At 45.0% G+C, this 288358-nt stretch overlaps 1 protein-coding gene across 2 annotated transcripts; it reads right to left on the bottom strand.

Moving 5' to 3' along the window:
* Nucleotides 1-156747: 156747 nt before the first annotated feature.
* MYBPC2 (myosin binding protein C2) lies at nucleotides 156748-285095 on the bottom strand. 2 transcript variants are annotated; one of them, XM_073656476.1, is made up of 30 exons: nucleotides 284938-285095; nucleotides 258913-259002; nucleotides 252938-252967; nucleotides 250264-250341; nucleotides 248556-248704; nucleotides 247569-247686; nucleotides 246445-246493; nucleotides 246285-246344; nucleotides 223904-224082; nucleotides 222397-222529; nucleotides 221928-222052; nucleotides 220785-220890; nucleotides 220258-220424; nucleotides 219990-220155; nucleotides 214309-214415; nucleotides 196957-196986; nucleotides 196725-196864; nucleotides 195387-195546; nucleotides 195192-195296; nucleotides 194887-195075; nucleotides 192357-192491; nucleotides 188987-189154; nucleotides 188799-188887; nucleotides 187416-187611; nucleotides 183845-183984; nucleotides 181692-181851; nucleotides 178218-178354; nucleotides 171409-171595; nucleotides 162766-162805; nucleotides 156748-156962 (listed from the first exon to the last, which is right to left on the bottom strand). In XM_073656476.1, exons 1-29 carry the CDS (start codon nucleotides 284957-284959, stop codon nucleotides 162795-162797), a joined length of 3426 nt encoding a protein of 1141 aa, XP_073512577.1. In that variant the 5' UTR covers nucleotides 284960-285095; the 3' UTR covers nucleotides 156748-156962; nucleotides 162766-162794. The 2 variants fall into 2 exon arrangements, with proteins under 2 accessions (XP_073512577.1, XP_073512579.1); XM_073656478.1 differs by lacking the exon at nucleotides 252938-252967.
* Nucleotides 285096-288358: the final 3263 nt, after the last annotated feature.

The following is a 288358-nucleotide window of genomic DNA, read 5'->3' as shown; positions in this document are numbered from 1 at the left end:
CCACCGCTGTTGCGGTCATGCCTTTCACCATGCCCTATATCCCGGGGGCAGCCTGGCTACCCCAGTACTCAGGGGAGTCACATACCCTGCATGACTTTAGAGAAAAGCTGGATAGCCTCTTCCAGGTGTACCCCCTCACAGAGGAGCAAAAAGTGAGCATCCTGGTGGCCCAATTAACCGGGGCAGCCCAAAGGGGGGTAAAGTCCTGGCCACCTGGGAGGAGGACTGTCGCAGAGATACTAACCCAGCTAACCGAGGAGGAGCTGCAGTACTACCAATACGAGGAAAGCCAAGAGGACCCGGACGGGTCTGAGGACTACCCTCAGGAGGGAGCACAAAGAGGACATAGCTACTGAAGGGAAGTAGCGTGAATAAAGAGCTGTAAATAGTTACCCGTAAGGGTACAAGGACTGCTGCTAATTAAAATATGGTCCCCGTTGGGATTAGTGAATTGTTCCCCATGTGCCCCTATCTTAAACCAGGCTGAGGACTGTGAGCAGCCATTCCTTATCCCCACTGGCCGAGGACTGAGAGCGGCCATATCCTGTAAATAATTATGTGTTTCTAGTAATTTATGGGAGTCTTTGGTGGATTTACCGGGAATCCTTTGTACATAGTTGGAGCGTAACCCAGGACGGACTAAAGACTGTTAAGGACTTGGGGCAGGACAGACCCCTACCTGGTTACGTCTCCCTGTTTTGGTGAAATGGACACCTTGCTTTTCTTCAAAAACTGCACCCGGTTGCGGACACGCCGTGACCATCTTTATATGTTTTTCTTATTGTACTATTATTGTTTATACCTTGTTATGTTTAAAAATATGTATAGTCCCGGAGTACTAAATTTCACTAGGGGGGAATGTGGCACCCCAGGGGTCTGGTTTCCACAGTAACAGCAATGTTATGTCTGAGAGCAGGTGGGAGGTCTCTTGGTCAGGAATCCTATGCATGCCACACCTCCTGCCCAGTCCTGGGAGGGGAAGAACTTCCCCTATATAAACCTGGGGCTGAGGCAGGGTTAGAGAGTTCAGAGGGAGAGTTCAGCCAGGAGGGCTGACAGGGAGCTGTGGCTCCGGCTGGGCCCAGCTCCTGGGCCATGCCAGAAGTAGAGACAGAGAAGAGAAGCAGCTATGGGAAGAAACAACAGGAGCTCTGTGGGAGCAGTGTTACAAGGAGTCAGGGGCTGGCAGCTGCAGAGCTCGCCCTGACTGAGAAGATTTCTTACCGGACCCGGAGTCCGAGGCTGTGGGGACTAACTCCTACCCAGCAGCAGAATCCGTCAGGCAGGGGATTGCAGGTCCTCTGGCCCAGAAACCCGAAGGCACGGTCACACGCATGGGACCAGCACCGCCGTCGTGGAGCGGAAGCTACTAGAAGGCCCCGAGTCACCGGCCATACGGGTGAGCACCACACGGTACACTCAGGGACATGGGCTACTTATACCCGCCTCTAGCAAGGTAGCCAGAAGAGTACAGTTAGTTTGGGAGGCCTACAACTCCGCCTGGCCAGGGGAGATCCCATCTGCTCAAGGACTGACCAGGCCCCAATCGCTAGCCAGTACTCCGGGAGGGTCTATCGTTGTCACCAGTAAAGACCCTGAACTACACCGTACCGTCTCCGAGTGGTTCCTGCTACCCCCATCATCCACGTCGGCTGCCCTGAGGCCATACCCCTCCCGTTGGGGGTTATACTATCACGCTGCACAATCCTACCACCGGCCTCAGCGGTCTGCCCTGCAGCAGCAGCTCCTTAGCTGTACTCAACGGGTGGCGTAGTCGTCCAACATCTACCGCTAATACAGCGCCACTTAGTTTGACTACCTGGGCACGGACCGGGTCACCGCCACGAGACTACAACCCTCAACAGATCCGGCTCCGGGTAAGCTCCCGCGTGCGCAACGCAGCGCGACACAGGCCCAGGGGCGCGTCACTGACCTGATCGATGGACCGGAGTCCTGCAAATCGATTCGTCCATCTCTAATTCTGGCAGATCAGACTGCATGTTTAATGCCACAGGTTCCTTTAATGTCATAATCTAGAAGGGCAATATAAGATACATCTTTATTGATGTAAAAAATGATGTTACAGTAACCCCCACACTTTATAATGGCCCACACACCTTTATGAGGACCCCCACATTAGCCCACATACTGTATAGTGGCCCCTTTTTAAAATTAATGGGGAAGTCGTATCAAAGGTAACCTGATGATTGTTGCATATCTGGCTCTTGAGGGGCTCCAGTAAACAACAAATGTTTTCCGGAAAAGTTGTCTAAGAGCTGAAGCATGGCAAGCTTTACTGGACTTTAACTATTTATACTTGCCCCCTTAAGCTGACTATTTTCCTTAAAGTATAGACAGTAGCATCAAAATGCTTTTGAAAAATAAACCCCACCTAATTAAATGCATTGTATCATATGAATGCATGCAGAAATGTTTAGCCTTTATACGTGTATCTAATTCATTGTTAAAATAATGGATTATGTTAAATCTATTACATTTATATATATCATTATTGTTATTGGCATTACTTAAAGTTATACTGAGGCCCTCTGCTGGCCAAAATATCTGTTCAGAGGAAGTCCTATTAATAGTGATCCTAACTGAAACACTGTGCTCCTGTAAATGATCAACTTGGTAATTTCCTTTTACTAATAACTTTCAACATCTCATTTAGTTATTAGGCTTGTTGGCAAAGAGTAATCCAATCACTATAAATGGTATTCCCAGAAACTAAATCATGCTGCCTTGCTCCTTATTTCTAAAATAATTTTGCAAATATATTCAATTTTCCAAAATAGACTGAATCAGTGACCAGACGCCATTATAATATAATACTATCAGTACTTCAGTTCAGAATAAGATATAGGGAAAGCTTAGGGTAGTCAAGTACTGTCACGGGTGTGTCTGGTTTAACAGACAGTCATACTGGATCTGGCTGTAGAAGGTGGCTGTGCTTGGCCTTGCAAACACCTTCTTGATCCTTTCATCATCCTTCTCTTTCTAGGACCCAGCGGTGATCCTGACCTTGCTTGGGGATTAGACCTTTAGGACCCAGTGGATCTCCACCTTCTGCTGCTAATTAACACACCCTTGCTGGATCCTTAAATACACTCAGTTTCTCCAGAGAGTTGCTTGTGATAGAGTAAATTCCTCTGTTCAGGTCTGAAGTTCTAGCAGTCAGCTAGATTCTCCTTGGAGTTCCTTTGTGGATTGCAGTCGTGATCTCTCTAGTGTCTTCTCAAAGCTAAGTGTATCCCCTTGTCGGTTTCCCTTGCTTGTCTTTAGTTGCAGTGGGGCTGACTAGAGCTCACCCCTCACCCTCTCTACATAGGGCCTAGCTTTAGATTCAGCCAGGGCTAAGGTATCCTGCTCGGCGATGGGTGCGGAACCTATTTAGGGACGATAGGGGAGTCAATGTGTTGTTAGATCTGCTTAGGGGTCTCCACTCTCCCTTTCCCTAGTTGCAGGGCTTCCTCCTTTTTCCTGTTGTCGTACACTGGGTTCTTCCCATACCTTGCATAACAAGTACATGAAATAGCTGTCATGTGAATGCTCTTCTTAGTGGGTTTTCTCTGTTGGATAATGGGAGTAAAGGGGCCCACATACCTGCGACTTATGTCTGCCGAACCCGCCGATTTCGATGGGTTCAGCCAAGGGTCTAATGTGTATGTGGTCGCCAGCTAAATGAAGGTCAGGAGAAATGTTGATAATCCATGTCTGATTTCGAACTGCAATCGCAATGTTCTTCTGTAAATAAGTCGCCGGCCTATGTGTTAACCGTCATCTTTCTCATAGAGAACACAGGAGGGCTCAGCCAAGAGAGCCCTCCTGTGTACTGGACAGTCGGCTGAGATGGCTGTCGGTTGACAGCCATCTAATGTGTATGGCCCATCTTAGACATCTTTCATCTACTGTGTATTTGGGTCTTAAGCTGTTGGTAGACCCTTCTTCTTGCTAAGGGAAAAAGATTTGAACAAATGTAATCCAAATGATCTCTCTTGACATCTTATGTTGTCAAAAGACAGGACACCCTAATACATATTAGATGGACAATACGTCCAGAGACATAGCTAGGGGTTCAGCTCAGGGGAGGGCAAAACATCTGAGTGGACCCCTAACCAGGTAACCCTGATTACAACTATGGTGACAGACCATAAGCATGGATATAGGAGAACTTCAGAACATGATCCTACTGTAACTGAAAAAAATCTCTACACAAAGACCAATACTGATATTACTACCATATTGTAACAATCTAGTGGTAGATACCAGACCTGCAAAACACGTAACAGATTACAGTACAGTTATAGATGGTGACTTACAGGCGATGTTCTTTCTGGTGGAGTAGTTCACTTTTCCCATCTTTTCCATCTGGCCCAGACCAACATGACAACTTCTTCCAGCCAGCAGTCATCTGCAGAGATTACTACAAAGACACATCTGACGTCTCACATTTCCAGCTCTGTCCTCATCTATTCCCAACCAGCACAAATTTCTCATCCTGCTGATACCCCAATTCTGAGCGGCTGCTGGCGTATATGCACCTAGTACTGCACCTATGGTACAATAACAACGCTTCACTTACCACACCACATAGTAATGCAATCACTGTGCCCCTAACATAGTAAATTGTCTCCTGTGTGCCCTAACCATAGCCTCCACACTCTTTATTTGTCCCCACAGTAGCCCCCACACTTTATGAGGGCCCCCACACTGCACAATGACTCCTATGCTTTATGAGGGACCTCACAGTAGCTCCCAAACTGTATAATGACACTTACATTATCTCTCACACTGTATAATTGCCCCCAAAGTAATCCCCACAGTTTATGACAGCCCCCCACAGTAACTCCCACATTGTATAAGAGCCCCCTCAGTAGGCTCCGCACTGTATAATGGCACATACAGTTTATGACAGCCCCCCACAGTAGTTCCCACATTGAATAAGGGTGCGCACAGTGTATGATGGCCCCCACAGAAGCCTTCAAACTGAATAATGGCCCCGCATTAGATCCCGCACTGTATAATGGACCCTGCATTAGCTCCCACACTGTATAATGGCTTCCAAAGTAGTCCCCATAGTTTATGACGGCCTCCACAGTAGCTCCCACACTGTATAAAGGCCCCCACAGTGTACGATAGCCCTCACAGTAGGTCCCACATTGTATAAAGCCCCCCACAGTGTATGATAGCCCTCACAGTAGGTCCCACACTGTATAAAGGCCCCCACAGTGTATGATAGCCCTCACAGTAGCTCTCACCCTGTATAAAGGCCCTCACAGTGTATGATAGCCCTTGCAGTAAGTCCCACACTGTATAAAGGCCCCCACAGTGTATGATAGCCCTCACAGTAAGTCCCACACTGTATAAAAGCCCCCACAGTGTATGATAGCCCTCACAGTAGCTCTCACCCTGTATAAAGGCCCCCACAGTGTATGATAGCCCTCACAGTAGCTCCCACACTGTATATAGGCCCCACACTGTATGACAGCCCCCACAGTAGCCTTCAAACTGTATAATGGCCCCCGCATTAGCTCCCATGCTGTATAATGGACCCCGCATTAGCTCCCACATTGTATAAAGGTCCCCACAGTGTATAATGGCCCCCACAGTAGCCTTCAAACTGAATAATGGACCCTGCATTAGCTCCCACACTGTATAATGGCTTCCAAAGTAGTCCCCACAGTTTATGACTGCTCCCACAGTAGCTCCCACACTGTATAAAGTCCTCCATAGTGTACGATAGCCCTCACAGTAGGTCCCACATTGTATAAAGGCCCCCACAGTGTATGATAGCCCTCACAGTAGCTCCCACCCTGTATAAAGGCCCCCATAGTGTATGATAGCCCTCGCAGTAGCTCCCACACTGTATATAGGCCCCACAATGTATGACAGTCCGCACAGTAGCCTTCAAACTGTATAATGGCCCCCGCCTTAGCTCCCATGCTGTATAATGGACCCCGCATTAGCTCCCACACTGTATAAAGGCCCCTGTGTTATCTCCAGTGCTGTATAATGGCCTCTGCATTTGCTTCCACACTGTATAATGGCCCCATTTTAGCTCCCAAACTGTATAACGGCCCCATATTAGTTCCGATGTTGTATAATGGCCCCATATTAGATCCCATGCTGTATAATAGCCCCATTTTAGCTCCCACGCTGTAAAATGGCCCCATATTAGCTACCACACTGTATAATGGCCCCCACATTATCTTGCACGCTGTATATGGGCTCTTCACAGTAGTCCTACAATGTATGAGGGGGGCTCCCTATAATAGCCCCCACATTGTATAAGGGTCCCCCATACTTTATGATGCCCCCACAGTCCCACCACATGTTTTAAGTAAAATAAAAAACATCCTATACTCAATTCAGGATCCTGATGAGTCCAGCCCACAAAGTATGGACAGACCAATGCGTTGTCATCGCATGTACAGGACATCAGAGTCCCAGCGCAATGATGTCATGGTGCCGGGTCTCTGAAGTCCTGTGCTTATGCCGGCATATCACCTTCTGTTCTGCAGATTGCATGCTTAAAGCGACCTGCGGTCTACAAAACAGAGATCAATAGTGCAGGAAGATCGTATCCCTACTTTACCGCAGAGCATAACTACACTGCTCAAAAAAATAAAGGGAACACTCAAATAACACATCCTACATCTGAATGAATGAAATATTCTCATTGAATACTTTGTTCTGTACAAAGTTGAATGTGCTGACAACAAAATCACACAAAAATCATCAATGGAAATCAAATTTATTAACCAATGGAGGCCTGGATTTGGAGTCACCCCCAAAATTAAAGTGGAAAAACACACTACAGGCTGATCCAACTTTGATGTAATGTCCTTAAAACAAGTCAAAATGAGGCTCAGTATTGTGTGTGGCCTCCACATGGCTGTATGACCTCCCTACAACACCTGGGCATGCTCTCATAAGGGGTCTGAGGATCTCATCTCAGTACCTAATGGCATTCAGGCTACCTCTGGCGAGCACATGGAGGGCTGTGTGGCCCTCCAAAGAAATGCCACCCCATACCATTACTGACCCACTGCCAAACCGGTCATGCTGAAGGATGTTGCAGGCAGCAGATCGCTCTCCACGGCGTCTTCAGACTCTGTCACGTCTGTCACACGTGCTCAGTGTGAACCTGCTTTCATCTGTGAAGAGCACAGGACGCCAGCGGCGACTTTGCCAATCCTGGTGTTCTGCGGCAAATGCCAAGCGTCCTGCACGGTGTTGGGCTGTGAGCACAACCCCCATCGGTGGACGTCGGGCCCTCATACCACCCTCATGGAGTCGGTTTCTAACCGTTTGTGCAGACACATGCACATTTGTGGCCTGCTGGAGGTCATTTTGCAGGGCTCTGGTGGTGCTCCTGTTCTTCCTTGCACAAAGGCGGAGGTAGCGGTCCTGCTGCTGGGTTGTTGTCCTCCTACGGCCCCCTCCATGTCTCCTGGTGTACTGGCCTGTCTCCTGGTAGCGCCTCCAGCCTCTGGACACTACGCTGACAGACACAGAAAATCTACTTGACACAGCTCGCATTGATGTGCCATCTTGGATAAGCTGCACTACCTGAGCAACTTTTGTGGGTTGTAGAGTCCGTCTCATGCTACCACGAGTGTGAAAGCACAACCAACATTCAAAAGTGACCAAAACATCGGCCAGAAAGCATTGGTACTGAGATATGGTCTGTGGTCCCCACCTGCAGAACCACTCCTTTATTGAGGGTGTCTTGATAATTGCCAATAATTTCCATCTATTGTCTATTCCATTTGCACAACAGCATGTGAAATTTTGCTTCCTAACTGGGCAGTTTGATTTCACAGAAGTTTGATTTACTTGGAGCTATATTCTGCTGTTTAAGTTTTCCCTTTATTTTTTTGAGCAATATATATCGATGTGCTGTGCACGCTGATATAATTAACAGTGGCAGCAGCTCCGGGTGGGCCACTCTGAGAGAGGGGCCCAGTGCAACCGCACCCCCTGCGCCCCCAGTAGTTGAGTTATTGGGGAGGCCCCATGAAATCATTGGGTTCAGCAGGCAAAATATCTGATGTGTATAGTTAGCTTTAACAGAGTGTATAAAATCTATGGATACCTTTGACATAGAAAGAGATTTTTTTCATATGTAATAAATAATAAAATTGCATTAAATTTTACTCTTCAATCTTCCTTCATTTTTAGACATCCTGATATACAATTTGCAGCCTGATTCAAGTTTCAGATTTCTCTCTTGTTGGAGTGTCCTTCCCAGTAATATAGGCTGAATGTGAGATCTGTGTGTATTCGGGATGCTGCTGTCTTCATTAGTTCATAAATCATTACAGCTTTTATCTTGTATTCATTTCCTTTTCATGTACTTTCCCCCTTTTCTATTGCCTATTTTATCTACCCTCCCTGAGACTGTTGATGCTTTGCCCTCTCTCTGCAATTGAGACTTATGCACAACAGCCTTTTCCTCCCTGCTGCTATCTTTGACACTGAGAGAAGGAAGTAGGCAGCAGAGAGAGCTATCTGAACTTAGCAGGTGCTCTGACATGTTTGTTTCAGTTTTGCAAAATCGCTGAGCTAGACAAAAATACTCACAGATAATCCTGAGATGCAAAATTGTAGAATTCTCTTACTGTATATGAAGAGTATATAGAAAGTTGCTTAAATCTGAACTTCTCTGCTAAGACCTACATTGCCTTTAAGCTACAGAAGATTGTACAGCAGAGACATAATCATCAGATGGCTGTAGTCACACCAATAATTAGGACTATACAGCGAATAATGAGTGTTCATCATTTTTTCTTGCCAGATCTTGATCAGTACTTTCTAAAAATCACCCTATAAACTACTTTTAGCAGGTCCTGCTTTGTTTATCTGTCTAGGAAGGAGAAATTATTTACATCTAGATGTAGTGATTAGGTTATGCTGACTTGCATTATATACATAGGCTGATAAACTGTGAGCAAAGCAATCTCAGTATACGAGTCTTTACTGAAAACTTGGGAAGAAGATCATATAATAAGGCATAATTTCATTACTGGTTATAACATAGTATGACAGGTAAGCAAACACTATAATTCTGCATTACATGCTACTTACTTACCAACATCACTGTTAGCAAAATAAGGATTTTTAAGTTCCACCCCAGCCCTATCTAGGAACACCCCTGAGCAAAAGAGCACCTCCACTTTAGGTGTGGATTACACAAATCCTGGTCCCTTCTAGAATTTAATATTTTCCTGAATTTGCTGACATTATTTTCAGGACAGTTCTGAGAAATTTGCGACACCTGGCATCTTTGTGACGCACCCCCTGGGCCATATTCTTTAGGGGAATACCCGGAGCCGGATCAGATGGGGGTTGTAGTCTTCCGAGTGGCTGTGACCCGGTCCGTGCCCAGGGTGTCAAGCTCAGAGTATGTGGCAGTCCTACAGATGTTATAAAGTTCTTTATGTCGACTACGCCACCCGTTGTATTGCAGTCACTACGGCCGCCGCTGCAGCAAGGTCCGCTGAGGCTGATGGTGTTGGTGCAGCTTTTGATAGTATAACCCCCAACGGGTGGGGTATAGCCTCAGGGGGTCAGGTGCAGAGGATGGGGGTTGTGGTGGTGCAGCATAGATGGTAATTAAAGACAGAGTCGGGTTGTGCAGTTTAGGGTATTTACTTACTGCTGATGTTCCGGTCACTCCAGCTTCAAGTGACCACCCGAGCCGTGCTGCGTCCACCAGGTCCTGGATTCAGCCAACCCCCAAGCAAGTCCGGAGCGTGACCCTGAGCCCTCCTTCCTGTCCTGTCTTCTGGCCGTCCCCACCAGGGATCCACCTAGGTCCAGCTCCCTCGGGCCTTCTGTTGGGAAACCCTTGGCCTTGGGTTCCCTGACCCTACACGTGGTTTGCCTTCAGGGTGGATGTGGTGGGTGGCCGTGGCAGATCCTGCCCACGGCCTCCGGTCTCTGGCTGAGGTGTGCTTGAGCCCCCACCAGTTTGGGATCCGGTACCCTTTTGCCAACTCTTCACCCTAGGTTCGTATATGGGTTCTCAGAGTTCCTGCTTGTTTTCTCTGGGTCCTTCTGGCTCTCCTCTCTCACTCTCTCTGGGCCTGGGGCTGCTCTGCTCCTCTTCCTCTGACTCCTCTGCAAAGACTGACTGACTGACTGACCCTGATCTTTGATGGTGCCCACCTTAAATACTCCCTCTATGTGTGAGCTCAGGTGACCAGCACCCAATGAGCTCCTATCTTTACCCAGGCTGCTCCCCCTATCTGCCCCTACACTACTTGGGATGTACCACCCCCCTCCCACTCCAGCCAGGAACAGACTCGGTCGTACCTGCACATTTCTAAGTGGGAGTACCGTTGGTCTGTTCCTCGGAAATGGGATGTGTGTAGTGCATGCAGCTTTCTGGACTCAGTCCCACACTCCATCCTTACCCGGGAGTGGAATATCACACCTCTGGGTTGAGGTGCAATACCCCTGTAGCAGCCGAATCCTCAGGGTGCTACATTCCCCCCTGGTAAATCACAGCACGTCCTCGGGCTGTAAGATATAAAACATCCACAAACATACATTTTTTTTTCATATAAACAACATAATAACAACATATAAAATATCATATATATATCAGCATCATCATAAAACTTTTCATATTAATAACATTCTCGTCGCCTCTGGCTCCTCCTCCGGTCACTGTGCAACGTGTGACCGGGTAAAGTGCGACAGTCTCTAGAACTCGTGGCTTTCCTATAAAACCAGTAGGGGCGCTTTAGGACGCGCAACTATTTACAATGGAATATGGCCGCTCTCAGTCCTCGGCCAGGTATTAGGGAGGAATGACCGCTCTCAGTCCTCGGTCAGTGGGATTTAAGGGATGAATGGGTAAACAGTTCACACTTGCTGGTCCCAACGGGGACTATATTAGCAACAACAGTTCACTGTGCCCCGATGGGCAACTATATACAGCTTGTACTCTGCTGTACTCAACGACGACGTCCTCCTGCTCTTTCCTTGTGGTTACCTTTAACTTCAGACCCGTCCGGGTCCTCTTGTTCTTCCTCCTCACACCGCAGCTCTTCCTCCATCAGGCGATGCACATGGAGGGCGTAGGGTCCTTTGGCACACTTGTGCCGGGTGAAGGTGACCTCGTCCCCTATATACAGGTCACGACCTCTGTGTCCCTCCGGTAGGTGGGACTCAACGTCTCTCCTGGTCACGAAGACGTCGCCTGGGGTGCGGTGATCTCGGATGAAGCCCCACCTGTGCTGCATATTGAACTTGATCACAGTCCCGGTGGAAGGGGGACCATGTGCTGCACGGGGATTCCTCCTGGCCCGGCTCTTCTGCTCCGCGCTCCTTATCTGCGCTTGTTGTTCTCGGACCCGCCTCTCTCTCCGCTCCCTCTCAAAGACCTCGAGCTGCTGGCGGCAGCACTCTGCACGCTCCGCTGCGGCTGCCCGGGTCTCCTGAGTGAACCCCATGAGGTCTTCTCCGGTGGGGTCCCACTCAAACTGCGCTTCTGCCAGCGGGGGCGAGATCCTCTTTACGGGCTTTGGAGCCGGGATCAGGGGTTCATCTAGGGGTCTCTCTTTCCGGAGTCGGGGATGGTGAAACTCCGGTGGCCAAATAAAGGGCTGCCCATCCGGGCACGTATGTTGGGCAAACAGATCTTCTCCCAGGTGCGGCACTCTTGGTCTTATGGGCGCGGTGGAAGTGGCGCCCGGGTTGCCCAAGCCTTGCGGCCAGGCCTGGGGCACCTGGAAAGTGAAGGGCACCGTAAGGACGGCGGCGCCCTGGGCTACTTGGCCCTGCGACCAGGCCGGGGGCTCCGCGGAGGTAGGGGGCGCTGTTGGTATTGCGGCGCCCGGGGGTACTAGGCCTTGCGACCAGGCTGGTGGTACTTCCTGCTTGGTCAAGCTCGGGGTCGAGGCGTGTGACGTCACAGGGGTCGCGGCTTCCGTTTGAGGCCTAGTCGGCGGCGGTGACGTTGCGGTTACGGGCACGGCAGGGGGTACTTCGGGCTCTGCGACGGGGAGCTGGGGCAGGTACGCGGTTTCCCGGTTTGGGGTAGAGACGTCCCCTTTACCTGCCTCCTTTCGTTCGGCTCCCTTCTCGGCGCCGTCTCCGGCCTTCAGTCCTCCTGCGCCATCCTCAGAGGCGGTCTGTCTCCTCGTCTCGGGTGGCGTGCTCCGCTGACGAGTCTCGGTCCGCTGGGCCATCTCTCGGCTCCACTCCGCCAACGTCTCTCGTTGCACCCGGGCCATCCTCCGTGCGAGGCCCTCCAGCGCAGTCTGCGCACACTCCCGATCTCGGGGGAGCTGTGCCAAGACCTCCACTAGGCCTAGTGGGGTCGTTGCTTCTAGCAGGCTCCTGACCAACGGGTCGGTGCTGCTCTGCTCTCCTTCCGTTGTCTCCAGCAGGCTCCTGGCCAGCGGGCCGGTGCTGCTCTGCTCTTCTCCCATCTCCGGGTAAGCTTCTTCTGGACTCAGCTCTAGGCTTCTTGTCTCCGGGTGCGCTCTCTCCAGACTGCTCCAGGCGACACCCATCTTTGCTCTCTTCTTCTCAGTCCTCCCACTTCGAGGGCGGTCCCGGGGCCACTTGGTGATTGTCAGCTCCAGGGGCAGTTCTTTCACGCTGACAGACACCTCTAGCATCACAGTCTCTGTTGGTGGGGGCGGTTTCCACTTTTGGCGCCATTTTCGGTCCTGGCCCACGATGGGAGGCGGCCTCTCACCACCCTCTGGCACGCCCATAATGGCGTCCGCTCTTCCAAGGCGGGAAATCTTTGGAAATGGCGGGAATCGTCTCCCAGTGGCGGGAAACTCTGCAGATGGCGAGAAAAAGCTGTTAATGGCGGACAACCGGCGGGAATCGATCTGTGATGGAGTCCGATGGCGGGGACCCTCCGGAACCGGCAGGAGACTTCTTTTTGAGGTAAACTTGTTCTTTTCTTCAGGCACGCAGTACCCGGGTGTTGCGGGCACGAGATCCTGCCGACTACGCCAAAGTTGACGCACCCCCTGGGCCATATTCTTTAGGGGAATACCCGGAGCCGGATCAGATGGGGGTTGTAGTCTTCCGAGTGGCTGTGACCCGGTCCGTGCCCAGGGTGTCAAGCTCAGAGTATGTGGCAGTCCTACAGATGTTATAAAGTTCTTTATGTCGACTACGCCACCCGTTGTATTGCGGTCACTACGGCCGCCGCTGCAGCAAGGTCCGCTGAGGCTGATGGTGTTGGTGCAGCTTTTGATAGTATAACCCCCAACGGGTGGGGTATAGCCTCAGGGGGTCAGGTGCAGAGGATGGGGGTTGTGGTGGTGCAGCATAGATGGTAATTAAAGACAGAGTCGGGTTGTGCAGTTTAGGGTATTTACTTACTGCTGATGTTCCGGTCACTCCAGGTTCAAGTGACCACCCGAGCCGTGCTGCGTCCACCAGGTCCTGGATTCAGCCAACCCCCAAGCAAGTCCGGAGCGTGACCCTGAGCCCTCCTTCCTGTCCTGTCTTCTGGCCGTCCCCACCAGGGATCCACCTAGGTCCAGCTCCCTCGGGCCTTCTGTTGGGAAACCCTTGGCCTTGGGTTCCCTGACCCTACACGTGGTTTGCCTTCAGGGTGGATGTGGTGGGTGGCCGTGGCAGATCCTGCCCACGGCCTCCGGTCTCTGGCTGAGGTGTGCTTGAGCCCCCACCAGTTTGGGATCCGGTACCCTTTTGCCAACTCTTCACCCTAGGTTCGTATATGGGTTCTCAGAGTTCCTGCTTGTTTTCTCTGGGTCCTTCTGGCTCTCCTCTCTCACTCTCTCTGGGCCTGGGGCTGCTCTGCTCCTCTTCCTCTGACTCCTCTGCAAAGACTGACTGACTGACTGACTGACCCTGATCTTTGATGGTGCCCACCTTAAATACTCCCTCTATGTGTGAGCTCAGGTGACCAGCACCCAATGAGCTCCTATCTTTACCCAGGCTGCTCCCCCTATCTGCCCCTACACTACTTGGGATGTACCACCCCCCTCCCACTCCAGCCAGGAACAGACTCGGTCGTACCTGCACATTTCTAAGTGGGAGTACCGTTGGTCTGTTCCTCGGAAATGGGATGTGTGTAGTGCATGCAGCTTTCTGGACTCAGTCCCACACTCCATCCTTACCCGGGAGTGGAATATCACACCTCTGGGTTGAGGTGCAATACCCCTGTAGCAGCCGAATCCTCAGGGTGCTACATTTGTATACTAGAAAATTAGTATAAAAGCACTAAAATATATATAAAAAAAACAAATTTGTAAAAACTCTTCATTTATCCTCTGCACATGTATGATAATCATTGGGTGCCGGTAAACGGAGCAGACTCAGGAACTGAGCTTGCATCTTTCTCGGCTAGATGATGGCTGTATTATTCAGCCAGCATTTACCTCTAACAGCAGATAAATGTGAGAAAACAAAACAGCAAAATTAAAAGTTTTTAAAAAATGGCACAAGTTTATCTGCAAAGCAAGGGCAGAAATAATGAAAATAGTGTAAACTTTTCAACAAATGTCATGGTTTCAGGAAGGCTGATGTACGAGGAGATCTGGGATGTTTGCTTATACCTTGTGTAGCTTCAGATGCTAGAGATTAAAATATAGTTTGTCAATGCAGGCTGTGGCTTGTAGCTTTAGCTGCTGCCTGCAATGATGCAGGTTGTGGGTTTGATTCCTGGGGAGACAAGATCACAAGAACAGAAGAGAATTGTTTCTTTAATTGATGCAAGTGTGCGCAGAGCAGAGATGTCAGCCCTGCACTGCGAGGAGGAGCTACTGAGCGATGATGACTCCGAGAGAAGACTTGAGTCGGGGCAAAGTCCTAACCTACCGAGACGGTGGGACTCTCCCATCAAATCGGGACAGTTTCACTGAGTCCACCATGACGGTTGGGAGCTATGTATGAATAATCCATTTTTTGATAAAATAAAGTTGTGTACACAAAATAATTCCATGTTTGTAATAAATACTATCTACAGAACTGCTTTTTCATTTTATATAAACATTAGAATAATAAAAAATAATTGCAAATTACATAGCCTTAAAAAAAGTTCCTTTCCTTTCATTACTTAAAGAAAAACCTGGTCTTGCTGCCCTCATTCATGACAACAAGGCTGGCCTGTGCACTGGATCTTCTCCTGCCTATCTGTGATTCCTGAAGCCATCTGCCTGCCACCAGTTGGTTCACCAAAGACATCAATGTAATCAGTATTACAGGGTCGTTTACAGCCATGTCTTTAGTTCATATTACAAAATCGTGCTGACAGGTTCTTTTTAAAGAGGTTGACCAGAACTATGTTTTAATATGGGGCTAAAATCTAACAGGCAGGTAGCTTCCAACTACCTGCTTGTATGACCCGGTGCCGGTTCAAGGTGGTCACCGATTGCTCCTGCTGGCGTAACCCGTTGTTCATCATGGTTACCACTCTGCTACGGTGAGCGGGAGGTTACCGCTCACTTTAGCAGGCTCTTAACCATGATAAACATCGGGTTACTAGGGGCACACGCGCACCTAGTAAACCGATGTTTATCATGGTTACCAGCCTGATCGCTGCTCCCGCTGGTCACACACAGCGATGTGTGCTGACCAGCGGGAGGGCAACGACCAAAAAATGGTCCAGGACACTTTGCAGCAATCAGCGACCTCACAGCAGGGGCCTGATCGCTGCAAAATGTCACACATAGCGACATTGCTGGTGAGGTCGCTGTTGCGTCACCAAAACCGTAACACATAAGTGATCTCGCTAGCGATCTCGCTATGTGAGACGGGGGCTTAACAGAGATGATCGGCGCCCAATCAGGGATAAGTAAGTTTGACTAGAGCAGTATGACTTTAGATTGTCATCCACTGACTCCACAAGGATATTAAAAGATTTATTTTTTTAAAGAAACTTAGGTGGTGGAGAATAGTCAGTAATGATAGAATGTAAAAAGCTACAAGGTTCGGAAATAGGAATGAGAAGAAATAGGAATTAAGGAGAATGTTGATGTTTTATGACTGGTAGGGGGTAATGGTATTGCATTCTTATTTGAGGGACCAGATGATGATTGTCCGGGTTGAAGCGAGGATATTTGCAGTTTTAGCTGTTCCAGTACTTAGCATTACCCAAGCAGGTGAGCTTTGACTGAAGGGATCAAGAAGTCATAGCAAACAGGTCCCAGATGTGAAGATGGAGCTGTTGTGTGTCAGGTTCAGCAGGTCAGCTCTGCAAAGCTTCTTTGTATTGACTCTTGGTAAAAAAAAAAGTCTTGCAGGCACCCTTGATGTATACTGACCTTCCTGAGGACCTGCCAGACATTCCCTGCTGAAGACCTCGTTATGCATGAAACTTTATCATATCTGCCAATACATAATGCGCTATCTAAAAAAAACAAGCACAAAAGCTAAATGTACATTATATTTTATGTTAAAGTCATGTGTGAATAAAAATATGAACACATATCCCCATTGACTTATTCTGATACATGACCTTCTTGGTCACCATCTTCAAACACATAAACCAAAAAACGAAAGGACCATGTCAAAATTAAACACCACATAGCAATATGAGCAATATGTAGAAATCTTAACATCATGTCATTATATTGTACTGTCCTTCAAAACTCACTGGGATGTAGAAAAGTCTTAAAAACTACTACAGCTTGTTTTATATTTATCTAATAATTTTTGAGCCGTCTGGTCTTCAAAGGTTTTTCTACCCAAAAATCATAAGCATTATTGTTTTTTTAATACAGCCACATTCTGCCAATTTTTTTTCATTATAACTGATTAAAGGCTAAGTTTTAACTACCTTCCTTTGGTGTTGGAGAAAATCCACTTTTGGACCATTGAATGATAAAGGATTTTTGGGCATGGCTTGAAAATTGCAGTTATGATACATTCTTAGCGTCATTGCCCGAGGCATTGATGTACACAGACCTTGTACATACATAGAGTCACTGCTGATCTTTATTACCGACTAGTAGGCACTCACTGTGCTATTATATGGTTACTCCATGAGGCATCTTCTCTTCCCCTAGGAGTAATGCACTTATAATTTATTCCTACTATCTTTGAGCAATGGAGCATAACAGCTTTTACTCTTGTAGATTCTTAGTGAGAAAAATAACCACTGTGCAAAATTGGTAACACACCAAGACCATGTTAAGGTTTGTGGGGGCACCTATTTCACCTATTGGACCCAAACTCTATTGAAAACCCTTTTACAGCCAGTGAAGTAGCAGTGAATGTGTGTCAATTCTATGGTGGCAGCCCCAGACAACGAGTGCTATATACACTCCAAGAGGAACGCTATGGGTTCATAGAATTTTATCGGGCATCATATCCCCAGAATTTTGTCATATAGTAGTGGACCACATTACAGGCCAAAAACAGTCCACACATCGCTGATAGAAGTTGGCCAAATTGACGTTCAGCTGTCAGCTACCTCTCTTGACTTCCCCATACATATACACAATCGACTCGGACTAAGAGGTAACATCTCTCTTTGTGGAGAGTGACATGCCTGACATGCCAATGTGTCAGAATTCACGTTGTTCTTCTACAGTTTGACCACTAGTGGCTGCTGTTATTCACCTTAATAATTGTGCTGCAATCCCATTCCTTACCACTGGAGGCTGCTCTTGTGTTCTGTAATTGCCCTTTACTAAGATGGCAGATTCTGAACATGTGGGATCCATCTTGTTTCCTGTTTGGGCCTACTTAAAGACACATGGATCTCCCATTCTTTGCTTGAGTATTGTGTCTAGCTGTTGCCTAGTTCCAGTCTCCAGTTCTTGAACATTCTTACCCAGACTGTTCTATTCATCTATGGATTGTTTCCTTCAACTCCTTTGCTAACTCCAAGAACTTCTACTACTACTTGCTGCTCCTGTTCGTGCTCCTTCGGCCACTGGTTTCCAGCAGTACTACGCCAGTATCGTAACACAGTGTAAGGAGACTTATAGGCCATGCAGTTCTTCCCTGGGAATTTCAGCATGCATATCGCCTCTTATGAGTAAGAGGACTTGAACTGTAGTGTTACCTATTAGAAGTAGCAATCCTAAAATGTTTGGCTTTTATCCTAAGTCATGTGGCAAAGCTCATTAAAGCATCCATATTGACTTTTAAGATTGCTACTTACAATAGGTGGCACTAAAGTTCAAGTCCTCTTGCTCTCGGAAGTGTTTTAAAACTGGATAACAGAGTGAACCATAGCCAGACACCCCTCTGCTTGGTGGCTTATATCCCGGAAAAACAAAAGGATCGGGCATTGCTGTAATTCAGCATGCAATCTCCTTTGTTTCCCTGGCATGTGGGATCCATCTTGTTTCCTGTTTGGGCGTACTTAAAGCCACATGGATCTCCCATTCATTGCTTGAGTATTGTGTCTAGCTGTTGTTAAGACTGGATAACAGAGTGAACCATAGCCAGACATCCCTCTGCTTGGTGGCTTATATCCCAGGAAAACAAAAGGATCGGGCATTGTTGTAATTCAGCATGCAATCTCCTTTGTTTCCCTGGCATCAGCTGTTAGGGTAGAATTGTCATATTTACTAGATGGTCCACCAGTCCCTCCAAAATTATTGGGTCCAGCCAACTTTATCTTTAAGTTTTTCAGGCCCTAAAGTGGTGCACATCATCTGTTAATGAAGCTTTTTCTAAAGTACCAAGTGGCCAGTTCCCAGTGGCTGCATTGATAAGCTTGCCCTGTTATTTCAGGTAATACCAATATGCTTCCTGCTGGGAGTATGTCGGGACTTGTTTATATTTGCACCACTGAATAAAGACAAATAATGGCATAACTTCAGCTAACTATGCTTTTCTTCTTTGTATAGTGATTCATAGATGATGCCGGTAGCAGCCGGGGTGAAGTCAAACACTATGGAGGCCACAATGAGGTGGCATTACTAATTACCCTGCTCGTGTAAATAGCCTACGATGAAATGCAAACCTGAAACGTGTTTATACATATTACACTGACATGTTTGTTGCCATTTCGTTCCAATGTTATGACCATTATTAGTCGGTGGCAGAGGTCACGACCTCTGAGCACTAAATCCCCTATACTAGTTAACATGTCAATCAAAATCTCCTCACTCCCATTACTGATAGCCTCCAGGCATTTTTCATAGCGAATAGAAAAATTTTAGCTTTTCAATGTTTAACCAAATAGAAATATTTTTTGACATATGGACTGCGCACACATTTGAATAATACAAGAATAAAATATTTATGTTCTCGTAAAATATATTTTACAACATGTTAAAACAATAGTAAAAAGTTTAGCTCAACTTTTTCCAACTTCCAAATATTTTCATAGAAGCTGTGGGACAATTTTCACAGTGGAATAAAAAAAAAAAACTTGATAGAATATCGAAAAAATCGAGAGCAAATGCAGTTAACCGTAATGTTGCATCTGTTCCCTACAGCTTCATACTCACAGGGGTTCATGAGGTCCATTCTGCTGGCCACTGGACAGTTCATTGTTCTTTAAAAATTGATGGGGCATTTTTTTAATTGACTAAACAGAGGTGGCTGGTCTTCTAGGCAAAGAGAGCAGGACTTGCAAGCTCTTTGCTAAACATCTTGTAAGTGCTGCTCTGAAGCTTCAGTGCTCCTGAACTTTTCCGATGCTGCAGAGGCTAATCTGCCTGTGCTTACAACATCAGAGAACACATAATAGTGCCCCTGGCCCAAATTGTCAATCTTCAGGAGTTTGCCACCCTTACAATCTTCAGGAAAGCACTGCAAGCAAGAAACCGACAGGCTGGGGAGCTGTTCACTCATGAAGACTGGCACAAACTGTCAATCTTCAGGAGTGTACCGCCCATACAATCTTAAGGAACGCACTGCAAGCAAGAGACTGGCAGGCAGGGGAGCTATACGCTCATGAAGACTGGCCCAAACTGTCAATCTTCAGGAGTGTACCGCCCATACAATCTTAAGGAACGCACTGCAAGCAAGAAACTGGCAGGCAGGGGAGCTGTATGCACATGAAGACTGGCCCGAACTGTCAATCTTCAGGAGTGTACCGCCCATACAATCTTAAGGAATGCACTGCAAGCAAGAGACTGGCAGGCAGGGGAGCTGTACGCTCATGAAGACTGGCCCAAACTGTCATTCTTCAGGAGTGTACCGCCCATACAATCTTAAGGAACGCACTGCAAGCAAGAAACTGACAGGCAGGGGAGCTGTACTCTCATGAAGACTGGCTCAAACTGTCAGTCTTCAGAAGTGTACCACCCATGCACTGTTCAGGAAAGCACTGCAAGCAAGAAACTGGCAGGCAGGGGAGCTGTACATTCATGAAGACTGGCTCAAACTGTCAATATTCAGGAGTGTACCGCCCATACAATCTTAAGGAACACACTGCAAGCAAGAAACCGGCAGGCAGGGGAGCTGTACGCACATGAAGACTGGCCCAAACTGTCAATCTTCAGGAGTGTACCGCCATACAATCTTAAGGAACACACTGCAGGCAAGAAACCAGCAGGCATGGGAGCTGTACGCACATGAAGAGTGGCCCAAACTGTCAATCTTCAGGAGTGTACCGCCATACAATCTTAAGGAACGCACTGCAGGCAAGAAACCGGCAGGCAGGGGAGGTGTACGCTCATGAAGACTGGCTCAAACTGTCAATCTTCAGGAGTGTACCGCCCATACACTGTTCAGGAAAGCACTGCAAGAAAGAAACCGTCAGGCAGGGGAGCTGTACGCATCCATTCAAGTGAATAGGTCCATGGAATAAATGGATAGGACTCAGTTGTCATCCATGCATGATCCAAGTGCTGCCATCTTTTTACTGTCTAGTGGTTAGAAGATTGGATTTTTCTTTGGCATATGAAAAAAAACTGATGACACACTGATGGTAAAAATAGTCCAGAATGTATAAAAATCAGATCTAGCACACTAATAACAAATGGTCAATTTTTTTCTCATATGCAAAAAAAAAGCATCAGATGTCTGAATGAGACCCAATGCAGAAGGGATTATATAATTTAAAAGCTGCATTTCTAAAAATTCAAGTCATAATAATATTGTGATAGAAGATAAGCTATGTAATCAACATCCCATAGAATTCAACACTATTTTTTTCAGTCTAAATTAGATTGAATCTATCTACCACACAAAAGCTGATTTCATCCATCCACCCTCATTCCTTTCTCTGTGTTCTAGTCCTTTTCTGCTGTGCGACCACGGACCACACTGATACCACTATGATTACTTCATTTCCTTCCTAGAAGTATCTGCTATGTTATTTGTGTGACAATCCAGATAGTGAGAGCGTACAAGACACAGCTGTGTCCCTCGTGACACTGACTATCCCAAATGCACATAAATATGGTGCATTCATAAACATGTTGTGCAGGAAGGAAAATTATTGGATTGCATCTGTCCTGACTCCTACTGTACCTTAGAACAATTCTTCTGGTTTTGACCTTGGCTACCTCCTGACTTTATTTTTGCCTCCTGTTTTGTCCTTTTACAGCTCTCTCTGGTTTTGACATGGCTAATATGACCCTCCACTGCTAGCTTGCTGCACCAGCCAGTGGCCACTCTGTGGAGGTAGCCCAAGGGGCCTTGCACAAGTCAAGAGCTCTATATGGATATAAAAAAGGGATAGACCAGGCCTACTAAGCAGAGTAGATTGTACTACGTCTCTTTGTGGAAGCCAGGCTGCCACGAATAGTTTCATTACAGGTTCTTAAAAAGTGAAGTGAGCTAATTAAAACTGTTCCCTTAGGACCAAATCTTCCTCAGAGACCTTAATTTTTAGCGTTGTTCTATTCTTCATATGTCCCTTTGCATCATCATTTCCAGATGAGGAGTGTTCTTTATTCATGTAAGCATTTTTTTTTGATTTTACAATCACCCTCCATGACAATTCCACAGGAGGTTGCCTCCCCTTCCCTAATAGGGACAGGAAACACATAAAAGGTCAAATAGCCGCACCCTACTTCCTATCTTCAGTGTTTTCCTGTTCCTATGGGGCATGAAGAGGTCGTCCTCCGGTGCTCTGTGGACGGCAGCAGAAACTGCTCTAAGTTACCTCTGGTGGAGATCCATGCTCAGAGCCGGGCAGCTGAGGGTGATCACGTTGTTTTTTCCCCCTTTTAGGCTGCTTCTGCCTCCTTCGAGATGCAGGAACGCTCTGATCCTCCTGCACCTCTGGGTAAAACGGAATGGTTGTTGGGATGAGGACCCCCTGAACTTCTCAGCCTTTCACCTCCCTTCTCCATGTTGGTGTGCAGGGACCGGAAGTGATGTAAGACACAGCTGCACCCGTTTTAGAATTAATTTCCGGTTGTGTACCACGGTGGAATGCATAGCATGTTTCCAGCATCCAAGCAGGCCACATGGAGCAGGAGTTGGCAGGGCCTGTTAGAGGATCCATCTCTGCATTCACTGGGGAATCTCCTTGTCCTACACCCACAAGACAATGGGGGAGGACTCTCATCCATGGCATGAAGTCCCGCTGAGTGACGGTCACTTGCATGTAAGTGACCCAGACAGAAGATACCCTAAGGTAGGATTTATCCTGTGAAATATATAGAGTGTACTTTCTTTCCACTCCACATCTGCAGAGCCCAGTGTGAAGCCTAGTCCAGTAAATGTTCTTGGTTGGGTAGGACTTTCTTTTTGGAGCAGGGTAAATATTTGATGCTTATTCCTTATCCCCTTTTTTTCCAGTGGGACAAGGATCCTGACCTGCACCAAAAAGTAAAGTTAATATTGTGAAATGTTTGTAGGACTCAGATCAAGCAAGAAGAAGGTGTTGATTATTTATGAGAACGTTCAGAGTCTTATTTTGGATGAATGGGAATTCCCAGTTAGATAGTTGGGTATTCCTGTTGAACTGAAAGATAAATTTCCATTAAATGAAGATGGATATGACGCGCCCCTGGGCCTGTGTCGCGCTGCGCTGCGCACGCGGGAGCCTACCCGGAGCCGGATCAGTGGAGGGTTGTAGTCTCGTGGCGGTGACCCGGTCCGTGCCCAGGGAGTCAAACTAGACGGCAGTCTATTAGTAGTAAATAGTTGATGACTACGCCACCCGTTGAGAGCAGCCAGGGAGCTGCTGCTGCAGGGCAGACCGCTGAGGCCGGTGGTAGGATTGTGCAGCGTGATAGTATAACCCCCAACGGGAGGGGTATGGCCTCAGGGCAGCCGACGTGGATGATGGGGGTAGCAGGAACCACTCAGAGACGGTACGGTGTAGTTCAGGGTCTTTACTGGTAACAACGACAGACCCTCCCGGAGTACTTGCTAGCAAATGGGGCCTGGTCAGTCTTTGAGCAGATGGGATCTCCCCTGGCCAGGCGGAGTTGTAGGCCTCCCAAGCTGACTGTACTCTTCTGGCTACCTTGCTAGAAGCTGATGTAAGTAACCCACGTCCCTGAGTGTACCGTGTGGTGCTCACCCGTATGGCCGGTGACTCGGGGCCTTCTAATGGCTTCCGCTCCACGATGGCGGTGCTGGTCCCACGCGTGTGACCGTGCCTTCGGGCTTCTGGGCCAGGGGACCTGAAATCCCCTGCCTGACGGATTCTGCTGCTGGGTAGGAGTTAGTCCCCACAGCCTCGGACTCCGGGTCCGGTAAAGAATCTTCTTAGTCAGGGCAAGCTCTGCAGCTGCCAGCCCTTGACTCCTTGTAAGCCTGCTGTTTCCTATGCTGCTTCTTGTCTCCACTCTCCTTGTCTGACTCTCCCTGCCTCAGCCCCGGGTTTATACAGGGGAAGTTCTTCCCCTCCCCAGACTGGGCAGGAGGTGTGGCATGCACAGGATCCCTGACCAAAGGACCTCCCACCTGCTCTCAGACATAACATTACATTACTGTGGAAAACCAGACCCCTGGGGTGCCACATTCCCCCCTAGTGAAATTTAGTACTCCGGGACTAAACACATTTAGAAAAACATAACAAAGTATAACAATAACAACACAATAAGAAAAACACATAAGATGGTTACGGCGTGTCCGCAACCGGGTGCAGTCTTTGAAGAAAAGCAAAGGTGTCCATTTCACCAACACAGGGAGACGTAACCAGGTAGGGGTCTGTCCTACCCCGAGTCCTTAACAGTCTCTAGTCCATCCTGGGTTACGCTCCAACTATATACAAGGATTCCCGGTAAATCCACCAAGGTTTCCTAAAAATAACTAGAAACACAAAATTATACACAAGCAACAAGACACAGAAAAACATAAATAAAACAATTTATACACTTTAAATTCTCCAGCGTGCGGGTAACTGGCCTCTAGTGGCCCTAGTGGACCTACGGAGCTGACTGTCTGGCCCTGAACTACAGGGTGTAGGAGCTGTCAAGGGTAAACTGGGCAGCTGTCTACCGGCTCTTTGTCTCACTAGGGGTACGGCAGGCTCACTATAAGCAGAGGGTTGATTCTCCTGTTCTACTCGTGTGGAGTCTTCTGCCTCCTGGACCGGCTGTTCTTCCAGCTCTACCCGTTGCTCCGTAGGTTCTTGGGATGATGGTTGGAGGAAGGTGAGTACGGGTACCACAACTGCACCATTGACTTGAGTCCAAGACCGAGGGAAGTCCCCGAGCACGGTACTAACCATATCTTCCCTTTCTCCCACGGGTCGATGGTCTTCTTGTTCCTCTTCAGGGTTCCTCAGTTGTTCGGGACACTTCTTCAGGTGGTCCCGGGATACAATGGCTGTGGTTTCCCCTCCGTCTTTACTGATGGTACAGACCTTCGGGTTCTCGTGGCTTGAGGGCAGTACGGTGTACGGGTCCTCCTCCCACTGATCATCCAACTTGTGGAGCCGTCTTTTCCTCTTCAAGACCTGCTCTCCGGGTACCAGGGGAACAGCGGGAGCATACTGGTTGTAAGTCTTCTCTTGTCTTTCCCTAGCCTGACAGAGACTTCGCTCCACGCTCTCTTGTACTCTCCGGTACTGCTGCTGCCTCTCTGTGTCCCAGTCTGTTTCTGGTGAAGTGTCCTCAGGTGTCAGGACTCCCATTTCCAGGTCAACAGGTAACTTACCAGGTCTTGCCCTCATTAGGTAAGCCGGGGTACAGTTGGTGGAACCTACCGGGATGTGGTTGTATAGGTCCACCAGATCGGGCAACTTCTCAGGCCACAGACTGCGTTCTTCCAGGGGCAATGTTTTTAGAAGATCCATTACCACCTGGTTCATTTTTTCACAAAGTCCATTAGTTTGCGGATGGTAGGGTGTCGTCCTTATCTTCCGGCAGCCATACAGATTGCAGAATTCCTGGAAGACCTCCGCTTCAAAGGCAGGTCCCTGGTCCGTCAGCACTTGGTCCGGGTACCCGTGTGGACGGCAGAAGTGCTGCTGGAAGGCTCTAGCTGCTGTTTGAGCCGTTAAGTCCTTGACGGGGACGACAACCAAGAACCGGGAGTAATGATCCACGATGGTTAACGCGTAGACGTAGCCACTTCTGCTTGGGGTCAGTTTTACATGATCCAAGGCTACCAGTTCCAACGGTTGCCGGGTGACGATGGACTGCAGGGGAGTCTTCTGGCTGGCCCGGTCCTTCCTTCTCAGATTGCACGGGCCACAGTCTCTGCACCACTTCTCGATGGTTCCCCTCATGCCTACCCAGTGGAACCGCTCGCGCAGCAGGAACTCCAGCTTTTTCCACCCGAAGTGTCCAGCTCCGTCGTGGTATGCCTCCATCACCATGGCTGCGTCTCTTCGTGGCACCACTACTTGCCAGAGTAGTTCATGCGTCCGGGAGTTGACCATTCTGCGGCACAACTTCCCCTTGTAAAGGAATAGTCGACTCTTCTCCGCCCATAGTTGTTTGGCTTCCTCCGGAGCGTCTGGTTCAAGTCGAGCCTCCGGCCGAGTCAGCATCTCCTTCACCAGTCGGACGGCAGGGTCGCTGTCTTGCGTTTCCGCCCAGTTGTAGTGGGGTAAGGGGTTCAACGTAGCAGCCTGTTTACCCCTTACCCGGTGGGAATACTGGATAGTCCCATGACGGTGGAACGCAGGGAGTTCAACTTCTTCCAGTCCCTCCGGATCTTCTCCTTCGTCCGGCAGGTTGGGCATCCTGGACAGGGCATCCGCGTTAGTATTGGAGCGTCCTGCCCGGTATTTGATTGTGAACTCGTAGTTGGACAGACGGGCCATCCACCTCTGCTCCAGGGCACCGAGTCTTGCCGTGTCCAGATGTATCAACGGGTTGTTATCCGTGTATACGGTGAACCGGGAAGAAGCGAGGTAATGCCTAAAGCGCTCGGTGACTGCCCATACCACGGCCAGGAACTCTAGCTTAAATGAGCTGTAATTCTCGGGGTTCCTTTCGGTGGGTCGCAGTTTTCGGCTGGCATAGGAGATCACTCGTTCTCTCCCCTGCTGAATCTGGGATAGTACGGCTCCCAGCCCGATGTTACTGGCGTCGGTGTAGAGGATGAAGGGCTGGCTATAGTCTGGGTACGCCAAGATTTCATCCCCCGTGAGGGCCATCTTCAGCTGGCGGAAGGACTCTTCTTCTAGCTCTTCCCATTTGAAGGGCGGCTTCTGGTTCTTGGCCTTCCGGGACTGGCCTATCAGGAGGTCCTGCATCGGCGCTGCCTTTTTGGTGAAACCGGGAATAAACCTTCGGTAGTAGCCTACCAACCCTAGGAACTGCCGCACTTCTTTTACACTGGAGGGGCTTGGCCATCCCTTAATTGCGGTGATCTTATCGGGGTCGGGAGCCACTCCGTCAGCGCTCACCACGTGTCCCAGGTATTGCACCTTTGGTTTCAGGAGGTGACACTTGGAGGGTTTCACCTTTAGGCCGTAACTCGCCAGAGCTTCGAACACCTCCGCCAGGTGTTTCAGGTGGTCCTCATAAGTTTTGGAGTATACGATGACATCGTCCAGGTACAACAGGACCGTCTCGAAGTTTCTGTGGCCCAGACAGCACTCCATTAATCGTTGGAAGGTTCCTGGGGCGTTGCAGAGTCCGAACGGCATGCAGGTGAACTCGCTAAGTCCCATCGGGGTGGTGAATGCGGTCTTCTCCCGGTCCGCCTCTGCTACAGGAACCTGCCAGTACCCGCTAGTGAGATCCAAGGTAGAGAAGAAGTTAGCAGATCTTAAAGCAGCCAATGACTCCTCTATCCTTGGTAAGGGGTACGCATCCTTGTGTGTGATACGGTTGATTTTCCGGTAATCTACACACATCCTCATGGTGTTGTCTTTCTTTTTGACTAAAACTAGTGGGGCTGCCCAGGGGCTACAGCTATCCCGGATTACCCCAGCCTCCTTCATGTCTCTAAGCATCCCCTTGGCGTGTTGGTAATGTGCAGGGGGTACGGGTCGATACCTCTCTTTTATGGGAGGATGATCTCCCGTGGGGATGCGGTGTTCTACTCCCTTGACTCGCCCGAAGTCTAACGGGTGTTTACTAAACACTCTCTCATACTCTTGAACCACCCGATAGACTCCTTGTTTCTGATGTGAGGGAGTGGAATCAGTACCCAAATGTAGTTGCTGACACCAGTCCTCCATGTCTTTCTTAGAGCCGTTACCTTCCTCCAGGTGAGATGGAGGCAAGGGTTCCACAGATTGTATAGAATTTTGATTAGTGGTATATAATTTGGCTAGCGTGGCATACCGGGGCAGGTACACTTCCCTCTCCCCGATATTTATTATGCGAATGGGCACCCTCCCATGGCGTACATTGACCACCCCCCGTGCTGTCAAAATGGTGGGCCTACTGTCTGAGTAAACTGGTTCTACCATTGCCTGGTAATCTCTTCCTCTCAGACCAATAGCTGCCCGGCACCAAATCATCATTTCACTTTTTGGGGGCATGGCAATAGGAAAAGGGTCACACATTCTTACGCTACCAATTTCACCGCCGGAGAGTTCCACTTGTTGCCGTTGCATCAGTGCCCGGATCTCTTTCTGGAGCACCCGCTGCTCGCCGGAGCTGGCGTTCTTGGCAACCTGCTGTAAAAGGAAAATCACCTCTGCAAGACAATTTTCAATTACGTTAGTTCCTAGAGTTATTTTTGGGTGACTCTCATGTTTATCAATATCTACAATGATCAGTCCCTGTGCGGCTAGTTCGACTCTACCGATTTTGAGGGCCACCTCCTTAAATCCGATCTGTGGCACGGGCTGGCCATTGCTGGCGATGATACTCAAGTCGTCGTCAGGGTAGTGGGTAATATCCGAGTCATTCCAGTACTGCTTGAAGAGCACGTACGGGATGGTGGTGACCTGTGACCCGGTATCCAGTAGGGCACTCATGGGAATGCCATCCAGTACCACAGGCAAGACTGGACGTCCTCCCACATATCTGTCGCGCCAGTTCGATGGGCCTGGTGATCTTTTTCCTGGGGGTCGGCCCTCTACCCCAGGTTGTGCCCGTTTAAAGAACAGTACCTTTCCATATGTCCGGGTTGATTGCAGCGGCGGCAGATGGGTCGTCCGTCCTCGCTGTATCGGTCACTGGGTCTTCCTCTGGCCGGTGGGGTCCTCCTTGGTCGACGCCACGGGATGTCCTCCGGTCCGGATGCCAGCTGGATCTTCCCTGGGGTGGAAACCTGTAAAGACTGCACAGTTCGGGTTAGCGCAGCAACGCTCTTAGCTAGCTCTTGGACCTGATGGTGTAGGTCTGGAGCCGGGTCATTGTCCAAAGCCTGCGCATCAGCTCCCACAGGCCCTGCTGACAAGGGCGCCGCCTCCTGGTAGTAAGTGGTAGTGGGGCGTCTGTGGGTCACAACGCCACCTGGTGCCGATTCTCGGAGCACCCGGATGGCTCTGTCCTTGAACTGTGCAAAGTCCAGATGGGGATCCTGTAAGGCCATTGCCCGCAACTGGGTTCGGTGGGCATTGCAATATAAACCCTCTATAAATTGTTCAGTCAACAGCCTGTCCTCGTTTCCCACCCCATCAGGGTCGGTCTGCTTTATGGCCCTCAGGGCCTCTTGTAGGTTTAGTGCATAGTCCCTTATACTCTCATGCGCTCGCTGCTTGCACCCGTAGAATCTAAGCTTAATCTCGGCTGAGGTGCGGGTATCAAAGGTGTCCTTCAGCCGGGTTAGTATCCCTGCGACAGTCTTCCTCCCAGGTGGCCAGGATTTTACTTCCCTTTTGGCTGCCCCGGTTAGTTGGGCCACCAGGATGCTCACTTTTTGCTCTTCTGTGAGGGGGTACACCTGGAAGAGGCCATCCAGCTTTTCTCTAAAGTCATGCAGGGTATGTGACTCCCCTGAGTACTGGGGTAGCCAAGCTGCTCCCGGGATATAGGGCATGGTGAAGGGCATAACTGCAGCAGCGGTAGCGCTGGCGGGGGTTGGGGCAGTGAAGCTCTCCTCCGTATCCGACATCTTCCTCCCCCCTAGTGGACCGTGGCCTACCTTGCGATGATCCTCTTCCGTAGGCCGCGGCTCCGCAGTGGATCGTCAGGGTTGAGGACCTTCCGTCGCGCTCCTGTGACGTCGGCGTCTGCTGGGCTCCTTCCAGGACCTTACGCAACGTCCAGACGTGAGGCGGGGCTTCAGTTCTCGCGCGCTTTCGGAGTCCACGCCCCTCTTCTTCCCGCGCGGCGTCCCCAAGATGGCGTCCAACGGCGGGAAAACTCCACGGATGGCGGGAAGAAGGCCGAAGATGGCGCCGGATGGCGGGAAACTTCACCGATGGCGGGAAGAAGGTAGAAGATGGCGCCGGATGGCGGGAAACCTCCACGGATAGCGGGAATCTTCACCACTGGTAAGTTTGAACAGTCTTTGCTTTTCAGGCACGCAGTACCCGGTGGTTGCGGGCACGATATCCTGCCGACTACGCCAAAGTTGACGCGCCCCTGGGCCTGTGTCGCGCTGCGCACGCGGGAGCCTACCCGGAGCCGGATCAGTGGAGGGTTGTAGTCTCGTGGCGGTGACCCGGTCCGTGCCCAGGGAGTCAAACTAGACGGCAGTCTATTAGTAGTAAATAGTTGATGACTACGCCACCCGTTGAGAGCAGCCAGGGAGCTGCTGCTGCAGGGCAGACCGCTGAGGCCGGTGGTAGGATTGTGCAGCGTGATAGTATAACCCCCAACGGGAGGGGTATGGCCTCAGGGCAGCCGACGTGGATGATGGGGGTAGCAGGAACCACTCAGAGACGGTACGGTGTAGTTCAGGGTCTTTACTGGTAACAACGACAGACCCTCCCGGAGTACTTGCTAGCAAACGGGGCCTGGTCAGTCTTTGAGCAGATGGGATCTCCCCTGGCCAGGCGGAGTTGTAGGCCTCCCAAGCTGACTGTACTCTTCTGGCTACCTTGCTAGAAGCTGATGTAAGTAACCCACGTCCCTGAGTGTACCGTGTGGTGCTCACCCGTATGGCCGGTGACTCGGGGCCTTCTAATGGCTTCCGCTCCACGATGGCGGTGCTGGTCCCACGCGTGTGACCGTGCCTTCGGGCTTCTGGGCCAGGGGACCTGAAATCCCCTGCCTGACGGATTCTGCTGCTGGGTAGGAGTTAGTCCCCACAGCCTCGGACTCCGGGTCCGGTAAAGAATCTTCTTAGTCAGGGCAAGCTCTGCAGCTGCCAGCCCCTGACTCCTTGTAAGCCTGCTGTTTCCTATGCTGCTTCTTGTCTCCACTCTCCTTGTCTGACTCTCCCTGCCTCAGCCCCGGGTTTATACAGGGGAAGTTCTTCCCCTCCCCAGACTGGGCAGGAGGTGTGGCATGCACAGGATCCCTGACCAAAGGACCTCCCACCTGCTCTCAGACATAACATTACATTACTGTGGAAAACCAGACCCCTGGGGTGCCACAGATACAAATGCTGGTCCGAGATACCAAAGGTCGACCTCGACATCCAGGAGGCTAGAATTGCAAAAAAGACAGTTTTGCCATTTGAACATTGTTCACAGCTTAGGGATCCAATAGAGCAGAAAATGGATAGTCTGCGGAGGAAGACCTTGGAGATCTTGGCAGCCCTACTAAGAATGAATGTTGTTTCTATGTGTGGCAAGATCCATGTTCAGGTGGCTGAATCAATTTGAGAGTCATCTGACTGTGCCCAGATGAGATTTATTAGCTTCACTGCCCCTTATCCAGAAAGCCACAGGATTCCTGGCAGATGCCTTGGCAGAATCAGTCAGAATAGCTGCCACGTCATCAGTTTTGTCAAACTCAACGAGACAAGCTCTTTGGCTTAGGTCATGGAATGGGGATGTAGCTTCCAAGGTCAATCTTTGCTCCATTCCCTTCCAAGGAGAATATACTGTATGTTCGGTCCAGCATTAGATTATTTACTGGAGAAAGATGAGAAGAAATTCTTGCTTGAAACAAGAGTTTTCAGAAGAAAATCCTTTCGCCCACCATAGAATCAAAACCCTCAGTACAAAGGAAAAGTAAAATTGCAACGCTGGAGTTACCTCAAAAGGGGAAATTGTGGAAACTTTTTACTTGGACAGAACCAGTGATAAGATAGACAATGACGCCAGAGCGGTAGGAGGACGTATCTCAAGATTCCTTTCTCATTGGTGCAAAATTTCCTCAGATCGGGTGGTCCTGGAATCCAAACAAGGAATAAAAATAGACTTCTCCTCCTACCCCCCACAGTGCCTGAGGATAACTTACTTTTCATCCCAGAAGTTAGAAAATGCCCTAATGTCCAGTCTCTAGGATTTAATATCTTCAGGGGCAATATCTCCAGTTCTAGCGATGTAAGGGAACCAAGCGAATCTTACAGGATAATCATAATTCTAAAACCTCTAAACGATCACATCACCTATAGAAGGTTCAAAATGAAGTCGATAAATTCTACCGTCCCCCTGATAGGGAAAAACTTTATCATGGCAGCCATCGACTTGCAGGACGCTTATTATCATGTTCCCATTCATTAAGCGTACCGAAAATTCTTGAGATTGACAGTTAGCCAAGGATGAGAAACGCTACATTTCCAGTTCAACGTTCTGCCCTTTGGAATTTCATCAGCACCACGGATGTCTACGAAACTCAAGGCAGAGATAGTGGCATTCATCAGGAAGCAGAACATCTGCATCATTACTTATCTCGATGATTTCCTGGTTATGTCTCCATTATGGTTGCTCAAAGAACACCTACAGAGAACTCTTCAAATTCTAACATCCCTAGGGTGGCTGGTGAATCCTCAGAAATCGGACTTAGTCCCTTCTACCAGAAAGACCTTTCTAGAAATCATATTGGACTCTCAAAAACAGACATAATTTTTACTTAAAGACAAACAAATTCAGATAATATCCACAATAGCTGTTCTACGAAATCAGAAGACAATGCCCTTAAGGTTTGCAATGTCAGTCCTAAGGTCTGTGACTTCATGTATTGAAGCGGAGGCCTGGTCTCAGGCCCATACAAGAGTTCTACAGACGTTCATCCTCTCATGTTAGGACAGATCCCCTAAATCCCTGAACAGGAGAGTTTCCTTGCCCAGTTTAGTGAAGTCTTCACTCACCTGGTGGATCAGTCCAGGGAATCTAGAAAAAGGAATTCCCTGGGTTCGGAATCCTCTGACAACTGTTACAACAGATGCCAGCAAAAGAGGATGGGGATGAGGAGCTATGGTCTCCCGGATTTATTTCCAAGGGAGCTGAGCTCAAGACGTCAGTCTTAGATCATCCAGCTTCAGGGTATTGAAGGCAATAAAGGAGACCCTCAGAGCCACAATTACCTTAAGAAAAGGCACTCATGTAAAGGTTTATTCCGACAGCATAACCACAGTAGCTCACCTTTGTCATCAAGGTAGCATGAACAATGAATATCTGAAGTTGATTTCATCAAGAATTTTCTCTTGGGCAGAGCAGCATCTCCTATCTCTATCAGCGGTCCAACTGAAGAGCTCCGCCAACATCCAGGGAGACTTCCTGAGCAGAAAGGATGTACTTCCAGGAGAATGGAGTCTAGATATAAAATCCTTTCAGATGATAGTCGAAAAATGGGGCTACCCAGAGGTAGACCTATTTGGAGGCCGTCAGAATGCAAAGGTACAGCGTTATTTCTCTCTGAACCCAAACGATTCAGGCTAGCATTTGCCTTCCCACCAATTCCTGTTCTGCCAATGATGCTACAAAAGATCTGGAAGGAGAGAGTCAAGACAATCCTCGTAGGACCTCTCTGGCCAAAGAGAAGGTAGTTCGGGGCATTGAACAGCCTAAAGTTAGAAGGTTCCCTGATTCTCCCACCAATCTTCATCAGAGTCTGATCTACCATCCAGACTCACAAAGCTTGCATCTGGCTGCTTGGCTTCTAAGTTTGCAATCCTAAAAGTTAAAGGCCTCTCAGACTGTCACGGGTGTGTCAGGTGTGACAGACAGTCGCTCTGGAACCAACTGTAGAAAGTAACTGCGCTTGGCATGGCAGACACCTTCTTGATTCCCTCACCTTTGTAGTATAGTATTATCCTTCTTCCACCTTCTGCTGCTGATTAACACACCCTTGCTGGACAGTTAAATAGTCTCAGTTTCTCCAGAAAGTCGCCGGTGATAGTTCTATGTTCCTCTGTGTTGGCTTGGAGCACTAGCAGTCGGCTAGTTTCTTCTCTGGAGCCCTTGAGGACAGTTGGCGTTATCTCTCTGGTGTCTGCTCAAGCTAAGTGTATCCCCTTTTTTTGTCTACCTTGTTGTCTTTAGTTTGCAGTGAGGCTTGACTAGTGCTCACCCTGTCCCCTCCCTATCTAGGGCCAAGCTCCGGGGACATTCAGGGCTTATAACCTATTTAGGGACAATAGGGTAGGCAGGGTGATATTAGATCTGCCTAGGGGTCTCCACTACCCCTTTTCCTAGTGTTTGGGCTTCCTCCCCCTCTTTCCTTTGTGCTGCACTTAGTCTTTCCCTCACCTTGCATGACACAGACAATGTCATAGGTACTCGTCAAAAAAGTAGAAAACCGGTAACAAATGCAATCTATACAAAGAAAAAGAAGACTTTTATATCATGGTGTGGCTCTAATCCTCCGGCCTCCTTTCATCCTGACATGGCCCAGATTTTGGATTTCATACAAAATGGTCTAGAGAAAGGCTTAAAACTTAGTAGCCTCAAAGTCCAAGTTTCCGCCCTAAGCTCATTCTGGCAGACAATAGATGGATAAAATGGATAAAGAGATTCAAGACTCCAGCCTCCCGGTTACATTCAATATTGGCCAGCTTAATCCCATCCTGTGATCTCAATTCGAACTGATATTGTCTCTGAACCTAGACAAACTATCTTGGAAAGCAGCTTTAATAGTAGCAATTACAATGGCCAGTAAAATCGCAGAACTTCAGGTCCTGTCAATCAGAGAACCCTATCTAAAGATTATCGAACACAGAATTATTTTCCACCTGGACCCATCATTTTGCTCTAAGGTGACTTCAGAGTTCCATATGTCACAGAAAATTATTCTTCCTTCCTTTTGCCAAAGTTCATCAAATGATAGATAAAGAGAGTTTCACTCTTTAGATGTATGGAGAGTTGTCCTTCACTATCTTCAATGATCAGAATCCTGGAGGAAGGATAGAAATCTCATTGTTCAACAGTACAGTCAAGACAAAGGCAAGTAGACCTCAAAGAGTACCATTGCTAGTTGGATTAAGAGAGCAATCTGCACAACATATAGAAACCAGGATCTATCACCCCCGGAAAAGCTTACAGCTCATTCTACTAGTTCCATATATGTCTCCTGGGCTGAGAGAGCTAGTGACTCCATCGAACAGATCTGTAGAGCCGCTACCTGGTCATCGATCCATACCTTCTCCAAACATTATAGATTAGATTAATGTCCAATAGAGATTTGGGTTTTGGGACAAAAGTTCTCTAGGCTGTCGTCCCTCCCTGATGTTTTTTCTTTGATATTCCTCCTGTGGTGATGTCATGGAGGGTGATAAGTGAAAATGGAATTAGACTTACCGGTAATTCATTTTCTAGGAACCCTCCACGACAGCACAGGTAGTTCCCATCCATTTGTTCTTTATTATTTGGTGTTTCATAAATATTTGAAGCATTCATGCTTGTGTGGTCCTTTAGAGATAGGAAGTAGGGTGTGACTATTTAACCTCTTATTTGTTTCCTGTCCCTATAAGGGAAGGGGAGGCAACCTCCTGTGGTGCTGTCATGGAAGATTCCTATAAAATCAATTACTGGTAAATCTAATTCCATTTTTTTACATCTGTGAAAGTTCTTCCTGCTTGCCAAGAGTTTGTACAGAAATTCCGTAAACTCTTTAATCGCTTCCTATGCAAAATGTAATGCTGTGGAATTATTTTCAAATGAAAATCCAGAGGCAAGAAAAAAAACGTTACATTATTGTTACATTATTGCTCCTGGATATTCTCAGCCGGTACTGTTTTGGGTACTAAAATTTACACAAATTTCTCTGCTTAATCTAATGGTGTTATGCTTTAGCTGTTGTCATATCTGTCTATTATTTATGTACAGTGTAGTATTTTTGTTTATGCGTATGAATATCAGCATTATTTACCTACACTGTATACAAATATTATTTATGGACTTTATAATAAGGGCACAGTGTCTATCATGTTAAGGTGCATCTATTTTTATGTGTGTTTGCATTCTACATATGTATTATGATTATTTAATATTAGAGTGCCATTTATTCATAGCACTTTACATGTGAAAAAGGAGGTATACATAGCAAAAAAACACTTACAATAATCTTAACAGAACGAGTCAGCGACAGGTACAGGAGGAGAGAGGACCCTGGCCCCGAGGGCTCACAGTCTACAAGGGATGGGTGAGGATACAGTAGGCGATGGTAGAGCTGGTCATGCAGCGGTATGGTGGAGAGATGGTCACTCCAGGTTGTAGGCTTGTTGGAACAGGTGGGTCTTCAGGTTTCTTTTGAAGGTTTCCACAGTAGGCGCGGGTCTGATATGTTGAGGTTCCTGAGTAGGGGGGATGTACGGGAGAAATCTTGTATGCGATTGTGGGAAGAGGAGATAAGAGTGGAGTAGAGAATGAGATCTTGTGAGGATCGGAGGTTGCGTGCAGGTAAGTACCGGGAGTCTAGGTCACAGATGTATGGAGGAGACAGGTTGTTGAAGGCTTTGTATGCCATGGTTAGGGTTTTGAACTGGAGTCTCTGGGTAATGGGGAGCCAGTGAAGCGATTGACAGAGGGGAGAAGCCGGGGAATAGAGGGGGGACAGGTGGACTAGTCGGGCAGCAGAGTTTAGGATAGACTGGAGGGGGGCGAGAGTGTTAGAAGGGAGGCCACAGAGTAGTCGAGGCGGGAGATGATGAGGGCGTGCACTAGTGTTTTCGCAAAGTCTTGGCTGAGGAATGTGCAGATCCGGGAGATATTTTTGAGTTGGAGTCGGCAGGAAGTGGAAAGGAGTTGAATATGTAGTTTGAAAGAGAGATCAGAGTCCAGGGTTACCCCGAAGAAGTGAGCTTGTGGGACTGGGGAGAGCGAGCAGCCGTTAACTTTGATGGATAGGTCAGATGGGGGGGTTGAGTGAGGTGCGGGAAAGATGATGAATTCAGTTTTTCCATATTAAGTTTTAGAAATCTATCAGAGAAGAAGGATGAAATAGCGGACAGAGATTGTGGGATTCTGGTTAGTAAGGAGTTGATATCAGGTCCAGAGAGGTAGATCTGTGTGTCATCAGCATAGAGGTGGTATTGAAAGCCATGAGACTCTATGAGCTGTCCCAAGCCAAAGGTGTAGATGGAAAAGAGCATGGGGTCCTAGGACTGAGGCTTGGGGGATGCCGACAGATAGGGGGCGGGATGAGAAGGTGCTATGTGAGTGGGAGACACTGAATGTCTGGTCTATTAGGTATGAGGAGATCCAAGATAGGGCCAAGTCTGTGATGCCAAGAGATGAGAGAGTCTGTAGCAAAAGGGAATGGTCGACTTTGTCGAAGGCAGATGACAGGTCCAGGAGTAGAGGAATGTAGTGTCGCTTGAATTTGGTGGTTAGTGGGTTGTTGGTAACTTTAGTCAGGGCAGTTTCAGTGGAGTGATGCGGTCGGAAACCAGATTGTAAGCGGTCGAAGAGGGAACATGAGGAGAGGTGGGAGGACAGTTCAAGGTGGACGTGTTGTTCCAGTAGTTTTGAGGCATAGGGGAGAAGTGATATGGGGCAATAGCTGGTCGGGGAGGATGGGTCAAGGGAGGACTGTTTGAGGATGGGTGTGATTGAGGCGTGTTTGAAACATGAGGGGAAGACACCGATTGTTAGTGACAGGTTGAAGAGGTAGATTAGGGTTGGGATGAAGACTGTGGTGAGGTTAGGGATGAGGTGGGACGTGATTGTGTCAAGTTTGCAGGTGGTGAGGTGTGATTTGGAGAGTAAAGACGAGACTTGATCTTCCGTAATGGTGGAGAAGTTGGGTTTGGAGGACGAGGGTTGAGTAGATATGAGGAGAGACTGTGGGAACTTTAGGCAAAAGCGTCGTCAATCTTCTGCTTGAAGAATGAGGCAAACTCTTCAGCTGAGATGAGAGGAGAGGGAGGAGGCACTGAGGGATGGAGGAGAGAATTGAAAGTGTTGAATAGTTGTTTAGGGTTGTGAGTCAGGGAGGAGATGAGAGATGAGTGTATAATCATTCGCTTGAACCAATCTTTGATGAAAGCCTATGTACACTCCTGATCCTATGTGTTAAGGGCTCACCTTCTCTAACCATAGGTCTTGGTGAGCAGCATGGACTTGAAGGATGATATGTGGATTAACGAGGATCGATCAGGTCTGCAGTGTATGCAAAATGGCCAACAAACAAGCTGGTATCACCAATGAAGCCGAGTTTTGTCTGCAGATACACTTAGGAACAGTACCAGTTTACTGGTATCTTTCAACAGGAATGCATTAATCACAGGAATGCAGTCTGGTATTTTACAGTGCTGCAATGGTTAATCACAGGAATATTAAAAATTAAATGCAGTCTTTTATCTACCAGCAGCAAAAGGTTAACAGAAGCAATGTATGCAAACTGTGAAATGTAGCAAGAAAAAGAATAACTGCAGGATGGTAGTGAAGATACGCTTGAAGAGATGCTACCAGAGGAAAAAGGTTAATAGAATCCATGTATGCAAACTGTAGTGAGGAAATATTTAACTGCAGGAGAGCAGATAGAGAAACTGGATACTTGCTTGAAGACATGCTACTTTGCAATCAAGTTACCTTGATTGCAAAGGCCAGGTGTGAATGACGCGCCCCTGGGCCTGTGTCGCGCTGCGTTGCGCACGCGGGAGCTTACCCGGAGCCGGATCTCTTGAGGGTTGTAGTCTCGTGGCGGTGACCCGGTCCGTGCCCAGGGAGTCAAACTGAGCGGCGATGTAACAGCGGTAGATGCAGGACGACTACGCCACCCGTTGAATGCAGCTATGGAGCTGCCGCTGCAGGACAGTCCGCTGAGGCCGGTGGATGGATGGTGCAGCGTAGATGGTATAACCCCCAACGGGAGGGGTATGGCCTCAGGGCAGCAGATGTGGATGATGGGGGTAGCAGGAACCACTCAGAGACGGTGCGGTGTAATTCAGGGTCTTTACTGGTAACAACGATAGACCCTCCCGGAGTACTTGCTAGTGAACGGGGCCTGGTCAGTCCTTGAGCAGATGGGATCTCCCCTGGCCAGGCGGAGTTGTAGGCCTCCCAAACTGACTGTACTCTTCTGGCTACCTTGCTAGAAGCGGATATAAGTAGCCCACGTCCCTGAGTGTACCGTGTGGTGCTCACCCGTATGGTCGGTGACTCGGGGCCTTCTAATGGCTTCCGCTCCACGATGGCGATGCTGGTCCCACGCGTGTGACCGTGCCTTCGGGTTTCTGGGCCTGAGGACCTGAAATCCCCTGCCGGTCGGCTTCTGCTGCTGGGTAAGAGTTAGTCCCCACAGCCTCGGACGCCGGGTCCGGTAAGAAAGCTTCTCAGTCAGGGCGAGCTCTGCAGCTGCCAGCCCCTGACTCGTAGTAGTATTGCTTCTGCTGTTTCTTGTCTCTACTCTCCTCGACTGCTAACCCTGCTTCAGCCCCGGGTTTATATAGGGGAAGTTCTTCCCCTCCCAAGACTGGGCAGGAGGTGTGGCATGCACAGGATCCCTGACCAAAGGACCTCCCACCTGCTCTCAGACATAATATCTCTATCACTGTGGCAACCAGACCCCTGGGGTGTCACATTCCCCCCTAGTGAAATTTAGTACTCCGGGACTAAACATATTTTAGAAAAACATAACAAGATATAACAATAACAATACAATAAGAAACACATAAAGGTGGTCACGGCATGTCCGTAACCGGGTGCAGTCTTTGAAGAAAGCAAGGTGTCCATTTCACCAAAACAGGGAGACGTAACCAGGTAGGGGTCTGTCCTACCCCGAGTCCTTAACAGTCTCTAGTCCATCCTGGGTTACGCTCCAACTAATTGTACAAGGATTCCCGGTAGATCCACCAAGGATTCCTAAAAATAACTGGAAACACAAAATTATACACAAGCAACAATACACAGATAAACATAAATAAAACAATTTATACACTTCAAATCCTCCAGAGTGCGGGTAACTGGCCTCTAGTGGCCCTAGTGGACCTACGGAGCTGACTGTCTGGCCCTGAACTACAGGGTGTAGGAGCTGTCAAGGGTAAACTGGGCAGCTGTCTACCGGCTCTTTGTCTCACTAGGGGTACGGCAGGCTCACTATAAGCAGAGGGTTGATCCTCCTGTTCTGCTTGTGTGGAATCTTCTGCCTCCTGGACCGGCTGTTCTTCCAGCTCTACCTGTTGCTCCGTAGGTGCTTGGGATGCTGGTTGGAGGAAGGTGAGTACGGGTACCACAACTGCACCATTGACTTGAGTCCAAGACCGAGGGAAGTCCCCGAGCACAGTACTAACCATATCTTCCCTTTCCTCTACGGGTCGATGGTCTTCTTGTTCCTCTTCAGGGTTCCTCAGTTGTTCGGGACACTTCTTCAGGTGGTCCCGGGATACAATGGCTGTGGTTTCCCCTCCGTCTTTACTGATGGTACAAACCTTCGGGTTCTCGTGGCTTGAGGGCAGTACGGTGTACGGGTCCTTCTCCCACTGGTCGTCCAACTTGTGGAGCCGTCTCTTCCTCTTCAAGACCTGCTCTCCGGGTACCAGGGGAACAGCGGGAGCATACTGGTTGTAAGTTTTCTCTTGTCTTTCCCTAGCCTGACAGAGACTTCGCTCCACGCTCTCCTGTACTCTCCGGTACTGCTGCTGCCTCTCTGTGTCCCAGTCTGTTTCTGGTGAAGTGTCCTCGGGTGTCAGGACTCCCATTTCCAGGTCAACAGGTAACTTACCAGGTCTTGCCCTCATTAGGTAAGCCGGGGTACAGTTGGTGGAACCTACCGGGATGTGGTTGTATAGGTCCACCAGATCGGGCAACTTCTCAGGCCACAGACTGCGTTCTTCCAGGGGCAACGTTTTTAGAAGATCCATTACCACCTGGTTCATTTTCTCACAAAGTCCATTAGTTTGCGGATGGTAGGGTGTCGTCCTTATCTTCCGGCAGCCATACAGATTGCAGAATTCCTGGAAGACCTCCGCTTCAAAGGCAGGTCCCTGGTCCGTCAGCACTTGGTCCGGATACCCGTGTGGACGGCAAAAGTGCTGCTGGAAGGCTCTAGCTGCTGTTTGAGCCGTTAAGTCCTTGACGGGGACGACAACCAGAAACCGGGAGTAATGATCCACGATGGTTAACGCGTAGACGTAGCCACTTCTGCTTGGGGTCAGTTTTACATGATCCAAGGCTACCAGTTCCAACGGTTGCCGGGTGACGATGGACTGCAGGGGAGTCTTCTGGCTGGCACGGTCCTTCCTTCTCAGGTTGCACGGGCCACAGTCTCTGCACCACTTCTCGATGGTTCCCCTCATGCCTACCCAGTGGAACCGCTCGCGCAGCAGGAACTCCAGCTTCTTCCACCCGAAGTGTCCAGCTCCGTCGTGGTATGCCTCCATCACCATGGCTGCGTCTCTTCGTGGCACCACTACTTGCCAGAGTAATTCATGCGTCCGGGAGTTAACCATTCTGCGGCACAACTTCCCTTTGTAAAGGAACAGTCGACTCTTCTCTGCCCATAGTTGTTTGGCTTCCTCCGGAGCGTCTGGTTCAAGGCGAGCCTCCGGCCGAGTCAGCATCTCCTTCACCAGTCGGACGGCAGGGTCGCTGTCTTGTGTTTCCGCCCAGTTGTAGTGGGGTAAGGGGTTCAACGTAGCAGCCTGCTTACTCCTTACCTGGTGGGAATACTGGAGAGTCCCATGACGGTGGAACGCAGGGAGTTCAACTTCTTCCAGTCCCTCCGGATCTTCTCCTCCGTCCGGCAGGTTGGGCATCCTGGACAGGGCGTCCGCGTTGGTATTGGAGCGTCCTGCCCGGTATTTGATTGTGAACTCGTAGTTGGACAGACGGGCCATCCACCTCTGCTCCAGGGCACCGAGTCTTGCCGTGTCCAGGTGTGTCAACGGGTTGTTATCCGTGTACACGGTGAACCGGGAAGAAGCGAGGTAATGCTTAAAGCGCTCGGTGACTGCCCATACTACGGCCAGGAACTCTAGCTTAAATGAGCTGTAATTCTCGGGGTTCCTTTCGGTGGGTCGCAGTTTTCGGCTGGCGTAGGCGATTACTCGTTCCTTCCCCTGCTGGATCTGGGACAGTACGGCTCCTAGCCCGATGTTACTGGCGTCGGTGTAGAGGATAAAGGGCTGGCTATAATCCGGGTACGCCAGGATTTCGTCCCCCGTGAGGGCCATCTTCAGCTGGCGGAAGGACTCTTCTTCCAGCTCCTCCCATTTGAAGGGCGGCTTCTGGTTCTTGGCCTTCCGGGACTGGCCTATCAGGAGGTCCTGCATAGGTGCTGCCTTTTTGGTGAAACCGGAAATAAACCTTTGGTAGTAGCCTACCAACCCGAGGAACTGCCGCACTTCTTTTACGCTGGAGGGGCTTGGCCATTCCTTAATTGCGGTGATCTTATCAGGGTCGGGAGCCACTCCGTCAGCGCTCACCACGTGTCCCAGGTACTGCACCTTTGGTTTCAGGAGGTGACACTTGGAGGGTTTCACCTTTAGGCCGTAACTTGCCAGAGCTTCGAACACTTCCGCCAGGTGTTTCAGGTGGTCCTCATACGTCTTGGAATATACGATGACATCGTCCAGGTACAACAGGACCGTTTCGAAGTTTCTGTGGCCCAGACAACACTCCATTAGTCGTTGGAAGGTTCCCGGTGCGTTGCAGAGTCCGAACGGCATGCAGGTGAACTCGCTAAGTCCCATCGGGGTGGTGAATGCGGTCTTCTCCCGGTCCGCCTCTGCTACAGGAACCTGCCAGTACCCGCTAGTGAGATCCAAGGTAGAGAAGAAGTTAGCAGATCTTAAAGCAGCCAATGACTCCTCTATCCTTGGTAAGGGGTACGCATCCTTGTGTGTGATACGATTGATTTTCCGGTAATCTACACACATCCTCATGGTGTTGTCTTTCTTTCGGACTAAGACTAGTGGAGCTGCCCAGGGGCTACAGCTATCCCTGATCACCCCAGCCTCCTTCATGTCTCTAAGCATCCCCTTGGCGTGTTGATAGTGGGCAGGGGGTACGGGTCGATACCTCTCTTTTATAGGAGGATGGTCTCCCGTGGGGATGTGGTGTTCTAACCCCTTGACTCGCCCGAAGTCTAACGGGTGTTTACTGAACACTCTCTCGTACTCCTGAACCACCCGATAGACTCCTTGTTTCTGGTGTGCGGGAGTGGAGTCAGTACCCAGATGTAGTTGCTGACACCAGTCCTCCATGTTTTTCTTAGAGCCGTTACCTTCCTCCGGGTGAGATGGAGGCAAGGGTTCCACAGATTGTATAGAATTTTGGTTAATGGTATATAATTTGGCTAGCGTGGCATACCGGGGCAGGTACACTTCCCTCTCCCCGATATTTATTATGCGAACGGGCACCCTCCCATGGCGTACATCAACCACCCCCCGTGCTGTCAAAATGGTGGGCCTACTGTCCGAGTAAACTGGTTCTACCATTGCCTGGTAATCTCTACCTCTCAGACCAATAGCTGCCCGGCACCAAATCATCATTTCACTTTTTGGGGGCATGGCAATAGGAAAAGGGTCACACATTCTTACACTACCAATCTCACCGCCGGAGAGTTCCACCTGTTGCCGTCGCATCAGTGCCCGGATCTCTTTCTGGAGCACCCGCTGCTCGCCGGAGCTGGCGTTCTTGGCAACCTGCTGTAAAAGGAAAATCACCTCTGCAAGACAATTTTCAATTACATTAGTTCCTAGAGTTATTTTTGGGTGACTCTCATGTTTGTCAATATCTACAATGTTCAGTCCCTGTGCTGCCAGTTCGACTCTACCGATTTTGATGGTCACCTCTTTAAATCCGATCTGTGGCACGGGCTGGCCATTGCTGGCGATGATACTCAAGTCGTCGTCAGGGTAGCGGGTAATATCCGAGTCATTCCAGTACTGCTTAAAGAGCACGTACGGGATGGTGGTGACCTGTGACCCGGTGTCCAGTAGGGCACTCATGGGAATGCCATCCAGTACCATAGGCAAGACTGGACGTCCTCCCACATATCTGTCGTGCCAGTTCGATGGGCCTGGTGATCTTTTTCCTGGGGGTTGGCCCTCTACCCCAGGTTGTGCCCGTTTAAAGAACAGTACCTTGCCATATGTCCAGGTTGATTGCAGCGGTGGCAGATGGGTCGTCCGTCCTCGCTGTATCGGTCACTGGGTCTTCCTCTGGCCGGTGGGGTCCTCCTTGGTCGACGCCACGGGATGTCCTCCGGTCCGGATGCCAGCTGGATCTTCCCTGGGGTGGAAGCCTGTAAAGACTGCACAGTTCGGGTTAGCGCAGCAACGCTCTTAGCTAGCTCTTGGACCTGATGGTGTAGGTCTGGAGCCGGGTCATTGTCCAAAGCCTGCGCATCAGCTCCCACAGGCCCTGCCGACAAGGGCGCCGCCTCCTGGTGGTAAGTGATAGCAGGGCGCTTGTGGGTCACAACGCCACCCGGTGCCGGTTCTCGTAGCACCCGGATGGCTCTGTCCTTGAACTGTGCAAAAGCCCAGATGGGGATCCTGTAAGGCCATTGCCCGCAACTGGGTTCGGTGGGTATTACAATACAGTCCCTCTATAAACTGTTCGGTCAACAGCCTGTCCTTGTTTCCCACTCCATCAGGGTCGGTCTGCTTAATGGCCCTCAGGGCCTCTTGTAGGTTTAGTGCATAGTCCCTTATACTCTCATGCGCTCGCTGCTTGCACCCGTAGAATCTAAGCTTAATCTCGGCTGAGGTGCGGGTATCAAAGGTGTCCTTCAGCCGGGTTAGTATCCCTGCGACAGTCTTCCTCCCAGGTGGCCAGGATTTTACTTCCCTTTTGGCTGCCCCGGTTAGTTGGGCCACCAGGATGCTCACTTTTTGCTCTTCTGTGAGGGGGTACACCTGGAAGAGGCTTTCCAGCTTTTCTCTAAAGTCATGCAGGGTATGTGACTCCCCTGAGTACTGGGGTAGCCAAGCTGCTCCCGGGATATAGAGCATGGTGAAGGGCATAACTGCAGCAGCGGTAGCGCTGGCGGGGGTTGAGGCAGTGAAGCTCTCCTCCGTATCCGACATCTTCCTCCCCCCTAGTGGACCGTGGCCTACCTTGCGATGATCCTCTTCCGTAGGCCGCGGCTCCGCAGTGGATCGTCAGGGTTGAGGACCTTCCGTCGCGCTCCTGTGACGTCGGCGTCTGCTGGGCTCCTTCCAGGACCTTACGCAACGTCCGGACGTGAGGCGGGGCTTCAGTTCTCGCGCGCTTTCGGAGTCCTTGCCCCTCTTCTTCCCGCGCGGCGTCCTCAAGATGGCGTCCAATGGCGGGAAAACTCCACGGATGGCGGGAAGAAGGCAGAAGATGGTGCCGGATGGCGGGAAACTTCACCGATGGCGGGAAGAAGGCTGAAGATGGCGCCGGATGGCGGGAATCTTCACCACAGGTAAGTTTGAAAAGTCTCTTTTTCAGGCACGCAGTACCCGGTGGTTGCGGGCACGAAATCCTGCCGACTACGCCAAAGTTGACGCGCCCCTGGGCCTGTGTCGCGCTGCGTTGCGCACGCGGGAGCTTACCCGGAGCCGGATCTCTTGAGGGTTGTAGTCTCGTGGCGGTGACCCGGTCCGTGCCCAGGGAGTCAAACTGAGCGGCGATGTAACAGCGGTAGATGCAGGACGACTACGCCACCCGTTGAATGCAGCTATGGAGCTGCCGCTGCAGGACAGTCCGCTGAGGCCGGTGGATGGATGGTGCAGCGTAGATGGTATAACCCCCAACGGGAGAGGTATGGCCTCAGGGCAGCAGATGTGGATGATGGGGGTAGCAGGAACCACTCAGAGACGGTGCGGTGTAATTCAGGGTCTTTACTGGTAACAACGATAGACCCTCCCGGAGTACTTGCTAGTGAACGGGGCCTGGTCAGTCCTTGAGCAGATGGGATCTCCCCTGGCCAGGCGGAGTTGTAGGCCTCCCAAACTGACTGTACTCTTCTGGCTACCTTGCTAGAAGCGGATATAAGTAGCCCACGTCCCTGAGTGTACCGTGTGGTGCTCACCCGTATGGTCGGTGACTCGGGGCCTTCTAATGGCTTCCGCTCCACGATGGCGATGCTGGTCCCACGCGTGTGACCGTGCCTTCGGGTTTCTGGGCCTGAGGACCTGAAATCCCCTGCCGGTCGGCTTCTGCTGCTGGGTAAGAGTTAGTCCCCACAGCCTCGGACGCCGGGTCCGGTAAGAAAGCTTCTCAGTCAGGGCGAGCTCTGCAGCTGCCAGCCCCTGACTCGTAGTAGTATTGCTTCTGCTGTTTCTTGTCTCTACTCTTCTCGACTGCTAACCCCGCTTCAGCCCCGGGTTTATATAGGGGAAGTTCTTCCCCTCCCAAGACTGGGCAGGAGGTGTGGCATGCACAGGATCCCTGACCAAAGGACCTCCCACCTGCTCTCAGACATAATATCTCTATCACTGTGGCAACCAGACCCCTGGGGTGTCACATGAACATCACTGAGAACAGTTTTGAGAAGTTGGTAATTTGCTTGCTGAGAGGTTGGTCTAGGGTGATGATATCGAAGGAGTGCGCTGGGTTACCTGAGAAACCTGGTGTGAACTACCATAAATGGAGGCGGCCATCGGAGAAGGGAACAAGGGCTAGTGCTTGAGCCGGGACAGATGAGAAACAAAAAAGCAGTGGTTTTCTTTAACATTCAAATGTATCCACAAATAATATATTTTTTTAAAGAACCTCTTTTTACCTCATAAAGCTTTCTAGAATGTAGTAGGCTTTCTTTAAGGGCTCATGCAGATGTCCCTGCAAATCCGTGCAGTCATGGACTGCAGAGCACGAATTGGTCATGGGTCTCCCGACCCGGGCATCACAGCCTCATGTATTTCCATGAGGTTGTCATGCTCAAATTTGAAGAGCCGCTGGCCAGTCTGTGCATTAGTGATCAGTGATCTGACCGATTTCCATGGACAACTGCATGAGTCCTTAAAGAAAGCCCATTACTTTCTAGGAAGCTTTATAATTTAACATGAGGTTCTTTAAGAGAGATAGGGTGAAGTGGGGCTTTATAAGGTAAAAGGAGGGTCTTTAGGAGAGGGAGGGTGAAGTGGGGCTTTATAAGGTAAAAGGAGGGTCTTTAGGAGAGGGAGGCTGAAGTGGGGCTTTATAAGGTAAAAGGAGTGTCTTTAGGAGAGGGAGGCTGAAGTGGGGCTTTATAAGGTAAAAGGAGGGTCTTTAGGAGAGGGAGGCTGAAGTGGGGCTTTATAAGGTAAAAGGAGGGTCTTTAGGAGAGGGAGGCTGAAGTGGGGCTTTATAAGGTAAAAGGAGGGTCTTTAGGAGAGGGAGGCTGAAGTGGGGCTTTATAAGGTAAAAGGAGGGTCTTTAGGAGACGGAGGCTGAAGTGGGGCTTTATAAGGTAAAAGGAGGGTCTTTAGGAGAGGGAGGCTGAAGTGGGGCTTTATAAGGTAAAAGGAGGGTCTTTAGGAGAGGGAGGCTGAAATGGGGCTTTCCACTGTCAGTGTCACTAATCTGAAATTTGCAACAAATCAAGTATGCTGGTAATGGAAGTGCATCAAGTGAAATTAGCATCTTTTCTGCAGTGAAATCTGCAGAAGTGTTTGGAAATATTAATCTCAAGACATTATTTCAAGAGGCGAATATGGTGCTAAATGTAGGCGCCATATGGCGGCACACAAAGTGCATTTAGGTTCATATCAGGGAGGAAATACATCTTTATTGCAGTAATTCTGTGAGCACAGCAAACTGATAAAAGGCTCCCACATTGCTTATCTAATAACAGAAGGAATCAGTCACATATACAACTATTGTTAGTGCCAGTGACATTTTTGTTTAACAAATCCTGTAAACAAACATCACATTTTTATGCAAAATTAACAATTCTTTTGGAGATGTCGTTAATGAAGATATAGATCAGCTGGATCCTTTGTACTTAGAATAACACCGTTATGGAAAGCAGAAAATTATAATATAAAATTATAATATAACTTGCTGCCATTTGTTCAGAGCCAGAGAGGTTATAACTAGAGATGAGCGTTGTTCTACTCGAACTGTTCGCCAATCTCAAATTCGAGCTGTTTTGGGCGGTGTTCGAGCCGTTCGGCGAACACGAACGATTTGAGGAAAATTCGGCTGTTCGAGGTTATGTTCGATAACTGTTCGTGCACCAAAATCATAACTGGATTTTTTCTCAGTAATGATGAAAATTAATGTTAATACGCAGTTTGAGTGTACAGCGGGGTGGGGGGAGGGGCAGGGGATGGATCTCTGCAGGAACAATGAAGATCTCCATTTTTTTTTCTCTTTCCCGCATTTGCAGTGGGGAGGTGCAATCTGTCAGCCTATCAGCAGCGCACACACGGAGCGAAGTGCTTTTTTTCACACAAGCAAGGGCATGTGTGATTGGCAGTGTATGTCACATGTCCTTGCCCTATAAGACCAAGCCATTTTCCCCGTCGCCACCATTTTCTCACTGCTGCAGCTGCGTGTTAGACGGCACCGCTGTTGCTGTGTGCGCTATACCTTGTTAATTTCAAGCCAATTTTCGCACAAATATACAGATAGCTTGGGAGTAGGGAATAGTTGTGATTACAGTCCTTTTAAGGACTAGGTTACAGCATTTCCTACGACTTTTATCAGGGAGGTCTGTGCTCTTAAATAGATAGATTGTGGGAGTAAAGACTAATTGTAATTGGAGTCCTTTTCAGGACTAGGTTACATCAGTTCCTATCAGTTTTTGCCAGGCAGGTCTGTGCCAGTGCTGTGCAAGTTTTTTTCACAGCATTTGGCTGAATCTAGCAAAGCTAATCCTTTTTGGCCTATTGCAGAGTGTGTTAGTCAGTGGAGTAGCCTATCTGTGTTGCAAGATATACCACCTGTGTATAGAATACCAATTTTTTTACTGCACCTAGTGAAGTAAAATCTTTTGGGCATAGAATCATTCTATTAGTCCATCTATACTGACCTCCATCAGGTTGCAAACTGAATATAATTTTTTTCTGCATCTAGCTCTGAAAAAATATTTGGGCTTCTAGCAGTGTGTGGGACTTGGTCTATTAGTCCATCTATACTGACCTCCATCAGGTTGCAAATTAAAAATAATTTTTTTCTTCATTTAGCTCTGAAAAAATATTTGGGCTTCTAGTAGTGTGTGGGACTTGTTCTATTAGTCCTTCTATACTGACCTCCAGCAGGTTGCAAATTGAATATAATTTTTTACTGCATCTAGCTCTGAAAAAATATTTGGGCTTCTAGCGGTGTGTGGGACTTGGTCTATTAGTCCATCTATACTGACCTCCATCAGGTTGCAAATTAAAAATAATTTTTTTCTGCATCTAGCTCTGAAAAAATATTTGGGCTTCTAGTAGTGTGTGGGACTTGTTCTATTAGTCCTTCTATACTGACCTCCAGCAGGTTGCAAATTGAATATAATTTTTTTCTGCATCTAGCTCTGAAAAAATAGTTGGGCTTCTAGCGGTGTGTGGGACTTGGTCTATTAGTCCATCTATACTGACCTCCATCAGGTTGCAAATTAAAAATAATTTTTTTCTGCATCTAGCTCTGAAAAAATATTTGGGCTTCTAGCAGTGTGTGGGACTTGGTCTATTAGTCCATCTATACTGACCTCCATCAGGTTGCAAATTAAAAATAATTTTTTTCTGCATCTAGCTCTGAAAAAATATTTGGGCTTCTAGCGGTGTGTGGGACTTGGTCTATTAGTCCATCTATACTGACCTCCATCAGGTTGCAAATTAAAAATAATTTTTTTCTGCATCTAGCTCTGAAAAAATATTTGGGCTTCTAGCGGTGTGTGGGGCTTGGTCTATTAGTCCATCTATACTGACCTCCATCAGGTTGCAAATTAAAAATATTTTTTTTCTGCATCTAGCTCTGAAAAAATATTTGGGCTTCTAGCGGTGTGTGGGACTTGGTCTATTAGTCCATCTATACTGACCTCCATCAGGTTGCAAATTAAAAATAATTTTTTTCTGCATCTAGCTCTGAAAAAATATTTGGGCTTCTAGCGGTGTGTGGGACTTGGTCTATTAGTCCATCTATACTGACCTCCATCAGGTTGCAAATTAAAAATAATTTTTTTCTGCATCTAGCTCTGAAAAAATATTTGGGCTTCTAGCAGTGTGTGGGACTTGGTCTATTAGTCCATCTATACTGACCTCCATCAGGTTGCAAATTAAAAATAATTTTTTTCTTCATTTAGCTCTGAAAAAATATTTGGGCTTCTAGCAGTGTGTGGGACTTGTTCTATTAGTCCTTCTATACTGACCTCCAGCAGGTTGCAAATTGAATATAATTTTTTTCTGCATCTAGCTCTGAAAAAATAGTTGGGCTTCTAGCGGTGTGTGGGACTTGGTCTATTAGTCCATCTATACTGACCTCCATCAGGTTGCAAATTAAAAATAATTTTTTTCTGCATCTAGCTCTGAAAAAATATTTGGGCTTCTAGCAGTGTGTGGGACTTGGTCTATTAGTCCATCTATACTGACCTCCATCAGGTTGCAAATTAAAAATAATTTTTATCTGCATCTAGCTCTGAAAAAATATTTGGGCTTCTAGCGGTGTGTGGGACTTGGTCTATTAGTCCATCTATACTGACCTCCATCAGGTTGCAAATTAAAAATAATTTTTTTCTGCATCTAGCTCTGAAAAAATATTTGGGCTTCTAGCGGTGTGTGGGACTTGGTCTATTAGTCCATCTATACTGACCTCCATCAGGTTGCAAATTAAAAATAATTTTTTTCTGCATCTAGCTCTGAAAAAATATTTGGGCTTCTAGCGGTGTGTGGGACTTGGTCTATTAGTCCATCTATACTGACCTCCATCAGGTTGCAAATTAAAAATAATTTTTTTCTGCATCTAGCTCTGAAAAAATATTTGGGCTTCTAGCGGTGTGTGGGACTTGGTCTATTAGTCCATCTATACTGACCTCCATCAGGTTGCAAATTAAAAATAATTTTTTTCTGCATCTAGCTCTGAAAAATATTTGGGCTTCTAGCTGTGTGTGGGACTATTTGTATTAGTCCATCTATACTGACCTCCATCAGGTTGCAAATTCAAAATAATTTTTTTCTGCATCTAACCCAGCCAATAGTTTTGGCCTAATACCACAGTTTGGCCACTCAGCTCTGCTCGGTTACCATCCATTGTTTTTTTGTGCAAACAACTCCAGAGTTGTGAATTAGTTAACCACCAAAATGAGTGGAAAAAGGCCTGCTGCTGGTGGAAAGGGGAATAGGCGTGTTGGGAAGGGGAAAAATGGTTGTGTCCGTGGGGTAGGTGTTAAAGCAACAGTAACATCTGCAGAAGAAAGACCATCTTCCAGCCAAACTAAAATGTCTACTTCTTTTAGCGGACAATGTGATAAGATCCCTTTCTTACGGCCACGCCAATCGCTACAAATTCCAGATGAGGCACAAAAACAGCAGGTGCTTCAATGGATATCAAGTGCTCCTTTAAGTGGGCTCTCCTCCACATCAACTTCAACATCACAAATACTCCAGTCCTCAAAGGTGTCACCCAAATCGCACTTGCTTCCTCACAGCTCCCAAATCTCCAGCTGCCCGTCTGAGTATGAGGTAGAACAGATGGTTGAGTCTGCAGAGCTGTTTACTCATACTATAGCCTGGGAATCAGAGGTCGACTCCAGCGCTTCTGTGAATCCAGACGAGGAAATGATCTGCACTGATGCCCAGAATCCTTATGAGTCGGATCCAGGACCAGACGCAGAAGGTTCTGACCATAATGTAGACCCTCATTCCCAAACTGTAACTCCTGTTGGTGGAGACAATGAGGAAGACGATGATAAGACTCAAATACCTGATTGGAGCGACAACTTTAGTTTTTTGTCAGGGCAGGAGCAGGTTGGCTCTGAGGACGACGGGTGTGATAACGCACAGGGTGATGATGATGAGGTCGGAGATCCCACTTACTGTCAACCCACAGTCAGCCAAGAGATGAGGTCAGCAGAGGAGGTGGAGGAAGATGCTAGTGACGACGAGGTCAGGTTGCGCCTTCCTGGACAGAGACGTAGTACTGGAAGCACGTCAACAACTGCATCCTCAAACACAACTCTGCCTCTCACCACAAGTCGTGGTGGCTCTTCAGGTCGCATGGGTGCTAAGCCTTGCATAGCCTGGGCATTTTTTCAGATCGATAAAGATGACCCAACTCATGTTATCTGTAACATTTGTCAGCAAAAGCTAAGTAGAGGCCAAAAAATACATAGTTTGAGTACTTCATGCATGAACCGGCACATGGACATGAAGCATAAGTTGCAGTGGGAAGCTCAGTGTGCTACAATGCGGCCTAGCCGGCCGGGCCAATCACCGTCTGCCATATCTTGTGCATCCGCGGCCTCTTCATCCTCTGTGACTGGGGGGACAGCAGTCACACCTGTTTTGGGGCGCAGACCTGCCACCTCTTTACCCGCAACAGCCAGCGTGATTGGCAGGTCATCATTTTCTTTGGAGGTGGTAACACCAGCTGGTGTTGAGCGCTGTCCGACATCGATAGCACCACCTTTGGATCAAGGCAACCTAACATGTCCGCCTGCATCTTCCTCACAGACCGGCAGTTTGCCGGGGACACCCTTATCAACCCCGTCTTAGCACAATAGCCAGCCCTCGGTCCCTCAGATGTGGACAAGTAAAAGACCATTTCCTCCTAGCCATGAGAAAGCTAAGAGGTTGAATTTCACCATCTGCAAGCTCTTGGCTACAGAAATGCTGCCTTTCCGCCTGGTGGACACAGAGGATTTTCGAGACCTTATGTCCGTCGCAGTGCCCCAGTACCAGATGCCCAGTCGGCACTACTTCTCAAAGAAAGGTGTGCCTGCGCTCCACCAGCATGTCGCATACAACATCACCGCTTCTTTGAGAAACTCTGTGTGTGACAGGGTGCATTTCACCACAGACACTTGGACGAGTAGGCATGGACAGGGGCGTTACATGTCGCTGACTGGGCACTGGGTAACTATGGTTACAGCAGGACAAGGGGCTGCTGTCCAAGTCTTGCCGTCCCCACGAGTTGTGCGTCAATCCTCTTTATGTCAAAGTTCCTCCACTGCTTCTGCCTCCTCAACCTCCTCTCGGTCTTCCACCTGCACCCAAAGCCTGTCTGGTCATGCCACAAGCTTTCTAACTGCGCAGAAGGGATCCTGCACACCTCCTTACTATGCTGGCAGTAGGGCTCAACGTCATCAGGCGGTTTTTACATTGAAATGTCTGGGAAATGTGAGTCACACAGCTGAGGAGTTGTGGTCAGCTCTGGAGAACCAATTTCATGAATGGTTGTCTCCACTGGACCTGAAACCAGGGAAGGCCGTGTGCGACAATGCTGCAAACCTGGGTGCGGCCCTTCGCCGGGGCAATGTCACACACGTGACACACGGTTGTCCAGCAATTTTTAGCCCACTATCCCAGACTAGATGGCCTTCTGCAGAGGGCACGTTCGCTGTGTGCTCACTTCCGCCGTTCGCATCCCGCAGCTCAGCGACTTACATCTCTACAGAAGTCGTTGGGCCTGCCACTTCACCGGCTAAAATGCGATGTGCCTACCCGGTGGAATTCAACTCTGCACATGTTGCAGCGACTGTGGCAGCACCGACAAGCCCTGGTGCAATACGTTCTGACGTATAGCCTGGGCCAACGAGATTCAGAGGTGGGGCAAATCATGCTGGAGGAGTGGTCTCAGATCAGGGACCTATGCACCCTTCTGCACAGTTTTGAAATGGCGACGAAGATGTTTAGTGCTGACGATGCCATTATCAGCATGACTATTCCGGTGATTTACATGCTGGAGCACATGTTAAACAGAATTCGGAGTCAGGTGGTGGCACAAGAGGAGGTGGAGGAAGTAGAGGAGGAGGAGTTGTATGCGGAAGGGCTAACATCTGCAAGGTCCAGACGGTCGGCAGCACCAAGGCGGCAGGCATGTGAGGGTGGGGGAGATGGTTTTACCAGGGCGCATGGTAGCAGCCAAACTAGTGAGGAAGGTGCAGGAGCCCAGGAAGAAGTGGAGGACGAACTGATGGAAGACTCATCAGATGAGGGAGACCTTGATCACATTTCTGTTGTGTGAGGTTGGGGGGAGAGGACAGAGGAAGGAAGCATGATTGTTACCTCGCCACCAACACAACAGGGACTTGGTGCTCCTGGATGCGCAACACACATGAGTGCCTTCTTGCTGCACTACCTGCAACATGACCCTTGAATTGTGAGAATTAGAAATAATCCTGACTACTGTGTTGCCACACTGTTAGATCCCCGGTACAAAAGTAAATTTGCAGAAATTATTCCTGCCATAGAAAGGGATGCACGCATGCAGGAGTATCAGCAGAGACTGTTGCAGAATCTTACATGTGCTTTTCCACAAAATACCAGTGGTGCACGTAGTGAATCTCACAGTTCCAACTTGCCAACCGTGGGACCGTCAAGTGTTCAGCACTCAAACCGTAACAGAACCACAGTATCTGCTGGTAACATCAATTTTGCGGAATCATTTCACCACTTTTTTAGCCCATCCTTTGCAAGGCCACAGGAGACAAGAAGTCTGACACATAGTCAACGCCTAGAGACGATGGTACAGGAGTATCTCCAAGTAAACATTGAAGCCACGACTGTGTCACTGGACCCTTGCTCTTTTTGGGCTTCCAATCTGGATAAATGGCCGGAGCTAGCCACTTACGCCTTGGAGATCTTGTCATGCCCCGCAGCCAGCGTTCTGTCTGAACGTGTGTTCAGCGCTGCTGGTGGTGTGCTGACAGATAAGCGCACGCGGCTCTCCACTGATAATGTAGACAGACTCACGTTCATAAAGATGAACAAATCATGGATCCGAAATGACTTTTCTACCCCTGTGTCATCCTGGGGAGAGTAAAAGCTTGATGATTGGTTAAAATCACCCTACCAACCATTTTAAGCTTTCAAATTACTAATCATGTTTATCTGTATCTTGACTGGAAAATAATTTGGGCTTTGTAGCAGTGTGCAGCACTGATCCTATTAGGCCATCTATACTAAAGCTTCACCAGATTTAAAATTAAAAATAATTTTTAGCTGCATCTAGCCCGGAAAATAATTTTGGGGCTCCGAGATGCGCAAGGCACATAAGTGCCTTCTTGCTGCACTATCTGCAGCATGACCCTCATATTGTCAGAATTCGAAGTAATCATGACTACTGGGTTTCCACACTCTTAGATCCCCCAAACTTTTCGATCAACCTTTTCATTTTAATAAAGACCAAAAAAATGGTCATTTTTGAAATTATAAGCATTAGCAGGTTGTTAGAAACTGAAATCAAACAGTTTTCAACTCAAAACTTTATTCTAGGTGATGTTACATTTTCACATAGGACCCCTTGTTCGAAAGGAGCTTCTGAACTCTCTCGTCCATTGAATTTGTCAGGTTTTGGATGGTTTCTGCTTCAATTGTTTTGCATGAGGACAGAATACCCTCCCAGAGCTGTTGCTTAGATGTGAACTGCCTCCCGCCATCATAGACACTCCTTTTAATGATGCTCCAAAGGTTCTGAATGGGGTAGAGGTCAGGGGAGCATGGGGGTCACACCATAAGTTTGTCCCCTTTTATACCCATATCAGCCAGAGATGCAGATGTTTTATGTGCAGCATGAGATGGTGCATTATCATGCAGAAAAATGATCTTGCTGTGAAATACACGGTTCTTCTTCTTGAACCATGGCAGGAAGTGCTGTTTGAGAAAATCCACATACATTATGGAGTTCATCTTTAGCGCCTTCAGGGATCCTAAAGGGGCCGACAATCTCTCTCCCCAAGATTCCAGCCCAAAACATTACTCCACCTCCTCCTTGTTGGCGCTGTAGCCGTGTTTGCGTGGGGTGTCCATCAACCAGCCATCCTCCACTCCATCCATCTGGACCATCGAGCGCTGCACGGCACTCATCCGTGAACAAAACAGTTTTGAAATCAGTCTTCATGTAATGTTTGGCCCACTGGAGCCGTTTCTGCTTGTGTGAAGTGGATAGAGGAGGTCGACAGGATGGCGCATGCACAGCTGCAAACCTCTGAAGGACCCTGCATCTTGTTGTTCGGGGGACGTTGGAGGCACAAGCAGCTTCAAAAACTTGTCTGCTGCTATGACAAGGCTTTTTTGCCGCTGCTCTTTCAACCTGACGTAATTGCCTGTAGGAAAGAGTCCTCAATTTGCCCTTATCAGCACGCACACGTGTGTACTGTGAATCAGCTACATACTTCTTGATTGCCAAGACACTTCATCCTGATCATCGCACAATGTTGATTGTAGTCATGCCTTGACCTAAACACTCCACAATTTGTTGCTTCTCAGCAGCCGACACATCCTTTTTCTTTCCCATTTTGGCAGAAAATGTAGGCTGCTTAATAATGTGAGAGAGCCTTCTTAAGTAGTCTTGCCTTTCATTGGACACACCTGCCAAACTAATTAGCACAGGTGTCTGCAATTGCTTACAGTGATATAAAGAGCCCTGACACACATCACCATCAATGAGTTTAACTGACAAACAAACAAATTCTTCCCTTATCACTCCTAAACACTTTTTGTATAATAATTTGGAACGCAGTGTACATGTGCTTTTCCACAAAACACCAGTGGTTCACGTAGTGAATCTTACAGTTCTAACTTGCCAACCGTGGTCTGTATGGAGTTGTTCAATAAAGGGCCCAAAATTAAGATAACATAGATGGGAGAGGTCTCTATGAATAGGAATTCCTAAGTATTTGATACCCTGTGAGGGCCAGGCAAAGGGAAAGTTGGACTGGATGGAATCCTATATGGATTTGGGGAGGGAGACATCGAGGGCCTCAGACTTCGCTGCATTGATTTTAAAATTTGACCATGTAACAAAGTGATCTATTTCAGCCATAACAGCATGGATGGATATATGTGATTGAGTGATATATACTAGGACATCATCAGCAAATAGAGAGCACTTGTACTCGGTGCCTCCCACCTCAATCCAACTAATATTGGGGTTATGGCGAATTGATGAGAGCAGGTGCTCCGTCACTAGGATGTATAAGAGAGGGGACAGAGGACATCACTGCCTTGTCCCATTGGTGATTGTGAAAGGTGATGAAAATGTTCTGACGCACCCCCTGGGCCTTGGGACACCCAGAGCCGGACCCTTTTTGGTGGATGCTGGTGGTTGTAGTCTTCGTGGCGGCGACCCGGTTCCGTGGCTCAGGGCGGTCAAACCAGTGGCGGAACTATTTATGTGGTTTTCATGTTTAAATGTTCGACTACGCCACCCGTGGATTGCGGTCAGAGTGAACCGCCGCTACAGGGCAGACCACTGAGGCTGGTGTTGTGGGTGCAGCAGAGCGTAGCATAACTCCCCACGGGAGGAGTATAGCCTCAGGGCAGTGTATGCGGAGGATGGGGGTGATGGTGCAGGGCAGCAGCAGTAACGACACGGAGTCAGTGATGCAGTTCAGGGCCTTTACTCACAGTTCTTATTATCTAGACCACGTCTGCAGGTAACGGCTGCCCACGTCGTACTGTGCTCACCAGGTGAGGGGCTCAGACAACTCCCAGATAACTTTGGAGCACTTCACAGGACCCCCTTTGTGTGTCCTTTGTCTGGCCTTTCTTACCAACACTTCTGTCCGGCTGCCTCGGGCCTCCTCTTGGTAAACTTGGCGCCAGTTTCCCTGACCCTATGTGGTGCCTTCCTAGCGGGTGTAGCGAGGGGCTGCGCCACATAAAATGTCAGAGCCTCCGGTTTCTAGCTGAGGGTCGTTTCCTGCCTCCACTAGTTCGGGGACCGGTCTCCCCCTTTGGCCTGACCCCTCCACGCAGGTGGATTCGGGTGTGCGGTGGCGACTCGCCCGTCCGCACCCCTGGGATCCCTTCATTCCTCGTTCCTGGAGCCTTCTCCGCTCCTCTTCCTTCCTTCTCCCTCTTCCAGGCCTGGGCCTCTGTTACTAGGCCCGCCTCCGGAGCAGAGCTCATGCAGAGCCCCTGCTCCCTGCCACTTCTGCTCAGACTTCTCTGCACTGAACTAAGATGGTGCCCACCTTTTATACTCCCTTCTCAATGCACCCAGGAACTGCTTCCTCCCTGCTCCTGCACTACAGGGTTCCCCTTCCTCAGTGTTCCCTCCCCCCACTCCAGCCAGGGACAGGGACTGTCGTGCCCATCTCAGGGGCATATTGGTCGCCCTGCCCCACGGCAATGTGGTGTAATGCATGCAGGTGTCGGGTCCTGATCCACACTCCATCCTTACCTGAGAGTGAGATATCACACCTCTGGGTGAGGTGCAATACGTCTGTAGCAACCGAGCCCTCAGGGTGCTACAGTTCCATTTATCTTCAGCCTAGGTGACGTATTGCGATACAGGGCCGTGATTTTGGCTATAAAATGGTCCCCTAGACCCCTACCCCAAGCTTTTTAAGAGAATCATATATGGCGTGCCAGGAGACTCTATGGAATTATTTCTCAGCATCCAACGAGAGTATCTAATTACAAATTTTTAACTGCATCTAGCCCAGGAAATACTTTGTGCCTAGTAGCAGTGTCTGCTAGTGAGTGGATTATCCCGGCTGTTAAGCAAGCTGCACCACCTGTAGTTTAGACACTTAATTTTTTCAAAGGAAATGCTTCGGGACCATGGGATACTTAGTGAAGAGCATCAGGAGGCACCCCAAGGCATAGGGGCTGGGACTGGCAGTAGGATGCCTTGCGGTGGACAGCCGAGCTCGATCCTTATAAAAGCTTTTTAACTGCAGCAGCTTTAGTGGACGCTACTGGAGCTGGAATTACCGCGGCTGCTGGCATGAGACTTGCCCTCCAATAGATCCTTGTAAATGGAATTAAAGTGTATTCATTCAAATTAGAGAGACAATTTAAATTAAAAAGCTTAGAGCTGCCTCCACCACAGGGGGGCTCGCTCGACCCACCAGCGGACAGGCACCAGTATTGGGAGAGGGGGGCTGGCCGTCAGGGTTCACCGCGGCTCTGGCACAAACCCGGCGATACGGAGGTGGCACGGGCAGGAGCGGACTGGCCGTGTCGGCTTCTCACTTTTTGGATTTTAGAAGGGCATGACATGCCTATATCTGTGTCTCCCCCTCCTTTTACTCCTCCACCTCTTTTATGTTCGCATGACTATATGTACTTGTCACTTTTCCATGTGTTAGTTATGTCTTCTGAGCAGTTTGTCAGCTTTTGGACACCTTTGAAGGTGTTTTCTATGTGTTTCTATGTGTTTTTGTTTGCCTGCCATTGGTTTTAACGGTGTTCGAATGTGTTCGACGAACAGTTCGACGAACAGTTCGGCGAACACACGGGTGTTCGACGAACCGAACCGAACTCGAACACTACGGGGGTGGCTCAACACTAGTTATAACGGCATGCAGTTTTCATTGTTTGGCTGTGTAGCCATCACACTGTGTTGTGGGACTGAGGAGGCATCATATTGTCATACTGTGTGTGTGAGTGAAGGGGGACTGTGGGGTCATCATACTGTGTGTGTGAGTGAAGGGGGACTGTGGGGTCATCATACTGTGTGTGTGAGTGAAGGGGGACTGTGGGGTCATCATACTGTGTGTGTGAGTGAAGGGGGACTGTGGGGTCATCATACTGTGTGTGTGAGTGAAGGGGGACTGTGCGGTCATCATACTGTGTGTGTGAGTGAAGGGGGACTGTGGGGTCAACATACTGTGTGTGAGTGAAGGGGGACTGTGGGGTCATCATACTGTGTGTGTGAGTGAAGGGGGACTGTGGGGTCATCATACTGTGTGTGTGAGTGAAAGGGGACTGTGGGTCATCATACTGTGTGTGTGAGTGAAGGGGGACTGTGGGGTCATCATACTGTGTGTGTGAGTGAATGGGGACTGTGGGGTCATCATACTGTGTGTGTGAGTGAAGGGGGACTGTGGGGTCATCATACTGTGTGTGAGTGAAGGGGGACTGTGGGGTCATCATACTGTGTGTGTGAGTGAAGGGGGACTGTGGGGTCATCATACTGTGTGTGTGAGTGAAGGGGGACTGTGGGGTCATCATACTGTGTGTGTGAGTGAAGGGGGACTGTGGGGTCATCATAATGTGTGTGTGAGTGAAGGGGGACTGTGGGGTCATCATACTGTGTGTGTGACTTTGTGACCATGATATTGTGGTGGGTGGGGCTGCAATAGTATCATACTGTGTTATGGGTCTGTTGTTGCATTATATTTTGTGGTGTGGGGATTGTAGTAGGCATCATTTTGAGTATGGTGGCTTTTGGGGCATCATACTGTGTGAGAAAATGTACTGTGGGGCATAATACTGTGTATGGAAGGCAACTGTGGGCATCACACTTTGTGTTGGGGCATCATATTGTGAGGGTGCTGTTGGGGCGTATTGTGTATTGAGATCAGGGTCGGACTGGGCACCGGGAGCCCGGGTCCTCAGCGGCCCCCAAGCAGGACGCACGGGGGCCCCTGGTTAACATGGCCGCTGGTGCTCCTCACTGCAAGGGCCCGGAGGGTCAGGAGGGCCCTTGCAGTGCGGCTGATGAGGGCAATCTGGCCTGCTTCTCAGACCCCCGGCTCCGGGGGGCCCATGGCCAGATTGCACTCATCCTGTGCGGCGGTCTGGGAGCCTGCTCCGCTGCGGACAGGAGGAAAATGGCAGCGGAGCTGGAGCGATCCATCCTCAGCTTCCTGCACGACGCTTCCTCCATGACACAGGCTCGCACTGCTTGATGACGTCATCATGCAGCACAGGCCTGTGTCAGGGAGAATGATGCCAGTCAGGAAGCAGAGGACGATGCTACAGGGGAGCGTGCTGAGAGGTAAGTTTTTATTGTTTTTTTTTGAGAGAGAGCAGTGATCATTGAGGAGGTGGGGGGAGATATGACATGGTGGGGGAAGATATGGCATGGCAAAGGGGAAGGTGGGGGGAGATATGACATGGTGGGGGATATATGGCATGGCTCTGGGGGAGGTGGGGGGAGATATGACATGGTGGGGGATATATGGCATGGCAATGGGGGAGGTGGGGGGAGATATGACATGGTGGGGGATATATGGCATGGCAATGGGGGAGGTGGGGGGAGATATGACATGGTGGGGGATATATGGCATGGCAATGGGGGAGGTGGGGGGAGATATGACATGGTGGGGGATATATGGCATGGCAATGGGGAAGGTGGAGGTAGATATGACATGGTGGGGGATATATGTCATGGCAATGGGGGAGGTGGGGGGAGATATGACATGGTGGGGGATATATGGCATGGCAATTGGGGAGGTGGGGGGAGACATGACATGGTGGGGATATATGACATGGCAATGGGGGAGGTGGGGGGAGATATGACATGGTGGGGGATATATGGCATGGCAATGGGGGAGGTGGTGGGAGATATGACATGGTGGGGGATATATGGCATGGCAATGGGGGAGGTGGGGGAAGATATGACATGGCATTAGTGATAGAAGAGGTGGGGGAGATATGACATGGCATTAGTGATAGAAGAGGTGGGGGAGATATGGCAATGACGGAGGAGGTGGGGGAGATATGGCAATGATGACGGAGGAGGTGGGGGAGATATGGCAATGATGACGGAGCAGGTGGGGGAGATATGGCAATGATGACGGATCAGGTGAGGGGAGATGTGGCATGGCAATGGGGAAGGTGGGGGGAGATATGACATGGTGGGGGATATATGGCATGGTAATGGGGAAGGTGGGGGGAGATATGAGATGGTGGGGGATATATGGCATGGTAATGGTGAAGGAGGGGGGAGATATGACATGGTGGGGGATATATGGCATGGAAATGGGGGAGGTGGGGGGAGATATGACATGGTGGGGGATATATGGCATGGCAATGGAGGAGGTGGGGGGAGATATGCATGGCATGGTGATGGAGGAGGTGGGGGGAGAAATGGCATGGCAATGGAGGAGGTGGGGGAGATATGGCATGGTAATGGGGGAGATTGGGGAGATATGCCATGGTGGGGGAAGATATGGCATGGCAATGGGGGGAGTGGGGGGAGATATGACATGGTGGGGGATATATGGCATAGCAATGGGGGAGGTGGGGGGAGATATGACATGGCATTAGTGATAGAAGATATGGGGGAGATATGGCAATGATGATGTAGCAGGTGGGGGGAGATATGGCAATGATGGAGGAGGTGGGGGGAGATATGGAAATGATGACGGAACAGGTGGGGGGAGATATGGCAATGATGATGGAGCAGGTGGGGGAGATAAGGCAATGATGGAGGTGGTGGGGGGAGATATGGCAATAATGATGGAGGTGGTGGGGGGAGATATGGCATTGTTGGAAAAGGTGGGGGAGATATGGCAATGTTGGAAAAGGTGGGGGAGAGCAATGATTGGGATGGGTGGGGATATATGGCATGGCAATGGGGGAGGTGGGGGGAGATATGCATGGCATGGTGATGGAGGAGATAGGGGGAGATATGACATAGCATTAGTGATAGAAGAGGTGGGGGAGTTATGGCAATGATGATGGAGCAGGTGGGGGGAGATATGGCAATGATGATGGAGTAGGTGGGGGGAGATATGGCAATGTTGGCGGAGCAGGTGGGGGAGATATGGCAATGATGATGGAGCAGGTGGGGGGAGATATGGCAATGATCGAGGTGGTGGGGGGAGATATGGCAATGGTGGGGGAGATATGACAATGTTGGAAAAGGTGGGGGAGAGCAATGATTGGGATGGGAGGGAGCAGTGATGGAGAAGGTGGGGGGAGAGCAATGATGGGGATGGGGAGAGCAATTATGGAGGTGGGGGAGAGAAATGATGGGGAATTATTTGGACGCTATATGCTGTTAATATCTGGTCTGGTCATGGCGTGGTGGTATTTCTCCCTTGTATGTAGTATTATTCGGTCACTATGTGGTGATAATATGTGGTCTGGTCATGGTGTGGTGGTATTTCTCCCTTGTATGTAGTATTATTCGGTCACTATGTGGTGGTAATATGTAGTCCAGTCATGGTGTGGCAGTATTTCTCCCTTGTATGTGATACTATTTGTGTTGGTACAGTGGATTGTGTTGTGTATGGCGGTCATTTGTTCTCTCAGATATTAATTAGGAGAAGATTCTTTATTTCCATTAGTGATTAAATACTTGGAACAAGATGCATTTACAGGGGTCCTCTGATGAAAATGTGACACCCGGGTGGAGGGGAGAGATGGATGACAATAATACGTCCGAGTCAGCTGGACTAGGGGATGCCTCTACTCCCCCTCCGCGCTCTCTAGCCCACCCTGAGAGTTAGGGTACTCGGAAGCCGGGCCACTGTGCAAGGTGGATGTAGTCGTGGCCTAGGCCCGATCCGTGCCCAGGGTTGTCACATTAAAAAGTTAAGGGCTAGGAGGGACAGTGACAGTGATTCGAGTGGTGTGAAAGACTACGCCACCTGTAGTGTCTGGTGATGGCCACCAGCGCTGCGGCAGTCCTCTGAGGCGGGATGTAATGGCAGCTTTGGATGGTGCTACTCCCCACAGGCGGAGCAGGGCCTCAGGGTAGAGACGCGGATGGAGGGAGTAGTAGTGAATTCTGGTGTAGTGCGGTGCGGCTTGGGAATAAATGACCGGAGGCCATAGGGGTAGTCTTCCAGGTTTTACTCACGGCAGAGCATGCAGCTGCAAGGCTTCTCCCTGCTCCTCACGGCGCTATGTGGCCACCAGGACCGGGGGTCCGACAATCTCCGGGTAGTTCAGGTGCTTTGGTCAGGATGGTCTATGCACAGAACAAGGGTACGGGTGGCGACTCCACTCCGTCCGTTACCCGGTGGGATCCACTGAGCCTCTGGGCTTCTCTGACAAAGACTTGGAGTGACAGAGTCAGATATCGGGGGCCGGTACCCCTTTCACAGCAGGAGTCCCTCTGGCTAGGCCAGAATAGTGAGGACAGGTGGAGTATGCCGCTCCGTCTGCATCCCCCTGGGATCCTTTTGCCTGTGGAGCTTGTCTCCTCTGCTCCCCTCCAGGCCTTCTTAGGTAGGGACCTTGACCGGGTAGAGACAGCCGTTAACTCTAGCCCGCTCCTCACCTCAAGGCCAGAGTACGAGGACCGTGTCCCCATCAACTGCAGGTTCACACAGAAAGCCACGTTCAGTGATGAAGATCACAATCGAAGGACCATAGGCCCAAGATGGCCGTTTATTAAATATAAATTATTAAGTGTAACCTAAAAGTACGTCCTCCACCCTCACCCACTACATGGTTCCCCCTAACTTTGGTTCCCCCCATCTCCTCTTATCCCAGCTGGGGCAGCACCCTGGTGCATATTAGCCCCTCTCCAGGTGGGAGAGATGTAGTGATGAATGCAGAGGTGGGTCCTGACAGCTGCACCATCCTTACCTCGAAGGAGAGATACCACACCTCATTAAAGAGATGCAGTACCGCTGTGGCGACCGAACCCTAAGAGGCGCCACATTCCCCCCTGGTGAAACACAACACGTCCGCGGGCTGCAAAGAGAGCAAAAACATGGTACAGACTTTTTTAAATTTTTGCATAACAACATAACGATCTTCCCATTATGGGAGGCACTTTTTCTTGAACATTGCAAACTTTAAATAGTACAAAAGTATAAAAACATCACAGGGACATTATGCATATAGACAGACTAATTAAAGTGCAGTAGGAAGGAGTGACGAATGCAGAGGTGGGTCCTGACAGCTGCACCATCCTTACCTCGAAGGAGAGATACCACACCTCATTAAAAAGATGCAGTACCCCTGTGGCGACCGAACCCTAAGGGGCGCCACAAAAAGAAGTAATCACCTCTCCACAGGATAAGTGATAAGTTATTGATTAGTGGGGGTATGACTGCTGGGACCCGCACCGATTGGTAGAATGTGGAGCTTTTCTCCCTATTAGACTGGAGCTCATGTGCGACTTGACCACTGATCCATTCATTCCCTCAGTGGCTGTTCTTGTTTTTTTTCTGGAAGCCCCGAAGAGAATGAATGGAGCTGTGGTCAGACGTCCCACCTGCCACTGCATTTTAAAATGGGGATAAGTGTCTTGACAGGGATAAAACTTCCCCATTCTTCCGATCGGTGCGATTTCCAGTGTTCGGACCCAAACGATCAGTAAGTTATCACCTATCCTGTGGAGCCCTTGGATCGGTGAAAACTAGTGATGAGCAAGCATGCTCGCCACTGCTCGGTACTCGCCCCAGCATCTCAGTACTTGAGATGCTCGGAGCTCGCCGAGTACTTGCGTGATGCTCGGGCAGGAGCTCGGGTCCCTGTCCTGCATGTTTGGCGCTATTTAGAGCGCCAATCAACATGCAGGGATTGCCTGCCACTCACTGTAATGCCGCAGCCATGTTGGTTGTGGCATTACAGCGATTGCCCAAATCGATGGGATTAGTGCTCAGTGAAAAATGAAAAGTCGGCAATTCATCAGCGGCATACACCGGTACCCGAAAATTTAGAACCGAAAGAATAGAGCATCACACATAGATTAGATAGATAGAAACATGTCAGTCACATATATAATAAGTACAGTGACAGTGTTGGTTACTGTACTTGTCATTTAGTGTTAAAATAACGGATTCATTAAAAAAAAAATTTGGCGTGGGGTTCCCCGTAATTTTAGTCTCTAGCGGAGGTTAAGCAGACAGCTGGGGCAGATGTTTGAGGCCTGGGAAGGGGGTAATACCCACGGAGCTTCCTAGGCTACTAATATCAGCCCCCATCTGAATACCTAGCCTTTACTAGCTATTAAAATGGGGGACCCAAAAAAAATGACGTATGGTCCCCCTATTTTAATAGCTAGCAAAGGCTAGGCAGACAGCTGGGGGCTGATATTAATAGCCCAGGAAGGGTGCCATGAATATTGGCCCCCTCCCAGGCTAGAAACACCAGCCCTCAGCCACCCCAGAAATGGCACATCCATAGGATGTGCCAATTCTGGCACTTAGCCTCGCTCTGTCCACTGCCCTGTAGCAGTGGCAGTGGGGTAATAGGGCTGGGGTTGATGTCAGCTTATAATGCCAGCTGACATCAAGCCCAGGTTAGTACGATCCAGCCTGCCATCTCAATGTAGCAGAGGTGGAGCTGTCGTGGGAATCATGGAAAGGTAAGGATGAGGCTGGTTAATTATTTTACTTTTATTGCAGCAGACATTGGCTTCAGCTGGAATGGGGGTAATGGTAAGTAGTGTTGAGCCACCCCCGTAGTGTTCGAGTTCGGTTCGGTTCGTCGAACACCCGTATGTTTGACGAACTGTTCGTCGAACTGTTCGATAAACACCTTCGAACACCGTTAAAACCAATGGCAGGCAAACAAAAATACATAGCAACACATAGAAAACACATAGAAAACACTTCAAAGGTGTCCAAAAGCTGACAAACTGCTCAGAAGACACAACTAACACATGGAAAAGTGACAAGTACATATAGTCATGTGAAAAAAAAAGAGGTGGAGGAGTAAAAGGAGGGGGAGACACAGATATAGGCATGTCATGCCCTTCTAAAACCAAAAAAGTGCGAAGCCGACACGGCCAGGCCGTTCCTGCCCGTGCGACTTCCGTGTCGCCGGGTTTGTGCCAGAGCTGCTGTGGACCCTGACGGCCAGCCCCCCTCTCCCAATACTGGTCCACTGGTGGGTCGAGCGAGCCCCCCTGCGGTGGAGGCAGGTCTAAGCTTTTTCATTTAAATTGTTTCTGTAATTTGAATGAGTACACTTTAAATCCTTTTACAAGGATCTATTGGAGGGCAAGTCTGATGCCAGCAGCTGCGGGAATTCCAGCTCCAGTAGCGTCTACTAAAGCTGCTGCAGTTAAAAAGCTTTTATAAGGATAGAGCTTGGCGGTCCACCGCAAGGCGTCCTACCGCCAGTCCCAGCCCCTGTGCCTTGGGGTGCCTCCCGATGCTCTTCACTGAGTATCCCGGGGGCCCGAAGCTTTTCCTTTGAAAAAAATAAGTGTCCAAACTACAGGTGGTGTAGCTTGCTTAACAGCTGAGATAATAAGCTGACTAGCAGACACTGCTACTAGGCACAAAGTATTTCCTGGGCTAGATGCAGTTAAAAATTTGTAATTAGATACTCTCGTTGGATGCTGAGAAAGCATTCCATAGAGTCTCCTGGCACGCCATATATTATTCTCTTAAAAAGCTTGGGGTAGGGGTCTAGGGGACCCTTTTATAGCCAAAATCACGGCCCTGTATCGCAATACGTCACCTAGGCTGAAGATAAATGGAACTGTAGCACCCCGAGGGCTCGGTTGCTACAGAGGTATTGCACCTCACCCAGAGGTGTGATATCTCACTCTCAGGTAAGGATGGAGTGTGGATCAGGACCCCGACACCTGCATGCATTACACCACATTGCCGTGGGGCAGGGCGACCAATATGCCCCTGAGATGGGCACGACAGTCCCTGTCCCTGGCTGGAGTGGGGGGAGGGAACACCGAGGAAGGGGAACCCTGTAGTGCAGGAGCAGGGAGGAAGCAGTTCCTGGGTGCATTGAGAAGGGAGTATAAAAGGTGGGCACCATCTTAGTTCAGTGCAGAGAAGTCTGAGCAGAAGTGACAGGGAGCAGGGGCTCTGCATGAGCTCTGCTCCGGAGGCGGGCCTAGTAACAGAGGCCCAGGCCTGGAAGAGGGAGAAGGAAGGAAGAGGAGCGGAGAAGGCTCCAGGAACGAGGAACGAAGGGATCCCAGGGGTGCAGACGGGCGAGTCGCCACCGCACGCCTGAATCCACCTGCGTGGAGGGGTCAGGCCAAAGGGGGAGACCGGTACCCGAAACTAGTGGAGGCGGGAAACGACCCTCAGCTAGAAACCGGAGGCTGTGACATTTTATGTGGCGCAGCCCCTCGCTACACCCGCTAGGAAGGCACCACATAGGGTGAGGGAAACTGGCGCCAAGTTTACCAAGAGGAGGCCCGAGGCAGGCGGACAGAAGCGTGGTCACTGGTGGGGTAAGAAAGGCCAGAGAAAGCACACACAAAGGGGGTCCTGTGAAGCGCTTCAAAGTTATCTGGGAGTTGGCCGAGCCCCTCACCTGGTGAGCACAGTACGATGTGGGCAGCCGTTACCTGCAGAAGTGGTCTGGATAATAAGAACTGTGAGTAAAGGCCCTGGACTGCATCACTGACTCCGTGTCGTTACTGCTGCTGCCCTGCACCATCACCCCCATCCTCCGCATACACTGCCCTGAGGCTATACTCCTCCCGTGGGGAGTTATACTACGCTCTGCTGCACCCACAACACCAGCGTCAGTGGTCTGCCCTGCAGCGGCGGTTCACTCTGACCGCAATCCACGGGTGGCGTAGTTGGACATTTAAACATCAAAACCACATAAATAGTTCCGCCACTGGTTTGACCGCCCTGAGCCACGGAACCGGGTCGCTGCCACGGAGACTACAACCCCCAGCATCCACCAAAAATGGTCCGGCTCCGGGTGTCCCAAGGCCCAGGGGGCGCGTCAGAACATTTTCATCACCTTTCATAATCACCAATGGGACAAGGCAGGGATGTCCTCTGTCCCCTCTCTTATACATCCTAGTGATGGAGCACCTGCTCTCATCAATTCGCGATAACCCCAATATTAGATGGATTGAGGTGGGAGGCACCGAGTACAAGTGCCCTGCATTTGCTGATGATGTCCTAGTATATATCACTTCATCACAAATATCCATCCCTGCTGTTATGGCTGAAATAGATCACTTTGCTACATGGTCAAATTTTAAAATCAATGCAGCGAAGTCTGAGGCCCTCGCTGTCTCCCTCCCCAAATCCATACAGGATTCCATCCAGTCCAACTTTCCCTTTGCCTGGCCCTCACAGGATATCAAATACTTAGGAATTCGTATTCATAGAGACCTCTCCCATCTATGTTATCTTAATTTTTGGCCCTTTATTGAACAACTCCATACAGACCACGGTTGGCAAGTTAGAACTGTAAGATTCACTACGTGTACCACAGGTGTTTTGTGGAAAAGCACATGTACATTGTGTTCCTAATTATTATGCAAAAAGTGTTTAGGAGTGATAAGGTAAGAATTTTTTTGTTTGTCAGTTAAACTCATTGATGGTGATGTGTGTCAGGGCTCTTTATATCACTGTAAGCAATTGCAGACACCTGTGCTAATTAGTTTGGCAGGTGTGTCCAATGAAAGTCAAGACTACTTTAGAAGGCTGTCCCACATTATTAAGCAGCCTACATTTTCTGCCAAAATGGGAAAGAAAAAGGATGTGTCGGCTGCTGAGAAACAACAAATTGTGGAGTGTTTAGGTCAAGGCATGACTACAATCAACATTGCCAAGACACTTCATCCTGATCATCGCACAATCAAGAAGTATGTAGCTGATTCACAGTACACATGTGTGCGTGCTGATAAGGGAAAATTGAGGACTCTTTCCTACAGACAATTACGTCAGGTTAAAAGAGCAGCGGCAAAAAAGCCTTGTCATAGCAGCAGACAAGTTTTTGAAGCTGCTGGTGCCTCCAACGTCTCCCGAACAACAAGATGCAGGGTCCTTCAGAGGTTTGCAGCTGTGCGTAAGCCATCCTGTCGACCTCCTCTATCCACTGTACACAAGCAGAAACGGCTCCAGTGGGCCAAACAATACATGAAGACTGACTTCAAAACTGTTTTGTTCACCGATGAGTGCCGTGCAACGCTCGATGGTCCAGATGGATGGAGTAGAGGATGGCTGGTTGATGGACACCCCATGCAAACACGGCTACGGCGCCAACAAGGAGGAGGTGGAGTAATGTTTTGGGCTGGAATCATGGGGAGAGAGATTGTCGGCCCCTTTAGGATCCCTGAAGGGGTAAAGATGAACTCCATAATGTATGTGGAGTTTCTCAAACAGCACTTCCTGCCATGGTTCAAGAAGAAGAACCGTGTATTCCGCAGCAAGATCATTTTCATGCATGATAATGCACCGTCTCATGCTGCACATAACACATCTGCATCTCTGGCTGATATGGGCATAAAAGGGGACAAACTTATGGTGTGACCCCCATGCTCCCCTGACCTCAACCCCATTGAGAACCTCTGGAGCATCATCAAAAGGAGTGTCTATGATGGCGGGAGGCAGTTCACATCTAAGCAACAGCTCTGGGAGGGTATTCTGTCCTCATGCAAAACAATTGAAGCAGAAACCATCCAAAACCTGACAAATTCAATGGACGAGAGAGTTCAGAAGCTCCTTTCGAACAAGGGGTCCTATGTGCAAATGTAACATCACCTAGAATAAAGTTTTGAGTTGAAAACTGTTTGATTTCAGTTTCTAATAACCTGCTAATGCTTATAATTTCAAAAATGACCATTTTTTTGTTCTTTATTAAAATTAAAAGGTTTATCGAAGAGTGTGGGGGATCTAAGAGTGTGGCAACCCAGTAGTCAGGATTATTTCGTATTCTGAAAATCTGAGGGTCATGTTGCAGGTAGTGCAGCAAGAAGGCACTCATGTGTCTTGCACATCTAGGAGCCCCAAAATTATTTTCCGGGCTAGATGCAGCTAAAAATTATTATTAATTTGAAAGCTGGTGGAGCTTAGTATAGATGACCTAATAGAATCAGTGCTGCAAACTGCTACAAGGCCCAAATTATTTTACAGCCAAGATACAGTTAAACATGATTAGTAATTTTAAATCTGGTGGAGTTTAGTATAGATGGCCTAATAGAATCAGTACTGCAAACTGCTACAAGGCGCAAATTATTTTCCAGCCAAGATACAGATAAATATGATTAGTAATTTTAAATCTGGTGGAGTTTAGTATAGATGGCCTAATAGAATCAGTACTGCACACTGCTACAAGGCCCAAATTATTTTCCAGCCAAGATACAGATAAACATGATTAGTAATTTGAAAGCTTAAAACGGTTGGTGAGGTGATTTTAACAAATCATCAAGCTTTTACTTTCCCAAGGATGACACAGGGGTAGAAAAGTCGTTTCGGATCCATGATTTGTTCATCTTTATGAACGTGAGTCTGTCTACATTATCAGTGGAGAGCCGCGTGCGCTTATCTGTCAGCACACCACCAGCAGCGCTGAACACACGTTCAGACAGAACGCTGGCTGCGGTGCATGACAAGATCTCCAAGGCATAAGAGGCGAGCTCCGGCCATTTATCCAGATTGGAAGCCCAAAAAGAGCAAGGGTCCAGTGACACAGTCATGGCTTCAATGTTTACTTGGAGATACTCCTGTACCATCGTCTCTAGGCGTTGACTATGTGTCAGACTTCTTGTGTCCTGTGGCCTTGCAAAGGATGGGCTAAAAAAGTGGTGAAATGATTCCGCAAAATTGATGTTACCAGCAGATACTGTGTTTCTGTTACGTTTTGAGTGCTGAACACTCGACGGTCCCACGGTTGGCAAGTTGGAACTGTGAGATTCACTACGTGCACCACTAGTGTTTTGTGGAAAAGCACATGTAAGATTCTGCAACAGTCTCTGCTGATACTCCTGCATGCGTGCATCTCTTTCTATGGCAGGAATAATTTCTGCAAATTTACTTTTGTACCGGGGATCTAAGAGTGTGGCAACCCAGTAGTCAGGATTATTTCTAATTCTCACAATTCGAGGGTCATGTTGCAGGTAGTGCAGCAAGAAGGCACTCATGTGTCTTTCGCATCCAGGAGCACCAAGTCCCTGTTGTGTTGGTGGCGAGGTAACAATCATGCTTCCTTCCTCTGCCCTCTCCCCCCAACCTCGCACAACAGAAATGTGATCAAGGTCTCCCTCATCTGATGAGTCTTCCATCAGTTCGCCCTCCACTTCTTCCTGGGCTCCTGCACCTTCCTCACTAGTTTGGCTGCTACCATAGTAAAACCATCTCCCCCACCCTCACATGCCTGCCGCTTTGGTGCTGCCGACCGTCTGGTCCTTGCAGATGTCAGCCCTTCCGCATACAACTCCTCCTCTTTACTTCCTCCACCTCCCCTTGTGCCACCACCTGACTCGGAATTCTGTTTAACATGTGCTCCAGCATGTAAATCACCAGAATAGTCATGCTGATAATGGCATCGTCAGCACTAAACATCTTCGTCGCCATTTCAAAACTGTGCAGAAGGGTGCATAGGTCCCTGATCTGAGACCACTCCTCCAGCGTGATTTGCCCCACCTCTGGATCTCGTTGGCCCAGGCTATACATCACAACGTATTGCACCAGGGCTTGTCGGTGCTGCCATAGTCGCTGCAACATGTGCAGAGTTGAATTCCACCTGGTAGACACATCGCATTTTAGGCGGTGAAGTGGCAGGCCCAACGACTTCTGTAGAGATGTAAGTTGCTGAGCTGCGGGATGCGAACGGCGAAAGTGAGCACACAGCGACCGTGCCCTCTGCAGAAGGCCATCTAGTCCGGGATAGTGGGCTAAAAATTGCTGGACAACCAGGTTCAACACGTGAGCCATACAAGGCATGTGTGTGACATTGCCCCGGCGAAGGGCCGCACCCAGGTTTGCAGCATTGTCGCACACGGCCTTCCCTGGTTTCAGGTCCAGTGGAGACAACCATTCATGAAACTGGTTCTCCAGAGCTGACCACAACTCCTCAGCTGTGTGACTCACATTTCCCAGACATTTCAAAGTAAAAACCGCCTGATGACATTGAGCCCTGCTGCCAGCATAGTAAGGAGGTGTGCATGATCCCTTCTGCGCAGTTAGAAAGCTTGTGGCATGACCAGACAGGCTTTGGGTGCAGGTGGAGGACCGAGAGGAGGTTGTGAAGGCAGAAGCAGTGGAGGAATTTCGAGATAAAGAGGATTGACGCACAACTCGTGGGGACGGCAAGACTTGGACAGCAGCCCCTTGTCCTGCTGTCACCATAGTTACCAGTGCCCAGTCAGTGACATGTAACGCCCCTGTCCATGCCTACTCGTCCAAGTGTCTGTGGTGAAATGCACCCTGTCACACACAGAGTTTCTCAAAGAAGCGGTGATGTTGTGTGCGACATGCTGGTGGAGCGCAGGCACACCTTTCTTTGAGAAGTAGTGCCGACTGGGCATCTGGTACTGGGGCACTGTGACGGACATAAGGTCTCGAAAATCCTCTGTGTCCACCAGGCGGAAAGGCAGCATTTCTGTAGCCAAGAGCTTGCAGATGGTGAAATTCAACCTCTTAGCTTTCTCATGGCTAGGAGGAAATGGTCTTTTACTTGTCCAAATCTCAGGGACCGAGGGCTGACTGTTGTGCTTAGACGGGGTTGATAAGGGTGTCCTCGGCAAACTGCCGGTCTGTGAGGGAGATGCAGGCGGACATGTTAGGTTGCCTTGATCCAAAGGTGGTGCTATCGATGTCGGACAGCGCTGAACACCAGCTGGTGTTTAGACCTCCAAAGAAAATGATGACCTGCCAATCACGCTGGCTGTTGCGGGTAAAGAGGTGGCAGGTCTGCGTCCCAAAACAGGTGTGACTGCTGTCCCCCCAGTCACAGAGGATGAAGAGGCCGCGGATGCACAAGATGTGGCAGACGGTGGTTGGCCCAGCCGGCTAGGCCGCATTGTAGCACAGTGAGCTTCCCACTGCAACTTATGCTTCATATCCATGTGCCGGTTCATGCATGAAGTACTCAAACTATGTATTTTTTGGCCGCTACTTAGCTTTTTGCTGACAAATGTTACAGATAACACGAGTTGGGTCATCCTTATCGATCTGAAAAAATGCCCAGGCTATGCAAGGCTTAGCACCCATGTGACCTGAAGAGCCACCACGACTTGTGGTCAGAGGCAGAGTTGTGTTTGAGGATGCAGTTGTTGACATGCTTCCAGTACTACGTCTCTGTCCAGGAAGGCGCAACCTGACCTCGTCGTCACTAGCATCCTCATCCACCTCCTCTGCTGACCTCATCGACTGGCTGAATGTGGGTTGACAGTAAGTGGGATCTCCAACCTCGTCATCATCACCCTGTTTGTTATCACACCCGTCGTCCTCAGAGCCAACCTCTTCCTGCTCTGACAAAAATCTCAAGTTGTCGCTCCAATCAGGTATTTGAGTCTCATCATCGTCTTCCTCATTGTCTCCACCAACAGGTGTTACAGTTTGGGAACGAGGGTCTACATTATGGTCAGAACCTTCTGCGTCTGGTCCTGGATCCGACTCATAAAGATTCTGGGCATCAGTGCAGATCATTTCCTCGTCTGGATTCACAGAAGCTCTGGAGCCGACCTCTGATTCCCAGGCTATAGTATGAGTAAACAGCTCTGCAGACTCAACCATCTGTTCTACCCCATACTCAGACGGGCAGCTGGAGACTTGGGAGCTGTGAGGAAGCAAGTGCGATTGGGGTGACACCTCTGAGAACTGGAGTATTTGTGATGTTGAAGTTGAGGTGGAGGATAGCCCACTTAAAGGAGCACTTGATATCCGCTGAAGCACCTGCTGTTTTTGTGCCTCATCTGGAATTTGTAGCGATTGGCGTGGCCGTAAGAAAGGGATCTTATCACATTGTCCGCTAAAAGAAGTAGACATCTTAGTTTGGCTGGAAGATGGTCTTTCTTCTGCAGATGTTACTGTTGCTTTAACACCTACCCCACGGACACAACCTTTTTTTCCCTTCCCAACACGCCTATTCCCCTTTCCACCACCACCAGCAGCAGGCCTTTTTCCACTCATTTTGGTGGTTAACTAATTGACAACTCTGGAGTTGTTTGCACAAAAAACAATGGATGGGAACCGAGCAGAGCTGGGTGGCCAAACTGTGGAATTAGCCCAAAAGTATTGGCTGGGTTAGATGCAGATAAAAATTATTTTGAATTTGCAACCTGGTGGAGGTTAGTTTAGATGGACTAATAGAACAAATCCCACACACTGCTACAAGCCGAAGCCCAAATATTTTTTCAGAGCTAGATGCAGATAAAAATTATTTTGAATTTGCAACCTGGTGGAGGTTATTATAGATGGACTAATAGAACAAGTTCCACACACTGCTACAAGCCCAAGCCCAAATATTTTTTCAGAGCTAGATGCAGATAAAAATTATTTTGAATTTGCAACCTGGTGGAGGTTATTATAGATGGACTAATAGAACAAGTCCCACACACTGCTACAAGCCCAAGACCAAATATTTTTTCAGAGCTTGATGCAGATAAAAATTATTTTGAATTTGCAACCTGGTGGAGGTTATTATAGAAGGACTAATAGAACAAGTCCCACACACTGCTACAAGCCCAAGCCCAAATATTTTTTCAGAGCTAGATGTAGATAAAAATTATTTTGAATTTGCAACCTGGTGGAGGTTAGTATAGATGGACTAATAGAACAAGTCCCACACACTGCTACCAGCCCAAGCCCAAATATTTTTTCAGAGCTAGATGCAGATAAAAATTATTTTGAATTTGCAACATGGTGGAGGCTATTATAGATGAACTAATAGAACAAGTCCCACACACTGCTACAAGCCCAAGCCCAAATATTTTTTCAGAGCTAGATGCAGATAAAAATTATTTTGAATTTGCAACCTGGTGGAGGTTAGTATAGATGGACTAATAGAACAAGTCCCACACACTGCTACAATTCCAAGCCCAAATATTTTTTCAGAGCTAGATGCAGATAAAAATTATTTTGAATTTGCAACCTGGTGGAGGTTAGTATAGATGGACTAATAGAACAAGTCCCACACACTGCTACAAGCCGAAGCCCAAATATTTTTTCAGAGCTAGATGCAGATAAAAATTATTTTGAATTTGCAACCTGGTGGAGATTATTGTAGATGGACTAATAGAACAAATTCCAAACACTGCTACAAGCCCAAGCCCAAATATTTTTTCAGAGCTAGATGCAGATAAAAATTATTTTGAATTTGCTACCTGGTGGAAGTTAGTATAGATGGACTAATAGAACAAGTCCCACACACTGCTACAAGCCTAAATATTTTTTTAGAGCTAGATGCAGATAAAAATTATTTTGAATTTGCAACCTGGTGGAGGTTAGTATAGATGGACTAATAGAACAAGTCCCACACACTGCTACCAGCCCAAGCCCAAATATTTTTTCAGAGCTAGATGCAGATAAAAATTATTTTGAATTTGCAACATGGTGGAGGTTATTATAGATGAACTAATAGAACAAGTCCCACACACTGCTACAAGCCGAAGCCCAAATATTTTTTCAGAGCTAGATGCAGATAAAAATTATTTTGAATTTGCAACCTGGTGGAGGTTATTATAGATGGACTAATAGAACAAGTCCCACACACTGCTACAAGCCCAAGCCCAAATATTTTTTCAGAGCTAGATGCAGATAAAAATTATTTTGAATTTGCAATCTGGTGGAGGTTAGTATAGATGGACTAATAGAACAAGTCCCACACACTGCTACCAGCCCAAGCCCAAATATTTTTTCAGAGCTAGATGCAGATAAAAATTATTTTGAATTTGAAACATGGTGGAGGTTATTATAGATGAACTAATAGAACTAGTCCCACACACTGCTACAAGCCCAAGCCCAAATATTTTTTCAGAGCTAGATGCAGATAAAAATTATTTTGAATTTGCAACCTGGTGGAGGTTAGTATAGATGGACTAATAGAACAAGTCCCACACACTGCTACAATCCCAAGCCCAAATATTTTTTCAGAGCTAGATGCAGATAAAAATTATTTTGAATTTGCAACCTGGTGGAGGTTAGTATAGATGGACTAATAGAACAAGTCCCACACACTGCTACAAGCCCAAGCTCAAATATTTTTTCAGAGCTTGATGCAGATAAAAATTATTTTGAATTTGCAACCTGGTGGAGGTTAGTATAGATGGACTAATAGAACAAGTTCCACACACTGCTACAAGCCGAAGCCCAAATATTTTTTCAGAGCTAGATGCAGATAAAAATTATTTTGAATTTGCAACCTGGTGGAGGTTATTATAGATGGACTAATAGAACAAGTTCCACACACTGCTACAAGCCCAAGCCCAAATATTTTTTCAGATCTAGATGCAGATAAAAATTATTTTGAATTTGCTACCTGGTGGAGGTTAGTATAGATGAACTAATAGAACAAGCCCCATACACTGCTACAAGCCTAAATATTTTTTTAGAGCTAGATGCAGATAAAAATTATTTTGAATTTGCAACCTGGTGGAGGTTAGTATAGATGGAGTAATAGAATGATGCTATGCCCAAAAGGTTTTACTTCACTAGGTGCAGTAAAAAAAATTTGTATTCTATACACAGGTGGTGTAGCTTGCAACACAGATAGGCTATTCCACTGACTAACACACACTGCAAGAGGCCAAAAAGCAATTGCTTTGCTAGATTTAGCCAAATGCTGTGAAAAAAACTTGCACAGCACTGGCACAGACCTGCCTGGCAAAAAGTGATAGGAACTGATGTAACCTAGCCCTCAAAAGGACTGCAATTACAATTAGTCTTTACTCCCTATCTATCTATTTAAGAGCACAGACCTGCCTGATAAAAGTGATAGGAACTGATGTAACCTAGCCCTCAAAAGGACTGCAATTACAATTAGTCTTTACTTTCAACCTATCTATTTAAGAGCACAGACCTGCCTGATAAAAGTCGTAGGAAATGATGTAACCTAGTCTAGTCCTCAAAAGGACTGCAATCGCAACTATTCCCTACTCCCAAGTTATCTGTAGATTTGTGCGAAAATTGGCTTGAAATTAACACTGAAAGTATAGCGCACACAGCAACAGCGGTGCCGTCTAACATGCAGCTGCAGCAGTGAGAAAATGGTGGCGACGGGGAAAATAGCTGGGTCTTATAGGGCAAGGACATGTGACATACACTGCCAATGACACATGGCCTTGCTTGTGTGAAAAAAAGCAGTTCGCTCCGTGTGTGCGCTGCTGATAGGCTGACAGATTGCACCTCCCCACTGTAAATGCGGGAAAGAGAAAAAACAATGGAGATCTTCATTATTTATGCAGAGATCCATCCCCTGCCCCTCCCCCCGCCCGGCTGTACACTCAAACTGCGTATTAACATTAATTTTCAGCATTACTGAGAAAAAATCCAGTTATGATTTTGGTGCACGAACAGTTATCGAACATAACCTCGAACAGCCGAATTTTTTTCAAATTGTTCGTGTTCGCCGAACTGCTCGAACACCGCCCAAAACAGCTCGAATTTGAGATTGGCGAACAGTTTGAGTCGAACACCGCTCATCTCTAATTATAAGCTGACATCAACCCCAGCCGTATTACCCCACTGCCACCGCTACAGGGCAGTGGGAAGAGCGAGGCTAAGTGCAGATGTGACGTGCCCCCTGGGCCTAGTGTGGACGTGTGTGGGTTACCCGGAGCCGGGTCTCTGGGGGTTGTAGTCTCCGTGGTGGCGACCCGGTCCCGTGGCTCAGGGTGGTCAGGCCGATGGCAGTCTTTTAGGGGTTTTAGGTTAATTGTCCGACTACGCCTCCCGTGGATTGCGGTCAGGGTGTACTGCCGCTGCGAGGCAGTCCGCTGAGGCTGGTGTGGTGTGTGCAGCAAGAGATGGGATAACTCCCCACGGGAGGAGTATGGCCTCAGGGCAGGGAATGTGGATGATGGGAGTGATGGTGCGCGGGCATCCCAGCACTAGTAGTGCTGGTGCGGCGATGAGCAGGAACGACTGAGAGTCTTTGCAGTGCAGTTCAGGGTCTTTACTGGTGATATTAAGGCAGACCCTCCCGGGAGTACTGGCTAGCATAAGGGGCCTGGTCAGTCTGCGAGCAAACAGGAGTTCCCCTGGCCAGGTGAAGCTGTAGGCCTCCCCGTCTATCTGCACTCTTTCTGGCTAGTGGGTGGACCTACGTAACCCACTATCTGGTTCTGCACTACAGGGTGTAGGAGGTGTTGCGGGTAGGTCTGGCAGCTTTCTGCGTACTCTTTGGCTTACTAGGGGCACGGCAGGCTCACTACTAGCAGAGGGTTGATTCTCCTGGGCTGCTGGTATGGATTCTTCTGCCTCTTGGGCCGGCTGCTCTTCTGACACTACCTGTTCTTCTGTAGGCCCTTGAGGGGCTTGCTGGAGAAAGGTGAGGACGGGTACCACGATTGCGTTGTTGATCTGAGTCCAGGACCGGGGAAAGTCTCCGAGTACGGTACTGATCATTTCTTCCCTTTCCTCTGTGGGCTGAGGGTTTTCTTGATCTTCTTCAGGGCTTTGCAGCTGCTCGGGACACCTCTTTTAGGTGGTTTCTGGAGACAATGGCCGTGGTCTCTCCTCCGTCCTTAGTGATGATACATACTTTTGGGTTCTCATGACTTGAGGGCAGTACGGTGTACGGGTCCTTCTCCCACTGGTCGTCCAACTTGTGGAGCCACTTCTTTCTCTTCAAGACCTGCTCTCCAGGTACCAGGGGAACAGCGGGAGCATACTGGTTATAAGCCTTCTCTTGCCTTTCTCTTGCTTGAGACAGACTCCGCTCGACGTTCTCCTGTACTTTCCGATACTGCTGCTGCCATTCTGTATCCCAGTCTGCCTCTGGCGAGGTGTCCTCAGGTGTCAGGACTCCCATATCCAGGTCAATAGGCAGCTTACCAGGTCTTGCTCTCATTAGGTAAGCCGGGGTACAGTTGGTGGAGCCTACGGGGATGTGATTGTACAAGTCCACCAAATCAGGCAGTTTTTCAGGCCACAGACTGCGTTCCTCCAGGGGCAACATTTTCAGCAAGTCCATCACCACCTGGTTCATTTTCTCACATAGTCCGTTAGTCTGAGGGTGATAGGGCGTTGTTCTTATCTTCCTGCAGCCATACAGATTGCAGAACTCTTGGAAGACCTCCGCTTCGAAGGCTGGTCCTTGGTCCGTCAGCACTTGCTCCGGATACCCGTGTGGATGGCAGAAGTGCAGTTGGAAGGCTCTGGCTGCTGTTTGGGCCATTAAGTCCTTGACAGGGACCACCACTAGGAACCGGGAGTAGTGATCTACGATGGTAAGGGCATAGACGTACCTGATTTGCTTGGAGCCAGTTTCACATGGTCCAGGGCTACCAGTTCCAATGGCTGCCTGGTGATGATGGGCTGCAGGGGACTCTTCTGGCTGGCACGGTCCTTTCTTCTTAGGTTGCACGGACCACAGTCTCTGCACCACCTCTCGATGGCTCCTCTCATGCCTACCCAGTAGAACCGTTCACACAACAAGAACTCCAGCTTCTTCCGTCCGAAGTGTTCTGCTCCGTCGTGGTATGCCTCCAGAACCATAGCCGCGTCTCGTCTTGGGACCACTACCTGCCAGGTCAGCTCATGTGTTCTAGAGTTGACCATTCTCCGGCACAGCTTCTCCTTGTAAAGAAACAGCCTGCTTTTCTCCTTCCACAGTTGCTTGGTCTCCTCCGGAGCGTCTGGGTCAAGACGGGCATCAGCCTGTGTCAGCATTTCCTTCACCAGATGGACTGCGGGATCACTGTCCTGTGTCTCTGCCCAGCTGTAGTGGGGTAAGGGATTGAACGTAGCAGAGCGCCTGTCCCTCACACGGTGGGAATACAGGGTAATCCCATGGCGGTGGAACGCGGGGAGTTCGATTTCTTCCAGTTCTTCTGGATCTTCTCCTATGTCCGGTAGGTTTGGCATTCTCGACAGGGCATCCACGTTGGCATTTGAGCGTCCCGCCCGGTATTTGACGGTGAATTTGTAGTTGGACAGGCGGGCCATCCATCTCTGCTCCAGGGCACCAAGTCTTGCAGTGTCCAGGTGTGTCAACGGGTTGTTATCCGTGTACACGGTGAACTTGGAAGAGGCAAGGTAATGCTTGAAACGTTCAGTCACTGCCCACACCACTGCCAGGAACTCTAGCTTGAATGAGCTATAATTCTCAGGGTTTCTCTCTGTGGGCCGTAGTTTTCGGCTGGCGTAAGCGATTACCCGTTCTTTCTCCTGCTGGATCTGGGACAGTACGGCTCCTAGCCCGATGTTGCTCCCGTCCGTGTGGAGGATAAAGGGCTGGCTGTAGTCAGGGTACACCAGGATTTCATCCCCCATGAGGGCCATCGTCAGCTGGCAGAAGGACTCCTCTTCCAGCTTTTCTCATCTGAAGGGCGGCTTCTGGTTTTTGGCCTTCCTGGATTGGCCTATCAGGAGGTCCTGCATAGGGGCTGCCATTTTGGTGAAACCGGGAATGAATCTTCGGTAGTAGCCTACTAACCCGAGGAACTGCCGCACTTCCTTTATGCTGGAGGGTCTTGACTAGTGTTGAGCATTCCGATACTGAAATATCGGGTATCGGCCGATAATCGCGGTATCGGAATTCCGATACTTAATTCCGATACTTTTACAAATATCGAATACCGGAATCGGAAGTTCCCATAATGCCTGCGCTCTGCAGTGTCTCTGAAGGATGACAAGGTGGATGGCAGCGCTCAGCTGCGATCCAGCCTGTCATCAGAATGCCATCCCAGCGTGAGAGAATTCTCCTGATTGTTTAAAAACCGGCAGGCGGTAAAAAGCCGCCGGCTTTTAAACAATCACACAGCCCCATACTGCTTCCCCGCAGCCTCCCACCCCAATCCTCCGCTCCCCTCGCCACCTCCCATCCCGATCGTAAGTTAGGACCGGGCGGGGAGCGCAGCACCAAGGAGCGGGGAGCGAAGGACCCGGGCGGGGAAGCCGGCAGTGAAAAGACTTCACCGCCGGCTTTCCCGTTCTGTGCTGCGCTTTCCCACCGGTTATTTCAAATGAACAGCTGAGGTATCAGGTGATGCCAATCAGCTGTTCATTTGAAGTAGCCGCGGTGCCCTCAGAGGGTTCATGTGAGTTCATGCTTGACTGCATTGCATGAACTCACATGAACTTTCCCACGGCCGCACAGGTCAGCCTCACCTCCCAGACCATCAGACCGGTCATGATTGGTGTGTGTGGGTGTCTGTGCGATGTGTGCGGGTGTGCGCGGTGTCTGTGCGATGTCTGCGGGTGTGTGCGGGTGTGCGCGGTGTGTGTCCGGTGTCTGTGCGATGTCTGCGGGTGTGTGTGTGCAGGCAAACATAGGCCAATGTGACACTACTACTCCCATCGGCCTATGTCTGCCCCCCATCCACTCGTGCCAGCAGGATCAGCTTGATGGGAGCAGTAGTTCCCATCAGCCTGATCCTGCTATTTAAACTGCCCCATATGTTATTTTGGCCCCCATAGGTTTATATTTTTGCCCCTATACGTGTTTTTTTTAGGCCCCCATATATTTTTTTTGTTTTTGGTCCCCAATAAATTTTAAATACATGTCATTGGTGGCCAGTGGTTACCAAAAATAAATTAGTTTATACATTACCTGTCCCCGCCGATCGCCACCTAAAATAAAGTAAAAAATAAAAAACTACACTTATACTCACCTAGACACCTAATTCCCCGAAGCCATCGATCTCCTGTAATAAAATGTAAAATAATAAACCACAACCTTATCCTTACCCCTCCATAGTAGTCCATGAGTGTCCCACGAAGATCTCCAGTTTAGAGCAGCCACATAGAATGTGACCGCTCTGAACCGCCGGCGCCGCTAGAATGACGGGGCCGTAAAGCAGCCCCATCATTGCATAAGCGGGTTCGCCGGAGTTCAGGCAGCGCTGCTCCGGTTAGCTGCTTTACGGCCCCGCTGACCGTGAGAAATTCCCACGGTACAGCAGTGCCGTAAAGGAGGTCTCCGGAGCTGCGCTGACTGAATGCACTCCGGTGACCTCAGTCAGGGGCTCCCGCTGCCGGGAGCGGACGTGTTCCCGGCAGTGTGAGCTTACAGCAGCCATGCACAGCTGTCACCATCTCCAGATGTGACAGCTGTGCATGGGAGATCAGCGCAGGAACGTGGACAGGTAACTATTTTTTTTTTAGTAAACTAAGAATTAAATAAAATGGTGTGTTTTATTTCAAATAAATTATTTTTTTCTGGGTGTAGTGTGTGTTTTTTATTTTTAACACTTTGTAGGTTAGTAATGGGGGTGTCTTATAGACGCCCATCATTACTAACCTGGGCTTCATGGCAGCTGGCGCTGACATCAACCCCAGCCCTATTACCCCCTGCCACCGCACCAAGGCAGCGTGGAAGAGCGAGGCTAAGTGCCAGAGTTGGCGCATCCTATGGATGCGCCATTTCTGGGGCGGCTGACGGCTGGTGTTTCTAGCCTGGGAGGGGGCCAATATTCATGGCACCCTTCCTGGGCTATTAATATCAGCCCCCAGCTGTCTGCCTAGCCTTTGCTAGCTATTAAAATAGGGGGGACCCCACGTCATTTTTTTGGGGGGGGGGGTCTCCCATTTTAATAGCTAGTAAAGGCTAGGTATTCAGCTGGGGGCTGATATTAGTAGCCTGGGAAGGCTTCAAACATCTGCCCCAGCCGCCTGCTTAACCTCCGCTAGAGACTAAAATTATGGGGGATCCCACGCCAATTTTATTTTTAATAAATCCTTTATTTTAAGACTAAATGACACTTGAGGGGATAATAAAGATGCAGTCCCTAAATTATTATTTATTTTTTAATTAATTTTTCCCAAAAATTTTGACGTGGGCTTTGCCATATTTTTGTATGCCAGCCAGGTACAGCATCCAGGAACGGGCTGCCCCCAACTCCCAGCTGCCTAATTGTACCTGGCCGGACACAACAATATAGGGAAGCCCTTTTTTTTTAAATTATTTCATGAAATAATGAAAAACAAATTGACGTGGGGCTTCGCACTATATTTGTGTCCAGCCAGGTACAGCAGGCAAGAACGGTCTGGTCCCAACCACCAGCTGCCTATTTGTACCTGGCCGGACACAACAATATAGGGAAGCCCTTTTTTTTTAAATTATTTCATGAAATAATGAAAAACAAATTGACGTGGGGCTTCGCACTATATTTGTGTCCAGCCAGGTACAGCAGGCAAGAACGGTCTGGTCCCAACCACCAGCTGCCTATTTGTACCTGGCCGGACACAACAATATAGGGAAGCCCTTTTTTTTTAAATTATTTCATGAAATAATTGAAAAAAAATTGACGTGGGGCTTCGCACTATATTTGTTTCCAGCCAGGTACAGCAGGCAGGAACGGGCAGCCCCCAACCACCAGCTGCCTATTTGTACCTGGCCGGACACAACAATATAGGGAAGCCCTTTTTTTTTAAATTATTTCATGAAATAATTAAAAACAAATTGACGTGGGGCTTCGCCCTGTTTTTGTGTCCAGCCAGGTACAACTAGGCAGCTGGGGGCTGGAATCCGCAGCGCAGGGAGGCCCAAGCTTTCTGTGCCCCCCCACTGCAAATTGCAGTCCTCAGCCACCCCGGAAAATGGCGCGTTCATAGAAGCGCCATCTTCTGGCGCTGTACCCAACTCATCCAGGGCCCTGGTGCGGTGGCTCACTGGGTAATAAAGGGGTTAGGGCCAGCATTATCAGCTGGCCCTAAGCCCGAAATTCATGGGGTCACGCCAAAAATTAGACATGACCACCATGAATTTCTAGTAAAGTATTTAAAAAAAACACAACACCCAGAAAAAAGTCCTTTAATTGAAATAAACACACAATTCTTTATTGTTCTAAATTAAACCATACCTACCATCACGCCCATTCCAGCTGAAGCCAACGATCTCCTGCAATAAAAGAAAAATAATAAAGCAACCTCATCCTTACCTTTCCATGGTTCCCACGACAGCTTCAGCTCTGCTACATCGAGATGACAGGCTGGACCGCAGCAGAACGCTGCCATCCAGCCTGTCATCCCGCAGACACTGAGAAGCGCAGGTTTGCTTGCGCTCCTCAGTGTCTCGCTGTGACTTTGACTATGGGGTTAGTAATGGGGGTGTCTTATAGACGCCTCTCCATTACTAACCTGGGCTTGATGTCAGCAGGCATTATAAGCTGACATCAACCCCAGCTCTATTACCCCACTGCCACCGCTACAGGGCAGTGGGAAGAGCGAGGCTAAGTGCCAGAATTGGCGCATCCTATGGATGCGCCATTTCTGGGCCGGCTGACGGCTGGTGTTTCTAGCCTGGGAGGGGGCCAATATTCATGGCACCCTTCCTGGGCTATTAATATCAGCCCCCAGCTGTCTGCCTAGCCTTTGCTAGCTATTAAATTAGGGGGAACCCCACGTCATTTTTTGGGGGGGTCCCCCATTTTGATAGCTAGTAAAGGCTAGGTATTCAGCTGGGGGCTGATATTAGTAGCCTGGGAAGCTCTGTGGGTATTACCCCCTTCCCAGGCTTCAAACATCTGCCCCAGCTGTCTGCTTAACCTCCGCTAGAGCCTAAAATTACGGGGAACCCCACGCCAATTTTTTTTTAAATAAATCCTTTATTTTAACACTAAATGACAAGTACAGTAATCAACACTGTCACTGTACTTCATATATATGTGACTGACATGTTTCTATCTATCTAATCTATGTGTGATTCTCTATTCCTTCTATTCTAAATTGTCGGGTACCGCTGCTGAATTGCCGGCCGGCTTTTTTAAAGAGACGGTGCATGCAAACACTATTATTTTTTTTAATAAATCCTTTACACTAAATGACAAGTAAAGTAAGCAACACTGTCACTGTACTTATTATATATGTGACTGACATGTTTCTATCTATCTAATCTATGTGTGAAGCTCTATTCCTTCTATTCTAAATTGTCGGGTACCGCTGCTGAATTGCCGGCCGGCTTTTTTAAAGAGACGGTGCATGAAAACACTATTATTTTTTTTAATAAATCCTTTACACTAAATGACAAGTAAAGTAAGCAACACTGTCACTGTACTTCATATATATGTGACTGACATGTTTCTATCTATCTAATCTATGTGTGATTCTTTATTCTTTCTGTTCTAAATTGTCGGGTACCGGTGTATGCCGCTGATGAATTGCCGGCTTTTCGCGTAATACATTCTACATTATTCTTAGTTGTTTTACTTCATGTAGAATTAACCTACAAAGAAAGAAAGGGTTTATTTTCATTCCGATATTTGTGTCCCATTGACTTGCATTGGTTTCCGGTATCGGAATCGGCGATATCCGACACTTTTTGGGTATCGGTCCGATCCAATCCGATACGATATTTCCTGATATCGGAAGGTATCGCTCAACACTAGTCTTGACCAGTCTTTAATCACGGTGATCTTATCGGGGTCAGCACTCATCACGTGTCCCAGGTACTGCACCTTTGGTTTCAGCAGGTGACACTTGGATGGTTTCACCTTTAGGCCGTAGCTTGCCAGGGCGTCAAACACTTCTGCCAGGTGTTTCAAATGGTCCTCGTAGGTTTTGGAATAAATGATGACATCGTCCAGGTATAACAGGACCGTCTCGAAATTCCGGTGTCCCAGACAGCATTCCATCAACCGCTGGAAGGTTCCTGGTGCGTTGCAGAGCCCGAACGGCATACAGTTGAATTCGCTGAGACCCATCGGGGTGGTGAATGCAGTCTTCTCCTTGTCTACCTCTGCTACAGGAACCTGCCAGTACCCGCTAGTAAGATCCAAAGTGGAGAAGAAGTTAGCAGATTTTAATGCAGCTAAAGATTCTTCTATTCTAGGTAACGGGTACGCATCTTTGTGTGTGATACGGTTGACCTTTCTGTAGTCTACACACATTCTCATTGTGTTGTCCTTCTTTTTCACTAGAACTAGTGGAGCTGCCCAGGGGCTACAGCTGTCCCTGATTACCCCAGCCTCCTTCATGTCCCGCAACATCCCCTTTGCATGCTGATAGTGTGCAGGGGGTACAGGTCGGTATCTTTCCTTTATGGGTGGATGGTCTCCTGTTGGGATGTGATGTTCTACCCCCTTTACTCGCCCGAAGTCTAGCGGGTGTTTACTAAAGGCTCTTTCATACTCCTGAACCACCCGGTAGACTCCCTGTTTTTGGTGTGAGGGAGTGGAGTCAGTACCCAAATGCAGTTGCTGACACCAGTCCTCCATTGGTTTCTTGGAGCCGTTACCTTCCTCTGGTTGAGATGGAGGCAAGGGTTCCATGGCCCTTACAGAATTTTGGTTTATGGTGAACAATTTGGCTAGCGTGGCATACCAGGGCAGGTATACTTCTCTCTCCCCGATATTTATGATGCGGACGGGCACCCTCCCATGGCGTACATCGACCACCCCCCCGTGCCGTCAAAATGGTGGGCCTACTGTCTGAGTAGACGGGTTCTACCATTGCTTGGTAGTCTCTACCTCTTAGACCAATAGCTGCCCGGCACCAGATCATCATCTCACTTTTCGGGGGCATGGCAATAGGGAACGGGTCACACATTCTCACGCTACCTATCTCACCACCAGATAGTTCCACTTGTTGCCGCTTCATCAGTGCCCAGATCTCTTTTTGGAGCACACGCTGCTGGCTGGAACTGGCGTTCTTGGCAACCTGCTGTAAAATGAGAATCACCTCTGCAAGACAATTTTCAATCACGTTAGTTCCCAAGGTTATTCTAGGGTGGCTCTCATGACTGTCTATGTCCACAATAATCAGTCCTTGTGCCGCCAGTTCGACTTTACCGACCTTTATGGTCACCTCCTTGAATCCCACCTGCGGCACGGGCTGACCATTGCTGGCGATGATACTCAGGTCGTCATCTGGGTAGCGGGTTATGTCCGAGTCATTCCAGTACCGCTTAAAGAGCACGTACGGGATGGTAGTCACTTGTGACCCAGTGTCCTGTAGGGCACTCATAGGAATGCCATCCAGTACCACAGGCAAGACCGGACATCCTCCTACGAATTTATCACGCCAGTTCGATGGGCCTGATGATCTTATGCCTGGAGGTTGGCCCTCTACCCCAGGTTGTGCCCGTTTAAATGACAGTACCTTGCCATGTGTCCGGGTTGATTGCAGCGGCGGCAGATGGGTTGTCCGTCCTCGTTGTATCTGTTGCTGGGTCTTCCTCTGGACGTTGGGATCCTCCTCTGTCGGTACCACGGGACGTCCTCCGGTCCGGATGCCAGCTGGATCTTTCCTGGAGGAGAGACCTGTAAAGACTGCACAGTTCTGGTTAGCGCGGCTACGCTTTTGGTTAGCTCTTGGACCTGATGGTGCAGGTCTGTAGCCGGGTTGTTATCCAAAGCCTGCGCACCAGCCCCTACAGACTCTGTAGACAAGGGCGCCGCCTCCTGGTGATAGGTAATAGCAGGGCACCGGTGGGTTACAGCGCTACTCGGTGCCGGTTCTCAGAGCACCCGGATGGCCCTGTCTTTGAACTTTGCAAAGTCTAAACCAGGGTTCTGCAAGGCCATTGCACGTAACAGGGTTCGGTGGGCGTTGGACAGCAGAGCCTCAATGAATTGCTCAGTTAACAGTTCATCTGCATTCCGCACACTGTCAGGGTCTGCCTGTTTAATGGCTCCCAGGGCCTCTTGCAAATTCAAAGCATAGTCTCTTATACTGTCTTGCGCCCGCTGCTTGCACCCATAGAATTTCATTTTGATCTCTGCTGAGGTACGGGTATCAAAAGTGTCCCTCAGACGGGTTAAGATTTCATTTACAGTCTCCTTGTCATGGACTGACCAGGACTTTACTTCACGTTGGGCTGCCCCGGTTAGCTGGCCTACCAATATGCTCACTTTTTGTCCTTCTGTCAGGGGGTATACCTTAAACAGGCTGTACAGTCTCTCTTTAAAGTCGCTTAGGGTATGCGACTTCCCTGAGTACTGGGGCAGCCAGGCCGCTCCGGGGATATAGTAAAGAAAGGAGAGAACAAGGCGCAATGGGTGACTCAGTATTGCAATTGTAGAGGGGTGTGGGAAAGGCTACTAACCTTATGAAGTTGTGCACCTCTGCACAACCCCAGTGTAAAGCTCCACAAGCTCCGCTCTGTTGGTGGCTGTCATCTATTTCCAGCGGCGTTCACAGATCCTGATCTCTTGATGGTATATCACGTGGTCAGGTTAGTGGCATGTAATGCCGAGATAGACGCCCAGCTTCACCAACACCCCCGGCAGCATTCCGGAGGGGTTAAGGCAGCGCAGCTTGGAAAACCAGGGTAGTGATTCTAATTAAATTGCTCCCACAGGTGAAAAAACAATAGGTTAAAGGCAGCTCTACCGCACCCCAACAGGGGGAAAAGGACAATCAATGGATATGAATAGCGGTACCAGAGCGCCAATAACAGGGCAAAAATATTAAAAGGACTAATTTATTAATACACACACACACAACGCGTTTCGGTGGACACAGCCACCTTCATCAGGTGTGACAAGCAGCAAACAATTGATCCTTATATACATTTGACTAGGTATACAATTACTTAAAAGGGGCGGGGCCAGATACAGAGTAATATGTAGCACCCTGAGGATTCGGCTGCTACAGGGGTATTACACCTCAAGCCAGAGGTGTGATATTCCACTCCCGGGTAAGGATGGAGTGTGGAACTGAGCTCAGTCAGCTGCATGCACTACATACATCCCATTTCCGGAGGGCAGACCAACGGTACTCCCACTTAGAAATGTGCAGGTACGACCGAGTCTGTCCTTGGCTGGAGTGGGAGGGGGGTGGAATATCCCAGTAGTGTAGGGGCAGATAGGGGGAGCAGCCTGGGTAAAGGTAGGAGCTCATTGGGTGCTGGTCACCTGAGCTCACACATAGAGGGAGTATATAAGGTGGGCACCATCTAAGATCAGGGTCAGTCAGCCACAGTCAATCAGTCAGTCTGTGAGAAGTAAGTCTTTGCAGAGCAGTGGAAGAAAGCAGAGGAGCAGAGCAGCCCCAGGACCAGAGTGAGAGAGGAGAGCAAGAAAGACCCAGAGGGGGAGAAAGAAGGAACTCTGAGACCCCAAATACAACCACAGGGTGAAGAGTTGGCAACAGGGTACCGGATCCCAAACTGGTGGGGGCTACAGCATACCTCAGCCAGAGACCGGAGGCCGTGGGCAGCATCTGCCACGGCCACCCACCATATCCACCCGGAAGGCAGACCACGCATAGGGTCAGGGAACCCAGAGGCAAAAGGGTTCGCCAACAAGAGGCCCGAGGGAGCCGGACATAGGTGGATCCCTGGTGGGGAAGGCCAGAGACGAGGACAGGACAGAACGGGAGCTCAGAACCACGCTCCAGAACTACTTGGGGGTTGGCCGAGTCCAGGACCTGGTGGACGCAGCACGGCTCGGGTGGTCACTCAAGGCCGGAGTGACCGGAACATCTGCAGTAAGTAAAGAACCCTGAACTGCACAACCCGACTCTGACTCTCATTACCATCATCCCTGCACCTCCACAACCACCATCCTCTGCACCTGACCCCCCTGAGGCTATACCCCTCCCGTTGGGGGTTATACTACCTAAGCTGCACCAACACCATCAGCCTCAGCGGACCCTGCTGCAGCGGCGGCCGTAGTGACCGCAATTCAACGGGTGGCGTAGTCGACATAAAAGAACTTTAGTAACATCAGTAAGGACTGCCACACACTGAGCTTGACACCCTGGGCACGGACCGGGTCACAGCCACTCGGAGACTACAACCCCCATCTGATCCGGCTCCGGGTATTCCCTTAAAGAATATGGCCCAGGGGGCGCGTCAACTTTGGCGTAGTCGGCAGGATAACGTGCCCGCAACAACCGGGTACTGCGTGCCTGAAGAAAAGTTCATCGTTACCTTAAAAAGAAGTCTCCTGCCGGTTCCGGAGGGTCCCCGCCATCGGGTCCCATCACAGGTCGTTTCCCGCCGGTTGTCCGCCATTTGCAGCTTTTTCCCGCCATCCATGGAGTTTCCCGCCACTGGGAGACGATTCCCGCCATTTCAGAAGATTTCCCGCCTTGGGGGAGCGGACGCCATTATGGGCGTGCCAGAGGGTGGCAAGAGGCCACCTCCCATCGTGGGCCAGGTCGAAGAATGGCGCCAAAAGCGGAAACCGCGCCCACCAACAGAGACTGTGATGCTGGAAGTGTCCATCAGCGTAAGAGAACTGCCCCTGGAACTGAAGTTGCCCCGGGACCACCCTCGATGTGGGCGGAGACAGAAGAAGAGAACAAAGATGGGTGTCGCTTGGAGCAGTCTGGAGAGAGCGCACCCGGAGACAAGACGTCTGGAAGAGAGTCCAGAGAGAGCCTACCCGGAGATGGAGGGAGAGCCAGGCAGCACCGACCCAGCGGTCAGGAGCCTGATGCGGGCCGCCACTCTAGGCAGCACCGACCCAGTGGTCAGGAGCCTGTTGCCGGTCGCCACTCCAGAAGGCCTGCTGGAGACAACGGAAGGAGAGCAGAGCAGCACCGACCCGTTGGTCAGGAGCCTGCTAGAAGCAACGACCCCACTAGGCTTAGTGGAGGTCTTGGCACAGCTCCCCCGAGATCGGGAGTGTGCACAGACTGCGCTGGAGGGCCTCGCACGGAGGATGGCCCGGGTGCAGCGAGAGACGTTGGCGGAGTGGAGCCGAGAGATGGCCCAGCAGACCGAGACTCGTCAGCGGAGCACGCCACCCGAGACGAGGAGACAGACCGCCTCTGAGGATGGAGCAGGAGGACTGAAGGCCGGAGACGGCGCCGAGAAGGGAGCCGAACGAAAGGAGGCAGGTAAAGGGGACATCTCTACCCCAAACCGGGAAACCGCGTACCTGCCCCAGCTCCCCGTCGCAGAGCCCGAAGTACCCCCTGCCGTGCCCGTAACCGCAACGTCACCGCCACAGACTAGGCCTCAACCGGAAGCCGCAGCCGCGACCCCTGTGACGTCACACGCCTCGACCCCGAGCGTGACCAAGCAGGAAGTACCACCAGCCTGGTCGCAAGGCCTAGTACCCCCGGGCGCCGCAATACCAACAGCGCCCCCTACCTCCGCGGAGCCACCGGCCTGGTCGCAGGGCCAAGTAGCCCAGGGCGCCGCCATCCTTACGGTGCCCTTCACTTTCCAGGTGCCCCAGGCCTGGCCGCAAGGCCTGGGCAACCCGGGCGCCGCCACCACCACCGCGCCCATAAAACCAAGAGTGCCGCATCTGGGAGAAGATCTGTTCGCCCAACACACATGGCCGGACGGGCAGCCCTTTGTCTGGCCCAGGGAGTACTACGAACAAGAGCTCCAAAAGAGGGCAAGGCCCATGTGTGAGCCCCTGATCCCGGCTCCGAAGCCCGTAAAAAGGACCTCGCCCCCGCTGGAGGAGGCACAGTTTGAGTGGGACCCCACCGGAGAAGACCTCATGGGGTTCACTCAGGAGACTCGGGCAGCCGCAGCGGAGCGTGCAGAGTGCTGCCGCCAGCAGCTCGAGGTCTTTGAGAGGGAGCGGAGAGAGAGGCGGGTCCGGGAACAACAAGCCCAAATAAAGAGCGCGGAGCAGAAGAGCCGGGCCAGGAGGAGTCCCCGTGCAGCTCATGGTCCCCCTTCCACCGGGACTGTGATCAAGTTTAATATGCAGCACGGGTGGGGCTTCATCGGAGATCACCGCACCCCAGGCGACGTCTTCGTGACAAGAAGAGACGTTGAGTCCCACCTACCGGAGGGACACAGAGGTCGTGACCTTTATATAGGGGACGAGGTCACCTTCACCCGGCACAAGTGTGCCAAAGGACCCTACGCCCTCCATGTGCATCGCCTGACGGAGGAGGAGCTGCGGTGTGAGGAGGAGCAAGAGGACCCGGACGGGTCTGAAGAATCTAAAGAAGGAGCAGGAGGACGCCGTCGTTGAAGTACGGTAGAGAGAGACTGTACATAGTTACCCGTCAGGGTATAAGAATTGTTCTAGTTAAAATATAGTCCCCGTTGGGACCAGCAGATTGAACTGAATCCCGTGTGTCCCTATTCCCACTGACCGAGGACTGAGAGCGGCCATATCCCCTTGTATATAGTTGCGCTTCCTAAAGCGCCCCCTACCGGTTTTATAGGAAACTGTTTTCTTCAAGAGACTGTCGCACTTTACCCGGTCACAAGTTGCACCGTGACCGGAGGAACCAGAAACAAGAATGTTTATATGAAAAGTTTATTGCTGCTGATGATGTTTTATAAGTTTTATATGTTTATGTTTTATGAAAAATAATTGTATGTTTTGGATGTTTTTATCTTACAGCCCGAGGACGTGCTGTGATTTACCAGGGGGGAATGTAGCACCCTGAGGATTCGGCTGCTACAGGGGTATTACACCTCAAGCCAGAGGTGTGATATTCCACTCCCGGGTAAGGATGGAGTGTGGAACTGAGCTCAGTCAGCTGCATGCACTACATACATCCCATTTCCGGAGGGCAGACCAACGGTACTCCCACTTAGAAATGTGCAGGTACGACCGAGTCTGTCCTTGGCTGGAGTGGGAGGGGGGTGGAATATCCCAGTAGTGTAGGGGCAGATAGGGGGAGCAGCCTGGGTAAAGGTAGGAGCTCATTGGGTGCTGGTCACCTGAGCTCACACATAGAGGGAGTATATAAGGTGGGCACCATCTAAGATCAGGGTCAGTCAGCCACAGTCAATCAGTCAGTCTGTGAGAAGTAAGCCTTTGCAGAGCAGTGGAAGAAAGCAGAGGAGCAGAGCAGCCCCAGGACCAGAGTGAGAGAGGAGAGCAAGAAAGACCCAGAGGGGGAGAAAGAAGGAACTCTGAGACCCCAAATACAACCACAGGGTGAAGAGTTGGCAACAGGGTACCGGATCCCAAACTGGTGGGGGCTACAGCATACCTCAGCCAGAGACCGGAGGCCGTGGGCAGCATCTGCCACGGCCACCCACCATATCCACCCTGAAGGCAGACCACGCATAGGGTCAGGGAACCCAGAGGCAAAAGGGTTCGCCAACAAGAGGCCCGAGGGAGCCGGACATAGGTGGATCCCTGGTGGGGAAGGCCAGAGACGAGGACAGGACAGAACGGGAGCTCAGAACCACGCTCCAGAACTACTTGGGGGTTGGCCGAGTCCAGGACCTGGTGGACGCAGCACGGCTCGGGTGGTCACTCAAGGCCGGAGTGACCGGAACATCTGCAGTAAGTAAAGAACCCTGAACTGCACAACCCGACTCTGACTCTCATTACCATCATCCCTGCACCTCCACAACCACCATCCTCTGCACCTGACCCTCCTGAGGCTATACCCCTCCCGTTGGGGGTTATACTACCTAAGCTGCACCAACACCATCAGCCTCAGCGGACCCTGCTGCAGCGGCGGCCGTAGTGACCGCAATTCAACGGGTGGCGTAGTCGACATAAAAGAACTTTAGTAACATCAGTAAGGACTGCCACACACTGAGCTTGACACCCTGGGCACGGACCGGGTCACAGCCACTCGGAGACTACAACCCCCATCTGATCCGGCTCCGGGTATTCCCTTAAAGAATATGGCCCAGGGGGCGCGTCAAATACTTCTATATTAACCCCTTGAGTTCATATATGCTCAATAGAGTAAAAAGGATTGCTATAAATAATGACCTTATAATAGAGGGAATGTGTATGGAAATTACTCCTCCCTCCATACTGATTACTGATCCACCTATTTTATCCACACAAGCAGCAGATGTAGAATTTATTGCTAATCCGTCTACTATTTCCACACAAGTAGCAGATATTGATGAACTGAACTTCACATTACATATTAACACACAGGAGATATCCCATAGTGGATCTAATATCTCAGAGCTTTCTAGTGCAATACAGATTCCTATTGCTGGGGAGTTATCTGGACAGATCCCGTTAGCGGATACACTGAATATTTTTAATCAAGGGAGACCCTCTGATAAAATAAGTGGTATAAACCACATAAAACCCCCTATAAACAGAATGACATCCTTGGAATTATCTCCGATTTTGAATGAGAATAGTATCTTGATAAATCCTCAAACACAGAATGCAGTTGCATCTCAAACTAATAAAACGAAAATTACACATTTTTTCCACGTGGTCCCCGGACGTTGTCCAAAACGAAAAAGAAATTTAGGGGATGTAGAGGGAGTGGAAAAACCTGAGGCCTCAATAACAAAAATAGTCCAAATGCCGAAATTGAGACACAATCCAAATATAAAGAAAATGAAATCTTGCCAATGAACCAGAATACAAATTCCCTGCAGATAGAAACCCCTATCGGTTGTGGGGGTATTTTTAATATTTCTAGCTATGTGCTATCTGAAGCTGAACAATCCTTGTTAGGTCGAGGATTGTCTTTCTGTCCAGCTGTCCCATTTAATAATTTCACTTTGTTCTGTGGGTTTTTTTTTTTTTTGGGAAATTTTTTTTTTTTATTTATTTATTTATTTATTTATTTATTTTCCTTTCTTTGTCTACTTTTCCCTACTTATAATGATAGAAACTGATTGTAATTTTATAACTTTATATTTATATATTGTTTTATGTTGTATGTAAAAATTATTATTTATGATTATAGGATTCACAAGTTTTTATACAGTGAATCCTTTTTATAAGAACCCTTTATGCTTCATTAGGCATTAATTTATAGCAATCCTTTTTACTCTATTGAGCATATATGAACTCAAGGGGTTAATATAGAAGTATTAGGCTGAGTTCACACGATGCGTTTTTCATGCGTTTCCGCGGCGTTTTTGCAGTTGCGTAAACGCCGCGGAAGCGCATGAAAAACGCATGGTAGAAGGGCAGCAATGTTCCCCAATGGAAATCCGCATGTGCTGTGCCCATGATGCGAATTTTTCCGCAGCGTAAACGCTGCGGTCAAAAATCCGCAGCATGTCAATTAATTTTGCGGAAACGCTGCTCTTTTGCCGCCATTGACTTGCATTAGACCGCATGGATTACGCATCACTGTATATGTTGATGCGCTTTTCATGCGGTCTAATGTGCGGATGGTACCCGGGTGTGGATGAGAGGACTCTCATCCAGACCCAGGTACCATTAAAAAAAAAAGAATAAAATAAAAAATATATATATTCTCACCTTCTGACGGCCCGCGCTGCGTCCTGCTGGCTTCCCGGGCACTTCACGGTTGAATGAAGGACCTTCGCTGACGTCAGAGTCATGTGACGGGTCACGTGACGCTGACGTCGGAAGGTCCTAAAGTCTTCACTGCCGGCAGCCGGGACCGATGAAGCAGGACACCGGGGGCCATCAGATGGTAACGTATAGATTTATTTTTTATTTTTTGACATACACACTATATAAATCCATGCCGGTTGCATGGATTTATATAGTGTAAAGTTGACAAGCACTTTCCAAGTGATGCTAAAATCGCTTGAGAAGCGCTTGTCAACCCGCATGCGGAAATGAAAGTGAAGAACGCTTCATTTCCGCATGTCCCTGGCAGGAAACCGCATGTACAATCCGCATGCGTTTTTTCCTGCCAGAGAGATGCAGAAACGCTCAGGAAAAAATCCTGAGCATTTCTGCATCGTGTGCACATACCCTTACTCTGTATCTGGCCCCGCCCCTTTTAAGTAATTGTATACCTAGTCAAATGTATATAAGGATCAATTGTTTGCTGCTTGTCACACCTGATGAAGGTGGCTGTGTCCACCGAAACGCGTTGTGTGTGTGTGTATTAATAAATTAGTCCTTTTAATATTTTTGCCCTGTTATTGGCGCTCTGGTACCGCTATTCATATCCATTGATTGCTCCGGGGATATAGGGCATTGTAAATGGCATTACTGCGGCAGCGGCCGCGCTGGTGGTAGAGGGTCCCTCCGTATCCGTCATCTTCCTCCCCCCTAGTTAAGTGTGGCCTACCTTCTGTTGCTTCTTCTCCGTAGGCCGCGGCTCCGCAGACGATCGTCAGGGTGGAGGACCTTGCGTCGCGCTCTGGTGACGTCAGCGTCGCTCTCTCTCCCTTCCAGGACCTTGCGCAGCGTCAATGCATGGGGCGGAGCTTCGGGTCTCGCGCACTTTCGGCGTCCACGCCCCTCTTCTTCCCGCGCGGCGTCCCGAAGATGGCGTCCGATGGCGGGAAAACGACTGCGGATGGCGGGAAACTTTTGAAGATGGCGGGAAAACGACTGCGGATGGCGGGAAAACAGCTGCGGATGGCGGGTACCTTCACCACGGCAGGTATGACAGTCTTTTGAAGGCACGCAGTACCCGGTGGTTGCGGGCACGAAATTCTGCCGACTACGCCAAAGCTGACGCGCCCCCTGGGCCTAGTGTGGACGTGTGTGGGTTACCCGGAGCCGGGTCTCTGGGGGTTGTAGTCTCCGTGGCGGCGACCCGGTCCTGTGGCTCAGGGTGGTCAGGCCGATGGCAGTCTTTTAGGGGTTTTAGGTTAATTGTCCGACTACGCCACCCATGGATTGCGGTCAGGGTGTACTGCCGCTGCGAGGCAGTCCGCTGAGGCTGGTGTGGTGTGTGCAGCAAGAGATGGGATAACTCCCCACGGGAGGAGTATGGCCTCAGGGCAGGGAATGTGGATGATGGGAGTGATGGTGCGCGGGCGTCCCAGCACTAGTAGTGCTGGTGCGGCGATGAGCAGGAACGACTCAGAGTCTTTGCAGTGCAGTTCAGGGTCTTTACTGGTGATATTAAGGCAGACCCTCCCGGGAGTACTGGCTAGCATAAGGGGCCTGGTCAGTCTGCGAGCAAACAGGAGTTCCCCTGGCCAGGTGGAGTTGTAGGCCTCCCTGTCTATCTGCACTCTTTCTGGCTACCTTGCTGTAAGCGGGTAGAAGTAGCCCACGTCCCTGAGTATACCGTGTGGTGCTCACCCGTATGGCTGGTGACTTGGGGCCTTCTGTTAGCCTCCGCTCCTGGATGGCGGTGCTGGTCACTTCCTTGTGACTGAGCCTCTGGGCTTCTATGGCCAGAGGACCTGGAATCCCCTGCCGGCTGGTTTCTGCTGCTGGGTGATATCAGTCTCCACAGCCTCGGACTCCGGTGTCCGGTTATCAGATTCTTCTGCCAGGGCGAGCTATATCTCTGCTTAGCTTCCAGCCCCTGGTCTTCTGCTCCTAGCTCCTACAGAGCTCCTTGCTGACACTTTCCCTGTGTCTGGAACTGTCTCAAGGCTCTGACTCAACTGACTAATCCCGCCCAAGACCCAGTTTATAAGGTCAAATTCCTCCCCTCCCAGGTCTGGGCAGGAAGTGTTGCATGATTAAGGGCTCCTGACCAGAGAAACCTCCCACTTGCTCTCAGACGTAATATTTCTATTACTGTGGCAACCAGACCCCTGGGGTGCCACAGATGCGCCATTTCTGGGGCAGCTAAGGGCTGGTGTTGCTAGTCTGGGAGGGGGCCAATATTCATGGCACCCTTCCTAGGCTATTAATATCAGCCCCCAGCTGTCTGCCTAGCCTTTACTAGCTATTAAAATAGGGGGACTCCACATCATTTTTGTTTGGGTCCCCCATTTTAATAGCTAGTAAAGACTAGGTATTCAGTTAGGGAATAGTAGCCTGGGAAGCTCCGTGGGTATTACCCCCTTCCCAGGCTTCAAACATCTGCCCCAGCCGTCTGCTTATCCTCCGCTAGAGACTAAAATTACGGGGAACACCACGCCAATTTTTTTTTTAATAAATCCTTTATTTTAACACTAAATGACAAGTACAGTAACCAACACTGTCACTGTACTTATTATATATGTAACTGACATGTTTCTATGTATCTAATCTATGTGTGATGCTCTATTCTTTCTGTTCTAAATTGTCGGGCACCGATGTTATAACTGTATGCGGCTGCTGAATTGACGGCTTTTTTAAAGAGACGGGTGTGTGAAAATCGGAGGGCACTAGTGTGTTCCGAGTGCCCTGCTATGTTTTTCATGCCCCCTCCTATATACCCTGCCTGCCTGTCTGCCTATGTATTCTGCCTGCCTGCCTGACATGCTTCATTGAGCACTGTTCCCATCGATTTGGGTAATTTTTGACCTTCTGCAGACCGCCGGGGTGGGACCGCCAGAAAAATGCTCGAGTTTCCCATAGACTTACATTGGGCTCGTTGCTCGGGTCGAGCACCCGAGTATCACGATGTGCTCGGCCCGTGCTTCGAGCACCCGAGCATTTTAGTGCTCAATCAACACTAGTGATAACTTGTTTTAACCAAAGAACCCCTTTACTGCAAACTACCGTAATTGTACATCCCAGTTATAGTGGTGCACAGTAGATGTGCAGGAGCCGCCTGTGATTTACAGCAGACGCTCCACTATAATTGGGATATCGGCTATCAAGTATTTGCATATAGCTGTAGGGTGGGCCCTGAGGATCAATTCCTCCTGTGGGCCCCAGACAACCCAGTCCAACATTGGTTGAGATTATGGTGACATCAAACTGTGTGGAGGGCTGTGGGGGCATCATAATTTGTGAGAGACTAGTGGGACATGATACTGTGTGGAGATTATGTGTGGGCATCAATTAGTTTGGAAACATTATACTGTGGGGGGACTTTGGGTAAATCATAATGTGCATGGGAGGCTAAGGGACATCATACTGATGAGGAACGGTTGCAGGATTTGGGAATGTTTAGCTTGCAAAAAAGAAGACTGAGAGGAGACTTAATAGCTGTCTACAAATATGTCAAGGGCTGTCACATTGTAGAAGGATCATCTTTATTCTCATTTGCACAAGGAAAGACTAGAAGCAATGGGATGAAACTAAATGGGAGGAGACACAGATTAGATATTAGAAAAAACTTTTTGACAGTTAGGGTGATTAATGAGTGGAACAGGCTGCCACGAGAGGTGGTGAGTTCCCCTTCAATGGACGTCTTCAAACAGAGGCTGGACAGACATCTGTCTGAGATGATCTAGTGAATCCTGCTTTGAGCAGGGGGTTGGACCAGATGACCCAGGAGGTCCCTTCCAACTCTACCATTCTATGATTCTATGATTCTATGGAGGGAATGTACTGTGGAGGCGTCATACTGTGTGTGGGAGGCAGTGGGGATATTGTGCATGGGGAATGTACTGTGAAAAGCATTATACTGAGTGGGGGTGAAAATGTGCTATGAGGGACATTAAACTATGTGTGGGGGAATGTACTGCGAGGGACATCAAAATGGGAGAGGGAAAGTAATTGAACGGATTCATACTGTGTGTGGGAGGCTATGGGTGCATCATACTGTATATGAGGAATTATACAGTGAGAGGCATCATCCTGTGTGTGGAGGACTGTGTTAGGGGGAGAGTATACTTACTGTGAGTGTGGGAATGTACTGTGAGGGACATCATACTGTGTGTAAGACAGCATACTGTGAGAGGCATGTGTGTTTGAGGGAATGTGCTAGAGGGACTTAATACTGTATGTGGGGGAATGTACTGTGAGGGACATCATGTGTGTGGGGGACAATGGGGGCATTATACCATGTGTGGGGGAGTGAACTATGGCGCATCATACTCTGTGTGAGAGAATGTACTGTGGAGGACATCATACTGTGTGTAGGAGGGTTGTGGGGGCATCATACTGTGTATGTGGTGGGCACTGTGGGGAACAAGAAAGGGGTACCATACTATGTGGAAACACGAATGGTTTCACTAGGAGCAATATTTCTGTGTGGGCGCATAAAACGGACTGGGCGAGGTTAGAGAAATTGCTGTGGTTCACAGTATGTGTCCCTCTTTCTTGTCTTTCAAAGTTTGGATGTATGCATGTAGTAATAGGAGTCGTGCTCTCAGCATCACCCATCAGTTGAGCGATGAGCTGTTTTTGGGGGATTCACACACAGTAATTTCTCCATCACACCTTGGAAGCCCCTTTTCCCTCTTTATCTATTTACACTTTTAATATTGTTGCATTAGGAAGCGTACATCCTCGTTTTCTTTTATATCTGATATATTAATGTCTTAGTAAATAAATTAATTGAAGGTGACATAATCGGGCAGGGGTGACACATGGTGCAGCATCCAATTGCATATGGTAATGTAGAAATTGAGTTCATAATTTGAGTATCTAGCAATGCCCCCATAAATCTGGGTGAAAGTATAAAACAGTATAGCAATAGTAGTCAAAATAATACCATAGAAAATAAAATGTTATCTTACATCTTGGTTACTTCTAGTTCTGTTTTCTTCTGCGTAATTGCAATTCTTGGCCGTGTGTAAGGAAATGAATGTGGTAAGGGAACTGTTATCAAGGGCATACTTGTGGCTGCTAAACTGACTGGCATTGCGAATAATAAACAGACTATAATTTCATGCTTCTAAAATGCCATATCCCCCAAAAAATTTCAGACTGGATAAAATTAGCATTACTGAAGAGTACCATATTAACAATGGCTATGAGTAATAATCTCCTAGTAAAATAGATTATCAATCATCTGTCAGTGTAAATAATGCATTTATTTTTTTGCCCACACTTTTTCCATTTCTGTTTTATAAAACTTCCTGTTTTTTGCATGTGATTCATTTAGATGGTTTAATTAATGGAATAATATAACAATGCCATTAAAGTCATCCTCCAAACAAAATGTTAAAATCCACAGTGGAGGTACTTACACACCCAAAGTTTTACCGGTTCGTACTCGATCCAGAGATCCCTGCAGATTTTCTTGCGGTTACCCCTGTAACTTGTGAAACTGGTCAAGTGTCAGGCAGTGGTTGTCATTACCTACTTTGAAATTGTACAGTAATATCTGTCAAAGTGCTATTTACTGGTCAGATTCCTGGCTGGGTCATGAAAACTGAACACATTCATAGGCTGCAGGCATGAACTGCAAGTAGACCTCATTGAACTCCAGCTTGGCCTTCAATAGGTACTGTACTTGAAACATTGGGCTAGGGATGGGTGCTTCCACCTTAGACAAAAGCTGGAGTATCATTATAAAGCATAAGGCTGAAAAAGACCTGCGTCTGGCAACGTTTCCGAAATTCTACCCACTTACCTCAGCCGACGGGCGCATGATTATGAAGCAAAATGGTCAACCTCACGTCTGGTCTCACCCTAAATGCCCACTCTCCCAGAACGTCCAAAGGATCTATGTAAAAAAGAGACCAACTGTATTCTGAAAAAGGTGGAAAATCTCCCTTGCACTGCCGAAAGTTCCCAGAAAGTAGTGAATATAGAAGGTTTCTTCTACATGATGCTGATCCATCAACAAACAAAACCTTGACATGGAATGCACATTCAGAAGGTGTGAAAGGTGTGTAAAGTGGATGTAGAAGAGGTGTGTGGTCGGTGTGGCCTAAGGGTATGTGTGCACGATCAGGATTTGAAGCAGAAATTTCCTGAGCGTTTCTGCATCTCCTTGGCAGGAAAAACGCTGGGCATTTTTTATGCGTTTTTGATGCATATTTGAAGCGTTTTTGATGTGTCTTTTTATGCATTTTTTGGAACGTTTTTCAACCGTTTTTGTACATCATTGCTTAAACCCTTGGATTACCGTCAGAACTGGGGGAGTATATTGGTTAATTTAAATGATTAAAGAATGTATCTGTTGTATTTAAAATAAAGTGTTTGTTCTGTGTATTTATTTAACTCTTTACTTTACCTTAATTAGCTTTGGTCATGAAAAGGTCTGATTGACACCTTGTTATAACCAAACAATAGAGCTGGGTGTCAGCTAGTCCCATTCACCCAATCTTCATTAGCATTTCTATTCATGTAATTTATGCGGCTGCTTGAGCTGGTATTTTTAGCCTGGGAAGGTGCCATTTGCAAACATGGTCCCTGGCCATTAAATAACATCTCACAGCTGGTTTGTTAGCCGCTACATCCCCCCAATCAGCACTCAGCAGCGCTTTGGATGCGGTACATTTTTGTTGCATCCAAAACGCGGTGTTCTAATGCCGCACTTTTGTTGTCGGTACATGTGAATCCACCGCATATAATGACACTTCAATCAGTCAAAATTTGCAGTGGAGATTAGCATGTCCGCTACAGAAATTGACATGCTGCGGGTGAGTGCTGCATGTTTATACGGCGTTAAACCCGCAGCTTCCAGATGTTACAGCATAGTGGATGGGATCTCTAGAAATCCCATGTCTCCTATGCGTGCATCTGAGGCTGTGGATCACCCGTGGACACTGACATGCAGCGCATCTTTCAGGACTTCAGCATGTCAAATTCTCTTGTGGAGTTGCTAGTCTCTGCAACAGAAATTTGAGCACTAGAATGTATAGAATGCGGTAAATCTGCATGGTTCAGTGAACACATGTGGATTTACCTGTGTTCAATATAATGCAACGTTTTGGACGCAGCAAAAAATATGCTTCCAAAGTGCTGCTATGTCTGGATCGTGGGCACAGAGCCTAAAATTAAAAAAAAAAAAAATGGCGTGGGCTCCCACGTCATTTTTATAACCAGCAGAGGTAAAGCTGACCGCTGGGGGCTGATATTAGTAGCCGGGGAAGAGGCCATTAGCCAACAATGTTCCCTGGCTATTAATATCAGCCCACAGCAGTTTGTTTAGCCTTTACTGGTTAGATTACAGGGGGACCCCTTATTAAATCTAACCAGCAAAGGCTAAACTAGACAGCTGCGGGCTGATATGATCAGCCAGGAAAGGAGCCATGGATGCTTGCCCCATCTGCGGCTATTAATATCACCCCTCAGCAGTCCCAGAAATGGCGCATTCGTAAGATCCGCCAAATTTGGCGCTTATCCTCCGCTCTTCCCACTGCCCTGTAGCGGTGGCGAGTGGGGTAATGGGGTTGGGATTCACATCAGACTTGTATTGGCGGCTGACATGAAGCCCAGATAAGTAATGGAGGAAGTCTATAAGACGCCCCCATTACTAATCGCGTAGTAAAATGGTCACCGCTTTTTCAATAAAAGACATGGCCAAAATAAAGAATTTTAATGAAATTAAAAATACATGGTTCTACAATTTTTTTTATTACACTCCGTCCCCAAAGCCCTCGATCTCCTGAAAAAAAAAGTAAAATAACAAACAACCATATCCCTCACCTGTCCGCTGTTAATGGCGTAGTCCACGTATCGCCAACGATTGTCCCAAGATGATCCGGGTCACTTCTACAGCAGTGACATCAGCCATCATTGATGTCACTGCTGTAGAAGACAGCACTGTATACTGACAGGGGTGTAAAATCACCCCTATCAGTATACATGCTGCAGAAGGTCACTGGGGTTCATCAGCTGAAGATCAGCTGATCAGCCCTGGTGAGCTTACCACCCTGGCAACATTCTTGCGAATGTTCCCAGGGTCAGGTGAGTATCAGCTGATAGGTCACGTGGCCGATCAGCTGATCGCAGGCGTCTCCAATCAGCTGATCATCACGTGACCGTTGAGCTGATCGTTGATGCACGGTTTGCTTCCCGCAGTATACCGCCGGCAGCCAGGAGTAGAGGATCGCCGCCGGGGGTCGCCGGACAGTTGAGTATAGAGGTTTATTTTTTTATTTTTACTTATTTTTTCTTTTTTTTTTACAGAGGGCACGTGGACTGGGCAGAAAAGAGCAGACTACGGCTCCTCCCATCCATGACGCTCTCGCTGTTATCAGCGAGAGCGATGGTTGGATGAGAGGAGATATAGTCCTCCTTTCCTGACCCGGGTACCACCTGCAGCGTGTTTCCAGCGTGATTTCGCGTCCACTGACTTTCATTGAAAAGCACCATATCCGCAGGTATAAATATTTTATTATGATTGCTGCGATTCAATGCAAGTCAATGGACGCAAATTCGCGGCGGAAACGCCCAAGCAATGGTCATGCTGTGGTTTTAACCGCAATGCGAATCCGGAGAGGAAATTTCCGCATCACGTGCACAGCACATCCGGATTCGCATTGCTATACTTGGCAGACCTATTAACAAGCGTTTTCACAGTGTTTCCGCAGCGGGAAAACCGCCGCAAAAATGCATCAAAAATGCATCGTGTGAACTTAACCTTAGCTGGAGTCTGGTTGTAGGGAAATTTAAGGCAAAATGCTTCATGTGCCACTCTCCATTTCCTAAAAAATAGTTTACAGTCATTTGTTTTAATGGGAAGTCTGAATTAAATATGATAAAGGCTTTTTAATTGTGTAATGAAATGTTGTGCAATAGTTTTATTATAATTTCTGTATACTTTAAGATCTATGCTGACAGTTACTTAAATGGATATTCTTATGTTATTAAATTGCTTTAATTAGTTAGACAGCATGGAAATAAGAAAGTTTGTAATTGACTTGATTTTTCATTCTCCTGCAGTGAAAACTATCATAGGTTACAGCTAGTTTCCTTAGAGCTTGACCACCAAAGCCTGCCTAGACCCTGAGAGTGTGCAGTAGCTACACTCTAGTAGAGGAGTTAACTCCTAACATCCCAGCCACCTTTCTCCAGCCCATTGATTTCTGTACACCTCCCTCCCATTCCCTCTCAGCTGACAGTACTTATCAGTTCTGCATAATCACAATCCCTGGGAAGGTAAGCAGCATCCCATTGTCAGTTTTCACAGCTTTTCTAATGACTGCTCTCATTTTTCTGAGCCACTTATTTTTTCAAAGTCTTTGTTATCTCTTTATGTAACTATAGTGACCTGGATCCTGCCCCCAGCAACCAGGAAGTGTAGAGAGATAGCTATCAGCTGCTCAAGAAACAACTAGAGAATACTCCTTTGATGGACCACCTCTTATTAATGGCTCCAGGGTGCTTAAATTATTTTAATATATACTTACTGTTACGGGTGTGTCAGGTGTGACAGACAGTCGCTCTGGAGTCGGTCGTAGAAGGTCACTGCGCTTGGCCTTGCAGATGACTTCTTGATTCCCTCATCTCTGTAGTATAGTTATACCACTCTTCCTTTAGGACCCAGAAGTGACATCCACCTTCTGCTGCTGATTGACACACCCTTGCTGGGCAGTTAAATAGTCTCAGTTTCTCCAGAGAGTCACCGTTGATAGTTCTATGTACCTCTGTGCATGCTTGGAGCACTAGCAGTCAGGTAGTTTCTTCTCTGGTGCTCTTGGAGTACAGTTGGTGTTATCTCTCTGGTGTCTGCTCAAGCTAAGTGTATCCCCTTTGTTTGTCTACCTTGTTGTCTTTAGTTTGTAGTGGGGCTTGACTAGTAGAGATGAGCGGTGTTCGACTAGAACTGTTAGCCAATCTCAAATTCGAGCTGTTCTGGGCGGTGTTCGAGTCGTTCGACGAACGCGAACGATTTGCAAAAAATTTGGCTGTTCGAGGTTATGTTTGATAGCTGTTCGTGCACCAAAAGCGTAACTGGATTTTTTCACATCATGCAGGGATTGTCTGCCACTCACTGTAATGTCACAGCCATGGTGGTTGTGGCATTACAGTGGTTGCCCAAATCGATGGGAACAGTGCTCACAGTGAAACATGAAAAGCTAGCAAAGGCTAGGCAGACAGCTGGGGGCTGATATTAATAGCCCAAGAAGGGTGCCATGAATATTGGACCCCTCCCAGGCTAGAAACAGCAGCCGTCAGCCGCCCCAGAAATGGCTCATCCATAGGATGCGCCAATTCTGGCACTTAGCCTCGCTCTTCCCACTGCCCTGTAGCGGTGGCAGTGGGGTAATAGGGCTGGGGTTGATGTCAGCTTATAATGCCAGCTGACATCAAGCCCAGGTTAGTAATGGAGAGGCGTCTATAAGACACCCCCATTACTAACCCCATAGTCAAAGTTAAAAAAACACAAACACCCAGAATAAAGTCCTTTAATTGAAATAAACACACAACTCTTTATTGTTCTAAATTAAACCATACTTACCATCACACCCATTCCAGCTGAAGCCAATGTCTTCTGCAATAAAAGTAAAATAATAAACCAATCTCATCCTTACCTTTCCATGGTTCCCAGGACGGCTCCAGCTCTGCTACATTCAATGACAGGCTGGATCGCAGCCGAAAGCTGCCATCCAGCTTGTCATGCCGCAGACACTGAGAAGCGCAGGCATGCTTGCCCTCCTCAGTGTCTGGCTGTGACGGCATCCAGATGAGCCGAGTTCATGTCCAATGAACTCAGCTCACTTCATGCACGTCACTGACAGCGTGGGAAAATTCTCCTGCGCTTGCCGTGTTTTCTACGTGATTTTAGTTGCCTGCCATTGGTCTTAACGGTGTTCGACAGTGTTCTAAGGTGTTCGACGAACCGAACCCGAACACTACGGGGGTGGCTCAACACTATTGACTAGTGCTCACCCTGTCTCCTCCCTATCTAGGGCCAAGCTCTAGGGATATTCAGGGCTTAGGTTCCTGCTCGGGGATAGGTGTGGAACCTATATAGGGACGATAGGATAGGCATATTAGATCTTCCTAGGGGTCTCCACTCCCTCTTTCCCTAGTGTTTGGGCTTCCTCCCCCTCTTCCCTTCGTGTTGCACTTAGTCTTTCCCTCACCTTGCGTGACACTTACCTCCCGGATCGGTGCTACTCATCTACTCTTAGTTCTTTATTCCCATCCTGAAATAAACAATGTCACATGAAGTGACCACTGCCGCAAATCACTGGTCTCTGATTGGCTACAACCTTAACATTTCCTTCTTAGCAGAAGAAACACTGTTTGTCCACTCGGACATAACAGTATGGATGATCCCTTTTTGTTTAGCACCACAGGATGAACATTTCTCTTGTTTTACAATATAACAGCAGCTTTGATAACCAAAGTGGAAAACATTAAAGTAATCCCCCCACACTGGGCAGCCGATGGATATGATAACTTGGGAAACTGCCACAACCCTAATCAACAAAGTCTGCTTCCTGTCCTAGGTTTCCATCTTTGTACTATGACTGAAATCCAAGAAAATAATAGCTGACATTATGCTATCATCTCCCTCTGCTTTGAAGTTCGGTATCTACATATGTGTAAAGTTTTTTATGGCAGTGACACATTACACTCTGACCTCTAGAACGTTTTTTGCAGAAAATTGTGCAATAACTTTTGAAGGCACATTAGTAGCGAGCTGAGGAAGCCCTAGTCAATAAACTTGTCACATAAAAGGAGAGCATTTCTGTTTCATTCCCCATCCCATAATATTAGTATAGTATTTGGACTTCTGAAACTTTTATTTCTTATACATTATCTAACTTCCTATCTTTTCAATCATTCTCCCACTAGCAGGCCATGCTCTTGAGATAGTTTTCTGGCCAAATGTTCAGCTCTTTCTCCTGACTCCACTACAAAGTATTTTTTTTTCCAATCTATAAAGAGAAATAAGTCAATCTTAGGGTACATTCACATAAATTAATTTTCAGTTTGAGTGCTGCCCCCTATGGAAAAAGAACGAGACATAGTCAGCACTTGGACCATTGATAAAGCTTAACTGTTGTTTCATGAGGACTTGCAGCAGAATGTCTGTGTCCTCCTCTAGCTCCTCCCCTCTCCATAGAACTTCACGAGCACCAACTGTCATTTCCTATATCAGTAATGAGAAATTCTGTATTCATTGAAGACTGATTTTACCTGCGAATTGTGAATTTTAGAGAATGAATCTTAAGTCTAGGAAAAGATGTAACATATACAGTGGGGAAAATATGTATTTAATGCACTTAGGATTTTGCAAGTTTTCCCACCTACAAAGATTGGAGAGGTCTGTAATTTTTATCATAGGTATTCTTCAGCAGGGAGACATAATCTACGAAACAATCCAGAAAATCACATTTTATGATTTTTAAATAATTAGATAGCTTTTTATTGCATGAAATATTTGATCATCAATCAACCAGCAAGAATTCTGGCTCTCACAGTCATGCTGTTTTTTCTTTAAGAAGCCCTTCTACTCTCCACTGATTACCTGTATTAATTGCACCTGTTTGAACTCATTACCTGCATAAAAGACACCTGTCCACACATTCACACTCCAACCTCTTCAACATGGCCAAGACCAAAGAGCTGTCTAAGGATACCAGGGACAAAATTATCGACCTGCACAAAGCTGGGACAATAGGCAAGCAGCTTTTTGAGAAAACAACAACTGTTGGCACAATTATTAGAAAATGGAAGAAACACAAGATGACTGTCAATCTTCCTCGGTCTGGGGCTCCATGCAATATCTCGCCTTGTGGGATATGGATGATTCTGAGTAAGGTCAGGAATCAGCCCAGAACTACACGGGAGGATCTGGTCAATGACCTAAAGAGAGCTGAGAGCACAGTCTCAAACATTACCGTTAGTAACACAGTATGCCATCATGGATTAAAATCCTGCAGGGCATGCAAGGTCCCCTTGCTCACGCCAGCACATGTTCAGGCCCATTTAAAGTTTGCCAATGACCATCTGGATGATCCAGAGGAGGCATGGGAGAAGGTCATGTGGTCAGATGAGACCAAAATAGAACTTTTTGGTATCAACTCCACTCACTGTGTTTGGTGGAAGAAGAAGGGTGAGTACAACCCCAAGAACACCGTCACAATCGTGAAGCATGGTGGGGGAAATATCATGCTTTGGGGGTGTTTTCTGCAAAGATGACAGGATGACTGTATCATATTGATGAGAGGTTGGTGTCATGTGTTGCAAGATTTTGGCCAACAACCTCCTTCCCTCAGTAAGAGCATTGAAGATGGGTCATGGCTGGGTCTTCCAGCATGACAATGCCCCGAAACACACAGCCAGAGCAACTAAGGATTAGCTCCGTAAGAAGCAATTCAAGGTCCTGGAGTGGCCTAGCCAGTCTCCTGACCTGAACCCAATATAAAATCTTTGGAGGGAGCTGAATCTCAATGTTGCCCAATGACAGCCCCGAAACCTGAAAGATCTGGAGAGGATCTGTATGGAGGAGTGGGCCAAAAGCCTTGCTGCAGTGTGTGCAAACTTGGTCAAGAACTACGGGAAGCGTCTGACCTTTGTAATTGCAAACAAAGGTTTCTGTACCAAATATTAAGTTCTGTTTCTCTATTGTATCAAATACTTATTTCATGCAATGAATGCAAATTAATTATGTAAAAATCATACAATGTGATTTTCTGGATTTTATTCTTAGATTCTGTCTCTCACAGGTGAAGTGTACCTACGATAAAAATTACAGACCTCTCTATTCTTTGTAGGTGGGAAAACTTGCAAAATCGTCAGTGTATCAAATACTTATTTTCCCCACTGTATTACTATTGACTTATGAATAAAAAAAAATGACAATTAGTTTTTAATGTGTTAGTTTATATGAATGTTTTTCCCCATAGACTAAAGGTGTGTGTGATTAAAAATCACAGCATGCAACAGTCTCTCTGTTTTTCATTGGAAGGGATTGGTACATCCCCGAAACTCTTTGATTGTAATAAAATATCCATCTCTTATCATCGCGTCTCTACATCAAAGTACTTAGTGGAAGCGCTGCCGTCTATTTGCCTATACAGGCTTCCATTGACTCTGAATCTGACCAGGCAGCAGCTGTCGGCAATCCTGGGTGTTGTGTCCTCAACGCAACATATCCAGGTGAGCAAAACTGACATGGGGAACATCCATATACTCTTTATTGATACACCTGCATATACCAATATAGTGGTGCCCTATGAGCATTTCTCATCTGTTTTTTAGATTTTCATTTTGGACGAGACTCTTCTATGTTGTTACATAAAGTGGGCACCGACAGTGAGGTGGATCCTTTAAGCCCAAGATCTAGGTGGGCACATAGGCAGTAAGTGGGTGTAGCAAGCGAAACAAGGACAGCTGAGGGACTGGAAACGGCAATGCTGGATACCGCAGGCAGGTAGGAAGCAGCCCTGGACATCGCAGGCGGGTAGGGAACTGTGGAACTGGAAGCCACAGGCAGCCAGGAAGACGTCCTGGAATCGGCAGGCAAGTAGGTAACAATGCTGGAAACCAAAGACAAACAGGTGAAGTCCCATGGACTAGAAAGCACAGACAGCCAGGAGACACTCTGATGACTGTGGACTGGAATTGTGCACACAGAATGAAGAGTTACTAGCAAGTCTTAGAGCAACACCAAGACACAGATGTGAGCAGTGTCAAACTGAGGTGCCAAGGGCCCACCGGTATCCAACTCCAGGGCCCCACTTTTCAGCTACTCACAAATGTAACATTATCCTCAATCACAAATTTATATTACAATGAACATGTGCTTTGGAGCTCCGGACAGATGATTGTCGGGAGATTCAAGGATCGGGCATGTCAGATTTCCTTTGATTTTTCAAAGATAAGCCACCGCCAGAGATTCCTGGTGGAGGCTTTCTCATAGAAAACAAAGGAGCACTTGGCTGAATGAACACTCCTGTGTACGGGAGAGCCAGGTAAGACAGCTGCTGGCCAAATTATTGGCCAAAGCATATTTAAGATGTATGGGAGGCTTTAAGAATTGCTTCAGCCAGCTCTGATAGGAAATAATCACTGCTAGATAGATATAGTGTACATATTGGAGTTAATTTTTTCCAATACAGACCTCGTAATCTTAAGCTTCTCGTCATACAGTCAAAAGTTGGCCACACACTAAGGGTATTGGATGGCCACAAAGGCTTTTTCCTGACATCATGAGGAAGTACAAGATGGTTATTTGTCAAGTTCAGCTGCCATGTTGGATTTTTTAGTTGTTGGGTGCTGTAGTTAGAAAGTTGTTCATGCCAGACAACAGATCTGCATCACATCAAAGGACAAAGAGAACCAGACCTCAGATCACAGAGATCACATATCAATTTGTCATTTTTTACTTATGTCATTTTGGTATAAAATTACCTAATTTGAGCGGCAAGTCATTGAAGAAACTGAGTCTGAAGTCCCTAATATATTTTCAGTGTACACTGTGCATAGGCTGAAAGCTGCCAATCAGTGGTGGGGGTGGGGTTATACAGAGCTTATGAATATGGAGAACTACATGGCAGCAGGTTTACTAGTCCTCTAGTGATAATCTCCTGCTGATAAAACTGTGATTTTATCAAAACTACAGCAAGCACCCAAGTAAGTGACATACCACTGGAATCAGGGTCTCTGCTCTCAGATTAGGTAGGAAACACCCGGTGAAAGATTCCCTTTAAACTCAGTTGAAACTGTATAAATTATAATATAGACAACTCACCTTGGTCACTGGGTATTTCATAATGGCATGTGCACTTGGCCATACATATGATTTGTCACACAAAGCTACTTACTTCCATTTCTCGTTGGTCCAGTTTTGATGCTTTCATGCTCGGGTAGGAGCTTTTGGCCGTAGACAGGGATCAGCATGAGCATTGTGACCATTCTGCTGCTGCGCAACCTCGCTGTGTGTTCTGCAACCATGTATCATAGGAAACAGTAATATTTTCAGCAGTTTATGGCACAGTTGTTCTTCTGTGAGACTGGACCAGATGGGCTAGCCTCCAAACAAGCATGAATGAGCCTTGGGTTCCCATGACCCTATCACCGGTTCACCTTCCATGAACCACTTTTAGTAGGCAATAACCACTATATACCAGGACCACCCTGCTATTTTGAGCATGTTCTGACCAAGTCTTCTAGGCAGCATGTTTAGACTTTTCTCACAGTCGCTCGAACACTAAATGCAATTATGCCTTTTGAGTGCATTGTGAAAAAAGCAAAATGCAAATATTTGTTTTTGATCATCATAAATGATCGTTCGTAGGAACACTTGTTCATCAGACCTAATTATTTTTAACCTTCTTTTATCATTCTAGGCAGCACACAGTCTTGTGCTAACAGCAAGTGTGCTGTCGAGAACAATGACAGTCTACGTGATCAGAACGATCTATTACTGATTGCTCTGTGAGCATGGGAAGTGCGGTCGGACCGTTTAAACAAGCTATTAAACCTATTGGGGTTTTTTAATGGACACAATCTACCAATGAAGCTGTTAAGGCCCCCATACACATTAGACTAAGATCGGCCAAACCTGCGGTTATTGGTGGGATTAGCTGACAGTCTAACATGTTTGGGGGCCTCCCAACATTTTATATCATCAGAGAGAAAATTCTGGCAAGTTCGATTTCAGATAGCTGATCCCTTTGTTCACCGGAAGATAAGAGGAATCTGGTAATGGATCTCTCACAGAGAACACCAGAGGACTCAGCAAAACTGGACATTCCTATGTATGCAGCACTCTGAAGAAATAGCTCAGTTGAAAAATCATTTTGGTGACAGCTATCGGGGGACTTTTACTCTTGCTGGTTTCTATTGCTTTCATCAGATTAACTCCAAAAATTGAATGCTCACTACTAGTGATGAGAGAGCACTAAAATGCTCGGGTGCTCGTTGCTCGGGTCGAGCACATTGGAATACTCGGGTGCAACGAGCCCAATGTAAGTCTATGGGAAACTTGAGCATTTTTCCGGCGGCTCCCCCTGGCGATCTGTAGAGGGCCTAAAAATTGGCCAAATCGATGGGAACAGTGCTCAAATGACATGGGAACAGCATGGGAAAGACCCCTGGAAGCATTTCTGACTCCCAGGTCACTGCTGTCAACAACGTTGTCAGAGGAATCACGCCACTTTTACGGACTCACAATAAAACATACAAAAACAAAGCCAAAATGGATTTTCCTGGGAAATATGTTAAGGATCATCCTTTCCAGGGTAATGACTTGTATATAAGGCAAAATAAATAACCAAAAACAAAAATACTCCTCCACACCTTGGGCTATGTTCACATGTAGCATTTTTTATGCGTTTTTGCACTTTTGCATTGCTTTCAACCAAGACAAATGCTTTCACTGGGAAATGTCATTTTAACATTTTACAACCTTATCTGGCCATGTGGTGTGTGAGACATGATCAGTCACATGCATACAGTGCTGAAAAGACATGGGAGCAGCATGGGGAAGACCCCTGGAAGCATTTCTGCCTAAAAGTGTGCCCATCATAAGTGATCCTTGGCGCATGCGAAGATGCCTACCGCCATGCACCTGTCATTGCAGACTTGCAACAATCACCGTCCACCTCCTTTTCCCAGCGCAGCGTTCACTTGTCCCTACCCCATTCCTTGGAATTCAAGCGCAAGTATGTAGCCAGCCACCCACCCTCCCACAGGCTGCAATAGTATCCTGACAAATTTTTGACAGCAGCTTGCACTTGAAATGTGGCCTTTTAGGCTCGTGGAGGTGGAAGCTGTCCACAATCTTATGGCGGCAGCTACCGGGTATCCATACTCGGTCCCCAGCTGCCACTATTTGTCCGATGTCATCTCCGCCTTCCACAAGCACGGGTCCCACAACATGACCCATGCCCTCCCCAGTGCACTTACTGGGAAGGACCGCCTAACCACAAACACATGGACAGGTGAATGTGGCCAGGGACAGTCTGGAGCCAGTCCACAGCTTTTTTTGCTGAGAGTTGTATTTCACCACAGCCATATTCTTTAGCTTGGCGAAAGGACTTGGGAAACCATATCTACTCCAGCTGTCGTTTCTCCCAGGAAGTCCTCTAAAGCTGTTTTCACTTGAAATGTGGCCTTTCAGGCTCGTAGAGGCGGAAGCTTTTCATAACCTCATGCCGGCGGCGGCCGGGGGTCCACACTCTGTCCCCAGCCGCCACTCTTTCTCCTGGTATCATCTCCGCCTTCCACAAGCACGGGTCCCACAACATTACCCGTGCCCTCCCCAGTGCACTTACTATGAAGGATCGCCTAACCACAAACACGTGGACAGGTGAATGTGGCCAGGGATGGTACGGAGCCAGTCCACAGCGGTTTTTGCTGAGAGTTGTATTTAGCTCGGTGAAAGGACTGGCATAGAGGAAAACTGTATCTACTCTGGGAGTCATTTCTCCCAGTAAGTCCTCTAATGCAGCTTGTTGCAGAAGCATTGCCAGCCCGTCCAACATCAACTCGCACTTGTTGGTGGTGCTTTGACAAACAAACATCTTTCTTTGCACATTTAATTTCATGACTACGGAGTTGGGCAATGGCCTGATCTGCAATGCGCTTTGAGAAATAACATGCATAAGCACGTCTGATCCACATTAAAAAAGCAGCCACAGAGTGTCTGGGAACCTTCCCCCACACTTTTCTTAGCCAGGGCTGCTTCTCGGCAGGGTTGGACGGACCCACCAGAAAACCGGAGACTCCTCCGGTGGGCCCTGGCTTCTCCTTCAGCAGAGTTCATAGTGCCGAGGTGAGGCCATGATGATGATAGCAGCCACCATCTGCTTAGTTTTCTGTTACTTGGAATGCAAGCGCAAGTATGCAGCCAGCCAGCCACCCACCGGCCGCCATACTAAACTGCCAGATTTCTGGGCAGCTGCTTGCACTTCAAATGTGGCCTTTTAGGCTCATGGAGGCAGAAGCTTTTCACAACCTCATGCCTCGTGTTCATTCTCAGTCCCCAGCCGTCACTATTTCTCCCGGTGTTGTCTCCACTAGAGATGAGCGTTGTTCTACTCGAACTGTTCGCCAATCTCAAATTCGAGCTGTTTTGGGCGGTGTTCGAGCCGTTCGGCGAACACGAACAATTTGAGAAAAATTCGGCTGTTCGAGGTTATGTTCGATAACTGTTCGTGCACCAAAATCATAACTGGATTTTTTCTCAGTAATGATGAAAATTAATGTTAATACGCAGTTTGAGTGTACAGCGGGGTGGGGGGAGGGGCAGGGGATGGATCTCTGCAGGAACAATGAAGATCTCCATTTTTTTTTCTCTTTCCCGCATTTGCAGTGGGGAGGTGCAATCTGTCAGCCTATCAGCAGCGCACACACGGAGCGAAGTGCTTTTTTTCACACAAGCAAGGGCATGTGTCATTGGCAGTGTATGTCACATGTCCTTGCCCTATAAGACCAAGCCATGTTGCTGTGTGCGCTATACCTTGTTAATTTCAAGCCAATTTTCGCACAAATATACAGATAGCTTGGGAGTAGGGAATAGTTGTGATTGCAGTCCTTTTAAGGACTAGGTTACAGCATTTCCTACGACTTTTATCAGGGAGGTCTGTGCTCTTAAATAGATAGATTGTGGGAGTAAAGACTAATTGTAATTGGAGTCCTTTTCAGGACTAGGTTACATGAGTTCCTATCAGTTTTTGCCAGGCAGGTCTGTGCCAGTGCTGTGCAAGTTTTTTTCACAGCATTTGGCTGAATCTAGCAAAGCTAATCCTTTTTGGCCTATTGCAGAGTGTGTTAGTCAGTGGAGTAGCCTATCTGTGTTGCAAGATATACCACCTGTGTATAGAATACCAATTTTTTTACTGCACCTAGTGAAGTAAAATCTTTTGGGCATAGCATCATTCTATTAGTCCATCTATACTGACCTCCATCAGGTTGCAAACTGAATATAATTTTTTTCTGCATCTAGCTCTGAAAAAATATTTGGCCTTCTAGCAGTGTGTGGGACTTGGTCTATTAGTCCATCTATACTGACCTCCATCAGGTTGCAAATTAAAAATAATTTTTATCTGCATCTACAGTACCTCTGAAAAAATATTTGGGCTTCTAGCTGTGTGTGGGACTTGTTGTATTAGTCCATCTATACTGACCTCCATCAGGTTGCAAACTGAATATATTTTTTTCTGCATCTACCTCTGAAAAAATATTGGGCTTCTAGCTGTGTGTGGGACTTGTTGTATTAGTCCATCTATACTGACCTCCATCAGGTTGAAAACTGAATATATTTTTTTCTGCATCTACCTCTGAAAAAATATTGGGCTTCTAGCTGTGTGTGGGTCTTGTTCTATTAATCCATCTATACAGACCTCCATCAGGTTGCAAACTGAATATAATTTTTTTCTGCATCTAGCTCTGAAAAAATATTTGGCCTTCTAGCAGTGTGTGGGACTTGTTCTATTAGTCCACCTATACTGACCTCCATCAGGTTGCAAATTCAAAATAATTTTTTGTATGCATCTAGCTCTGAAAAAATATTTGGCCTTCTAGCAGTGTGTGGGACTTTCTCTGTTAGTCCATCTATACTGACCTCCATCAGGTTGCAAACTGAATATAATTTTTTTCTGCATCTAGCTCTGAAAAAATATTTGGCCATCTAGCAGTGTGTCGGACTTTCTCTATTAGTCCATCTATACTGACCTCCATCAGGTTGCAAATTAAAAATAATTTTTATCTGCATCTACAGTACCTCTGAAAAAATATTTGGGCTTCTAGCTGTGTGTGGGATTTGTTGTATTAGTCCATCTATACTGACCTCCATCAGGTTGCAAACTGAATATATTTTTTTCTGCATCTACCTCTGAAAAAATATTGGGCTTCTAGCTGTGTGTGGGACTTGTTGTATTAGTCCATCTATACTGACCTTCATCAGGTTGCAAATTGAATATAATTTTTTTCTGCATCTAACCCAGCCAATAGATTTGGCCTAATACCACAGTTTGGCCACTCAGCTCTGCTCGGTTACCATCCATTGTTTTTTTGTGCAAACAACTCCAGAGTTGTGAATTAGTTAACCACCAAAATGAGTGGAAAAAGGCCTGCTGCTGGTGGAAAGGGGAATAGGCGTGTTGGGAAGGGGAAAAAAGGTTGTGTCCGTGGGGTAGGTGTTAAAGCAACAGTAACATCTGCAGAAGAAAGACCATCTTCCAGCCAAACTAAAATGTCTACTTCTTTTAGCGGACAATGTGATAAGATCCCTTTCTTACGGCCACGCCAATCACTACAAATTCCAGATGAGGCACAAAAACAGCAGGTGCTTCAACGGATATCAAGTGCTCCTTTAAGTGGGCTCTCCTCCACATCAACTTCAACATCACAAATACTCCAGTCCTCAAAGGTGTCACCCCAATCACACTTGCTTCCTCACAGCTCCCAAATCTCCAGCTGCCCGTCTGAGTATGAGGTAGAACAGATGGTTGAGTCTGCAGAGCTGTTTACTCATACTATAGCCTGGGAATCAGAGGTCGACTCCAGCGCTTCTGTGAATCCAGACGAGGAAATGATCTGCACTGATGCCCAGAATCTTTATGAGTCGGATCCAGGACCAGACGCAGAAGGTTCTGACCATAATGTAGACCCTCATTCCCAAACTGTAACTCCTGTTGGTGAAGACAATGAGGAAGACGATGATAAGACTCAAATACCTGATTGGAGCGACAACTTTAGTTTTTTGTCAGGGCAGGAACAGGTTGGCTCTGAGGACGACGGGTGTGATAACGCACAGGGTGATGATGATGAGGTTGGAGATCCCACTTACTGTCAACCCACAGTCTGCCAAGAGATGAGGTCAGCAGAGGAGTTGGAGGAAGATGCTAGTGACGACGAGGTCAGGTTGCGCCTTCCTGGACAGAGACATAGTACTGGAAGCACGTCAACAACTGCATCCTCAAACACAACTCTGCCTCTCACCACAAGTCGTGGTGGCTCTTCAGGTCGCATGGGTGCTAAGCCTTGCATAGCCTGGGCATTTTTTCAGATCGATAAAGATGACCCAACTCGTGTTATCTGTAACATTTGTCAGCAAAAGCTAAGTAGAGGCCAAAAAATACATAGTTTGAGTACTTCATGCATGAATCGGCACATGGACATGAAGCATAAGTTGCAGTGGGAAGCTCAGTTTGCTACAATGCGGCCTAGCCGGCCGGGCCAACCACCGTCTGCCATATCTTGTGCATCCGCGGCCTCTTCATCCTCTGTGACTGGGGGGACAGCAGTCACACCTGTTTTGGGGCGCAGACCTGCCACCTCTTTACCCGCAACAGCCAGCGTGATTGGCAGGTCATCATTTTCTTTGGAGGTGGGAACACCAGCTGGTGTTCAGCGCTGTCCGAAATCGATAGCACCACCTTTGGATCAAGGCAACCTAACATGTCCACCTGCATCTTCCTCACAGACCGGCAGTTTGCCGGGGACACCCTTATCAACCCCGTCTAAGCACAATAGCCAGCCCTCGGTCCCTCAGATGTGGACAAGTAAAAGACCATTTCCTCCTAGCCATGAGAAAGCTAAGAGGTTGAATTTCACCATCTGCAAGCTCTTGGCTACAGAAATGCTGCCTTTCCGCCTGGTGGACACAGAGGATTTTCGAGACCTTATGTCCGTCGCAGTGCCCCAGTACCAGATGCCCAGTCGGCACTACTTCTCAAAGAAAGGTGTGCCTGCGCTCCACCAGCATGTCGCACACAACATCACCGCTTCTTTGAGAAACTCTGTGTGTGACAGGGTGCATTTCACCACAGACACTTGGACGAGTAGGCATGGACAGGGGCGTTACATGTCGCTGACTGGGCACTGGGTAACTATGGTGACAGCAGGACAAGGGGCTGCTGTCCAAGTCTTGCCGTCCCCACGAGTTGTGCGTCAATCCTCTTTATGTCAAAGTTCCTCCACTGCTTCTGCCTCCTCAACCTCCTCTCGGTCTTCCACCTGCACCCAAAGCCTGTCTGGTCATGCCACAAGCTTTCTAACTGCGCAGAAGGGATCCTGCACACCTCCTTACTATGCTGGCAGTAGGGCTCAACGTCATCAGGCGGTTTTTACATTGAAATGTCTGGGAAATGTGAGTCACACAACTGAGGAGTTGTGGTCAGCTCTGGAGAACCAATTTCATGAATGGTTGTCTCCACTGGACCTGAAACCAGGGAAGGCCGTGTGCGACAATGCTGCAAACCTGGGTGCGGCCCTTCGCCGGGGCAATGTCACACACGTGCCTTGTATGGCTCACGTGTTGAACCTGGTTGTCCAGCAATTTTTAGCCCACTATCCCAGACTAGATGGCCTTCTGCAGAGGGCACGGTCGCTGTGTGCTCACTTCTGCCGTTCGCATCCCGCAGCTCAGCGACTTACATCTCTACAGAAGTCGTTGGGCCTGCCACTTCACCGGCTAAAATGCGATGTGCCTACCCGGTGGAATTCAACTCTGCACATGTTGCAGCGACTGTGGCAGCACCGACAAGCCCTGGTGCAATACGTTCTGACGTATAGCCTGGGCCAACGAGATTCAGAGGTGGGGCAAATCACGCTGGAGGAGTGGTCTCAGATCAGGGACCTATGCACCCTTCTGCACAGTTTTGAAATGGCGACGAAGATGTTTAGTGCTGACGATGCCATTATCAGCATGACTATTCCGGTGATTTACATGCTGGAGCACATGTTAAACAGAATTCGGAGTCAGGTGGTGGCACAAGAGGAGGTGGAGGAAGTAGAGGAGGAGGAGTTGTATGCGGAAGGGCTAACATCTGCAAGGTCCAGACGGTCGGCAGCACCAAGGCGGCAGGCATGTGAGGGTGGGGGAGATGGTTTTACCAGGGCGCATGGTAGCAGCCAAACTAGTGAGGAAGGTGCAGGAGCCCAGGAAGAAGTGGAGGACGAACTGATGGAAGACTCATCAGATGAGGGAGACCTTGATCACATTTCTGTTGTGCGAGGTTGGGGGGAGAGGACAGAGGAAGGAAGCATGATTGTTACCTCGCCACCAACACAACAGGGACTTGGTGCTCCTGGATGCGCAACACACATGAGTGCCTTCTTGCTGCACTACCTGCAACATGACCCTCGAATTGTGAGAATTAGAAATAATCCTGACTACTGGGTTGCCACACTGTTAGATCCCCGGTACAAAAGTAAATTTGCAGAAATTATTCCTGCCATAGAAAGGGATGCACGCATGCAGGAGTATCAGCAGAGACTGTTGCAGAATCTTACATGTGCTTTTCCACAAAATACCAGTGGTGCACGTAGTGAATCTCACAGTTCCAACTTGCCAACCGTGGGACCGTCAAGTGTTCAGCACTCAAACCGTAACAGAACCACAGTATCTGCTGGTAACATCAATTTTGCGGAATCATTTCACCACTTTTTTAGCCCATCCTTTGCAAGGCCACAGGAGACAAGAAGTCTGACACATAGTCAACGCCTAGAGACGATGGTACAGGAGTATCTCCACGTAAACATTGAAGCCACGACTGTGTCACTGGACCCTTGCTCTTTTTGGGCTTCCAATCTGGATAAATGGCCGGAGCTAGCCACTTACGCCTTGGAGATCTTGTCATGCCCCGCAGCCAGCGTTCTGTCTGAACGTGTGTTCAGCGCTGCTGGTGGTGTGCTGACAGATAAGCGCACGCGGCTCTCCACTGATAATGTAGACAGACTCACGTTCATAAAGATGAACAAATCATGGATCCAAAATGACTTTTCTACCCCTGTGTCATCCTGGGGAGAGTAAAAGCTTGATGATTGGTTAAAATCACCCTACCAACCGTTTTAAGCTTTCAAATTACTAATCATGTTTATCTGTATCTTGACTGGAAAATAATTTGGGCTTTGTAGCAGTGTGCAGCACTGATCCTATTAGGCCATCTATACTAAAGCTTCACCAGATTTAAAATTAAAAATAATTTTTAGCTGCATCTAGCCCGGAAAATAATTTTGGGGCTCCGAGATGCGCAAGACACATAAGTGCCTTCTTGCTGCACTACCTGCAGCATGACCCTCATATTGTCAGAATTCGAAGTAATCATGACTACTGGGTTGCCACACTCTTAGATCCCCCAAACTTTTCGATCAACCTTTTCATTTTAATAAAGACCAAAAAAATGGTCATTTTTGAAATTATAAGCATTAGCAGGTTGTTAGAAACTGAAATCAAACAGTTTTCAACTCAAAACTTTATTCTAGGTGATGTTACATTTTCACATAGGACCCCTTGTTCGAAAGGAGCTTCTGAACTCTCTCGTCCATTGAATTTGTCAGGTTTTGGATGGTTTCTGCTTCAATTGTTTTGCATGAGGACAGAATACCCTCCCAGAGCTGTTGCTTAGATGTGAACTGCCTCCCGCCATCATAGACACTCCTTTTAATGATGCTCCAAAGGTTCTGAATGGGGTAGAGGTCAGGGGAGCATGGGGGTCACACCATAAGTTTGTCCCCTTTTATGCCCATATCAGCCAGAGATGCAGATGTTTTATGTGCAGCATGAGATGGTGCATTATCATGCAGAAAAATGATCTTGCTGTGAAATACACGGTTCTTCTTCTTGAACCATGGCAGGAAGTGCTGTTTGAGAAAATCCACATACATTATGGAGTTCATCTTTAGCGCCTTCAGGGATCCTAAAGGGGCTGACAATCTCTCTCCCCATGATTCCAGCCCAAAACATTACTCCACCTCCTCCTTGTTGGCGCTGTAGCCGTGTTTGCGTGGGGTGTCCATCAACCAGCCATCCTCCACTCCATCCATCTGGACCATCGAGCGCTGCATGGCACTCATCCGTGAACAAAACTGTTTTGAAATCAGTCTTCATGTAATGTTTGGCCCACTGGAGCCGTTTCTGCTTGTGTGAAGTGGATAGAGGAGGTCGACAGAATGGCGTATGCACAGCTGCAAACCTCTGAAGGACCCTGCATCTTGTTGTTCGGGGGACGTTGGAGGCACAAGCAGCTTGAAAAACTTGTCTGCTGCTATGACAAGGCTTTTTTGCCGCTGCTCTTTCAATCTGATGTAATTGCCTGTAGGAAAGAGTCCTCAATTTGCCCTTATCAGCACGCACACGTGTGTACTGTGAATCAGCTACATACTTCTTGATTGCCAAGACACTTCATCCTGATCATCGCACAATGTTGATTGTAGTCATGCCTTGACCTAAACACTCCACAATTTGTTGCTTCTCAGCAGCCGACACATCCTTTTTCTTTCCCATTTTGGCAGAAAATGTAGGCTGCTTAATAATGTGAGAGAGCCTTCTTAAGTAGTCTTGCCTTTCATTGGACACACCTGCCAAACTAATTAGCACAGGTGTCTGCAATTGCTTACAGTGATATAAAGAGCCCTGACACACATCACCATCAATGAGTTTAACTGACAAACAAACAAATTCTTCCCTTATCACTCCTAAACACCTTTTGCATAATAATTTGGAACGCAGTGTACATGTGCTTTTCCACAAAACACCAGCGGTTCACGTAGTGAATCTTACAGTTCTAACTTGCCAACCGTGGTCTGTATGGAGTTGTTCAATAAAGGGCCCAAAATTAAGATAACATAGATGGGAGAGGTCTCTATGAATAGGAATTCCTAAGTATTTGATACCCTGTGAGGGCCAGGCAAAGGGAAAGTTGGACTGGATGGAATCCTATATGGATTTGGGGAGGGAGACATCAAGGGCCTCAGACTTCGCTGCATTGATTTTAAAATTTGACCATGTAACAAAGTGATCTATTTCAGCCATAACAGCATGGATGGATATATGTGATTGAGTGATATATACTAGGACATCATCAGCAAATAGAGAGCACTTGTACTCGGTGCCTCCCACCTCAATCCACCTAATATTGGGGTTATGGCGAATTGATGAGAGCAGGTGCTCCGTCACTAGGATGTATAAGAGAGGGGACAGAGGACATCCCTGCCTTGTCCCATTGGTGATTGTGAAAGGTGATGAAAATGTTCTGACGCACCCCCTGGGCCTTGGGACACCCGGAGCCGGACCCTTTTTGGTGGATGCTGGTGGTTGTAGTCTTCGTGGCGGCGACCCGGTTCCGTGGCTCAGGGCGGTCAAACCAGTGGCGGAACTATTTATGTGGTTTTGATGTTTAAATGTACGACTACGCCACCCGTGGATTGCGGTCAGAGTGAACCGCCGCTACAGGGCAGACCGCTGAGGCTGGTGTTGTGGGTGCAGCAGAGCGTAGCATAACTCCCCACGGGAGGAGTATAGCCTCAGGGCAGTGTATGCGGAGGATGGGGGTGATGGTGCAGGGCAGCAGCAGTAACGACACGGAGTCAGTGATGCAGTTCAGGGCCTTTACTCACAGTTCTTATTATCCAGACCACGTCTGCAGGTAACGGCTGCCCACGTCGTACTGTGCTCACCAGGTGAGGGGCTCAGACAACTCCCAGATAACTTTGGAGCACTTCACAGGACCCCCTTTGTGTGTCCTTTGTCTGGCCTTTCTTACCAACACTTCTGTCCGGCTGCCTCGGGCCTCCTCTTGGTAAACTTGGCGCCAGTTTCCCTGACCCTATGTGGTGCCTTCCTAGCGGGTGTAGCGAGGGGCTGCGCCACATAAAATGTCAGAGCCTCCGGTTTCTAGCTGAGGGTCATTTCCTGCCTCCACTAGTTCGGGGACCGGTCTCCCCCTTTGGCCTGACCCCTCCACGCAGGTGGATTCGGGCGTGCGGTGGCGACTCGCCCGTCCGCACCCCTGGGATCCCTTCATTCCTCGTTCCTGGAGCCTTCTCCGCTCCTCTTCCTTCCTTCTCCCTCTTCCAGGCCTGGGCCTCTGTTACTAGGCCCGCCTCCGGAGCAGAGCTCATGCAGAGCCCCTGCTCCCTGCCACTTCTGCTCAGACTTCTCTGCACTGAACTAAGATGGTGCCCACCTTTTATACTCCCTTCTCAATGCACCCAGGAACTGCTTCCTCCCTGCTCCTGCACTACAGGGTTCCCCTTCCTCAGTGTTCCCTCCCCCCACTCCAGCCAGGGACAGGGACTGTCGTGCCCATCTCAGGGGCATATTGGTCGCCCTGCCCCACGGCAATGTGGTGTAATGCATGCAGGTGTCGGGTCCTGATCCACACTCCATCCTTACCTGAGAGTGAGATATCACACCTCTGGGTGAGGTGCAATACGTCTGTAGCAACCGAGCCCTCAGGGTGCTACAGTTCCATTTATCTTCAGCCTAGGTGACGTATTGTGATACAGGGCCGTGATTTTGGCTATAAAAGGGTCCCCTAGACCCCTACCCCAAGCTTTTTAAGAGAATCATATATGGCGTGCCAGGAGACTCTATGGAATGCTTTCTCAGCATCCAACGAGAGTATCTAATTACAAATTTTTAACTGCATCTAGCCCAGGAAATACTTTGTGCCTAGTAGCAGTGTCTGCTAGTCAGCGGATTATCCCGGCTGTTAAGCAAGCTACACCACCTGTAGTTTAGACACTTAATTTTTTCAAAGGAAATGCTTCGGGACCATGGGATACTTAGTGAAGAGCATCAGGAGGCACCCCAAGGCATAGGGGCTGGGACTGGCAGTAGGATGCCTTGCGGTGGACAGCCGAGCTCGATCCTTATAAAAGCTTTTTAACTGCAGCAGCTTTAGTGGACGCTACTGGAGCTGGAATTACGCGGCTGCTGGCATGAGACTTGCCCTCCAATAGATCCTTGTAAATGGATTTAAAGTGTATTCATTCAAATTAGAGAGACAATTTAAATTAAAAAGCTTAGAGCTGCCTCCACCACAGGGGGGCTCGCTCGACCCACCAGCGGACAGGCACCAGTATTGGGAGAGGGGGGCTGGCCATCAGGGTTCACCGCGGCTCTGGCACAAACCCGGCGACACGGAGGTGGCACGGGCAGGAGCGGACTGGCCGTGTCGGCTTCTCACTTTTTGGATTTTAGAAGGGCATGACATGCCTATATCTGTGTCTCCCCCTACTTTTACTCCTCCACCTCTTTTATTTTCGCATGACTATATGTACTTGTCACTTTTCCATGTGTTAGTTATGTCTTCTGAGCAGTTTGTCAGCTTTTGGACACCTTTGAAGGTGTTTTCTATGTGTTTCTATGTGTTTTTGTTTGCCTGCCATTGGTTTTAACGGTGTTCGAAGGTGTTCGACGAACAGTTCGACGAACAGTTCGGCGAACACACGGGTGTTCGACGAACCGAACCGAATTCGAACACTACGGGGGTGGCTCAACACTAGTCTCCACCTTCTACAAGCGCGGGTCCCTGAACATTACTGCTGGTACTTTTCTGTGGGAATTTGCTTGCCTCCTACCAGCCTGGAATATTTCCAATAAAGTATGGTGCGACGCCATGGTATTAGCACTGCCCCCAGTACCAGTAGCGAAGCCACCCCCAATTTCCTTCTCAGGAATTTTATTTGGTAGACTGAGTGGCTGCCCAAATACATTAGTTTCTCACAAAGAAGCTGAAGATAGAGTGGCAGTAGGTGAAAGTTTCTCCAGCCTGTTAGATATTAGAGGGTGAACGGCAGCACATTGGATCAGTGGTTAGCACTGAAGCCTTGCAGCGCTGGGATCCAGGGTTCAAATCCCAGCAAGGACAACATCTGTAAGGACTTTGTATGTTCTCCCCGTGTTTGCGTGGGTTTCCACTTCAGTAACAAAGTAGCCATAGAGTGTCCGGGAACCTTCCCACACACTTTTCTTAGCCAGGACTGCTTCTCGGAAGGGTTGGACGGTCTCACGAGAGAATCCTCTGGTGTGCCCTGGCTTCTACATCAGGAGAGTTCATGATAGCGCTAACTTTGCAGCTGCTATGGGGCTCTTGAGCGGGAGGGAAAGGTGAGCCCTCAGAATCAAATCCTCTGGTGGGCACAATGTTTTTCAATCTGAAATAACTTCTCAGTGGGAGTTGTATTTCACCACAGCCATATTCTTTAGCTCGGTGAAAAGACTGGCATAGAGGGAAACCGTATCTACTCCGGCTGTCATTTCTCCGTTACCAGGTTCCGCCCATTGTCACACACGACCATGCCTGGCTGTATGTTCAGCGGTGAGAGCCACAGATCAGGCTGCTGTGTTACAGCTTTCAACAACTCTGCAGCGCTGGGCGGTTTGTCACCTAAGCATTAAGCATGTTATCTTCAGCACAGCCTGTTGCCGCTTGGCCAAGGCAGTGCTGCAGTGCTTTCAGCTTGTGACTGATGTGGTCATTTTGGAGATGGAGGAGAAGGTGCAGGAGCTGAACAATGTAATTACATTGAGGTTACATTGGCGACTCTGTTTTTTATACTAAAGAAAGATCCTACTGTTTTGTTTTTTTTTATGTTATTTTTTAAGACAAATGTATTCACTCGGAAATGTTATTTTAACATTTTACAACATTATCTGGCAATGTGGTGTGTGACACATAATCAGACACATCCTGTTTCATTTATGATGGAGGGACTCTGAAAGTTACAAAGCCTATTTTTATAGGGCTATCAGGCGGCCCTTACTATTCTTTAAAGGCCAGCAGTTGGCCCTCCCTATTGTTAGAGAGCCACCAGCCGGCTATGCTTTGTTGTTCCCATTATTAACGAAGGGGTCTCCTATACTGTTATTGCGTATGCAGTGACTGCAAGTGCTGCCAAAAATTTGGACGCAACCCAATACCCCTTTGAAGAGACATAGAGGAGGGTCTCAGTAAAAAAAAAATGTTTCCATTATAAAGAAGCGGGTCTATTTTAGGGTAATGCCCATGCTGTGACTGCAAGGGCTGCCAAAATTTGGGAAATACCCCACTAACAATTTAAGGACACATAGAGCAGGGCCACAGTAACGAGTATGACATGTTCCTATTAGGAAGGAGAGGGTCTGCTATACAGTTATAGGGTATGCAGTGAGTCCAACGGCTGACCAAATTTAGGAAAAACCAAACTAAGAATTTAAAGACACATAGAGCAGGGCCACAGTAACGACAAATTCCCATTAGAAAGGAGAGAGTCTGCTATACAGTTATAGGGTATGCAGTGAGTCCAATGGCTGACCAAATTTAGGAAAAACCCCACTAAGAATTTAAAGACACATAGAGCAGGGCCACAGTAACAAGTACGATATGTTCCCATTAGAAAGGAGAGGGTATGCTTTACACTTATACGGTATGCAGTGATTCCAACGACTGACCAAATTTAGGAAAAACCCCACTAAGAATTTAAAGACACATAGAGCAGAGCCACAGTAATGACAAATTCCCATTAGAAAGGAGAGAGTCTGCTATACAGTTATAGGGTATGCAGTGAGTCTAACGGCTGATCAAATTTAGGAAAAACCCCACTAAGAATTTAAAGACACATACAGCAGGGCCACAGTAATGACAAATTCCCATTAGAAAGGAGAGAGTCTGCTATACAGTTATAGGGTATGCAGTGAGTCCAACGGCTGACCAAATTTAGGAAAAACCCCACTAAGAATTTAAAGACACATAGAGCAGGGCCACCGTAACAAGTATGACATGTTCCCATTATAAAGGAGAGGGTATGCTATACACTTATACGTTATGCAGTGATTCCAACGACTGACCAAATTTAGGAAAAAACCCACTAAGAATTTAAAGACACATAGAGCAGGGCCACAGTAATGACAAATTCCCATTAGAAAGGAGAGGGTCTCCAATAGTGTTGGCCTATGCAGTGAATGCAAGGGCTGCCAAAAATTGGGAGACACTCCAATTCCCCTTGGAAGAGACTTAGAGGGCCTCATAAAAAATGTTCCCATTAGAAAGGAGCGGGTCTCCTATACTTGTAATGCCCATGCACTAAGTGTATGGGCTGACAGACATTTACCCCGGGGGGGTATACATGAACATACTGTATTATTTTTTTTTTTATGGCCATCATAAACACTCTTTAAAAAAATTATGTGGGTGTTGCATCACGGACTACGGTCACCCTGGTGATATGGTGGTGGAGGATGAGAATGAGGAGAAGGAGGAGGGCAAGAGCAAATAGCCAAAATCAGGAAGCGTATACCCATGTGTGGGTGTGAAGAGGTGCATGGGAATACACCTCCCAAAAAAAGACACTGGATTTGAGTTTATATTACGCTGCTATCATTCGGTGGTGTTGAGAAGTCTGGCCCAATCCAGCCCTTGTTCATTTTTATAAGAGTCAGCCTGTCAGCATTTTCAGTTGACAAGTGGATGCGCTTATCAGTTATAATTCCACCAGCGGCCCTAAAAACCCACTCTGATAAAACGCTAGTGGCAGGGCAGCCCAGGACCTCCAAGCCGTAGAGAGCCAGTTAATTTCATGTATCCAGCTAGAATACTCAATAATTATAAGGCACAGAGGAATCACGGAGGACTTTGGTACGGTCGGCAAGGTACTCCCTCAGCATCTTCCCAAGCTTTGCACCCCGCACCTCAGGGCCTGTGCAATGGGAGGGTCTGAGAAAACTGTCCCAGAACTTTGACAGTGTTCCCCTGCCTCTGCTGGATTGCATTTGTGTCTCTCTCGCCTGTACTCCTTGGCTGTCCAACGAACTGTGACCTCTGCCACCAGCGTTTTCAGATGGGAATTGTTTTAATAGTTCCGCAACAAAGGCCTTCTGGCACTGCCCCATTTTTGTAGACCTGTCCACCTCAGGAATAAGAGATGTGAAGTTCTCCTTGTAGCAAGGGTCTAGAAGTATCACCAACCAGTAATGACTGTCACCCAAAATTTTGAGAACGCGAGGGTCATGGGAAAGGCAGCGCAACATAACTCAGCCATGCGTGCCAGACTGCTAACAGGCAAGACTTCCAAGTCCTCACCAAGAGGATGACTGACCATGCTCTCCTCCTCCTCCTCTCTGTCATCTGGCCATCCATGCTGAACAGACGGTATGACAGTTGTGCAGGTAGTACCATCTATAGTACATGAAACTAGCTCCTGTTCTTCCTCCTCCTCCTCATCTTCCTCATTGTCACCCAATCCACGTTGGGATGAGATGAGGCTGGGCTGTACGTAATCACCCTGTGTGGTTCCTTGCTCCATCTCATCGTGCTCCGCCTGCAATGCATCCTCATTGATTGTGAGCACAGAGCATTTCAGAAGACAGAGAAGCGGGATGGCGACGCTAATTATGGCGTCATCGCCACTCACCATCTTGATGGAGTCCTCAAAGTTTTGAAGGATTGTACGTATGTCTGACATTCATGTCCACTCCTGAGGTCTTATGTGTGGAGTCTGAACTGAATACCCATGGCCTTGTTGATGCTGGTACTCAACAACTGCCCTCTTCTGCTCACAAATCCTTCCCAACATCTGCAGTGTAGAGTTCCAACGCGTGGGGATATCACATACCAGTCTGTGAGCCGGAAGCTGCGAATGCTGTTGAAACATGGCAAGGGCGGCAGAAGCTGTAGGTGACTTTCTAAAATGGGCACACAGGCGGCGTACTTTAACAAGCAGATCCTTCAGCTCCTGGTAGGATTTGAGAAACCGCTGAACCACGAGGTTAAGCACATGGGCGGGCCAGGCATGGTAATTGTGGGAGCTCACCTCGCCTCAGAGCCGCCACCAGGTTCCGGCCATTGTCACACACGACCATGCCTGGCTGTAGGTTCAGTGGTGTGAGACACAGATCTGCCTGCTCTTTCAGAGCTGTCCACAACTCTTCAGCATTGTGCTGTTTGTCACCTAAGCATATTAGCTTCAGCACAGCCTGTTGCTGCTTGGCTGAGGCAGTGCTGCAGTGCTTCCAGCATGTGACTGATGTGGTCATTTCAGAGATGAAGGCTGAGTAGGAGAAGACTGAGGAGGATGAGGTGCAGGAACTGTAGACCGTGGGGGCAACCCTGATTGACCTAGGGCCCGCAATCCTTGGTGTCGGGAGGACGTGTTCCATCCCAAGGTCCCGGCTTCCACTATGTTAACCCAGTGTGCCATCAGTGAGATGTACCGTCCCTGCCCACAAGCACTGGTCCACGTGTCCATGGTTAGGTGGACTTTCCCGGTAACTGCATTGTTGAGGGCACGGCTAATGTTTTGGGACACGTTCTTGTGTAATGCAGAGACGGCACACCGGGAGAAATAGTGGCGGGTGGGGACCGAGTACCGCCATCAGGTTGCGGAATGCTTCCGTCTCTGTGGCGCCCTGCTATGCACAGGTGCCACAGAACCCAGAAGGGTGCATAGATGGACTTCTCCACAAGTGGCCCTCACATTCACACACCTCCACCCTACTACCTCAGACCAGCAGAGGGAGTCCGTTAGGGATATATATATGGAGGGTGGAGCCAGGCAGCTCAGTTTAGTTTAGTGTTTAGTCAGAGAGTGTGCTGGCACTTAGACCAGTGAAGAGGCAGCACGCTGGCTGCTGTGCTTAGGCGAGCCAAGGCCTATAGCACGAGTTGAAGTCTAGTGAGGGCCCTGAGTGTGGCCGAAGGCGAGAGGAGAGGAGAAGTAACTAGGGGGCAGAGGAGCGTACCAGGCTCACCCCGAACTATACACCGGACACCGGGTCCGTGCCTACCGGGTCCCTTTATACCCAGTAGGGACAACCGGATACCTGGAGAACTACAAGTCCCAGGTCGACCAACGCGGACTACTGTGCCAGGGCTAGGAGTCACGGAGGCCCCATCGTCCAGGGAGAGTGATTTCCAAGAGAAGGCCCTACCACCAGGTCAGCAGGTGCAAGAGAGTAATTAAGCCAGGCCTAGCTCCAGGCAGGTCAGAAGCTTAGCAAGTGGAAGTAACGGATCAGGAGGCCCTATAACCGCTCACTGGGGAGAGTACAGAAGTGCACCCTTCGTACCGAGTACCCTGGACCATACCTGCAACAACACCAGTAAAGGTACCGAAGCGAACCCCCGTGTGAGTGTCTGTCATTTCTCCCTGAACCGTCCTGGCCGTCTCTCACCTGTACCACCATCCATTTCCCTACACTGCCCTGAGGCCCGCTCCACCTGTGGGGAGCCGTTCCATCATAAGCTGCCCAAACATCCGCCTCCGAGGACTGTTGCAGCGCTGGTAATCCTTACCAGGCACCACAGGTGGAGTCACGAACTTTACAAATCCCTAATAAATAATTCCCCTTTTTGTTGACCGCCCTGGGCCATGGACCGGGCCAGCCACCGTGATATCCCCCACCAGCATCCATAGGCCCGGCTGCCGAGTACCCCACGGCCCCCGGGGCGCATCATCTTCTGGCGTCACAAACAGGATTTCGTGCCCGTTGCCACCGGGTACTGTGCACCTTAAAAGACTGTAACACTTTCTGTGGTGAAGATTTCCTGCCATTTCCAAGGTTTCCCGCCATTATCGGCCATTTTCCTTTCGCCGCGCGGAAAGAAGAGGGGTGTAACCGCGGGAACCCGAGAGGCGTGACTGTGAAAGCGCGCGAAGCCCAAGACACGCCCCACCCTTAACGTCGAACCAGGAAGCGTCAGGTCCTGGAAGGAGTCCAGTGCACGCTCTGACGTCAGACGCGAGCAACGCAAGGTCCTGGAAGAAGACCGTCGCCTGCGGTGCTGCGGCCTACCTCATAGAAAAAGTGAAGAAGGTAGGCTATGGTTTACTAGGGGGCGCAACCATAGCCGACGACCAGCAAGCCGCCGGAGCACCGGTTAACGCTCCTGATGCCCAACTTGCGCCCGGCGCTACACAGGCCAGAGCGGCTGCCCCACCAGCAGGAGTCGTGACTCCATTAATACCCATGGCCATGCCGTATATCCCTGGAGTGAAATGGCTTCCCCAGTATGATGGCAAACAAGACACCCTGTCTGGGTTCAAGAGAAGAATATGCGGTGTACTGGACATGTATTCTATGACTGGTAAGCAGAGAGCCGCTGTTGTGCTGGGACAATTGACTGGTGCCGCAGAGCGGGAAGTCGAAACCTGGCAGCCGCAGACCAGGAATCAGTATCCATTATCTTTAAGAGACTACAAACTGTGTTTGAAAACCGCACTGAGACAGATCTCCGGATGAGGTTCTACCATTGTGTCCAGAAACCTGAGGACAGTATCCGGGACTACGCCTGGCGCTTACAGGAAGCCCTGCGGGCCCTGAAACAGGTTAGTCCAGCCAGCATACAAGATGAGAATAAAATCCTGACGGAACAGTTCATCCGGGGGTTGAGGTCCCAGGAGGAGAGCAGAACTGTACGGTGGTGGGCTTTAGATCATCCAGACGCCACCTTTGACACCCTCAAGGACATGGCTATTAAGGGTCTACAGCCCCTGGAAACATCAGGGACTGCTATCTAGCATTACCAGGGTGGGGCCACCTCAGTGGCCGCAGCACCCACTGCTCCTTCATTAACTGCTGAAACAAAGACGCAAACAGTTCCCCCTAGCGAGCTGGATAGCCTGCGCTCTGAAGTGCGCCAGCTAAATAAAACCCTGGCCACTGTCCCGAGCACCCTGCAGCTACAGACGGAGCCCGAGCCGGAAGGAAGGATCCTCTTCGCCGATAGCCCTGAGGATGTCCCCTGGATGAGGAGAAGAAGGAAGACAACGCCACCCCTTAGGAGGACAACGCCACCCTGGAGGAGGACAACGCCACCCCGTGGGGGGACCAACGACCAACGTCGCCCTCCAGGAGACTTCATCTGCTACCGCTGCCACAAGGCAGGTCACACAGCGCCGAACTGTTCTTTAAATGGGCAAACCCTGGGGCCGAGGGCCGACACCCAGGAGTAGACCAACCAGGCCCATCAAACTGGTACCATCGGTTCGTGGGAGGTAGATCTTTCCTGTCCATTGTGCTGGATGGTATCGCGACACCTGCCCTGCTGGACACTGGATCTCAGATAAACATCATGCCTGATGTCCTCTACAAAAGGTTCTGGTCCATAGACGAACTTCACCCGCCAGATCCAAACCTTTCCGTGTATGCCTCCAATGGCCTTCCCCTTAACCTAGTCGGGGTTAAGGATGTGGCAGTAAAGGTGGGAACAGTGGAACTGAAGGACCAGGGACTAATTGTAGTAGAGACTAATTCTGGTGATACAGACTTGTACATGATACTTGGTACTAGTGTTGTTGGTAACTGTTTGGGAGAAGTGTTATTCTTGCTCCAACAGATGGCTGACACTGCCTAGCCAGGGCAGAGGAGGGAGCTCCAGAACGAGATCTGAGCCCTTATGTACCAGCCACATGTAAAGCTATCAGGTGGTGAAATTGGTAATGTACGGGTGACAGACCCAATACCCATTGTGATTCCCCCAATGAGTGAGATGCTGATTTGGTGCAGGGCAGCAATAGGTCTCAAGGGACAGAACTACCAGGCGGTAGTGGAGCCCATTAGCTCAGAGCACAGACCTACACTCTTAACTGCTAGAGGGGTAGTGGACGTACGCAATGGGAGGGTACCCATACGTCTCCTAAATTGTGGGGAGGAGGAAGTCAAATTGCCAAGGTATGCCACTGTTGCCAGATTGTATACTGTGAATGATGACGCCATACACACAGTAGAGTCCTTAACCTCATCAGACACAGTGGAGGGTAATGACTCAGAAACCCAGGTGGGAATTGGTGTCAACAGCTCCATGTTGGGACTGACGCCACTCCTGTCCATCAAAAACAAGGTGTACACAGGGTGGTGCAGGAATACGAACAGGTGTTCAGCAAACACCCACTTGATTTTGGGAGGATTAAAGGGGTACAACACCATATACCCACAGGTGACCATCCACCCATCTAAGAACGTTGCAGGCCAATACCACCAGCACACTACCAGAAAGCGAAGGAAATGTTGCATGACATGAAGAAAGCAGGTGTAATAAGAGATAGCTGTAGTCCCTGGGCAGCTCCCCTGGTCCTGGTCAGGAAAAAGGATGGAAGCATGAGGATATGTGTAGATTACAGACAGGTAAATCGCATAACACATAAAGATGCATACCCTTTGCCCCGCATAGAGGAATCCCTGGCAGCACTAAGGTCTGCAAATTACTTCTCTACCCTTGACCTCACTAGTGGGTACTGGCAAGCAGCAGTTGCTAAGGAGGACCGAGAGAAGACGGCCTTCACTACACCGATGGGACTCTGCGAGTTCAACAGTATGCCGTTCGGACTCTGCAACGCTGCTGGAACGTTCCAGAGCTTGATGGAGTGCTGTTTGGGACACCGTAACTTCGAGACCGTGCTGCTATACCTGGATAACGTGATAGTGTACTCCAAGACGTATAAGAACCATTTGAAGCACCTGGAGGAGGTATTTGAGTCGTTGTCCCGGTATGGGATGAAATTGAAGCCTTTCAAGTGCCACCTGCTCAAACAGAAGGTTCAGTACCTGGGGCACATCATCAGTCCGGAAGGAGTAGCACCAGACCCGGAGAAGGTCACCGCCATCCAGAAATGGCCAGAACCGAAGAATCTCAAGGAGGTACGTCAGTTCCTGGGACTGGTCGGGTATTACCGGAGTTTTTTAAAGAACTACACCAAGAAGGCAGCGCCTTTTCAAAATCTCCTGGTAGGACAGTCCAACAGAGGCAAACCCCCCCCTTCCAGTGGGGTAAAGAGCAGGCTGAGTCCTTTGCAGTGATGAAAGAGATCCTGACTGGCGAAGAAATCCTGGCCTACCCTGACTACAGCCAACCTTTCCTGCTGTACACTGATGCCAGCAACGAGGGACTAGGAGCTGTGTTGAGTCAGAAGCAGTATGGCAAAGAGAAGGTGATTGCCTATGCCAGCAGGAAGCTTCGTCCTACCGAGAGGAATCCAGAAAACTATAGCTCCTTCAAGTTGGAGTTCCTGGCCTTGGTCTGGGCCATCACTGAACGATTCAAGCACTACCTAGCCTCCACTAAGTTCACGGCCTATACTGACAATAACCCCTTGACACATTTAGAGACAGCCAAATTGGGAGCCATGAAACAGCGTTGGATGGCCCGACTGTCAAACTATCAGTTCACCATCAAGTACCAGGCAGGCCACAAGAACGGCAACGCCGATGTCCTATCCAGAATGCCTCACCAGTCGGACACTGAAGAAGAAGTGGATGACCTGGAGGAGATTGAGCTACCTGCCTTCCACAAAAATGGGATTGTCCACGAGCAGCGCACCTCCAGGAGGTATCGTGGTAAGACACTAAACCCTTTACCTCATCATAGTTGGAAGGAGACCCAGGACAGCGACCCGGTTGTCAGCCGTATCTAGGAACTGATAACCCAGGAAGGTTCCTCCCTGGAGAAGGATGCGTCTCCACAAGCCAAGCAACTGTGGAATGAGAGAAGCCGGCAGTTCATCTATAGAGAGAAGCTGTGCCGAAGGTATGTCAACCCTAGGACCCATGAGATGGTATGGCAGATCGTAGTGCCCAGGACAGACATCCAGATGGTGTTGGAGGCCTACCACGATCAAGCAGGGCACTTTGGCTGGAAGAAGCTGGAAACCCTCCTGAAGAGTCGGTTTTATTGGTTTGGAATGCGGAGTTCCATAGAGAGGTGGTGCCGGGATTGTGGACCCTGTAGCCTCAGAAGAAAAGACTACAGCAGCCAGAAAGCACCCTTGCAGTCCATCAAGACAACCCAGCCCCTGGAGATCGTCGCTGTGGATGACGTCAAGCTGTAACCAGCAGGTCAGGATACTGCTATGCCCTGACCATGGTGGATCACTACTCCCGGTTCCTGGTGGTAGCCCCGTCAAGGATCTGACGGCAGAAAATGCAGCAAGGACGTTTCAAGCATACTTCTGCAGGCCCCATGGATACCCGGATAAGGTGCTGACGGATCAAGGCCCTGCCTTTGAAGCAGAGCTGTTCAAAGAGTTTTGCCATTTGTACGGGTGTAAGAAGATTCATACTACGCCGTACCACCCTCAAACCAATGGTCTATGTGAAAAGATGAACAATATCGTCTTAGACCTGCTGAAGACCTTACCTCTAGAAGAAAGGAATCAGTGACCAGACAAACTACCTGACCTGGTAGATCTGTACAATCACATACCTGTGAGTTCCACCAATTGTACTCCAGCGTACCTCATGAGAGCAAGACCCGGAAAGTTGCCCATGGACCTGGAGCTTGGAGTGGTAGAGCCAGAAGCAGATATGTCCACTGAAGACAAGTATACAACTCGACAGGAGCAGTACAAGAGAGTACAGGCCTGTGTCGAAGGCAGTCTAAATAGGGTGAGAGATAAGCAGGAAGCACAGTACAACAAGAGTGCACCAGCAGAACCCTTAACACCTGGAGAAGTTGTGCTGAAGCGAAAGAGAAGAAACCACAAGCTTGACGACCAGGGGAAAGAGAGCCTTACACTGTGTTGGATTCCAGGTTCGACAATAGAAAAACCTGTCTAATCAGTAAAGATGGAGGTAAGACAACTGCAACAGTCTCAAGAGACCACTTGAAGTTGTGCCCAGGTCTGTTGAAGCCACAGGAAAAAGTACCTCTTATAGTGCCTGAAGAACCCAAAGAAGATGTACTCCATACTGTCTTAGGAGATTTCCCGGCAGATTGGCCTCAATTGGATGGAGCTGTAATAATACCTGTGATACACTTCTACCAACAGCCAGATGACCCTCCACTGCAAGTAAAACCTGTAAGTGCCCCGGAAGAGCCTGCTCAGGAAGAATCCCCGGAAGAAGGATCACCGGTAGAAGCAGAGCCAGAAGGCCCAGTAAACAGTGTACTTGCCAGTCCCATCGAGAGGTTAAGACAGTTCTACAATTTGCCCACACGTAGGTCAGACAGGGTAGCAGACAGTGCAAACACAGACATCAACAACACCCCAGTACTACGTAGGTCAACACGCAGTACAAAAGGCCAGATCCCTGCCAGGTATAAGGAATAAGTTAGAAATACCTGCAGTGTAAATAGTTACCCAGTTGGGTACTGCCTAATGTTTATTGTATAAACTGAAATTTATGTGTTCCTTTAGTTACCCGTCAGGGTACAAAGACTCATAGGCTGAGGACTGTGAGCAGCCCAAAAACTGTTCCTATACATAGTTGCACTCCCTGGAGTGCCCCTTAAGTGACCACAGAACAAAAACCCTTTTGGCGTGGCCGAAGACGTGGTCCAGCACCTGGATCACTTATGCCTTGTAGCCATGCCCAGGGCTTACGTTGAGGGTTTTCAGGCGGGTTCCTCATGTTCTTTCATCGGTGAAATGGACACCAGGTTACAGAACTTACTGTAACTTTATTAATGTTATCATACTTGTTGTTGTTATTATTGTTATTATTGTTGTAACCTGTTACAAAATGCTTCAGTCCAGGAGTACTGAATTGTACTAGGGGGGAATGTGGCGCCCTGCTACGCACAGGTGCCACAGAACCCAGAAGGGTGCATGGATGGACTTCTCCACAAGAGGCCCTCACACATTCACACACCTCCACCCAACCACCTCAGACCAACAGAGGGAGCCCTTTAGGGATATATATATGGAGGGTGGAGCCAGGCAGCTCAGTTTAGTTTAGTGTTTAGTCACAGAGTGTGCTGGCACTTAGACCAGTGAAGAGGCAGCACGCTGGCTGCTGTGCTTAGGCGAGCCAAGGCCTATAGCACGAGTTGAAGCCTAGTGAGGGCCCTGAGTGTGGCCGAAAGCGAGGAGAAGTAACTAGGGGGCAGAGGAGCGTACCAGGTTTACCCCGAACTATACACCGGACACCGGGTCCGCGCCTACCGGGTCCCTTTATACCCAGTAGGGACAACCGGATACCTGGAGTTCCAGGTCGACCAAAGCTGACTACTGTACCAGGGCTAGGAATCACGGAGGCCCCAGCGTCCAGGGAGAGTGATCTCCAAGAGAAGGCCCTACCACCAGGTCAGCAGGTGCAAGAGAGAGAGACAGTAATTAAGCCAGGCCTAGCTCCAGGCAGGTCAGAAGCTTAGCAAGTGGAAGTAACGGATCAGGAGGCCCTATACCCGCTCGCTGGGGAGAGTCCAGAAGTGCACCCTTCGTACCGAGTACCCTGGACCATACCTGCAACAACACCAGTAAAGGTACCGAAGCGAACACCCGTGTGAGTGTCTGTCATTTCTCCCTGAACCGTCCTGGCCGTCTCTCACCTGTACCACCATCCATTTCCCTACACTGCCCTGAGGCCCGCTCCACCTGTGGGGAGCCGTTCCATCATAAGCTGCCCAAACATCCGCCTCCGAGGACTGTCGCTGCGCTGGTAATCCTTACCAGGCACCACAGGTGGGGTCACGAACTTTCCAAATCCCCTATAAATAATTCCCCTTTTTGATGACCGCCCTGGGCCATGAACCGGGCCAGTCACCGTGATATCCCCCACCAGCATCCATAGGCCCGGCTGCCAAGTACCCCACGGCCCCGGGGGCGTGTCATCTCCACAAACCTAAAAGGCAACATTTTGAGCGCAAGCAGTCGTGAAATGTGGGAGTTTAGTACTATGGCCTGTGGAGCGTTGGCTGCGTATTTACGCTTGCGTTCCAAGGACTGGGGTATGGACAACTGATCGTTGCGCTGGGACAAGGACGTGGACGTGCTTCCTGATGCTGCTACTTGAGAATGTGCAACAACAGGTCAGGAGGTATCTTCGCATGTACTATGGACAGGGGATTGGCTTGCATGCACAACAGCGGAAGAAGCAATGATGCCACCCGCAGACACTGTTCCTGGACCCATGGGTTCTGCCCACGGAGTCAGGTGCTTTGCTGCCATGTGCCTGATCATGCTGGTGGTAGTCAGGCTGGTCGTTTTGCCACCTCTGCTGATGCTGGCTTGGCAGGTGGTGCAAATGGCCTTTTTGGGGTTATCGGCAGAGTCTTTAAAAAACAACCAGACTCGGAAAGAACTAACAGTTGTACTGGCAACTTCCTTCGTGTTGGTGTTACGGGAAACGTTTGCCTGCCTTCTTTCTACGGCTACCACACTGCTTTTTCCTGCCTGTTGAGGTGCTCTGACTCCCTCCCACTGTGTGCTGCTGTCCTCACTCTGCCTGTCCTCCTGACAGGTTGGGTGAGTTGCTATATCATCCACCACCTCGTCTTCCACTTCCGCACTCTGGTCCTCCTCCTGACTTTTTGACAATTGTGTCTCATATCGTCCAACTCCTGTGACACTTTCCCACCATCGCCTTCGTGTGACCGTGCGTGGCTGCTCAAATATTTGGGCATCGCTACATGCGATCTCCTCTTGCCCCGCTTCAAGTGGACCGAACGAGAGGCTCGAATCTATAAATGGAAAAGTGACCAGCTCTTTGGAGTGTCCAAGTGTGGGATCAGTTGTCTCTGGGCACTCAGCATGGTGGGAGGAATGAGGTTCAGGGTGAGGCTACTGAGACTTGACCGTGTGGAAGACAAGGTGGTGGTGGTGGTGGCTAAGTAACTGGAAGCATTATCTTCTATCCAACCAATAACCTTTTCACACTGCTCTGTGTTCAATAGTGGTGTTCTGCGGTCCCCTATTAATTGGGACAGAAGGTCGAGCGAGAAGATGTGGGTGTTTGTTGTGGCACAATTTCAGCTTGCCTATGGCCTCTGCCTCTGCATGTGACGCGCCCCCTGGGCCTGTGCTGTGCTGCTGTGCAGGGGGAATACCCGGAGCCGGATCGCTGGGGGTTGTAGTTCTCCGTGGCGGTGACCCGGTCCGTGCCCAGGGTGGTCAAACCAGTGGCAGTCTATTGGTGTTATAATTGTCCGACTACGCCACCCGTGGATTGCGGTCAGTGGGGACCGCCGCTGCGCTGCAGACCGCTGAGGCTGATGTTGTTTGCGCAGCTAAGTTTGGGATGACTCCCCACGGGAGAAGTATTGCCTCAGGGCAGCTAATGTGAGAGATGATGGGAGTGATGGTGTGAGCGTCCCAGTACTAATGGTGCTGGTACGGCGAGGAACCACAGAGACGTGCAGTTGCAGTTTTCAATGCTTTACTCACAGTTGTTATTCATGTCAATGCTGCAGGCGATGACTGCCCAAGCCGTGCTGCGTCCACCAGGTGAGGGACTCGGTCAACTCCCAGGCAATTCCAGAGTGTGGCACAGAACTCCCTTCTCTTTCCTTTCTCTGGCCGTCCCCACCAGTGACCCACCTTTGTCCAGCTTCCTCGGGCCTTCTGTTGGCGAAACCTCTCCCGGTTTCCCTGACCCTATACGGTATGCCTTTCTGGTGGATGTAGTGAGGGGTCGCACCAAGATGTGGTAACAACCTCCGGTCTTTGGCTGAGGAATCTGTTGCCTCCACCAATTTGGGTTCCGGTACCCTGTTCTGCCTACCCGTCACCCGCAATCTCCTGGGTCCTTAGGGTTCCTTCTGCCTTCGTGTCTCTGGGCCTTTCTCTGTGTTCTTGTTCCTTGCTTCTTTTCTTACTGTCCTTTCTGTTCCTTCTTCTCTCTCTCTCTCTCTCAGGCTCCAGCCTCCTGACAAGGCCTGCCTGCGGAGCAGAGCCAATGCAAGGGCTCTGCTTCCTGTCTTCTCCTCAGACTGTCTGTCTGATCTGACTGAACTTCTTCTTTCTCTTTCAGTGCTGGCTGGGCCTCACAGGCTATGCCCGCCTCCGGAGCAGAGCTCCACAGAGGCCCTGCTCTGTCACTTCCTCTCCCAGACTGAACACTGTTCTAAGATGGTGCCCACCTTTTATACCTCCTTCTAACACCCGAGCCCAGGTGACTAGCAACCAATGGGCTCCTACCTATGCCCAGAGACCCACCCCTATCTGCTTCTACACCACTGGGTTTTCCTCCCCCTCCCCACTCCAGCCAGGAACAGAAGCTGTCGTGCCTGCACTTCTGTGGGAGCACCGTTGAGCTGTCCCTCGGAAATGGGGTGTGTGTGGTGCATGCAGCCTACCGAGCCCTGGTCCACACTCCATCCTTACCCGGGAGTGGAATATCACACCTTTGGTCTGAGGTGCAATACCCCTGTAGCAGCCGAGCCCTCGGGGTGCTACACATGCACCATCATCACCATCACGTCCAGTTCCCGTCCCTTGCCATGTGCCTTGCCCATTTTAAATGGAGGACAATATCTTCCACGCTCACTACAAATGACTAAATTTGGAGCGAATTATATGTGATCCGTGTGATGGAGAAACCACAGTTTTAAATACCTGGCCTGTAGGTAACTATTTTGAACAGCAAACTGGTGTCAATTGCTTCACTGACACACTAAAACAAATTTTTAATGGAGGTCAGAAATGGCAGTATTTTCTGAAAACGTTTATGTGATCCGTGTGACGGAGAAAACAAAGTTCTAAATACCTGGCCTGTATGTAACTATTTTGAACAGCCAACTGGTATTTTAAATGCTTCACTGACACACTGAAATTTTTTTTAATGGAGGCCAGAAATGGCAGTATTTTCAGCGCAATTATATGTGATCCGTGTGACGGACAAACCTCAGTTTTAAATAGCTGGATTTTTAGCGCTCTAATATGGAAAGGACCTGGCTGTATTCTGCAGTGCCAGCAAGCAAATGGCGCAGAAAAACGGTGTTCTCTGGTTTGCTTTTTAAGCAAATAATGAGGATTAAGATCCAAAAAAAAATTATTCCTGGTCCCTGAAACTTGGGCCTTTGTATAGAAATATCTAACAGCAGCAGCAGACAGAACTGGAATAGAGCCTCTTGTGCTATATGCTCCTGCCGAGCAACCCCGGAAATACTCGACGAGCGCCGAGCAGTAGCAAACATGCTCGCTCATCGCTACTCACTACTAGTGATGATCGAGCATGCTCGTTGCTCGAGATTTATGAGCATGCTCGGGGCGAGCACTTATTATTATTTTCATGGAAAAACAGGCATTCCTCACATGTATTAAAGCTGTCAAACAGTCACAAATCATGTTCACGGAGCGACGAAAACGTAACTCCTGAGCACGCTGAAGATAATAGGTGCTCGCCCGAGCATGCTCGTAAATCTCGAGCAACGAGCATGCTCGATCATCACTACTCACTACTAGTCATGAGCGAGTATGGTTTGTTAACACTTTTGCCGAGTATGCTCGGGCGAGCACCAAGTAGTTACAGCTGCTCGGTGTTATGTTTGAATCACTCCCGTGTGCATGATTTGCGACTGTTTGACAGCTTTAATACATGTGAGGAATGTGTATTTCTTACACATTCCTCACATGTATTAAAGCTGTCAAACAGTTGCAAATCATGCTCATGGCAGTGATTCAAACATAACACCGAGCAGCTGTAACTACTCGGTGCTCGCCTGAGCATACTTGGCGAAAGGGTTTACAAAACATACTCGCTCATCACTACTCACTACCCAATATCCCAGCCCTTGTCAGGTGCCAATTTTTTACATTTTAGTGTATCCACTTGCTGTATCCCAGTGCGTTCCTTGAGAAAAAAACAAGATTAGCTCTGTCTCAGATAAACTTTTATTTGACTTTTTTAAAGTCCTGTCTCCTGAGAGTATTACCTCCAGACAATTTATTGTGTCTAATTCCTTCAGTAGAGGTGTGCTGTGTATACAGGGTGCACATGAGCTCTCAGGACTGAGTGTGACCATTGTTTCGCAGACAATGCTTCATCTATTGCCTTTTCTTTCTTTTGGATTGCGGTGACACTGGCTTATATCCATACAGAACAGTCATGTCCTAGACTTCCGTGAATAACAGTCATGCCTGTATTGACTTTTATTGACAGAGAAACTTTGATAATGCTGCAGCATACAGATCCAATTAGTAACAAGGCTCTAGTGAGTTATGGTGACAATATAGTGTCTGTCTCTGTCCTGCGAATTCTGGCAGTAGCGGAAGCCGCTCCAGTTCCCTTGGTGTGCACTACAGACCGCAAATGTATTCAACAAAAGAAGCAAAATGTAACAGTGATCAGCCAAAAACATCATAACAGCAGCCAGGACTTGGTATAGTACAATGGCCCCAACAGTCCTGTATCATAAGCCAGCCTAAATGCTATACTTCCAAATCTTAAGCCACATCTACTGTAGGTCCCCTGCTGAACCATCTTTAAAAATATTGCCTCCCCTTTCATATGCAAATTCACAGTATTTCATTTGGGGAAAAGAAAATAATAATATCACTCTCAATGGGTCCTAACAAATGTGACTTCAAGAAATTCCAAACTTTCTCTCTTAAAGGAACACTAAGCTCCGAAAATAATAAAAAATGTCTAGGCAATTTTATCCTTAGTCTCCTTCTTTGCTTTAAAGGGAATCTGTCACCAGGTTTTTGCTACCTCATCTGGGAGCATCATAATGTAGGGGTGCAAAGACCCTGATTCCAGGGATGTATCACTTAGTTTACTGGGTACAACGGTTGTGATAGAATCAGAGATTTAGGCTGTTATTATTATTATTATTTATTATTATAGCGCCATTTATTCCATGGCACTTTACATGTGATAGGGATATACATAGCAAAAACATTTACATAATCTTAACAAAACGAGTCAGCGACTAGTACAGGAGGAGAGAGGACCCTGCCCGCAAGGGCTCACAGTCTACAAGGGATGGGTGAGGATACAGTAGGTGGGGGTAAAGGAGGTCATGCAGTAATGTGGTGGAGCGGTGGTTACTGCAGGTTGTAGGCTTGTTGGAAGAGGTGGGTCTGGTTTCTTTTGAAGGCTTCCATGGTAGGCGAGAGTCTGATGTGTTGGGGTAGAGAGTTCCAGAGTAGGGGGGATGCGCGGGAGAAATCTTGTATGCGATTGTGGGAAGAGGAGATAAGAGGGGAGTAGAGAAGGAGATCCTGTAAGGATCGGAGGTTGCGTGCGGGTGTGTACCGGGAGACTAGATCACAGATGTATGGAGGAGATAGGTTGTGGATGGCTTTGTATGCCAAGGTTAGGGTTTTGAGCTTGAGTCTCTGGGCAATGGGGAGCCAGTGAAGGGATTGACAGAGAGGAGAGGCCGGGGAATAGCGGGGGGACAGGTGGATTAGTCGAGCAGCAGAGTTTAGGATAGATTGGAGGGGCGCAAGAGTGTTGGAAGGGAGGCCACAGAGCAGGAGGTTGCAGTAGTCAAGGCGAGAGATGATGAGGGCATGCACTAGTGTTTTTGCAGAGTCTATGCTGAGGAATGTGTGGATCCGGGAGATATTTTTGAGTTGGAGTCGGCAGGAAGTGGAAAGGGCTTGGATATGTGGTTTGAAGGAAAGATCAGAGTCCAGGGTTACCCCAAGGCAGCGAGCTTGTGGGACTGGGGAGAGTGAACAGCCATTGACGTTGATGGATAGGTCAGATGGGGGATATGAATGAGAGGGTGGAAAGATGATGAATTTGGTTTTATCCATGTTAAGTTTTATAAATCTGGCATAGAAGAAGGATGAGATGGCGGACAGACATTGTGGGATTTTGGTTAGTAAGGAGGTGATATCGGTTCCAGAGAGGTAGATCTGTGTGTCATCAGCATAGAGGTGGTACTGAAAGCCATGAGACTCTATGAGTTGTCCCAGGCCAAAGGTGTAGATGGAGAAGAGCAGGGGTCCTAGAACTGAGCCTTGGGGGACACCGACAGATAGGGGGTGAGATGAGGAGGTGATGTGTGAGTGGGAGACACTGAATGTCCTGTCTTTTAGGTATGAGGAAATCCAAGATGTTCACACATCATTGGTTTTTTGGCGTGAATTTTCTGCAGCAAAACCTGATCTTCAAGGGCATTTTGTTCAGGATTTTTCTTGCAGTTTTGGTGCGTTTTTTGATGCGGTTTTGGTGCATTTTTTCAGTGTTTTCTTCATTGTCCTTCTGTCTTTTTTGATGCATGTACATAAAGTTCTGTGAATAAAAAGAACCCAATTCTATTTCAGCATCAAAAACTCTGAAACAAATTTTGGTGCATTTTGATGCGTTTTTTCAGCGTTTTTTTCACCATCCATTACTTCCTATGGGTGAAAAAACGCTGAAAGAAGTGACATGCTCTATTTTCCAAAAAAACATGCAAGTAGTGTTGAGCCACCCCCGTAGTGTTCGAGTTCGGTTCGGTTAGTCGAACACCCGTGTGTTCGCCGAACTGTTCGTCGAACTGTTCGTCGAACACCTTCGAACACCGTTAAAACCAATGGCAGGCAAACAAAAACACATAGAAACACATAGAAAACACCTTCAAAGGTGTCCAAAAGCTGACAAACTGCTCAGAAGACACAACTAACACATGGAAAAGTGACAAATACATATAGTCATGCGAAAAGAAAAGAGGTGGAGGAGTAAAAGGAGGGGGAGACACAGATATAGGCATGTCATGCCCTTCTAAAATCCAAAAAGTGAGAAGCCGACACGTTCAGTCCGCTCCTGTCCGTGCCACCTCCGTGTCGCCGGGTTTGTGCCAGAGCCGCGGTGAACCCTGACGGCCAGCCCCCCTCTCCCAATACTGGTGCCTGTCCGCTGGTGGGTCGAGCGAGCCCCCCTGTGGTGGAGGCAGCTCTAAGCTTTTTAATTTAAATTGTCTCTCTAATTTGAATAAATACACTTTAAATCCATTTACAAGGATCTATTGGAGGGCAAGTCTCATGCCAGCAGCCGCGTAATTCCAGCTCCAGTAGCGTCCACTAACGCTGCTGCAGTTAAAAAGCTTTTATAAGGATCGAGCTCGGCTGTCCACCGCAAGGCATCCTACTGCCAGTCCGAGCCCCTATGCCTTGGGGAGCCTCCTGACGCTCTTCACTGAGTATCCCATGGTCCCGAAGCATTTCCTTTGAAAAAATGAAGTGTCCAAACTACAGGTGGTGTAGATTGCTTAACAGCCGGGATAATCCGCTGACTAGCAGACCCTGCTACTAGGCACAAAGTATTTCCTGGGCTAGATGCAGTTAAATATTTGTAATTAGATACTCTCGTTGGATGCTGAGAAAGCATTCCATAGAGTCTCCTGGCACGCCATATATGATTCTCTTAAAAAGCTTGGGGTAGGGGTCTAGGGGACCCTTTCATAGCCAAAATCACGGCCCTGTATCGCAATACGTCACCTAGGCTGAAGATAAATGGAACTGTAGCACCCTGAGGGCTCGGTTGCTACAGAGGTATTGCACCTCACCCAGAGGTGTGATATCTCACTCTCAGGTAAGGATGTAGTGTGGATCAGGACCCGACACCTGCATGCATTACACCACATTGCCGTGGGGCAGGGCGACCAATATGCCCCTGAGATGGGCACGACAGTCCCTGTCCCTGGCTGGAGTGGGGGGAGGGAACACTGAGGAAGGGGAACCCTGTAGTGCAGGAGCAGGGAGGAAGCAGTTCCTGGGTGCATTGAGAAGGGAGTATAAAAGGTGGGCACCATCTTAGTTCAGTGCAGAGAAGTCTGAGCAGAAGTGGCAGGGAGCAGGGGCTCTGCATGAGCTCTGCTCCGGAGGCGGGCCTAGTAACAGAGGCCCAGGCCTGGAAGAGGGAGAAGGAAGGAAGAGGAGCGGAGAAGGCTCCAGGAACGAGGAACGAAGGGATCTCAGGGGTGCGGACGGGCGAGTCGCCACCGCACGCCCGAATCCACCTGCGTGGAGGGGTCAGGCCAAAGGGGGAGACCGGTCCCCGAAACTAGTGGAGGCAGGAAACGACCCTCAGCTAGAAACAGGAGGCTGTGACATTTTATGTGGCGCAGCCCCTCGCTACACCCGCTAGGAAGGCACCACATAGGGTCAGGGAAACTGGCGCCAAGTTTACCAAGAGGAGGCCCGAGGCAGCCGGACAGAAGGGTTGGTAAGAAAGGCCAGACAAAGGACACACAAAGGGGGTCCTGGGAAGCACTCCAAAGTTATCTGGGAGTTGTCTGAGCCCCTCACCTGGTGAGCACAGTACGACGTGGGCAGCCGTTACCTGCAGACGTGGTCTGGATAATAAGAACTGTGAGTAAAGGCCCTGGACTGCATCACTGACTCCGTGTCATTACTGCTGCTGCCCTGCACCATCACCCCCATCCTCCGCATACACTGCCCTGAGGCTATACTCCTCCCGTGGGGAGTTATGCTACGCTCTGCTGCACCCACAACACCAGCCTCAGCGGTCTGCCCTGGAGCGGCGGTTCACTCTGACCGCAATCCACGGGTGGCGTAGTCGGACATTTAAACATCAAAACCACATAAATAGTTCCGCCACTGGTTTGACCGCCCTGAGCCACGGAACCGGGTTGCCGCCACGGAGACTACAACCACCAGCATCCACCAAAAAGGGTCCGGCTCCGGGTGTCCCAAGGCCCAGGGGGCGCGTCAGAACATTTTCATCACCTTTCACAATCACCAATGGGACAAGGCAGGGATGTTCTCTGTCCCCTCTCTTATACATCCTAGTGACGGAGCACCTGCTCTCATCAATTCGCCATAACCCCAATATTAGGTGGATTGAGGTGGGAGGCACCGAGTACAAGTGCTCTCTATTTGCTGATGATGTCCTAGTATATATCACTCAATCACATATATCCATCCATGCTGTTATGGCTGAAATAGATCACTTTGTTACATGGTCAAATTTTAAAATCAATGCAGCGAAGTCTGAGGCCCTCGATGTCTCCCTCCCCAAATCCATATAGGATTCCATCCAGTCCAACTTTCCCTTTGCCTGGCCCTCACAGGGTATCAAATACTTAGGAATTCCTATTCATAGAGACCTCTCCCATCTATGTTATCTTAATTTTGGGCCCTTTATTGAACAACTCCATACAGACCACGGTTGGCAAGTTAGAAATGTAAGATTCACTACGTGAACCACTGGTGTTTTGTGGAAAAGCACATGTACACTGTGTTCCAAATTATTATGCAAAAAGTGTTTAGGAGTGATAAGGGAAGAATTTGTTTGTTTGTCAGTTAAACTCATTGATGGTGATGTGTGTCAGGGCTCTTTATATCACTGTAAGCAATTGCAGACACCTGTGCTAATTAGTTTGGCAGGTGTGTCCACTGAAAGGCAAGACTACTTAAGAAGGCTGTCTCACATTATTAAGCAGCCTACATTTTCTGCCAAAATGGGAAAGAAAAAGGATGTGTCGGCTGCTGAGAAGCAACAAATTGTGGAGTGTTTAGGTCAAGGCATGACTACAATCAACCTTGTGCGATGATCAGGATGAAGTGTCTTGGCAATCAAGAAGTATGTAGCTGATTCACAGTACACACGTGTCCGTGCTGATAAGGGCAAATTGAGGACTCTTTCCTACAGGCAATTACGTCAGGTTGAAAGAGCAGCGGCAAAAAAGCCTTGTCATAGCAGCAGACAAGTTTTTGAAGCTGCTTGTGCCTCCAACGTCCCCCGAACAACAAGATGCAGGGTCCTTCAGAGGTTTGCAGCTGTGCATACGCCATCCTGTCGACCTCCTCTATCCACTTCACACAAGCAGAAACGGCTCCAGTGGGCCACACATTACATGAAGACTGATTTCAAAACTGTTTTGTTCACGGATGAGTGCCGTGCAGCGCTCGATGGTCCAGATGGATGGAGTGGAGGATGGCTGGTTGATGGACACCCCACGCAAACACGGCTACAGCGCCAACAAGGAGGAGGTGGAGTAATGTTTTGGGCTGGAATCATGGGGAGAGAGATTGTCGGCCCCTTTAGGATCCCTGAAGGCGCTAAAGATGAACTCCATAATGTATGTGAATTTTCTCAAACAGCACTTCCTGCCATGGTTCAAGAAGAAGAACCGTGTATTTCACAGCAAGATCATTTTTCTGCATGATAATGCACCATCTCATGCTGCACATAAAACATCTGCATCTCTGGCTGATATGGGCATAAAAGGGGACAAACTTATGGTGTGACCCCCATGCTCCCCTGACCTCTACCCCATTCAGAACCTTTGGAGCATCATTAAAAGGAGTGTCTATGATGGCGGGAGGCAGTTCACATCTAAGCAACAGCTCTGGGAGGGTATTCTGTCCTCATGTAAAACAATTGAAGCAGAAACCATCCAAAACCTGACAAATTCAATGGACGAGAGAGTTCAGAAGCTCCTTTCGAACAAGGGGTCCTATGTGAAAATGTAACATCACCTAGAATAAAGTTTTGAGTTGAAAACTGTTTGATTTCAGTTTCTAACAACCTGCTAATGCTTATAATTTCAAAAATGACCATTTTTTTGGTCTTTATTAAAATGAAAAGGTTGATCGAAAAGTTTGGCGGATCTAAGAGTGTGACAACCCAGTAGTCATGATTACTTCGAATTCTGACAATATGAGGGTCATGCTGCAGGTAGTGCAGCAAGAAGGCACTTATGTGTCTTGCGCATCTCGGAGCCCCAAAATTATTTTCCGGGCTAGATGCAGCTAAAAATTATTATTAATTTTAAATCTGGTGAAGCTTTAGTATAGATGGCCTAATAGGATCAGTGCTGCACACTGCTACAAAGCCCAAATTATTTTCCAGTCAAGATACAGATAAACATGATTAGTAATTTTAAATCTGGTGGAGCTTATTATAGATGGCCTAATAGAATCAGTGCTGCACACTGCTACAAAGCCCAAATTATTTTCCAGCCAAGATACAGATAAACATGATTAGTAATTTGAAAGCTTAAAACGGTTGGTAGGGTGATTTTAACCAATCATCAAGCTTTTACTCTCCCCAGGATGACACAGGGGTAGAAAAGTCGTTTCGGATCCATGATTTGTTCATCTTTATGAACGTGAGTCTGTCTACATTATCAGTGGAGAGCTGCGTGCGCTTATCTGTCAGCACACCACCAGCAGCGCTGAACACACGTTCAGACAGAACGTTGGCTGCGGGGCATGACAAGATCTCCAAGGCGTAAGTGGCTAGCTCCGGCCATTTATCCAGATTGGAAGCCCAAAAAGAGCAAGGGTCCAGTGACACAGTCGTAGCTTCAATGTTTACTTGGAGATACTCCTGTACCATCGTCTCTAGGCGTTGACTATGTGTCAGACTTCTTGTCTCCTGTGGCCTTGCAAAGGATGGGCTAAAAAAGTGGTGAAATGATTCCGCAAAATTGATGTTACCAGCAGATACTGTGGTTCTGTTACGGTTTGAGTGCTGAACACTTGACGGTCCCACGGTTGGCAAGTTGGAACTGTGAGATTCACTACGTGCACCACTGGTATTTTGTGGAAAAGCACATGTAAGATTCTGCAACAGTCTCTGCTGATACTCCTGCATGCGTGCATCCCTTTCTATGGCAGGAATAATTTCTGCAAATTTACTTTTGTACCGGGGATCTAACAGTGTGGCAACCCAGTAGTCAGGATTATTTCTAATTCTCACAATTCGAGGGTCATGTTGCAGATAGTGCAGCAAGAAGGCACTCATGTGTGTTGCGCATCCAGGAGCACCAAGTCCCTGTTGTGTTGGTGGCGAGGTAACAATCATGCTTCCTTCCTCTGTCCTCTCCCCCCAACCTCGCACAACAGAAATGTGATCAAGGTCTCCCTCATCTGATGAGTCTTCCATCAGTTCGTCCTCCACTTCTTCCTGGGCTCCTGCACCTTCCTCACTAGTTTGGCTGCTACCATGCGCCCTGGTAAAACCATCTCCCCCACCCTCACATGCCTGCCGCCTTGGTGCTGCCGACCGTCTGGACCTTGCAGATGTTAGCCCTTCCGCATACAACTCCTCCTCCTCTACTTCCTCCACCTCCTCTTGTGCCACCACCTGACTCCGAATTCTGTTTAACATGTGCTCCAGCATGTAAATCACCGGAATAGTCATGCTGATAATGGCATCGTCAGCACTAAACATCTTCGTCGCCATTTCAAAACTGTGCAGAAGGGTGCATAGGTCCCTGATCTGAGACCACTCCTCCAGCGTGATTTGCCCCACCTCTGGATCTCGTTGGCCTAGGCTATACGTCAGAACGTATTGCACCAGGGCTTGTCGGTGCTGCCACAGTCGCTGCAACATGTGCAGAGTTGAATTCCACCGGCGTAGGCACATCGCATTTTAGCCGGTGAAGTGGCAGGCCCAACGACTTCTGTAGAGATGTAAGTCGCTGAGCTGCGGGATGCGAACGGCGAAAGTGAGCACACAGCGACCGTGCCCTCTGCAGAAGGCCATCTAGTCTGGGATAGTGGGCTAAAAATTGCTGGACAACCAGGTTCAACACGTGAGCCATACAAGGCACGTGTGTGACATTGCCCGGGGCGAAGGGCCGCACCCAGGTTTGCAGCATTGTCGCACACGGCCTTCCCTGGTTTCAGGTCCAGTGGAGACAACCATTCATGAAATTGGTTCTCCAGAGCTGACCACAACTCCTCAGCTGTGTGACTCACATTTCCCAGACATTTCAATGTAAAAACCGCCTGATGACGTTGAGCCCTACTGCCAGCATAGTAAGGAGGTGTGCAGGATCCCTTCTGCGCAGTTAGAAAGCTTGTGGCATGACCAGACAGGCTTTGGGTGCAGGTGGAAGACCGAGAGGAGGTTGAGGAGGCAGAAGCAGTGGAGGAACTTTGACATAAAGAGGATTGACGCACAACTCGTGGGGACGGCAAGACTTGGACAGCAGCCCCTTGTCCTGCTGTCACCATAGTTACCCAGTGCCCAGTCAGCGACATGTAACGCCCCTGTCCATGCCTACTCGTCCAAGTGTCTGTGGTGAAATGCACCCTGTCACACACAGAGTTTCTCAAAGAAGCGGTGATGTTGTGTGCGACATGCTGGTGGAGCGCAGGCACACCTTTCTTTGAGAAGTAGTGCCGACTGGGCATCTGGTACTGGGGCACTGCGACGGACATAAGGTCTCGAAAATCCTCTGTGTCCACCAGGCGGAAAGGCAGCATTTCTGTAGCCAAAACTTGCAGATGGTGAAATTCAACCTCTTAGCTTTCTCATGGCTAGGAGGAAATGGTCTTTTACTTGTCCACATCTGAGGGACCGAGGGCTGGCTATTGTGCTTAGACGGGGTTGATAAGGGTGTCCCCGGCAAACTGCCGGTCTGTGAGGAAGATGCAGGCGGACATGTTAGGTTGCCTTGATCCAAAGGTGGTGCTATCGATGTCGGACAGCGCTCAACACCAGCTGGTGTTACCACCTCCAAAGAAAATGATGACCTGCCAATCACGCTGGCTGTTGCGGGTAAAGAGGTGGCAGGTCTGCGCCCCAAAACAGGTGTGACTGCTGTCCCCCCAGTCACAGAGGATGAAGAGGCCGCGGATGCACAAGATATGGCAGACGGTGGTTGGCCCGGCCGGCTAGGCCGCATTGTAGCACACTTAGCTTCCCACTGCAACTTATGCTTAATGTCCATGTGCCGGTTCATGCATGAAGTACTCAAACTATGTATTTTTTGGCCTCTACTTAGCTTTTGCTGACAAATGTTACAGATAACACGAGCTGGGTCATCTTTATCGATCTGAAAAAATGCCCAGGCTATGCAAGGCTTAGCACCCATGCGACCTGAAGAGCCACCACGACTTGTGGTGAGAGGCAGAGTTGTGTTTGAGGATGCAGTTGTTGACGTGCTTCCAGTACTACGTCTCTGTCCAGGAAGGCGCAACCTGACCTCGTCGTCACTAGCATCTTCCTCCACCTCCTCTGCTGACCTCATCTCTTGGCTGACTGTGGGTTGACAGTAAGTGGGATCTCCAACCTCATCATCATCACCCTGTGCGTTATCACACCCGTCGTCCTCAGAGCCAACCTGTTCCTGCCCTGACAAAAAACTAAAGTTGTCGCTTCAATCAGGTATTTGAGTCTTATCATCGTCTTCCTCATTGTCTCCACCAACAGGAGTTACAGTTTGGGAATGAGGGTCTACATTATGGTCAGAACCTTCTGCGTCTGGTCCTGGATCCGACTCATAAAGATTCTGGGCATCAGTGCAGATCATTTCCTCGTCTGGATTCACAAAAGCGCTGGAGTCAACCTCTGATTCCCAGGCTATAGTATGAGTAAACAGCTCTGCAGACTCAACCATCTGTTCTACCTCATACTCAGACGGGCAGCTGGAGATTTGGGAGCTGTGAGGAAGCAAGTGCGATTGGGGTGACACCTTTGAGGACTGGAGTATTTGTGATGTTGAAGTTGATGTGGAGGAGAGCCCACTTAAAGGAGCACTTGATATCCGTTGAAGCACCTGCTGTTTTTGTGCCTCATCTGGAATTTGTAGCGATTGGCGTGGCCGTAAGAAAGGGATCTTATCACATTGTCCGCTAAAAGAAGTAGACATTTTAGTTTGGCTGGAAGATGGTCTTTCTTCTGCAGATGTTACTGTTGCTTTAACACCTACCCCACGGACACAACCTTTTTTCCCCTTCCCAACACGCCTATTCCCCTTTCCACCAGCAGCAGGACTTTTTACACTCATTTTGGTGGTTAACTAATTAACAACTCTGGAGTTGTTTGCACAAAAAAACAATGGATGGGAACCGAGCAGAGCTGAGTGGCCAAACTGTGGTATTAGGCCAAAACTATTGGCTGGGTTAGAAAAAAATTATATTCAATTTGCAACCTGATGGAGGTCAGTATAGATGGACTAATAGAGAAAGTCCCACACACTGCTAGAAGGCCAAATATTTTTTCAGAGCTAGATGCAGAAAAAAATATATTCAGTTTGCAACCTGATGGAGGTCTGTATAGATGGATTAATAGAACAAGTCCCACACACAGCTAGAAGCCCAATATTTTTTCAGAGGTAGATGCAGAAAAAAATATATTCAGTTTGCAACCTGATGGAGGTCAGTATAGATGGACTAATACAACAAGTCCCACACACAGCTAGAAGCCCAATATTTTTTCAGAGGTAGATGCAGAAAAAAATATATTCAGTTTGCAACCTGATGGAGGTCTGTATAGATGGATTAATAGAACAAGTCCCACACACAGCTAGAAGCCCAATATTTTTTCAGAGGTAGATGAAGAAAAAAATATATGCAGTTTGCAACCTGATGGAGGTCTGTATAGATGGATTAATAGAACAAGTCCCACACACAGCTAGAAGCCCAATATTTTTTCAGAGCTAGATGCAGAAAAAAATTATATTCAATTTGCAACCTGATGGAGGTCAGTATAGATGGACTAATAGAATGATGCTATGCCCAAAAGATTTTACTTCACTAGGTGCAGTAAAAAAATTGGTATTCTATACACAGGTGGTATATCTTGCAACACAGATAGGCTACTCCACTGACTAACACACTCTGCAATAGGCCAAAAAGGATTAGCTTTGCTAGATTCAGCCAAATGCTGTGAAAAAAACTTGCACAGCACTGGCACAGACCTGCCTGGCAAAAACTGATAGGAACTGATGTAACCTAGTCCTGAAAAGGACTCCAATTACAATTAGTCTTTACTCCCACAATCTATCTATTTAAGAGCACAGACCTCCCTGATAAAAGTCGTAGGAAATGCTGTAACCTAGTCCTTAAAAGGACTGCAATCACAACTATTCCCTACTCCCAAGCTATCTGTAGATTTGTGCGAAAATTGGCTTGAAATTAACAAGGTATAGCGCACACAGCAACAGCGGTGCCGTCTAACACACAGCTGCAGCAGTGAGAAAATGGTGGCGACGGGGAAAATGGCTTGGTCTTATAGGGCAAGGACATGTGACATACACTGCCAATGACACATGCCCTTGCTTGTGTGAAAAAAAGCAGTTCGCTCCGTGTGTGCGCTGCTGATAGGCTGACAGATTGCACCTCCCCACTGTAAATGCGGGAAAGAGAAAAAAAAATGGAGATCTTCATTGTTCCTGCAGAGATCGATCCCCTGCCCCTCCCCCCACCCCGGTGTACACTCAAACTGCGTATTAACATTAATTTTCATCATTACTGAGAAAAAATCCAGTTATGATTTTGGTGCACGAACAGTTATCGAACATAACCTCGAACAGCCGAATTTTTCTCAAATCGTTCGTGTTCGCCGAACGGCTCGAACACCGCCCAAAACAGCTCGAATTTGAGATTGGCGAACAGTTCGAGTAGAACAACGCTCATCTCTACATGCAAGGCACAAAATCCTGAACAAAAAAAAACCATGATGTGTGAACAGAGAATTCTGGTTTCTCATAGACTTTGCTGGTACTGCAAAAGGCAGCTGAAAATTTGCATAAAAAACTACATCAAAAAGCGCTGAAAAAACCATGATGTGTGAACACTAGCCTGAAGATGTAGCATTTACCAGAGCTCTGAAAACTAATCCCACCCACAGCTTTGTGTGTACATTGTATATTGACAGAAAGCTGCTAATCAGTGTTGGTTGGACTAGGAGGCACGAGACACCTAGTCTTGTAGTGATAATCTCCTGCTGATAAAACACTGATTGTATTGAAACAACAGCACACACCCTAGAAATGATACATTCTTGAAATCAATGTCTCAGAACTTACTTCATGCTGTCCTCTGATTACATAGCAAAAATCTGCTGACAGATTTCCTTTAAAACTCTAGATCTTAGATACACAACCGTTTTTGGGCCAAAAAATCTCAAACACGAACAACTTCATTTCACAAAATGTCGGTGTGAAACAATCGTTCTTAGGTTTTTCCTCCGATTATCATTTGGTTGACGATCATTTTTTCATCTCATGTTACAATTAAAAGAGATATGTAAAAAAAAAAATCTTCTCTGTGTACTTGGAGGTCAGCCAGGACTTTCTTCCTCTTCCTTCTCCTCCTCTTCACTGTACTGTAGCAATAGCAAAAATATGCTGACGAATTCCCATTATGTCAGTGACCATCTTTAGAGCTAAATTATGATAAAATATTAAAGAAAATCTATCTCCAGGATTTTGGTACCCCATCTGAGAGCAGCATAAAGTGCAGGCAGAGACCCTGATTCCAATGCTGTTTCACTTATCAGGCTTTTTCCTGTAGTTTTGATAAAACCCTGCTTTATCTGCTGCACCTTTGCTAGTCTTCTCAATGACAAGCTCCTGCTATGTAGTCCTCGATATGCACGAGCTTCGACAATTCCCACCCCCCCATGATTGATTGGCAGATTTCGGTGTAAGCAAAAAGCTGTCAATCAAGGTTATAAAGAGCTCATCCTTGAGAAGACTAGCAGACTCACAGCAGCTAAAACAGTGATTATATGAAAAGTACAGCAAGCAGCCCAGTAAGTGGCATATTGCTGGAATCAGGGTCTCCGCCCCTACATCATATTGATGGGAATAAACTTGGTGACAGATTCCCTTTAAGCCATTTGGAGTAGATTTCTAATCATAATTGATTTATGTGACCTTAAAATTTGACATGTCATAATGATATATATTTTAAGAATTAAATAAGCAAATAAATTAAAATAAGCATTGTGAAATAAAGATATTTGAGCACATATAAAAGTACATTTTAACCCTTTTTTACAGAATTTTTAAGGGCAAGCTGGAAAATCTAGAATGATATAATAAAATAAATAACAGTAACAAATACATTGACCTGCAAGACCGGTGAGGGCCAGATGTAGGTTTGTGAAAACCCCCTGGTAGAACATGGTTGGAAGTGCTTGGAAGTGGAAATGGAGATTAATAATACCATAGTACTGGTGGAGCCTAAGTGAGAACATGGTGCGTTGCTTGCATAATATTGCCATAGGGCAGACACATAACCGTTACATATAAAGCTCCAATCACCGTGCTACACAGAGCTGGCATCATTTCATACATTGTAGGTGATCTGCCAGGAAACAATTTATACAGAATAATGCACAGCGGGGGAAAAAGTATAGAAGCGCCCAAACCACACATGCCAAATTCTGGCACTCGGGCCAAATCTGGTCCGCACGGTGATTATATTTGGACCGCGACACCGGCACCGACCCCCCCCAATATTCTGTATGAAGCACTATGTGGGGCCCATTATTCTGTATGGAGGACTATGTGGGGCCCATTATTCTGCATGGAGGACTATGTGGGGCCCATTATTCTCTATGAAGGACTATGTAGGGCCCATTATACTGTATGGAGGACTATGTGGGGCCCATTATTCTGTATGGAGGACTATGTGGCGTCCATTATACTGTATGGAGGACTATGTGGGGCCCATTATTCTGTATGGAGGACTATGTGGGGCCTATTATTCTGTATGGAGGACTATGTGGGGCCCATTACTCTGTATGGAGGACTATGGGGGGCCATTATTCTGTATGGAGGCTATGTGGTTCCCATTATTCTGTATAGAGGACTATGTGGGGCCCATTATACTGTATGGAGGACTATGTGGGACCTATTATTCTGTATTGAGGACTATGTGGGGCCCATTATTCTGTATGGAGGACTATGTGGGACCCATTATTCTTTATGGAGGACTATGTGGGACCCATTATTCTGTATGGAGGACTATGTGGGGCCTTTATTCTGTATGGAGGCTATGTGGTTCCCATTATTCTGTATGGAGGACTATGTGGGGCCCATTATTCTGTATGGAGGACTATGTGGGACCCATTATTCTTTATGGAGGACTATGTGGGGCCCATTATTCTGTATGGAGGACTATGTGGGGACTTATACTGTATGGAGGACTATGGGGGGCCATTATTCTGTATGGAGGATTATGTGGGGCCATTATTCTATATGGAGGACTATGTGGGGCCCATTATACTATGTGGAGGGCTGTTAATAGATATCAAGGTTGGCCTGTGACTTTGTCCAAGTTTTTTATGTTGGCCCTCTCTGTATTTGCGTTTGACATCCCTTGTCCTAAACAATAGCCTCTTTTTTTTTGCCCATGTTATAATCTGGCCCCAAACAATGTCCTTAAAGAGTTAATTAGAGATTGCCACTACCACTGCCTAATTTATTCCTCGAACTGTTTGCCTACTGAACCAAGCAGTAAGTAGCCGGAACACTTAGCACTTGCCACTTTATCTCTTTAATAATATCTTTACGATCTTTTGACATATTTGACCATTCGAGTCCAATAATTCTCCAGATAAAGCAAATAACAAATACATAAAACAGCCAAGTAAGAAATGTGACATAACAAGACAAGTGAGGTGTCAACAGCGCTGTTCTTTGTTTTCTTTCCGGGCACGTTGTCGAAGGGCAGCAGAAGACTCATCCAAACCCTGCGATGAGAATATAAAGGAAAACCAAATCACTGACAGCACGTTTATATAGAAGCAAACTGCTGACATGAATGAATGAGTTAGTTATGCAGAATATATCTGTGCTGTAGAGGATACACTTTCATGGAAATATATGGTCAGTACAAAAGTGTCTAGAAAATGAAAGGATAGAAGATCGCCTTGTCGCTGTCTACTGGACATACATGAATTGGCCAAAGTTTATGAGCTAAGAATCTTTGTGTTTTCCTATTTGCTGAGCTCACTGATTGGTTGCAGAGCTGTGGATGTGACATTAAATAATAAGCACTCCCATCAAAATTATATATATATATATATATATATATATACATATATATATATATATATATATATATATATATATATATATATATATACAGTCCTGCTCATCGTTATTGGCACCCATGAAGTTTATGTAGAATATCTCCTGAAAAAAATGAGTCCAGTGAAAGAGTTTTTTGTATAGACCACTCGTGTTAAATACAAAAGAGCAAATGATAAATAATAATTTAAAACAAAAAACAATGGGAGGGAAAATAGATAAAAATAAAGCTTGCTGTGTCACGGGTATTGGCACCCTTTACATTAATTTAGTATGGAAACACATTTTGACTCGACTGTGGTAAATCACACAAGAGATTCTCCTGTGATTAATCGATGCCCATGTGGCATGAATTAACCAATAAATTATGACATAAGTGTTTTAAAAAGCCACATGGTAGGCCCTGTTCCTTGGTCACAAAGGTGAAGATAAAGGAACTGTCTGAGGACATCAGAACTGCTATTATTAGCAAGCAGAAGACTCCCAAATGGTATAAGGCCATTTCCAAAGACCTTGGTATCCCAGTTTCAACAGTGTGCAAAGTTATTAAGAAGTTTACCAAGCATGAAACCGTCAAGAACCTCCCTGGACATGGGGGAAAGATGAAAATTGACAAGAGATGTCTTTGAAGGTTGGTGCCAATGATGGAAAAAGCATCACGTCAAACAACCGAAGACTTGAAGGCCAACCTGGAACAGTCTGGGGTCATGGTTTCAACAAGCATCATATTCCGTGCACTAAACCAAGCAGAGCTTTATGGACGAAGGCCAATGAAGAAACCATTGCTGAAGAAAATACATAAAAAAGAACGACTGATCTTTGAGTACCTTGACAAACCACAATCCTTCTGGGAAAATGTTCTGGGGACAGATGAAACAAAAATACAGTGTTTTGGCAATGCAAAGCAACAGTTTGTTTACAGGTGGCGCAATGAAGCTTATAAGGAAAAGAACACTTTACCAACAGTTAAGTATAGCGCCCCGAGGGTTCGGTTGCTACAGGGGTATTGCACCTCACCCAGAGGTGTGATATTCCACTTCCAGGTAAGGATGGAGTGTGGACCAGGGCTCAGTTAGCTGCATACACCACACACACCCCATTTCCGGGGGACAGCTCGACGGTGCTCCCAGCTGCGGGCACAACTGACCATGTCCCTGGCTGGAGTGGGGAGGGGGGAAGAGAACCCAGTGGTGTAGGAGCAGAAAGGGGGCGGTTTCTGGAGCACAGGATGGAGCTCATTGGGTGCAGGTCACCTGAGCTCAGACACAGAGAAGCAGATAAAAGGTGGGAGCCATCTTAAGTCGGAGAGTAGTAGGAGAAGTTCAGTCAGAGCAGAAGGGAGAGAGAGCTGACAGGGAGCCGCGGCTCAGCCTGAGCTCAGCTCCACGAGGCAGGCCTAGAGAGAAGGCCGGGGCCAGAGAGGAGAAGAGGAGAAGGAGAAGAGACAGAGGAGTGGAAGGGCTCCAGAAACAAGAAGGCAGAAGGCAGAAGGGACCCTAAGAGTGCACAACGGTCAGCAACCGTTGTATACCCCATTATACCGGGTGAAAGGGTCAGGCTGTGGAAAGGTACCGGATCCCTAAGTTGGTGGAGGCGAATCTACCCTCAGCCAAGAACCGGAGGTTGTGACCATTTATTGGTGCGACCCCCCTGCTAAACCTGCTAGGAAGGCACCATATAGGATAGCGGGAAGTGAAGGCCAACGCTTACCCGACAAGGTCCGCGGTAGCCGGACAGAAGTCAGGACACTGGTGGGGCACAAGAGGCCAGAGAAAGGACAGAAGGGGGTCCTGTGCCATACTCCTGAATTGCCTGGGGGTTGACCGAGCTCCTCACCTGGCAGACGCAGCTGACAGAAGTGACTTGGATAACAACTGTGAGTAAAAGACCCTGGACTGCATCATTGGACTCTGTGTGATTTCTGCTGCGCCGGCACCATCACCCCCAGCATCCACCTACACTGCCCTGAGGCTACACTCTTCCCGTGGGGAGTTATCCTACCCCTGTGCTGCACACCAACACCAGCCTCAGCGGTCTGCCTTGCAGCGGCGGTTATCCCTGACCGCAATCCACGGGTGGCGTAGTCGGACATTTAAAGCACTGATTGATAGACTGCCACAATCTGGTCTGACCACCCTGAGCCACGGGATCGGGTTGCCACTACTACCCCCAGCATCGTACAGAAGCCCGGTTCCGGGTGCCCCACGGCCCAGGGGGTGAGTCATAAGCATGGTAGAGGATTCATAATGCTGTGGGATTGCTTTGCTGTGACTGGTACTGGAGGCCTTGACCGTAACACAGGAATCATGAAATCAGAGAATTTTCAAGAGATTTAATGTCCTAACCAGTGTAAGAAAACTTGGTTTGAGTCAAAGATCAAGAGTCCTCCAGCAAGACAATGACCCAAAGCCCACATCCAAAAGTACACAGGAATGGTTGAAAAAGAAAAAATCGACTGTTTTAAAATGGCCAGCAATGAGTCCTGACCTCAATCCCATTGAAAATCATTGGGGTGAGCTAAAATCTGCCATTGGGAAAAAGAACCCTGCAAACACTCAAGAGCTTGAACAAACTGCAAAGAAAGAGTGGGAGAAAATTCCCGCTGAGAAGTGCAAGAAGCTTATAGATGGCTTCAAGAAGCGTTTGGAGGCTGTCAGCAATGCCAAAGGGTGTGCAACCAAGTATTAATTAGAGGTGCCTTTATTGCTGCACATGCTGTTTATTCTGTTACTTCTTTAAAATTGCCACATGAAGTTGAAAAACAATGTTTTATTCTTGTATTACTTTGGACCATAAATAATCCTGAGGATATAACCTTGGTACATTTACATTTATTTCTGAAGATATTGTATAGTCCATGAAAAAAATGAAGGGGGTGTCAATAATGGTGAGCAGCACTGCCATTCTACCCAGCTAATTCTTCTCTTTTCCATTAGGTCTATGACATCACGTGATTAAAAACTGACTCGCTGAATCCTTCTAAACTCTATGTAGAAACAGGAACTCTCCTTTCCCTGCATGAGTCATAAGTCACAAGTCACTGCAAAAGTCCCTCGCAGGGAAGGAAGGAGCAGCTGGGTTAAGAGTTGAAGAGGAGGTGAGTCTTGCAGGGAAAAGAGACTTCCTTTTTCCACATAGAGCAATGAAAAAAAAGAGGAGAATTAGCTGGGTAGAAAGGCAAAATGAGCAATTGTAAGTACACAGTGCTATATAATATGACGACTGCAATATGCACTACTCAACAAAATAAAGGGAACACTTAAACAACAGAATATAACTCCAAGTAAATCAAACTTCTGTGAAATCAAACTGTCCACTTAGGAAGCAACACTGATTGACAATCAATTTCACATGCTGTTGTGCAAATGGAATAGACAATAGATGGAAATTATTGGCAATTATCAAGACACCCTCAATAAAGGAGTGGTTCTGCAGGTGGGGACCACAGACCACATCTCAGTACCAATGCTTTCTGGCCGATGTTTTGGTCACTTTTGAATGTTGGTTGTGCTTTCACACTCGTGGTAGCATGAGACGGACTCTACAATCCACAGAAGTTGCTCAGGTAGTGCAGCTCATTCAGAATGGCACATCAATGCGAGCTGCGCAAAAGAAGGTTTGCTGTGTTTGTCAGCGTAGTTTCCAGAGGCTGGAGGCGCTACCAGGAGACAGGCCAGTACACCAGGAGACGTGGAGGGGGCCGTAGGAGGGCAACAACCCAGCAGCAGGACCGCTACCTCCACCTTTGTGCAAGGAAGAACAGGAGAAGCACTGCCAGAGCCCTGCAAAATGACCTCCAGCCGGCCACAAATGTGCATGTGTCTGCACAAACGGTTAGAAACCGACTCCATAAGGGTGGTATGAGGTCCCGACGTCCACAGATGGGGGTTGTGCTCACAGCCCAACACCGTGCAGGACGCTTGGCATTTGCCACAGAACACCAGGATTAGCAAAAACGCCACTGGCGTTCTGTGCTCTTCACAGATAAAAACAGGTTCACACTGAGCACATGTGACAGACGTGACAGAGTCTGGAGACGCCGTGTAGAGCGATCTGCTGTCTGCAAAATCCTTCAGCATAACCGGTTTGGCAGTGAGTCAGTAATGGTGTGGGGTGGCTTTTCTTTGGAGGGCCGCACAGCCCTCCATGTGCTTGCCAGAGGTAGCCTGACTGCCATTAGGTACCGAGATGAGATCCTCAGACTCCTTATGAGACCATATGGTGGTGCGGTTGGCCCTGGGTTCCTCCTAATGCAGGGCAATGCCAGACTTCATGAGGCTGGAGAGTGTCAGCAGTTCCTGCTAGATGAAGGCATTGAAGCTATGGACTGGCCCGCCCGTTCCCCAGACCTGAATCCGATTGAGCACATCTGGGACATCATGTCTCGCTCCATCCACCAACATCACATTGCACCACAGACTGTCCAGGAGTTGGCGGATGCTTTAGTCCAGGTCTGGGAGGAGATCCCACAGGAGACCATCCGCAACCTCATCAGGAGCATGCCCAGGCATTGTAGTGAGGTCATACAGGCACGTGGAGGCCACACACAATACTGAGCCTCATTTTAAGGACATTACATCAAAGTTGGTTCAGCCTGTAGTGTGTTTTTCCACTTTAATTTTGGGGCTGATTCCAAATCCAGGCCTCCATTGGTTAATAAGTTTGATTTCCATTGATGATTTTTTTGTGATTTTGTTGTCAGCACATTCATCTTTGTACAGAACAAAGTATTCAATGAGAATATTTCATTCATTCAGATCTAGGATGTGTTATTTCAGTGTTCCCTTTATTTTTTTGAGCAGTGTATTAAGAGGATAAAAACTTTGATGTTCTTTAACCTTGCAGATAATAAGAAACATCGGGATTAGTGGTAGAAGTTCAGCGTCGGACCAGGGGAGGGTGTGTAAAGCACATATTATTTTTCTAAAACAAGTTGTAGCGGGAGGACAGGATTTTTTCTGAAGCTGGAAAACCCCCTTTAACACTTTATTGCATACTTTGCAAGAATATGTTTTAAAAATGTTTGACTCTGTAGTCACTAAGACTATATAAATGTTGCTATGCATTTACAATTTTCATTCATTTTCTTCAGATGGAAGCATATAAAAATCACAGCATTGCCTACAGTTTACTCTCGCATAAACTGTAAAACATGGTTCACAGTGTGCAATGTCGGGTCAAGCAATGATTAATGTCATAGGTTATGGAACCGCCATAAGTCACTGTATAGGAAGACTCATTTTTAGAGAGTTGTAAAACTATAAACTCCCAACTACTACTCTGTAAAAAATAGTTGTCAGAGCCTGGCTTTTCTTTTGGCATTTGTAGAAGTACATGTGTGTTTTATAGCCAGCTGGCTTGAGGTGTGGGGTTAGTTATAAGGCTTGTTAATCCATGCTGGCCACAAGATCAGACAATACCTTGGAGAAGTAACTATTACACACATTTGCACGTGATACTTACTGTCATTCTTTACTAAACTGGAGGCATCTTTACTGGGGAACTACAAAAAAATATAGTGAACAGATGTCAGCCATAAACTTTCTTATTTTCAATGGGAATGTTTCATCTATATATTTTCGATAATGGAAGCCAGATATCGATTGTGAAGACCCGGGGTCTTCCGTGGGCATACTACTGCTCAGACAGCAAAGGGTGTGGGTAAAACAGTGTGACAATACTTTACTGAACCACCAAACAGACAATAAATATATAGAACATTCCCAGCAAATACCCAAGATGGTGCAAAATTACACAGTCTCACCATTCCGCTGACCCGCCGGGAATAGAGCAGCTGTGACTTTGGGGACTTCCAGGGCCAACCACCTCAACCAGTGGTTCCCTGCTTTGGGTGGTCATCCACAGAGAGGAGGTAGCGGCAAGCTTAGAAAGCTGACATTCCATTGAAATACAAGGCCAGGAGACCCGAGGGTCCCACCCTGGCATCTCGGAACATATCCATGGGACCAGATGACCAGAGGGTCACAATACTGGTTTCCCCAAACTTCTCCATAGGGTCAGTGATGGTCAAGGGAGCAGATCTGTATCCTTCCAGCCAGGGCCGTGTTCCCTTAGGCTGGCATCCTGCAGAATCCGAATCTGTGTCCTTCTGGATGGAGCCATGCTACCAAGCTGCTGCTCTGCAGAGTCTCTCTGATTCTCATTGCAATAGAAATCCCTTTTTATATTTACATCTGTGGCTCAGGTCATCATTCACAGATCAGGGAGGAAGGTGCAGGGCTCATGTCTCATTGTTTGAGCATTTAATCAATTTGCATAGTTTGTATCCCCCTGCTCTGTAAGTCAACAAACTAGCTGGTCTAGTACAATATGCAATTATCATATTAACAAACATCATTGTTCCCCAACACTGAGTCGCTGTCCTCCATACAATATGTTGCAGTAAATATCAACTCAAATGTCAACATTCAGGTTTATACAAATACTAGTCTGTCCTTCTTGTCCAGCCAAAGAAAAACACATACATTTAAAGTCAACATAAACATAATAGTGTATTTCTCCTGGTGTAATAAATTTAGACATCTGGATAATTAAGATTAGAAGCTGTGTCATCACACCGATACATAGTTTTTTTCATTGTCGATCTTTTAAAATCTACTTCGGGACAGGGAGATCAGTTAAAATTTGAGAAGACTTGATTCACTTTTCTCACTTGTGGAGTCTGGTACAATGTGAAATTTGGTTGATATACGCTTTGACTATGTTGACTAATCTTCCATACATTTGTCAGGGTGCCTAAATTGAGCTGGCCGACTGTGTTTAACAGCTAGCATCTGCCAGAAACAGTGGCAAGCGGAGCTAGGTCTGGTCACTTCTATTCTGTTAATCACTAGCAGCAGCATTTTAATGGCACAGTCACAGAGACCATTGTGCAAGGTCTGCTTTCACCTTGCTGTGATACAATTGTGGGGTGCTGATGGGTTACCATGCCAGTCCGGGGTTTACTGTTCCCCCATGACATGTTGGTTCTCCTATGAAGCACAATCATAGGAGAACATTAATTCATTTAAATAGTACAATACAGTGGGATTCTATGTAGTATGAGTGTTCCAATTATCATTTTCATGCATTTAACACAAAAAAAGGAAAGTTTTGTTGGTCAGTGTTATTGATGGTTGAAGACCCCTCAAAAGACTGAAAAATAAAGTAAAAAAAAGTATTTTTTGAAAAGAAATAAAAGAAATATAAGCTTTTAAATCACGGCTCTATTCCTAGTTCAAAACAATAAATAAAATGAAAAATAAAAACACATTTGGTATCATTGTGTCCATAACGAACATGTACATTAAAGATGTTGTCCACTACTTTAGCATTGATTACCTATCCATAGGATAGTACTCACCTGCTGCTCCATCTTCTGATAGTGGCTGAGGCTTGGTACTGCACATCTGCCTCCTATTCAAATCAATAGGAGGCAGATCTACAGTACCCGGGGGTAGACACTATCAGAAGACGGCCATCTCCACAAGTGAGTACTTCCGGCTGGAGGCTGCTGCCATCACCGATAGCAGCTGATTGGCGGGCGGTGCTGGGTGTCGGACCCCGGCCAATTAGACATTGATGACCTATCTTAAGGATTTGGATTTTTTTATCCCTGCACTTTTCCCCAAAATGCAATAGAAATGTTGTATGCATCAATGAAAACGTCATGCAAAAATTAAAGCGTTATAGGACGACACAAACCAAATTTGCTTGCAAATTTTTCAGATTTTTTTAATAACTAAAAAATGCAAAAAAAAGATGAATTTGGGATAGCCATAATGGTAGTAATATGAAGAATCATAAATCATATTGCCATCGATTTTTACAGCACAATGAATGCCATAAAAGCAAAACCCCCAAAACACCAGAGGGATTATTGTTTTTGTTACCCAATTTTGGGAACATTATATTTACATTTAGTTTTGGGTGATTTAAATATTCTCTCTACTTGGCAAAAAGTTCCATTTCTTTTTCTTAAGTTTTCCCATGTGTTTCTTCGATTAGCTCATTGCACATGCACGTGTTTCTCTGCTAATGTAACTTACGCTGAATAAAATTAATCACATGCTATTGTCTTAAATGCAATAAAAACAGTTTTCAACAGAAACATTCAGGTCTACAAAATCCTTCAATGTGACAACATTGTGTAGTTCACCACACTTGCCACAAGATGGCGCAGTTTCTTTATGATACTTTATTGTCTGCACTATAGCTTTAAGGCCTCCCCCACCAGTAGCCTAAGACACAATGGTTGCTAAAGATACTTTATGTCTTTGGCCTTAAATCATAATTACTAAGCCGTGTAAATCTTATCTGTTATCAAGATAGAAGATTGTGTGCAGCTTCTTTTATAAACAGGATGTTCTCCAGTCCTGATAGCATCTTCTTGGATGGATACAAAAGAATCTCATCATATAATTTCAGTCTGTAACTGCTGAATCTGTAACATATATTGTAATCTGTTATTTAACCCCTTAAAGGGGCGTTTGTGGCTCAAGATAATTTTTTGCAGTCTATATGTGACGGATTGCTGAATCGTGACAGTGTGCAATGGGCACAGTGTCTGATCGAGATGCCAAGGGCCCACCAGTAATATTCATTCTTAGGGCCCACTGTTTTACTACATGCTAAAATAAACTGACCCTAATACACAAATTTACTTTTGCTTCTATGGAGTAAAAAATCTGAATAGATGGTTTAATGCTTGATTAGATGCTGCCTTTGTTTGTAAATAGTTGAATCACGTATATTAGCACTGCTCAGGAAGGTTTGTGGGTCACCCACTCATTCAGAGGGGCCCACCGGGGAATTTTCCTGTTCCCCGATGGACCAGTCCGGGTTTGAATGTGCTTACTATCAGGATTCTCTTCTCAAAATGGGAAAATATTTTAAAATAATGCTCTTTATGATATTAAATTGTGAACAGTATTTCATAGAAACTATCTGCCTATCCTAAATCAGCACCGATCCTTCAACACGGTATTAAATGTGTGAATTAGAAGGGTAAGTCCCTGAGTGATCTGTTATTGCCTTCCTATTTGCGCTGATTTTCCCAGGAAATTTGATTTGCTGCAAATTTATTCTCCGCAAATTGAATGTCCGCTTTTTTACGCTCCGAGGAGTCTCCGGAACCCCAGAGCATAATAAATGTAAGATGTCAAAAACAAAAAAAATATTTATACTCACCTGTCCAGCCCCTCCACTTCCAGCCGTCCAGTCCTCAGAGATGGCAATTCTGTACCCCACAGCAAGCCCCATCTCCCGGCCTATTTACTCTAGTCTGGGATGTCCGACTGTGACTAGGCCTAAGAGGTCTCTATGAATCGCAAGTCATGACATCATGTTTGTGCTACATGCAGTGACCTCTGAGCCCTGGAAGTCCTGGCCTAGAGTGAACAGTCCGGAGATATGATGGAAGAAAGAAGATGCCCTGAGAACCAGACGGCGTTCAACAGGCAGCGAGCATTTTTACTGTCAATTCAATAAAGAGTCCAGCCTCAAATGGCTCATACAAGGGAACAAAATATTACATTTACACAATCTAGAGCTGATAGTTACAAATTATATCATAGTAACATAGTAACATAGTTTGTAAAGCCGAATAAAGACTAGCGTCCATCAAGTTCGACCTGTTAGTTCTGTAATTGCTAAAGTTGATCCAGAGGAGGGCAAAAACCCCAAATGATTTGGCCAATCTTCACCTGAGGAAAAATTCCCTCCCGACTCTGAAACCAGCAGTCAGAATAAATCCCTGTATCAACCTACTATTTTATTTTATTTTTAAGCATATGCTGAAATCTGCCTGGTATCTAGAAATGCATCCAGTCCCCGCTTGAACTGGTGTAGTGAATCCGACATTACCGTCTCCTCACTCAGTGAATTCCATATTCTCACTGCTCTTACCGTAAAGAACCCCTTCCTATGCTGGTGCTGAAACCTTTTCTCTTCCAGTCTTAGTGAGTGCCCTCTTGTTACCGTAATATCCCTCCTTTTGAACAAATCCCGGGCAAGATCTCTATACTGTCTCCTAACATATTTGTACACATTTATTATGTCCCCCCTCAACCTTCTCTTTTCCAGGCTGAATAGTCCTAGTTTTGCCAACCTCTCTGGGTATTGCAGTCCCTCCATTCCCTTTATTAATTTTGTTGCCCTCCTTTGTACCTTTTCAAGCTCATTTATATCCTTTCTATATATTGGGGCCCATAACTGAGCACAGTATTCCAAGTGTGGTCTGACCAGTGCTTTGTACAGTGGAAGAACAATGTTCTCATCCTTTGCAGCTATACCTCTTCTGATACATCCCATTACCCTGTTTGCCCTTACAGCAGCGGCCTGACTTTGGGCACTCCAATTTAGTTTGCTATCAATCAAGATGCCCAAGTCCTTCTCCATCTCTGAATTCCCCAATGATTTCCCATTCAGTGAGTACTGGTGACTTCCATTTTTCCTTCCCATATGTATGACCTTACATTTCTCCTCGCTAAACCTCATTTGCCATTTAATGCTCCACATACCCAGCTTATCCAAATCCCTCTGTAGGTCTGCACTGTCCTCTTTTGTATTAATTGTTTTACATAACTTTGTGTCATCTGCAAATATTGATATTTTACTATTTATCCCATTGACTATGTCGTTATTAAAGATATTAAATAACATTGGGCCTAGTACAGACCCCTGTGGTACCCCACTAGTGACGCTTACCCAATCTGAGTATATTCCATTTATAACCACCCTCTGCCTTCTATCCTTTAGCCAGTTAGCTACCCACTTGCAGACATTTTCCCCCAGCCCCATCATTCTCATTTTGTATAGCAACCTATTATGTGGCACGCTATCGAACGCTTTTGAGAAGTCGAGATACACGACATCCACTGGTTCCCCCTGATCTAATCGAGAGCTAACCTCCTCGTAGAAGTCAATCAGGTTTGTTTGGCAGGAGCGATTCCTCATGAATCCATGTTGGTTCGGGATTAAAAGATTATTAGCATCAAGATGCTCCGTAATTGCCTCTTTAATGAAGCTTTCAAAAATTTTGCCCACAACGGACGTCAGACTCACCGGTCGATAGTTTCCGGCGTCACTTTTCGCTCCCTTTTTGAATATTGGCACTACATTCGCCTGTCGCCAATCAAGTGGCACAGACCCAGTCTCAACAGAGTCCTTAAATATAAGATATAACGGTCTGTCTATCACATTACTTAGCTCCCTTAGTACCCGTGGGTGTATGCCATCAGGTCCTGGTGATTTGTTTATTTTAATGTTACTGAGGCGTTTCTGTACCCCAGCTTGGGTTAGATTTGTCATACTTAGTGGAGGATTAAGTTTGTCACTTCTCATTTCTCCTGTTAGTTCGATTTCCTTTGTGAACGTTGTCGAAAAAAAATTATTTAATAGATTAGCTTTATCCTCATCTTTCTCTATGATTTTGCCTTCTTCACTTTTTATCGGTCCAATATTATCCGATTTAATCCTTTTACTATTTATATACGTAAAGAACAGTTTGGGATTTGATCTACTTTCCCTAGCAATACGTCTCTCTGTTTCCTCCTTCGCTATTTTTATTTGTTTTTTACAGGTTCTCGTTTTTTCCTTGTAACACATTAGTGCCTCCTTACTGTTTTCCTGTTTTAATCTCTTGAATGCCTCTTTTTTGCTATTTAACGCCCCTTTTACGTTCTTGTTCAACCATATTGGTTTCCTCTTATTTCTGGCCCTTTTATTCCCATACGGTATATATCTCTCGCACTGAGTATTCAGAATTCTTTTGAAGGTTTCCCATTTACTATTCGTATTCCTTTGATTAAGAACTTTGTCCCAGTCAATAAGTTGAAGGCTTTCTTTCAGCTGATCAAACTTCGCCCTCCTAAAGTTTAATGTTTTTGTTGTTCCCTTATTGATAACCTTACTGAAGGGCATTTTGAAGTCGATAATATTATGGTCGCTATTACCTAGGTGCCCCCCTATCTGTACCTCAGTTATTCTATCAGGCCTATTAGTCAATATTAAGTCCAACACGGCCTTCCCTCTCGTTGGTTCCTGCACTAGTTGGGAGAGATAATTATCCTTAATATTTGTCAAGAACCTTTTTCCTTTCTGAGATCTACAGGTTTCTGTTTCCCAGTCAATATCCGGGTAGTTGAAATCCCCCATTACAATCACTTCATTATGTTTTGCTACTTTGTCTATTTGTCCTAATAGCAGATTCTCATTCTCCTCTGTTATATTTGGTGGCTTATAGCAGACCCCCAGTAATATTTTATTATTATTTTTAGTTCTCTCTATCTCTACCCACATGGACTCGACCCCCTCTTCTCCCTCTCCTATATCTTCCCTTAGTCTGGGTTTTAGACATAACTTTACATATAAGCCGACTCCTCCGCCTTTCCCCTGTTTCCAGTCCCTTCTAAATAAACTATAATCAAATAAATTTACCGCCCAGTCGTAGCTATCGTCTAGCCAAGTCTCTGTTATACCTACGATGTCATACCTCTCCTCCGATATAAGCGCCTGCAGCTCATCCACCTTATTGGTCAGGCTTCTTGCGTTGGTCAGCATGCAAGATAAAACTTTGGGGTTATTTAGCATCCTATTCTTCTCTAACGATCTAACTGTACTATCCCCACCCCCCTCTCCACCCTCATTATATTCACTTCTCCCCTTCCCCCTTGCTTGCCTCACATCCCACCTATTACCTTGGTTTCCCCCCCATCTCTAGTTTAAAAACTCCTCCAACCTATTAGCCATCTTCTTCCCCAGCACCGCTGCACCCTCCCCATTGAGGTGCAGCCCGTCCCTACGGTAGAGCCTGTAGCCGACCGCGAAGTCGGCCCAGTTCTCCATGAACCCAAACCCTTCTGCCTTGCACCAACTCTTTAGCCACTTATTCACCTCCCTAACTTCTCGTTGGCGCTCCTGTGTGGCTCGCGGGATTGGTAGTATTTTTGAGAAAACTACCTTGGAGGTCCTTGCCCTAAGCTTCCTACCTAGGTCCCTGAAATCATTTTTAAGGACCCTCCATCTACCACTCACTTTGTCATTGGTGCCGATGTGGACCATGACCGCTGGGTCTTCGCCAGCCCCACCCAGTAACCTGTCAACCCAATTCGTGATGTGCCGGACTCGAGCGCCAGGGAGGCAGCACACCGTTCGGCGATCCCGGTCTTTGTGACAGATTGCCCTGTCTGTCCCCCTAATAATAGAGTCACCCACTACCAGAACCTGTCTTGCCTGCCCTACACTTCCCCCCTCCCCCTCATTACTGGAGCATACACTCCCCCGGCGGTCAGAGGATCTGTCGTGCTCCAATAATGCCGGTTCTGAACCAGCCTTCCTATACTTCTTCCCTCTATCCCTCCTAACTGTTATTCAGCTCCCTGCCTGTTCAGCCTGCACTTCCCCTCTATGCTCCACCCCCAGTATTGACCCATTGAGTGTCTGCTCGGTGAGCAGCAAACTCCGTTCCATGTTGTCGATGCTCCTCAGTACCGCTATCTGAGCACTTAGATCCAGAATTTGGGCTTCCAAGTGCACGATATGCCCACATCTCTTGCAGCAGTATGGATCCTCGAGCGGTTGCTCACGGAATGCATACATTGCGCAAGATGTACACTGCACGGCTCCGGCCAAAATGGACGTCATTCTAAATATGGGGATACAGTCAGTATATATATACAAGTACAAAACACAATTATTTATATATAGGTGTATGGACGGGGATCAATTAGGGATGTGCAAGTGTATCAATTAGATATCGGCGGGGGATCAGTTAAGTATCAAGTATGGACGGGGGAATCAGATAAGTAGGTCAGGTGGATTAATTAAGTAAAAAGTAAAGTAAAGAAAGAATGAAATACAGTCAGCAATTCAGTCCTAAGTCCTCCCTTCCAAACTCCCTGAATCCAAAGTCACTGAAAAACAAGTCACACACTTACTTTCGTTCGCACTTACGCTCCGGACACACGCAGCTCGTTCACACTCGCAAACTAAGAGATTTAAAGAGTTTTTTTTTTTTTTCTTCCTTTTCCAGCAATGTACCCTTCACCTCAATGCACTTCCAAAAGGTAGTAATCTATTAAATATATCTATCGACTACAGCCCTACCTCTGACTTCCAGTTTGCAGTCAACTTCAGCTTCTCCCAGCTCATTAATGGCTTTGCATGTGTAGGTTCCACCATCAAAAGGGCTGGGCTTGCGGATATTCAGAGTAAGGACCCCCTGATTGTGCTTCATGATGAATTTGGGGTCATCTCTGATCTCCATTTTATTTTTCATCCATATGACCTTGGGCTGTAGAAGGAGAAATAAATAAGAACCTATGTAATAACATTATGTAACAGCAGGTACCTAAAGTGGAGGAACTCATATTTACAGTGGTGCTTGAAAGTTTGTGAACCCTTCAGAATTTTCCATATTTCTGCATCCATTTGACTTAAAGCTACATCCTATATTCAAACAAGTCCTAAAAGTAGACGAAGAGAATCGCAGCAAACAAATGAGTCATTTTTCTTATGGAGGAAAATGCAAAAATTGCATCTAAACATTTCCAATAATTGTTGATAAGTCCTGCACATCGGCTTATAGGAATTTTAGCCCATTCCTCCCTACAAAACAGCTTTAAGGCTATGAGCCCACGATGCTGAATTGATGTGGATTTTTCCTGAGCGTTTCTGCCTCTCCCTGGCAGAAAAAATGCATGCAGATTTTAAATGCGTTTTTTCTGCCAGGGAGAAGCATTTTTTAAGCGTTATTTTTTGTTTTTTCGCATGCGTTTTTCCAGCGCTTTTCCAAATGATTTTGAGCATCACTTGGAAAAGTGCTTGACAAGTTGGTCACACAATATAAATCCATGCAACCGGCATGGATTTATATTGTGTGACCAACTTATGCTGCTTTAAATGCAGCATCAATAGTAAAAAAAAAGAATTAAAACGTAAAAAATAAAAAAAATATATAATAATTACCTCTCCGGTGGAGTCCTCTATCCTCGGCGTTCCGCGGTGTTCTGAAAAGACGTCAGCGGTCGCGTGACCATCACATGACTAAATTACGTCACCGCAGGTCCTTTCAGAACACCGCGGGACGCCGAGGACAGAGGAAGCCACCGGAGAGGAGACCGGGGGCCGCTGGAGAGGTAAGTATAATGTTTTTTTTTATTTTTTACGTTTTAATTATTTACTAATGGTACCCGGGTCTGGAGGAGAGTCTCCTTTTCTCCAGACCCGGGTACCATCCGTGCATTGAACCGTATAACATCAGCATTCATACATGTATACATGCGGATGTTATGCGGTTCAATGCAAGTCAATGGCGGTGATTTTGCCGCGATTACGCACAATAAATGGTTGTGCTTGAGGATTTTTCCACAAACATGGCATACAACTTAACAAGCATTTTTAATGCGTTTTCGCGTCGGAAACGCATTAAATCTGCATCGTGGGCACACAGCCTAAGGGTATGTGCGCACGATGCGGATTTGAAGCAGATATTTCCTGAACGTTTTCCCCTCCCCCTGCCAAAAAAAACACATGCAGATTTACATTGCATTTTTGACGCGTTTTTGATGCATTTTTACATGTGTTTTTTTAAGCGTTTTTTGGACATCAATGAATGTGTATTTGTTGTATTTCAAATAAAGTGTTTACACAGTGTCTGTGTATTTATTTAACTTTTTACTTTACCTTAATTCAGTTCGGTAATGAAAAGGTCTGATTGACACCTTGTCATAACCAAACAAAAGAGATGGGTGTCAGCTAGTCCCATTCGCCCAATCTTCATTAGCATTTCTATTCATGTAATTTATTCGGCTGCTGTGAGCTGATTTTTTAGCCTGGGAAGGTGCCATTTGCAAACGTGGTCCCTGGCCAATATTAACATCTCGCAGCTGGTTCATTAGTTGCTACGTCCCCCCGATCATCACTTAGCAGCGCTTTGGACACAACGTATTTTTGTTGCATACAAAACGCGGTGTTCTAATGCCCCACTTTTGTTGTCGGTACATGTGAATCCACCGCATATAATGACACTTCAATCGGTCAAAATCTGCAGCAGAGACTAGCGTGTCCGCTACAGAAATTGATATGCTGTGGGTGAGTTTGGGTACGTGATCACGGTCAGGAGCCGCTGCTGGTTTGACGCTGCGTGTTTATACACTGTCAATCATGCAGCATCCAGATGTTACAGCATAGTGGATGGGATCTCTAGAAATCTCATGTCCACTATGCGTGCATCAGAGGCATCTATAATACGCCCCCATTACTAACCACATAGTAAAGTGGTCGGCGCTTTTTCAATAAAAACATGGCCAGAATAAAGTATTTTAATGAAATAAAAAACACACGTTTTTTTTAAAAAAAAAAATTTATTGCACGCCTCTGCGAAACCCTCAATCTCCTGAAAAAAATGTAAAATAACAAACAACAATATTCCTCACCTGTACGCCGTCAACGACGCAGTCCACGCACCACCGAGTGTCCCACAACAATCCGGGTCACTTCTACAGCTGTGACATCAGAAATCACTGATGTCACAGCTGTAGAATACAACACTGTATACTGTCAGGGGTGTAAAAACACCCCCTGTCAGTATACAGGCTGCAGGAGGTCACTGGGGTTTATCAGCTGAATAAACCCCAGGGTGAGCATTAGCTGATTGGTCATCAATCAGCTGATTGCTGCTGGCACTGATCAGCTAATGGTCACATGACCATCAGCTAACCGCTGACGTCACCGATCAACTGATGCTCGCGTGACCATCAGGTGATCGGTGACATCAGCGCAGTACACTGCTGGGAGCGAGCCTGCTCTGAGCAGTGTAACGATGGCCGCCGGGAGAATCAGATCGCCGCCAGGGACCAGGAGGGCACCGGGGGCCACCAAACAGGTGAGTATACAGTTTTTTTTTTTATTTTCACTTTTTCTTTTCTTCTTTTTACTACCGCGGGCACGCAAGCTGGGAAGAGCAGACTACTGCTACTCCCATCCACACCACCCTCGCTGTAATCAGCCAGAGCGGCGGTCAGATGAGAGGAGTAGTAGCCTCCTCTCCCGACTCGGGTACCACCCGCAGCGAGATTCCGCCGTGAATTTGCGCCTATTGACTGTCATTGAAACGCAGCAAATCCGCATGTATAGATATTATACATGTGGGTTTTCTGCGATTCAGTGCAAGTCAATGGGTGTGAATTCGCGGTGGAATCACACAATAAATGGTTCTGCTGCGGTTCTTGCTGCAATGGTAATCCGAACCGGAAATTTCCGCATCATGTGCATAGCACATGCAGATTACCATTGCTATACATGGCTGTCCTATTAACAAGAGGTTTTAATGCGTTTCGGCGGCAGAAAAAACGCTGTAGAAATGCATTAAAACCGCATTGTGCGCACATACTCTAACTCTGTTGTGTTGGTGGGTTTCCCCAATGAACTGCTCGCTTCAGGTCCTTCTACAACATTTCTATAGGATTAAGGTCAGGAGTTTGACTTGGCCATTCCAAAACTTTAACTTTATGTTCTCTAGAGATTCAACTTATGGTCAGATGTCTTGACATTTAGAATTCATTGCTTTATCAATGATGGCCAGTCATTCTGGCTCAGATGCTGCGAACCAAACCATAATACTACAACCACTATGTTTCACCGATGGTAAGAGGTTTTTATGCTGTAATGCAGTGTTTTTCTTTCTCCAAACTTAACGCTATTTATTTAAACCAAAAAGCTCTATTTTTGGCTCATCTGTCCACAAAACATTGACTTAATAGGTTTCTGGCTTGTTTAGGTGATTGTTAGCAAACTACAGAGAGACAGTAGTGTTCTTTTTTGTAGAACAGTGGCTTTTTCCTTGCAATTCTGCCTTGCACACCAATGTTGTTGAGTGTTCTCCTGATGATGAACTCGTGAACATTTACATTAGCTAATGTGAGAGAGACCTTTAGTTGCTTGGAGGTTATCTTGGGTTCCTTTTGACTTCACGGACTATTATCCACCATGCTCTTAGATTGATCTTTGTTGGTTGACCATTCCTGGGGAGAGCAATAATGGTCTTGCATGTCCTTCATTTGTGCAAAATCTGTCGAACTGTGGACTGGTGGAGTCCAAGCTGTTTAAAGATAGTTTTGTAACTTTTTGAGCAATAACAACTCTTCTTCTGAGGTCTTTAGAAATCTCCTTTTTTGTGACATGATCCACTTCCACAAACAAGTGTTATGAAGATCAGATTTTGAGAGATCCCTGTTTTTTAAATAAAACTGGTCACCTACTCTCATCTGATTGTTTTCCCATTGATTAAAAACACCAGACTATATTTCACTTGATTGGGACTGTGCTGTAATAAGAACTATCCACTGACAATGGTGGCGCTGTCAGGAAACAACATATCTGTCTTTTAGTGGATATATACGTAGCTAGCAAAAATATAGACTGGTCACATACTTTACCATGGTCACTTATAGTGCTATTCTTCTGTGTGTACCAATTATACAGTGACTGAATATAAATTTCACTTTTGGGCTATGTATTTCTTTAAAAAAACAACAGTGCAACTTTGAGTTTATAAATCACTGAAAGGGCTTTTGTAAGTGGCATGATCAATAATTTTTACACTGCATTCCTGATTTTATCGATTATGCCTTCCATCATAACGTCAAAACTTGTTAAATTCTTTAGGAGAAAATCTCAAGAAACTAAGTCTTAACCATTTACTCACATATACAGTATATCAACTTTATCAGTTCTGTCCAGTGTGAACTGGAATATTAGCCAGAAATATAAATTGCCCCCAGTTACCGTAAATTCATTGCATAAAAGAAAAGAAAATCTTAGAGTTTAACCTTCTGAGGAAGAGATACATCTTTTGCCTCAAAGTGTTCTTGTAGTTTCAGATTGTTATATATTAGTTGTATCCTATATTTTTATTAAGTTTTACCTTGTGTTGTCTCTCAGGGTTTGAATGCTAGCTTTTATAATGTCTTCAATACACAGTATACACAGATGTGAGTGGGTCCTGTCTCTATGAAGCATATGTTTTTAAGCAGCAGGAGCTTGGGAAATGTTAAACAGCAGTACTAAGCTGTGTAGCTGTGAATCAAGTTCTAGGGTGTGTCTGTGCCTTTCTCATTTACTCTGCTTCTCACTCTAGTTCTCCCTCTCCTCTTCCATAGACGTCAGTAGGCAGCTGTAGTGTGATCCTTCAGTGAGTAGGCAGTCCTCATATCTGCGTTTTTTATTTCCATTTCTCCATTTCATGTGGAATACGGAGCATTTTCATAACGGATGCAAATGGAAGTAGAAAGGTCCTATTGACTATAATGGGATCAATATGATTTCCATTATGTGTCCAGTTTTTAAATGGAACAAAAAGCTCAGCATACTAACATCTACAGAAATCCCATGATCCCTGGCACTGCCTCCTCTAGTTTGCTGATTTCCCAGGGTGCAGCCTGGTGTCATCTTTTCCATTGGTAACCAAAACTTTCACGTGGCAATCAAAAAATGCCTTGGGCTCCCATGTTCTAGTTGCCACTTCACTGATTGTTCTTCCTCAGACCACTTTTGGTAAGAATTAAACTCTACACCCAGGGAAAAACTTGTAAGACCAGCCATTTTGAAGATGATCTGATCCACTTATCTAGCCATCACAGTTTGGCTTGTAAAGGGGTTGTCCACTACTTGGACAACCCCTTATCATTCCTCATATTTGGCCTCGTTAAAATAAAAACTCCTAAACTCACCTCCGGTGCCAGAGCCGTTCCATGTGAGCCCTGGGAATGTGAGTAGCGGATCCCTTTAAATCGTTCAGATTCTCATGCTTGCCCATGTTTCCTGTTGCCAATACATAGGGCCCGATGAATCAACATTTTTTTTGCCAGTATTCTAAAACTCCTTGAAATTGAACAAAAATGTTGCTACTTTTGGCGTTTTTTATGCTAGTCTCAACCAGTTCTGCCAAAGTGGAACAAACCCCCACCTGACAAATTCATCATAATGTGTGGCATAAAAGTGCCACAAATTATGCCAAAGATTTAAGTCGGCCCCTGACTAATGTATATTCATGGGGATGTCATATGGCAGTGCAAACATGCACCAAATTAATTAAAGAAATGCATGCCTCTTAATGAATTTAGTTCATCATGCTCCAGTTACTCCTTTATTAAACTGCCAGTCATAATAAATTGTGCCCATGAACCTGATAAATAAAAGGATGAACACATAAAAAGAGCAAAACACAAAAAACAAGCCAAAAAAGGCACAAAAGCAATGATAAATTGTCCTCTGATACTTGCTCCATTCAACCTCTTGACAGGTGCCATTGTCATGATATAATCATTATTTACTACTTTAATGTTATGTCTGATCATTGTATATACAGTGTAATGTATATGTTTTGGCTTTCTTGCACAGGGGCCCTCCAGGGGATTCTGCTGTTCTCCTGTGGGCCAGTCCAAGCCTGGTTGCATTACAGTATAATGAATATATTTTGGCTTTCTTGCACAGGGACCCTCCGGAGGATTCTCCTGTTCTCCTGTGGGCCAGTCCAAGCTTGGTTGTATATACAGTATAATGAATATATTTTGGCTTTCTTGCACAGGGACCCTCCGGATGATTCTCCTGTTCTCCAGTGGACCAGTCCAAGCTTGGTTGTATATACAGTATAATGTATATATTTTGCCTTTTTTGCATTGCCTTTCTGAAGGATTCTCCTGTTGGCCAGTCCAAGACTGGTTGTATATACATTATAATGTATATATTTTGCCTTTTTTGCATTGCCTTTCTGATAACAAACATTTACATAAAATGTATTTTTTATGTTTGTGTTGTGTAACAAAATTACATATTTACATTTTATTTTCTGTGAATCTAAGGCATTTAGAAAGAAAAAAACAAAACAATTAATAAATATATGGAGAACTGCGTACCTTTGGAAAGCCTCTTACTGCACAATTCAAAGCTGTGCTGTAACCTGCCACTACAATGCGGTCTATGAGAGGGGTAAGGAATTTAGGAGGCATGCTGACATCTTTTTCTTTGTAGTCCAGTGGTTTGTAGATTATACCTGTAAAGGTAAAAAATAAAAATTAAATTCCCTTTTTCCTTTACCTTTTTATTGTAAGACAGTTAAAATTAATAAAATATTTTTTTTTACAAAAAAAAATAATAAAATATAGGTAATGAATAGATATTGCTAGTCTAAACTCATTTTTTGGGGAGGGAAACTGCAAAGAAAGTTTAGGCAAAACTCGTCTTAAAGCAGTTATTGCTTATTTATAATTGCCTTGATGCCGTTAACACAAATGCAATGCATTTTGGCTTAAAACCTAAGCTCCAGGCCCACAATCTCTAGGTCTCAGGATTTTCAGTCTGTAAAATCCAACTCTAGTAGTACACTTTAAATAACTGTCTGCCAAATGCTCATTTAAGGGTCAATTATTTCTCCCAACTTCCATTTAATTTTTTACTCTTGAGGGAGTGTGCCAAACACTTCAATGGAAAAAAGGTTAGACAGTCTTGCAAAATAGTCCTGACAGCGACATATTGCAGAAGGAATAAAAGATTTGATATGTTAACAGGTTCAGGACCGGGCCATTTTCCCTCTTTCTGCCAAGTGTCATGGGTGTGTCAGATTTGACAGACAGTCATTCTGGATCCGGCTGTAGAAGGTCGCTGCGCTTGGCCTTGCAGACACCTTCTTGATCCTTTCATTATACCTCCCTCTCTAGGACCCAGCGGTGATCTCCATCTTCTGCTGCTAATTAACACACCCTTTCTGGATATTTAAATACACTCAGTTTCTCCAGAGAGTTGCTGGTGACAGAGTTAATTCAGTTCACAATAATTGGATACCTCACAGGGTCAATAAATACATTTAACATAGAAAACCCTTTAAAAAGATAATCTTTAATAGAAATATTTAAAATCTAACCTCACCTCAAATACTGAATTACATGAAAAAAGACATATATGATATGACTGTGATCCAAATCTAATTTTATACGCTAACAATGGGGTCAAACTCTAGTGTCCTAAATGACCAAACATTATATAGCAAAAGAACACCTCTAGATGGACACTTGACCCAAGCCTATCTGAGAAATATATAGATGGGTCACAGTAACCAAAACACCCCAAAAGGAGGTACGTTCCATATATAAAACCTGTCTGTTACGGTTCAATATACACAAGGGCTGATAGCCCCGATACTTAAATTAAAGAACCGAACCCAGACCTGGTAACACTCAGGGTGCTATCCCACATTTAGGGCCCATTGTTTAAATCCCCCATAAGTAAGACAGAATCAGGATACTGTGTGTATACAATAGAACAAATAAAAGTCATAAATACACAATAATGCATGTCTCCTCAGGATAACATCAGCCCCAGGACATTTTATAATGAATAAACCTCAGGGATATAAAGTCTCCTACAATAATTACCGCATGGGTATAGCTACCCCTATAATTAGTACCACTAAACAATACAATGTTACCCTTACCCTAAACATACGTTAAATGTCATTGACGATATGACATGTATTTAAGAAGCCAAAGGTGTGTTATACACAATGTATTTCTAATTATCTGAACAAGAGACAATATAAAACGTTACTCATCTCGGTTAGGCTGCCTCCCCACAAAGACAGGAGGTCCATATTTCTCATTAGGTTAAGGGGTCCATATATCTCTGTCTCGACGCGTTTCCCCGTGTAATAATTGGTTCGTCAGGAGAAGGAAAATGGAAAAAATGCCATTCATAGGATGCGCCAATTCTGGCACTTAGCCTTGCTCTTCCCACTGCCCTGTAGCGGTGGCAGTGGGGTAATAGGGCTGGTGTAGATGTCAGCTTATAATGCCTATGGATGCGCCATTTCTGGAGCGTCTGACGGCTGGTGTTTCTAGCCTGGGAGGATACCAATATTCATGGCACCCTTCCTGGGCTATTAATATCAGCCCCCAGCTGTCTGCCTAGGCTTTGCTAGCTATTAAAATAGGGGGGACCCCACGTCATTTTTTTGGGGGGTCCCCCATTTCAATAGCTAGTAAAGGCTAGGTATTCAGCTGGGGGCTGATATTAGTAGCCTGGGAAGCTCCGTGGGTATTACCCCCTTCCCAGGCTTCAAACATCTGCCCCAGCCGCCTGCTTAACCTCTGCTAGAGACTAAAATTACGGGGAACCCCACGCCAATTTCTTTTTAATAAATCCTTTATTTTAACACTAAATGACAAGTACAGTAATCAACACTATCACTGTACTTATTATATATGTGACTTACATGTTTCTATCTATCTAATCTATGTGTGATGCGCTATTCTTTCTGTTCTAAATTGTCGAGTACCGATGCTGAATTGCCGGCCGGCTTTTTTAAAGAGAGTGTCTTCTGAGCAGTTTCTCAGCTTTTGGACACCTTTGAAGGTGTTTTCTATGTGTTTTTATTTGCCTGCCATTAGTTTTAACGGTGTTCGACAGTGTTCGACAGTGTTCTAAGGTGTTCGACGAACAGTTCCACGAACATCCCGGTGTTCGACAAACCGACCCGAACCCGAACACTACAGGAGTGGCTCAACACTACCCCTGACCAAGCTGACAGTGCTTCCTAATCTATGTACACAGGTGCTGTGTAAAGAGCAATCGGGAAGGCAGATTGAGTAATAAACACAATCTCCTGAAAGCTGCTTATTCTGAATTTACATCTTAGAATGTCAGGGCAGAGTAAATTGTGTGAGGCCTAGATATTTAAAGTCTTTGGGAGGTCCAGAAGTAGTTAAATTCTAATATGCCCAATCTTTTTTACTCTCGACATCTCTATGAACTGAGTCTGTTGGTTTCAAATATATTAGATTATTGGTTATTAGATTATGTTTTGTGGCTTAATATACACATTTTATTTAGCCAAACTGGACTCCATGGAAAGATTTCAGAATACAAATACATGCATTAATAAATAGATATCTTAGACCTGATGATGGTGGTGTACTTATTTTGATAATCCATGTCAGAAAGACAGTTTTCTCTTTTTTGAATGTCCTCCCTCTTGATATTGTAATGAGAATTTCATGCATCCAACTCTATCTGGACTCATAAATTGCTAATGTTATTATTAGGATTATATGGCCATTCTGATGTGGATTTTCAAAGTAAGTATGTCAGTCTCATAAGGTTTAATAAATATATTTATTGATGTATGCAGTTTCTATTGACAATCTGCTTTAAAAATATGAATGAAGTATATGAATATATGGATACTATTGTAGAGAAATTTGACTGATAGTGAATAATAAATCAAAGGGGACCGTGATGGGATCTTCTTGCAGCCCAGGTAAAATATATATCCCAGGGCTTGTAGGTATTTTGTTAGATTAAAATTAAATTGTAATAAAATGGTTTTATGATTTTACCTGTTTTCTGGATGACTGCAGTGTTCTTGGAAATGCCAGGGTTTTCGCTATGGCCACAGATGTTCTCGCTAAACACTCTGAAGTAATATTCATTACCCATGATTAGGTCAGAAATGGTACATTGAGTCTTCCTGTTGTGTTCAAATACAGTAAACCATTCCTGTAAAATATTTAAAATGCACATGATGTGTTAAGATAAAATTTAAGTGGCTACTATGACGAAAACTTTAAAACAATATTTGTCATTACATTTTTCACGAAGCAAATATAGAAAAAAGGTATTTTTTGGTGTTTGGATTTTTTTCACAATAAATACAGTCGAACTAATATTTCAATATTTTTTTTGTTTCTGCTAGAACTTTTCTATTGTGAGCAGACACCTGGAAAGCATGTGAGTCCAATAGAAGCGTCAGCATTTCAGATGCTTCTTTTCCCCAACCACATCCTGTTAGATTGCAGGAGCTTTAACTCTGAAATGTACAAATTACTATTTAAAGGGAACCTGTCTCCAGTTTTTTAGTGTGTGAACCAATGCCACCACCTTTCTGAGCGCCTGTACTGCATTATTTAAATGTGTCTTCATCCCCTAACTCCCTAACTCCTTTTATATCATCAAAAATACCTTTTTTTATTTTCTCCCACGCTCTATTTAAATGCCTTTGGTCCGGTCCAATGGGCATCATTTCTCATCGTCTGCGCCACCTCTTTGCCGCCAAAAGCTGTCCTCCAGCTTTGATTGATGTACATGACGCATCCAGTGTCATTCACATAGCCAAAAGTGATCTCGTACCTCCGTATTAGCATTACCAGCTAGCGCAGGCACACTTTGCTCTGTCATACTGCGGGCGGAGCACAAAACACAACTGTGAATGTGCCCAGGAAACATCATTACGGCTCCTTGTTATTGGAACCAATTTGCCGAAATTAAATTTCCCGAGCACATGAACAGTTATGTTTTGTGCTCTGCCCACAGTAGGGCAGGGCAAAGTGCGCCTGCGCTAGCCGGTGTTGCTAATACGCAGGCGGGAGATCTCTTTTGGCTATGTGAATGATGCTGGATGCATCATCCTCATCAATCAAAGTCGATGGATGTCTTTTGAGGGCAAAGAGGTGGCACAGATGACGAGATAATTGAAAACAATAAAAAAATATATATATCTGGAGATTATAATACTGTAGATTTTTTGAATGTAATATATTGTAAAAAAATGTTTTGTCTCTATATTTTGTACAATTTTGCAATATTTAAATTTCAATTATTTTTCCTTTTGCTTAATGTAATATATGCTCTTGAATTTTGCTGAATTTTTATAATTATTATAGATTTACATTCCTTTTTAAGCCGGTATGTTGTGCCTGTGCATAGAGGTACGCAATGGGACCTGACCTGTTACATACTTGTCAACAGTCTTAATTTTGCTTGAATTGTCCCATGAATCGGTCACAATGGGGCAGAATTAAATAATACCATGCCCAAAATGACCAGGCCATTTTTGGGGTAACTGGGTGTTTTGGAGTAGTCCTAGAATGGAGCTTAAAGAGGTTGTCCACTACTTTTACATTGATGCCCTATCCTTAGGATAGGACATCAATGGCCGATCGGCCAGGGTCTGACACCGATCAGCTGTTATAAGTGGCAGCGGCCACCAGCTAGAAGTGCTTACTTGTGGAGCTTAACCATCTACTTGTAGTGGCTGGGGCTGGGTACTATAAATTGCTTTGAATAGGAGGCGGATGTGCAGTAGCAAGCCTCGGCCACTACAAGTAGACGGTTAAGCTCCACAATAAGCATTTTTGGACGGCGGTTGCAGCCACCAATGACAGCTGATCGGCGGGGGTGCTGGGTGTTGGTCACCGGCCGATCAGACATTGATGTCGTATGCTAAAGATAGGGCATTAATGTAAAAGTAGTGGATAACCTCTTTAAATGTCCCAAATGTTCTGTTTTAAATTTCAAGTATGTGAGCGCATTCTGATGGCAGACTAGGGACTTTTGTCAAGTCACAGGCTTTGTCCATTTTGCCTCCAGCCAAGGCAATAGTGCCACCAGAGCTTGAGGTCACAGGTACTATCGGTTATCGGTCTGATCATCGCACTAACCAGATTAACTGATGGGATCAGGAAAACAACAATAACACATTGTTCATATTTACCATTGTTTTCTTGTCAGCCTTTTGTATTGTGTAGCCTGTGATTTCTGAATTCCCATTATCTTTTGGAGGTAACCATTCAACAAAAGCATTAAATCCCCAGACCTCTTTGACGGTTACCGCTTGAGGGGCACCAGGTTTTTCTAGGAAAATAATCAAGCATTTTCAACATATTATCTCAAAGTTTTCAAAAATGCTCAAAAAGTTAATCTTCCTCTCGATAATAGAATGCAATGGAATATTTTTTATTCTATCATTTGACATTTAATCATGGCTAATCTTATGGCACATGGACAGCTTGAGTCTACCAGAACAGGAACCTCTTTTACAAAAGGCTCACCATTCTTTAATAGAGGGATGTTGTCCACTTATTCTTCAATAATTCCCCAGGAGAATAAGACAATAGTGGTCTAAGCCACCATACACTTTAGATAGATTGCGGCCAAACCAAACAATCAAACAAAGGTTTGGCCGACATCTATCTAAAGTGTATGGTGGCTTAGACCTCTATTGTCTTATTGTCCTGGGGAATTATTGAAGAATAAGTGGACATCCCTCTATTAAAGAATGGTGAGCCTTTTGTAAAAGAGGTTCAGCCGCCAACTGTCTCGCCTGACTCTCCCAAACACACGAACGCTCACTCTTCCAACAACGCCTGTGCTCTCTATAAGAGAGCTGCTGTCAGACATCTCTGGTGGTGGTTTATCTCTTAGAGAACAAAAGGATCAGAAGACCAAAATCGGACATGCAAAATCCATATTTCCCAGGACAACCATGTCGGTGGACTCCCATACACATTAGCGTGTTAGCCAAACCCATCAATATCTTTAAGTTTGGCCAACATTAATCTAATGTGTATGGGAACCTTACAGGATGTCCTTATAATATAATAAATTCTTAAGGAGACAAGCTCTTTGGTGATTATTATGTACATTAAGTTGTAACGTAAAGTTACACCCCGGTCATTAGGAGGCGTAAGGAAGAGAACAATGTCGACATTCCTAGGAGTTCTGCCAAATGTATTATAATACGTAATGATTTCTCCAATAATGAAGAAAATAGCCGTGTGACCTCAGTATAGACACTGTTCAGACATAAAAGTGGATAAAACCTCTTGACAGCTGATAAAATGATAACCTGGTGTTTGAAATTGTTAATATCTTACAAGTCAGATGATGTAACCAAACCAGCAGGCTAAGCAATAAAATAATTTGAAGGGCCTTGCCAAGTTCTCAGAAGAGCAAGAGCGCCTTCATGACCAATTCAGGACTGGTAAATTCACACTTTCAACTCTGAATTAGGTGGGATTAAAATAAACCTTCTCTCACATTATATGGCTTGTGATGGATCTGGAGCTCTGCAGGCAGCACTGGATAATGTCCAACAGGATAAGATAAATATAGTTGAAATAAAGGAACCTGATCTATGTAGATATTCCTCTCTCATGAACTTTCAAAGTTGTGAAGACCGTGTTATGAACATAAGTAGGACTACGGGGATTCTCCAAAAGTTTAACAAATATGAAGTAGGTCAAGCTACAAACTTATCCCGCTGAAAGACTCTGTTACATAGTTGTGAATTGTAAGGGAAACTAAACTTTTAAAAAACTTTTGATAGGTAGTTTTGATTCGTGATAGTCAGGTTCCAAGATTCTTCAACCTTTGTTTAAAACTAAGAGATAGAGATATCTGTTCATCCTTGTTAATTTTGCTCACAGGTTCTGATATTTGGTGATTTCTGTGGATTAGGTGCTGAATATAACAATCTTCAGTTAACGCACAGATAAAAAGCAAAATGATAGCCTTTGCTTTCCTATCACGGCAGTGCAAAGCATTTCAGATCTTGAAAGGATGGAAGGAAGGAAGCACAGGCAGCAATTTTACGCTATGTTCACACGTTGCATTTTTGCAGTGTTTTTTTTCCCCAGCATTTTTTAATACAAATTAAAAGCTGCTTTGTAGGCTAGGGCCACAAGACTGTTTTTCTCTCATCGGAGAAAATCTGTCTGATTATACTAATCACACCCTGATCAGACTCTCATCAGAGTTTAATCAGAATGTGATCCGGGACTTTAACACTGATAACCTATCCCTAGGATAGGTCATCAATGTCTGATTGGTGGGGTGTGACACCTGGCACCGGTGTCAGCTGCAATTGGAACTGCTCAGTTACAGAGTTGCACAGCTCGTCGACCAAATAGTGGCCATGGTCAGGTACTGAAAATCCCCTTCAAATCAATAGGGGGTGGATGTACAGTACCCAGCCACGGCCACTATTCCATCAATGGAGCTGTGCTCTGTAGCACTACAACTGAGCAGTTCTGGCCGCTGCCTACACCAGGAACATCTGATCGGCGATAGTGCTGGCTGTCCCACCCCCACCAATCAGGCATTAATGACCTATCCTAAGGACAGGCCATCAATGTTAAAGTCATGGACAACCCCTTTTAATGTATTTAAAATGTCAGATGTTGTGAGGTCAGGTCAGCTGCCTCCTGGATAATACTGGACATTTACAATATCACTGGGCAGTTTTTTCCTGTCTTGTGGAGTTTATCTAGCAACCAAGGCTCATATAGCATAGACAGCGTTCCTTTATGGTAGTCATTAGCTTGGATGAAAGCCGACCATAGATATTAGATTTTTTTAGCTCATTTCACCATTGGCAGTGGGATCCAACAACATTCAATACATTCATAAAACAGAATGTGGGAAACTGTTGCACTTCATCTTGCGGTGCTGCATATAAGAAGACCTTTATGTGAATGGAATTTGGAGTTTTGTATAAGAAAATAGATCTATGATGCTGTAAAGTTTTAAAAAGTTAGGAGAGACAGAAACATTTTTAGCAAGATGAGATAGATATCTAGTAAATAATTTAGTTGTCTTAGATTTATATTTTGACTTTTGTAGTCCATGAATTACACCACGTTCCTCCACTCCTAACCCAACTTCATCAATTGCTATCAGAATGCTACAACTCATTACATAGACCCTTAGGCAGGCTATAGATGGCAACTGCAGCAAGAAAGCAAAAATTTGAATAGTTCTGATATTCCATGAATTACTTGTCGTGGTTGCAGTACCTTGCGAGTGGCAATGTGACCCCATTCACCTGCTTTATGCTGCAACATAGCAGCGGTATAAAGCAATCTTTCACCATGCAACCTGTGTCGTGCCAAAAGCTGACCTGTTGCTCCATTCTGTGACATGGATAAAAGTCACATCGGGGATTAAAAAGTCTCTGCATGTGTTGCGGCTATCGAACAGCCACAAGACATGCAGCTGTGGTGACTCGAACATAGTATTCGAGCATGCTGAAGCTACTCGGTAAGCACCTGAGCATGCTCCAATAACACCGTATTTGAAAATGTTCGCTCATCACTAATTGCAATTCAGAACTTTTAGCATTTAATAAATGAACAATATGGGATTGGAATTATCTGTAGGTAGCTAATTTTCTTTAACATGTCATCATTTTTTGCAGTAAAACCTCGCTAGAAGATCACCTCCTTGTAACCTATCCTTGATACAGTACGCATATTCAAAATATGCCTTAAAGTATTAAAACGTACCAACAATTCGAATGTTGATTATTGCCGCATCCTCCATGTTTTCTATTTGTACAGCAAGGCCATATTTTCCAGAGTGTCCCCTTTCAGCTGACCTTATAAAGAGGATGGTGTCCACCTCTGAAGTTCTGACATTAACTTGCTTGGCATCCAGAGGTTGTCCTTCTTTGTTCCATGTCACCTTTGGTCTTGGTTTTCCCTTTTTTTTTTGGATAAAAAAACTCATATGAATAAAGTAATTAAAGATATTGAAAGGGGTTTCCATCATTTGGTCAAGAGAAGGCAAAGATCTTACATAGAGAACCAAGCTACTGCTCATCTCATGGATTGACACTGCTTCCCTGAAATGCTTCTGCGTCCCCTGGCTTAAACAATGTAATGTAACAGCTCCAACACATTAACAGCCACTGGGCCCCCATAGTACTAATTTAACCATCACTTGACCACTGCAAACAATCACTGGCCTAACAGTCATATGATGTATATGTGCATGTGACCCTTTGGGCCATCGGTCAACTGATTATGCATGGGATGTCATTACCTTTTAGAACTGACTGGACTGGCAGGCTTTGAGAATCATGTAATGCTTTTCTAATTTTAGTTCATTCTTTAATTTTGGGGCGAAAATAAAGTAAAACCCTTTTAAATCAATAGCTCATTTATTTATAATTATCCCTACTAAAATCACAAAGTCACGATATGCCTTAGGTGACTTAGAGGATGTAGTGAATTCTGAAATATTGGGCAAAAAATTACATTAAATTCCATTTTTTGGACCTTTTTTCCTCTGTTTAACAGGATCCCCTCTCAAAACTCACTGAAGAAGAGATTACTGCTGCAGCTGCAAACCCCTCCTCCCCCTCCTCACTATCTAGCATCTCCTGTTTCTGTTAGTTACTTAATTAGATTTTTGGGGACTGAAGACATTTCCGAACACTTCAGAAAGTTTCCTATATTCACATATATATATAAATACTTTATGCACAAACATTATAATGATATACAGTACAGACCAAAAGTTTGGACACACCTTCTCATTTAAACATTTTTCTGTAATTTCATGACTATGAAAATTGTACATTCACACTGAAGGCATCAAAACTATGAAATAACACATGTGGAATTATATACTTAACAAAAAAGTGTGAAACAAAGTGGCTACTTTGAAGAACCTAGAATATAAGACATATTTTCAGTTGTTTCACACTTTTTTGTTAAGTATATAATTCCCCATGTGTTAATTCATAGTTTTGATGCTTCAGTGTGAATGTACAATTTTCACAGTCATGAAAATACAGAAAAATCTTTAAATGAGAAGGTGTGTCCAAACTTTTGGTCTGTACTGTATATCATAAGTTTATTTATGTAAATAATGAAGCAATTTACCTGGAAGGGGATAACTAGATTGACTTGCTCTCCTACTTTTTTAATAAAGGTTTGCCTAAGATGTCTAGGCAAACGAATCTTTGGTTGTTCTGTAAAATGAAGACAATGAAGTTGTATTAAAATCCATACTGACGTTGTTGCATAATAGTCATTAAGGTGATAAAACGATTTTTTTTTTTGTGACTTACGCACAATCTCTCGGATAGTGACAGGCTGGGACAGGACGGCTGGCTCACTTTTTCCCGCAATGTTTACAGCAATTACTCGGAATTCAATCCTTTCTCCTGTAGGAAGTTCCTTCACTGTGTATCCACATCTTTCTACCAGTTTACTGTTGGCTTGGGTCCATTCAGAACCTGTAAATGGAAATGTATCTTAGATTAATGTATGACAGCAGTGAAATCACTCTAAGACCAGATTTCCATGAAGAGTTGTGGTCGTGAGTGGGTGGCTGTAAATTCCTGTGTTACCATAACTTTTTTTATTGTTATGTGAGGGTCTTGGTGTCTCACCATTGTACCCTAGCTGACCTGTAAAGAGAAGTAGACATGTAGCTTTTGCCTATTGTGAAGTTATAATTTTGCAAGGGTAGTCTCAGGAACAATCATTATGTTTCTTCGGTATTTCGAATGAGACTCGAATGAGTCTATGGATGCCCCGAAAAAATTGGATCCAATTTGGATCATCCATATTGCATCTGAGTTTTATAGATACATTGCAATTTTAAACATATGAAGCTATATTTGGTCTTGTGATTTTTTTTAAAGGATGATATATAAAAACAGATGTCATACAGATGTAAAAACAGGCATACGAATGACACATGGAGGGAATACAGACAACAGTCGTCCAAGTTTTTTAGATGAAAATCGGATTATTATTCAAATGCTCAACAAAACCCAGTCTAAGTCATCCTTGACAATTTTTCATGGCAAGTATATCAGAGGGGTATCCATTAGCCCATAAAACAGTTACATTTCTGAGGTAAATATTTAGATTTCAGAGTCCTCAGTGGTTGATACCTTTTAATGGCTAACTAAAAAGATGGTAACAGGTTGCAAGCTTTCGAGGCTACTCAGGTTTCTTTAGCTTGCAACCTGTTACCACCTTTTCAGTTAGCCATTAAAAGGTATCAACCACTGAGGACTCACAAATCTAAATATTTTTCTATCTACTGGCTAACACGGTCCAAAAATATATATATATTTCTGAGGTAGAAATGTCACTACTTAGCCCACACTCCTCTTCTACCATTTCATGCCTTTCCACTGCCTATTCCCTGCCTCTCCACAGTCCAATCTCCACCTCCATGAATGAAGAAACCTTGCAGAAATAGCTGTTTTTTGAGAGGTTTCAGGAAAGTTTGGAGGAGCCTGTGTGATTTGCTGACTCTTCCAGTAATTCGAGAGGTCACCTCTTAATCCTTTTAGCCTCCTTGAAGTTGCCAGAGATTTGGCCAATATATGCTAATTGTAAGCAAATATACAGTAAGATATATTTTTTCAAAACCAGAAGTTGGGCTTCAGTGGCATAATTTTGCCCAACAGATCAAGAAGACGGTTTGGCTCAGCAGAGTGTCAAAGGATTTATTTATTCCATACCCTGGCACGATAATGACAGCAGAAGACAACTCCATTAGGAATCTACTTTAAAGAAACTCACTTGCTGTCAGGGCTGTTTTGTTTTGTAATGAATAGATTTAGAAATTGGAAAAAACATGGGGTATGTATTCCAGCTCCTGGTAAAAAATATTTTCTTTATTCCACATAAATGTTAAAAATTACATCCAAGGTAAATGAATTAAAAGCCACACGTTTCGAACTTATGCCAATGTTCTTTGTCAAAGCTTTGACAAAGAACTTTGGAGTAAGTTCGAAACGCGTTGCTTTTCACTCATTTGCCTGGGATGTAATATTTAAAATTCATATAGAATAAAGAAAATATTTTTGTACCAGGAGCTGGAATATATCCCACCATGTTTTTTTCTTTTTGCCTAATGAAAGGTTGGATCGTGTCTTTCCATGCACACTGGACTGTAATTATTAGTGAGCTGGCATACTTTTTCTTTTTTTCTTAGTTTTAGAAATTACCAGTTAGATTTTATTGATGATCTTTTAATTTAAAAATTTATCAGGGAAATTTACTTTTCCTACATTGGTTTAAGGGCATGGTCAGACGGCCATATAAATCGGACCGAGATTGGAACACAATGTTCGGACTGGCCGGCGGCTCTCCCCACCCGAGCGTGACAGCTGCATAGAAATACGTGAAATGGTCATACTTGGATTGTGAGAGCCACCAGCCAGTCCGTGCATTGCGTTCATAGGCGGATTATAAGGAGGGCAAACCGGGCCACCGCCCGGGGCCCCGGGCCTGCAGGGGGCCCGCGGCTCCGGGCGGGGTGTCTAATGCCGGATTGCCCTCATTATATGTGCGGGCCGCTGTGGCACACACCGGTAGCAGTAGCGGGAGGGGGGCCCCGGACCGCTCCCCCAGCAGCGGCCACCGCTACTTCTTCGTCGGCCGGGCCAGCACTGCAGCAGTTAACTTCCCTGTGCTGGCCCGGCCGCGTCACTGCTAGGAGACACGGCCCTGTGCGCGGCCGTGTCTCCTAGCTGTGACGTCACGTAGTGCGCGCCCGGCCTGCACTGCTGCAATGGAGAAGTCAGAGCAGGCAGGAGGAATGGAGCCGGGGGATGGTGAGTCTGTGTGTGTATGTGTGTATGTGTATGTGTGTGTGTGTGTGTGTGTGTGTGCAGGCAGATATCATTGTGTGATGTCTGTTTATATGTATTTTTGTGTTTCAAATGTGTTTATGCGTGTATGTATATGTCTGTATATGTTTGTGTGTGTGCGTGACTGCATGCGTGACTGCGTGCGGCCTCCTGCTGAGTATAGTTGGCGCCTTACGGCCTCCTGCTGTCTCTCGGGGGGGGGTGCCGTGCGGCCTCCCACTATGTATAGATGGCGCCGTGCAGCCTCCCGCTGTGTATAGATGGCACCATGCGGCCCCCTGTTGTGTATAGATGGTGCCGTGCGGCCCTCTGCTGTGTATAGATGGCGTCGTGCGGCCACCTGCTGTGTATAGATAGCGCCGTGCGGCCTCCTGAGAAGTATAGATGGTGCCGTGCGGCCCCCTGCTGTGTATAGATGGCGCCGTGCAGCCCCCTGCTGTGTATAGATGGCGCCGTGTGGCCCCCTGCTATGAATAAATGGCGCCGTGCGGCCCCCTGCTGTGTATAGATGGCGCCGTGCGGCCTCCTGCTGTGTATAAATGGCACTGTGCGGCCTCCTGCTGTGTATAGATGGCGCCGTGTGGCCTCCTGCTGTGTGTAGATGGCTACGTGCGGCCTCCTGTTGAGTATAGATGCCAGCCAAGAACTGTTGTATATTGCGCTATAAAATAGACCCCTTTCTAGTGTAAATTGCAGTAAGGACAAGCTGCCTCCCGCTAATCACCCTTCACTCAAATTGAAAATTATTCAAATTTGCCGTTACCTGCCAAGTTTGATGAAATTGCATCAAAGTCGTGATCTTAAGAATCCATCGGTGACTCACCTCCCTCTTTACGGTACTCAATGACATATCCATCGATTCCACCAGCCCCAATACGATCTGGTGCTCTCCACTTCAGAGTGCAGGTCGTGTCTGTGACGTCCTCAACTACCAAGTTTAGAGGTTCACTAGTTGGAGCTGGGAAAGATTATATATTGTCAGTCACGGCATGACATAAAAAGTCCTCCTACCTAATATATCTAAAACAACCACTGACATCATTACTTATATTGGAAATTAGAAATAATGAATCTTAGATGAAACTGTCATAATTCATTGAAATATTAGAAAATGATAACTTCACATGCATGATTTATTACTGATCTACTGTCTTTTAAAAATGGGTTTAATTGGCTTTTTTGGTAACCAGTCAATATTTTATCATTTTATTCTTCAGTGAAAAGTCCTGACTTGGTAATATGAATTGGATATTTGAAAATCTATAGGACTTATCAAAGTTGTCTTCAGAGCAACCAATCATAGCACAGCTATCATTTTACCAAAGGTGTTTAAGAAAAGGAAGCTGAGCTGTGATTGGTTGCTATTGGCCAACTATTATTCTTCATGACGACCAAGTTACTTTCAGTCACTATGACCATCATAGCGATAGTGATAAGAACAGTCTAATAATATACAGTATACTCTCCGCACTATATGAGGCCATTACCATATACTGAAAACACAACAACTAACAGCTAATGGTAAAATGCGGAAATTCTTTGTGAATCTTAAGTGACTATTGCAATATTGACTTTTCTTCACATGTTTTATTAGATCCAGGTTTATTACTCCTTTATAACTTACGTACTAGTGTTGGATTATTTAGACCTGACATAAAAAGGTTGAAACACATTGTCCACGTAACTATCTATTTCACCTAGTTGGCCATTTGGCCAATAACGGTGATTTTTGGCTTGCTAATAAACTATTTAGGCTGTGTTCACATGCTGCAGGCAGGCGGAGTACGTTTTTATAACAACAAAAAAGCACTGTTTCCCATGATTTTTGAAAATTGCTGCAAGAATGTTGTAAATTTACCACGATTGTGGCAAAATAAAATGCCCCCGGGGCAGCTAAGTATGTGAACGCAGTCCTAGACAAGCCAGTAATCAGGGAACGAGCATTCATAGGAACTCTCGTTCTTAACTAAGTAGGCCAGCAATCATCTAAAGAACAAGCAAAATGCTCATTTGTCAGATGGCAGTTTAAAAATCATCGCTCTCGGCAGCACATTGCTTATGAAAACATAAGATGTGCTGCCGATATTCTATGAGCACAGAATGATAGTATGAACGATCGTCATGTGTGCATGCAACATTTGTCAGCCTGTCTAAACCGCTCAGTATTTGATGTATTTGCCCACCAATCGGCCTGCATATAGCTGATCGGTGGACGTTTAATGACCTGGATAGGTCCATCTAAAGAACCATTAAAAATCATTGCATCTGAATGCTTTGCTTGAGAGTTAAATGATCACTGGCCTGTTTAGACAGGCTGATAGAATAGAGAATTCCTATGAACACTTGTTCACTGATTATTGACTTGTCCACATGGGTTTTATATGTGGACGCTTAATTGACCGAATGCTCATTCCCAATCATTGACTTGTCTTATTAGCATTGCAGTGATCATCAGACATTCACTTGCTATTTTGCATAGTTTATATGGTCTAAAAATCATTGTCATCGGCAGCACTTTCCCATTTAAAGAAAGGATGTGTTCCCAACAATATGAGGATTGTTATGATAATATCTGAACCTTTACCTAAGAGCATCTACATTGGGAGATGTAGGCGTGGGTTTGTTTTAAATAATTGTGGCTAGGACTTATGGCCCCGTCCAGACAGGGGTCTATGTCTTGCTGTAGGGTGCTGTTTATCTAGTGCAATCAGTTCCTCTGGCTGTGATCCTTTGGTGAGCCACTCCCTATTTAAACCCCAGAAGCTACTTCATACTTACCCTGGTTCATACTCATGCAACTCAGCTCTTGATTCCGCCAGTTTTGTTCCCATCCCTAAACTCAGCTTGTATTTGGCTACCCAACTCTTTTTTGAGTATGTCTGTGACTTTGGTCACCATGATATGACTTGGCTTGACGACCCTTTTTTCTGCCAGCTCGCTCCACCAGCCAGCAGACAGATTTCTGTACAGCTGTTAAAGTGTGAAGACAAAGGTTCTCCTTCGACCTGCGAAATGGAGTGGCTTGTGCAAAGCCTATTCATTAAAGCCCTGCCAGCTTTCTTCGGACAGTGCACTGTTACTGAGAACGAATGATTTTTTTTCACTATACAGTTTGGAAAAGTCCGTAGAATAAATAAGTGCTGATCAATTTATTATATTGTCAATCATCAATCTTGTTTAAATATTACTGGACTTCATTTAGTTATGACAAAATTGTATTATGTCCTCAAAATCTAGGTTCTTCTGAATTTAATAAATCTTTTCCCTCCCACATTAATGTACTTCATGTACGCAACCATAGCGGTGAAGTTGGAATGTATTCCAAGTTTTCTACGACCCATATAGACACTTACCAATTGGCATGAATGGTTTGGATGTGTTGGCCTGTTGAGATATACCAATGGCGTTTACAGCAAAGACTCTTATTTCATACATGATGCCTTCAATCATCTTAACAGATTGATATGAAGTATCTGTGTAGACTTCAAAGTTCATCTTCATCCACCTCTGACTGCCTTTCTTTTTTCTTTCGATGAGGTACCCTAAAAAAAAGGCAAAAGTCAAATGAATACATGAGATGTTCTTAAGCAAAAATAATATAAAATTATAGACACGGAAAATATTTTTTGTAACTTTTTTTTTATAACATTTTGCTCACCTGTTACCTCCTTTCCACCATCATACAATGGGGGGTCCCATACAACGCTAGCCCAGTCTTCTCCAACACTGGTGATACGAACGTTCTCTGGAGGATCGGGCACATCTTTAATATAAAAATAGTACATTTATCAAAGCAGGATAAAAATAAAAATTCACAGTCATTGGAAATAATAAAATGTAAAGTTCAGTTTACCCACTACTTTGATGATCAGGGAGGCCTTGTCCTCTCCAACAGGGTTGGTCACCACTATGTTATATGTGCCTTCATCAGACCTCTCAGCCCCTTCAATGACAAAGCTGCTTAGCTCTGTCCTATGCTCAACATGCACCCGTCCTTCTGTGTCATTAAACTCCTAAAGTCAGGAAATAAAGAAAAAAACAAATAAATCTAAAAAATATAAAATAATGAAGACATGATATCCTGTGCCTAAAAGTCTGATCTATCAAAATGGAGAAATATTATTTAATAATAATAATAATTCATTATTATTATTAGTAGTATTCATATTATTATTATTATTCATAATAATTATTTACTATTATATTAAATGCTAAAGAGAAAAAAATTGAAATGCCACAATTACCCTTCTTTGGCCACTGCATTCCCCCCAAAAACTGCAATAAAAAGAGCCCAAAAAATGCAATAAAAAGAGCCCAAAAAATGCAATAAAAAGAGCTCAAAATGCATATGTACACCCAAAATGATACCTATAAAAGTATATCACGATGTCCAAAAAACAAGCCCTCAAACAGCTTCATTGGCAGAAGATTTAAAAAGTTTGATATCTCAGAAAAACTTTGTTTTGAATATTTTTAAACCGATAAAATATATAAAATAAAGCTAAACAGTTTAGTACCATTGTTATCTTACTGACCAGGAAAATTACTTTAGCAGGTAATTTTTACTGCACAATGAATACCGTATAATCAAACCCCAAAACATTGACCTTATGTGGCTAAGTTGACGTAAAAATTAAAAACAGTTATGGCTCATATATATGAATCTTATATATGAGCCCATCTTTTCCTACCCTTCCAGCTACGCAATTTGCTTGGTGTTCCCTAAATCTCTTTACATTTCCAAAAGGACACTTTATAGCCATATTGATCTTTGAAAATGTATGATTTGATTATCCTTATTTGCATGTTACACTTCTCATTGGTCATTCATGTTTCTTAGCTTTCCTTTAGTATTATTGATGAGCGAGTATGTTCTGTCAACCCTTTCGGTGAGCATGCTCGGGTGCTCGCCGAGTATCTTCAGCGTGCTCGGGTGTTATGTTTGAATCACTCTGTGTGCATGATTTGCGACTGTTTGACAGCTTTAATACATGTGAGGAATGCCTAAGAAACAAGCATTCCTCACATGTATTAAAGCTTTCAAACAGTCGCAAATCACGTGCACAGAGTGACTCAAACATAACACCGAGCACACTGAAGATACTCGGAAAACACCCGAGCATGCTCGTAAATCTCGAGTAACGAGCATGCTCGCTCATAACTAGTTGATATCCATTGTTTTTTAGCTTGCCTTTTCTCCTCTGAACCAGGAAACCGTTGGCGCAGGTTCTCCAGTAATTGGAACATCAAAACGCAATTTGTTGCCAGCCACAACAATGATGGTGTTGACATGTTCACCACCGGAGCAATCAAGGTGGATTTTGGGTGGTTCTGGAGAAATATAGACCAAATTACATGTGTCTCTTCTCAACTTATACACAGAAGACTCAATAGTTTGAGAGACTTTTCTTGCTGTCACTCACCTTGACGTGGGACATATTCAACTTTGATCTCTGAAAAGAAACAATAATAGAATTATTCTATTATTTCATCAAAGCCGGAAGACGTGATTATAATGGCTTGTGTGTTCTACTTTAGTATACAGTATAAAATAATTAGTGCAATGTACATAATGTGGGAAAAATTAAAGTTTCAAGAAAAAACAATATATTGTGTTATACCTGGAGAATTACCCAAGAGGGAGTGCATGAGACATTGGTTCCTACTTGGTATGCAGTGAAGTCAAATGTGATGCACTATTTGTTAGAACCTTGCTGTTAGGTTTTTTTTCCTTTGCTGGTCACATGACCTTGTTGGCCTATTTAATCCTGCTCCGCCCTTCTGGCTTTGCTGGACTTCATTGTATATCTACTTTCTAGCTAGCCTGTGCTCTGTATCTAACTCTGTTAGTTTGCTTGGTCTACGGACCTCTATGTTCTATCTATTTTGTTTGTTCGTCTGTCTGCTACTATTTCTGTTAGGAGGTGTCCCATATTCCTCCCAGTCCTTAGTACTTGTAGGGATTCCCTCCTCACATCTATAGGTCTCCGTACAGACTAGATTAGGACTTTAGCAGGTCTGATCGCAGGATCAGGTTCCCTGTTACATCGTAGGGATTCAGCTGAGTCTTATAGTAGGGACAGATCTCCTCTCTTTCCTTAGCTTTGGTAGCAGAACATAACAGTAAGTCCAGCCTGCAAATTCTCTAAGGAAAGATTTTTTTTTTTTTTTTTTTTTGTTTTTTTTTGTTCCATCATGGTGTCGGTTCAGGATTTGGCTAAACACCTGCAGGGACTCTCTCTGGAAGTGGCCGAGCTCCGTCAGCACGTGAGTAACTGTCCTGGAGCATATTTCTTGGAGCCTAAGGTATGTTTGCCGGATTTATTTTTTGGTGAACATCGAGAATTTTTTTCATTTAAAAATGCTTGCTTATTGTATTTTCGTTTGAGACCCAAGTCCTCTGGGGATGAATCCCAGCGCGTAGGGTTCATAATGTCACTTTTGCGCAAAGAGCCTCAGGAGTGGGCCTTTTCTTTGCAACCTAGTGATACATGCTTCAGATCAGTGGATAGTTTTTTTTCTGCTTTAGGATTATTATATGATGATCCTGACCGTGTGGCATCAGCTGAGACTGAGTTGAGACGTTTAAAACAAGGATCAGGTAATGTCGAAAAATATTGTACTCATTTTCGTCGTTGGTCCACTCAAACAGGGTGGAACGATTCTGCTCTGAAAAGTCTATTTCTTGCTGGGCTCAGTGAAAGGGTTAAAGACCTGCTAATTGCTTATCCTACACCTGAGGATTTGCAACAGGCTATGCAATTAGCTATACGGGTGGATAGAAGACTGCGTGCTAGGGTTAATGAGAGCAAATCCTCTGCTATGTCAGTTTCTGGTTATGATAATGTGTGTACTAACAGTGGTGAACCGATGGAGATTGGATCGGTGGCACCTCGCTCTCAAGAAAAAGACCGTCGTTTTTCAGAAGGCTTGTGTTTCTATTGCGGAAAATCTGGTCATTTGATTAAAGGCTGTGAGCTTCGTATGAAGAAAGAAAAAAAAATGGTCAGTCACGCCCGTATTGCCTGTTTAAATTCCAAGGGTATATTTTTAGCTGCTTCCACGATTGCTCAGGAAAAATTAATGGAATTTCGGGTGTTTGTTGATTGCGGGTCTACACTGAATGTAATTGATGGGGGATTCGTGGAAAAACTCAATTTAAAACCTGAACCTTTATCATCCTCCATTGCTGTGGTTTCTGTGGATGGCTCCCCTTTGAAGAATATTACTCTCAAGGTCAGTGAATTTCCTCTCACTATTAATGGTGTTCACCATGAGAAATTGGATTTGGTAGTGTTGAATAACTTGCCTTCTCCAGTAATATTGGGTTTGCCCTGGTTAAAATTTCACAATCCTGTACTGGATTGGTTTACCAGTGAAATTAAATCCTGGAGCCATAAATGTTATGACAAGTGTTGTAACGGGCGTATTGCAGCTTTGGATAGGGGAGAATTGCCTGTTCCTATTCAGGATTTTTGGAGAGTTTTTTCTGAGAAGGAATCGCAGGTTTTGCCTCCCCATAGAGACTATGATTGTTCTATTGAATTTGTCCCTGGAGCGACTCTTCCTAAAAGTCGTTTATTTAACCTTACCATTCCTGAGAGGAAGGCTTTGGAGGAATACATACAGACAAGTTTGGCCGCCGGTCACATTAGGCCCTCTAAGTCTCCTGTGGCGGTTGGATTTTTTTTTGTAAAAAAAAAGGACGGCGGTTTACGTCCTTGTCTGGATTTTCGTGAGATTAACAAAATTACGGTACGCAATCCTTACCCACTGCCATTGATTCCTGATCTGTTTAACCAGTTATTGGGGGCCAAGTGGTTCTCTAAAATTGACCTTAAGGGGGCATACAATCTGTTGCGCATGAAGGAGGGTGATGAATGGAAGACTGCTTTTAACACTCCTGTGGGTCATTTTGAGAATCTGGTTATGCCTTTTGGTCTTACTAATGCTCCTGCATTTTTTCAGAATCTGATTAATGACATCCTTAGACCTTTGATCGGTAAAAATGTGGTTGTGTATTTGGATGACATTTTGATTTATTCGCCAGATCTGGAGTCTCATTGGCGGAGCGTGCGTGAGGTATTACAGTTATTAATGGACAATTCGCTTTTTGCTAAGCTGGAGAAATGTGAGTTCGCTGTACAGAGAATTAGTTTTTTGGGCTACATTATCTCCAGCAAAGGTTTTGAGATGGATCCGGTTAAGGTTCAGGCTGTGCAGGAATGGCCTAGGCCTATTGGTTTGAAATCGATACAGAGGTTTTTGGGTTTCGCCAATTACTACAGAAAATTCATAAAAATTTTTTCTAGTTTTGTCAAACCTCTGACTGATCTCACCAGGAAAGGTGCTGATGCGGTTCAGTGGTCTTCTGAGGCCATTGAAGCTTTTGTGTATCTCAAGGAGAGGTTCACCTCTGCTCCCATCCTTATGCAGCCTGATGTTACTAGGCCGTTTTTGGTTGAGGTTGATGCTTCCTCTGTGGGGGTTGGCGCAGTATTGTCTCAGGATAACGGGGATGGATTACATCCCTGTGCCTTTTTTTCAAAAAATTTTTCGGAGACTGACCTGAATTACGATATTGGTAATCGGGAATTATTGGCTATTAAACTCGCATTTGAACACTGGCGCCACTTCTTGGAAGGTGCGGAATTTCCCGTTCAGGTTCTTACGGATCATAAAAATCTGATATATCTTGATGCTGCCAAGCGCCTGAATGCCCGTCAGGCTAGGTGGGCACTGTTTTTCTCGCGGTTTAATTTCTCCGTTACTTACATCCCTGGTACTAAGAATGTTAAGGCGGATGCCTTGTCTCGCAGTTTTTCTCCCATAGTCGGTGCTGAGAAAGAGGAAAACATTTTACAAGAAGGTGTTGTGATAGCTGCTTTAGACTCCGTTTTGGAAGATGAGATTCTTAAAGCACAGGAGAATGCCCCATCTAACACTCCTCATGGGAGGTTGTTTGTGCCTGGGACCTTTAGGAGAGATTTGTTTGTTGAGTGTCACGAATCTCGGTTGGCAGGTCATCCCGGAATCTCTGAGACCAAGAGACTGGTGGGTCGCAGTTTTTGGTGGCCTGGATGGCAGAAGGAAGTCATTAAGTGGGTGCGCCAATGTACTATATGTGCTAGATCTAAGTCCTCACATACTCCTGCTGCGGGGTTGCTTTGTCCTTTGGAGGTCCCCAGTGCTCCTTGGACACATTTGGCTATGGACTTTATAACTGACCTTCCCTCCTCTGAGGGTTTTACTGTCATCTGGGTGGTCGTGGACCGTTTTAGCAAGATGTGTCACTTGGTTCCCTTCGTCAAACTGCCCTGCGCTAAAACTCTCGCTAAGGCCTTTGTCAAGGAAATTGTCAGACTTCATGGCGTTCCTACTGACATTGTTTCTGATAGGGGTCCTCAGTTCGTGGCTCGTTTTTGGCGTGCCTTTTGTGACAGGTTGGGAATTCATTTGTCGTTTTCGTCCGGATATCATCCTGAATCTAATGGCCAGACAGAAAGGAAAAACCAGGATGTTGAGCAGTTCTTGCGTTGTTTTGTGGCAGACAATCAAAAGGGGTGGTCTGAGTTTCTGCCACTTGCCGAATTTGCTCTGAACAATCATACATCTTCTTCTGCTGGTTGTTCGCCTTTTTTTTGTTGTTCTGGGAGACATCCGTCGTTTGGGTCGTTCTCCAAGTTGGGATCTGCCGTGCCTGAGGAGGAGAATTTTTCCGGTGATTTGGAAAGAGTTTGGACGGATGTGCGTGGTAATCTTCAGGAGGCCAACAGAAAATCTAAAGACTACTTTGATAGGAAACGACAGGAGGTTTTGTTCGCTGTTGGTGACATGGTTTGGTTGTCCTCTAGGAATCTGCGGTTGAGGATTCCTTCTAAGAAATTGGGTCCCAAGTTTGTAGGGCCCTTTAAGGTGCTTCAGGTTGTCAACCAATCTGCTGTTAGGTTGGAGGTTCCTACCTCCTGGAGAATTAATCCGGTCTTTCATGTCTCTCTGTTAAAAAAAGCTGTTGTGTCGGATGGTGACGCCTCTGCCTCTGTTCCTCCGGTGGTGGAGGACGGGGAATATGAAATTTCTCGCATCCTTGACTCTAGACGGTATAGAGGTAGTTTGCAGTATCTTGTGGCCTGGAAAGGTTTCGGACCCGAGGATAACTCTTGGGTGAGGTCAGATGATGTTTCCGCGTCCAGACTTATCAGAGCGTTTCACAGGAGATTTCCTGATAAGCCTGGTCCTAGGGGATCCGGAGGATCCTCTTAGAAGGGGGGGTACTGTTAGAACCTTGCTGTTAGGTTTTTTTCCTTTGCTGGTCACATGACCTTGTTGGCCTATTTAATCCTGCTCCGCCCTTCTGGCTTTGCTGGACTTCATTGTATATCTACTTTCTAGCTAGCCTGTGCTCTGTATCTAACTCTGTTAGTTTGCTTGGTCTACAGACCTCTATGTTCTATCTATTTTGTTTGTTCGTCTGTCTGCTACTATTTCTGTTAGGAGGTGTCCCATATTCCTCCCAGTCCTTAGTACTTGTAGGGATTCCCTCCTCACATCCCTCCTCCGTACAGACTAGATTAGGACTTTAGCAGGTCTGATCGCAGGATCAGGTTCCCTGTTACATCGTAGGGATTCAGCTGAGTCTTATAGTAGGGACAGATCTCCTCTCTTTCCTTAGCTTTGGTAGCAGAACATAACACTATTAGACATGTATATATTTGGGTGGAGTCTTCTTTCAATTAACCATGTATGGAGGGATCAGGATACAGTATGGCCACTTTATAATATCATGGTTCTGTATGGCCTCTTAGCCCCTACTGGACCTACTTATGTCTCTGATTTTATCCAGAGGCTCAAAGCGGGTTTTTCTGCCAGATTATTATGAAATCTGGTAATAAAAATGGCGCCATGTCCCGTCGTCATAAGGAGATTTTCCCACCTAGAGACATTGCTTATGACCATGTCTAAAATATGGTGCCATACAAATACACTGTATGTTGATGCGGAAAGTAGCCATATCTCTATAGGGCTACGTGAACTTTTCCTCGTGATTCACCAAGTACATACGCAGTCCCATGATGAAAAGTCACAAGGTGGTATGGCTTAGCAAAACCACTCCCAAAATGGGCTTTCTGAGGTAGGGAATAAATGTGCCAAATTTGGGGTCCAGTGCACCTGTGCAACAACTCCTCCAATCTGAACCCCATTCTTGGGATAGTGGGTGACCTATCAGTCAGACGCAAACCGATTCGCAAATTATCATCTATCATTTTGATAAGTGGTAGCTAGCTAGAACATTTTGGAAACAACCATTTAAGGCTGGATTCACATGATGCAGACCTCTGTGAAAATTTGCAACACGAGCTGAAGTTAATCTTCATGAAACAATCAGATCAAATCTGCTGAAAATAATGTATATCACCAATTAAAATGAATTTAGGCCTAATCTGGGTATTATCCCGATGTCATGCTTCTGGATTCGAACTCTTGATTTGGTGTTCTGTGGTCGGCATCTCTTTCCATTGAGTCACAGCGGATACACCTTTTCTTTGGGTGTTTTATTTCTGTTATCTTTGTTTCTTTCAGTTTTGGGTAACAGGTGTGTTTAAGAACCCTACTGTTTGATTTTCCATCTTGTGTTTTGCGGTCACGTGACCATCTGCCTTTATATTCCAGCTCCGCCCTTCTGGCTGTGCTGGACTTCAGTATTTGTCTATTTCTCTAGCCAGGTGCTTCTGTGCCTTTCTCTTGTCAGTTTGCTTGGTCCTTCTGGGACCTCTAGTACTTTTTTCTCAGTTTGTTTTTTTGTGTTCTTCAACTACTTTTCTGTTTAGGAGGTGTCCCATTTTTGTCCCAGTCCTTAGTTCTTTTAGTGACCCCTCCCGTTATGCTACAGGTCTTCGTTGAAAATAGCCAAGGACTAAGGCGGGTCTGTTCGCCAGCAACAGGCAGCCCGCTACATCGTAGGGATTCAGCTTAGTCTTACTGTGGGGACAGCTTTCCCCTATCTTTCCTTAGTTCATGTTGCAGATCATAAGAGTAAGTCCAGTACAAAAAACTAAAAGGAAAGAAATCGGGGATCAGTATGGTTTCCATCCAGGATTTTGCTCAACGCCTGCAGGGATTTTCTCTAGAGGTGGCCAAGCTTCAGCAACACATGAGTAGCTGTTCTGGAGCGCATTTTGTCGAACCCAAGGTAGGACTGCCTGATGTTTTTATGGTAAACAGCAAGATTTTTTTTCATTTAAAAATGCTTGTTTGTTATATTTTCGTTTGAGACCAAGGTCCTCTGGGAATGAATCACAGCGCATTGGTTTTATTATGTCACTTTTGCGCAATGAACCACAGGGGTGGGCCTTTTCTCTCCAACCTAATAATCCGTGTTTAAGGTCTGTTGAAGAATTTTTTTCTGCTATGGGGCTGTTATATGATGATCCTGATCGAATCATTTGCTGAGGTAGAACTCAGGCGCTTGAATCAGAGGTCAGGTGATATTGAAAATTATTGCACACACTTCAGAAGATGGGCTTCAGAAGTTAAATGGAATGATCCTCCGCTGAAATGTTTATTTCTTGTTGGTCTGAGTGAAAAGGTTAAGGATCTGCTAATTGCATTCCCTGCACTTGAGACTCTGCAGAATGCCATGCAATTAGCTGTTCGTGTGGACAGGAGGCTGAGGTGCAGGCTGAATGAGGTAAAGACTCCTGTAATTTCAGTTCCTAGTCCCCAGAAAATCTGCTCAGACGGCGGAGAACCGATGGAGGTTGGGGCGATGTCACTCCGCTCTCAGGAAAGAGACCGGAGGTTCGCCGAGGGATTGTGTTACTCACAAAGTTGCTGCATTTCCCCTCACTATCAATGGAGTTCACCAAGAAATTTTGGACTTGGTTGTTTTAGATAATTTACCCTCTCCAGTTGTTCTAGGATTGCCTTGGTTAAAACTGCACAATCCAAGTGCACCAGGCCCCTGGTGGATGTCCCCTACCTGCCTCCTTCTGCCCCATACATTTGGGAGGGTCAGCAACCAACTTGGTGAGTGCTCCGATTTACTCATTATTATGGCTTCCCATTTGGGAATTACAATTAAGGTTGATACTATCTCGCCCTCTTGGTTATGATCTGATCCTCTCCTTTAGTTCTACCTTTATGATTTACCTTCATTTACTCTTCTCTCCTTTCCCTGCTCCTCCCCTTGACTCTTCCCCTTGTGGATCCCATTGGGATATATTGTACCCTGGCACACACATATTTTAGGGGTCTTTAAGATGTTATGGGAGTTTCTTTTCCTTTCTCATTGATCCAATAGTCACTCACTGTCTGAATATTAATATGTAATTATACAATTTTTGTATTACTATTGTATACCTTTTTAACTGACCTAATAAACTTTGTTGTTTTATGCCATTATTACTTAATTATCGTGGTTTCTCACAATCCTTTACTGGACTGGTCTACTAATGTGATTAAGTCTTGGAGTCCGAAGTGCTATGATAAATGTTGCAAGGGTCGCATTGCGGCTGTGGAAAAAGGGGAATTACCTGTACCTATTCAAGATTTTTGGAGGTTTTTTTCGGAGGAGGAGTCGCAAGTTTTACCTCTTCATAGGGATTATGATTGCGCCATTGAGTTTGTTCCGGGAGCTACTCTTTCTAAGAATCGCTTGTTTAATCTGACTATCCCTGAAAGAAAGGCCTTGGAGGAATACATACAGACTAGCCTGGCTGCTGGTCACATTAGACCTTCTAAGTCGCCTGTGGCAGTTGGATTTTTCTTTGTTTAAAAAAAGGACGGGGGTTTACGTCCATGTCTGGATTTTCGTGAAATTAATAGGATTACCGTACGCAATTCCTACCCATTGCCGTTAATTCCTGACTTGTTTAAGCAGTTAGTGGGGGCCAAGTGGTTCTCTAAAGTTGATCTCCGGGGGGGGGGCATACAATTTTTTACGAGTGAAGGAGGGTGATGAATGGAAAACTGCTCTTAACACTCGGTAGGTCATTTTGAGAATCTGGTGATGCCTTTTGGTCTTACCAATGCACCTGCATTTTTTCAGAACCTTATTAATGACATCCTGAGACCTTTGATTGGTAAGAATGTGGTTGTGTATTTGGATAACATTTTGATTTACTCACTAGATCTAGAGTCCCATTGGCAGAGTGTAAGTGAAGTTTTGCAGTTATTGAGTGATAATTCACTCTTTGCTAAGCTGGAGAAATGTGAGTTCGCTGTGCAGAGAATTAGTTTTTTGGGCTACATTGTCTCCAGCGAGGGCTTTGAGATGGACCCTGTGAAGGTTCAGGCTGTGCAGGAATGGCCTAGGCCTATTGGTTTGAAATCTATACAGAGATTTTTGGGCTTTGCCAATTATTACAGGAAATTCATTAAGAATTTTCTGTAATTGTTAAACCTGTAACCGATCTCACCAGGAAAGGTGCGAATACGGCCCAGTGGACTACTGAGGCCATTGAAGCGTTTGAGTATCTCAAAGAGAGGTTCAGTTCTGCCCCTATCCTTATGCAGCCTGATAAGACCAAGCCTTTTTTGGTCAAGGTCGATGCTTCATCGGTGGGGGTCGGAGCAGTTTTGTCTCAGGAGAACAAGGGTGGAGTGCATCCTTGTGCCTTCTTTTTGAAAAAAATTTCGGAAACCGAATTGAATTATGATGTTGGAAATCGGGAGTTGCTGGCTATTAAACTCGCATTTGAACATTGGCGTCATTTTTTGGAAGGCACTAGATTTCCTATTCAGGTTTTCACAGATCATAAGAATTTTATCTATCTGGATGCTGCCAAGCGCTTGAATGCCAGTCATGCTAGATGGGCACTTTTTTTTTCTCGGTTTCATTTTTCTGTTACCTATATCCCTGGTACTGAGAGTGTTAAAGCTGATGCTTTATCTCGCATTTTCTCTCCTACGGTCGGTGCCGAGGAGGAGGAGAGCATTTTACAGAAAGGAGTTGTGGTGGCATTGGACTCCGTTTTGGGGAATGGGATTCTGAAAGCTCAAGATGATGCTCCATCTAACACTCCCCATGGGAGGTTGTTCATGCCTAGAGCCTTTAGGAGAGATTTGTTTGTGGCGTGTCATGAATCTCGGTTGGCAGGTCATCCAGGAATTTCGGAGACTAAGAGACTTATCAGTGGCAGTTTTTGGTGGCCTGGATGGCAGAAGGAAGTCATCAAGTGGGTGCGTCAGTGTACTGTGTGTGCTAGGTCAAAGGCTTCACATACTCCTGCTGCGGGGTTGCTTTGCCCTCTGGAGGTTCCTAGTGCGCCTTGGACGCATCTCACAATGGATTTTATTACTGATCTTCCTGTGTCCGAGGGCTGTCATCTGGGTGGTCGTGGACCGTTTTAGTAAGATGTGTCATTTGGTTCCATTCATTAAGTTGCCCTGCGCCAAGACACTCGCTAAGGCGTTTGTTAAGGAGATTGTCAAGCTTCATGGCGTTCCCACGGATATTGTTTCTGATAGAGGACCTCAGTTTGCGGCTCACTTTTGGGATGCTTTTTGTGACAGGTTGGGAGTCCATTTGTCATTTTCGTCTGGTTATCATCCTGAGTCTAATGGAGAGACTGAAAGAAAGAACTAGGATGTTGAACAGTTTTTGCATTGTTTTGTGGTGGACAATCAAGAGGTGTGGTCTGAGTTTCTGCCTCTTGCAGAATTTGCTCTTAACAATCATACATCCTCCTCTGCTGGGTGTTCTCCCTTTTTTTGTTGTACTGGGAGACATCCGTCTTTTGGTTCATTCTCCAAATTGGGGTCGGCGGTGCCAGAGGAGGAGAATTTTTCCGGTGATTTGGAGAGAGTTTGGATTAATGTACGTTGCAACCTTCAAGAGGCTAACAAGAAGTCCAAGAAGTATTACCAGCGCGCGCATTTTGAAGCTTTTTTTTTAAGCTTTTTTCACTGTTTTCAGAACATTAACAATAAGAACATGGAAGAGTCCAGGAGCCATTTGGTGAGCTGCATATCCTGCTACATGTTCACAGACTTGCCAGTGGAAAAGCCAAACTTCACATGCCAGAAATGCAAGCTTGTGTCCCTGTTGGAGGAAAAGTTGCGAAATCTAGAAGAGAGGTTAACTACCTTGAAAATCATTAAGGAAGGTGAAGAGTTCTTAGACAGAGCAGAATTATCTCTTCATGATTCAGAAAGAGAAGAAATTCGAACTGCACCTGACGAAACAGAGGAATGGAAGCATGTGACCCACAGAAGCAGGAGGATCGAGAGGCAGTCAGCACCCATACTGCTCAGGAACCAGTACCAGGCTCTCTCGCAGGAGAACCATGAAGAAATACAGCAAAATAAGACTTTGCCAGCAATGAATAACCTTGTAAGCCCTCAGAATCCTCCTGGATGGAGAAAGAAGAATGTTGTGAAGAAAAAACGGAGAGTGGTGGTCATGGGGGATTCCCTGTTAAGAGGAACAGAGGCCGCTATCTGCAGACCAGACATAACCTCAAGAGAAATGTGCTGTCTTCCAGGAGCAAAAATTAAAGATGTGTCTGACAGGATATCAAGACTCTTCAGACCTACAGATCACTACCCATTCCTGCTAATACATGTGGGGACAAATGACACCGCAAGAAAGGACCTGGAAACCATCTGCAGTGACTTTGAAGACTTAGGCAAGAAAGTGAAAGAATTGGGAGCGCAGGTGGTCTTCTCATCCATCCTCCCAGTGGATGGCCATGGAACAATGAGGTGGAATAAGATTCTACAGGTGAACAACTGGCTACGTCGATGGTGCCGTCAACAAGGATTTGGATTTATGGATCACGGAATGAATTACCTATACGATGGACTACTTGCTAGAGATGGGGTGCACCTTACGAAGACTGGAAAACATGTATTTGGAAGTCGCCTTGCTACACTCATCAGGAGAGCTTTAAACTAGAACAATGTGGGAAGGGAAGCAAAAGGCCAGAAAAAGCAATACAGCTGACAAATACTATTGAGATCTCTGCTACTGGAAGTGGAAAGGAAGAACAAAGACAAAACAATTTAAATAATAAAAATATGGGAGGAAGAGAAACCAATCACAAACTAAAATGTTTTTATACAAATGCACAAAGCATGGGCAACAAACAAGGAGAATTGGAACTACTAATGCAGGAAAAGGAATATGATGTCATTGGAATCACTGAAACTTGGTGGGACGATACACATGATTGGAATAAAAGGCTAAAAGGATACAACTTATTTGCAAGAAACAGACTTGATAAACGAGGAGGAGGTGTTGCATTGTATGTTAGAAAAGCGTATATCTGCACAGAGATTGAAGCTTCAGAGACTGGGAGTTCTGTGGAAACTGTTTGGGTAAGAATACAAGGAGAGAACAACGGAAAGGACACCATTGTAGGCATTTACTACAGGCCACCTGGGCAAGCTGAAGATATGGATGAACTCTTTATGTATCAAATGACCAAGTTCTCCAAAAAATATGACATAGTGGTCATGGGAGATTTCAACTATCCAGACATTTGTTGGGAATCTCTCTCAAGTAAAACTAACAGGTCAAGCAAATTCTTATCCTCTCTTGCTGACAACTTTATCTTCCAAAAGGTAGGGGAGAAAACAAGGGGATCTGCTACTTTGGATCTAATCCTTATAAACAGGGAGGAAATGGTTGAGGAGGTAAAGGTGGCTGGGACCCTAGGAGACAGCGATCATGCGATTATAGAATTTTGGATAACTAGAGGAGGAAGACATGTGAAGACTCAAACTTCAAGGTTAGATTTTAGAAAGGCAGATTTTAAGAGACTCAGAAAGAGAATAGGAGGGATCCAATGGCTGGATGTCCTTAAGGACAAAAATGTCCAGGAAGGATGGGAAATTTTTAAAAATGAGATTCTCAAAGCACAATCGTTAACAATCCCGAAAAGTAGGAAGAATGGGAAGCATTTAAGGAAACCAGGATGGATGAACACAGAACTTAAACACATGCTAAAAAGAAAGAAAGAAATGTTTATTAAATGGAAAGAGGGAGGCATATCTAAAGAAGATTATAATGCAGTCTGCAGATCCTGTAGGGCACGTATCAGGTTAGCTAAAGCTGACAATGAATTAAGGCTTGCAAGAGATGTCAAAAGCAATAAAAAAGGATTTTGGGGGTATGTCAAAAGTAAAAGAAAAGTCAAAGATGCTATAGGATTTTTACAGGATGAAAATGGAGAAATGGTAAGAGAGGATGTTGAGAAGGCCGAACTTTTTAATTCCTATTTTGCATCTGTTTTCTCTCAGAAAGAAAATGTAACATCAACTGATCTTCACTGTCCTTTTAAAGGAATAGAGGAATCCAAGTTATCTGTAAACAGAAAGATTGTGAGGGAATATTTAGCTAAGATAAATGAGTTCAAGTCTCCAGGTCCAGATGAATTACACCCCAGAGTACTGAAGGAGATCGTAGAAGAAATTTTAGAACCACTCTCCATAATCTTTGAAAATTCTTGGAGAACAGGAGAAGTCCCAGAAGACTGGAGAAGAGCAAATGTTGTTCCTATCTTCAAAAAGGGGAAGAAGGTGGACCCTGGGAACTATAGGCCGGTGAGTCTGACTTCTATACCAGGAAAGATCTTTGAACAAATTATTAAACAACATGTATGTAAGTACATGGATACGAATGAAGTGATTAACCAGAGTCAGCATGGGTTTGTAACTAACAAGTCATGTCAGACTAACTTAATTTCCTTCTATGACAGAATCACTGACTGGGTGGATCAGGGAAATGCTGTAGATATAGTATATCTTGACTTCAGCAAAGCATTTGACAAAGTATCTCACACCATCCTTATTGAAAAAATGACCAAGTATGCAATGGACCAGGCAACTGTTAGGTGGATTCATAACTGGCTTAGTGATCGGACTCAAAGGGTGGTTGTAAATGGCTTCACATCCAGCTGGAAGAATGTCTCAAGTGGGGTACCACAGGGCTCCGTCCTGGGACTGTATTGTTCAACATCTTTATCAATGATTTAGATGAAGGAATTGAGGGTAAAGTGATTAAATTTGTGATGACACAAAGCTAGGAGGGATAGCTAATACTAGAGAAGAGAGAGAGAGGATTCAAAAAGACCTAAATAAACTGGAGCAGTGGGCAGCAACCAACAGAATGGTTTTTAACAGGGAAAAATGCAAAGTACTACATCTGGGCAATAAAAATGAAAAAAGCATATACAGAATGGGAGGAATAGAGCTAAGCAACAGTACATGTGAAAAAGACTTAGGTATACTAATAGATCATAGACTGAACATGAGTCAACAGTGTGATGCAGCAGCAAAAAAGGCAAATACAATTCTGGGATGTATTAACAGAAGCATACAGTCTAGATCACGTGAAGTCATTATCGGTCTTTACTCCTCTTTGGTCAGACCTCATCTGGAATACTGTGTACAGTTTTGGGCACCACATTTTAAAAAAGACATAGACAAACTGGAGCAAGTTCAGAGAAGAGCGACCAGAATGGTGACTGGTCTGCAAACCATGTCCTATGAGGAACGGTTGCAGGATTTGGGAATGTTTAGCTTGCAAAAAAGAAGACTGAGAGGAGACTTAATAGCTGTCTACAAATATGTCAAGGGCTGTCACATTGTAGAAGGATCATCTTTATTCTTATTTGCACAAGGAAAGACTAGAAGCAATGGGATGAAACTAAATGGGAGGAGACACAGATTAGATATTAGAAAAAACTTTTTGACAGTTAGGGTGATTAATGAGTGGAACAGGCTGCCACGAGAGGTGGTGAGTTCCCCTTCAATGGACGTCTTCAAACAGAGGCTGGACAGACATCTGTCTGAGATGATCTAGTGAATCCTGCTTTGAGCAGGGGGTTGGACCAGATGACCCAGGAGGTCCCTTCCAACTCTACCATTCTATGATTCTATGATTCTATGATTCTATGATTCTATTTTGACAGAAAACGTGTAACATACCTGGTGGCGGGCTTGCATAGTGCACCATCTCTCACTATGCAAGATCGCAAACTTGTCTGCTAGCCTGGCTTCTTTCCATGCTGTCTGTTTGTTTCTGTTCTGACTGCTTAGGGCGGCGGCCCGGTTACTTCCTGATTCTTGTAGCTGCTGTAGGCACACCCCTAATGCGTCCTCAGCCTATTGCTGTCAGTCATTGGATATTTAAACCAGCTCCACATACAAACTGATGCCTGAGCAACTTTAACATTCAGTGTGCTTCTAGACTCTGAATGTGCCAGGTCCCGTTCTGTTTTTTCCTTGCTTGTCTGCCTTCCTGGAGGCTGTATTTCCAGGCCTGTCTGAACACGCTCCTAGCCTGTTCATTGCTGCCTCTGGGGGCCGTATACCCAGGCTCGTTCCTGTATTTCGCTGCAGTAACAGTTCCTGTCTGAACTGTCTCCTAACCTGTTACTTGTTTTGTCTCTATGTCTGTTTCCTCCCTTTTTCTGCAGTGTCTGAACCAGCGCTTGGCTACACCTAGTCTCGTTCCTGTATTCTGTTGCAGTAGCAGTTCCTGTCTGAACTGTCTCCTAACCTGTTACTTGTTTTGTCTCTATGTCCGTTTCTTCCCTTTTGCTGCAGTGTCTGAACCAACACTTGGCTTTACCTAGGCTCGTTCCTGTATTTCATTGCAGTACAGTTCTTGTCTGAACTGTCTCCTGGCCTCTTACCTGTTTTGTCTCTGTGTCCGTTTCCTCTCTTTTTCTGCAGAGTCTGAACCTGCACCTAACTCCTACTCGTTGTCGCTGTACTTCTGTTTGTGAGTTTGGAGTCCACTCGCTACTTCTTTGCAAGTACCTTGTGTGTATCTGGTTCTGCTTTTCCCTTTCAGTCTGTTCCGTGTGAACAGAGCCCTGTCCCCTCTGCTCTGTCTTTGTTCACCGCTTTGGCGGTTTACCTCTGTTCTGCCTTACTTACCGCTCTTGCGGTTTCTGCCCGCTCTGCTCAGCCTTGTCCACCGCACTTGCGGTATCGCTCTGCTCAGCCCTGTCCACCGCACTTGCGGTATCGCTCTGCTCAGCCCTGTCCACCGCACTTGCGGTTTCGCGCTGCTCTGCCCTGTCCACCGCACTTGCAGTTTCGCTCTGCTCAGCCCTGTCCACTGCACCTGCAGTTTCGCTTTACTCTGCTTGATTATCGCGTCTGCGGCTCTGAACCCGTCTCCTAGTTTGTACTGGACCCTACCCAGCCTGTGCTCTAACCTGCCTGTTCCTGTATTCCCCGGTGTGGGTCAACAGCCGTGTCCGGGGTCTGACCTGGAGTCGCACCTGGTCCCTCTGCTCGGTTCTTCCCTGGTGCACAGGCATCGTATGCTGTCGTGCGACCTTGGTCGGATCGGGTAGATACTTAGTTACGCCCCTCTAGGCACTCTCCGGTTCATGGTCCAGTGGGATCACTAAACACGCACACGCCAGTCAGTCCAGGCGTGTGCATAACAAAACGTGAAGAGGTTTTGTTTACTGTGGGTGACATGGTTTGGTTGTCCTCGAAGAACCTGCGGTTGAGGATTCCCTCTAAGAAACTGGGTCCTAAGTTTGTGGGTCCATTTAAAGTGCTTCAGGTTGTTAACCAGTCTGCTGTTAAGTTGGATGTCCCTACTTCCTGGAAGATTAATCCTGTGTTTCATGTTTCCTTGTTGAAAAAGGCTGATGTATCTGATAGGGACGCCACTGTTACAGTTCCTCCTGTGGTGGAAGATGGCGAATATGAAATTTCTCGTGTCTTGAATTCTAGATGGCATAGAGACAGATTACAGTATCTTGTCTCCTGGAAGGGTTTCGGTCCCGAAGACAACTCCTGGGTAAGGATGGATGATGTCTCTGCTCCTAGGCTCGTTAAAGCTTTCCACAGGAGGTTTCTGGATAGGCCTGGGCCTGGAGGATCCGGAGGATCCTCATAAAAGAGGGGGTACTGTTAGAATCCTCCTGTTTGTTTTTTCCATCTTGTGTTTTGCGGTCACGTGACCATCAAACTTTATATTTCAGCTCCGCCCTTCTGGCTGTGCTGGACTTCATTGTTTGACTGTTTCTCTAGCCAGGTGCTTCTGTGCCTTTCTCTGTCAGTTTGCTTGGTCCTTCTGGGACCTCTAGTACTTTTTTGTCAGTTTGTTTTTTTGTGTTCTTCAACTACTTTTCGGTTTAGGAGGTGTCCCATTTTTGTCCCAGTCCTTAGTTCTTTTAGGGACACCTCTTGTTATGCTATAGGTCTTCGTTCAGACTAACCAAGGACAAAGGCAGGTCTGTTCGCTAGGAACAGGCAGCCCGCTACATGGTAGGGATTCAGCTTAGTCTTACTGTATGGACAGCTTTCCCCTATCTTTCCTTAGTTCATGTTGCAGATCATAACAGTTTTTCATTTACTATGTTTGTCTGTTCTATCACCTTTCAGGTGCAGCTTTAAATAACTTCCCCTACTGGTGTTTCCTGCTGGTGATAGACTTTGTTGGATTCATTCACTTGGCTGTAATTTGTGTTGGCTACAGTTGTTTTGTATGTGATTCCTTTACTCTTTAGGGAACTGCTACTCTAGCGATCCTAGGAGCTGCTAAGGACATTCAGGGTAAGCCGCCGTCGAGTGGGGGCGCCATTGCGTTATCTTAGGGTGCCAACCTCCGCGGTCATTCACTGACAGACCAGGGTCAGAGAAGGGCGTTTCCTATTGTGAACAGGGACCTGTCAGATTCAAGTGTTTGTCTCCCTGGTTTGTATGTTACCCATATGAATGTGCTTTTTTAGTCCTAACACCCGATATCCATATGGAAAAAGTTTTTCAAATAAAATTTTTCAAGATATCTATTCTTTTACCCAGGAAATTAAGTTTAGCAGAAAGAGTCAAAGCAAATCCATCAGGAACAAAAGTGTAGTCAGCTTCATCTTCCGGCTTCACATCATCAATCACCAACTTGTGAATTCTGCAAGTATAAGTACAGGTATCTTACAATCTCATACATGGTTTTAAGTACATTTCCAGTTTTATAAATAAGCTTGCAACTTTTTATTAAAATTGGTGTTTTACTCAACATTTTAGGAAATATTTTTGCTTACAGACAAACATTTTTGCTTACACATTGTATCTACTGTAGTTATTGAAAAACAAATATGTTTTTTATAGTTTATGGCTCAAGAAGAGGATTAAAAGTTTAGAAAAGTTTCTCCACCAATATATGATGGCATGTGTGCTTATTTATATATGCCTAAGTTCTTAAAGGGGTCACACGATCCAAATTGATAAGTCTGCAGTCACTCTTTGAATACAGACTTATCGATTTGGACTGGACAACTCTTTAAATTTGCATGTGCTTTAGTACTTACAGGGCTTTTATTAAGTTTTTAAGTTTTTCTTTATTAATGGGATAGAGCATAACTTACTAATCGGTAACTGATCAATAGTCAGACTCCTGGAGATCTCGAGAGCTCCTGATGTGTTGAACGGAGTCCCACCATGTGCACCTCTGTTCCATTTATTCTCTAAGGGTCTGCCGAACATAGCCAAGTATAGCACTCAGCTATCAATGGCAATCCCAAAGAGAATAAATGAATTGGAGGTATGCATGGTCAACCACAGGTCTATTTAGATGGGTATGTATAGCCCAATCTTGGGATCGCTGGTAGTCCCAGTAGTTCAACCTCCAGCAATGAATAAAATATCCCTTTTTAATTGAGATGGGATTGTTTTAAAAATGTAGTAAAACTCCTGTCTATTCTCCCCTCCTGCTCATTAGATGAGTATTTTTTAACCGGTTCCCGACCGCCCACTGTAGATAAACGTCGGCGCTTTCTGGGCTCTGTGCAGCTCCGATGTTTAAAAACGGTGAGTGGTCTCGCAGCGCTCAGGACCCCCAGGGTCCTGCAAGCGCTGCGATTCCAGTGCAGAGCATTAGCTCTGACAGGGGACATCATCGGGACCTGATTGGATCAGGTCCCAATGATGTTAACCCTTTGCTATGTTCTATATGCCGCGATCTATAGTGATCGCGGCATATAGAAGATAGACAGAGGAGAGGGGGTCGTCTTACTTACCTCTCCGACGACCCCTGATACCTTCCAGGACCTGGCGTTGCTATGGCAGCTGGAGGTCACGTGACCGCCTCCAGATCTGCCATATATGGTGTCCTGCCTGGCTCAGCATGCAGCTGAAGCCTGGCAGGAGACTCTGACTGTGAAATAGTCAGCGAAGATCTCATGTAATGTAATACATGTCTATTACATTACATGAGATCAGTGATCAGAAAAATAAAAATGAATGTCCCATACAGGGACTAAGCAAAAATGTAAAAAAAAGTAAAAAAAAATGTTTTTAAACTGTTAAAAAAAATCACAAAATAAATAAAAATAAATAAATAAAATATTAAACCAATAAATCTGTATATTTATGCAAAACCAAAAAAAGTACACATATTTGGTATCGCCGCGTCCGAAACAACCCGATCTATAAAACTGTCTCACTAATTAACTCCTTCTGTGCACACCTAATAAAAATAAATAAAAAACGAAGCAAAAAAATATGCTTTTTCATCATATCGCCAAACAAAAAGTGGAAAAAAATGCGATCAAAAAGCAAAATGGAAATAAAAATGGTACCGCTGAAAACGTCATCTTGTTCCGCAAAAAAAAAGCCACCATACAGCTCCATCAGCCAAAAATAAAAAATTTATAGCGCTCAGAAAAAAGCAATGCAAAAAAAATATTTTTTCTATAAAATTGTTTTATTGTGTAAAAGCGCCAAAACATAAAAAAAATATACAGTAAGTGTAGTATCGCTGTAAACGTACTGACTCGAAGAATAACGCTGCCTGATCACTTTTACCACACGCAGAATGGCATAAAAAAAACCTCAAAAAACAATTCCTGAATTGTTGGTTTTTGTTAATTTTACCTCCCAAAAAACGGAATAGAAAGCGATCAAAAAATGTCATGTACCAAAAAATGGCACCAATAAAAATGTCAACTCATCCCGCAAAAAACAAGCCATCACATGACTCTGTCGGCCGAAATATTATAGCTCTCAAAATATGGCGATGCAAAAACTAGATTTTGCAAAAAAAAGCGTCTCTTAGTGTGTGACAGCTGTCAGTCATAAAAACCCGATATAAATCTGGTATCTCTGTAATCGCACCGACCCGAAGAATAAAGTAATCTAATCAGTTATATCACACGAGGAACGGCGTAAAAAATAAATAAACCAATTCTTCACCCGCTACTGATTTGTTTATTATGTCTCCCAAAGATCGCAATAAGGCTCTGCTCACATTTATCCTGCGCTCTGCGCTAAGCGCTTACACCAGAGTTTCCGTGTAAATCTCTGAAATATGTGATTCAGCCGGAACCCATGACGGAAGATTCCCTGTAATGAGGCAGATATAGGCCACTGTGGATGCCGTCTGGCCTGTGATCCCACGGTGTCATTTGTTTTAGGCGTGCATAAAAGTGTGGTTGGCCACAGTTCTGTGCACTTCTGAAAAAAAGGACACCGCTAAACAGAGGCCAGACGGAGTCCAGAGTAACTCTGCTGCCTCATTACAGTGAATGGATCCCGCAGGGGTTTCATCTGAATTACATCACTTGGAAATTTAGATGGAAACCCCGATGTAAGTGCTCAGCCTAGAGAGCCGGATAAATGTTACGTAAAATGTTCCCAATAAAAGCTTCAACTCAGTCCTCAAAAAAAACTAGTCCCCACTCAGGTCCGTCATCTGTTAAAAATATAAGGGACTTCCAAGTTACTGGTAGCAGAAAGGCTCTGGGAAAGCGAAATGGCCCTTGCCCCCCAAAAGAAATTCAGAAAATTTTGTGCTCCCAAATCCAAATGCCTATTCTACAAAAATTTGTTCTCCAATTGTCAAATAGCGCTCCGTCCCTCCCAGATCTCGCCGTATGGCTAAGCGGTATGATACAGCCACATATGGGGTAATGACACTTTTAGAAGAAATTGTGTGACACATTTCGGCACCATGTAAAGTCTGAGGGTAAAACATTTTTTTGTGGTAAAAATATAATTATGCTTTTTTCACTGCCCAATGGTATAAATTAAAAAATTAAAAAATACTCACTACTTCCCTAGATGAATTCATTGAGAGGTGTAGTTTACAAAATGGGGTCACTTGTGGGGGTTTCTGCTGTTTCGGCATGTCAGCGACTCTTCAAATGTGACATGGTGTTTGCAACCTATCCCAGCCAACATAGCGCTCCTTTCTCTTCTGAACCCTGCCGTACACCAAAGCAGTGGTTTTCCCCCACATATGGGGTATCGGCATACTCAGGAGAAATTGCACAACAAATTTCATGGTGCAATTTATCCTGTTACCCTTATGATAATGCAAAATTAGGGAATGAAAAACATTTTTTGTGGGAAAAATGTGAAAATTTTATTTTTACAGCTCATTATTATAAACTTCTGTGAAGCACCTTGGGGTTCAAGGTGCTCACCACACATCTAGATAAGTTCCCTAAGGGGTCTAGTTTCCAAAATGGTGTCACTTGTGGGGGGTTTCCACTGTTTAGGCACATCAGGGGCTCCCCAAATGCAACATGGCGTCCCCTAATTATTCAAACAAATTTTACATTCAAAAAGTCAGATGGCGCTCCTTCCCTTTCAAACCCTGCCGTGCGCCCAAACAGTGGTTTGCCTCCACATATGGGGTATCGGCGTGTTCAGGAGAAATTGCACAACAAATTTCATGGTGCAATTTATCCTATTACCCTTATGATAAAGCAAAATTAAGGGATGACAAACGTTTTTGTGGGAAAAATGTGAAAATTTTATTTTTACAGCTCAATATTATAAACTTCTGTGAAGCACCTTGGGGTTCAAGGTGCTCACCACACATCTAGATAAGTTCCCTAAGGGGTGTAGTTTCCAAAATGGTGTCACTTGTGGGGGGTTTCCACTGTTTAGGAACATCAGTGGCTCTCCAAACCCAACATGGCATCTGCTAATTATTCAGACAAATTTTACATTCAAAAAGTCTAATGGCGCTCCTTCCCTTCCGAACCCTGCAGTGTGCCCAAACAGAGGTTTTCCCTCACATATGGGGTATCAGTGCGCTCAAGAGAAATTGCACAAAAAATGTGGGGGTCCATTTTTTCCTGTTACCCCTATGAAAATAAAAAAAATTGCGTCTAAAGTAACATTTTTGTGAAAAAAGTTAAATGTTAATTTTTTTATTCTACATTCCAAAAATTCCTGTGAAGCACTTGAAGGGTTAATAAAGTTCTTGAATGTGGTTTTGAGCACCTTCAGGGGTGCAGTTTTTAGAATGGTGTCACTTTTGGGTATTTTCTGTCATAAAGACCCCTCAAAGTGACTTCACATATGATGTGGTCCCTAAAAAAATGTTTTTGTAAATTTTGTTGGAAAAATGAGAAATCGCTGGTCAACTTTTAACCCTTGTAGCTCCCTAACAAAAAAAAATGTTGGTTCCAAAATTGTGCTGATGTAAAGTAGACATGTGGGAAATGTTATTTATTAACTATTTTGTGTGACATATCTCTCTGATTTAAGGGCATGAAAATTCAAAGTTTGAAAATTGCAAAATTTTCAAAATTTTCACCAAATTTCTGATTTTTTCACAAATAAACACAAGTGATATCGAATAAATTTTACCACTATCATGAAGTACAATATGTCACGAAAAAACAGTCTCAGAATCAGGGGGATCCATTGAAGCGTTCCAGAGTAATTACTTCATAAAATGACAGTGGTCAGAATTTAAAAAATTGGCCCGATCACGAAGGCAAAAACAGGCTCTGGTGCGAAATGGTTAATATACATAATATTTGAGATATTTTTTTTTTTACCTTTTTTGTGATTTGCCTGTCACCCAGAAGGTAAAAAAGTCCTTTAAGGGCAATGATTTATTCAAGATAGGGCTACATAACATTTTTCGCTAACCACAAATCTCATGTGCGACTTGCTGCCGGTCAATTATTTATTTTTTAACAGTAAGTTGGCTAAAAAAAAAGTCAAAAGGAGTCACAATGACTATAGATTGATGTCTATAGAGCCAAAGTTGACATGTAAACTTCAATAAAAAATTCAACAGCTTTGCTTGGCGGTTGTGTTAGGAAGTGGGATGCAACATGACCCCATTGACAAATGGCGACATGTGTCACTCCCTAGAAAGATCACAGTGTCACATTGCAATTACTGTTTGTCAGAGTCTGCAACAAACTGCAGCTGCAATTTGACTGTCAAAATTAATCCTACACAGTTGTGATTTTTGGTCACAGAATGCAAGTCACACACAACTTTGTTTTCATAGACTTCAATATTTGCTACCTATGATCGTGGCTTGCATGCAACCTTTCTGCCATTTCACTATGTGAGTTACTAGAGAGCATCCCCATACCTCCTGCTCCTATGCCATGGGATCTTCCTCACGGCAAAGCTTTATGTAAACATTTGGTGGATAAGGTCCGTAAAGCTGGTAAAGTCCAAGAGATCAAGACCCAGTTTACACTTGACGATTCTCCGGAGATAAATTTACCTGCCCTTGTGAGTCATTGTGATGCGCTTGCTTGGTCTGATCTCTATGCCATTTTTATACCATTTACCAGTCACTTTCTCATCAGACACCTCACATTTAAATACAGCTTGGTCTGATGCCTTCACTGTTAGGTCAGCAATGTCTTGGATCACTTCAAGCTGTTTCTCTGGAATAAGAAATTAATTATATGAGATTTTTGAAGAGATTGCGAACATTATTAGATGTCAATATTACAAGTATTGTTACAATATAGTCATGTCACCCATACCTTCAACTATAAGGTCAGCTTCACACTTTCCACCATTGGTCATTACTTGGTAACGTCCAGTATCTTCTTTGGTGGACTCATTAATGATCAAAATGTGTTTTTTCCCGTCTTTCTTGAAACGATATTTAAATGTTTCTTCCCGAGTCAGCTCAACTCCATCTTTCATCCTTGCAAGAAAAAAAATGGAGATAGTGGGTAACTTTTGAGTATAGGTTGTATATGGCCTTCTCATTTTTATTTTTTTTTGCTTCAGTGTTTCAGTTAAGGTTCATGCAGTCTTCTATGCAAATTGGTCCCATCTTGGACTGCAATGCACGAGTCTCCCGACTATGAGGCTGTCACACTCGGATCGAGAGAGGTCCATTGTGGTTCAAGATCGGACCGATTTGCAGGAGCGTCTGATGAGCCCCTACACAATTGCCTCTTGCCATTGCATGGCTTCCAAATTCAAAGTAATTCAGGTGTCCTTTACAGAATTTTTCATGGTTCTTGTCATACGAGTTAAAGTTATTAAATAGAAGACGTACCACATAACTACAGCACCTTCTTCTGATACTTCTACTTCCAATTCAACTTTATCTCCCACAAACACTTGCTGGTCTTCAAGCGGTTTCACAATTGTCACAGGAGGTTCTAAATATAAAATTTGTATTTGAATATCCGATAAATAAAGCTAACATTTCGACTTTACTCTGTAGACCGGGACAGGATGATCAGAGTCACCTCATTATCATTAAAGAACAATGAATACTTGCCCTTAGTTTACTTTTGTAGGACTTAAGGCCCCGTCACACATAACGAGATCGCTAGCGAGATCGTTGATACGTCACGGTTTTTGTGACGCAATAGCGATCTTGCTAGCGATCTCGTTATGTCTGACAGGTAGCAATGATCAGGCCCCTGCTGTGAGATCGCTGATCATTGCAAAGCTTCCTGGACCATTCCTGGGTCGTTGCGCTCCCGCTGGACAGTGTGCATCGCTGTATTTGACACCTTATCAATGACCTCGTTAGCGATTCAGAACTGAGACACGTAGGCGTGCATAAATTGGACTTTTCCGCGCCCCTCGTCCCTGATTGGTGGTCGCTACAGCGTTCTCATTTTCCACCGTGCATAAAGAAGGCAACAGAATAGCGATTCCATCCTTTGTTTCTGACCTCGTGCTGGATTGCAGATCCTAGCAGAATTCTCCGGGCTGTTGATATCCGTTCATTCGACTGAGTCCTGATTTTGCATAATTTTATGCACACTTTTGTGACACAATACAGTCCCTATCAAGGTCTGGATCGTTGAAATAGCTGCTGTGTGAAAGCGTCCCAACGACCGCCGAGATCGTTAGTTAGATCGCTGGAGCGGCCGAAATCGTTGGGAAGTTCTGCATGTTTGACAGCTTCCCAGCGATCACGAAACGACTCTCCAGCGATCCCAAAACTGTGACGTAATAACGATCTTGCTAGCAATCTTGTTATGTGTGATGGGGCCTTTAATCAGATAGAGGATTAAGACTCTACAAACAGATGTGTTTTCGGAGGGATCTGTATATTTCAATGACCTACAAATAAACATTTGAACTTTATAAAGACACAACTATGTATGCAAACGATTATAGATATGGATATGTACCATTTGATATGTGTTACAAAACTAGGTTAAAACTTTTGTTTTCTTACCCTTGACAAAAAGCTCTGTAGTACTTTTCTCATCTCCAATCAGACATTCATATTGGGCATCATCTGCCAGGGTACATTTGTTGATGGTCATAATCCTCTTTAGTCCGACATTCTCAAACACAAACCTGAAAACAGAGGAATTTATGTTGTTAAATAAATTGTACTCTACATTTAGCATATATATATATATATACACATATATATATATATATATATATATATATATATATATATATATATATATTAGCCTTTCTGTCTGCCTTTACAAACATTTGTCAAAGAGTGGCTCATTCTAATGATCACTGATACCAGCGCGGTCTTGTAATAGGAGCCGTGTCAAGTCCGCTCATGACATTTCTTCCTCCTAAATCTTGTTTGTCAAAGTATAAGACTTACATGACACTGATCTTAGCCGAAGAAAAAAGGTATGTCACACTGGCAGTGAGAACATTGATTGACTGTCACTTACTTGGCACCAGGTTTAATCTCTTGACCATTTTTGAACCATTTAATTGTAACATCAGGGTTTGCAACCTCCACTATCATTTTAATCTTCTGGCCCTTGTCTACCGAATAACATGGATCCAGTTTCTTAGTAAATGCTATAAAAAAAACAAAAAACATTAACGTATTAAAATGGGTCTTCTTCATATTAAAAACATTGTTATTTTTCCAATCTTAGCAACTACAAGTAATATGTATAAGATTAAATATACTTTAAGGGCATTATTCCTTTAGGACTACTCAGTAATCAATATTTTGCCTACTGGTTTCTCCTGCAGTGGTAGGAGATGTGGTATTACATATTGACATTTAAAAAAATCAGTAGACATGTAAATAAAAAGATGTGCCGAGACATGGATGTTGGGTGGTGTCCACCCATGCATATGGTAATGGATAGACCTGGGGAAGTTCAGGTTCTGGTACCCGACCTCAACTTTAGTCCAAAGTTCAGTTGGGGTACCAGAACTGTACCCGAACTTGAACCAGAGCTCAAACTCCATAGAAAACAATGGAGACCAGAACTTTGGATCTGGAAAAAAATCTCTCTCTCTCCTCCCAAAACTGTAAACATTGCAACGGACTTCCGGGAGAAGTCTGCATTTGGCGTTTTTCACTGGACACTAACTGTCCGGTATGAACCCCAAACTTTGAAGTTCGGGTTGGCTCATGTCTAGTTATTGGTTAACAACATGTGTTCTGGATCATTTGTTTGGTTTTGCTTTATTTTTTGTACTTTGTACATACAGACGATGTGCTTCCCCCTTTTTGTTATGTGCATCTTGTCTATACAGTTTTCCACGGGCAGATGCAAAACTGTCAGGTCTGGGTTCTGCTCTGCCCCTGACTATTTTGAGGTCTGCTGAAAAAAAGTGAGGTGAACTACAGTTAGGGACCATCCCGATTGGGTACACCTTGTCGTGGTAGAATGGTCTCAACACTTTTATGATCAAAAAAGTTTCATCTAAGTACCCTATGTTCCTTACATGTAGTATTACTTTTTATTAATTTACTTTGTGGATGGTATTTGTTCATTTTGTTTTTATCCCAGGTTCTATATGGTTATGAGTTGCCTTAATGATCACAAAGATAAGTTAGGTATCTCAGTTCTCAACTGAAGCACCCCAAAAAGAAGGACAAAAGGAATTGAGTAATCTGGAATGCAAAAATGAAGCTACACATAGGGATTGTTTGAAAGATGTAAAAAAAAGAGTGTGGTGAGTAAAGAAGGTTCATATCCAGAGTGGTAGGAGATTTTTTATTAATACTAATTGCACAGTTTTTTAATCATTTCTAAATTAATTTGAGCAAAAAAAAAACAATGAGTTAAAAAATGTTCTATGGAACTCAGTCTTGTCAAAATTTTGGAAATTGGTCTTGTGCTCAGGGATTGATTAAAATCTTACTACTCATTTATGCTGAGCATTGTACAAGCAATTGTATACAAACGATATATAAAAATATTTATGCATTACCTTCACTTTTTTTTATTTCCACTTTCACCTTCTTCAGACGTTTCAGCATGCCTCTAAGGTCAGTTACGCCGTATTGAAAAGCAATTTTTTCATACTCGCTGGGTTTTGCTTTTTTTAATATTTCCCAGACATCTGGAGGAATTCCTTCTGGTGATTCTTCTTCTTTTTTCTTTTCTTCTCTGGGAAAGGAATAATATTTAATACAGCATGATGTTTTAATAAGTAATAAGAAAAGAAATCCTTATCATTTACAATAAAGAAATATGAATAAGAAAACAAAAAGAAACTTCAAATGTATTGACACTCTCCAGCGATTATCAGACAATCCAATAAATCACACAGCTCAAAGGGGCGAGCTACATATTTTATATTTTCACGCTGTTTTCGAATAAATACATTTTTTTTTATTTCACTTCATTAAAGCTTCATTAAAGCTGAATTGCAATACCAGATTCAACTCAAGGGCAGGAGGGGCGCTGTTGCCAAAAGAAAAATTGATCAAATCCAGTACAGCCACTTTATGATTGTTCTTCATCACATACCATAGAAAATTCATTGGGTTAAAATTTGGAGACATAGTGACATATTTAATAAGACTGATGTTTTGTATTAAGAATGCGGCTTGTGCACCCAACTGTAATAATCGGATGAGTGCTATCCGTTATTTTGATGGATAGCACTCGTCCCCATGTTGTTCTATGGGGCTGTGCAAATGTCCGATTTTTTTCCTTCGACTGAGTCAGTCCAAGGAAAAAGTCGCAACATGCACAAGTTGCCTCCGATAATCGGATGGCACGTGCCCATTCATGTCTATGGGTTAGTTTAAAGCATTTCGGTTCATTTTGAAAAAAGTAGGGTGGAAAAACTCCAATAATTCGTGTACATGAAAGTAGACCAACGATATCAATGACCACCATGTAAAACTTATTTTGCTTGTGGTTGTAAAATCTCAAAGCTTGCCGGTTTCCCAGTATTAAAAGGGCTTCTCAGGGATAACAAGTTGTCCCCTATTTAAAAGTTAAGGGATAAGTTACTGATTGGTGGGGTTCCAACACTGGGACCCGAACAGATTGGCAAAACAGGGAATTTTTATCCCCAATGGGTCTATTTTACCCCATTACAAAATGGAGAATCTGTGCGTATGCCCGACTGCCGCTTAATTTTTTCTCTATGTGGCAGACAAAAAAAGTAGAGTACATTGTCCAGTACCCCCATAGGGAATGAACTGAGCAACATTCACACGGAAACTCTGTTCTAAGGGTTCGCTCACACCACTGTATTTTCCTCTGTAGTGCAATCCGACAAAACATTGGTTTGCACTTGGACCAAAGTTATTCTATGGGGCCACACACAAGTCCACTTTTTTCCTTGAACCAAGTGCCAGTCCGAGGAAAAAATTGCAGCAGGTCTGAATTTGATTTGATACTCGAATCGCACTAGGCCATGCAAGTCCGTGGAAACTATCGGACTGTACTCAGATGACATCCGAGGGTGGTCCGATTTCCACACACTGACACAATGGAGAAGATGGAGAAATTTGGCTCTCCATCTTCTCCTCAGTCTTCACAGTGCGCTCCGATTCTCTCATCCAAGAAAATTGGACCACACTCAGCTGACACTGATCAAATGGTCATAGATTCTCAGATGAGAGAATCTATGGCCATTTGACCCTAGCCTAACAGGGATAAAAGTTCTTCTTCCATTCATTCTGCCATACGGTGTTGGTCATAGTGGATAGACCTCCACTGATCAACAAGTTACAACTTATCGTGTGGATAGTTGATAACTTGCTTTCATTGAAAAAACCCTTTAAGCTTCTTTTTCAAGTGTCCAATTTTATGTGTGTATACAATGATGCCAAAGTGATCATACACTTTTACTAACAGGGGTATGCAACTCTGCATACCCCGCTCATGCCTTCTGTGCACTAAAGAGCATTAGCGCTGCTGTTATTATGCAATACACACTTTAATAAATTAATACTATGATGTATCAAATACTTGATCATCTGCCCAGCCTGGATTGAATCATTCTGTTGTTAACTAAACAATCAACATCATCCCCATATAGCGAGCATTTTGGCAACATTATCAAGGGATGACTAAGAGAATCATTACTCATTTGTCTCTTTTGCCCAGAAATGTTAGCGGTGCCAAAAACTTCAGTATGTTTTTTGAAACATTCTTAAGGGAACACTCACACAAGAAGAAAATGAAGAAACTAAACATGAAATATAGCTACCCTCACTTTTTGTTAGTCTGCAGCATTTTCTACACAATCCAAAAAAAATAAATTTTTGTTTAGTGTTTCTTTAAAAAGGACCTGTCACCAGATCAAAATAGCTATTTTTTTGCTCTTATTTTAACCTCGTTGCTCCCTTGAGTAGTCAATTTTTTATAAAAATTCACCAATCAGTTCTAAACACACGAGCTTTTTTATTTAGTGCCATTCTTTGTGGGCTTTACTAAGTACAAAGTAATTATGCAGAGCAACCTAAAGACACGCCCCAGAGGATCCTGTGAGCAATGCCTTCTTAGTAAAGAATGTAAAAAATTGCCCCCCTCAAAAAGTAATAATAATAAAAAAACTGAATACTCAGGTGAGCAGCAGGAATAAAATAAGAGCAAGAAACTTGCAAATTTTAAGGCTTCTTTAGGTTATCATAACACCACTATTTTAGGAATGGTGACTATTAGTTAAATGATGGATAAACTTTAAAACTAACAATTATACTTGTGGTTTATTTTCTATGATTGTGTTGCTCAATTTTTTGAGGGAAACTCATATTTTTGAAGTGACTGTACAACTGTATGATAAAGAGTGAAGACAGATTATCACAAATTCAGGACTGCATGCAACCAGTGGCAGATTATTATGAAGGTAATCTGGGCAGTCATTCAAAACTCAGGACTCTGGGGCTAAGCCTGTGACCGGGTTGCTCTCATTCTAATTTTGAATATGGATTTGTCAGGAGGTGAGTAAATGTTTTTTTTAAATTTCAGACTGCAAAAGAGAACAATGGGTAATGAATTGGAGGGGTGAGATGTAGACAGTGGGAAATTAATTGGAGGGGTGAGATGTAGATAGTTGGTAAAGAATTGGAGGAGTGAGAGGTAGACAGTGGGTAATAAATTAGAGTGGTGAGAGGTAGACAGTGGGAAATACATTGGAGGAGTGAGAGGTAGACAGTGGGAAATGAATTGGAAGGGTGAGAGGTAGATAGTGGGTAATGAATTGGAGGGATGAGATGTAGATATTGGGTAATGAATTGTAGGAGTGAGAGGTAGACAGTGGGAAATGAATTGGAAGGGTGAGAGGTAGATAGTGGGTAATGAATTGGAAGGGTGAGAGCAGGATAGTGGGTAATGAATTGGAGGGGTGAGAGGTAGATAGTGGGTAATGAAGTGGAGGGATGAGATGTAGATATTGGGTAATGAATTGGAGGGGTGAGAGGTAGACAGTGGGTAATGAATTGGAGGGATGGGATGTAGATAGTGAGTAATGAATTGGAGGGGTGGGATGTAGATAGTGGGTAATGAATTGGAAGAGTGAGAGGTAGACAGTGGGTAATAAATTGGAATGGTGAGAGGTAGACAGTGGGAAATGAATTAGAGGGGTGAGAGGTAGACAGTGGGAAATGAATTGGAAGGGTGAGAGGTAGATAGTGGGTAATGAATTGGAGGGATGAGAGGTAGACAGTGGGGAATGAATTGGAGGGGTGAGAGATAGACAGTGGGTAATGAATTGTGTGGGTGAGAGGTAGATACTGGGTAATAAATTGGAAGGGTGAGATGTAGATAGTGGGTAATGAATTGGAGGGGTGAGAGGTAGATAGTGGGCAATGAACTGGAGGGGTGAGATGTAGACAGTGGGAAATGAATTGGAGGGGTGAGTGGTAGATAGTGGGTAATAAATTGGAAGGGTGAGATGTAGATAGTAGGTAATGAATTGGAAGGGTGAGAGGTAGACAGCGGTTAAGAAATTGGAGGGGTGAGAGGTAGACAGTGGGTAATAATTTGGAGGGGTGAGAGGTCGACAGTGGGTGATAAATTGGAGGGTTGAGATGTAGACAGTGGGCAATGAATTGTAGGGGTGAGATGTAGACAGTGGGTAATAAATTGGAGGAGTGAGATGTAGACAGTGGGTAATAAATTGGAGGCGTAGGATGTAGACAGTGGGTAATGAATTGGAGGGGTGAGCGGTAGACTGTGGGTAATAAATTGGAGAGGTGAGGGGTAGACAGTGGGAAATGAATTGGAGATGACAGTGATTGATAAATTGGGATTAAAAGGAAGGCAGAAATGAATTGAGGGGACAGTAGATAATGCATTGTAGAGGAATAAAAGTGGCTGATTAAGAATTGGGAAGGAGATAAAATTGGGTTATAAATTGGGGGAGGTATTGGGTAATAAATTGGGGGCAAGTGGGCAATGGATTTATATATTCAATTGGAGACGTACAGAGGCTAATGAATATATATATATTTTAGTGTGGGAGTAGCTAATTAATTTGGCTAACTTAATTTTATTAATAAGCACATAGGGAAAATATATATTCTTGTACCGTGTTAGCCAGTAGATAGAAAAATATTTATATTTGAGAGTCCTCAGTGGTTGATACTGTTAGAACCCTCCTGTTTGTTTTTTGCATCTTGTGTTTTGCGGTCACGTGACCATCTGCCTTTATATTCCAGCTCCACCCTTTTGGCTGTGCTGGACTTCAGTGTTTGACTGTTTCTCTAGCCAGGTGCTTCTGTGCCTATATCTCTCAGTTCGCTTGGTTCTTCTGGGACCTCTAGTACCTTTTTGTCAGTTTGTCTTTTGTGTTCTGCAACATCTTCACTGTTTAGGAGGTGTCACATTTTTGTCCCAGTCCTTAGTTCTTTTAGGAACCCCTCCCTTTATGCTATAGGTCTCTGTTCAGACTAGCCGAGGACTAAGGCGGGTCTGTTCGCTAGGAACAGGCAGCCCGCTACATCGTAGGGATTCAGCTTAGTCTTACTGTAGGGACAGCTTTCCTCTATCTTTCCTTAGTTCATGTTGCAGATCATAACAGATACCTTTTAATGGCTAACTGAAAAGATGGCAACAAATTGCAAGCTTTCGAGACTACGAAGAGCTTTAAGTATTAGCCTGATGAAGAGACCTGCGTAGTCTCGACAGCTTGCAATTTGTTACTTTCTTTTCAGTTAGCCATTAAAAGGTATCAACCACTGAGGACTCTCAAATCTAAATATTTTTAATGAGCACAGTAATTTATGTTTTTATGGGGGAGCTCATTGGCTTATTATATACTAATATTGTGGTCCATATTTGTATTCAGAGGTGAAACGCAAGATGTTTTTGAGTCAAGAATCATATACCGACAGTCCCCAATTTATGAACATCCGACTTAAATACAACTCGTAAATACGAATGTCGGATGTTCAAAGAAAATTTGAAAAATAAAAATAATACTCACCTATCTGGTCGCTCCGCTACTTGCCGTCCAGTCCTTTAAATTTTCGTAGTCACGCGCCACATCTCTGTCCTTTTCACTATAGGCCAGGACTTTTGTTTACAGTTAGGTCCATATATATTTGGACAGAGACAACATTTTTCTAATTTTGGTTCTAGACATTACCACAATGAATTTTAAACAAAACAATTCATATGCAGTTGAAGTTCAGACTTTCAGCTTTCATTTGAGGGTATCCACATTAAAATTGGATGAAGGGTTTAGGAGTTTCAGCTCCTTAACATGTGCCACCCTGTTTTTAAAGGGACCAAAAGTAATTGGACAGATTAAATAATTGTAAATTAAATGGTCATTTCTAGTACTTGGTTGAAAACCCTTTGTTGGCAATGACTGCCTGAAGTCTTGAACTCATTGACATCACCAGACGCTGTGTTTCCTCCTTTTTGATGCTCTGCCAGGCCGTCACTGCGGTGGTTTTCAGTTGCTGTTTGTTTGTGGGCCTTTCTGTCTGAAGTTTAGTCTTTAACAAGTGAAATGCATGCTCAATTGGGTTGAGATCAGGTGACTGACTTGGCCATTCAAGAATATTCCACTTCTTTGCTTTAATAAACTCCTGGGTTGCTTTGGCTTTATGTTTTGGGTCATTGTCCATCTGTAGTATGAAACGACGACCAATCAGTTTGGCTGCATTTGGCTGGATCTGAGCACACAGTATGGCTCTGAAGACATCAGAATTCATTTGGCTGCTTCTGTCCTGTGTCACATCATCGATAAACACTAGTGACCCAGTGCCACTGGCAGCCATGCATGCCCAAGCCATCACACCACCTCCGCCGTGTTTTACAGATGATGTGGTATGCTTTGGATCATGAGCTGTACCACGCTAGAGGTTTATTTTGGTTTCATCTGTCCAAAGAATGTTCTTCCAGAACTGTGCTGGCTTTTTTAGATTTTTTTTTAGCAAAGTCCAGTCTAGCCTTTTTATTCTTGATGCTTATGAGTGGCTTGCACCGTGCAATGAACCCTCTGTATTTACTTTCATGCAGTCTTCTCTTTATGGTAGATTTGGATATTGATACGCCTACCTCCTGGAGAGTGTTGTTCACTTGGTTAGCTGTTATGAAGGGGTTTCTCTTCACCATGGAGATTATTCTGCGATCATCCACCACTTTTGTCTTCCGTGGGTGCCCAGGTCTTTTTGCATTGATGAGTTCACCAGTGCTTTCTTTCTTTCTCAGAATGTACCAAACTGTAGATTTTGCCACTCCTAATATTGTAGCAATTTCTCGGATGGTTTTTTTCTGTTTTTGCGCTTAAGGATGGCTTGTTTCACCTGCATGGAGAGCTCCTTTGACCGCATGTTTACTTCACAGCAAAACCTTCCAAATGCAAGCACCATACCTCAAATCAACTCCAGGCCTTTTATCTGCTTAATTGAGAATGACATAACGAAGGGATTGCCCACACCTGTCCATGAAATAGCCTTGGAGTCAATTGTCCAATTACTTTTGGTCCCTTTAAAAACAGGGTGGCACATGTTAAGGAGCTGAAACTCCTAAACCCTTCATCCAATTTTAATGTGGATACCCTCAAATGAAAGCTGAAAGTCTGAACTTCAACTGCATCTGAATTGTTTTGTTTAAAATTCATTGTGGTAATGTCTAGAACCAAAATTAGAAAAATGTTGTCTGTCCAAATATATATGGACCTAACTGTATGTCTAGGCTGGAGGTCACTTTGCATCATAAAGTCTCAACGTCACCAAAATGTGTATAATGCTTAGTAACTGCTAATGATAACTTATTACATTAATTGCTTTTCCCCCCATACATTATAATTACCTATAAGATTCAATACTTCACTTAGATCTTCCTAATGAAAACCAGCATTACCCACAGCTCGGCCAAAGACTCATCCGGCCAAATAGTGTTTTGATGTGCAATGAAAAGGGGAAAGAACCTCGAAACAACTGTCTGCAAATGGGTTTTTAGTTGGCTAATATCCTTTGCCATGTGGACAGGTTCAAGAAAGGGTTTGATATAATTTTATGCAAATTTCAACATTAATTGCATGCTAATTGGAACACTTCCCAATGTTAGAAATGTCGCACATTAATGTGGAATTTTGCACAAATTTCGATATTTTTTTATGTGTGTTAAAAAAAGATGAAAGTATAAATATATTTATTTCACACCTTTTTTAACACAGCTATGACCTGTCTAGAAAGTGCAACTATTTTGGAACTTTTATATAGAAATGCAAACATAAATATGTTATACATCATGCCAAAAAGGTTAACTACTAGTGATGGGCGAGCATGCTTGGCACTGCTCGATACTCGATCGAGCGTCAGGGTGCTCGATCGAGTAGCAAGCAGTGATGAGTATCATGTGGTGCACGAGTACTCAGATCTCTGGAAGTGAATTATCTGAGTCAGGAGCAGAGAAATCAAGAAAGAGAAAGAGAGAGAGAGATTTTTTGCGGCCTCCGGAAAAATGCTTAACTTTGCCATTCACTTCCATTATGCTCGCTACTTGAGTCGAGCACATCTGAGTGTCAGACGTGCTCGATTCGACTACCACACACTGGAGCATTTCACTGCTCAATTAACACTTTTAACTACTTTCTTTTACATTTTTAAGCTTTGGAACAGGTAGCAATAACTATTGTAATAAATAAAGTAACAAATAAAGTAAAACATTGATACATTTGTCTTAGGCATTTATGAGAATAAAACGACGCAAATTGTGCCAAAAATCTTTGGTGCAAACGGAATGATAAATTTCACCCTGTGTTTTTCCTTCTGGATAAGAAGAACTGTTATGCATTCTATACATTGGTCATCATATATCATTTCCTCCCCCCACTAAAGAAAAAACCACAGTAAGTGTTCAATTTCCCTGTAGGGCCAACATAGGAAAAATGACTCAATATGGCACTTGATGGACACGTTTGATAACATTCTCCTCCGTCAGCCTCCTCCAATTGAAAAACTATTTTTCCATGTGCAGAGCTTTAATTTCGAGGAGGTGAATGGACAGATCTGGTATTATGCTCCTTCATCAGCAGTTACTTTAGGAACAAGAGAGTTGCGCCGTCTGTAAGGGAGGGTGTACTAACAAGAGTAGGAGAACCTGTCATACTTAAAATACATACATAAAATCTTGTCCCCAACACATTCGCTAAAATAATAGAATTAACTTTTAGACTGTTCCTCCTTTGCAACTGATTAAAGCTTTATTAGTAGCTGACAATCCAAAACATGAAACATTTCGGTCCAAAGAGTGGACCTTCATCAGTGATACAGATTACCCAGGATAAACAATATGGGAAATGAGCGCAATAGTGGAGGAACCACTGCTGTAAAGTAGAGAGATGAAACTCCACTGTTTGGACCGGAACATTTAATGTTTTGGACTGGAATTACTAATAAAGATTTAACCAGTTATTCTTCGGAGTCCCAAGTCTTACATTCATTGTTCTATGGGATTGGATCCTACTGGGGCTCCTAATTGCCAGAAGTGCCGTTCAAAACCCTAACCATGGAATACAAAGCCATTCACAACCTGTCTCCTCCATATATCTCTGACCTAGTCTCCCGTTACATACCCGCACGCAACCTCCGATCCTCACAAGATCTCCTTCTCTACTCCCCTCTTATCTCCTCCTCCCACAATCGCATACAAGATTTCCCCTGTGCTTCCCCCCTACTCTGGAACTCTCTACCCCAACACATCAGACTCTCGTCGACCGTGGAAACCTTCAAAAGGAGCCTGAAGACCCACCTCTTCCGACAAGCCTACAACCTGCAGTAACCACCGCTGCATGACCAGCTCTACCCTCACCTAATGTATCCTCACCCATCCCTAATAGATTGTGAGCCCTCGCGGGCAGGGTCCTCGCTCCTCCTGTACCAGTCGCTGTCACATTGTGTTCAAGATTATTGTACTTGTTTTTGCTATGAATACCCCTTTTCACATGTAAAGCGCCATGGAATAAATGGCGCTATAACAATAAATAATAATAATAATCTACTCAACTGCATATTGTTCCTGCTTTGTAGCACACTTTGCTCCTAAAAATTGTCTTTTATGACTTTCACCATTCTTATTATATATTTTAGACACTTTGGCCATGATTCATCAAGACCGGCACTGTTTGCGCTGGTCTTGATGAGATAGCATGCCGTAATCAGAAACTTCACGCCTCTTAATGAAAATGAATCAGTAGCATCTGTAAAGTGGCATGTGTCTCTGAGCACCTGGACACAAATCTTACTCCAGTCAGGAACTGATTTAAGCTTTTCAGCATAAAGTACGCCAGAGCCCATCATGGATTAGACGTGTTGTGGTGTCACACCCCTCATTTTTGCAGAGCTGGACTAAACTGGTGTGAAAACGCCAAAAGTTGCAAACTTTTTGCACAACTCCACATTTTGCAACTTTTCAAAGCGATTTACACTAGAATTTTGGTGAATAAGTGTGCAAATTGCCTCTTCAGAGAAAAAGAGGACTTGTACTCTATAGCGCCACCTATTGGAAGCAGCAATCCTGCAAGTCACAATCAACCCCTTAACGAGTCATGCAATAGCCTCCTTACCTTGACGTGCCAGAGCTGGTGTGTTACTCTCCATAAGGAGAAACGCTACCCCTTAGACCTCAGTCCAGAGCCTCTCACCTAGCCAAATCAGTTCTCATACTTTGCACTGACGAGGGCCAACAGCCCGAAACACCGTGTCTGCAAATTGAGATGCTGATTTGGCTTTTATCCTAAGTCATATTGCACGACTCGTTAAAGGGTTGATTGTGACTTGTAGGATTGCTACTTCCAATAGGTGGCGCTATAGAGTACAAGTCCTCTTTTTCTCTGAAGAGGCAATTTGCATATTAAATTTCCCAGAGGAGCATTGCATGGCGAATAAGCCTGCTTACCTTGACATGCCAGAGCTGGTGTGTCACTCTCCATAAGGAGAAACGCTACCCCTTAGACCTCGGTGAATAAGTGTGAACTTTCCAGTAAAAGGGCCAGGTTTTGCATGAAAAGTGCAAATTTTTGCCACAAAGTAAGCCAAATAAGAGCCTAGACAGTCTAAAAATGTGCCAAATTTATCAACGTCATGAATTACTAAAATCTGACCTAATATAGCACTCAGATCTAAGATTTAGACAGAATTGATAAATATGCCCCATTCTCTTCTTTATAACTAGTGTTGAGCCACCCCCGTAGTGTTCGAGTTCGGTTCGGTTCGTCGAACACCCATGTGTTCGCCGAACTGTTCATCGAACTGTTCGTCGAACACCTTTGAACACCGTTAAAACCAATGGCAGGCAAACAAAAACACATAGAAACACATAGAAAACACCTTCAAAGGTGTCCAAAAGCTGACAAACTGCTCAGAAGACACAACTAACACATGGAAAAGTGACAAGTACATATAGTCATGCGAAAAGAAAAGAGGTGGAGGAGTAAAAGGAGGGGGAGACACAAATATAGGCATGTCATGCCCTTCTAAAATCCAAAAAGTGAGAAGCCGACACGTTCAGTCCGCTCCTGCCCGTGCCACCTCCGTGTCGCCGGGTTTGTGCCAGAGCCGCGGTGAACCCTGACGGCCAGCCCCCCTCTCCCAATACTGGTGCCTGTCCGCTGGTGGGTCGAGCGAGCCCCCCTGTGGTGGAGGCAGCTCTAAGCTTTTTAATTTAAATGGTCTCTCTAATTTGAATGAATACACTTTAAATCCATTTACAAGGATCTATTGGAGGGCAAGTCTCATGCCAGCAGCCGCGTAATTCCAGCTCCAGTAGCGTCCACTAAAGCTGCTGCAGTTAAAAAACTTTTATAAGGATCGAGCTCGGCTGTCCACCGCAAGGCATCCTACTGCCAGTCCCAGCCCCTATGCCTTGGGGTGCCTCCTGATGCTCTTCACTGAGTATCCTGTGGTCCCGAAGCATTTCCTTTGAAAAAATTAAGTGTCCAAACTACAGGAGGTGTAGCTTGCTTAACAGCCGGGATAATCCGCTGACTAGCAGACACTGCTACTAGGCACGAAGTATTTCCTGGGCTAGATGCAGTTAAAAATTTGTAATTAGATACTCTCGTTGGATGCTGAGAAAGCATTCCATAGAGTCTCCTGGCACGCCATATATGATTCTCTTAAAAAGCTTGGGGTAGGGGTCTAGGGGACCCTTTTATAGCCAAAATCACGGCCCTGTATCACAATACGTCACCTAGGCTGAAGATAAATGGAACTGTAGCACCCTGAGGGCTCGGTTGCTACAGAGGTATTGCATCTCACCCAGAGGTGTGATATCTCACTCTCAGGTAAGGATGGAGTGTGGATCAGGACCCGACACCTGCATGCATTACACCACATTGCCGTGGGGCAGGGCGACCAATATGCTTCTGAGATGGGCACGACAGTCCCTGTCCCTGGCTGGAGTGGGGGGAGGGAACACTGAGGAAGGGGAACCCTGTAGTGCAGGAGCAGGGAGGAAGCAGTTCCTGGGTGCATTGAGAAGGGAGTATAAAAGGTGGGCACCATCTTAGTTCAGTGCAGAGAAGTCTGAGCAGAAGTGGCAGGGAGCAGGGGCTCTGCATGAGCTCTGCTCCGGAGGCGGGCCTAGTAACAGAGGCCCAGGCCTGGAAGAGGGAGAAGGAAGGAACAGGAGCGGAGAAGGCTCCAGGAACGAGGAATGAAGGGATCCCAGGGGTGCGGACGGGCGAGTCGCCACCGCACGCCCGAATCCACCTGCGTGGAGGGGTCAGGCCAAAGGGGGAGACCGGTCCACGAAACTAGTGGAGGCAGGAAACGACCCTCAGCTAGAAACCGGAGGCTCTGACATTTTATGTGGCGCAGCCCCTCGCTACACCCGCTAGGAAGGCACCACATAGGGTCAGGGAAACTGGCGCCAAGTTTACCAAGAGGAGGCCCGAGGCAGCCGGACAGAAGGGTTGGTAAGAAAGGCCAGACAAAGGACACACAAAGGGGGTCCTGTGAAGCGCTCCAAAGTTATCTGGGAGTTGTCTGAGCCCCTCACCTGGTGAGCACAGTACGACGTGGGCAGCCGTTACCTGCAGACGTGGTCTGGATAATAAGAACTGTGAGTAAAGGCCCTGGACTGCATCACTGACTCCGTGTCGTTACTGCTGCTGCCCTGCACCATCACCCCCATCCTCCGCATACACTGCCCTGAGGCTATACTCCTCCCGTGGGGAGCTATGCTACGCTCTGCTGCACCCACAACACCAGCCTCAGCGGTCTGCCCTGCAGCGGCGGTTCACTCTGACCGCAATCCACGGGTGGCGTAGTCGGACATTTAAACATCAAAACCACATAAATAGTTCCGCCACTGGTTTGACCACCCTGAGCCACGGAACCGGGTCGCCGCCACAAAGACTACAACCACCAGCATCCACCAAAAAGGGTCCGGCTCTGGGTGTCCCAAGGCCCAGGGGGTGCATCAGAACATTTTCATCACCTTTCACAATCACCAATGGGACAAGGCAGGGATGTCCTCTGTCCCCTCTCTTATACATCCTAGTGACGGAGCACCTGCTCTCATCAATTCGCCATAACCCCAATATTAGGTGGATTGAGGTGGGAGGCACCGAGTACAAGTGCTCTCTATTTGCTGATGATGTCCTAGTATATATCACTCAATCACATATATCCATCCATGCTGTTATGGCTGAAATAGATCACTTTGTTACATGGTCAAATTTTAAAATCAATGCAGCGAAGTCTGAGGCCCTCGATGTCTCCCTCCCCAAATCCATATAGGTTTCCATCCAGTCCAACTTTCCCTTTGCCTGGCCCTCACAAGGTATCAAATACTTAGGAATTCCTATTCATAGAGACCTCTCCCATCTATGTTATCTTAATTTTGGGCCCTTTATTGAACAACTCCATACAGACCACGGTTGGCAAGTTAGAACTGTAAGATTCACTACGTGAACCACTGGTGTTTTGTGGAAAAGCACATGTACACTGTGTTCCAAATTATTATGAAAAAAGTGTTTAGGAGTGATAAGGGAAGAATTTGTTTGTTTGTCAGTTAAACTCATTGATGGTGATGTGTGTCAGGGCTCTTTATATCACTGTAAGCAATTGCAGACACCTGTGCTAATTAGTTTGGCAGGTGTGTCCAATGAAAGGCAAGACTACTTAAGAAGGCTGTCTCACATTATTAAGCAGCCTACATTTTCTGCCAAAATGGGAAAGAAAAAGGATGTGTCGGCTGCTGAGAAGCAACAAATTGTGGAGTGTTTAGGTCAAGGCATGACTACAATCAACATTGTGCGATGATCAGGATGAAGTGTCTTGGCAATCAAGAAGTATGTAGCTGATTCACAGTACACACGTGTGCGTGCTGATAAGGGCAAATTGAGGACTCTTTCCTACAGGCAATTACGTCAGGTTAAAAGAGCAGCGGCAAAAAAGCCTTGTCATAGCAGCAGACAAGTTTTTGAAGCTGCTGGTGCCTCCAACGTCCCCCGAACAACAAGATGCAGGGTCCTTCAGAGGTTTGCAGCTGTGCATACGCCATCCTGTCGACCTCCTCTATCCACTTCACACAAGCAGAAACGGCTCCAGTGGGCTAAACATTACATGAAGACTGATTTCAAAACTGTTTTGTTCACGGATGAGTGTCGTGCAGCGCTTGATGGTCCAGATGGATGGAGTGGAGGATGGCTGGTTGATGGACACCCCACGCAAACACGGCTACAGCGCCAACAAGGAGGAGGTGGAGTAATGTTTTGGGCTGGAATCATGGGGAGAGAGATTGTCGGCCCCTTTAGGATCGCTGAAGGCGCTAAAGATGAACTCCATAATATATGTGGATTTTCTCAAACAGCACTTCCTGCCATGGTTCAAGAAGAAGAACCTTGTATTTCACAGCAAGATCATTTTTTTGCATGATAATGCACCATCTCATGCTGCACATAAAACATCTGCATCTCTGGCTGATATGGGCATAAAAGGGGACAAACTTATGGTGTGACCCCCATGCTCCCCTGACCTCTACCCCATTCAGAACCTCTGGAGCATCATCAAAAGGAGTGTCTATGATGGCGGGAGGCAGTTCACATCTAAGCAACACCTCTGGGAGGGTATTCTGTCCTCATGCAAAACAATTGAAGCAGAAACCATCCAAAACCTGACAAATTCAATGGACGAGAGAGTTCAGAAGCTCCTTTCGAACAAGGGGTCCTATGTGAAAATGTAACATCACCTAGAATAAAGTTTTGAGTTGAAAACTGTTTGATTTCAGTTTCTAATAACCTGCTAATGCTTATAATTTCAAAAATGACCATTTTTTTGGTCTTTATTAAAATGAAAAGGTTGATCGAAAAGTTTGGGGGATCTAAGAGTGTGGCAACCCAGTAGTCATGATTACTTCGAATTCTGACAATATGAGGGTCATGTTGCAGGTAGTGCAGCAAGAAGGCACTTATGTGTCTTGCGCATCTCGGAGCCCCAAAATTATTTTCCGGGCTAGATGCAGCTAAAAATTATTATTACTTTTAAATCTGGTGGAGCTTAGTATAGTTGGCCTAATAGGATCAGTGCTGCACACTGCTACAAAGCCCAAATTATTTTCCAGCCAAGATACAGATAAACATGATTAGTAATATTAAATCTGGTGGAGCTTATTATAGATGGCCTAATAGAATCAGTGCTGCACACTGCTACAAAGCCCAAATTATTTTCCAGCCAAGATACAGATAAACATGATTAGTAATTTGAAAGCTTAAAACGGTTGGTAGGGTGATTTTAACTAATCATCAAGCTTTTACTCTCCCCAGGATGACACAGGGGTAGAAAAGTCGTTTCGGTTCCATGATTTGTTCATCTTTATGAACGTGAGTCTGTCTACATTATCAGTGGAGAGCCGCGTGCGCTTATCTGTCAGCACACCACCAGCAGCGCTGAACACACGTTCAGACAGAACGCTGGCTGCGGGGCATGACAAGATCTCCAAGGCGTAAGTGGCTAGCTCCGGCCATTTATCCAGATTGGAAGCCCAAAAAGAGCAAGGGTCCAGTGACACAGTCATGGCTTCAATGTTTACTTGGAGATACTCCTGTACCATCGTCTCTAGGCGTTGACTATGTGTCAGACTTCTTGTCTCCTGTGGCCTTGCAAAGGATGGGCTAAAAAAGTGGTGAAATGATTCCGCAAAATTGATGTTACCAGCAGATACTGTGGTTCTGTTACGGTTTGAGTGCTGAACACTTGACGGTCCCACGGTTGGCAAGTTGGAACTGTGAGATTCACTACGTGCACCACTGGTGTTTTGTGGAAAAGCACATGTAAGATTCTGCAACAGTCTCTGCTGATACTCCTGCATGCGTGCATCCCTTTCTATGGCAGGAATAATTTCGGCAAATTTACTTTTGTACCGGAGATCTAACAGTGTGGCAACCCAGTAGTCAGGATTATTTCTAATTCTCACAATTCGAGGGTCATGTTGCAGGTAGTACAGCAAGAAGGCACTCATGTGTGTTGCGCATCCAGGAGCACCAAGTCCCTGTTGTGTTGGTGGCGAGGTAACAATCATGCTTCCTTTCTCTGTCCTCTCCCCCCAACCTCGCACAACAGAAATGTGATCAAGGTCTCCCTCATCTGATGAGTCTTCCATCAGTTCGTCCTCCACTTCTTCCTGGGCTCCTGCACCTTCCTCACTAGTTTGGCTGCTACCATGCGCCCTGGTAAAACCATCTCCCCCACCCTCACATGCCTGCCGCCTTGGTGCTGCCGACCGTCTGGACCTTGCAGATGTTAGCCCTTCCGCATACAACTCCTCCTCCTCTACTTCCTCCACCTCCTCTTGTGCCACCACCTGACTCCGAATTCTGTTTAACATGTGCTCCAGCATGTAAATCACCGGAATAGTCATGCTGATAATGGCATCGTCAGCACTAAACATCTTCGTCGCCATTTCAAAACTGTGCAGAAGGGTGCATAGGTCCCTGATCTGAGACCACTCCTCCAGCGTGATTTGCCCCACCTCTGGATCTCGTTGGCCCAGGCTATACGTCAGAACGTATTGCACCAGGGCTTGTCGGTGCTGCCACAGTCGCTGCAACATGTGCAGAGTTGAATTCCACCGGGTAGGCACATCGCATTTTAGCCGGTGAAGTGGCAGGCCCAACGACTTCTGTAGAGATGTAAGTCGCTGAGCTGCGGGATGCGAACGGCGGAAGTGAGCACACAGCGACCGTGTCCTCTGCAGAAGGCCATCTAGTCTGGGATAGTGGGCTAAAAATTGCTGGACAACCAGGTTCAACACGTGAGCCATACAAGGCACGTGTGTGACATTGCCCCGGCGAAGGGCCGCACCCAGGTTTGCAGCATTGTCGCACACGGCCTTCCCTGGTTTCAGGTCCATTGGAGACAACCATTCATGAAATTGGTTCTCCAGAGCTGACCGCAACTCCTCAGCTGTGTGACTCACATTTCCCAGACATTTCAAAGTAAAAACCGCCTGATGACGTTGAGCCCTACTGCCAGCATAGTAAGGAGGTGTGCAGGATCCCTTCTGCGCAGTTAGAAAGCTTGTGGCATGACCAGACAGGCTTTGGGTGCAGGTGGAAGACCGAGAGGAGGTTGAGGAGGCAGAAGCAGTGGAGGAACTTTGACATAAAGAGGATTGACGCAAAACTCGTGGGGACGGCAAGACTTGGACAGCAGCCCCTTGTCCTGCTGTCACCATAGTTACCCAGTGCCCAGTCAGCGACATGTAACGCCCCTGTCCATGCCTACTCGTCCAAGTGTCTGTGGTGAAATGCACCCTGTCACACACAGAGTTTCTCAAAGAAGCGGTGATGTTGTGTGCGACATGCTGGTGGAGCGCAGGCACACCTTTCTTTGAGAAGTAGTGCCGACTGGGCATCTGGTACTGGGGCACTGCGACGGACATAAGGTCTCGAAAATCCTCTGTGTCCACCAGGCGGAAAGGCAGCATTTCTGTAGCCAAGAGCTTGCAGATGGTGAAATTCAACCTCTTATCTTTCTCATGGCTAGGAGGAAATGGTCTTTTACTTGTCCACATCTGAGGGACCGAGGGCTGGCTATTGTGCTTAGACGGGGTTGATAAGGGTGTCCCCGGCAAACTGCCGGTCTGTGAGGAAGATGCAGGCGGACATGTTAGGTTGCCTTCATCCAAAGGTGGTGCTATCGATGTCGGACAGCGCTCAACACCAGCTGGTGTTACCACCTCCAAAGAAAATGATGACCTGCCAATCACGCTGGCTGTTGCGGGTAAAGAGGTGGCAGGTCTGCGCCCCAAAACAGGTGTGACTGCTGTGCCCCCAGTCACAGAGGATGAAGAGGCCGCGGATGCACAAGATATGGCAGACGGTGGTTGGCCCGGCCGGCTAGGCCGCATTGTAGCACACTGAGCTTCCCACTGCAACTTATGCTTCATGTCCATGTGCCGGTTCATGCATGAAGTACTCAAACTATGTATTTTTTGGCCTCTACTTAGCTTTTGCTGACAAATGTTACAGATAACACGAGTTGGGTAATCTTTATCGATCTGAAAAAATGCCCAGGCTATGCAAGGCTTAGCACCCATGCGACCTGAAGAGCCACCACGACTTGTGGTGAGAGGCAGAGTTGTGTTTGAAGATGCAGTTGTTGACGTGCTTCCAGTACTACGTCTCTGTCCAGGAAGGCGCAACCTGACCTCGTCGTCACTAGCATCTTCCTCCACCTCCTCTGCTGACCTCATCTCTTGGCTGACTGTGGGTTGACAGTAAGTGGGATCTCCAACCTCATCATCATCACCCTGTGCGTTATCACACCCGTCGTCCTCAGAGCCAACCTGTTCCTGCCCTGACAAAAAACTAAAGTTGTCGCTCCAATCAGGTATTTGAGTCTCATCATCGTCTTCCTCATTGTCTCCACCAACAGGAGTTGCAGTTTGGGAATGAGGGTCTACATTATGGTCAGAACCTTCTGCGTCTGGTCCTGGATCCGACTCATAAAGATTCTGGGCATCAGTGCAGATCATTTCCTCGTCTGGATTCACAGAAGCGCTGGAGTCGACCTCTGATTCCCAGGCTATAGTATGAGTAAACAGCTCTGCAGACTCAACCATCTGTTCTACCTCATACTCAGACGGGCAGCTGGAGATTTGGGAGCTGTGAGGAAGCAAGTGCGATTGGGGTGACACTTTTGAGGACTGGAGTATTTGTGATGTTGAAGTTGATGTGGAGGAGAGCCCACTTAAAGGAGCACTTGATATCCGTTGAAGCACCTGCTGTTTTTGTGCCTCATCTGGAATTTGTAGCGATTGGCGTGGCCGTAAGAAAGGGATCTTATCACATTGTCCGCTAAAAGAAGTAGACATTTTAGTTTGGCTGGAAGATGGTCTTTCTTCTGCAGATGTTACTGTTGCTTTAACACCTACCCCACGGACACAACCTTTTTTCCCCTTCCCAACACGCCTATTCCCCTTTCCACCAGCAGCAGGCCTTTTTCCACTCATTTTGGTGGTTAACTAATTCACAACTCTGGAGTTGTTTGCACAAAAAAACAATGGATGGGAACCGAGCAGAGCTGAGTGGCCAAACTGTGGTATTAGGCCAAAACTATTGGCTGGGTTAGATGGAGAAAAAAATTATATTCGATTTGCAACCTGATGGAGGTCAGTATAGATGGACTAATAGAACAAGTCCCACACACAGCTAGAAGCCCAAATATTTTTTCAGAAGTAGATGCAGAAAAAAAATATATTCAGTTTGCAACCTGATGGAGGTCAGTATATATTGACTAATAGAGAAAGTCCCACACACTGCTAGAAGGCCAAATATTTTTTCAGAGCTAGATGCAGACAAAAAATTATTTTGAATTTGCAACCTGATGGAGGTCAGTATAGGTGGACTAATAGAACAAGTCCCACACACTGCTAGAAGGCCAAATATTTTTTCAGAGCTAGATGCAGAAAAAAATTATATTCAGTTTGCAACCTGATGGAGGTCAGTATAGATGGACTAATAGAACAAGTCCCACACACAGCTAGAAGCCCAAATATTTTTTCAGAGGTAGATGCAGAAAAAAATTATATGCAGTTTGCAACCTGATGGAGGTCTGTATAGATGGATTAATAGAACAAGTCCCACACACAGCTAGAAGCCCAATATTTTTTCAGAGGTAGATGCAGAAAAAAAATTATTTTTAATTTGCAACCTGATGGAGGTCAGTATAGATGGACTAATAGAGAAAGTCCCACACACTGCTAGAAGGCCAAATATTTTTTCAGAGCTAGATGCAGAAAAAAATTATATTCAGTTTGCAACCTGATGGAGGTCAGTATAGATGGACTAATAGAACAAGTCCCACACACAGCTAGAAGCCCAAATATTTTTTCAGAGGTAGATGCAGATAAAAATTATTTTTAATTTGCAACCTGATGGAGGTCAGTTTAGATGGACTAATAGAGAATGTCCCACACACTGCTAGAAGGCCAAATATTTTTTCAGAGCTAGATGCAGATAAAAATTATTTTTAATTTGCAACCTGATGGAGGTCAGTATAGATGGACTTATAGAACAAGTCCCACACACAGCTAGAAGCCCAAATATTTTTTCAGAGGTAGATGCAGATAAAAATTATTTTTAATTTGCAACCTGATGGAGGTCAGTATAGATGGACTAATAGAGAAAGTCCCACACACTGCTAGAAGGCCAAATATTTTTTCAGAGCTAGATGCAGATAAAAATTATTTTTAATTTGCAACCTGATGGAGGTCAGTATAGATGGACTAATAGAGAAAGTCCCACACACTACTAGAAGGCCAAATATTTTTTCAGAGCTAGATGCAGAAAAAAATTATATTCAGTTTGCAACCTGATGGAGGTCAGTATAGATGGACTAATAGAACAAGTCCCACACACAGCTAGAAGCCCAAATATTTTTTCAGAGGTAGATGCAGATAAATATTATTTTTAATTTGCAACCTGATGGAGGTCAGTATAGATGGAGTAATAGAGAAAGTCCCACACACTGCTAGAAGGCCAAATATTTTTTCAGAGCTAGATGCAGATAAAAATTATTTTTAATTTGCAACCTGATGGAGGTCAGTATAGATGGACTAATAGAGAAAGTCCCACACACTGCTAGAAGGCCTACTATTTTTTCAGAGCTAGATGTAGAAAAAAATTATATTCAGTTTGCAACCTGATGGAGGTCTGTATAGATGGATTAATAGAACAAGTCCCACACACAGCTAGAAGCCCAATATTTTTTCAGAGGTAGATGCAGAAAAAAAATATATTCAGTTTGCAACCTGATGGAGATCTGTATAGATGGATTAATAGAACAAGTCCCACACACAGCTAGAAGCCCAATATTTTTTCAGAGGTAGATGCAGAAAAAAAATATATTCAGTTTGCAACCTGATGGACGTCAGTATAGATGGACTAATAGAGAAAGTCCCACACACTGCTAGAAGGCCAAATATTTTTTCAGAGCTAGATGCAGAAAAAAATTATATTCAGTTTGCAACCTGATCGAGGTCAGTATAGATGGACTAATAGAACAAGTCCCACACACAGCTAGAAGCCCAAATATTTTTTCAGAGGTAGATGCAGATAAAAATTATTTTTAATTTGCAACCTGATGGAGGTCAGTATAGATGGACTAATAGAGAAAGTCCCACACACTGCTAGAAGGCCAAATATTTTTTCAGATCTAGATGCAGGTAAAAATTATTTTTAATTTGCAACCTGATGGAGGTCAGTATAGATGGACTAATAGAGAAAGTCCCACACACTGCTAGAAGGCCAAATATTTTTTCAGAGCTAGATGCAGAAAAAAATTATTTTCAGTTTGCAACCTGATGGAGGTCAGTATAGATGGACTAATAGAACAAGTCCCACACACTGCTAGAAGCCCAAATATTTTTTCAGAGCTAGATGCAGAAAAAAATTATATTCAATTTGCAACCTGATGGAGGTCAGTATAGATGGACTAATAGAATGATGCTATGCCCAAAAGATTTTACTTCACTTGGTGCAGTAAAAAAATTGGTATTCCATACACAGGTGGTATATCTTGCAACACAGATAGGCTACTCCACTGACTAACACACTCTGCAATAGGCCAAAAAGGATTAGCTTTGCTAGATTCAGCCAAATGCTGTGAAAAAAACTTGCACAGCACTGGCACAGACCTGCCTGGCAAAAACTGATAGGAACTGATGTAACCTAGTCCTGAAAAGGACTGCAATTACAATTAGTCTTTACTCCCACTATCTATCTATTTAAGAGCACAGACCTGCCTGATAAAAGTCGTAGGAAATGCTGTAACCTAGTCCTTAAAAGGACTGCAATCACAACTATTCCCTACTCCCAAGCTATCTGTAGATTTGTGCGAAAATTGGCTTGAAATTAACAAGGTATAGCGCACACAGCAACAGCGGTGCCGTCTAACACGCAGCTGCAGCAGTGAGAAAATGGTGGCGACGGGGAAAATGGCTTGGTCTTATAGGGCAAGGACATGTGACATACACTGCCAATGACACATGCCCTTGCTTGTGTGAAAAACAGCAGTTCGCTCCGTGTGTGCGCTGCTGATAGGCTGACAGACTGCACCTCCCCACTGCAAATGCGGGAAAGAGAAATAAAAATGGAGATCTTCATTATTCCTGCAGAGATCCATCCCCTGCCCCTCCCCCCACCCCGCTGTACACTCAAACTGCGTATTAACATTAATTTTCATCATTACTGAGAAAAAATCCAGTTATGATTTTGGTGCACGAACAGTTATCGAACATAACCTCGAACAGCCGAATTTTTCTCAAATCGTTCGTGTTCGCCGAACGGCTCGAACACCGCCCAAAACAGCTCGAATTTGAGATTGGCGAACAGTTTGAGTAGAACGACGCTCATCTCTATTTATAACATGGTCTATGGTTACCTTTTCTTGAGTAGTGCACTGAAGTCGAGTTCTCCGGCGTTCTCATCCTTCTGTTCACCCCTAGAAATGATTTAAGATAATGTAGAATTTCATGGCAGAAAATTAGCACAGGAAGTAAAATAATTATATGATGTAGATGTAAGATGCATAGTAGACTTACGTCCTTTTGAAAGATTGCAAAAGACTTCCTCCTTCTTCTACCACTGCCGCTGAAAATGGATTTGTAAAAATTACATTCTCAGTACATGATTGTGTTGGAAATGTCAGCTTTTCGCAGAATCATGCAACATACAGATATTTTGGGAGAATTAACTGGTTTACTTCTTATTTGGAGATAAGCAACATTTTTTTGAAATTTGACTTTGCCAGCGTCACTAAATTTTTCCCAAATATTCAATTGACTGTGAATTGATTCACTACGTACTCCGAATGCCCGGAAAAGACTTGTATAACACTCTGAGATCTCCTAGGACTGTTTCCAGCCCCTTTCAGTCTCCTTAAGGGCACAATTTGCCTTAGAGAATCAGGTGGCACTTGTCCATTCATACCTATGGGTCTGTGAAAAAAAATGGACCACACTCAGATGACAGATGTTTTTCACGGATTGATCTAATGGAGAAGGTGGAGAACCTTTTCTTTTTCTCTCCACCTCCGAGAAAATCGCATCCAACTCTGAGTCTGATTAACGGATGGAGAGAAATCGGTCGTAGGGCGCTGCCATCATGCACACTCAAACCCCTATTTATAAAGACCAGAAATTTTCTCCCCGGTCTTGATGAGGGGGTATGAAGGAGTCAGGTGCTCATGATTCATGAAAAGGCGAACACCTTTTCATGACTCATGAGCATCTGATGAGCGGAGTGCACCTCTAGAGTAGTTGCTCATTGTTTTCGCTCCATATTTTTAATGCTGAGATGTGTGCTCTATCACTTTGGTAACATCCTAACATGGCTGCTACATTCCTTGCCCCAGCATTCATAGTGGCTCACATAGTCCTTCCTGATTAGCAGCGCTATGCCATGTAATTTAATAGCTGCAAGGCATTATGTAGAACCCTACATAGCCGTGCCTGAGGTCATGTTTGTCACTTTTAGCTGATGTAATATTCACCAATGTGTAAAATGGTGCCAGGCATCTTTTTTTGCAATATCGCAAATTGTTCATATTCACCGGAGCCTGTGTATTTGATAAGCCTCAATACTAAGTAGTTTTGCGTCAAATCGGTTGTCATCTTTAGGACACATATATAGCATATTGCTTAATATGAGCAGCAGGACTACATACCTTCCACATCAATATTAAAAGAAACGCTATCACATTTGTCTTTGGAAACCACTTCACATCTGTATCCACCTGCATCTGCTGCAACGGCCTTCAGAATCTTCAGTTCAAAATGGTATATCTATGTAAAAAGGTATTACATCAGTATCCCATAATCCCATAACCACATCTGCATCTCCTCTGGCAAGACAGTCCTCTCTTTACCAATACTGTCTGGCAGGATTGTGTAATAAGGGAGGTGTGAGGCAGTGAGGGGGATCACATACGAGGGTCGTTATGTGTCCCCCAGGATGTACATAGAAAAATACTGACCGCGATGGAGAGCATTGTAATTAAAGCCAGAGCTGTAATTACAATGCAAAATAAAAGAGAGTGTGGACTTGGTCAAGCTATTTGACCAAGTCAGATTTAGGAAAACCAGACATGGGCTTTTATTTTTGGAGAGATCTGTAGGAAGGTAGTGGGATGGATCTCTCCCTCCACTCTGGGTCTTGCAAGTGGCCCTTGGCCACAATTCTCATTCAATCTTGCAAGTAAGGGTTGGGTGTGTCAGTATTTTGTTTTTGCAAGCAGCAGAGCAAGAGATCTGTGTAGGCCTGTCTGTGTGAAACTAAACACAGACCAGAGATCTGAGAAAAGCCATTACTGCACCCACAGGTTATACTGTGGTGCAGTCATCCACGGCAACTGACTGATTTGGACTGATACTGATGTTCTGGCTGCGAACTGGAGGACAGAGTTTTGGATTTGTTTTGTAAGTTGGAAAATAAAGATGTTTAAGTTGAACTTTCTTGGGTCACTGCCTCATTGCCACATGGAGCGAAAGCCGCTGCCTTACAGAAGGCAAAGTAGTCTTTTGAGTTTCACATACAGGTATATGCTCAATGACGAACATCAATGACTTTACGGAAACATTAGTTTCCAGGTCTCATACTAGCCAGTCTGGCACTTATACTAGTGGTTCTATGAGTGCACATCTTACCATCTTACCTTCTTCTCCTTCTCAATAGTTTCTTTAAATTGGAACCGTGTTCCACTTTTGCTTCCCAGTTCCAGCCATTTGCCTTTGAACCACTTAATTGATGGCTTCACCGCTAACTGGCTCGCATCAACACTTGCATTTAGAAAAATATCCTTCCCTGTATAGAAAATAGAAATGTTTTAAATTAAACATGTAGTTAATCTCCATAATTCCTTGTATATTATACTCATCTACAGATAAATCAGATAAATACACATGGTTATCTGAACACAATAGCCCAACAGAGTTCCTATGCTTCCTACTACTACAGCTTCTAGAGTATCTGTGCCTTAAAGGGAACCTATCACCAGGTTTTCCCAATATAGAGTATGGCTATCACCTTAAAGTCCTGTTTTTCGGCATTTTGTTATGCTGCATGTAAATCCTTAATCACCTCTGCAGATCCTAAAAAAGACCTTTTATTATACCCAGAGATGGTGCAGTCTGGTCCAATGGGCATCTCTGGTCTTGATCTGGAGTCTCCCCCCTTTCCACAATCGCCGTCCTCCTGCTCTGATTCATGTGAATGACGAGTCCTACGTCATCAACATAGTGTCCTCCAATCGCACTCCTGCACAGGCGCACTTCTCTCTGCCCTTATGAGGGTAGAGCAAAGTATTGTAAGGCGCATGCACCGGGAAAGGCCGAAGAGCGCCGATGACCCGGAAGTAAAGCCAGCGCATGCGCACTACAGTACTTTGCTCTGCTCTTGGCAGGTCAGAGGGAAGGGCACTTACACAAAAAAATGTAGTCTTCACAGCTTTTTTTTTTTATCTGGCCCAAAAAATGGATAGTAACTGGATGATTTTTTTTTAACTTTGAATGCCATGGGAAACAGATCATAATGGATAGTCATCATTTATGTTATCAGTTAATGGATTTGAGTTTTAGCACTGTGCATACCCAGAACACGGGAGGTGTTCTGAGATACCTCTAAGTAAAAACAGATCCATTTTAAATGGTACAAACATGAATAAATTAGGTGCAAATTAAAAAATGGCATTTCTTCCTTTCTTGAAATGCTTTTTTTGTGACTTCTGGCACAAAAAGTCACAAGATGGCACTAAGAGTTGAATAAATTGCGCCAAAATTTTATCGTACTCAAAAATACATGAGGAGGGGACTGGAGTGAAAGTGTAGCAAACTTTACGACTTTTTGAAAAGTTGCAAATGCTGAATCAGGCTAAACCATTTGGAATTTCATAACTCTGCCCACAAAGCGGAAAAATAAAAACATGTGAGCACATATAAAATAGACATAAAAAAGGCACAAATAGAATAATGAATTGGATTCAGACTAAAAAAAACTCACAAAACACACAAAACTAGAGTAAAAACAAGTGCAATACATTTTGATGAATTGGGGTCAAAGTGTCCAGTTGAAAAATAGATGCATTTTTTAAAGATAAAAACAGAAACTTTGGTTTCCATTTTCATTCCATTTGTAAGGGAGCTGTTTTCTGTTTTTTTTTTAATTACTTACAAAAGAAAAGACAACTGGATATGTGAATAGCACCATACATTCTTTATTTCAGCTTTCTGGAGTCAAGGACTTGTCACTTGTAATTAAAGGAACACAATGACCAAAATGATAAACTGCATTATTCCTAGTGCAGGGGAACTTTAGACACAGGGGGTCTTTGCTATATTTGGTTAAATCTTTTGTACCACACTTACCAGTTTCAACTGTTAGATTTTCTGGTGCTTTAATAAACAATCCTGCAAGTTCAGGAGCACGTTCTTCAGGATTTGTGTCTAGAAGTCAAACAAAAAGATTATTAAAGGTTTCAATATTTATTCTTGGAATTATGTTGATAAACTCTGGTTGGAAAATGGGACTTAATTCCAATTGTTCCTAAACTCAAAAAGTATAGGAGCTTTTAGGTTGAATCGACCATTGGTTGCTCATTGATACCTTTCCTGACCTCAAAATATGTTTTTAGGCTTTGATAAATTAAAATCGGAATATATAGAAGTTACATACTTCGATCGGCAAAGGGCACTGATTTCCCAGATTCAGTATCAGTCCTAGTTGATTTTCCAACTCCAAGTTGTATGAACTTTAAGGTTTATTGGATGGCGCAGATCAGGTGATGTGTATTTGTGTAAAGAGGAAGAGTGTGGCCTAAGGATACAACATCCTTTATCACACTGTGCATAATTATTAGGCAAATTGTTTTTTCCAGGCAAAATGGGCCAAAAAAGAGATTTATCTCTCTCTGAAAAGTCAAAAATTGTTAAGTCTTACAGAGGGATGCAGCATTCTTGAAATTGCTAAGATATTGGGGCGTGATCACAGAACCATCAAAAGTTTTGTTGCAAATAATCAACAGGGTTACAAACAACGCTTAGACAAAAAAAATCGCCCAATGACTGCTAAAGATTTGAGAAGAATCAAACGTGAAGCAACTAGGAAGCCATTATCCTCCAGTGCTCACATATTTTAGATCTGCAACCTCCTGGAGGCCCAGAAGTACAAGATGTTCAGTGCTAACAGTGGCCAAGGTAAGGAATCTGACCATGGCCACCACTGAACTAGACAGAACTACAAGGTGTTCAGTGCTAACAGTGACCAAGGTAGGAAGTTTGACCATGGCCACCACTGAACTAGACAGAACTACAAGATGTTTAGTGCTCAGGGACACGGCCAAGGTAGGGGAGGCTGAAACCTTACCACCACTGAACAAGACACAGAAGTACAAGGTGTTCAGTGCTTAGAGACATGGCCAAGGTAAAGAAGGCTGAAACCCATCCATCATTGCACATGACACAGAAGTTGAAACATCAAGACTGGGCTAAGAAATATCTGAACACAGATTGTTCAAAAGTTTTATTGACTGATGAAATGAGAGTGACTACTGAAGGATCAGATGTAAGGGCCCATGGCTGGATCAGTAACGGTTACAGACCTCCCCTTCTACTCAGACGCCAGCAAGGTGGAGGTGGGGTACTGCTATGGGCTGATATTATTAAGGAGGAGCTAGTTGGACGTTTTTGGGTTGAAGATGGACTTAAAATCAACTCCAAAACCTATTGCCAGTTTTTAAAAGACACTTTCTTCAAGTAGTGGTAGAGGAAAAAGTCTGCATCTTCTAGAAAATCATGAATCTTCTGCAGGACAATGCTCGATCACAGCATCGAAGTCTCTACTGCTTGGTGCCACGAAAGTCCTTAAAGATGAAAGAATAATGATCCAATCCTTTCCTCACCTGACATAAACTGTATTGAGAAGTTGAGGCCCTTCTTAAATGGGAGATTTATGGTGAAGAAAGACAGCCATCTCTTTGATCAGTGTCTGGGGCTGTGGTTGGTGCTACTCAAAAAGTTGACTGTCAACAGATGAAGAAACTGGCAGACTCCATGGATGGACGGCTTATGACTATTATTGAAAATAAAGGCGGCTATATTACTATATCGGGTACTGAACATTTTGAGTTGTTTGGTTATTATTCTCAGTTTAATAGATGAAAATAATTTAGATGGAAAAATTTTCGTTTTTCATTTAGATGCATAACACAGATATTCTCCTAAGAATGAGAAAACCCTTACATTTACTTTCTTCAATACTTATGTTTCAGGCTTATTAATCTTTTGGATTTTCCGACAGCACTGGAGTTGTTCACTAATAAAATAAATCATCAAAAATACAAATTGCCTAATAATTGTGCACACTGTGTATTATCAAACTGCACAAACACCTTAATATTTTTTACTGGTTTTGTGCATAGCTAGACATTGAAATTTGGAAAATGATGTCCACTTTTTCGATAACTTCTTCCATTTGAAGTTTTATAGTGTACACGAGGCATGGTTATTAATAATATACATTTTTTTTAGGGGGATCTTTCCTTTAGGTGATCAAAAAGGAAGTTTTTTTATATATATTTTATAGTAAAAAGTTCCATATTGTTTTTTTCTTCTTCAGGTTCCACTGGGTTTGTAAGTTCAAAAAAAGATAATCTTGATAATCTTTTTATTCCGTCATGTAAGGACATGGTACCATTTTTTCACTATTTCAATCATTACTTTGCAATGAAAAGTAATGTCCACGTGTTTCGTTGACGTTACGATGATTCTTTCTCATCCTTCAACTCGATTTAGCTTGCATGACAAAAAAATGATCCTAACCAAATTTGACTGTAGGAATAAAATCTTGTCCAGATCTTTCTTCTTAGCAAATTCACGTTTGATGGAAGATATTATCTTGATCTCTTTCAATATCATCAAGTTTTCTTTGATATCTTCAAAAATTTTCAGAATTTCGTTTGATAGTTGTGGATTTCTTTCGGTGTTCATGTTGACTAAGCAGTCTGACAGTATGTCATATTTAACTTTACAAAAAAACACTTACCGTCCACTGGTAGTTCTCCATCAAGGGCTTCTGTAAATCAAAGAAGGAAATTGACAAAATAAATTAGTAATGCAAATAGTAATGAGAACCTTTCTAATCTTGTTATTTTGCCTGAAGAAGAATCTTGACGCTCATGAAATAGATAGAACCTAGGCTCATGGAAGGATTTCTGATTTTTCTGCCACGATGATCATTTTCTGTCTTCCTGTTCTGCTTGATGATATCAGACACTATTCATACCCAACTTGAAAATGATTCTTCCATCTCATCACCCAACCCGGGAAGCACTGGAATCTTCGATGACTTCATTGATGACAGTTTGAAAACTCTGACATGCAGCCATGCACAATCAGCACATATAATACAAAAAACACATGTAGTATGGAAACGACATATACAACAGAGATTAAAGGATGATTCAATTATAATAGAGTATTAATATATTATCAATGTATATTACATAGTTATCTGAGCATATCTTTTGTATGAATATGGAAATTAAAAGAATGCTATAATCGGAAAATGAACTATTGTGAAACTTTTTTTTATAATTGGTAATATTTTTTTTCTTATATTACAATTTTTAATTAAAAAAAATTGGTGAGACCTGGCTTTTCTGAGCGTCGTGGTCACTACCTGTGAATAGCGGTCACTTTACTGCTATTTACAGACATCAGAGACGGATTGGAGGAAGGTAGACTACATCGTACCTATGTGGCAACATTTTGGGTAATAAATTGGTGAACGAGGGTGTTTCCATTGTCTTTATTTCTGTCTTTTCTGGACTACTTCAAATTCGTTGGATTACTTTGGACCTGCAAGAGATTTTTTTTATTTTTTTATTACCGGTTTAGTAATGGGGGTGTCTGATAGACACTTCTCCATTACTAACCACAGGAGTTGATGGCAGCTGTGATTTTTGGCAAATCACAGCTGTCATCAAACCCAACTACCATTATCCTAATTGCCACTGCCCCAGGACAATTGAGTAGAGGCGGGCAAAACGTCAGAATTGGTGCATCCAATGTGGTGCGCCAATTCTGGGGCGGCTGCGGGCTTGTATTTTTAAGCTGGGAAGGGCCCAATAACCATGTACCTTCCCAGCCTGATAATATAAGACGCAGGTGTTACTTTACCTTGGCTGGTTATCAAAAATAGAGGAGAGACCACATCATTTTTTAAAATTATTAATTTATTAAAACCAGGCTAAAACACCTGTGTAAATGCACTAAGGCAATAAACCCTGCAGATATGCCTCTAATCCAAAACTATCCCGCCTCCGCCAGCTATCTTTACACTGAATGCGGGTAACAGCAGTTTTACTGGAGAAAGGACAGTATTTAGCCCTGAAAAGGACTTTTGTTTTAAAGGTGCAGCAGCGGTAAAAAAGACCATCTCTCCCTGAACTGCTTCCAAAGGAGAATGTGCTGAGCATCGCGGCACCGGGTCTTATATAAGACCTGATGACGCAATGCGGCCGGCCAATCACAATAATGCCAGCGGCTACGACATTACCGCATATGGCAGGCAATCCCACATGTTTACTGGCTGTATAACAGCTGCAAAACATGTGGGGCAGGGACTCAAGCATGGCGCTCGAGCACCAGAGATATTTGTTGAGTAACGAGCGTACCCGAGCACCCTGATACTTGATTGAGTATCGAGCAGTGGGGAGCGCTCATCACTAATTGTAATATGTAAGAAAAAAACTGCTAACATTTAAAACAAAATTTAACAAAAAAAACCTCGGTCATTTTCTGACGATAGCTTCCCTTGTAATGTTCCACTATTTCATACTGAAGACAGAACTTGGATTATATTTTAATGAGATATTAGTTTCGATTTTATGGCAAATTTAATATGGCAAAAGACAATTTAGGACATCAGAACTGATGAAAAGTTATTTTCTTTGCATTATTGCAGGATTTGACAATGGTTTGATGGGGGAATTTGGGCAAGAGATCATGTGGTGTACATAGAGAGAGGAAGCCAAAATTGATCCCCAATGATAGTGCCTGGTTTTACCACCCTAGGCAGGGGATCCTCGTCTAAGGCGTTTTATTGAACTTTAGGTCAATTGAAGTCTTTCTGTGAAGCATAGTCTTGTTCAAAGTCTCACATCCATCCTAACATTGGAAAGTTAGGGACCCCCCATTATCCAAGGACCGCATAGCAGTCATATGGTCAATCCCTATGTTACGTAAGCCCTGCAATACCACTGCAACGACTAGAGGAATGCCTAAATTATAATGCCTTAGCGTGTACAAATAATACTACTGCTATTCAAATGCCTAAATACAAGTAGAAGTCTGGCCCCAGCTTCATCCGGGATAGAAAAGTTAATATTTTAAGGGAGGTGATTGAAGGCCAAGGCCATTTAACCCCTTTGCCCTCCCTACAATTGGTCCTGCAGTATTGTAACACAACACTCAAAATAAGGAAGCATGCACATCAGTATTGATTGTAGATATGCCCACTATTGATAGGCACACTCTGGTGGCACCAATAGGGGCATTAATAAGACCAGTATACCAGGAAAAGTCCTTGGGTCCACAAATTAGTCAAATCATTTTTTTAGAATGAAATAAAAACTATAGATATTATTTGTTGGGAATAGCTATAGCAACTTTTTTTTAATGAGGGCTTTCATAAATATCCACCATTGTTTCATTATGTAATCATGAGGTCAATCAATACCATTAATTGAACTAGCTAGTGTAACATTTTTATCCCCCCACAAAAACTAGATGTTGATCTCTTAAAGGAGAAATACACTTTTAAACATTTTTCCATTATTGACAGAAGAACTCATGTTTGAGTGAATTGTAAGGAGGTGACTTTAAAACCAGTTTGGAATCTATCACAAATTCTTGTGGCCCCATCACTCTAGTTGTCATCTCACCATCAAAAAATTCTTAGAATCGTGATATTTTAGTCTGAAAGTTGTTGAGCAGTGTAGTGTAAAATCAGATCAAAATTTTGATATAAGGTTTATTTTTGTGAATAAAGTTTAAGCCATAAAACTTTTTCCCGTAGATACAGAAACATTTTATACATCAATGACGTGAACATACTGGCTAGCTACATATTGACCATACACTACATTTATAAATAGACAAATTTCAATAATTTACAATTTTTGGAATATTCAACTACATATAAAATGCAACCAACATATATAGGACAAACTAAGGCATAACTCAAAGACATCACACACCACATTGATCAATAAAACCATCAAATACACGGTCTTTAGGTATATTTCAGAATCAGTTTTATTAGATTTTCATCAAACATATTTTTTATTCATTGTACAAGATAGCCACTTTATTATTTTTCCTTTAACCATATTGTGATTTTACCATTATTAAGTTTATGTTTTGTATTTTTTTATGTTTTATCTGTGGTATTGTCAATGGGGGTTTTAAAGGGAACCCGTCAGAAATGTCTACACCCCATAACCATTTACAAGTGCTTCTCACTAAATTAGAATATCATCAAAAAGTGAATTTATTTCAGTTCTTTAATACAAAAAGTGAAACTCATATATTATATCGAGTCATTACAAACAGCATGATCTATTTCAAGTGTTTATTTCTGTTAATGTTGATGATTATGGCTTACAACCAATGAAAACACAAAAGTCATTATCTCAGTAAATTAGAATAATTAACAAAAAACACCTGCAGAGGTTTCCTAAATGTTTAAAAAGGTCCCTTAGTCTGTTTCAGTAGGCTCCACAATCATGGGGAAGACGGCTGACTTAACAGATGTCCAGAAGTCGGTCATTGACACACTCCACAAGGAGGGTAAGCAACAAAAGGTAGTTGCTAAAGAAGCTGGCTGTTCACAGAGTGCTGTATCCAAGCATATTAATGGACAGTTGAGTGGAAGGAAAAAGTGTGGTAGAAAAAGGTGCACAAGCAACCGTGATAACCGCAGCCTTGAAAGGATTGTTAAGAAAAGGCCATTCAAAAATTTGGGGGAGATTCACAAGGAGTGGACTCCTGCTGGAGTCATTGCTTCAAGAGCCACCACACACAGACTTATCCAGGACATGGGCTACAAGTGTCGCTCGCATTCCTTGTGCCAAGCCACTCATGACCAATAGACGACGCCAAAAGCGTCTTACCTGGACCAAGGAGAAAAAGACCTGGACTGTTGCTCAGTGGTCCAAGGTGTGGTTTTCAGATGAAGGTAAATTTTGCATTTCATTTGGAGATCAAGGTCCCAGAGTCTGGAGGAAGAGTGGAGAGGCTACAATCCAAGCAGCTTGAGGTCTAGTGTGAAGTTTCCACCATTAGTGATGGTTTGGGGAGCCATGTAATCTGCTAGTATAGGTCCACTGTGTTTTATCAAGACCAAAGTCAGCGCAGCCTTCTACCAAGAAATTTTACAGCACTTCATGCTTCCCTCTGCCGACAAGCTTTTTGGAGATGGAAATGTCATTCTCCAGCAGGACTTGGCACCTGTCCACACTGCCAAAAGTACTAATACCAGGTTAAAAAACAACAGTATCACTGTGCTTGATTGGCCAGCAAACTCGCCTGACCTTAACCCCATAGAGAATCTATGGGGTATTGTCAAGAGGAAGATGAGAGACACCAGACCCAACAAAGCAGATGAGCTGAAGGCTGCTATCAAAGCAACCTGGGCTTCCATAACACCTCAGCGGTGCCACAGGCTGATCGCCTCCATGCCACGCCACATTGATGGAGTAATTTATGCAAAAGGAGCCCTGACCAAGTATTGAGTGCATTTACTGAACATACATTTCAGTAGGATAACATTTCGGATTTTAAAAACATTTTCCAAGCTGTTGTTATAAAGTATTCTAATTTACTGAGATAATGATTTTTGTGTTTTTATTGGCTGCAAGCCATAATCATCAACATTAACAGAAATAAACACTTTAAATTGATCACTCTGTGTGTAATGACTCTATATAATATGAGTTTCACTTATTGTATTGAAGAACTGAAATAAATTAACTTTTTGATGATATTCTAATTTAGTGAGAAGCACTTGTATATATCTGTGTAAGACTTTAAAAAATGAGCAAGTTGATGTCGTTTTGATCCCAAATTGATTTTACAGCCGCAAGAAATCGTGTTTTGAAGCTTAGTGTATGGAAGTGCATTGGAGTTGGATGATGCACTTCCAGTTCCTCAACCTCATGCTTTAGTTTCATCCTAGCACCACTCTCCTCTTGGTTCTTTCCTCCGATACCACACAGGTAATACAGTGCGAGGCTGAAGAGCTGGAAGTGCATCATCACACCCCAATGTACTTCAAGATACATACAGTATATACAGAAAGTAAAAATGTGATTTCTTGCTGTGGGAGTATCATTTTGGGGTCATAAAGAGAACAATTTGTTTATCATTTAAAGGTCTATATATTCATAAATAGTTGGAGATCTACAAGTTTTTGAGAGGTTCCCTTTAAGTGAATTCTCAATTCATAAAATCATGATATTAGAGCTCCTTTGGGGTATGAAATAAGAAAAATAAATGCCCTTACTTGGTTGAAATTAATCTCCAGGTAGTAGAATAGCATTATGGCCATGTTGACTTTGCCCACAACACGTGTCGCTTGACCAAATCTTCCTGGGTGTCAATGCTACATTGCAGCACAGTACAAGTAAATATTGTTGCATTGCAAACTCAGAGAACTACACTGCGAAAAGCAAATTGCAAAAAATTAGACTTTTTTCAATTTGCTTATCGCAGTAACTAGGGGGTCAAAATGGGACCCCATTCAATTCTATGGAGCTGCAATGTAGCAACGAGACTTACCGAACTTTAGTTGCACAGCTGGTGTCACAGCCAAAGTTGCTGTGTAGCCCCAGCCCAAGGGAGACATCTTTTTTCTGTATACTGCAAAATGTTTATTTTTCTTTTGTTTACCTCACATTTTAGACCAACCCCTGGACCTGCAGTGTGAAAATATGTTATTAGTATCTTTACTCTTACCTTTAGGCTCTTCTTTAGGGGCCTCCTTTTCAGCTGGTTTCGCCGCTGGTTTGGCCGCTGGTTTGGCAGGAGCAGCTCCTTTCTTAATTGCTGATATAAAAAAAAATGGTTTCTTTTAGTAAAATGGAACTTTTTTTATTAGATTACTGCAATGTAGTAGTTTATATTTCTCTATGCATAGCATAGTGTGTAATTTAATATTGATCGGATATCATCATAATCCAATACATATGAATTGAGAAGCTGCCTTGCGTACACAATTCTCCATGGTCACTTTTATGGGAGTTTCAAAAATTTGAAACAAAAGTGCAGTTGATAGAATTTGCATGAATTTGTACCATCTCAAGAGTAACATACTTCTTCGTAGTCGGGGAACGTTTTTCCTCGTGAAGAGTGCAAGACAGTGTAAGTGTATCAACTAACCGATGTAGAAGAAGAAAGGTGTCTAAATGTCCGCGCTCCTCCGCATACAATGATGATCTCATGTTCGATGGATAAATGTAAGAATTTTATTAAATAAAAGTCACTTTATTTTATTTTATTTAATAAAATTAATAAAATTCTTACATCTATCCATCGGACACAAGATCATCATTGTATGGAGGAGCGCGGACATTTAGACACCTTTCTTCTTCTACATCGGTTCGTTGATACATTTTGGAAACCTTGCTAGGGTTAGTGTTATCTTCAGCTCTCTACATTAGCTCTTTTATGTGTTGTGCATTATCACAACACGACAAGGTGAGCGCCCTTTTTATTATTCAATCATTGTTTCATTGGGTAACAGCACCATTGGCGCCCCTATTCTATTTTGTTTTATAAGACAGTGTAAGGAGTCTTTTAGGCCATGAGAATTTAAGTATTCAAATAGCTTCTTCAGAGAGGAAGACGACTTGATCTCTGGTGTCATCTATTGGAGGCAGCAACACTAAAAGTCAATATCGAGTCTTGCCACATGACTTAGAATAAGAAGCCAAACGAGAAACGGTTGCTACATCGAATAGGTGGTGCTGGAGACCAAGTTCTCTTCCTCTCTGAAGAGGCTATTTGCTTACTACTCATTTGTAGGCATGCATATATATATATATATATATATACATATATATATATATATATATATATATATATATATACACAGTATATATAAAAAAAAAGAGGTAGATTTTGGGAAATGACACTTTTTATTGGCATTGCTACTTCTTTTTTCATCCTGTAGTGACATAGTATCCCACAGTAATGGCACTAACACATAAACGCATGATGTAGTACTCTGTTGGGTTGCCGTTAATATTAACTACGTTCCCCTGACTGTACTCCAAGTCATTCCCTATAAAAAGATACAGTAAATGTGTGAGTCTATATTACTTCATGGGGACAGGTGACTGAATGTCTAAACTTCACAGAAATCCTTTTGAGCACTGGCAGAGAAGGAGACAAAGTTCTAAACAAAGCTGTCAAAAATACAGCTCAGCAGTGTCTGGCTGACAGCAATCCGAGGATCATCAGAATCCCATGACAGATGCTTACGGGAGTAAATGGGTCAATCAAAAATCCAAAGCATTGCTTGTTATTTCCTTAGTCTAAAAAAACTCAAAAAATGCAAACAAAAGAGCAAAAAAAAATATTCAAGCACTTCCTCCCTTAAGATTTTGCCTGATCATTGTTTTGTCTTATATTGCAATTTAAACAGAAATATATAAAGAAATCTTCTATGTGTGTCTAAGAAGACCCACCATGTCCCTCTTCACTTTGTCACTGATCCAAGTGTGGCAGTAAGACAACTGGCTGCAGCAGAAGCCTTGCGCTACACTGTGAAATATTTTCAGACTCCACCCGTTTGTCCAAGAGTGGATGAGGTTTCAACGGACCACAAAATGGAAATTATCAGTTGGAGATTAAGCTTTTTGTCCCATTCCAGTCATAAGGTATAAGTTATTAAAGGGGTTGTCCGATCAAAAGTGATAAGTCTGCAGTCACTCTGTGTGACTGCAGACATATGAATATCTCCAGCGCAGGTACTGTACGCTGTGGGGATTTGCCGGTTTCAGACCTGGTAACAGAGGGTATGTATAAGTTATACATACTCTCGGCCAGTGGGCATGACCTCGCTGTCCATAGACTTGTACTGAGCGAGGCCACGCCCTGTCTAGTGAAGCAGACGCGCATCAGTAGGGGTCTGCGGGTGTCTGAAACCGGCGAATCCCCGCAGCGCACAGTGCCACACAGAGTGACTGCAGACTTATCACTATTGACTGGACAACCCCTTTAATTCTTGTATGATGAAGCAGGTGACCGAACCTACTGCTCCTATAAAATATTTTCACCCCCCCTGTTAAATGTCATGTTAAAAAATCGTAACAAGAAGAATCATTTCAGAATTTTTTTCCACCTTTAACATAACCCAGGATCTGTACAAATCCATTGAGAAACAAACTGACATATTTTCGGGTAGAAAAAGAAAAATAAAGATCTAAAATAATGTGGTTGCATAAATGTGCACACCCTTAAACTGATACTTTGTTAAAGTAACCTTTAAATTCATTACATAATTTAGTCTTTTTGGGTTGGAGTCTATCAGCATGACACATCTAGAATTGGCGATCTTTGCAGTTGCTCCAAATCTGTCAGATTGTTAGGACATTTCAGGTGTACAGCGCCCTCTTCAGGTCATCCACAGATTTTTAATTAAAGTCAGGTCTAGGCTCTGGTTGGACCATTCCAAAACTATGATCCTCAGCCTTAGTTGTTTTTTTTTGTTGATTTGGAGGTCGGTTAGGATTGTTTTCATGCTGAAAGGTGAAATTCATCTTCATCTCATATTTTTAAAAGAGGCCAAAAGGTTTGGTTGCAAAATTGTCTGATATTCAGTTAATAATTCCCACCACCTTTTTTTAAATACAGATTGTGAATAGTGATGAGCGAGTATGTTCGGTTAACCCTCTTGGCGACTGTTTTGACTGTTTGACAGCTTTAATACATGTGAGGAATGCTTAAGAAACAAGCATTGCTCACATGTAATAAAGCTGTCAAACAGTCGCAAATCATGCACACGGGAGCGATTCAACCATATCACCGAGTACGCTGAAGATACTAGGTACTCGCCCGAGCATACTTGCCGAAAGGGTTAACCAAACATACTCTATCATCACTAATTGTGATGATATGAAAAATAACAAAAATATCAAGATTTTTTAAAGATACATTTAACATAAAAATTTACTTTAAACAGAAGGTCATTTTCAGATGACATATTCCCCTTAAACCATGGACACTACAAGACCTTTGAAAGGTTCTTTTGCTATCTGGCCCCCAGAATTTAACAGCAAATGCTTTAAGCAAATGAAGCACTTTCCACCAATGTGTGATCGGATTGACATCTGGAGAATTTGGAGGGCAAATCAACACCTTGAACTCTGTCACGTTCCACTAATCATTTCGTAGCAGTTTATTTGCAGTATGACAAGGGCATAATCCTGCTGAAAGAGGCCACTGTTATTAGGAAATGCCGCTGCCAAGCAGAGGTGTACTTGGTCTGCAATGAAGTTAGGGTAGGTGATACATGTAGATGTAACATCCACATGAATGCCGTGACCTAAGGGGGTTGTGCTAAATTTAAAGTGACAGTGATTAACTGAAATTTAATCTGCTATTTTCTGGTACTGAAAAACATCTAAGTATGAAACACCCTCAAAACGGTGCAAATATACAGCAATGTATTTCAACCCTTTACCAGAGTATTTTGAACATGGCTTTGACCTTGGTACATAGTCAAAACTGGTTGTATGCCTGCCAAATATTACAATGATTATGCCTTTTGAGATGGCCTGTACACTGTTTTTCTGCTCCACGGGATAACTCAGGAATCGTCACTGCCGCCGCATCAAGGCTTGCAGCTTGATCCCGACCCATTAATTAGGTTGACCGAAAAATTTGTTCTAGAGTTGGGCCAAATGCATGTATTGACTTTATTTTTAATGTTTGTAAGGTTTGTAAGCCTGGCAGCTCTTAAGAGGGCTTGCATGGCTGGCTTTGCCCAACCCATTCTGCTTAGCAAGTCCCAGAGGTATCCTGGACTTCGCCCTTCAACTCCTTTACAATGATCTCGATATATACACAGCTCCCAGGTTATGTCCACTGAGTGGCTGTTGGCTGGTGGAGTGAGCTAGCAGAGGAGGGTTGTCTAGCCAGTTCGTAACCAGAGAGGGCAAAAACAGGACCAAATTAGAATTTAAGGTTAAGGTCAGGATGTGGCAAAAGGAAAAACCAGGAGTAGGTCAGGTCAGTAACTAGTAGCAAAAGCAAACAACACAGCTGCAGACCAGGTAAGTATTAAACTATAACTGGCAGCATGAAGCAGATGGGGTATAAAAAACGTGTGGACCCACTTAAAGCTCCATCAGAGAGCTAATTATATCTAGGGGCAGAGTCAGACAGCTATATAAATTGGAGTGAGGTCGGAACACAGTTCACGGACTGGCCGAAGGCTCTCCCTACCTGAGCGTGACAGCTTCATGTATTACTATGCAGCTGCCATGCTTGGCTTGGAAGAGCCACCAGCCAGTCCATGAACTGCTGCTGACAGAGAGAACGTGCGCTCTATCGTGCATCAATTTTGGGCTTATACACTTACTGGAGACGGACACCCAGATGCAGTCTACTACGTCTTCAGTAGGTGTACATGAAATGATGCACGACAGAGCGCGTGTTCACTCTGTCAGCACCATTATAGTCTATGGCCCCATTGCAATATACGCCCAAATTCCGTTTTGTAGGGGGGTTCGGATGTAAGCCCTGACCAATGAATGGGTGCCAAAACCAGTGTGAAAGTACCCTAACAATCAGCACTTTGCAGCAAAACACAGGTTCCCTTGTTAAAGGAGCTACAAGTCATAGCCATGCTAAAGTTTAACTGGATCATACTTGTGTCGACCAGCAGCATCCGCAGTGTGAGTGTGGTACCACGTAGTAACAGAGACAGAGATTGTAGAGGCATGTACAGTCATGGATGTAACTATTGTCTTACTGACAGTTCTCAAGTAATCTGCAGCAGGTTTTTGTAGGGTTGTTAAGATTTTGGTGGTTTATCTCATTTTGGATTCGATAACTAAAGAGTACAGATCCAAACACACAAAAGGAACATATTCAAGAATGTTTCCTTTATCTTTTGTGTTAGAATCTAATCCCACTATTTATTCAAAAATATATATTGTAAAACTTAGGAAAAATGTTTTACGCTAGAGGAAAAACTTGAATTTTGGCGCATGTCTGTATAAACAAGAACAATTGTCTGTTTACGATAGATTCCTAAAAAAAATAGTTCATGAATGGTGGTGTTCTAAGTCCCATTCTGCTGTATTTATACATCCTGATACTTTATTAGAAAAATTACACCATGTCTTGTTTTTCGTTAATGGATGTCAATTGAAACAGTTCCAGAGAGCCCTTTTAATGCAAATATCTAATTTCTAAAGGATCAGCTCCCGATATAGTATAGCATATTGCTGATCCATCAGATGAGGAGATACGTTAATGGCTCTCACTTCCAATAAGTGTTTCATGTCCAATGAGACACCCACTCCTTACCCCTTACCACTTCATAGCATGTTTTAAATAAGTCCTGGTATGCTTGTGGAGCACTCAGGTTCCAAACACTTTACATACAGTGAAGTAGATAGAGTTCCCGAAATGTCCTCTCATGATTCCTTATTTCTGCTGCCTGAGATATCCAAGACCAGAGGCAGCTGTTGGTCATTTCTGTGCTCTCTTGCTGGTAAGGAGATGAGCAGCTAAACCTAGACTGAACAGTGTCCCACATGCTTCTCATTTCTGAATCACTCCAGATTAAAGAGTGAAAGGCTGTTATGTTTAGAGGGAAAGAAAACCTTTCATCTACTTGTAGTGGATAATCCTCTTTAGTCCCTTGTTTTCCTCAGTATCTATAAATAAGGTATAGTTCTTGAAGAGTTGGAAATCAAAAAGACAATATGGGGCACTCACCACTGATGTAAAATGATATGTTGTTATCTTTATTGAGGTCTCATGTCATGGCAGATAATACAGCGACATCTTGACTTGTATTTCCATTAATTAGCCAATATGTCTCTGTATTCTCAGGCATGATGTGAAACCACAACAGAGAAGAAAAATCATCAGTGGTGAGTGCCCCATATTGTCTTTTTGATTTCTGCTTATAATGGACTATTTCTACAAGGCTGATGACCACAGAAGCTTCTCAAGCTTCTGATTAATGTGCCAAACTGATTGGTTAGTGCAATGTAAGTGTGAAATTGGGCAATGCCAGTTCCTTCTTTGATTTTTTCTTCTTGGATCTTTTTGTATAGTAATTTTCTGTAGGTTCTACTCTATATAAGGCCACAGTATTACAGCATAATTTTTGTAGCCATTTTAACACATACTGCAAAAAAATGGTCCTAGATATTAGTCTACTAATTGAATGGCCAACAAATCCACCAATACCCCTTTCCAATCCCTAATAGGAGGGTAACCAGAGGCATCATATTTTAGGGGACTGGGCAAGTGCCCCGGTAAAGCGCTCACAGAATGATAGCCAGCAAGGCACTTTGTCTTGTTCAAGATCTTTAGACTTAAGGCCCCGTCACACTTAGCGATGCTGTAACGATCCTGACAACGATACGACCTGTCAGGGATCGTTGCTGCGTCGCTATTTGGTCGCTGGTGAGCTGTCAAACAGGCAGGCTCACCAACGATCAGGGGAGCAGCGACATCGTGGAAAGAATCTTTCCACGATGTCCTGCTCCTGGTTACCAGCCTGCTGAAGCAGGAGCAGGCTGGTAACCATGATAAACATCGGGTTACTAGGGACAGACGCGCACGATGTGTGCTGACCAGCGGCAGGGCAACGACCAAAAAATGGTCCAGGACACTTTGCAGCGATCAGTGATCTCACAGCAGGGGCCTGATCGCTGCAAAGTGTCACACATAGCGACATCGCTGGTGAGGTCGCTGTTGCGTCACCCAAACCGTGACACAGCAGCGATCTCGCTAGCGATCTCGCTATGTGAGACGGGGGCTTTAGAGCCAGTTCAATCAACTTCATCTCTGGTCTGACTCATGGACAGCCTAGCTACAACTAAAATCTTAAAACTTCAAAAAATTCAATAACTTGAATAGTCAATGAGCATTAATAGTTATATAACCCAGATGAAAAAAAACACAATAGAGGTGAAAGAGACAACAGTGCTCCCATGAATATATACACGTGGAGATTCCCAAAAGTATCCCCCATGTATTGATTTGGGGACAAGTAGATTAATGAACTACTGATTACTGCCGTAACCCAGCTTGAATATTCAATTTGCATACAGAAGAGAGAATGGGAAAAATTAAAGCTTTATTGACTGCTCTGACTGATAAAAATGGCCACTGGATTCTGGATTGTTACTTAATAGACTTTTATTAGGTGTTAACACATCAATGTGTAATGAGACTGCCCCAGTCTCTTCTTCTGCACGATAATCCCTGAAGAAAAGACTGGTATGATCTTGTAATGCCTCTGGTCTTGGATATTTCAGGCCTTATTTCATACCAGAGTCAAACTCTATAATGAAGAGACAAACCAGCGAGGGAGCACAATGCCAGTGCGAATTGAAAGGAAGAGAGCGAGGCAAGCAGGAAGAGTATACTGAGCATGCTTCAGAGCTGAAAAACTGTGTATGCTTAGTACAACAAAGACCAGCCCATTCCTTGAAACAAATATCACTGATGATGTCCCATTTCAGAATGGGAAAAGCATTTGCGGTGTGACCACAGCGCCAGGTTAACTCATGTTAATTACAAAAGTGCTTGGATTTTAGAACTAGTTAGACATTAAGTATTAGGTTGGCAACTAGGTTTTGGACAACCCCTTTAACTCTATGCTATATCTACAGTAGGCATCCAACCAACGTAGGCTACCTTTAATTACATACTTTCCAAAATTATTATCCAAAGACCAAGCATCCATGAAGTCAAGAGTCACCATCACTCACCTAACAAGTTTTTTACATATTTTTAAGGATTTGCAGGTGGAAAAGTAATTCCTTTTACTTTTTTGCTGCCGACACAGACACAGTTGATGTTGGTAGCCCTACTGTTGGTTTGCAGCGATAGGGTCTTGGGTTCAAATCCCACCAAGGACAACATCTACAAAGAATTTCTATGTTCTCCCCAAATGTTCTCTCCGGGTTCTCCGGTTTCCTCCCACACCCCAAAGACATACTGATAGGGAATTTTGATTGTGAGCCCCAATGGGGACAGTGATCATGTCTGTAAAGCTCTGCTGAATATGACGGCACTGTATAAATAAGCATAATAAATAATAAAATGCATTCATTGACAAAGCTATGAAGGTTAGAAGAGTCCACTACTATGTCACATTAATATGGAGACTAAGAAAAAATAGCTGCACTTTTAAATTTTAAAAAACAATGAATTTAGAACATTGTAACTTCATTACTGCCATAGAAAATACATCAAAACTATAATATGAAATATAGAAAATTGGAGCTGCAATATTACTACAGAAAAAAAATGAAGGTACTTAGCGCATAAATTGGCTAATTCAGGAGGGTTTTAATTAGCTGGATCCTTCCTGCCCTATAAATTGTAGGTTTTCAGCCCAGCAGAGGTATCATATCAGGTTAGGTTCCCAACAATAAGCCTTGTCGTTGGCTGTTGTGCCCTCATGAATTAACCAATTTATGCGCTAAGTACCTTCATCTTTTCTGTAGCATTATTGCAGTTCCAATTTCTATATTTCATATTTTCATAGTATAGTTTTTTCTATGGCAGTAATGAAGTTCCAATTTTCTAAATTAATTGTTTTTAATATTTCAAAGTACAGCTATTTTTTCTTAGCTTTATTGACTTGGTTATCCTAGCTTGCACCTGTTCACACTAGTTTGGACGTGCCAGTCAGTTTTTTTTTTTTTATTAATATGAGCCTAGGATTGTTTTATTGCAACTTTGTAGTACTGGCTTCAGTGTCATGTGGATTGCAAAGTTGACCGTAGGAAATCAATTAAAGAAAAATTAACTTCACATAGCAATGAATTCAACTTTACATGAAAGACAAATTTATGGTCTATGGGAAGGTTTAGTAGGAATTCATGGAATGCAACATGAGACTTTTTCTACTACATGAAGTCATGAGAGAGAGTCTCACATGGCAAATTCTTATCCAAGTCTATCGGCCACTAATTAAAGAACCAGCACCTGAATTCTTCTATTGCCTGACCCCCTCCTCGGTGGCTACAGCTTGACCTTTTGATCCCCCTTCTCAGATTGCTACCTTTTTGGGTCCCTGCCTAATTAGGACACCGAGCAACAGTCTGTTTAAGAAACACACAACCGAGATATATAATTAGCTGTTTACTTTGGCAAAAAAAAATTACACCAATCAGCAAACATGAAAACACGGAATCATAAATTACTTTGATTTTAATTAAAATCAATCTTGTCAGCCAGATCTGCATTTTCCACAACTGCAACAGCAATTCCAGTTCAGTATATACGGTACTTTTCAAATGGGTTGTTTGGGTTAGAAAACTTTTTTTTTCTAACAACCTTTAAGTCTTTCTGTATTAAAGGGGTAGACAACATTTTTCTCACTGGATAAAAAATAATTATTTTTGTAATTCGATTTCATTAAACAATTTGCATCGTTTGTCTTCTATAGCCTCTAAGTTGCACTGCCTATTGCTGGCTGCAGAGTGAATTAACTGAGAATTCATCAGTGAGCTTGATCTGATAGCCCAATGGAAGTGTTTCTAACTCTTAGGCTACGTTCCCACTTTTTTTGCAGTCAGAAATCTGCAGCAAAACTGATCTCTGGCAGGAAAACAGCTGCGTCAAATCTACAGGTTTTGCTGCATTTTTTTATGCGTTTTTGATGCGTTTTTTCAGTTTTTCACTATCCTTCTGTCTTTATTTATGTATGTACATACAGTTCTGTGAAAAAAAAGAATCCCATTCTATTTTGCCATCAAAACACTGAAAAAAAACGCTTTTTTTGGTGCATTTTTGCAGCGTTTCTTTCACCACCCATTACTCCCTATGGGTGAAAAAATGCTGAAAAAACGCTGAAAGAAGTGACATGCTCTATTTTCCAAAAATCCAACAAAGGCAGAAAATACGCAGCAAATAAACACAAGATGTGTGAACAGAGAATTCCGGTTTCTCATAGACTTTTGTTGGTACTGCAAAATGCACGTGAAAATCGTACTACACTCAGATGACGTAGGCTTACATTGCGAATTTTGATCCGACACTCGGATCAAAACTGGACATGTCTCCGTGATTTTTCAGGGACCACTCGGTCCATGGAAAGTCATAGACATGTGAATGACCTCATTCACTACTATAGGTAAGAGTGTTATCCGTGAAAAACACAGATAGAACTCGTACGCAAAAAAATTGATGTCTGAATGAGGCTTTATCTGATTTTTTTTTAGCTACTCTGAAAAGATTTATCACAACAGACCACATCAAAGTTGGATATGAAGGAAAACAAAGAACCTGTAAAAGCCAAAAAGTGTACAATTTTTACGAAAACTAACTGCAAAAAGCGTTTTTAGCCCCAAATACATACATTTAGGTAAAAAAAAAAGAAGATCCTCAGGGGTGGGCAACCTTTTAAGAGGGGTGTCATTTGTTGAGGACTCTCACCTATTAGAGCTGAGAGTGACTACAAAGAATGCATTACATGGACAGCTCATAAATGTCAATGAGGACTATGTAATACCTAATTTCACCTCTAGAGTCACTGCTGGGAAAGTAGCCACTTGCTGTTAAGTGCTCCCTGAGATCATAGATGATTGTTAGGGGCTTCCAGGTGTGATGTACAAACATAAGTAGGTGGTAACAAGTAGGTAGTACATTTTTCTTTTCCATGTCTCAAAATAAACTATTGAGTCCCAATGTCAGATTTGTGGTCTGCTAGCCCTTATTGCATGAACTTGACATGGGATTCAGTTGAAGTTAATGAGATCTGTAATCAAGTTACTATATTTATAAAGATTTTTTCCAAAAAAAAAATATTTTTCAGTTTTAAATTAATGTGACTGTAATATTGGCAGTTTCTGATTGATTAATTAACTTTTCAGAATTTACTAACCAGAATGTGTTGACATTTAACCTACAATTAACACATACGCTTTACTCTGTCGGTATACATCAGGGTAATGGCATCTGGAAATAGGAGATCTTGCTTGCACTAAAAAAAGATCATGTGACGCTATACTAAGATTTCTATCACCACATATATCATATCAGGGTCTGAAAAGAAACGTATCACTCATAGTATTGAGTCTTGGAGTTTCTGGTCACTAGGAAAATGGATTTTCCTAATCATCAGATATACAAAAATAGTTAAAGGGGTTGTCCAGTGAAAACAAGTGACCACCTATCCATAGGATAGTTGATCGGTGATAGTCTGAACAGTAGGACCTGCACCGATTAGTAGTATGGGGCACTTTTATCCCCAGTGGGACACTTTTAGACCAGATACAAAATGGATTGACAGGTTGGATATCTGACCACTACTCTATTCATTTCTCAGGGGGCTTTTGAATCCCCATAGGGATCGATGGGCGAGCATACGCACTGACGCTCCATTTATTCTCTATGGGGCTGCTGGAAAAAGCCAAGCGTAGCGCTCAGCATCCCTATTGGGAATGAATGGAGCAGTGAATGAGCATGCGCACTGACGCTCTATTCATTCTCTATGAAGCTGCTTGAAAAAGCAAAGCATAGTGCTTGGCAGCTGCATAGGGAATGAATGGAGCAGTAGTTGAGTGTATGCACTGCTGCTCTATTCATTCTATGAAACTGCTGGAAAAAGCCAAGCGTAGCGCTCGGCAGCCCCATAGGTAATGAATGTAGCAGTTGTTAAGCATATGCACTGCTGCTCCATTTATTCTCTATGGGGCTGCTGGAAAAAGCCAAGCGTAGCGCTTGGCAGCCCCATAGAGAATGAATGGAGCAGTGGTTGAACATGAACACTACCACTCCAGTCTAACAGGGATAAAGGTTTCCCATTCTGCCTATTGGTGCAGGTCCCAGTGATTGGAATCCCATGTATCAGAAGGTTATCAACAGACAACTCCTTCTAAATAGTTGTCCTATTTAGAATATACGTTTTCAAATACTTTATTACAAAGTTCTGATTTAATAGATTGGAATTCAGCATTAAAGACTCTTATGTATTAGCCAGATAAGACAATGGCTACAATTCCATCAATGCATTATCCGGACCGGCTGACCAATGGTGCAGACATACTGAATACCTGCTGCATGTCTACACCACAGAATATAGCTAATAACTGCGGTGTCCAAGCAGCAGGCAACCCCTTCAGTGAATAAATGTATGTATTCTTATTTTTATTCTTGGCTTGATAAATCTTGAGATGAGTGGTGCGTGGTGGCTATCTCTGAAAAAACAACAACTTTGCACCACTTTGCCGGGTGTTATTTATGTTGTGCATGTGCGAGAATGTATCAAGTTTGCATTGAGAGAAATTGTAGTCCTTCAAGAAGTTCACCAAAAAGGTGGACACATCTTTACTCATTAATCAGTCATAACAACTAGTCAGAACCACAGCTCATTTAGCTCAATGCCTACAACAGCCAATCATCATGCATCTTTTACATAGGAACTGCAGAAATACAAGAAAATTCCAAAGAGTGGTGGCTCACCATAAGCAAACATGGTTCCACACTTCCGATAATCATGGTCTGAGACTAAACTTCAGATCTTCTGAGTCGAATTCAACGAACTCATAGGCATTTATGAAGCTGTTGAGATAGGGTCAAGAGACAATCCACCAGTTCAGACATCGCTGTTGGTAGACAGACCATGAATGTCATAAGTGTGAAACTGGCATTAGAGGGACAGTTTTTTTAATGTTATAAGCAGAAGATATCAGCAATTTTTTGATGTTCATATAGAAGTGCCAGCTACAGTATATATCAGTCTCAAAGCATCTAAAATTGTGTATTCTGCTCCTATGAAAAATATCTCAGGCTATATAAATAAATCCTGGGAAGTCTCATCTATTATGATCCTGCTGCAATGTTCCCTTTTATCTGAAGGTCTGTAAAGGCCCCCATACACATTAGACAGCTAACAGCCGAACAATGATTTGACTGATCGTTTGGCCAACAGCCATCTCGAACATCTTTCTCATACACAGGAACATTTATTTGGCCAAGCACTTCTGTGTTCTCTACAAGAAAGGCACCTGCAGACATCTATGGGAGAATGAAGTGGTCAAAAGTCCAAAATTGAACATGTCCATTCAACACCTCCTTCGACCAGGGGCAGACAGATCATTGGGGCATCCAGGAGTCCAAGTGGTAATGGGGTCCACTTCTACCTCCAAAGCAGGTAGAAATGTGCATTATGATGAGCTATTGGATTGCAAAGTGCCCATAACTGTTTTGCACAGTGGCTCTCTCCTGATTATGTTCGCCAGTGCCTTTGACAATGAGTTGGCCAGCGCTCCTAACCATATAATACTGTCGGCCAAACCTGTTGATATTGGCGGGTGTGGCTGGCGATAGTCTAATGTATATGGGGGACTTATGGGGTTGAGAGACAGAAGAGAGGATAATAGAACAACTGAAACTCAAGGCTGTATTCTGTTTTAGTTGGCGTAGATAGCCTTCAAATACAAATACGCGCATCAATGGCAATAGCCTAACCTAATGATGGTGCTTGGCATTTACTTATTTGTGCATGCTTAGTAATACCAGGTAACCATAGGTGAGAGGGTACTAGAACAAGGTTACCTAGCTGCTGTACAAAAACAATCATGTGCATATTGCAAAATGACATTCATAAAGACTCATGAATTTTCTAGTATAGATATGACAGTAGTTCCTACACTATTGATAGGTTCTATTTTCAAAAATCATAAAGTAGCATTTAAGACCATATATCAACTGCAATGGTTTTGTAAAAATTACAAAACATTTTACTACATTACTACATTGCCTATTTAACCTGTATCTATCTGTGGACAACACGTTACGACCAGCATGAAAATTAAAATAGAGGAGACGCCAAATGTCACGTCTACACCTCTGTAAATCCTTGAGGTTGTTAACTTGTAGACCATTGCATGTTTGATGGCCCGTTGCATGTCTATTAACACCACCATCATACAAGTACACAGCAGACATTGCTGGAGTGACAACAACATTTTTCTGTATTCATCAATAGCAATGTGGGGATGAGGGGAGGTGGTCAAAGAATTTTTTAACGATCATGTTTAGAATATGTAAGGTTAATTGTGAGAAGGTCATAAGCATTGAGAAACTCATTTATCATTTAGAGTTTCAAAACAAAGACTTCTAACTATATATTCTCCATTTTTCAAAATTAACATACAAAGCCAACACTTATAGAAGATCATTAACATAGTCTTAGCTTGGGTGAGTAAAATATTCAGACACTAAGAAATGACTGACAGCAAAATATTCTATTGATGTATACCCCTTGTATAGATGGTTCCAGGAAGGACCTGGTTACAGAAGACATTCTTTGGTTGGTGCCGAGCTGTCTATTTTTCCTAAAGTCTCTGAGGCTTCAAACAAATGAATAGTCCTTGTTTTCTCCTGCCTCTTGTCCTTCACCCTCTCTGTTACCATGTTAAATTTTACATGAAATTTAACCAGAGCCAAACACAGAGCCTCCCATAAGCCAAAAGCTAAAAAAGAGATTTTACATCTAAACCATAAGGACATATTTATTACTACTGTCTTATTCTTAGATAGCGTAATCTTAAAGTAGTCTCAGTAAACTGTCTTCTCTGGGTTGAGCACTGCTCTGGTCCTCTTCTGACCCATGGGACCACTCTTCAGCTGTGTCAGCTCCAAATGTGTGGGGCCATACTTCTTTTCTAAAGCGTAATTTGTCATGTCGCACGTTATAGTTTTTTTTTTTCTAACTGGAGTCAATGGGTGACATTTGCCTCTTTATGCCAAAAACGCTCGAAAGGGAAAGGTGGTCAGAATTCACATACAAATTAATGGGACTCCCAACCACCTCTCCACCGATACCTGTGTTCGTCATGGCCTCATTCTTGAGAATGATCCAAGTCCCATTGGGGGGACTCCCATCTACTATACTTAGACCATATCCTGTGGATATACCATAAACGCACAAGATGGGAATAACCCTTTAATGCTAACCATACATTTTAGAGTGGTTTTCGAGACACCCTTTGGGAATTTTACATTTAGAAGCAGGATTTTGCTTTTGTAAACTTTGGCTAAGTTGGTCTTCTAGGTAGACAAGTGATCTACATTCGTCCTCTGTGTCCATAAAATGTCTTGTTGAACAGTTGACGCTGTTCTATACTTGCACACATCTTCTTTATTAGGTAACAGCAATATTTGATCCAAGTAACGATGCTGAATATGGATAGTGTCAGGTACCTCAACCCTGTGTAAATAGAAAGAATGGATTCATAGGTGGACATATTTCTTTTGATGTTTCTTCACGAACAGTGTACTTTTTATTGACAATACCAAGTGTCCATTCGAAATACTGTGTGGTATGGACGCATAGTCTCATGGGGAAAGAAGCCCAAGGCTGTGATGCTAAATACCAGTCATCCATAACATTGAGAACATAGGACTTTCCAATTATAAGCGTCATTTGATATGTCTGCACATAAACACCTAGGTCAATATTTAACAGCTGCGATACCCTAACCTACTTAATGGTTGGTGAAGACATGATTACATTATGGGTTTAACTCCTTAAGGATGTAGCTCTTTTAGCTCTTTTAGACGTAGAAGACGCAGCAACTTTTTAGTTTTTTAATTTATGCATTCCAAAATATATAGATATTTATATATTTATATTTATAGATCTATAGCTTTTCTGTTTTTTCATCAACTTAACCACATGAGGATTAAAAAAAATTTGGATCACCATAATTTTTTTTACTATCAATGGAGCTGTGTGATGGGCTGTTTTTTGGTACCATTTTGAGAAGCATAAGGGATTTTTCATCCATTTTTTTGATATTCAGAATGAACAAAAACAACAATGCCAGATACTACCCATCAAAAAATTCTGAAAAAAGAGTCTATTATTTCTATTCTCATAGACCTACTTTAAAGTAAAAACTTGATTTTATTTGATCTGTAAAAGCACACCATTAGTGTAGGAAAATCACAAAAAAAATTTTTTACCATTTCATTTCATCAGATTTTCAATAAATGAAGTACAACCTTCTCCGAATTTAGAAAAAGAATAGCAGTCTAATTTTATGACATCAAGAAGATCTTAGAACTTGGTGTGACTGACTTGCGACCAAACATCAATTGTGCAAATTGAGTCATCAAATTAAAGACCAACAATAATTATGTGTGTGGACAGTGGAAGACATAGGAGTCAAAAAGAGGAGGAGAATACTCTGATCCTACTACATACACAGTGCCAGACTGAAGAACATTGGGCCCACCAGAGGATTTGATTCTGAGGGTTCACCTTTCTCCCCCACCCAAGAGCCACATAGCAGCTTCAAGGTTTGCACTATGAACTCTCCTGAAGGAGAAGCCAGGGCCCACCGGAGGATTCTCCGGTTATCTGGTGGGCCAGTCCAACCCTGTACATACATGCTATCAACAATAACACTAAAAGGATGATCAAGTGGCTTCCAAGATTCAAATTTTCCAGATTTCTCAAAAGACTTTACAGTGCCTTGCAATAAGGCAGTTCATTTCTTATTCATAATGTAGAAGGTCATGGCCACTCGACTTTGTGGAAGTCAAGGTTTTACTGCATTCAAGCTCTTGTTATGGTCTGTATGAAAGAGCAAAAGAAAAAAATGTATACATGTCTGCTTTCAAAGAAGAACTTCTTTATTAGTTTTATGGAGGAGTGCTTACTAAAGCCAGCCATGCATATTAGATGGTTGTTGGCCAATTGATGCTTTCACCGATCAGCAGCCATCTCGGCAGTCTCTCTCATATACAGGAGTGCTTAAGGCCCCGTCACACTTAGCGACGCTGCAACGATCCCGACAACGATACGACCTGTCAGGGATCGTTGCTGCGTCGCTATGTGGTCGCTGGTGAGCTGTCAAACAGGCAGACTCACCAACGATCAGGGGAGCAGTGACATCGTGGAAAGAATCTTTCCACGATGTCCTGCTCCTGGTTACGAGCCTGCTGAAGCAGGAGCAGGCTGGTAACTATGGTAAACATCGGGTTACTAGGGGCACACGCGCTCCTAGTAACCCGTTGTTTATCATGGTTACCACTCTGCTACAGTGAGCGGGAAGTTACCGCTCACTTTAGCAGGCTCGTAACCATGATAAACAACGGGTTACTAGGTGCGCGTGTGCCCCTAGTAACCCGATGTTTACCATAGTTACCAGCCTGATCGCTGCTCCCGCTGGTCACACACAGCGATGTGTGCTGACTAGCGGGAGGGCAACGACCAAAAAATGGTCCAGGACACTTTGCAGCGATCAGCGACCTCACAGCAGGGGCCTGATCGTTGCAAAGTGTCACACATAGCGACATCGCTGGTGAGGTCGCTGTTGCGTCACCAAAACCGTGACACAGCAGCGATCTCGCTAGCGATCTCGCTATGTGAGACGGGGGCTTTACTTGGCTGAGCACTTATGTGTTGTCTATGAGAAAGATGTCTGTCGGTGGCTTATCTCCAAGAGAACAATGCGATAGTCAGTTTGAAATAGGATATGCCTGATTGATATCTCCCCCCAAGAGATGTCTCTGCATATTACAGTTTTGTCCGAACTCGGCAAAATTGGCTGGTTTAGCTGACATTAGTCTAAAGTAATGTCTGAAACCAGTGATACCAGTGTTGGTGCAAAATAAAAAGGATTGGGCGAGTTCATTATGAGTAGAGAATGTCCTTTTTGGGTCTTAAATAACAATGAGAAACAGTAGATATAATACATCTGAAAGTATGAAATCTGATTGCCCTTACTAACTTTTCTCCTGAATTGGCCATGTTTGGGTATTAGGAGTGAACAATGAATAAAGAGGATTTCCCCAACAAACCTCCCAAATGCCTTTCAAGAAAAATTCATTGGTGGGTATCAATACTTAACTTACATAGAAATAATTTAGAAACTGGGGTCCTAGCGTCCAAACTGACTAAGGGCAACATCATACCATTTATATATTCGCCTCATGTAAGAATGGGTTCCCTTTTGGTCATCTGGTTTGTGCTCACACTCCAAAAACAAAGCGATAAGATAATTGACTTTGATTGGAATTGTCCTTAGCGTGTAAGAACTCCAATGAGAAAAAAAGAATGACCTATATTGATGCTCTGAAATATGGCAATATATTTTTCTAATGTCACCAGTTTATTCAAAGGGTACTGCTCCTCCCTAATCATTTCCAAAAAGGAAGATCAAAACAAACTTAAATAACATCTTTCAGATTTACGACAACCTAATACCCCTAAAGTATTTTATTTCTACGACACTCTTGCCAAGCTGCTTTAAAAACGCTTTGACCACTCTTTGCGCTGTAAAGTCTTCACTTGTGATGAAAGGAATGCCAGCCACTCGAGATAATGTCATGCATATCCGATATCAGAAAGGGCAGTAATCAGCCATTTGATTCCCCTTAGTTGTACACAATATAGATTATAGAACATGCGATATAACCAAAGATGACTGCATGCCTCCAAGTGATTAGTAAAAGTGCACAGTTTGGACGTACAGTTTCTAAATTTTCAGAACTTTTCACCGTTGACCATTTTTTTTAGCTCAATTGTTAAAAGAGATGTCCAGCGAAAAAAAGGTATCACCTATCCAATGAAAAAGTGATAGCTTATTGATCGATGGGGGACTACCACCGATCGGCAAAATGGGGAACAATATTAAATGGAGCAGCAATGCGCATGCTCAACTGCTGTGCCATTCACACTCTATGGGTCTAATTCCGACAGCCCAATAAAGAGTTAATGGGACTGTGGTTGGGCATGCACACTTCCTCGTTGGGTATAAAAATCCCACTGGTCAATAAGGTATCACCTATCCTTTGGATTTTAATTGAAAAGTGTTCATTCTATCTTGCCAAAGTACAAAGTTTGTTATATATTATTTTAAATTCAATCCCAATTTTGTCAAATAATTTTGTACAATTTTTACCTGAATTTGAATATGGGGTTTTCTAAGACTATTTTTTTTACAGGAAACAGCACCTCCCTTATCAATGGGCTAAGCCCGGTGAACCGCAGCCCATTAGAGGTAGAAGTAATTTTGTGCACTATTTGCAGTGCCAATTGATGCATCATAAGTTAGTGCAGCCACTCTGATGGCAGTAGATGTAAAAGGAAAACGAAACCTAGAAATTTGTCGTTGGCAGCTGACCAGTTGAAACCCTGCCTCCTAAGACAAGAGGGCATGTCTTATCAATCTTTCATACTGCTACAGACAAGGCACAGAAGGGAGATTTCTAACAAAATGGCCGAGCTCCAGGGTTGAAATATGAGACAAAATACTATCAAAGAAAGAGAGAAGATTAAGGGAATACTTGTTGGAATTTTTTGTGAGCTTTCTATGTTTAGCATTCCTTTAAATTTTAACTACAACCCCCCCTACCCCACCTTACCCCCCAACCCAACAAGTCTTCTAAACAGTCGCACTTGAGCTCTGGTGCCTGAGGGAACCCAAAGTCCCTTCTGCTGTATGAAATGACACCACTATTGAAAGTGAAATACGGTCGTATGCTCCTCAACATTGAAATTGGAACACCAAGATGGAAAATCATGGAGTCATGGAAATCATTGGATGGTCAGACATGATAATGATATGCAAATGATGACAAAATGGAAACCAAATTTTAAAATCATCTAGATTTATTCAGTATGGAGTATGAGCGCCATGTGCAGAAATCCCCACTCACACAGCCGTGGCTGCTATCAGTGAGGTCATTAATGGTCATCTGAGTAATGTTCTGTCATGCTAAGTGCACTTGGACAAATCATCAAGATCCGCTGCTGACAGTTCCCTGTGTAATCACCGACCAATAATGTCCCATATGTGCTCCATGAGAGACAAGTCCTGAGACGCTGTAGCCATGTGGGCATATTTAGGCCATGCTGTCTGCTCACACTAGCAAACCAATATGCAGCCTGGTGTTGACATGTTAAAAAAATGGCTCCTGGTACACATTTGTGTTCTTTTGTGAAGGCCTCTTTGTACTGCCCATGTGTTCCCTAGACCAATCTCCGGCTATTATTGCATCCAAAATAAAAACAGGACTTATCACTGAAGAGAATAAATCTCCATTTCAGCCTCTATTGCCGTCTTGCTCTTTGAGAGTGGTGACATTAAGTCAACGGAGCACCTGTAGCAGGATGTCTGGCTTTTAGCCCTATGTTGTGCAAATGCCTACTGATGATTTTTGTAGACATTGATGCCTGAAGCTTTGTATCTGACTTCTATTTACACTTGCAGTACAGAAGGGATCACTATGACTATTCTTCAAATCAGATGGGAACAGTGAGTAATGCCGTGGAGAGGCCGTCACAAAAGAATGTCATACCAATCCTACCACCAGTACAGGATTTTGGTGTGGGGTAGCATAATGTACGGTATCCGGACCCCTCTCATTTTTATTCCAGGTACACTATTATCTTGGTGTTACATTGATTTGCCCGTGGAACCAGTGGACATTTGTCCAAAGTGTCCCAAGATCCATTTTACAACACAACAACACAAGGCCGCATGTTGCTTTTTGTTACTTAGAGCAGCCTGCATGACCTAAACATGCTATCTTGGCCTGCAGCATCTCCAGACTTGCCTCTCATCCAGCACATCTGGGACGTCATTGGTCGGCAACTGCACAAGGGAACTGTCAGCAGTGGATTTTGATGATTTGCCCAAGTACAAATTAATAACCTCATTGATAGCAGCCAAGTCTGTAAGTGCGGGGATTTCTGTCTGTGGTGCTCATACTCCCTTCTGAATAAATCGAGATGTTTTAAAAATTTAGCTTCCATTTTTGCATCATTTGCACTCATTAAAATGTCTATCCATCCAGTGATTTCCATAATTCCAATTTTCTTTCAGCAATTTCAATGTTGAGCAGTGTATGAAAATAATTCCTATTGTAGGAAATTATAAATTGTTGCATTGTACTTAGTTTATTTTTGTCTAAGGGCAGAGACAGACTGCCGTATAACTCGTGTGAGGATCGCATCGTAAAACTCGTACTAGCCAGCTGCTCTCCTGACCTGAGCTTGACAGCTGCATAGAAATACATCACAATGTCATGCTCAGGTCAGGAGAGGTGCCAGCCAGTCCGTTCAGTGCGATGAGATCATCGTACGAGTTATACAGCAGTCTGTCTCTGCCCTAAAAATATAGAAATAAATTATTTTATTGTTATAATTGATATGATTTACCAAAAAAGTAAAAAAAAAGTATTCTTGGCGAAACAGATTTCCATTGATCTTTCTCTTTCTAATGTAGTTTAGTTTTTGTTTAGTTCCATATGAAGTTTACTCTTTGCGCCTATGTAAATAACATTCTGTATGACTTTTACTTATTTTTGTATTGCACTGTATTGTTCACCTATAGGCTTTGGTCATTTAACACACCATTAGTTTTATATTAACCCGCAGAACTCATCACGACAAGTCACAGTTACAAGTAGCAAGAATATATTTGCCAACTGGCTTCACTTAAAATGTTTCCTAAATTAAGTAGAGGACCTGTGTTGCTTGATTGCATGCTCGCTGTTGACCTTAGCCCTAGCTCTAGTTTGTATTATCCACTAAGGATTTGCCGGAGAAGATGATAATTATAGATAACCTTTTCTAAACTCTGACACTGTTTCTTGTCAGAAATATATTAAGGATTATGAATATTGTATCCAGATGAAATATTCCAATGATAGATCTTATGGTCCATTGTCCTCTCTGCTGTGGCATCACTGTAACATTCCCTTTTTGGGTATATATATATATAGAGATCAAAGGCGACAAAAAAAAGGAACCCCCTACCAATGCTGACTCCAGTGGTGGATAAAGACAGAAGAAAGCCCCTGTGCAAGAACAACATATGGGCCTCTGAAGTCCAATAAATCATTACAATTAACAATTCTAGCTATGTAGTTGGTGGTGGTCCCCTTACCTCCTGGTCCCATGTGTGGTTGAACAGGTTGCACCAATGATATGTCCGCCACTGGCTGGCTCATACCTTCCTGGGCAGAACCCTCTTCTACTGTTAGGCCACAACCCCACCATCAGTATTCGGTCAGTATTTTTTCTTCTCAGGAGTGGGAGCCAAAACCAGGTGCGGAACAATCAGAGAAAAGGTAGAATAGAAACAAGTCACCAATTCTGCATTTATCACCCACTCCTGGTTTTGGTTCCCACTCCTGAGAAAAAATACTGACCGAATACGGATAGTGGGGCCGTGGCCTTATAGTGATTGTGGCTAGGGGGAGCCATGTGAAGGTTAACCCTACCAAAAAAGCCTATCTGGACCCCATCTTCTTATTTCTGCCCCTTCTAGTTTTTCAAATTCTTTAGGTAGAAAAGCTGAAAAAGTCAATATTTATCAGACAATTTCCTATATATGAGAACTTCCCAACCCTGGCAGAAATGAGAGGAAAGGGGGACCCCATGTTCCTTGTAAGGGGTCAAAGGAGTCTGTCACTGGTTTATTTCCTTTGTCGAGCCCCATGTAGGTCTGACACATGTTGCCTCGGAGCGCAGTGGATATTTCTTTTCTGCCTTTTTAATGTTTGTGCTGTTGTGTTCAACCATTTTTTGTGCCTTTTGTACTACTGGATCAATAAAGCAATTCTTTTAAGAAGATGTGAGTCCTGGCTATAATTCCATTTATGTCCCAGCTGAAGTTCAGAGGATGAAAATTACATGTCATGGAATCCAATCCAGTGTAACATATATATATGAAAGAAATGCACATTTTTATAAGATATAACCTAATACAGTGTATTGTAGTATTTGGCCATGACAATTCTCAATAAGGCTGTGTTATATTCATTCCATGTTATCACATTAGTATCAGAATGAGAGTAATGTTACTGCTGATATCCACCATTCATCACTGTCAGCTTTACAGTAATTGTCCTTAAGGTTGGATCTATCCCCAGAATTCACAATGCAAACAACTTACAATGTAAATAGATCTCTTAGACCTGATGAGGCAGGTGTACATACTTTAAAATTGCATGTTTAAGATAGTTCTATAATCCTTGGTGTGGAAAACAGTTTTCTTCCATGGACTCAAAAAATGCACATTTTCATATCGGAAAAGAAAACTATAGCCCTTCCGAGACATATCTTCAAAGTAAGTTCACCTGTCTCATCAGATCTTCCAGATCTATTTAATAATGCGCACAGTTTGTAATGGTAAATTAACTGATAGATCTGATTTTAAACAAGTTATCTCAAATTTAAAATTTTTAAAATCACAAAGTGTTTGTAAAAACGTAGTAATTCATCTCTTATTCTCAAAAATGGAGAGATTTTTAGTTCTATAATGTACAACTTGTCGCCTTGGTTAATAATCATAAATTATTATAATAGCCAGAAGCAAACAACACAGAATGGCAAGAAAGAAAGATAGATAGATAGATAGATAGATAGATATAGATAGATAGATAGATAGATAGATAGATAGATATATAGATATATAGATAGATAGATAAAAGATTGATAATAGATAGATAGATAGATAGATAATAGATAGATAGATAGATATATAGATATATAGATAGATAGATAAAAGATTGATAATAGATAGATAGATAGATAATAGATAGATAGATAGATAGATAGATAGATAGAAAGATAGATAGATAATAGATAATAGATAGATAGATGATAGATAGTTAGATAGATAGATAAATAGATAGATAGATTATAGATAATAGATAGATAGATGATAGATAGATAGATAGATATAGATAGATAGATAGATAGATAGATAGATAGATAGATAGATAGTAGAACCACAAATCTCAAATACATAATCAATGAAAAAACACCTGCAACAGGTTACAGATGAACCTGTCACTTGTCACTGTGACAACCACTTCAAAAGGCATGAGACTATACAAAAAAATTAAGTCTTAAAGGTTGGTACAAAAATATAACAACTTTATTAGTGCAAAACATACACATAAAATCTACAAGTACAAAAAATAATAAATGATATGTGTGAAAGAGTGGAGATAAAAAATGGCAGCACGGGCACAAAGAGACTAAAACCCAGATGGCGATTGTTGAAATAAATCGATATTGGTAAGAAGCAAAAGAAGGGGGGGAGAGGGGATAGGCAAGGGAAATAATTATCAGACAGTGCTATGGAGCTCAGTGCCCCATCACCTAGTAGTATAGTACACGAATTTAGGCTACAGAGCCACTCTCAGTAGCCTAGTGCATAGTGGCTACTGTATAGTCCCAAGCAGAATCCCCATACATCCCCAATAAATATTGCAATAGCCATAAGGTTATACCTCAAAGATGAAGTTACGCCCAAACAGGTGGTAAGGAATGTAAGTGCCTCTTCCCTACTGACGCGCGTTTCGCGGGGAACAAGTCCAGCTTTCTCAAGGGAAGGTAAGATAGATAGATAGATAATAGAGATAGATATAGATAGATGTATAGATAGACAGATATGTGATATATAGATAATAGATAGAATGGAATAGATGGATAAATAGATTGATAGATAGATAATAGATACATCGAAAATAGATATACAGATAGATACAGATATGAGATAGATAGGTAGATAATAGGTAGATAGATATATGGATAGATAAATAGATATGAAATAGATGATAGATAGATATATGGATAGATAGATAGATACATAGATAGATAGATACATAACAGAGATAGATATAGATAGATGGATAGATAGATAATAGATACATCAAAAATAGATATACAGATAGATACAGATATGAGATAGATAAATAGATAATAGACAGATAGATAGATATATGGATAGATAAATTTGATATGAAATAGATGATAGATAGATATATGGATAGATAGATAGATAAATAGATATATGGATAGATAGATAATAGATAGATAGATATATGGATAGATAGATAGATAGATATATGGATGGATAGATAGATATGAAATAGATAATAGATAGATATATGGATAGATAGATAGATAGATAGATACATAGATAGATGATAGATAGATAGATAGATGATAGATAGATATGAGATAGATAATAGATAGATAGATAGATACATAGATGATAGATATGAAATAGATAATAGATAGATAGATAATAGATAGAATGGAATAGATAGATACATAGATAATAGATACATTGAAAATAGGTATACAGATAGATAGATACAGATATGAGATCGATAGATATGAGATAGATACAATATCGGATTGATTGATAGATAGAGATATGTGATAGATAGATAACATAAATGAGATATTGCTGTAGATACAATATAGAAGTAAAGTAAAAACTGTAAATGATGACAACTTGGCACAAATTTATAACTGCAGCTGTAAGTAACAATACACACATTGCTCAGTCATTACCAGTAATTGTGTCTATGTGATAATCTTGTGATATCGTTATAGGGACACTGGATTCTGGGCTCAGAATCTGCAGCTCTATCAGAGCTCTGCCGGTTATTGTAAAGCTTAGACAAGTTGACCATTTAAAATTCTTTTTCATGTTCCTGACGTTTCACATTTCTGGTTTCTCGTTTTCATTTTTCATTAGTTATAACAATTTTTAGGTTAAAAAATAGTATATAAATACTAAATCAGAAGATTTGGTTGCAGGTGTAAGAGATACATTTTTAGCATACTGCTGGAAAACCGAGTATCTGAAAATCCTGGAAAGTATCCTGAAATGTCCTGAATGGAGAGATGATTCTTTGGTACTCATCACACATTATCTAGAAAAGTCTACAACTAAAAACTTGCCCATCATTAATAGCTAATATATCACAGATCCAAGACAATCCTACCAGGTTTTGCTGGTTCAGGCATGGTTGTGTCACCCTCTTCTTGGGTCCAGGCACAATCTCCCTCTTGAGGGCTCAACTTGTCTCTTTAAAGACAGTCTCTGCTCTCCTGGGAGACGTGGATAAATGTCACTTGACCCCATGAGCTGGTTGCCAAATTCCTAAGTCATTCCATAAACTTCCCTAAACTTCTTGATGGGGGGTGTGGGGAGTGAATTCATGGCCTTTCCTTAATAGTATCAAGCAGTGGAAGGGTTAGGATCTGATTTTGTTAAAGCTTTGGAGACGCCCAGATGAAGTGAACTCCAGCTAGAAGTATGATGGAGGAACCAGCTGCTCCTACATGTAACCTCACTGAGAGCCGGGAGTTAGGAGGGGAATCCGAGCTGCAGCTAATCACTTTCCCATAGGTCAGAAAATACCTTTAACTGAACATAGTTCTCTACGGACCTCTTATCTCAAGGTGAGAAGATAGTTCTCTACGAACCTCTTATCTCAAGGTGAGAACATAAATCGTGATTTCCATAATCCGAATTTATGAAAATAAGACTAATATTAAAAAAATAGATGAGGAACCTACATCAGACCCAAATATTATGCCTTCTGCAAGAATGAAAAGCCACCACATATCTAAAAACTTTCAACCTATATCCACAAGCAAGAGTTAACTCACAGAATTTGGAACCCAGTAAAAACTCTATATAACAGTATTAGGAAGAAAGTAAAACAAAAAAGAAAAAAGAAAATGGCCCATCTTGTAACATCTACAAGGTGAGGACACTCTGCCTTGCCAAAAATAATAATGGCCACATTTAATAGTAAAATCTAAAAAAAAAATAATGAATATTTTGGGTATTGCTGCTTGCACAATTGTCCGAACTAATAAAATATCAAAATACTTATTTGAAAAGGTGAATGAAAAAATGTAAAAAAAAAAAATCCAAATAAAATACAGAATTGCTGTTTTTTTCATTACTCAAAATAATGTAATAATAAGAGATATGTACCTCAAAATAGTATCAATAAAAATTATGGCATGGAAACAAAAAAACTAAAAACAAATTTGGCATCACCCTAATCATACTAATCAGTAAAATACAGTTAACACATCATAAAAACAAAACCCAAAAAACAACGGTGACATTTCCATCTTTCTTTATCCAAACCAAATTCGATTTTTTCCCCGTTTTTCAGTGCATGTACATGACAAAATGAATGGTGTCATCCAAAATTACAGAATAACTCATCTCACAAAAAAAAAAAAAAACAGCTATGTCGATGGAAAAAAAAAATAAGTTATGGATCTTGAAGGGCAAGGAGGAAATAATCAAAATTGATAAAAATGAAAAATAACAGTGTATATTAAGGGTTAAACGGTCTAACTCTTCCTTATCCAGAGTATTTGGCTAAGAGGGAACACTGCTATATGTCATGGATATTTTGGGCGAGCCTAAACATCATTAGCGGCTCAATGCCAAGGATGCTGTAGACATCTTTCAGCTCTCGTGTCCCATAATAGACCCTGTGTAGACAACAAACAGACGGAAGATGACAAATATATAATAAGCAATACAATCGATACCACATCAAATCCGCAAATTGTTTATGTACTTTGCTAAAAAAATTCTTTGTATTTTGCTCAGAAAAAAACAAAGTTGGAAGTCACTTCCACCAATCACAATTGGCTGTGTCCCGGGAGCTGCTTTTTCAATATGACAACTCCAGACCACATGTAGCTTTGTGGTCTAAACGTGCTACCATGTACTGCAGCATCTCCAGACTTGTCTCCCATCGAGCACATCTGGGGCATCATTGGTAGGCAACAGCACAAGGGAGCTGCCAGCAGCAGATCTTGATGATTTGCCTAAGTGCATTCAACGCGGCTGAAAAAACGCATCAAAAAAGCACCAAAACTGCAAGAAAAATCCTGAACAAAATGCCCTTGAAGATCAGGTTTTGCTGCAGAAAATTGCCGCAAAAGAAAACCATGATGTGTGAACATAGCCTTAGTCTTTAGGAGCACACTTGAAAGTAGAGAGGGTGATCCGTATAATGGACCAAAGAAGGACTTGTCTCAGGTTAGCAAATAAATGTTTTTGACACATGAATAACCATCATGAAATATATTTTTACCCAGGGGCGGACACAGACTGTAGTGGGCCCCTGTGCAAGAAATTTTTGGGGGCCCCCCCCCTGCGCTTCATAAGGCAACAAAGTTATGTAAACATAACCCCCCCATGTGCAGCTCTCATCCCCCCCATGTGCAGCTCACCCCCGATGTATCTCTCATCCCCCCCGTGCATCTCTCATCCCCCCCGTGCATCTCTCATCCCCCCCGTGCATCTCTCACCCCCCCGTGCATCTCTCATCCCCCCGTGCATCTCTCATCCCCCCGTGCATCTCTCATCCCCCCCGTGCATCTCTCATCCCCCCCGTGCATCTCTCATCCCCCCCGTGCATCTCTCACCCCCCCGTGCATCTCTCACCCCCCCCGTGCATCTCTCACCCCCCCGTGCATCTCTCACCCCCCCATGTGCATCTCTCACCCCCCCATGTGCATCTCTCACCCCCCCATGTGCATCTCTCACCCCCCCATGTGCATCTCTCATCCCCCCCATGTGCATCTCTCATCCCCCCCATGTGCATCTCTCATCCCCCCCCATGTGCATCTCTCACCCCCCCCACTCCTAGTTAATTAATTGTATTTAAGAAAAATAAAACTTGTTATACTTACCCCCATGCGATCCCTTCAGAATCCTGGCGCTCGTCCACGTTGCTGCCACCAGGCTCTCCTGACGTTCGGCCATGTGACGGTGCCACATACATAGCCAGCAGCTTTTGTTTTGGCCAAAAGATTTTTAAAGCCGCCACCACGATAATGTAGACTCTTCTGGCCGGGCCCTACTCTAACCTATTAAAATGTTCTTAAAATATCCAATACTCTTTTTAGATATATTTTTATTTAGTTTTCTTTAAGGGAATGTGTCATATACATTTTTTTTAAAATGACCAATAATACCACATACAGGGAATACCGCCACGCCATCACCAGACCACATATTACCACAACATAGTGACCGAATAATACCACACAGAAGGGAGAAAAACTGCCACACCATGACCAGACCACATATTACCACCACATTACTAATATTACCACCACATTACTAATATTACCATAAGTGTCATTATACACGGGAGCTCTATGCATGGTATGTATAATGTAACTGTCCAGGTAATCTAGTGATCACCACTGACATTATACACAGGAGCTCTGTATATAGTGTCAGTGTACAGGTAATACAGTGATCACCAGTGACATTATACACAGGAGCTCTGTATATAGTGTACAGGTAATACAGGGATCACCAGTGACATTATACACAGGAGCTCTGTATATATTGTCAGTGTACAGGTAATACAG

Source organism: Phyllobates terribilis, unplaced genomic scaffold, assembly GCF_046119375.1.
Source record: "Phyllobates terribilis strain yellow unplaced genomic scaffold, ASM4611937v1 Scaffold_12__6_contigs__length_324123572, whole genome shotgun sequence".
Taxonomy (NCBI): Eukaryota; Metazoa; Chordata; class Amphibia; order Anura; family Dendrobatidae; genus Phyllobates; species Phyllobates terribilis.
This window is presented reverse-complemented; position numbering and strand designations above follow the sequence as displayed.

What these genes read in the sequence shown, in the direction of transcription:
- MYBPC2 (XM_073656476.1), bottom strand. Translation starts at nt 284,959, where the DNA reads ATGCCTGAACCAGCAAAACCTG. An exon ending in TTGCAATCTTTCAAAAGGAC is followed by an intron (nt 246,345 to 246,444) that starts GTAAGTCTACTA and finishes AATCATTTCTAG; the next exon opens with GGGTGAACAGAAGGATGAGA. An exon ending in AGGCTGACAAGAAAACAATG is followed by an intron (nt 181,852 to 183,844) that starts GTAAATATGAAC and finishes AATATTTTACAG; the next exon opens with GAATGGTTTACTGTATTTGA.